The sequence below is a fragment of the Pleurodeles waltl genome, chromosome 9 (genome assembly GCF_031143425.1).
Source record: "Pleurodeles waltl isolate 20211129_DDA chromosome 9, aPleWal1.hap1.20221129, whole genome shotgun sequence".
NCBI lineage: Eukaryota > Metazoa > Chordata > Amphibia > Caudata > Salamandridae > Pleurodeles > Pleurodeles waltl.
In genome coordinates this window covers 387,920,101-388,208,458 of record NC_090448.1, presented here as the reverse complement: position 1 = coordinate 388,208,458, position 288,358 = coordinate 387,920,101, and the positions used below count along the sequence as shown (strand labels likewise).

The 288,358-nt window shown below is 46.0% G+C and overlaps 1 protein-coding gene across 2 annotated transcripts; it reads right to left on the bottom strand.

Moving 5' to 3' along the window:
* Nucleotides 1–52,799: 52,799 nt before the first annotated feature.
* Nucleotides 52,800–269,364, bottom strand: GANAB (glucosidase II alpha subunit). Of its 2 annotated transcripts, XM_069207037.1 has the most exons (25): nucleotides 269,228–269,364; nucleotides 231,774–231,875; nucleotides 227,736–227,844; nucleotides 227,117–227,244; nucleotides 226,317–226,496; nucleotides 221,865–221,930; nucleotides 214,935–215,022; nucleotides 211,210–211,300; nucleotides 210,473–210,569; nucleotides 210,061–210,241; nucleotides 184,936–185,089; nucleotides 183,883–184,118; nucleotides 160,544–160,670; nucleotides 160,230–160,309; nucleotides 159,703–159,846; nucleotides 158,103–158,199; nucleotides 157,654–157,755; nucleotides 132,260–132,503; nucleotides 131,537–131,601; nucleotides 131,059–131,132; nucleotides 130,373–130,447; nucleotides 100,261–100,374; nucleotides 100,034–100,146; nucleotides 81,748–81,848; nucleotides 52,800–56,687 (listed from the first exon to the last, which is right to left on the bottom strand). In XM_069207037.1, the coding sequence occupies exons 1-25, from the start codon at nucleotides 269,248–269,250 to the stop codon at nucleotides 56,578–56,580; spliced, it is 2,901 nt and encodes a 966-aa protein (XP_069063138.1). In that variant the 5' UTR covers nucleotides 269,251–269,364; the 3' UTR covers nucleotides 52,800–56,577. The 2 variants fall into 2 exon arrangements, with proteins under 2 accessions (XP_069063138.1, XP_069063139.1); XM_069207038.1 differs by lacking the exon at nucleotides 221,865–221,930 and having other exon boundaries at nucleotides 269,228–269,363.
* Nucleotides 269,365–288,358: the final 18,994 nt, after the last annotated feature.

The window sequence follows — 288,358 nt, the reverse complement described above, 5'->3', positions numbered from 1 at the left end:
CCAACTCACCTTCATCAATCACGACCTCTAGAGTTTGACGACATCGATCAGCAGACGTCTTCATCTGATGATTCCAAGCAGTGTCAGTCGAACGAACCACTGCATCATGTACAGTTTGCTCAGAGGTCCACTGTGGTAGTTTAGTTCTCATGGCTCTCATGAACATCAGAGTGGCAGGACTCTCGTCTGTTGTGGAATGAAGGGTTGACCGATAAGCACGGAGGGCTTGGCATAATGCCTGTTTCAGATCAAGTCCCTCTATCGATGCACGTTGAATCACCTGTTTCAGAGTTCTCATAAATCATTGCACGACACGGTTGGCTTGAGGCTACAAAGGTGTGCTTTTCTGATGTTTGATGTTAAGACGGACTAGAAAATCCTTGCTGTTGAGTGGTGGGCCATTGTTAGACTTGAGAATATCCAGTATGCCCCACACTGCAGAGATGTTATCTAGCCGCTCAATGACTTTGTCATGGGTTGTGGATGACATGTTTTCTACCAGAGGAAACCAGGAATGTTCGTCATTGATCACTATAAGGTGATGGCCATTGGCCAGAGGCCCAAAGATCAAAAGCTATTCTTTCCCACGCATGCACAGGAAGATCAGACATTGTCAGGGGATTCTGGGTCTTCTTGGGAGACAGGCAGTTGCGTGAATGACACTCCTTTAATTCCCTTTCCACTCTCTCGACCAAGCGAGGGAACCACACGCGATCCCTCAATACCCTCTTGGGGGCCACAAGGCAATGATGGCCTTCATGGGTGAGTTCAATAACTTGCGGTCTCAAACTCACAGGTATGACAACCAGGGATCCTCTTAGCACGATCCCTTTTTTAGTGACAGACAGTTCATCTTGGACACTGCAATACTTTTGAAGTTCAACATTGTCACTTAAAGGTCGACCACTCTGGCCTTATTACAACCCTGGCGGTAAATGCCGCCTACCGCCGTGCCGATGGCTGCCAACATACCGTGACCGCAGCGGTATTCTGCTACAGGTATTATGACCCACACTAAGAAATATAAATCCGCCACTATACAGACACCCACACAAGTCTGCCAGCCCAAAGGTCAGTGATAAACTGGCGATAGCAAAACCCGCACCGTTATGCCAACAGGTCTTTCAATCGCGGTAAACCATTGGCAGTACACACCGCAGTGCTCAACATACCCACACACTTACAAGACACCACCACATTGGACAATTCAAACTACACACACCTGACACACATACACACACCACACCACTATAAAACACCCACCGACATTACTTACAACCCCTTACAGCGAAAAGAAAATAGCAAGCAGAGAGAGACAAGCCAGGAGCACCCACTCAATCAGGGGCACAATACATCATCACCCATACACCATCCATGCATCTCACAACACAACACCCCACACATTCTCACACATACCACTCACACCACATCCATGGCACCCCAAAGACACCCCAGGTTTTCAGAAGAGGAGCTAAGGGTCATGGTGGAGGAAATCATCCGGGTAGAGCCACAGCTATTCGGATCACAGGTGCAACAGACATCCATTGCTAGGAAGACGGAGCTATGGCAGAGAATCGTGGACAGGGTCAACGCTGTGGGAGCTCACCCCAGAACAAGGGATGATATCAGGAAGAGGTGGAACCACCTACGGGGGAAGGTGTGTTCTGTGGTTGCAAGACACCAGGTAGCCATACAGAGGACTGGCGGTGAACCCCCACCTCCTCCCCCACAACTAACAACATGGGAGGAGCAAGTCTTGGCAATAATGCATCCTGAGGGCCTCGCAGGAGTAGCAGGAGGACTGGACTCTGGTAGGTCAAATCTTTACTACTATATACCCCACCCTACCTGCATGCCATCACAAACTCCTACCCCTACCCTCACCCCCATCACTCCACCACCTCACATATATCCCACTATCACAACCCACCTATCGCAAAACCAAGACATGTAACACCAATCCATGGACCCCCATCACAGACCTGCATGGACACCCATCACCACAGCATGCCCATTAGAGAGAATCACCTAGCCCACAAAATCACCACGCACACAAGGCAAAGCTGACAGGGCAATCACAACCATACAGGGAAACACACCCATGCACAAGATGGCACACGCGGATACAATAACACTGCATTTTCATCCCCACAGGACCCCTTCTCAACAACACCGGAGAGGAAGTGCCAGCAACATCCATCCCCCCCCCCTCCCCCCGAGGAGTCCCACAGTGATGACAGCAGCTCTGCACACCGGGATCACGATGAACAACCTGGCCCATCAGGGACCTCTGGACAGTCAGTTGCCCTGCCACAGTCCCAACCCACCACAGAGCCTCCCCCGTCAGGAAACACCAGCACAGCACCCACCCAGCGGGGCCCATGCCACTGTCCCCAGGACACGTCAATCAGCAGTGTGTCCACCACTACAGGGACCCCAGGCAAACCCACAAACACATGATGATCAGGGACCTGGGGTCAGTGGCAGTGGAGACACGGTTCAGGGGACAGAGGCACAGGACAACAGGGAAGGCTGCTGTGTGACAGGGGGAGGACAGTCCCAGAGAACCGACTCTCCAGGAGGCACTCACCAACATCCTGGGAGCATACCACCATTCCCAGGAGACCATGGGCCAGATACTGTACAAGTTGCAGGTGACCCACCGGCTGCAGGAGGGACAGTGCCTGGGGATCAGGGAGGACCTCAAAAACATCTACACCATCCTGGTCACCATTGCAAGGGTGCTGGCTGACATGGGCAAGACCATGAGGTAGGCAGTGGCACACCAACGGGCCCCTGATACTAGCCACACCAAAGAACAGCCTTCCACCTCCGCCGGTGCTAGTGGTCAGGAGGACCAGCCACAGAACCAACAGGCCGCCAGCACCCCACCCCTTGCAGAAGGAGAACCACCCCGCAAACCGTCCCTGCGATCCAGGCGGAAGCCAGAGAACATTGCCAAGACCCCTGCCAGGAAATAGGACTCTCCTGATTGTCACCCTTCTGTTCCACTCTGTCACCCTGTCCACTTTGAACTGCCATTACTCCCCTTCCTATGCCCCATTGGACAATGCACCTGTGATACCAAGAGACTGGACTCTACCCTGGACTTTCCTCCACCATCACCCCAGCCCACTGCACAACCCCCTCTACTTATGATCACTTAAATAAACACCCCTGCAACAAATACAAATCTGGAGTCAGTCCAATGATTCAAATATGTATTAGTTCAACATTATCAAAGCATTGCAAGTCATATGTACAGTTAAACATACTTTGGAATGACCTTTGGTGGGCATCAGTACACATAGCAGAAGGCAGAGTGGGACACAGATATCTGAAAATAGAAATGCCAAACGGTACAGTAAGTGGCCATAGACATAGAGAAATCAGACTGCCATGTACAATGTCCAACAGAAAACTGAAAAGTTAAGTGAAGTTACAGTGTCTTACCTGTGTGTCACTGGAAGTACTGCTGTATTATATTACTTCTGTTATCAACATCTCCTTCCCCTGCCTCCTCTTCCTCACTGTCCACAGGCTCCACCGCTGCTACAAGACCATCTTCAGGCTCATCTTCCTGCAGAAAAGGCACCTGGCGTCTCAACGCCAGGTTGTGCAACATGCAACGATGATCTGGCACACCTTCTTGGGTGAGTAGTACAGGGATCCACCGGTCAGATGTAGGCACCGGAACCTGGCCTTCAGGAGGCCAAAGGTCCTTTCAATAATCCTTCTTGTACGCCCATGTGCCTCATTGTAACATTCCTCTGCCCTTGTCCTGGCATTCCTCACTGGGGTCAGTAGCCATGAAAGGTTGGGGTAACCAGAGTCACCTGCAAATATCGAGGGACAACTGTTAGACACACACTAACCCTTACGGACAACCCCATACCCAGACACCTACTTATATTGTGAGGGGACCTTGGGCTCACCTATTAGCTACACCCGGTGCCTCTGGAGTTGGCCCATCACACATGGGATGGGATTCCAAGTCCTGTTTCCGCCGTGCTTTTTTATGGTGATGGGGTGGGCGGTACATTGTCTTCCGCCTGTTTGTTGGCGGTTACCGCCACGGTGTTTGTTGCTACCACCGTGGCGGTCGGAGTGTTGAAGTGGCTGTCTGTGTTGGTGGTTTCCGCCGTGGTCGTGATCCCATTTTTTTACCGCCAGCCTGTTGGCGGTATTACCACCGCTTTAACACCGACTGCCAGGGTTGTAATGAGGGCCTCTGTCTCCAGGACTGGGCTGCAATAGTGTCTTTAATGGCACAGAGGTCCTTATCAGCATTGGTAGCGGCAATGATCTGCTCAATGGACAGAGCTGTAGGCATGCTGGATTTTACACTAAAGTTGATGTACTCCTCAGCAGTTTTCAATGTTGAACTGTGCTGCTGTGGGAGAACCTGTGAGAAATAATCTGCAGGGTTTTGATTCTTGCTTGGCTCGTGCTTAATTGTACAGTCGTACTCTTGTAGACGCAACCCCCGTCTCTCGATGCGAGGGGGATCTTGGCTTTTGGATTACCGAAAATGGCAACACCTGGTGGTCATTGATGATCGTGAAATCCTTTCCATACAGAAACAAATTAAAATGTTCACAGGCCCATACCACCGCCAGATTCTCCTTTGCCGGCTGGGAATAGGCACATTCTGTGTCAGACAAACTTCGACTGGCGTGTGCCACAATGTGTCTTTGAGCATTCTGATGTCCACTATGCTGAGCAAGAATTTCTCCCAACCCCACCAGGCTTGTATCAACAGTGATCACAGTGTGCAATTTAGGATCAAAGTAAGCCATCCTAGTTGTACTTTCAATCAAGTTTCATGTTTTTGAAACTGCAGTCACATTCAGCGGACCATCAAAACTGGACATTTTGTTTTGTCAGGTCTCACAAAGGAGCACTCTCTGTGGCAGCCACAAATGTACCTCGAACAATAGAAGGTCATGCCCAAGAAAGGCTGTACCATGGTGACATCTTGTTGAGGACTGGTGGCTGATGGTGCTTGTACTTTGTCAGTATCAGGAATCATGGCTCCATCAGATAATACATGTCTAAAGATCCTGAGCTTTGTTTTATGAAATTCACATTTTTGGGCATTTAAGGTGAGGCCTGCATCTGTAAGTAATTGACAAACTTGCTTGAGGGCTTTGTCATGCTCTTTCCGTGTCGCACCAAATACCAGTATATCATCACTGTAATTGAAGGGATGAGTCACAGGCTAAATAATCCTATGTATAATACCTTGGAATATTTCTGCAGCAGAGGACACTCCAAAGCTTACTCTTTTGTATCTAAATAAACCATGAGTCCAAAAAAAAGTGTTAATGTACCTGCCGTTATCTTCCAGTTTAAGTCCTTATTCAGGTCAAGACAGGGAAAAAATGTTGGCTCCATTCAACTTCATGATCACATCTGCAAGTGCGGATCAGGATGTCTCTCTCTCTCTCTCTCTCTATTGCTTGGTAGGCTGGGCACATACCCATGACGATGCACACTGCACCACCACTGTCCTTTTTAGGCACTACCATGATGGGAGACACCAATGGTGCGGGACCAGTAGAGCGCTCAATAATTCCATGTTTCAGCAAAGCTTCTAGCTCCTTCTCAGTTGCTTCTTGTAGGTGAGATGCTATCCTGCGGTGTCGCTGTGCAACAGGCCTGACATCTTCATTATTGTGAAGTTGCACCGTCATAGTTTTGAGCCTTCCTAGACAATGACAAAGTGACGGGAATTGACTCAAAGTTGAGTATTTAGGTTGTAATTGATGGATATCAGTCCCATTTCAACAGCAGTTTTAAAGCTGAGATGGAGTAAATGGAGTACCTTGAACATGAATCAGGGCCTGCACAGAAATCTTTTTATGCTGCAGGATCGCTATGAACTATCCTTGACTCAGCAATGGTTTGGAAGCAGCCCATGTGTACACCTTCCTACTTGATGGTTTGAGTCATGGTACAGATAAATAGACTGTGAAATTGTTCACTGGCATGATGTTGATCGATGCACCACTATCGATTACAAAAGTTACCGGGCAGCTGTTGACTTTCAGTTTGATTTTGGGTCAATGTCCATATAAGTTCTTTTGCTGTCTCAGCTCACTTGCTTCTGCCCTTTTTCATCTTCCATCCAAGCAGCAATGCCTACTTGTGCACGTTGTTCCCTTTTATCTATGATCGCACATTCACCCTTTTCACTGTTGCTCGACGGTATGGTCAAGTAACTCTTGCAGGATAAACTGGATGGCGGTCGACTTAGTTTAATTTCAACCTGTCACAGTTGAGGTTGTTTTCTTGTCTTTCTGGTGAGAGTGGTTCCGCTACATTCTGGCATCCATCTTCTCCTCCTGCCGGGACACTCATGTGGAAATGAAAATCCACATCAGAAATGGAGAATGTCGACTTACGGTTATCCGTTTGCGATGGTGTCTACTTTTCATGAATAATGCAATTCACCTTTTGCTGTTCCTGCTTCCATGTCAGCGGTTTGCCGAATGACTCGTTCTCAGCTCTAGTAGCCATTAATACCTTTTCTAGACTTGGTGTCTCTTGCAACATGCGTCTTGTGAACGAGTCCAACAAACCACCATCAATGACTTTGAGGCGCATGGTTTCCCCATAAGATAGCTCACTCATTTTGCAATGTTGGATGAACACATCAAGTATTTCAAGAAAATCTTCCATGGTTTCACCAACTCAACTTGATTGATTGATTGAAAATTTACCTTTCATAGTTGACATTTGGCATCAGTTTGAACTTGGCTTCTAATGATTCTATGATTTGACGATAAGACATTGTCTCAAGTCTGTGAGAGTTTCTTTATAACTTCTTTCACTCAGTTGAGATTACTCAAGTATTTAGTGAATTTCTCATCACAGACTTCTTCCAGAGCATCTATGAAACCATCGAAAGTCTTGATCCATTTGGTTCATCTGGTGCCAATATTCTGTTTTTTGGTGGTATCGAATGGTGGTGAAGTTTTTAGGAAAGCGTCAACACTGTACTTCAGGCTTCTGTGGCAGCCACTGAAGGAAAAAAAAAAATCACAATTCCAAAGGTGGCTTCTGTGGTTCCTATGGTGAACAACAGCTTTGTGAGCACAACCCCTGTGCTTGTTCTCAAGTCACTTCAACTGATTTTGAGGTTGTATGACCAGTAAATTCACTTATCGCATCTAGTTGTTGCTTCCTTCTAGTCTTATATCCATCTGTCACTAGGTTTGACATTGTCACTGCCTTCTAGTATGATCTTTGATTGTTGTTGCCTTTTATGTTGTACCTGGTTGTCACTGCCTTTAGCGTTATCTTTGTATGACTGACGGCTCAGTGTTGTAGCGCAGCAACTCCTTTTTTTGTTCAGGCTTGCCAGCAAGTCTTTGGCTTTTCCAACAGTGCTCCCTTGTTGGGCCTTCAACTTTTCCACAAGGCCCCACACGGTCTGGAGTGGTGCTTGGACTCCACATGCATCAACTGCAGGGTTCTTCATTTTGGCTTGCATGTACATGGCATGCACAAACAGCTTGCTATTTCACGTAGACGCTCAGGAAGAGCACTTCTGTTTCTTCAGGGCATGTATGCCACATTCATCGTCAGTTGTCCCATCCTCCCCAGCCCAGTACCATGTACATGAACACACAGGGCTTTTCGTAGGCGTCTTCACTCATCATCGCACAACATGCAACTAACTCAATATTCCAATAACCATTAAGGCCACACCCTGACACCTCCCAGATTGATTACGTCATTTCCTTCATAAGTCTCCCTTTAGTCATGGGTGCTAACACATAGTTATAAGACAGGAAATCAAACTCATTTTATGGGACGGCAGAAAGAAAGGGAGCAAGCCCCTGATTTACATTGGAATGTTCCGAGAGAAAAGAACTGATGTCAGCACGTAGAGTTGGCAGTTATATAGGGGCCTCGATATCACTGATGGAGCGGGATGGACACGATGCAGAGCAGCACCACCCACAGGCATTTCTCAGAAAACTCTTCAGATTAAGTCTTGGAAAGGAGGCTATTGACAAGGAAAGGAATCTGCGGTTAGAAATATCAACCAGAAATTTGCTTGTCTTCTTATGCCTTCCACCTCTATAATTTGTACACCTGGTACATGTATTGCTGTCAAGGTTATTTGTCTTTGTGTTAGCCATCTCCAAATGTCTTGGGCTAGTATTCACAGCACTGAAGAGTCTGTTCCCTCCCCCCGCTTTGCCTGTTGTGGGAAAACATTAGTCTTGCTGTCCCTATTCATGTGTAGAGTCTTCCCCTTTACCTGTATTAGAAAAGCCCGTAGAATGGAAGAAGGTCTTGCTGGCTTTAACATATTTATGTGTTGCACTGCTTCTGTGACTTTCCACATGCCCCTGATACACAAGTTTCTTACCTTTGGTAATGCATTAGCTGGTAGAGACTATCCAGCTGAAGATTCCTTACCCTTGAATTTCCCCAGGCATCACACTGGATCCGGAAACTTTTGCTCGAGCAATACACCAGCGCGTGCCGTTGGGGGGCTCTGTTCGGTTCCGTATGGTGGCATTATTGGTGCCAAATGTGACATCATGGTCACCTATATAGGCACCACCCTGGTGCGCGGATGTCAGTTACTTTAATCACGACTTTCCACGCCATGAGCGCAGAGCCATAAAAAGAACTGGCGAATGTGTGTGTCCAAACTAGGGCCCTGAAAGGGATCACCCTAACCCTAGCAAATGAGTCCACAGAGCATGGAGGCATGGGTGGGTGTAAGAAATCCTCAGCTAGAGTCTCTACTAGATAATGTGTTACCGAAGGTAAGTAACTTGTTCATCTGAAAGAGACATCTAGCTGCAGATTCCTCACCTTTGAATAGATACCCAAGCCATATCCTCCTGGCAGGGGATTGCGGACAAATTTACTAAACTAGAAAGTTTTGCAAGCCCGAACGGGTGAAATGCCCGCCCTAGCGGACCCGACTGTCTAGGCAGTACTGTTTGTCAAACATGTGCAGGGATGCCCACGATGCTGCCTGACAAATGACCAGGACTGGGACTCCACAAGCTAACACCATGGTCACAGCTTTTCCTCTGGTTGAATGGGCGAGTACGTTTTCAGGAGGCTGCTTTTTAGCCAGAGCATAGCAGATTTTTACACAGAGAACAACAGGGCAAAATAGTTAGTTTCTGTCCTGCCAGACCTTTCTTTGGTCCCACAGAGTTGGTTGTCTACTCAGAAATCTTTTGTGCATTCATGGTAGAACGGCAACACTCTTTTTGGGTCCAGTCGGTGGAGTCAATCTTCTTCCTTAGAGGGATGCATGGGAGCAAAGAAGGTGGGCAGGGTGACAGTCTGTCCCAAATGAAATGGAGTCACCACCTTTGGGAGGAAAGAGGCACAGGCGTGAAGCACCACTTTGCCAGGATACACTATGAGATATGGAGGCTTGGATGACAAGGCCTACAATTCACTCACCCTCAGGCAGATGTTAGGGCCACGAGAAAGGCTGTTTTGATGGTAAGCAGCCAGAGGGGACAATTGTGTAGTGGCTCAAAAGGCGCTTATGAAGTACTTGAGAACTAGGTTCAGATCCCACTGAGGCATAATAAAGGGTGACAGGGAGAACATATTTACAAGCCCTTTTAGAAACCTAATTAAAATTGTGGACTTAAATAATGACGGTTGGTCAAGCAGCCCCAGAAAAGCAGATAAAGCAGACAGATAGACATTAAGAGTGACCAGAGCAGAGCCCTACTGGGCAAAAGACAGCATGAAAAGAAGAACATCAGAGAGAGAAGCAGAAAGAGGATCTAAAGACTTCTCTCTACAATATTTTATAAATCTTTGGAACAGCAGGCATATACCTTTTTTTGTGGAGGAATTCTTGGTTACTAAAATAACATTACAGACTTCTGGAGGAAGGTCGAAGGTTGTCAACTCTGAGCCTTCATGCGTGCAGATTGAGCGGCGACAGTTGACCAGTTCGGGTGGAGAACTCTTCCCTGCTGCTGCGACAGAAGACCCCTCTGAAGGGGCAGCCTGATCTGAGGATCGATGCTCATCTTGCGAAACTTGGGATACAAGACCTTCCTTGCCCAGAGTAGGAAGTAACCTCTTTTTGGCCTGGTTACCCCACTTTTTTCCTGCTGTCAGTCTGTTTTGACTGTGTTCACTGGGATCCTGCTAACAAGGGCCCCCGGTGACTGTACTCTCTCCCTCTAAATTTGGTTGCTTCGGGCTAAGCACACCCCTCAATTGGCACACTGGTGAACCCATGTAAGTCTCTAGTATATGGTGCCTAAGTACCCAGGGCACTGGGGCATCAGGGGTTCCCCAAGCGCTGCAGCATGTATTATGCCACCGTGGAAGCCCATGCAAAAAAATTCTGTAGGCCTTCCATCGCAGCCTGCGTGAAAAGGTGCATGTACCCCTTCACTACAGGTCACTACACAAGGTCACTGTAAGTCACCCCTATGGCAGGCCCTCCTAGCCCAGAGGGCAGGGTGCAAGTCCCTGTGTGTGAGGGCACCCCTGCATGAGCAGAGGTGCCCCTACGAACTCCAGCTCCATTTCCCTTGACTTCATAACTGCGGAGAAGCTATTTTACCTGTGTACTGGGAACAGGTCACTAACTGTGTCTATCTACATAATGGTAACTCCGAACCTGGCATGTTTGGTATCAAACATGTTGGAATCATACGTGAATACTGTTGCCAGTATTGGTTGTATGATTCCATGCACTCTGGGGGCTCCTTATAGGACCTCAGTATTGCTCCTACCAGTCTTCTGGGGTTTTCTGGGCAGCCTGGACTGCTGCCACCACACAGACAGGTTTCTGTCCCCCCGCTTGTTAGACTTTTCAAGCAGAGTAAGGCAAAACAAAGGATTTCCTTTGGGAGAGGGAGGGAACACCATCTCCCTTTGGAAATAGGTGTTACATAGCTTGGGAGGGGTAGCCTCCCCAAGCCAAAAGTATGCTTTGAAGGGCACATTTGGTGCTCTCCTTGCATAAACCGGTTTGCACCAGTCCAAGAACCCCCTGGTCCCTGCTCTGGCACGAACCTGGACAATGGAAAGGGGAGTAATCACTTCCCTGTCCATCACAACCCAAGGGGTGGTGCCCAGAGCTCCACCAGGTGGCCACTTGATTCTGTAATCTTGGATCCAAGGTGGGCAGAGGCCCCTGGGGGCATCTGAGTGGCCAGGTCAAGCAGGTGATGTCACAGCCCCCTCCTGATAGGTGGTCACCCTGCTAGGTGACCAATCGCCCTTTACTGGGCTATTTAGGGTCTCACTCCGGGGTAGGTCTTCAAATTCAATGTGAAAGATTTCAGCAGGACTCCTCTGCATCATTTACTTCATCTTCTGGCCACCAGGACTGCAACTGGACCCTCCAGGAACCAACAATCTTTAAATCCAGCAACAACTCCGCTCTGCAACATTGTTTGCAGGCACCAACTGCAACGATGTCCGGCTATGTGGATCTTCTCCCCTGCAAAACTGCGTGGATCCTGCATCACAGGTTGTGGTCTGGAGTGGTCCCCTTGGTCCTCTCTACCGGCCTTCCAGCTTGGGAGATGGTAAGCCCTTGCCTTTCCTTGCAGAACAGTATCCCTGTGCACCGTGATTTGCAGCTACCAAGGCTTGATTGTTCCTCCTCCAAGGGATCTTCAGGGTCCATTTAGCCCCAGCCTCAGCACTCTTCCTTGCAAAGCACTGTCTCCTGCCTGCTACTGCAGTGACATGGGACTCCTCTCCAGGTGTGCTGAGTGGGCCTCACTGTGACTCCTTTGCCTGCGAGTTGCCAGTAGTAGCTGGCTCCTAGTCTTCTGACACTCCTCACTGCTGAGGGTCACCCGGAACTCCTCTATCTGGGTGGAGTCCCCTTGGACCTTGCTGGTCCTCAGCAGCTCTGCAGCTCTTCATCTGCGCCTTTTGCCTTTGCCAAGGCTTGTTGGTGGTTTTCCAACACCACTGACCAACTGCGAATCTTGTCCCATCGTGGGACATCATCTGCATCACTTCTGGAACTCTTCTCCTGCTCCAGTGCTGCACAGCTGACTCCTTGTCTTCACCATCAACCTGGGTCTGCATCTCCAGAAGGATGGGTAGTGGCTCCTGCCCTATCCGGACACTCAAACTCGAACTGGACGTGGTCCCCTTCTAATGCAGGTCCTCTTCTGTTGGGATCCACCTTTGATTTCTTCCAGTCTTGCACAGACCTTTCCCAAAGTTTACCTGTGGGTTTGGGGAAAAAGCAGGTACTTACCTCTTCTCTCATGGTCACTGGGGGGCACATTGTTACTTACCTTTTGGGGTTTCTAGTTCCTCCAGCTCCCCTCTACAGATTCTGTTTCCTTGGGTGGGGGACTGCATCTCGCATTCCACTTACTTAGTATATGTTTTGGTCTCCCCCTAGGGCCTTCACTATTTTCCATTGTTTTACTATATGCTATGTGTATTTATTAGTGTGTTTACTCACACCCTAGTGAAGTATTGAGTATAAAGTACTTTAGTATTTGTGTTACTATAATAAAGTGCCTTTATTTTTGTAACACTGTGTGGCTCCTTCATGTGAGTAAGTGCTGTGTGATTGCAGTGGTATTGCATAAGCTTTGCATGTCTCCTAGATAAGTCTTGGCTGCTCACCCACAGCTACCTCTAGAGAGCCCTGGCTTCCTAGACACTGTCTACACCTCACTAAAAGAAGATACCTGGAATAAGGTGATAAGACCATAGGTGCTCACCATACATCATCCCAGCTTCCTACACCCAGTCCGAAGTCACAAGGATTACTTGGGTCCGGTCATTCTTGAGCTTCTTGATAATTCTGGGCAGGAGTGGTATGGGCTGGAAACTCCAACGTGCAGTACTGCTGACATTAAGCATTCTCTTCGGAGGCAAACAGATCTAACCAAGGCTCTCTCCACTGCTGAAAGAGTCCTTGTGCCACCTCCAAATAGAGACACCACTTGTGGTCCACTAGGCATCGACGGCGGAGTATGTCCTCCCTGATGTTCAGATAACCTGCCAGGTGTTGAACCACCAGGACTATGCCCTGCTGTTCCAGCCATGTCCAGAGACGCAGGGCCTCATGAGAAAGGGTCCACAACCCCACCCCGCCCTGCTTGTTCGGTACCACATGGTAGTGGTGTAGTCTGTGAAAACCTGCACTAACTTCCCCTTGACAGAGGGAAGAAATGCCTTCAGTGCTAGTCAGATTGCCAAGAGCTCCAACAGGTTGATATGGAGCTGGATTCTGCCGGAGACCAGATTCCTCTGATCTCTACCTCTCCCAGATAGCCACCACATCCCAGAAGAGACACATATATCACTACTGTGAGGTCTGGTTGGGGAAGGGAGAGGAGTCTGCCTCTGACCCAATTGCAGTTCGTAATCTACCACTGAAGGTCTTTTGCAGTTCCCTCCAAGATGTGGACAATGTCAGAGAAATTGCCCTGATGCATCTGCTGGAACTTCAGGTCCCACTGCAGAGCCTGCATATGCCATCTGGCATGATTCATCAGAAAAATCCAGGAGGCCATGAGCCCCAGCAGCCTCAGAGTCAGTCTCACCGAAACCCAAGACAGAGGCCGAAAGATTGGTATCATAACCTGAATATCTTGGACTCGCTGTTCGGGAGGATAATCCCAGAACTGCACTGAAAAAGAGGGTCTGATAGGGAGTCAGGTGTGACTTTGGCACATTTATAGTGAACCCCAGAGCATGCAGAAGGTTCACCATAGTCTGGGGGGTGGGAGATACCAGTCTGGGGCAAGTCCACCTTCAACAGCCAGTCATCAAGGTAGGGGAAAGACTAAAACCCCTGACCTGGGCAGATGAGCTGCGACAACCACCATCACCTTGGTGAACACCTGAAGGATGCTGGTAAGGCCAAATGGGAGCACGGTGAACTGAAAGTGCTTGTGGCTTACCTTGAATCACAAGTAACATCTGTGGCCGGGCAGGCAGGATAGGGATGTGAAAGTAAGCATCCTGCAAGTCCAACACTACCATCCAGTCTCCTTCATCTAGGGCAGACAAGGCCTGAGCTAAGGTGAGCATCTTGAATTTCTCCTTTTTGAGGAAGAGATTTACAGTTCACAGTTCTAGAATAGGGCGAAGACCCTTGTTCTTTTTGGGTATCAGAAAGTAGCTGGAATAACAACCACTGCCTACTTTTGATATTCGGAACCCTCCTCTAGCTCCCTTGACCAAGCTGTAACTTCCTCTTGTAGTAAGGTCAAATGGTCCTCCGCCAGCTGCTCGTGTGTTGGTGGTATTGGGGGAAGAAAGGATTGGAAGGGAAAAGAGCAGCCCCTCTGAATGATCTGCAGTACTCGTGCATCCAATGTAATGGACTGCCAGTGGAGAAGATGGTGTTGCATTCTCCTTCCAACTGGGCAACCATGGTCCTGCAGAATCAAACTAGGAGGGCCTGGATGCCACAGCTGCCGGGGGCTGGTTTGTGGATGACTTCTGGCTTCCAGAACCTGTAGGTCTGAAGGTACCATGCCCACGACCTAGCATAGCTTGGGGGTGGTTGCGCAGGATGGTGGCTGGCATAGGGCTGGCATGGTGCCACGCCCTTCCGTAGCCACAAAAGCAAGACTGTGGACAGGTGGTCGCTAAGATGCCCAAGAACTTGGCCATAGCCTGAGAGTCCTTAAGGCGCTCCAGCATCAAGTCTGCATTCTCGCCAAACAAGCAAGTCCCATCGAAGGGCATGTCCATAAGGTTTGCCTGGAAATCCCCTGAAAAGCCAGATGTGGTGCAATACGCCCACCTTTGATGCAACCAGTCGGTCCAGCAAGTCAGTCGTATCCAGGCCACACCGAATGGTAAACTTTGCTCGGTCCCTCCTGCCTTTTACTGCTTGGAGGAGCATGGTCCAGGCTTCCTCCAGGACCTGAGGCAGCACTTGCCCAACTGTATCCCAATTTGTGTATGAGAAATGGCCCAATAAGCACGAGGTGTTCACTGACCTCAATGCCAGGCTGGTGGAAGGAAGAATCTTCTTCCCAAGGTGGTCCAGCCTCTTGGATTCCCTGTCCAGTGGAGCGAAAGGAACGCACCATGGGAAGTTGAGGCCTGTACTACCAGGCTCTCAGGAGGAGGTATAGGCTGAGGAAAGGCAGAAGGGGCTCGGAAGTAGAAGCATATCAATCAAGATGTTTGTCTTGACAGCCACTGAGAGCAGTTCGAGGAGCACTGCTCCCCTGATCACCACTATTGAAAAGGAAGCTCCCTCCTGCATAGCCACTGTATGGGGAAGAGAGAAAGCCAGAATCTGGAGAGGTGTCCGGTCCACTGGCCTCTACTAGTTCCTCATACAAGTCCAAAGATCTTCTAAGTGGTGTTTCTAAATGGTCCAGTGACCCCTCTCAATCTTCTTCCATTCCTAGCTGTGACAAATGAGGCTCAGGCAATGATCTGGCACCTGTGGGTGCCACTGGAACCAGAATCGGCACTGTGTGACACCGTTCAGGATCATCGGGAATCAGAATGGAGCTGGCACCACCAGAAGCATTGGCATTGGGACTAGTGTGGGAGAAAGTCGTCTGGGTACGAGCGGCGCCAGTACAGATCCTCAGTCGGATACATAAGACCTCATCGGAGTCCAGGCCAAAGGCCCCGGACCTTGATGGGGCCTCCTCCTACCCCACAGGACACAAAGGTGAACCAGAGGTGTTGGCCCGCACGAATACGTGGCCCATGGCCTCATAAAATTATTTTATCTGAGTGGGTGTTGCTCCAGTCCCTGGAAACGGGGGGAGGCGCCCGTGCGATTTTGAAAGTCCCTTTTCTATTACCTTGAATGTAATCGAGGGGACGCTTAAAATAGAGCTCTCCCCGGTCAGTCGGCTTCTACTTTCTCACCGGGACATAGAACGCCGCGCGATTATCTGAACGCGGGTTTTTCACATTATATAATCATTTTTCCTACTGATAGGTGAGTGACTTATGGGGATCTTAAGGACCTTGATATTTTTCTTGCAAAATAGGGGTGTAATTTTGAAATATTTAATTAGTTTGTTTTTATAATTCTTTACCATATTAACGTTCACTTTTTTTCTACTTGTTTTTAGGATACCTTAGTATACTACTTCATAATACTATTTGCTATTCACTTACTGTGACACAATAAGGTTAGTCTGGGCCTTTTGGCCATACTTTATTATAGTCACTTAGTGGCGGTTTTATCTCAGGTTGTGCACTGTGAATGGGAATTACAGTGGATGCATATTATTGTTTTCGCAGATACTCAAATTGTTTTGGAGGACTGAATTTACTTTTCAATTTATTCATAGCTAAGGTATGTCTTGGTTTGCTATTGTAGGCGTAATATAGGAAATTAAGGTTTCTTTTATGGTCATTTTAGGTATGTTTTAGCATTACTTGGTAGGTGTTCACGGTTTTCGGTTTCCTTTTCTCTGATCACTTGGGATGACTTGTAATAGATTTTTTCAAATTGGGGACGTGCACACTTGTGTTATGACAACCTTTTTGAGCATGAATATGAGTCACAAGGTTTTTTGATGATGTCCTATTTTTATAATTAACTTTATATTTTTTCAATGGTGACCTTCTGTAATGCTCTACAAACTATTAAGTAGTTTCTTTTGTCTGATGTCACACAATTCACGAATTGCATTGTTTTGCTCACACAAATATCACGGTGTAAGCGGCATGATCTCTGTTCTGAAAAGTTGGATGAATGTGTACTACAATTGTGGTCACTGTTTTCATTTATTTTCCGCCCTGATGAAATCTTTGAGATTGATGTCTCATAGGACGAAACACGTGTTGGCTGAGGTTGCTACATGAATATTGGTTTCAAGGACGGCTTTTTGTTGCTGTGATGAACTTTATGTCTCAAGAATAAATTGAGCTCTATATATTTTCTCTTCATGAATCCCAGTCCTATAGTGAAATTCATTTTGTTGTTATTGTCACTACATACTGAAGATTGGACTTAATAACAGCTTTAAAGAATTGATCCTTAATTCATGAGTGCCCTGACAGTTGTTTTATTATTGTTTAGTTTCCCTGGAAACATTAGAGGAGAAAGGAAGATCCTCTTGCCAGGAGCACCGTGCCAAGATTAGGGTTCAAATGTTATTATGTGGATTCACTGTGAGCGCTCAAATCCTATGATTATCTTCCTGGAGGCGCAGAGTCAGACTGGGCAACGGCTCTGCAGAACAGTGCCTGGAACGTTGATGTTTCCACTTGTTGCGTCGGCCGATGGATGAGGTGATGATGTCGAAGTCCGCTTGGATAACGACTTCTTTTTGTGCCTGTTTCCAGAGAGTCCCAAGGACCACAAGTGTGATGAAGAGGACTTGGGGCTCCTGGAGCAGTCCCGCGATCTCCTCCTTGACCAAGACCTCTGAGGAGTTGCGTGTCCCGGTGTCATCGACTGCCGGACTACAAGCAATTTTAGGGCCCGCTCAATCAAAGCTTTTGTGCCTTGGCCCAGCAGTCTGAGCACAACTGTGTCGTAGTCTCGCTCAAGAAATCAGAGGCAGACAAGGTGAGGATCTGTAACCGACATGGCTCGGTGACAAGTGCCACGCAGTTTGAACCCTGCCTTCCTCGATGATATCCTCGACACACCAAGAAAAAACCTTGACAAATGTTGAAAACAGGCCTGTCAAAAAGTGACAGAGGGGTAGCTCTCTCCGGATCTGTGCTAACTGGTGAGGAAAGAAAACATCTGACGTCCGCGCTCCTGGGTGGTGCCTATATAGGTGACTGCAACATCACATCCGGTGCTGACGATTTGACACGGAACCGAATGGAGCCACTGTAGGAAAGTCCACTCTTTCTGGCATGGTTACCTCCACTCTTTACTTGATATCAGTGTGCTTAGACTGTCTTCACTGGGATCCTGCTAATCAGTACCCCAGCGCTCTCTCCTCTAAATTTGGTGGTCTTGGTACTTCTCACACCCCACAACTGGCATACTGGTGTATCCCTGTAAGTCCCTGGTAGATGGTACTGAGGTGCCCAGGGCATTGGAACACCATGGGTCTCCCATGGGCTGCAGCATGTATTATGCCATCCAAGGGAGCCCATGCAAACTGAGTCTGCAGGCCTGCCCTTTGCAGCCTTCATGAACTGGTGCATGCACCCTTTCACTGCTGGTCACTACACCAGGTTACTGTAAGTCACCCCTATGGTAGGCCCTTTCAGCACAAAGGTCAGGGTGCAGGTTCCTGTGTGTGGGCACCCTCCATGAGCAGAGTTGTCCCTGTGAACTCCAGTTCCAATTCACTGGATTTCGTAAGTGTGGGGGAAGTAATTTTAGCTATGTACTGGCCAAAGGTCACTGCCTATGGTCCAGTTACATAGAGGTAACTCAGAACCTGGACATGTTTGGTATCAGACATGTCAGAGTCATACCCCACTACTGATTCCAGTATTGGTGGCATGATTCCATGCACCCTGAGGGTTCCTTAGAGGGTCCCCCAGATCTGCTTCTAGCAGTCCTCCAGGTTCTGTGGGCAGCCCGTGATGCTGCAGCCCCTCAGACACAATTCTGCCTTCCTGCTGCTTGACCAGCTCAATCAGGGGACAGCAGAAAAAAGGATTTCCTGTAGGAGAGGGGTGCAACCTCTTCTCCTTTGAAAATAGGGGTTATTGGGTTTGGAAGGAGTAGCCTCCCCATGCCACCAGAGTGCTTTGAAGGGCACATACGGTACCCTTGTTGCATAATCCGGTTTTCACCAACCCAGAGATCATTGGTCCCTGCTCTGGTGCCAAATACACAAAGGAAAGGGGAATGTCCACTTTTCTGTCCAGCTCCACCTCTAGGGTGGTGCCCAGAGCTCCTCCAGGTGGCCTCTTCTTTCTGCCATTTTGAACCCAAGATGGGCAAAGGCCTCTGGGAGCATCTGACTGGTAGGACAGGTAGTTGACGTCAGAGTGCCCTCCTGATAGATGGTCACTCGAGAGAGTGACCAAAGCCCCTTTTTTTGGGCTATTTAGGAACTCCCTTGAGGGCGGGTCCCCAAATCCGTCATACAAGTCTCCACCAGGACATCTGCAAAGACATCTTCTGCTCCTGGCTTCCGGAACCTCTGCTGGGCAACACAGGAACCGAACAAGACTGCAACACCTGAGAAGACTTCTCCTAGCAACATTGTTTCCGCGGCTCCTGTCAGCAATTAGCAACATATCCTCTGGGGTCGGCAAGACTTCAGCTACACCAAAGAAGCAAGAAGGAATCTCCCTTGGAGTCAATGAGTCACTCCCCTACATTGGCAGGAACCTAAGGCATCGACACCCGGCTGGTGGGATCTTCTGTCCTCCAGATCTGCAAAGATTCTCCAACACAGGTGGTGGTTCTGAGGGATCCCCTGGGTCACGTCGGCCTTCTGTCCAACTTTGGAGACAATAAGCCCTTGCCTCTGCCACTGGGACAGAATCCCTGTGCACCGTGACTGTTGCATAAACCAAGGCTTGTTGACTCCTGCTCTGAGGGATCTTCAGGCTCCAAGTAGCCCCCATCCCCAGCACTCTAACTCTGCAAGGACAGTCTCCTCTCTGCTGCTCCAGCGACGTGGGACTTCTCTTCAGGTGTGCTGACTTGGCCTCACTGGAACTTACTGTGTTTGCTGCCAGTGGGTTGCTTGTGAGGGCTCCGACTGCTTCTGATGGCTCTCCTGTTTTCTGAGTGTCAGCCCAGACTCCCCTCCAACAGTCAAGTCCCCAGGACCTTGCTGGTCCTCCACAGCTCTGCAAAAAGTGCAACTGCTCCTCTTGTATTTTCTTGTGCTTATTGGTGGTCATCCTGACCACTGACCCATCTGCAATCCGGCAACCGTTAAGGGACCGCTTGTAGACTTCAGGGACTCCTCTGCAGCTCCTGGACCCTGCATACATCACCGTCGACCCGGATTGTCAACTACAGAAGGGTGAGCATTGGCTCCTGCCCCCCAGGACACTCCTGCATGGACTAGACTCGGTTCCCTTCTTTTGCAGGTCCTCTTCACTAAGGAATGCACCCTTGGGTTCTAAAGAGAACCTCATAGGGACTAATAACCTTCTTGTGCTCTCCACAACTGAATTTCCCTCTGGATGGAAGGGTGAGTGACGAGTAATGGAGTTCAACACCCATCGTCCCCATGTTGTCCCTTAATGCCTTTAGAGGCAAAAGTAGGGCCCTGGCCTGAATGGAATGCTGCAACCGCATATGTACTGATAAACATCAACAAGTCTTTCATAACAGTTCAAGCATCAGCTGACTGCTGAGGCCATACTCACAGGAATCTAGAACAAGAATCTACAGCAACTAAGATGTATTTGTATGCACCATCAGGTTGTAGGGGACCACAATGGTCCAGGTACACACATTGTACTGGCCTGTTGGACACTAAGAGGGATGTCTGCAGAGGGCATTTAATGTTTGAGCCCTTTATATGCTGGCAAATGTCACAACAGAGGACATATTGCTTGGTCTGTTTGTACAGACATGGCCACCAGAAGCATTTCTGTAAGAGTGCTATTGTGGGCGCAACACCAGCATGTGCTGAGGCAACACCCTCATGCGCTGCTTTTATAAGATCTAATCTCTGGTCTTGATTGGGGATCACTCGATATCCAACCCCAGGAAGTGTTGCTTAGGCAACATTCTGTGCACTGATGTGGTAAGAATTGTTTGTAGGGTATGCTTTTGGGAGAGGCTTGCCTTCAGCCGAAGCTTTCACGGCAGCCAAAATTTCGTTATCCAATCTCATCTGTAAACAAATCACTGCAGCCACAGAAGCCATAGCTACTGCAGATTTGGCTGCTTCATCAGCCAAATTATATTACCAATAACGTGTGCTCCTACACGTTGGTGGCCCAATGTATGCACTACAAGGACACAAGGTAGCTTATCCTTGAGATCAGCCACCCTCCCCCACAGATTTCTGTGTTTTCTGGTGTTCTCTTTGGAATCTCTGAACCCGTTCAATCGCCAATGATTAAAATAATCGTTGTAGGACTGGACGCAATAGTATGAGTCACAGACATTCAAAGTGAGTAGTCCTGGCTCTGTGTGTTCTAACGCCAGAATAAGGGCTTTGAGTTTAGCCAGCAGGGCTGTGCAGTCCCCTAGGGTTTGCGGATAGGTATTGTGAGGGTGAATACACCATCCTTCATCACTCCGCTCTTGTCTGCGCAAGTGGCTAAATATTGATGTTTAGTACCCACAGCTGGTTGTGCTGAACCATCAGTGCAAATGACAGTATGATACTGTCAAGTGGCAAGATGTCTAGAGGTGCGGGGTACTCCTGTTCGTACTGGAGGAATTCTTGTCTCTGATGTTTTGGATCAAAGATGTAATCAACATCGGTGGTAGCCAGGGAGGTTGCCCACTGAATCCAATGTGGATGTAGTGCTTTAGCGTTAGGAATGCTTGCTTTGGTGACTGCCTCTAAGGCTGGAAACGGGGGTAACGGCAATAATGCATTTCCCTTGAGCAAGTGGTCATTCCTTGATGACAGCCATCTGTACAGCAGTCAGAATTTTTTCTGTGGGTGCAAAGCGTTGTTCTGCATTTGAGTATAAATGTGATTTATATGCTATGGTCACCGTGTTGCCTTTGTTATAGGTGAACCCAAAAATTATTCTAATGACCACATTTGTTTTGTTGTCACGTGTGTAAATGTTTTGCTTCTAGAATGTCCTGTTGCAGTCCTCTAAGGATGCGTGTGTGTTCTACTGTCCAGTGTCTGCTAGAGAAATCAGGGAGTATTAAGTCAAGAGTGGCTTGATACATTGCGCATAATCAGGAATGTAAGTTCTGCCAAAGTTAAAGAAAACAAGTAAAGACTGTAGTTTCTTGATTGTATTTGGTGGCTGGATTTGAGCACATTTTTCTAGAAAGTGCGGGCCAGGCTCTTGCCCTCATTTGATAGCTTGTATCCCGGGAACACACGCTGAGAAAGGCTATTTTAGTTTTCCTAAGATTAAATTTGTAGCCATATGAATGTTGAGGTCGTCATCCGGGAGACAGATATCATCCACATAAGACAACGCCTCAGGATCAATATCATACAATATTGATGTTACACAGGCTGAGAACAGCCCTGGGCTGTTCTAGTAGACTTGGGGCAAACGGCAGAAGCGTTTTTGTGAGCCAAATGAGAATGCACTCAGATCCCGGCTTTCGTGTGCTAAATTTTGACAGAAAAAAACATTGGAGATAACCAAGGTTGTTTTGTATCTTTTTTTTTTTTTTTTACGCACTACGGCCCTCATTACAACCCTTGCGGTCGGTGTTAAAGCGACGGCAATACTGCCAACAGGCCGGCGGTAAAAAAATGGGATTTCGACCCTGCCGGTTACCGCCATCCAACACCACCACTTTAACACACCGGCCGCCAGGGTGGTAACAGCTCTGGGCTGCAGACTTCGGTCTCCAGCCCGGGGGCCATCACATTCCCACCCTCGGGATTATGACCCGGCCTACCGCCATGGTTTCTGTACCGCCATGAAAACCATGGCGGAAGGTACTATCAGAGCCATGGAATCCCTTCCCTGCCACTGATAGGGGTCTCCCCCGCCCCCAACCCCCTACCCAGAGTCCTCTCCCACCCTCCCCCACCCACTCCTGCCCCACGCACATATCCACACCCACACCCATATACACACATGCATACCCACCTCCACCCACGCATGCACACATACATACCCACACACAACACACACCAACATACCTTGTCACACACATGCATCCACAACACACACACTCTTTCACGCATGCATCCAACGTGACACACCCACATGCACGCATCTCAAAACATACACACCCTCCCACCCACATACACACAACACCTCCCACCCCCCTCTCTGGTCAGTGTACCTGACTTACCTGCTTGCAGGGGGTCCTCCGGCTGGAGACGGTCCACGGCACTGCTGTCAGCAGCAGCGTCCACCAGCAAAACACCGCCAGGCCATATCATTGCTCATGATACGGTTGGCGGTGTTTTGCTGCAGTGGCGGTGCTGCTGTCAGCAGTGCCACCTTACCGCCATCAGTCTGCCAGATTTCTGGAAGAATACCGTCCGCGGTCATAATACGCGTGGCCGGCTGGTAGCCACGGCGGCGGTATGTTGGCGGCCATCGCCATGGTGGTAGGCGGTCAATACCGCCAATGTTGTAATGAGGGCCCATGTTGTTTATCCCTCACCGGAGCTTTGGCTTTGTGTTTAACAGGATATTGTGGCTGAGACTAGGGTGTAGACCTAATAGGTATTACATGGCAAGGTGAATCCTTGTCCTAACCTACATGACTGTTTTATAACACAGGTGCCTGCGCTAAAGCCCAGTTGACAGCATAGGCTTGTTTTACTGCCTCTGGAACAAGATCAGAGAAAGAAGGCAAATGACATCTTCCCCATGTGGGAGCTTACGGACGTGCTCCGATGGCCAGTCCCTCTCGGTCAGCAGGATGCCAAAACTGAGTTCGACCCAGAATATCACACAAATGGTGCACTCTATGTCTCCCTCAATTTGGATATTTAAATCATAAACCCTGTTGGGTGGGAGAACGCACCCGTCCGCAGTCTCGACTGCAATAAAGTTGCTAGGTGCTGCCGCATCCAGATGATCCTTCAGACCCTGGTGACACATTGTGACCTCTGCCGCACTGTCTAGAATTGTCACTCCCCCACGTCTTGTTCTTCAGCAATATTCTCAAGTTTACTGGCATTTTTAATTGACAGTGCTGCCACCTTTTTCTTTTTAAACTGTGGCTTTTGTTGTGGGGACTTATCTTCTGTTTTGTCTGAAGACTGTGGTGAGTCTTTCTTCTGTTTCAAGTAGTCAGGACGTTGCTCTGATCAGCCCACTCTCACTACGTCTATCCATAGAATCCTGAAAGAAACGAGAGGGACGTGAATCAGTATATCTGTCAGGAGCTTTTATATTTTCTCTATTTCTGAGATTATATCTCCTGTTGGAGTTCTCCAGGTGTGAAGAATCTGCTCTCTGACTTCGTCTTTAATTTGTTTTTGTCTATCCCAGTGCTTTATAGAGCCCTCCTGTGCTTGATTACTACCTTCCTTATGGCTGGGTACTTTATATTTCAGGCTTTTTCAGCTCGGTTCCCAAACTATCCCATCCTATACTAGTATAGGTGTTGGAAATAATTTTTGGCAGCTGTTTCTCCTTGTGTAAATGTGGAATCTCTTGGAGCCGCTAGCATATAGCCAGTGCTACCACTTCCCCTTTAATGTTACTGAGTATTACTGAGGAGACTGTGTCGAAGTTACGCATTAATTTCATCCTCAACTATAAGGCTGGTGCAGCCCATGCTCATTCTAAATTTGTTTTAACACTTTCGGCAAATTGGCAAGTGTTGGGGTACCATGTGTGGTAGTTTAAATTGCAGTGAAGACTGTACCCCATGTGGCACAGTCATCCACTGAGGGAACCATCCCGAAGAGCAAGCACATTGTGAGATGTTTTTCCTCTGGATTTTCTCTTGTTCTGTGGGCACTTTGCCCACAATAGAATGTACTGTTTGTGGATTCATCTCAATAATAGCCAATAGGTATCCTGCAGGTGCTGGGCGCACTGGAGTAGTGTTCAGAGTTCTCATTACGAACTGAACAAGTCTATATAGTGTTACTAGCACAAGGTATAGATTGCGCAGATCAGCTGCCTGTATGTTTTGTACACTGGAGTGAGGTGTATATGTGGCAAACATAGGCCACGTTGATCCTTCGTTACCTAAGGGACCTAATCTCACGGGTTGTATTGAGCGTGGTAGAGCGCCATTAAACCAGTTAAAATGTTCTTGATAAGTAATCAGAATTTCAAGATACTATTATGCTTGGTACTGTTAAGGTATGTTTGCAATTCTGTATGTGTGGAATGTGAATGATCTTTGGTCTTCCTCAGGAAAGGTGACCCAAGAGTAGAATGCTTCGGTTTGGTAAGCTTCACTAGCTTCTACTATGAATGTGACATCCCTGACCTTATCTGTTAAGCCATTCCCTACTAGGTGTAATGTTAATGCTAGTCGAACATTCTCAGGAATGTCTATGGCGTTTGCCATATTGTGTAATGGGTAAAGAGATGGAACACCAAGTGGGGAGAAAAGTCCTTTTAATAGTTCGAGCTCGAACAACCTACAGCTTAGTTAGATGCTCCCTATTCAGCTGAGGAGGATCATCCCCAAGACCACGGATGTCTCCGTATAATGGTACTTAGGGTACCTGTTGTGTGTGAGATAGTGATAGTCAGGGTATCTGTAAATTAGTGCCTAAACACCATCGTTGGTGGCACCATGTCGCAGGTTGACTCTTGCTCTAGGCAAGACTGCTGGTTTATGGATGACAGTACGTTTGTTTATAGGTGACTAGGCCAATCCTATAACAAGTCACAACTGTCGTCCCAACCCTCCCGGCTCACAAGCAGTACCTCACCAAAAACTAAAAGGTGATTTGTGGCAGCCTTTACGCATGGACTCGAGTGCAAAATCATAGGGAGGTTGTGGTTAAACATAGATTACCCATTTCTCACATGAACAACATGTCTCAGTCAAACACAGGCAACGAAAGAGCTGCAGTAAAGTCTCAATAGGTTTTATTAATGAGACTGCTATCTACGATAAATTGAATGGGCTGCAATGATTAGGATAGTGAATAATGCAAGAAACAGAATGGTAAAAACAAGTCATGAATTCAAAGATCCCCACCTTCCTGCAATAACATGTAACATTAATTAGATGTGGAATAGTCTCTACTACCCTAATCAATAACCTAAAGAGAGCTAGGTGTGTTAAACCTAATCTGCCAGTACCATGTCCATGAGTAGAGCCCCCCAACCCTCGTTAACTCGGGATGAGGTCTCTGGATCAGACTTTGTAGGGACACGAAGACTGGGTCAGCATCAAGGCGACATGTAGCATAGATGGCGTTGATGGCATCTGGCAGGAATCCCTCTGATTATATTGTCTGTGGGAGATGTATTTATACAGATCTGATAGGACCCCTGATGCAGGTATGTTCCCAAACAATAGATAAGAAAGCATTCTTGGGGCAGTAATTAGATAAACAATTCCCTGAAAAGGTACATTATGTTACTGGCGCACGAAAGTGGTAAAGTACATAATGTGACAACCTACGTATCTCATTTATCTTTGACGCTGATAGTGACACCTTTACAGAATGGCACTGATAATGTGAAACTACATCTTCCTAACTATAAACATGGCAGCCATCTTGGAAGAATTAATTAAATAAATGTGCTAAAACAGAGCAAGCCAAGTAGGCTAAAAGTCACTAGGTGACGGGGGAACAGGCCCGCAAGCCACAAGGATAAGGTTATTTCTGATTCCCATTCAAACTAAATAGGATCCATTACACGCCTCGCCTTGGGGTGCACAATAATTAATCCTCCTCTTTGTTCACGGAATATGAGTGCTGCTGGAGATCTGCAGAACCGGACGGCACACTGCGGGCCCCCGCGGTGATCTGTTCCAACCCCAAGGGGTCCACCATCAAGTCAGCCCCCAGGGCGCTCCCAGGTCTGTCCCCCGTTGCGGTGCTAAGGCTCACCACAGGAGATTTCAGACATTTGGTGGGGGGGGGGGGGGGGGGGGGGGGGGGAAGGAGGTGATGTCCCTTGAGCCCAGCATCCAGATCGCAGTCCTCAGGTAGGTGCAGCCCACCAGGTTAAGATGCCCTCCATAGCCCTGGAGCCGCCATCTTAAATCCGTGTATCACAGCTTGGGCCACGTATACGGGCCACCACGTGTCAAGCCGTTCTCTGGTCGCAGGGGTCCCCAGGCCTCCTCCATCCTCAGACATTCCCCCGGGCTTCTCTCCTGATTCCGGGGAGCGGTTCCCCCGCCACCATCTTCTCTCCCTTGGTGTTGTCCGTCCCAGGACTCCAAATCTCTGTCCCAGGTCACAGCAATGAGAGGGTCGCCCCAGGTACAGAGTCCACAAGAGGAGTTCTCCCTCTCATCCATGTTAGGAAGCCACCAGGGCAAGCAGATCTCAGCAGGTATGGGACCGTCGGGTGGGAGCCAGCTGGACTGCACCCTACTCAATCAGATGCTAGCCATGCCCCCTGCTGCTGTCTATTCAAGACATACTATCTGACAGACATGAGAAAAAAAAAAAAAATGAATATAACCCTGAAATTCCTCCCATGTGTTTTCCTTCCGCTCAGCATGTAAATCTGTCCATTTCAGAGTTCAAAAGCAACACCGCCCTTTGCAGCACCACTTTCCATACACAAAACATACACACACACACACACAAACTTGAATACATTGCAAACACACTTTTCTTTAGGGTCAGGCACGTAATCTCTCTGTGGGCTTTTAACCACGACCATGTCACACCCACCAGTTTGGTTGGTTTGTGGGCTTGCCTTTGAAAGTTTGCTTTATTTAATTAGTGAAAGGCATGCATGCGTCATGCCTTTTCCAGTGTTTAGCCCTCCTCGAGAGCACCGGTAAACCACTGAAAACATACGAGGCTCCGTGTTTTCCTAATGGCTTCTGGACTACTTTTTCTTTTCATTTACTACGCAGCGCGATCTCGCTGGTCAAGCGCTTTGCATGACATCGACCCTGTTACATGGATAATTGCACTTTTGCCAGTTACGTGGGTAATTGCACTTTTGCCAATACGTTTGACTGTGAGCAAACTTCTGTTTCCTTTTGTGTGTCTCCTTCGCGCTCATGGTGGCCATGGCTCACTTATGTGAAACTGTTTTCATTTTCAGTTTATGTGGCAAGAAAAGTCAGGTTAGGAGTTTACAACGCTAATAGCTCTAACTCGAGCAAATGCGAGACCCATTGTATTGCAAATGCCTGTTTTACGGCAGTATAGCAGTGTAATCGCGGAACCTACTTTTGACTGAAACATTGATGTAAACACGTTATTTTTATCAAGTTGCTTAAAAATGAGGAAGGCATGCTGGCACCTACGCCTTGTTTGGAAACACTTAAAGAATGTCAGTAGCTGAAAGGGAGATTTTACCTTTCAGCAAACCAGTTAGTCCTGTCTTTTAATTACCCCACCACCTTTGCGAGGAATGTGCCTGGTTTAAATCAACCAAGTCATCTCTTTCTCTGTGCTTGTTTCTTTATAGGATGGTGGACCTGGTTACTGGGCATACAAGGAAAAAAAAACCCACAAAGGTGGCGTAGTATGATAATTCCACCCTTCTAAGCATAAAACAATCTTTCCATATCCAAGGGCCTCATCATTACACGTGCCCCATCTAGGGTGATCACCTGGCATGGAGGTAAATTCTGGACAGGACTGTTAAATATTCAGGACAAAGGGTCAAAATTCAGGGCAAACGGTCAAAATACAAACATGTTTTAAAGACACATTCAAGGAGAAGCCATACCCCACTACGTTATCAGTGCATGTATTTACTATTTTCTACATAGCACTATTTATTCACTAGGATTTTTTTGTGATTGCCCCCTGGTATGCTACATTCAGGTGTCACATTACATCCTTGTTCAATAGTAAATTAATGCCCTTCATCACTGTGTCAAGGCCCCTCACCCCAACCCAAATCTACCCAGTCTTTCTTGGAGAGAAAGCAACAGTAAAATTCTGATTATGTTTCTAAGCATTTTAAACCCCTAGCAAACAGCTGGGGAAACATAAAGGTAAGTGACCTTCCGCTAGTTCACACAAGTTGAACAAAAACATCTGGCTCACCTCAGCCTCCAGTAGATTTAAACTAAGAAAAAAAAAAAATGAATTAGGCAGAGCAGATGCTGTGGGCGACAGTCTGACACCTAATGTCAGGATGTGAGGTACCCACTACTTGTCTGTAGTCTCACAGCACTAGAGTGTACATCGGGACTCTACATTTATCTCAGAACTAAAAGCCCAGACTACCAATCAAAGAGACTAAACGAGGAGGATGAAATCAAGATCAGATGGGAGATCCAAAGCAAATATTCAAGGGGTTGTTGCTAAGACTGGATAAATAAGGAAGAGAAGAACAAGGTGGGACAATTACTAAAATGAGACAAGTTGGATCCACGAAGAGTACTGGAAGGTATTGTGTACCTGGGGAGTTGTCTTAACAGAGAGGAGAGAAACAGAAGAGGCACCGTCAAGTTGAACAAGCAGCACCCACCCACCTGGCAAACTCTTCTGGTGCAATGGTCCGCTATTTGTGCCTGTGAAGGGTAAGCAGGGGCCATACACCTTGCAAAGCTGTGTTGGGCAATTGCCCACTCTGCCCAGGTCTCAAAATAGTTTTGTAATTGAGCAAAAGTCAAACCAGTGATCTGGCCCATCCCTAAGTGTTAAAGTACATGGAGAATCTTTAAAGTATTTGGGATGTAAATTTCACAAACAAAATGTAAGAAAATGAGAAAGATTTTAACATGTAATTAGTGTTTTTAACATATGGTAATGTTTTCTCCTTTATAAACAATTAGACCTCAGATTGAACTGGGAACCAGTTATCTTTTGATATCTAGGGATTAATATCTACATTTTCTCAACAGATTCACACAATGGCAATCTGGGCAGACAAACATGGTCCCCCCACAAGCCCAGTTTGCTTTTCGGTCTTCTGTTCAGTAATGGACCACATGGCACTAATGAAGATGGTGTGCTACCCAATTATTGTGCAAACCTTCCCCTGCTCATCCCTTCTTCAGACATGCCACACATCAGATTTGGTCACTGGGGCACCGTTAGGTAGCTCTTTACACTCTAAAGATACCTGTGACTGTGGTTGGATTAGACCTTCTGGACTTGGAATACTACTATTTAGCTGCACAGCTACAACAGGTGGCTCACTGGCTGTCTTGCCACCCCCTGAATGAGAAGGTGTTTATCCATAAAGACTTTAATGAGCGCTTACTGCACTACTCATGGTTTCCTACAGACCATTTTACAGAACACCATCTGGGGTTATCTTGCCTTGCTAGAACCTATATACTCAATGACACAAAGAAACCCTACGCTCCTGCACTACCTCTGCTATGCCTTTCCACTCGCACAGGACGGCTGTGCTCAGGGCAATGCCATCAGTGGCATGCTGCAGGTGTCTTGAGCACTACACCATAAGGACCGGTGGCAAACTGATTAGATGGGTTTACAGACCTTTCCTGCAACAGAGACCACTGCAACCCTTCTCGCCATACTACCTAGGACACGGATGTGGTCAAAGATACGAAGTGGGCTAAAATACTGGACTTTCCCCACAAAGTATCCCGGGGCCGTCACTTTAAGTACATTCAGAGAGCCTCCCTGGGAATGCATTACGTCTGCTGCTTGCCATTGGCTTTGTGATTTGTAGCTCACCTTACTTGCTTTCAATTTGCTGGCTTTATATGTTTTAGGCTGTCCAGCTTGAGTCCATCCCTTCCACAAACTTTATTTAAAGTATCCTTCCCAGTGTTCCCTTTCTGTAAAAAAAAAAAAAAAAAAGGCCTATAAACCTTGTTCTTATCACGTCACATTTTCTGTGCATTCAAAGTACATGGTGAAATGTCTGGCTGTCTTGGTGGGAGCTTGGTGTTTACTTTTCTTTCTCTGACTTAAAAGTGAAAGGATTTATGTGACAATCTTGCTGGGTACTGTGGGTAGGAACGTTTTTTCTATCACATTGCACCATTTAAATGAACTGTGCAAGGATTTCAGAATAAATAAGAATCGGGAACACAAATCAAGCACATTTTTGTTAATTCAGAACTGTGCTGGAAACAAATACCTTAATAGGATTAAACCAAATCATTACACTGGGTGATGCAATTTTCACACATCGTCTGTTACCTGTATAGTTTTATTAGTAAAACTGCATTTCTGGGCCAATGTAACAGTCATTTCAATAAAAAAAAAAACTGTCTGTAACGGCAGTGCGCTACTAAACCATGTATACCCCACTCCACTCTACTCTGCATCACACTTCACCATTGCACCCTACTCTGGATCTCCCCACCTTACACCACTCCATGCCACTGCACTCTGAGAAACTTTACTCTACTCCACTCTAAACCGCTCCACTTTATGCCAATTCATGCTATGCCTCTCTACTCTACTCTGTACCACTCTACTCTATGCCAATGCACTCTGCACCACTGCTCTCTGTACCTTTGCATGCTAATGCATGCTACACCACTCCAGTCTAGGCCACACTAATCTACTCTGCAGAACTCCACTCTATGCCACCCTGCAACACTGTATTGTACGTCACTGCACTCTATGCCAATGTACTTTACTATGTAACACTCAACTCTATGCCCTTGCACTCTATGCCAATACACTACATCACTCTTATCTACTCTGCACCACTGCACTCTGTGCCATGGTACTGTATACCATTTTGCTCGATGCCATTACACCCAATGCCACTCTACGCAACTGTACTCTACCTTGCACTTCTCCACTCTATGCCACTTCGCTCTACTCTGAAACAATCTATTCTATGCCACTGCATTCTACCCTGCTCCTCCTCACTCTACGGCATTCAGCCCCACTCCACTCTAAACCACTGCACTCTACGCCAATGCACTCTAAGCAACTGCAATGTATGCCAAGGCACTTTACTCTGCACCACTGTAGTCCACGCCACATTTGTCTATGCCACTTTACTCAGCAACACAGCCGTCTCCGCCACTGTACTCTACTCTGTACTAGTGCATTTATAACAATACACTCTACGCTGCTGCACTCTAAGCCGCTCTACTCTACATCACACCACGCCACTGCACTCTACAACACTAAACTCTACTCTGCACCACTACATTCTATGCCACTCAAGTCTACTGTGCCACTGCACTATACACCACTTTACACTACTGCACACTCTGCCACATTATTGTACGCCATTCTACTCTGTGCCACTGCACTCTGTCACTCTACTCTGCATCACTCCACTGCACTCTACTATGCACCACTCTAAGCCTCTGCATTCTAAGTCACTGCATTGTATGCCACTGAATTCTATGCATCAGCACTCAATACATCCACACCACTATATTCTGCAACACTCTATGCCAATGCACTCTACACCAGTCCACTCTACCTCATGCAACTTTTAAACACGACACACTCTGCCACTCCACAACACTCCACTCCACTCTTCACCATTGCACTCTACGATACAGTGCCCCACTCTCCTCCATGCCACTAACTTTTAGCCATGCTGAACAGCAGCCACTCTGGTGTATAACATGGCTAAGCACATTGGCAAAGCCAACAATTCTTGCATAGACAAGACCTATTGGCTTTGCCAATGTTTGTTAGTACTATGCGGTCCGGAGGTCCCTGAAAGCACTGTGAATGTGCAAGTTATTGTTTTAAACATGTATTACACACAGCATAATATAGGCTGCCACAAAATGTGCATATGAATTTGTTAAACATAAAAAGTGCTTCTAAACTATAGATTGTAATAATATACAGATTATACCTAGTGCAAATATTTTTTAGAACTGTACATTAAAAACACTCCACAGCCTGGAACACCCTTCCAGTACCTCTCTAAAAGTAAATATCTTTGCCCTCAGAAAGCTTCAAGTGACTCCTTCCATTAAAGCCAAAACAGGCTTCCAAGCCCTTTCACATCTGCAAAATTCACCAATTGCCCACATTTAAGTTTATTTCAGGAAGAAGGCACCCTGGTAAGAAGGCCTGCTTCTTATCCGTCTGCCCCTCCCTTGGGATCAAAGCACAGAGGCTCCCTCCCTCACACTCCAGCTGGGGAAACTTAATTGTCAAATTAAGTTTTGTGCGTTGCCCAAAGGCTAAAATCACGGACAAATGCCGTCCGTTAAGTAATCCATCACGGACAGCAGGGCGAAATTACTGACGGGTGGTCACCCTAGCCCCGTGTTTTGCTGCGTTAACACTGCACTCGGCAAATACCGAGATCACTGGATGCCATGTATAAAGGGTTTGAGAATACCACGCCTCGGAATGGGAGATCAGAAAATGCGGTAATCTAGGATATTTCACTCCCAGGCCGATCCCACATTACTGAGGTGAGAAACTGAAGTATTAAGCCTACACCTATTACAGATTATACAAAGTAAAAGTCATGTGGGGAAAATAACCAAATTGTGCATAAATTAAGAATCCAAGAGGTTCGTTATAGCACTAAGGGCCAGATGTAGCAAAGGTTAGCGACTCGCAAACGGGCAGAATCGCAATTTGCGACAGTGCAAAATCGGAAATGGGATGCAAAAAGCCCATTTCCGACTCGCAAAAAGCGAGTCGCATCCGTTGTGACCCCATTTTGTGACCCGCAAATAGCAAGTCGCAATTTGCGAGTCGCAAACCATATGCAATTGCAACTCGCAAATTGCGACTAGTCGCAAAAAGCCCAGTTTGCATGTGCCATTTACCACTAACTCAGAGCAGGTGGTAACCATTACCAAAGTATAAAAGGGGACCCAGAAGCCATCTGGGTTACTCAAGATGGCGGAGATATACCTGATAGCAGTGAGGAGGAGAGTCTACGCAGCCCAGCAGAGGAGGAGGAGGGGCCACAGACAGGAGAAGATATATAGAACCAGGCAGACTCTTTTTCAGCAAACTGAAGAGGAGATCTATGACAAATACCACCTTAGCAGCGCAGCCATACTAGAATTAATAGATTTACTGAAACCACAGCTAGAACACCAGACTCTGCGTGGCTGCGCCATTCCTACGCATGTGCAAGTACTATGCTCACTGCACCTCTTGGCCTCAGGGAGCTATCAGGGGGTCATTGCTGTGGCAGGTGGGGTATCCCAAAGTGCAGTGTCAAGGTTCCTCAGGGCCTTCCTAGATGCCTTAGTCACGCACATGTCTCACTTCATATACTTACCAAGAAATGAGGCAGAAATGAACAGCACCAAGCTGGACTTTTACCGCATTGCCCACTTTCCCCATGTCATAGGGTGTGTAGATGGGACACACATTCAAATATGCCCCCCTGCAAATCTTGAACACATTTTCCGCAACAGAAAGTGTAACCACTCACTCAATATACAGGTTGTTTGTGATGCCCATTATGTCATCACCGACATTGTAGCTAAGTTTCCAGGCAGTACCCATGACTCATACATTTTTAGGCATAGTGGGATACATCAACGCCTGGAACGTGGGGAATTCGGAGACGGTTACCTCCTAGGTAGAGCCACAGACACTTGCAGACATACACACAGGTCACTGTGCACGACAATCTGGACTTCCTAACCGTGTACTTTTGTGCCCAACAGGTGACAGTGCATATGCTCTCAAGCCTTGGATCATGACTCCGTTTTTAACATCCAGCACTGAATCAGAGAGGCAATACAACAGTGCACATAAGAGGACCAGGAACCTGATAGAGCGCACCTTCGGACTCCTGAAGGCAAGATTCAGATGCCTCCACCGCAGTGGAGGTGCCCTCCAATACACCCCCATTACCGCATTCAAAATTGTGGTCGCATGCGCCATCCTCCACAACATAGCCACCCGACGTGGGCTACCTCTCACCCCTGCAGACCCAGATCCGGATGATGAAGAGCAAGAACAACCACATCGCCATCATGGGGATCGGAGTATAGCTAATCAAGGCAGACTGAGACGGGACCACATTGCAACACAATATTTTGGACGGTACGTGTCAACTCCCACCATACTCAGCTATTAACCAAAAACTCCATTTGTTAAGTGGAACAAAAATAACTGTTTTATTAGTGTAATTAAGAAACTATATACAAGTCGAAATTGTCCATGGGCAGGAAAATGCCAACCAGTCATGTGGCACATTAACGCCATGTGCCACATTTAATGGTCCTGGGTGTTCTCTACGATCTTCTGCCCCGCCTGCCAGCCTGGCTGGTCCCGGCTGCTTCCGTGGTGCTCTGCCTGCCACTCCTGAGCACCCTGCTGTCCGTGGCAGAGACACTGCTCACTGTTGAGCCCTCCTCACTGTCTTGGGGTGTTTCCCCTGTGGCCCTCGACATTTCCCGTGTCTCCATCAGTTCGATGATGTGGGTGAGACGTCCCAGGCCCCTAGCAACATCCCCAGCGAAATGGCCCATCTCTACTTGCAGCCCAACTGTCCTCCTCGACAGGCCTGTGGTATTCATGGCGAGCCTGCCGATGGATGTGGCCATCCTGTCCAGTCTGTGCATTATATGTCGATCTCTGCGCCGCCCAGCCTCTGCCTGGGCCAGCAGTCCTCCCGCCAGTTCCCTAATGGCAAGGGCAAGGTCCCCAGTGTTCTGGCACATCATGTCCATACGTCTGTTGAGGTGCTGCATGCTGGCATGGTTGTTTCGCACAAAGCGGTGCAGCACACCACTAATTCTGCCCAAAATTCTGTTCTGCAGGCGCTGACTACGCAGCAGATGTGCCTCACTGGTGGTTGGAGGAAGTATCCCGGATGCAGACTGCAGCCCAGATGGACTTGACCTGCGACGCCTGCGCAGCGGTGGCTGCCCTGTGCTCCCACCTGTGTCCTCCCTGCCTGTTGCTGGGGCAGCCTCTTGCGTAATTGTTGCAGCAGGTGTGGCTACTGCAGGGATGCTGCTGACCGTGCAGGTGGGGGTGCTGGCGGGTCCTTGGGTGTCCTCCTGGGCCTGGGTGCTTGGGGTGTTGGGGGTGTCTTGCTGGAGACCTGTGGGACATGGGGAACAGACTGTCAGTGTCTACTATCTATTGCACACTTCCTAATAACCATTTGCCTATGAACTGCCTGCTTGACTACATTTCCCATAATGCATCATTTTGGCATTTTCTAACCTGAAATGGAGCTATTTTGGTTGTGCATGCACCTGTGTACATGGTGGGTGGGGGTATGGCATTGATAGGGGTACAGGCATATCACATGGTACTCACCGGTTGATGTGCTGGGCTCTGAGGTGTCCAGGTCCCCAAATCCACACACTGCCTCCTGCTCCAATGTTTCTTCCACCCTTTCTTCCAGGGGTGTGGGTGGTGGCACAGACGATGGTCCCCCTCCTGTGCCTCTCATCTCCCGGAGCCTTTCAGCCACCCTCTCCTTGGTCCGGGCGCGGAGGTCATACCACCTCTTCTTGATGTCCTCGATTGTCCTGTGGCTCACCCCCAGGGAATTGATCTTATCCTGAATGTCCTGCCAGAGTTGTTTTTTTGTGGCCTCAGGAACATTGAGGGCTGCTCTCCCAAATAGCTCCTCATAGTGCTGACAGCATTCCTCTGTCAGCACCTCCAGCTCCCTCTCAGAAAATTTGAGCTTCCTCTTTCTTGGGGTTCCCTCCATGGCAGCTGCTGTTTGTTCTGTGTGAAAACCGGCAGTTATAAAAGGGTGTGGTCCTCCCTCCTCCCAGGTGTATTTGTAAACTTCCTGGCTGTGATGTCATCATCATGTGCCAGGAAGTGTTCTGGTGTGGTTTCTGGAGTGTTCTGCTGCACCTGTAAGCAATTTTCAAGGTAATCGCAATTTGCGACACCTACCCGCTAATTGCGAGTTCGTTTTTTGCACACTCGCAAAAAGCGACCTCGCAATCTGCGGACTCGCACACTGCGTTGCGAGTCCGGCTGCGAGTCGCAAATTTGGATCGTTTTTTTTTCTGGCATTACATATTGCGACTCGCAAAATGCGAGTCACAATTTTTATTTTTGCTACATCTGGCCCCTAGTCCTGCTTGGTTGCGGTTTCACTACTGTGGACGCCCTGCGGTTCTAGTAAGGTGACATTAAGGCTTCTGATCATCTTACCGTTGCCAGCATGGTCATTCTTTGGAACAGTGACAGATACTTGGTTGGCTGTTTTGGATCACTGCAGACCTTTCCCCTTTAAACAATTTTAAAGTGGGTTAAAGTGCCTGCTGCAGAGATATAATTACAAAATACACATCATAGGGGTCAAAGCAGACAAAACTTAGTGGGTGAATGTGTATGCTGCAGACATAAAAGAAGTAACAGGTAAATCAGATATGTCAGATTTCATTATGTAGTTCAGTGGGTTACTGTGTCTCCTGCTCCTGTGTGTACCTACGAGGTAAGTGTCAGGGGCTTAGATAGGTTAAAGCGACTGTTGCAGAAATAATTGTTTAAGATAAAGATTACAGGTTGGCCATCTCAGCCTTTTATCCTCCCGATGGCGCTAATATTAGTAAGGTGTGAACACTGAGTATTATCAGTGCTTTGACTGTGCAGGCTGTCACAGAGGGCGCTACGTTATGTAGACAAGTGCTGCACTGCCAATATCGAGCAGGGGAGTCCCTCCCCTATCACAGCTCAATGCTTCAATAGTTTTACGCTCAGCTCTGCCTCACTGCACCACCCAGCCCAGCTCTTCATTCACACACATGTAGGCGCCTCCATGTTAGATTGTTGTGTGGTGCGGCGATCCCGTGAGTTAGGTTAAGTTACAGATGGAGACACTGAAACAAACGGGTAATTTGGACGACAGAAGTTAGTATGGCTGCTACAGCCACCACCATCTTTGGTAATTCAAAGAATAGGCGCTTTATTGTTGAAATATACAGTATACCATACACATGCAAACTCATCCGCCGTACGATTACACACCATGCCATGACACAATGTAATGTGAGATACCAGTTCTGCATAACAAACGTGCAGCATAATACAGTACAGCATGGCTCAGCAAAATACCACTTGCGTGCACTTTTGCGGATGGGAATTCCTTTGCTCCTGGAATCTCAGAAAACATTTAGGTAATTCAGCGAAATTCCACGTAGTAAAACTGCAAATTCTGCCCACCCCTAGTTGCGACCAGTGTGCAGATCCCTAGAACTGGGATCTTACTAAACAATGCAGTTTAATCACAGAAAGTGAAAGATGGAAGGGCAGTAAGGAATCTGCGGCTAGGGTACCTATCAGAAAGAGCATTACCAAAGGTAAGTAAGGATCTTTTTCTGATCGACTTCTAGCCCCAGATTCCTCACCTTTAAAATAGATACCAAAGCAGTAGCTAACAGGAGACAGGCAGCGAAGCATCCTTCTCATTAGACCTGCCTGTCAAGACAATAGTACTTTGTGAACATATGGAGGAAGGCCCACATAGCTGCCCAGCAAATGTTACTGCTACTACTGCTAATGCAGTAGTAGCAGCTTTGGCCCTAGTAAATGAGCACACAGTCCTTTCAGAGGCTGTTTTACAGCCAATGCATAGCGGGTCTTAATGCAAAGCACGATTCAGCACAAGATGGTACTTTTCTGGATAAGCTTGCCTTTCTTCACTACGGCAAACCTCACAAAGAGCTAATTTTTCCACCCGGTGGTAGAAACTGAGCTCTCTTTTACGGTCCAAGTAATGGAGTCTCTTCTCCGAGGTGAAGCATAGAATGCCGGTACGGTGATTGATTGGAATGGAAAAGTGTCATACCTTTTGGTAGAAAGAATGCTCTAGTTTGCGGAACCAGTTTATCCAGGGAAAAAAGTGGTATAAGGTGGATGAACCCAGAGCATGAAGCTCACACTCAGAAAGAGGTGATGGCAACTAGGAACACAGTTTTGATAGCGAGAAGCCATAGGGAACAGCTGTGAAGCAGCTCGAATGGAGTACACATCATATAAGTAAGGACAATATTGAGATCCAATTGGGGCATCACAAAAGAAGGGAGAACAGATGCTGCAACCCATTCAAAACCTTATCACAACTGGTGATTTAAACAAGGAAGGCCTTGATGGGCAAGGGATACTACAAACGTGACATCAGATAACTGAGCCTAGAGGGGGGTCAATTAGGCATTTGCCACATCAAACCACAAATTTGTCCCAGCGACAGTCATATACAGTCTATGTTGAGGGACGCCTGGCTGCCAAGATATAAAAACTACCTCCAGAGGGAGATCAAAGGCATTGAGCTGGCGTCACTAAATTTCCATGCATGAAGGTGGAGACTGAAGGCCAGGGTGGACAACCCAGCCCTGCTGCTGGGGCAGTAGATCCTTGCAGAGGGGCAGTAGATTCTTGCAGAGGGACAGCCTGATGCTCAATCCCAGGAGTTCTAGATACCATACACTCTGTGATAGGTCTGGAGCCAATCGGATGACTTGAGCCCAGTCAGTTCTTCTTCTTGAGAACTCAGGGCTGGTGTGGTATCGGTGGAAAGGTATACAGGAGTTATAAGTCCCACCCTAAATGGAATGAGTCTCCAAGTGAGAGATGCCTTGGAAACCATTTTCAAAGGTGCAAGGCCTCCTGGTACCTGGTCCGTGAGCCCACCCTGACCAGTTTATTGCAGTACCATATGGTGGTCATGTTGTCTGTGAGTAACTCTACCAGCTGCCCACCCCGATGGAAGGCAGGAAGACTTTCAGTTACAAGTGGATAGCCCTCTGCTCCAAAAGATGGTTATGGAGCCTGGACTCTGCCAGAGAACTCTGATCTCCAACTCTCCCAAGTGGCCAACCCAGCCCAGAAGTAACACATCTGTCACTCAACTCTGGGCGGAAAAGGGAGAGGGGACTGCCACTGACCCAAACTGCAGTCCAGTAATCTTTTGCAGTCTCCTCTGATATCTGAACATGGTCCATGAGGTCCTCTTGGTGTTAGGTCGACTGGAATTTAAGAGTCTGCCTATGGCACCTGGCATGCTCGACCAGCAGGATGCAAGAGGCCATCAGTCTCAGAAGCCTTGAAGATGTCCTCACTGAAATCCAGGGCCAAGGCTTGAATACCATGATCACAGCCTGAGTGTCCCAGACTCTCCTTCCTGAGGGAAAATTATTAAACCGGACTGTGTGAAGGAAGGCCCTGATGAAAGGGAGTGGCTGAGGAGTCAGGTATGACTTTGGCACATTGATAGTGAACCCCAAAGATGACAAGAGAGTCGTGGTCATCTGAAGGTGGTTGACAACTGCCTGGGGTGAGCCTGCTTTCAACAGTCAGTTGAAGTAGGGGGAAGACTTGAACCCCTGGTGAACAGCCTTTACCACGAAATGCAATTATAACACATTTTTTACATCACAATTACTTTTACCACACAAGTCTTTGCCACACATGTATGTTTTGTTATGTGGTAAGCAATTTTTTTTTTTTTTTTACTGAAATTTGTCAATATATTTATTTATAAATTACTGTATTCCTGTTTGTGCTGAACTCCAATTCAATTTTCAGTTTTAATTTTTCAAAAGAGTAGTAAACCTGTAAACAACAAATGTATTTTTTTAAATATGTATTTTTAACAATATATTAAGATTTATTGTATGATTTCATAGGCTTTGCTAACATTACTTACATCGAGCAATAGGTTGCAGTGTTAGACAGACTGAAAGTCTGGTACTCGTTAGTGCATCCTATCACCTCAGAGTGCTGACAGACACTGGTGGTGGCATTTTTTTCTACATTATTTCTAATAGCCCATTTGAAGCACAATTTTCACCTTTAAATATAGCGTAATGGGATTTTTCTGTAATCACTATCACTGTATATTTAAAATACTCCTAATTAACATTAAAAAAACTATGTAACAGTAAGCATGGTAAAAGTATGTGTGGTAGCAGATTGCTTGGTAAATGTATTTCACGTGTAAGTGAAACGACCCCCTGACCTACTCAGGTGTGCTGCCACAATAGACATCACTTTTGTGAACACCCAAAGGCCACTGGTGAGATCAAAGGGGAGCACCGTAAACTAAAAATGCTCCTGTCCCACCACAAAACACAAGCCGTGCATGTGGGCCAGCAGGAACACTATATGGAAATAGGAGTGATGCAGGTCCAATGCCGCTCTCCAAGTCTTCAGGGTCAAGCGCAGACAAGACATGGGTTAGCACCAGCAATTTGAATCTCTCCTTCTGGAGGAAGGCATTGAGAGGGTGCAAATCTAAAAAAAAAAAAAAAAGTTGCAGACCTCCACATTTATTGGGCACCAGAAAGTAGCAGGAATAACCATGAACAACCATGACCGACTTTTAGTGCAGGAACCCTCTCAATAGACCCTTTGACCATAATGGCTTGCACCTCCTGCCATAAAATGGACAGATGGTCCTCAGACAGTCACAAGGAAGATGGTGGAAGGTATGGTGGGGAAGAAAGGCAGTATAACGTGTAGCCCCTGTAATCAATCTGCAGAATCCACCTACCCAATGTAATAGTCTGTCAACCTGTGTAGAATTAGTGGATTCTGCTTCTCACAGACAGATGTGCTTCTGTAAGGGCACACTAAAGAGGCTTGGCATGTGGGGATGCAGGGAAGACAGACTGGGCTTGCCGTGGTTGAAGGACCTCTGTCAAAACACTGGTTTTGATCTCAAAGGTGGGGAGCTGGAGGTCAAGCACTTTGGAAGCCCTATGCATCACCATGGCATAGGAAGGAAAAACATCTACGGCTGGTCCAGTGGGTGCCTAATACCAAGTATCATCCTGGTATGGCTAAGCAAACTAGGCACCCGGAGCAAAGTCATTATCAGAGTCCATCCCTAAAAGGGTATGTATACAAAGTGTGTTGTCTCTATGTAGAGATGGAAAATCATGTGGGGGGGGGGAGGGGAGAGAGAGGTGCCGACTGTTGGAAAGAACTATTAGGAACTCCTCCTCCGGTGTTGACAGATTCAGCATAGGCATCAAAGTGCCCAGGACCAGAAAAGGTTGTGAAACTGGAAGCAGAGCAGGAGTCAAGGTAGAAGCCAGAGGAAAGAAAAACACTACAGAGAGGTAGGAGAGCTTCCCATCCCCACTCACTCCTAATCCATCAGATAAAACCACAAAAAATGGCGCAGGAATTTTCTTTATCCACTCATTCCTTTTAGTGTCTGCTTTGTGATGAAGTATGCCACTATGAAGTGGGTGAGGTTTTTCCATCGATAAAGGGGAGACCCCCTAGGTAACGGCATACATACCGCTTATAAAGCAGACACTAGACTGGAAAGAATGTAATAGTGGATAAAGAAGCCGGAGGAAAGACTGGCTCGGAGTGCGAGGGCAGACTCGCTGCAGTAATCCAGATAGGCCTCTTACCTCTTTGGGGTCTGAGAGGCATGCAAGATGTAGTTGCCTGGGATCCGAAGAACCAGAGCACGGTTGTGCGGAACTACTTGATCTGATTTGGCTGTTAGGCCCAGAAACAAGTTCTGCTGGAACTAGCTGTGGATTCAGCTCTGAAGTCTGATGACTTTGGGAGCAAGATTGAGAAGTGTGGGCGCTGCCCTGTGCCTGCTCAAGCAAATACAAACGGTGCTGCTTTGATATTTTTGCGTTCCTTTTTAGTCTTACCCGCGGTCCGAATTGTTGAGTAAAACCAACTTCTCAAGTGGCTCAGTCGACTCCAGGAAATAAGTATGGATGCAGACTTGTCACCTTGGGGGTTAGATCACTTGCACACTGAAGAAAGTATTGAGGTAAATGTCTTTGAGAGACATGAAGAGGGCTCCGGAACCTCATTTGGTGGCGGAATGAGAAAGGAACTGATGTGGGCGCACTGTAGTGGCACCTATCTGGGCTCCACACGTCATTTCTAGAGCAATGCTACCACCTAATGGCGCAATATGGTACTACTGAAAACTTTCCAGATGTAGTCTGACACCTGGAGAGTATTAAAAAAGGTGAGGAATCTTTGGCTAGAAGTCTTTATTCAGAAGGAAATGGCATGGTGGAACTAGAGCAGTGTAGCTCTAGACAGACGTCTGATAAACACTAGATCCTCCAAACTCCCCACAGACACTGTATCCATTCTTCAATTGGCCTCATATGTAGTCTGGCATGTGGTATTAAAGGAATGCATGAATACATCACCATGCCCATTAGTTTACTTAATGTCTTCACTGTCAGCAATTGATCCTTCTGGTAAAAGCGAGCTTGCCCTGTCAATGCAAGGATCCCTCTAGCAGTTGTGAACGCGTTTGCCTCCCTGGAGTGGAGTCTTGAGCCCAAAAAAGACTTTTTACCTCGCGGATATTGGTGAGGACTTTTCCAGATGTATCGAAAGCCTTTTTATGTAGTGGCAGCTTGACTGTCTTCATGCTCTTATGGCATTCTGTGAACAAACTCGCATTTACAAACTATCGCCTAGGTAGGGATACACACGTATTCCCCATCTATTCCGATATGCTGCTATTACAGTCACTTTGTAAACATCCTGGGTGCTGACTTTATACCAAAGGGAAATACTAAGCTTTGTTATCAACTAGGTACAATATCAATTTAAAGGAATCTTTTGTGCTGATTTTTTTCCATCGACATGTACAGACAAGCATCTTTGAGGTCTATTTTCGTCATGTAGTCCTCTTTCCACAGCAACAGAATGACCTCCTGAAGCGTAATCTTGAAACTGTATTTTGAATTTAAGAACTAAAGATCCAGAATTAATCTCCGTTTTGACTGGCCTGGGTGCCAGGAAATAAATTGGTATATTCTTTGGTCGTTCTCTTCCTTTGTTCCCTGTACTACTGCTTGTTTTTTTTTTAAAGAATCCATCCACCCGTTGTAATTGTTGCAGTGCTTTCTTTGCACGAATTTTCTTCACTTGGTGGTGTTTTTAGTAGCTTGATGCAGTGATTGAGTCAGATAATGTTCAATATCCATTTGTTGGAGGTACTTAACCTCAGCTTCTAGAGGAACTCTTCTAGTCTGCCCCTCCCCATCCACTACCATTATGTGGTGGGGTTCTGCTCAAATCACACGCTTGACGAGGCTACCCCTCTGGGAACAGGCCAATTTGCCTGGCCCTGCCTCAAAAGGGCTGCTGAGGTGTTGCGGGGAATTGCCACTGTGGTGGTATTGATGCTGTGTACCTGTTTGGTGGAATTAAGTCTGAATGGTTGACATTTAGAAGCGTCTTTTTAATATTCTTCTCATCTATATAGTTCTCTTTCTTAGGTGCGGAACTGTAGGGCTCCCATAGCCTTTGCAGTTTTGTTATCCTTTTCGATTTGCTAGAGGGCTTAATTGACCACAGTTTCGAACAGATGTTCACCTGTGAAGGCAGTTTTGGTGACAGCTGACTGCACTTCGAGTTTGAAGTCCTAGCCAAGCTCCACTCCCGAGCATAGTAAGGGTGCACATTTGTCTGCTTGCTGTGTCTGCTGCGTCCAAGGCAGATTCAAGACAGACAAGTGTTGAGGTGGCCTTGCCTTCTTCTGTGATTAGAGCTTATCATTGTCTTGTATTGTTCAGGGAGACGCTTCATTAGTTCCCCAATTTCCTCTCATTGCCGATGAGCATAGTAGTTAAAAAGCTAATTTGATTTTTCAATCCTTTGCCAGCAATTGCTCTCCACCAGCACCCCACCATCTCTAGCCTTTTGATTTCCTCCTCTGGTGGAGACATTGGCTCTTTCTCTGGTGTTGGCAAAACATTATGTAGTCCGTCAGTGCATTGCACTTAATGTATTAAAGATCCTTCAAGAAGGGTTTGATTTTTCTCCACCCCTCTAGTTACAGGTTTGCATGTTGCTGGTTCTCTGAAAGATTCCATTCCTTGATCACTAATGCTTGGAAGCACAGGAATAAATTGTCTCTTCCTTTGTGATAGGAAAAGGGTTTCCAGAAGAAAGCAATCCTAGTATTCATCCAAGTATACCCCATACTTATCAGCAGCTCTTTTAGTCACTACATTGTGGTATAAGCTGGGGTGAAAGTCATGAAAGGTACGAGGTTCAGTGTAGAGGTCTTGCCTCTCGCCTTCGTGCTATTGAAAGATATCATGTTCATACATCTCCTCTTGGGGTTAAGGTGTAGTTGGTTAGTTCCAACTACTCCTCAAGAAACTTTTCTTTCACTGGTTTCCAAGGGATTCATCAAAATCCCCCTTTCTGGAGGATCACAGCCATTTCAGCCTTGAAGTGCCTCTTTCAATTCAACATCGAGTTCTCTTTGCTTGGTGTCAAGGGTGGGCATTTTTCGGGGGGGGGGGGGGAACAAGGGGGTGGGTCATTGGGGGAGGGGAAAAATCAGGTGTTGGGAACAGGGGGAGGGGTGCCTGGCATGCCTTGCTTCAACTCCTTCTCCCTTTCTTAATCTTGATCACCTAGGTTTCAAACCTACCGACCACAGGACGTACTTGGTTTCTTTTTGCATCGACCCTCGGCTTTCTTCTTGTTTAGACCTTCTTTCTTTCGTCGAGCATTTCGGTGTCAATGGCATCTTCGGTATCGGAGTCTGAATGCTCAGGCCCACTATGGTATTGTGCTACTACCTGTTTGTGTATGTTACGTTTTCCCTCTTTCTGTATCTTCTTTTGTAGCACTTCTTTTTCTGGTTCTTTGTTGGACTGACTGCTTGAGCAATCTCTGTGTCCTCAATGTTCTTGGCGCTTTACAGACCAAGGTCCATAAGGGAAAGTTGCTCTTTTTTCTGTGTCTGAATCCTAGCATAATGGTCCCACCTCAGTCTTTCCCTGGTTTGGAGCGTCTCTGGTTGGAACTCAGTAGATGCGTTGCAGGCTTCTGAACTATGGTATCTGCAAGCAAATGTGGCAGACCTTTTGATTGTCTTTTTGTGCAAATTTATGGTGTTATCTTGGATAGAGTTAAAAAGATGGGTGTAAGGGAATGCCTCTTTTTATATTGTCTCTCCCAAGTTTTTCGACTGATGTTGCTGGTTTATGACTCAGAGTGCACTAATGACGGCTAACCAGATCTTAGTGTCAGTGCGCTGACCCTAAAGTGTATATTGAATTGGCTGTACCCAATTGGAAATGGCTAACTTAACTGTAAGTCCCTAGTAAATGGTACCATGGTAACCATAGCAAGTAAGTTACAAGGGCACCCCACGGAGTGCAGAACTGACTGTCACCCTGGATGTCCCCCAAGTAAAACAAGTCCCTCGGTCTGCCACCGCAGACTGCTAGAGCAGTCATCCACTGTTAGCCTGACTTTGCCACTGAAAGAAATGGCAAAAACACCACTTCCCCTGGATGAGTAAGCCATCCCTCTGGCAGCCTTACCGAGCCCTAAAGGCAGGGTGCAACATATGACAAGCAGGACATGTACTTTACATGTTCTGACACTAAAAAACGTAAAACTGCAGTTTTTAATATGGAAAGACGGTCACCCAATTGGGGAGTACAAGGTTACACGTTGACCCCCTCAGCTGTGCCAATTCCTGGATGGTAGTACCAAACTAGGCACTCTAAGGTATCAAACATCTTGTGACATTAAGCAAAACGTGTATATCAAGTCGAAATTAACGTGGTTTGTTGGAATGTCCAGCTTTAGCAAAGCTGCCACATAGTTGCCTCTAAAACTCCTATGCCTTTCTGGGCACACATGAAGCTTGCTCCACGACAAAGCTTTCTGCCCTTCTGGAGAGACGTGCCAACGACTCTTGGGAAGGGTAACAATGAGGGATTGCAGGCCAGGGAGGTGCTACCTTCCTCCTGCCAGAAGCTTCTAAAGAGTTAGCCATAAAAAAGACATACTTCAAAGGTGAAGTCGTTTTTGATGTACAACACCAGGGCGAAGGCTACCAAACTGTTGGGGTAAGCAGGCTTGCACGAGAAGCAGAAAGGGTAAACCCATTGCCAAACTGGCCTTACCAGGGACATGTAGCCCTGAGGAAGCTACACCTGGGGTGGGCTAGTGAGGCCTGAACACAGAGAGGGTTCCTGCCATCTTGGAAGTAGGCAGAGTGGTGTATCAGTGGATAGCAGATGCCACCCTCCACAGGATGTATTCACCAGGTGAGAGGTAAGCTGGTAGCCCATTGACTAGAAAATTCATCCAGGTGTGAGGGCAATTGCCAAACAAAAAGAGGGAGCTCCTGGCACCCAGACCTGTAATCTCGACTGACCTGGAAGGACTGAATGAGGACTACACTGCTCCACCAAGGGACCAGATCACTGGCCTCCTGTTCACAGCAGAGGGACACAACAGCTGAAGACGTCTGCTGAGGAAAGTTGCCAGCCCAAAGTTTTCAAGTTGCTACCACTGCTGCCTGGCACCACCAAGAACCAACGCACAGATTTGCACCTGAGTTCGCTGAACCCAGGAGTGCTGCTGGTGAGCAGGACTTCAGAAGGCCTGTTATTGAGCCAGTAAGGAGTGGCCTGTGACCGAGGCACAGGACGACTGGTGGTCCAACAATCTGTTATAATATGAATAATGCCCCAATTTTCACCTCCAGGTTGAGAGATGTGTTCATAACTACATGGATAACCCCGATACCAACATCTCACTTACCCAGTAGATTTTATTACAAGACTGGAGGCTCATATTATGCGTTCTTTTCTTACGTCAATAAAACAGCAGCCAAGAAAAACTACAAATCCCAGAACTCTGGGAGAAAACTACCATATTACATCATAATGGGATTACCAATAACACGTCTAGTATGGACACAATTATCTTGACTAAGAGCAACAGGTCCTCTTTTCTTGCTGCTCGCAGTCAAGATAGTATTCTGCTCACCATTTCATATTTCTAATGTATTTTATGTGTTACGATATGTTTACATTGTTTATTCATTAATAATGTATACTTTACATTTCCCACTTTCCTCGCGAGCCTTGTGCTCTTCACGTTTCTTTTCTTAACATTAGTTAACGTTAGTTTTCTGGTTCTCAGGCATTCTCTTCTCGTCAGTGTTCCGGTGTTGTGTTTAATTTTAGGTCTCCTGAATCCCTGGCGCTGGGCCTTCTGCTTGGATGTTTTCCGGGAGTTCAAGGCTCTTCTGCCTCATTGCCGCATCTCAGCACAATCGGTGAGGGCTTCCCCAGCCGGTGGCCTTCTGTTCGGCTAGTTTCCGCCTCCTAACACGCCCCTTTCCAGCTCCCTTTTCTCTGGTCCTCCTCCTCAGAGTTAACCCTTTCTTATCAGGTTTTCTCTTCTTGGGAAGCCTATTTCTGTTATTTCTATCGTTTTCAGTCAAAGTTGCCTTATTTTTTTAATTGTTCTGTTAGTTTGACGTAATCTTTTTTTTTCCCTCTTATTTTATTCTGTCTGGGGATGAACAGGCCCAGTCTTTGAAGGATAATTTGAAATCCTTCATCAAAGCCTGTGTTCAACATGCCGTTTCTGTATCTATGCTTGACATTTCAAAGAACTTAGAAGCCTCTTTATCCAAAATGTTACAGGGCCCTAACAATGTTTCTTCTTAAAAGAAAAAAGGAGTGAAACGTGCAGCAGCATCCTATGTGCCTTCCAAAAGCGTTTCTAGTAAATTTGGGCCTCCCTTCCTCCCCCCCCCCTTAACATCCTTAACCTAAGAGACACTGACAGTGATGGGGATGATATTTTGGATGATGTTGTATTTCGTTCACATATTAATGATGACATCTCTGATTATGGGCATTTTGAGAAAAGGCAGAAAATGTCTCCCTCTGTAGCTTCACCCCATTTATTGTCTGATAATCTGGTTGACCATTTTGGGGAACCCATGTTCGACCCTACGTCGAAGCACAACCCTAACTCTCCTGAGTGGTTCCCTTCTAACCATTTCTCTGACTATGTGTCGTTTTATTTGAGACATGCTCTAGATAAATCCTCGAGAAGCAAATTAAAATCAGAGTGCCCTAGACCATCCCTTCCCTTTAAGGTGGCTGATACCCCACCTATCGATCCCTGCATGTTGCTATTCTTCACTAAGTTTGGGAAAGATCCCAAGAAAGGGGTCGCTAGAGCCTGGTCTAATTGCCAGGACAGACATCTGGACCTAGTTGGCCCTTTAACTAGGATTTTGGATTTGGCCGAGGAGGCAAGAATGCAGGGGAAACAGGTGAACCCTGAGGCGCTTTCAAATTGGGCGCAGAGAGCAATCTGCATGCTGGGTAACGCTAATGCCTACATCTCCAAAGAATGGCACAAAAGTCTTCTATTAAAAATTGACCTGAAACTGAGTTCTTTGGCAACCAAAGAAGAAGGTCTCAAAGCAGGTCTTCTCTTCAGAGACTCTTATTTAACAAATGAGTAGATATGTTTCTTGCTTTTCATCTATTGACAAGGCTGTCTTCTATGAAGATAATTTTTTCCCTGTGTGGTTTTGGCAGGGACGGCAAAGGAAGGGGTCGATTTGCCGGCCGCTGTTCATCAAGAGGGCAATCACTCAGCAGAGGCTCCTTCAATCAAGGCTCCCAGCAGAATTTCTGCCAAAGTTATAAGCCCCAGTTCTATCCCAGATGCTTCCGTGGAGCGCGCAGCAGGGGATATAGATCCAAGGGAGACCAACTCACAGGTAAGAACTTCCAATTGTGGCCTTCCTCCCGTAGGAGCCAGATTGGCAAATTGTTTAAATGCTTGGTTATCTCTGACTTCGGATCCTTGGGTTATTTAACTGTCCAGGGTTATTGAATAGAGTTCTATCAAATGCCTTTTCAGACTCATCTTCCCCAACCTTTTTATTTTATCCCAGGATCAGTTCCTTCTGTTTCAGGAGGAGGTGCAGGCTTTACTAACGAAGTAAGCTACAGAAAGGGTCTCTTTCGACCCTTCAGGATTCCTCAGTACCATCTTTCTTGTTCACAAAAAGAACATTGACCGGTTTTAAACCTAAAACTCTTCAACTATTTTGTGGTGTACCACCATTTAAAGATGGAGACTATCCTTCATCGCAGGGATCTTCTGCTTCAGAACGATTGGTTGGTCCGTCTGGACCTCCAAGACGCCTTTCTCACGATACCCATTCATCCCTCTTACAGGAAGTTTCTTCATCTCCAATGGGGGGACTCTTTCTTCCAGTTCAAGACTCTCCCTTTCGGTCTTTCATCAGCCCCTTGGTGCTTCACTAAGATTCTCAAGCCTGTGGTAGCCTTCCTCAGAAGTCAGGATGTCAGACTCATGGTCTATCTGGACGATTTTCTTATCATGGCACAGGACAAATCTTGCCTCTTGACTCAGCTGGGCCTTTGTCGAGATGTTTTTTTAAGTCTGGGTTTCCTCAAACCTTCAGAAGTCGGTCCTCGTCCCTTCCCAACGCCTTGAATTTCTGGGGTTCATACTAAGACACAGTCGATTCAATTCTTCAACTCCCTCAACAGAAGGTGGATTTGATAAAGTAGGAAATACACAATGCTTTATCTATCCCTCTCTGTTCCCTCAGATCAATAACTCGTTTGGTAGGTCTTCTTTCTTCCTCCATTCAGGCCATTTTTTCGGGGCCTCTTCATTACAGAGCTCTGCAAAGATTAAAGATCCGTCACCTTCGCAAGGGCCTAGCTTACACAGACTCAGTCGTTCTGGATTCCGAATCCAGAGAAGAACTTCTCTGGTGGCTCAGTCACTTAGATGCTTGGAACAGGAGAACGATTTTCTCTGCCACCTCAGATCTCGTCTTAGAGTCAGATGCAAGTCGGACGGGATGGGGCGCAAGACGTGCTCAACTCTCAACTGGAGGTTCATGGTCCATACAGGAGTCAGCACTACACATCAATTGTTTAGAGATGCTTGCAGGTTCCTTTGTAATCCAGTCCTTTATAAAAGGCAGGGTAAAGTGCACAGTTCTCCCGAGGATGGACAATCTGTGTGCAGTCAGGTACATAAACCGTCTGGGTGGCACAAGATCCAAACCTATGGCTGTATTGGCCAGGATCCTGTGGGAATTCTGTCTCCAGAGAAACATCTTGGTCAAGGCGGAATATCTCCTGGGCAACCTGAATGTGGTAAACAATTGGTTTTCAAGGCATATCTACAACTCAAGCGATTGGCATCTTCATCCTTCTGTATTCAATCATCTTTCTTCCATCTTCGGCACCATGTCAATAGACCTCTTTGCTTCTCATATCAACACACAACTCCCTTCCTTCTTCAGTTGGAGGCCGGGTCCACTAGCAGTTGCCACTGACACTTTCCATCAGTCATGGCTTCATTCCCTTCTCTATGTGTTTCCTCCTTTCCTCCTCATTGCCTGGGTTCTGGCTCAAGTTTGCAGACAACAATCGTCCCTGGTCCCGGTAACTCCATTTTGGTAGTCCCAGCCTTGGTACCCAACCCTATTAGAGCTAGCCTCAGATCTCCCAGTACTGATTCCTCCTTTTCCCAATCTGTTCTTGAACCCTCAGGGTCTTCCTCACAGTCTGATTTTAGAGGGCTCCCTGAATCTCATAGCTTGGAGAATTTCAGGGCTTCCTGGAGAACCGTGGGATTTTCGGAAGAGGCTGTCCAGTTTATCCAACAATCCTGGGCTCCGGGCACAACAAAGGACTACAGGTCAGCCTGGTTGGCCTGGTGTAGCTGGTGTTTGGACTGAGATTCAGATCCCCTTTCAGCAGATGTGACCTTGGTGGTAAATTTTATTGCTTCCCAGGGCATCTCAGGGTAAGGCTTATTGTATCATTAATACTTACAGATCTGCAATCTCTTTGGAACATATGAGTGTGGATTGAAGGCATATTGGTAAACACCCACTGGTTTGTCAACTTTTAAAGGGAGTACGTTTTGCTAAGCCTCCAGCTCCTAAATACAATGTTATATGGGATGTTAATGCTGTACTTCGCCTTTTTAATTGCATGGCCAGATAATGCGGACTTATCACTCAAACATTTGTCTGCCAAATTGACTATGCTTTTCTGTTTAGTTTCTATCAAGCATGTATCTGATGTTAAGGCTCTGGAAGTTTCCTCCTTCCGATATTCCTCTTTAGGTGTTATTTTCAGGTCAATAGTCGTACTAACACTAATTTATCATCTGTACATTACCCTTTTCCCCCCCTTCTCAACCTAAGTTGTATATTGGTAATTAGTTTAAAGACTTACGTTTCTCAAATTGCAGATCTCAGAAATCTCTCACCTTTCCAACGGCTTATTTCCTTTCAGAAACCCCACAAACCCATGTCAGCTTCTACTTTGGCCCACTGGGTTAGATGGCTCATGTCCCTGGCTGTTGTTTCTACCCTTTCTTTTGGCGCCCATTCGGTGAGGGTCTGCGGCCTCTTGAGCTTTCTGGGCAGGGGCTAGTTTACAGGATATTCTCAGATCTGCAAATTGGTCAAATGTTAACACGTTTAGAACTTTTTATTGTAAACCTCTTGACCATCCATTGGACAACGTTATATCTTTGCTTTGAACAAGCATAATATGAGCCTCCGGTCTTGTAATAAAATTTAGATTTTCCTAGCCTTGGTGTCTGAAAGGCTAGATTTTATTAAAGACACGGAGGCAAGTATTATCCCACCACAGTTACATTGACCCTGCCTGTTCCTTTTTTCTGCAGTTCCTCTGCCCTCAACAAGCTCGGCTACATCCAGTTAATCCATATCAAGTCTCATCTTATCCAGCTTCTCTGTGCTGAAGTTCCTGGTGGCCAGTTTCTCCTTCTACGCTTCTGAGTGTCTCCTTTAAGGATTTCTTATCCGCTTTATCGACTTTGTATATAGTTATTTTGCACTCTGAATCCTCTTCTGACTGACTCTCACAAGAAAAGAGGGCTTGTTGCTCTCAGTCAAGATAGTTATGTTCATACTCGACGTGTTATTGGTTATTACATTATGATGTAATATGGTAGTTTTCTCCCAGAGTTCTGGGATTTGTAGTTTTGCTTTGCAGCTGTTTTATTAAAGTAAGAAAAGAACGCATAATACTCACCTCCGTGTCTTTAATAAAATCTAGCCTTTCAGACATCAAAGCTAGGAAAATCTCAATTTTATCATGCAGCCCTTAGAAAGAGTAAAAAACTACAGCCTTGTTGGCCACTGAAATAGTGCAACAACACTCGCACCCCAGTAATCTTGAGAGGGTCCTTTACTTTACATTTAAGTTTGCACTCTATAAATGAACATAAAAACCTACATATATGTGTACAGTGATGCGACTCTACCTTCCACATCGTAGCTCTGATGCCCAGAAAATATCTAATACAGCATTGCTAATTCAAAAATCTTACAAGCAATGGTCTAAGTCCCCTAATGCCAGCAAACCTTTTCTCTCCTCCTCTGACAGCAAGCGTACAGAATCTGAATCTGCTTTCCAAAACATACTTCCACATTTTTGATTAGCCCAGAGTCTAACACCACAACTCTTAGACCAGGAGCAGTTTTCTTCCTTCTTTATTTCTTTTATCAAAACATCTCAATCAAGTAAACATTCAATAAGACAACAAAAGGACATTAAGAAGATGGGTTTCAGTAATTTTACCTTATAATGGCTTTGAAGAAAATATACAGCTATTCAATTCCCCACCTAATGGGGTCTCATGTGACCAGGGCACACGTGTACCTGGCATTAAAGAAGGTTATTGGTGGGAAATACAAGACCTCCATGATTAAGGCAGCCAAAGACCAGGGCCTTCCATAAGATAGACTGCGCTGGACAAAAACATTTCCATGAGAGATATCCATGGCTTCTTGACGTAGGTAGAAAGCCATTCATAAACATTTACGTCAGACATTCCCTACGATGGAGAAAACCCCAAGCCAGAGGCACCCCACGATCATAGAAAGCCTGGTTATCTTCCACAATGAAGACATTCTTTGGGCAGTAAATCAATTATATTGGAGATAGGCCTGGACAATTGCTTTCCATGAGCGACACCATGTTGGGCATTATGTGTTCCATAAATGGCAACAGCTCTGGGCAGGAATGCTTTTCAGTAAGACAGACATCCAGGGCAGGAGGCCTCCAAAGTTCAAGACATGCTTGGACAAAGAGTCTTCCATGACGGGCAAAGAGTCTTCCATGACGGACATTAACCAGGGAAGAAATACTTCCTCAATGGAAAGGGGACCCTTTGTAGTAAGTCTTTGATGACTGAGTCAGGGTAGGCAGGGTTTTATTACAGGACCCGATGGGCATGTGTAGTAATCAGGACCTCTGCATGAGTTTCATGGATTCTCAATAACATGGAGGCAAGGGGGTCAGAGGGTTGATCACAGCTTTATCTGGCTGTCTTATAGGTCAACTCAGTGCCTGGAGGCAAGTCTTGTATCATACCACTCTCCCTGGCAGTCTGGCTACCAAGATGAAGCAATGGCAAGGGCAAAGCTCATGACAACTTGGTACATTTCAGTTGCCGGAATATCATCCACAAAAGGTAATTCTAGATACACCCACATCCGTTTTCGAAATCTAAAAGGCTAAGGTTGCACCAGCTTTGCACTAAAAAGCAGATTTCACATTTAGTACTCAAATTGATAAAAAAAACAATCCAGTAAATGGAGAAAGCTGGAAACAATGGATAAGACTAGCTCAGCCTGACCCTTCAAAACAGTAATGCCACAGCTAGAGAAACTCAAACTTTGGTCGTTTTTTTCCCCCCCAGGCTGCCAAATGAATAAGCAACTATGTGTCATAATCTGTCAATATAGATGGAAGTGCCCCTATCCCGGTCTAGGTGATAGAGCCATATGTCTAAAATATAATTGTTTTAGACTCTTAATAATTCTACATAGGGCACTCTGTCCACAGGACAGAATTTATTTAAGGTCATAAAAACATTAGACAGGTTGACAGAGCAGAGGACCCATGAGAAATCACTGAGACTGCAGGACTTTCATGGGAACTATTATGGGAATGCTAAACATGAGGTGGGAGAATGAAAACCAAGTCACCCTCCCAATCACATACTTTAGCATATATAATGTAGGGAAATGAAAGCCAGTAAATAATGTAAATAATGTATAGTGGCAGCTCTTTAGTGTCAGACGTATGGAGTTTGGAAAATCGTTGTAATGTCTATAAAACAAATTTGCCATTTTAATTCATCTGATAGGACCCAAACTTTGGAGACTCGTGAAAAAGGATGGAGGGTAGGAGAGGGAGGCGGGTGGGTGAGGAATCAAGGAGGTGAAGTATATGCCCTAAGAGCACTGGGATGCCAATAAGAACAGGGAACACTGTAAAGGTTGTCTCAAAGCAGACACTCATAAAGTAGGTTGTGAATTTAGAAAGGTTTAAGATCTCTGGACCATATAAGTAACAGGTTACCCATTATTGACTCACAAAATAAGCCATTTCTAAATTGATCATTACTTTTTTTTTTTTTGCAAAAAGATGGCCATCGCTCCAAATCCAGTAATGAAAATGTTTTGTAAACATGAAGAACCCGATTGAGAAAAAAAAAGAAAAAAAAAAGGTTTCCTGAAGAAAAATGTGAAACAAGTCTATCAAACATGTGATAGTCCCAATTTAAACATCATCAATTTAATCCCTTAAATCGCTCTACAAGAATCCAACACACTGGTGTAAAAGCGTCTGGTGATCATTTTTCTGGCTAGTATACCTTTCCTACTACCAAATCTCTACTAGATGTGTAATTCCTGCGCAATCCAGGTGGCAAGATTTATGGTGCCCTTTTCTGACTAAGCTCAAGGAGGGTGTTCAGTGCAGAGAGCTATCGGCAGGGGACTGCAAGAAGGCTTTGTGCAAGTGAACTTCTTGAAAGGGCTTTTATGGGGAGGATGGGATTGGAGAAGCGGGGCAAAGATAAGAAGCAACTTCAGTTAGTTACAGTGAGTACAGAGACAGGGCAAGAAATTCTGCAGTAATTATCTCAGTTACAATCTGAAATTTTCACCTTCAGGTCGAGAGATGTGTTCATAAGTTTGTGGATAACCCAGATATCAACATCACGCTCACCCCGTAGATTTTAACATGCAACCCTTAGAAAGAGTCAAAATCTTGTCGCCCCTTAAATAGTGCAAGCGATTAACTGGAGATGTCCCCTGGAACAGCCTGATACTTCAATTTAGGATAAGATGTTCAAAACCAAAGCCTTAGGTGACCGAAGCCTCAGACAAAAATGTGCAAAGTATTCAGTATCACACACCTGCTGATGGAATGTTGGAATCAAAGGGTAAGAAAAATCTACTGATTAATTATTTGGTCCAGGATGACAGTCTTCTTTTAAGTGCTGAATAAGCAGGGATTAAAGTGACATGTGAATCTCCCCTGCAACCTTATCCTTTACCAAAACGAACAACAGGTAACATAGGTAAGCCATTAACGCTCAAAAGTGAGCGCTTCGGGGCTGAATTCCAAAGAAAACAAAAAACGTATGATTAAAAGATGCACTTTTAACAGTCAAAAACGTAAAGAAGCCATTAAAAAAATAATCTCCCTTCATCCTGATGCATCACCAATGAGAAATTGTGGGGGTGTTTTGGGGAGGGGGGTGGTGGTGTCAAAAACGGTTAATTACAAATTTATCCAATTTAAAGACACAATGAAAGGGCCGGGGACAAAGGTGAGGCTCTAGCAGTCAAATGCAAGAGACAGCAGTCTTAAAGAAAACATAGGGTTAAAGAAAAAAAAGTGAAGATTGCAAAGCCAATGCAGTACGCAGAGTATAAAGTGAAGAGCACAGGGCCTGATGGTGAAACGGTGAGTAAGAAGAGACTGACCTCCCCTTCACAAGTATGAACTGTCCAGAGTGGGTAAGGTCACAGAGGACAGGGCAGTGTGAAAGAAAAGCTACTTTGAAACATCGGGCACCCAAGTACTAGAAACCAGAAACCCAAGGTTTCATAAGTAGCCCTATGAATAGCTGATGCTCCCTGCCTTTGACAGGAGCTTGTGAGAGCCGGTTTAGGGAAAAGATAAAAGCTAGCAGCTATCATCAGCCCTGACCCTGCCACCTCCCAACACCATTCAACCCCCGTAGTACAGCAGTGCATGGAGAGAGCACCTCCACTCCAAGGACCGTTCTGCCGGTCCAACGAGACAAAGATCTAAAATGGTCCCATCTGGTATCAGATTTCCATACACAGCTTGCCTCCCAAATTGCCCCATCCCAGTTCATCTGGCATCTGAGGTGATCTAGCCATGCCCCCATCACACTGTAGTTGATGATGATAGGGGCAGCTTTCACTACATTATCGCACGGTAATGCTCCAGTCTGATGACAACTTCACTGCTGGCTTTCGAATGGTTAACACAGAGGTCTCTGCATTATACTGGAAGTCCAGTGGGGTCTCCTCACCACCTGTGGAAGAAAAGGAGAGGAAATGAGCCGAAGAAAGAACAGACAAATACCTCAGTGCGAAGGGGAGAAAATGGTGCGAGCTTGGTAAGAGACAGCTCGAGAGTTCAAGAGAGTTCAGGCTGTTGTACAATGCATGGATAAAAGTTTAATTCCGTAAAAAAAGACAGAAATAGGCCTAGAGAGAAAACACTTTTATGAATACTTTTCACCAATGGTTCTCTTTTATGGAAATGCTTTCTGATCAAAGTTTAATGCCGATGAACTCAAAGTAAATAAACACTTATGAAAGGAATAGGGTAAAATGAGTCTACCTCAAGAACCAAATACAGAGTTTGAAGGCCTGATTCATTTAACTACCGGTTGATTGTTTTGGGTAAGCAAAAGGTGTAGGACACTTTACGGGCTACAGAAGAGCAAAAGGGTCTGAGCTAACAAAAAAAAAAGCGAAACAAGCATTGTCAAAGGCAATAGGCTACAACTATGAAAAGCCTATTCCCTTTGTCAGTGATTCTAACATGCTGTACAGCAGCTGAGCTGCTGTGCAACATGGGTTCAATTTTATAATAAAGCGCTATGACTGGCCAGCATGTACCCGCAGATTAGCGAGGTTGCGAAAAAAAAAAAATGTATATATATATATATATATATATATATATCTCCGCAGCCCTCAGCAAAAGCTGCAAAGTCACTGATTTCTGTTCGAGATCTCCCACACACGTCGTAGAGTGCCTAGAGGAGACTTAGAACTGCGATATAAAGATGAGCCCATAAATAGGCTGAAATTTCTACATGATCATGCTTCCGTTCGAGGTGAACCTCGTGCGATTGAACGAATGGAGTTGTGAACTGCTTCAATGCAACCCGATAACATTATTTTGCTGGCACTGAGAAGTGATGGCAAAAAGGTAAAACAAATACAGATATCCAAAAAAAAAAACATATCAGTAGGCAGGTGGGAAAGTCAGAAAAGGCAAAAATCCAGATAATTGGGTTATCCTTTATTTTTGCCCTGCCAAGTACCACGCATCAGGGGTTAGAATATCGCATTTTAGTGCCGGTGGCTGCGTCACTGGACAAAAATGCATTAGTCACACATTAAAACTCCTGGGACTGACGTGTGTACACTTAGACACTGCAGCATTTGTGTGATTTATTTTGTGACGGCTGTGTGCTGCTGGCTGTGTGTGCAGCATCATCGTCAACATAAGCCAGGCCAGGAGGGGTGAGCGTTGATGGGCTACAAAGTGGGGAAAAAAATTACATGGATTGACTGGCCTCTTTGGGCCACGTGGACCAGACTCATGGTGTCTTGTGAGTAAAGTATTAAACAAGGCACAGTTTTCTTTTCCTTAATGAACGCCTTGACCCAGGCAGGCAGTCTATTTGTTACTTTCTGCTGTGTGCGCCGCACAAGGTGACGCTTGCTGTTTGTAGGCTGGGCAGCAGGCGCCCTGCTTATGGCCGGGTATCGCCGAGGCCTCCTACCACCAACACCACTCACCCCCGCGTAAGCTTGAATTAAAACCTTAGATGTATTTCACTTTGGGATTAGGGGTCGTAAACCCCAGGCGTATTTTATTGACAAAATATTGTTAATCCAAAATTATACGAAGTAACCAAAATCATGTTCTCAGAGTATTTACAGAGTTCAAGGGATGCCTAGCCTTAACAGAGTACGCTAATTCCTGTCGCTGACTAAAAAAACGTTCATTCCTGCGTACCCAATGTTGGTGGCTGTGAATGAGATCATGACTATTTTCCCATACCCCAAACCCTACACCTCCTTACGCTACAAATCCCAGGGGTAGGATCTCCATCGGGGTGTTCTCTTACCTTCCAAACTGGATTGTTGTGGAGGGGGCCCGGCTGCCCGCTAGGATACCTACCTTTGGGTGCTCCCCCACCCCCAAGGGCCAGTGCTCGCTTCAGACGTTCTGCGCATGCACGGGTGGTTGGCCTTAGGGGCCAGATGCCATTGAGCGCTCGCAACCCCCCGGGCCCCTGTGTGTCATCCACACTTCCCAGCCAGCACCCCTTGGAGTTTCCAATTAGTTTGTCACCCAATTTTGCAATAAAAAGGTATCCATTTATCTTCCCAGTCATGATCTCACCCCGCCACAGGCCCCCATCGTTGCCTGACGATGAGCCCTTCCCCCACAAGGAAGAGGCCACGTATGCTGAGAGAGCCAGGCGAGCATATTCTCTAAAAAGATTTCATAGCCCACTCGAGAAAGATGAACTCCATCCTGCAGAAAAAACCTGTCTCCATTGATGCAGCCATGCAAGATCACAGCCAGCCTTGGAGCCCAAAACAACTTGGCCAATTTGCTATTGATTCTTCTCACTGAGTCATTGAGGGCTTTTACTGAGATCCCGTCCTTCCAGAAAGAACGAGGAATCATGTTCGACCAAGCAAGGACAGCCTGAGGGAATTTTTGGGCCAACCAACCAATTTCAGATATTACCAGTTCGAAGAGCTGCCAGCGTCCTAGAGCAACCAGATCATTACCCCCAAGGTGCAGCACAATGATGTCCGGTGACGGGTAGCCTAATGTGGGCATTGAATCCTTGTTGCGGCCACTGGGGCCCCCTGGTAGGATCGGCGAGCAAGGGACACTAGGGAGGCTTGGATGATAAAGCCTGCAGCTCACTCCCACTCCTGGCAAATGTTATTGACACTAGAAAGGATGTCTTGTTGGTAAGCAGCTGGAGGAGACAATTGTGCAGAGGCTCGAAGGAAGCACACTTTAGGAATGTGAGAACCAAACTGAGGTCCCACGGAGGCATTATGAAGGGTGAAGAGGGAAACCTATGTCCTTTTAGGAATCTAAATACAAAAGGGGACCTGAAGGGTGAAGATTGGTCAGATGCCACAGGAAGGAAGATAGAGTCAACAAAGAACCCTTGAGAGTACCCAGTGCAGAGCCCTACTGGGCAACAGTAAGAATGAAGAGAAGAATATCAGAGAGAGAGAGGCAGAAAGAGGATCAATAGACTTTTCAGTACAATACAAAAATTTTCCAGTGGCAGGCATACATCGTCTTGGTGAAGGCTTGCCTGGCTGCCAGAATCAAATTATAGACTTTGGGAGGAAGACTGAAGGCTGTCAACTGTCACCGCTCAATCTCCATGCAAGAAGGTGGAGAGTTGACCGCTTCAGGTGGAGAACACTCCCCTGCTGCTGCAACAGAAGATCCTCCTGAAGGAGCAACCTGATTGGAGGACTGATGCTCATTCTCAGAAGCTTAGGAAACTAGACTCTACTTGCCCAGTCCACCGTCACAAGGATGACTTGGGCCCAGTCGTTCTTGATCTTCTTGATTACTCTGGGTAGAAGTGGTATAGGCAGAAAGGCGTACAGGAGGCCTGAACTCCACTCGAGACAAAAAGCATCTCCGAGCAATCGCAGCCTTGGAAACTCAAACGTGCAAAACTGTTGACACTGCGCGTTCTCTTCAGAGGCGAACAGATCTAACCAAGGCTCTACCCAATGCTGAAAGAGTTGATCCACCCTGGCGTTTGGAGAACCTGCCAGGTACTGAACCACCAGGGTTATGCCCCGCTGTTCCAGCCATGCCCAGAGACTCAGGACCTCTTGACAAGGGGTCCAAGACCCCACGGCCCTGTTTTTATGCAGTACCACATGGTGGTAGTGTTGTCCAAAAACACCTGCACTATCATCCCCTTGACAGAGGGAAGAAAGGCTTTTAATGCCAGCCGGATTGCTCTGAGCTCTAGCAAGTTTAGGAGGGGTCTGGATTCTGTAGGAGACCAGAGTCCTCCACCTCTCCCAGATGGCCGCCACATCCCAGGAGTGATGCATCTGTCACCACTGTGAAATCTGGTTGGGGAACGGAGAGGAGTCTTGTAGGAAGTTGGCTCTGTATGTACTATTTCAAAGTAAGAAATAGCATGCACAGAGTCCAAGGGTTCCCCTTAGAGGTAAGATAGTGGTAAAAAGAGATAATTCTAATGCTGTATTTTTTGGTAGTGTGGTCGAGCAGTAGGCTTATCAGAGGGTAGTGTTAAGCATTTGTTGTACACACACAGGCAATAAATGAGGAACACACTCAGACAATTCCAGGCCAATAGGTTTTTATATAGATACATATATTTTCTTCGTTTATTTTAAGAACCACAGGTTCAAGATTTACAATCAATACTTTAAATGAAAGGTACTTCACTCCGGTATCATAGGAACTTTGAATCAGCAAAATAGCATGTACAGTTTTGGCAAAAATGGCAATAAGCTGTTTTAAAACTAGACAGTGCAAATTTCAACAGTTCCTAGGGGAGGTAAGTACTGGTTAGTTTTGCAGGTAAGTAAACCGCCTACAGGGTTCAAAGATGGGTCCAAGGTAGCCCACCGTTGGGGGTTCAGGGCAACTCCAAAGTTACCACACCAGCAGCTCAGTGCCGGTCAGGTGCAGAGGTCAAAGTGGTGCCCAAAACGCATAGGCTTCAATGAAGAAGGGGGTGCCCCGGTTCCAGTCTGCCAGCAGGTAAGTACCCACGACTTCGGAGGGAAGACCAGGGGGGTTTTGTAGGGCACCGGTGGGACACAAGTCAGCACAAAAAGTACACCCTCAGTGGCACAGGGGCGGCCGGGTGCAGAGTGCAAACAGGCGTCGGGTTTGTAATAGGTTTCAATGGGACACAGGGGTCTCTTCAGCGAAGCAGGCAGGCAAGTGGGGGGGTTCCTCGGGGTAGCCACCACCTGGGCAAGGGAGAGGGCCACCTGGGGGTTGCTTCTGCACTGGAGGTCGGATCCTTCAGGTCCTGGGGGCTGCAGGTGCAGTGTCTTTACCAGGCGTCGGTTTCTTGGAAATAGGCAGTCGCGGTCAGGGGGAGCCTCTGGATTCCCTCTACAGGCGTCGCTCGGGGGCTCAGGAGGGTCAACTCTGGCTACTCACAGGGTCGCAGTCGCCGGGGAGTCCTCCCTGTAGTGTTGTTTCTCCGCAGGTCAAGCCGGGGGCGTCGGGTGCAGAGTGGAAAGTCTCACGCTTCCGGCGGGAAACGTGCAGTCCTTTAAAAGTTGTTTCTTTGTTGCAAAATTGTATCTTCTTTGGAGTAGAGCCGCTGTCCTCGGGAGTTCTTGGTCCTTTTAGATGCAGGGTAGTCCTCTGAGGCTTCACAGGTCGCCGGACCCTGGGGGACGCGTCGCTGTTGCAGTTTTTCTTGAAGTGGGGAGACAGGCCGGTAGGGCTGGGGCCAAAGCAGTTGGTGTCTCCGTCTTCTCTGCAGGGCTTCAGGTCAGCAGTCCTTCGTCTTCAGGTTGCAGGAATCTATCTTGCTAGGTTCTGGGGGCCCCTAAATACTCAATTTAGGGGTGTGTTTAGGTCTGGGGGGGTTAGTAGCCAATGGCTACTAGCCCTGAGGGTGGCTACACCCTCTTTGTGCCTCCTCCCTGAGGGGAGGGGGGCACATCCCTAATCCTATTGGGGGAATCCTCCATCTGCAAGATGGAGGATTTCTAAAAGTCAGAGTCACCTCAGCTCAGGACACCTTAGGGGTTGTCCTGACTGACCAGTGACTCCTTGTTTTTCTCATTATCTCCTCCGGCCTTGCCGCCAAAAGTGGGGCCGTGGTCGGAGGGGGCGGGCATCTCCACTAGCTGGAGTGCCCTGTGGCGCTGTAACAAAGGGGGTGAGCCTTTGAGGCTCACTGCCAGGTGTTACAGTTCCTGCAGGGGGAGGTGAGAAGCACCTCCACCCAGTACAGGCTTTGTTACTAGCCACAGAGTGACAAAGGCACTCTCCCCATGTGGCCAGCAACATGTCTGGTGTGTGGCAGGCTGGAAAAACTAGTCAGCCCACACTGGAAGTCTGGTATGTTTTCAGGGGTGTATTTCACAATAAAGTGTACACTGGCATTAGTGTGCATTTATTGTGCTGAGAAGTTTGATACCAAACTTCCCAGTTTTCAGTGTAGCCATTATGGTGCTGTGGAGTTTGTGTATGACAGACTCCCAGACCATATACTCTTATGGCTACCCTGCACTTACAATGTCTAAGGTTTTGCTTAGACACTGTAGGGGCATAGTGCTCATGCACCTATGCCCTCACCTATGGTATAGTGCACCCTGCCTTAGGGCTGTAAGGCTTGCTAGAGGGGTGACTTATCTATGCCATAGGCAGTGTGAGGTTGGCATGGCACCCTGAGGGGAGTGCCATGTCGACTTAGTAATTTTCTCCCCACCAGCACACAAGCTGGCAAGCAGTGTCTGTGCTGAGTGAGGGGTCCCTAGGGTGGCATAAGACATGCTGCAGCCCTTAGAGACCTTCCCTGGCATCAGGGCCCTTGGTACCAGGGGTACCAGTTACAAGGGACTTTACCTGGATGCCAGGGTGTGCCAATTGTGGAAACAAAGGTACAGGTTAGGGAAAGAACACTGGTGCTGGGGTCTGGTTAGCAGGCCTCAGCACACTTTCAAATCATAACTTGGCATCAGCAAAGGCAAAAAGTCAGGGGGTAACCATGCCAAGGAGGCATTTCCTTACAAGTCTCCTTCTGACCCAACTGCGGTTCATTAGCCACCACTGCAGATCTTTTGTAGGTCTCTCTGAGATCTGGACCATGTCAGAGAGATTCCTCTGATGCTGCGCCCTCTGCAACTTCAGGTCCCACTGCAGAGCCCGCATTTGCCATCTGGCATGATTCCCCAGCAGGATGCAGGAGGCCATGAGGGCCAGTAGCCTCAGTCATTCTCACCAAAATCAAGAACAGAGGCTGAAACACCGGTATCATAGCATGAATATCCTGGACTCACTGCTCGGAGGATAAGCCGAAACTGCACTGTACCCAGTACAGCTCGATGAAAGGGAGCATCTGCAAAGGAGTCGGTGTAACTTCAGCACATTTATAGTGAACCCCAGTGAATGCAGGAGGTCTGCCGTAGTCTGGGGATGGGAGACGCAGACTGGGGCGAGTTTGCTTTCAACTACTGTAGGTAGCTGGCTCTTTATATAGTATATCAAAATGAGATATATTATGCAAAAAGTCCAAGGGTTCCATTACTGTTGGACAGGGGCTTGTTCTAGCAATCCCAAGGTGCTCTATTAGGGGTTAGTGTGGTTTAGCAGCCTTACGCTTATCAGAGGGGAGTGTTCCACATCTGCAAATACACACAGTCAATAATTGATGCACACGACTCAATAAGGTGATCCACATGAATTTACAGAAATAACCTGTATCTTTACATTTATTTAGGCACCAGAATCAATGTGATCAAGTAAGCACATTTTGCAAGAAAAATACTTTCAGGTTTTAAAAGTCTACAGTGCATTTTTCAGAGGGGGCAGCGTTATCCTATGGAGGAAAAACAAATACTGCATAAAGATATAGTACAGCGACTTATGCACTAATCTCCTGGACTTAAGGTAAGTATGGGGCAAGGTCCATGGCAGCAGCAACAGGTCACCTCGGGTGGCACTGGGGCAGGCGGGTGCATAGGTGCTTTGTAGCATTGGGTGGCCACTGTTATCCTATGGGGATCGGTCTGGTTGAATAGAGGCTGCAGGTTAGGACTGGGGATCCAGTCAGGGTGAACCATCACGTGGGCTCTGTTCAGGCGATGCTTGGGGACGTAGGGACACCAGTGGTCCTCTTCGCCTCGGTCCAGGGCGTCCGGGTGTAAAGGTGCAGTGGACCTTTGGATCCACGTCACCAGTCTCAGTTGAGGGGGGCCTACAGAAATAGGCTAAAGGCGTGGACTGGGTGCCAGTCTGGCTGGACCAGAAGGTGGGCTCAAGTCTCATGAGCCTGGGGGACGCAGGGACACCAGTGGTCCTCTTCTTCTCAGTCTGGGGCATCCGGGTGCAGATGTGCAGTGGACTGTCAGGTTTCCGTCAGCGGAGGCAAGGAGAGGTTGCAGGTTGCAGCTTGAAGGTCCTATGAAGGACTTTGTCTCTGGAGAGGCTGGGGACCGGGTTTCGGCAGTCCGAAGTCCTCTTCAGCATTTCTTATGTGCCTGCAAGGATGCAGGGCAGCAGCTCTGCTACTCCATGAGAGTTTTTTGTGCTGGTGCGAAGGCTAGCAGCCTAAATGGGCTTTTGGAAGTTTCAGCAGCTGGAGTAGGAGGCCACTTTGGCTCGATTGTCGAAGTGGGCAGGGTTGACGCAGAGTCAGTCTCTGGTTTGCAGTTCTTACTTTTGCATTTCTGAAGTGTCCTTCAGGTCAGTGGGATATGATTGCCTGGTGCCAGGGGCTCCCCTAGATACTGAATTTAGGAATATTAGGGGAGTGTAGGGTAGTAGACAATGGGCTAGTTAAGCCTGGGGTTACTACACCCCCTATATTACCACTTCCTGTGAGAAGTGGTCATAACCCTGTCCCAGAGTTCCTAAATTTGTCAACACCAAGATGGCAGATTTCTAAATGTTGAGTCCACATCAGGCTGCACACCTTAGGGGTGGGACTTACCCAGGAGGTGGGCACACCTCTCCGACTGCTAATTTTCCTGCCTGTCCAGGTGTCAAATCGGCCATGGGCAGGGGGGTTAGCATCTTCTCTTTAGAAAGAAGCCAGATCTACAGATCAATTGCAGCGGGCTTCTTTGAAGCCCCCTGCCTTGGAATGCAGATTTACAAGTCATCATGTTTGGAGTGGTGTGCTAACACTCCTGCCAGAGCAGGCTTTGTTTGTGTGCCTGAGAGCCAAGGTTCTCACCCCTTGGGGTCAGAAACATGTCTGGTGGTGGCAGGCTAGTTAGAACTTGTCAGCCAGCACATGGGTAGTGGTAGGTTTTTCAGGGGGCACCCCTAACATACCCTCTCTGAGCATGTATTAATAAATCCATCACTGGCATCAGTAAGGGGTTATTAATACGAGATGTTTGATACCAAACATCCTTATCTTCAGTGAAGCCATTATGTAGGTGGGAAACTCATGCCAACCAGTGTCCAGCACTTGTACTTAAAATGGCTCCCCTGTTCACTCACTATGTCTGAGCTTCAACAAAGACATAGCAGGGACATATCTGCTCTTGCAGATAAAGCCTCACAAATAACATAATGCACCATGCCTTAAGGCTTTAAGCCCTGTAGGGGGTGACTTACATATATTGCATGTAGTGTTAGGGGACATGGCACACAGGCTGTGTAGCGTGTGGTGTTTTCACTTATAGCTACACCAAGACATGCAGTCTGCAACAGTAGCCTGCCTATGCCAGATGAGGGCTCCCTGAGGGTGGCAAAACACGCTACAGCCCTCGGGGACCCTCTTTGGTACCCATGCCTTGGGTACCAGGGGTACCATTTACTAGGGACTCTCAGGGGTGCCAAAGGTATGGCCAATTCATGGGGAAATTGCACAATTCAGCAAAAGAGAAAGTGCACCTTTTGGCATGGTTAACCCCCACTTTTTTGCCTGATGTTCATGCTAACATGACGGAGTATGCGCTGGGGCCCTGCTAACCAAGCACCAGTGTTCAGCTTGTGTGTGATGGTGGGGAGAAAAAAGGTAAAGTCGACATGGCATCCCTCTCTGGGTGCCATGCCTACCAACCACTGCCTGTAGCATAGGTAAGTCACCCCTCTAGCTGGCCTTACAGCCCTAAGGTAGGGTGCACTATACCACAGGTGAGGGCATAGCTGCATAAGCAAAATGCCCCTACATGCTCTAAGTCCATTCTTAGACATTGTAAGTGCAGTGTGGCCATATTAAATACATTGGCTGGGAGTTTGTCATTACAAACTCCACAGCTCAATGATGACTTCGCTGAAGCCCTGAAAGGGCCTCCCTTTTGAGAGGTTGGTGGGATTCCACCATCGCAGAGAGCGGCAAGTCTGGCGGTCCAACGCCACTAGATCCTGAAGATGACCCCGTGACTGAGACCACTGACAAGACAGGCACTGCTGTAGTGGACGCATGTGTAGTCTTGCATGTGGAACAATGGCAATGCAGGAGGCCGTTATCCCCAATGGTTGCAACACTAGTTTTACTGTGTAAGTATGATTCTCCTTTAATTGAAGCAGGAGATTTTGAAAAGCCTGAATCCTTATTGGAACTGGATATGCCAATGCTAAATGAGTGTTGAGAATTGCTCCCAGATTAGGCTGTATTTGTGAAGGTTGGAGATGTGATTTGAGATAGTTTAGTGTAAATACCAAGTTGTATAGAAGATTTACTATGTCTTGAGTATGCTGCTGGCAATTTTGGATAGTATTGGCTTTTATGAGCCAATCATCCAAGAATGGGAAGATGTGAATGTGTAGCCTTCTGAGAAATTCTGCTACTACAGCAGAGCATTTTGTGAATACCCTTGGCGCTGTTATCCCAAATGGTAGTAATTTGAATTGATGTATGGGAATGTGAAAATAGGCATCTTTGAGATCTAATGATGTCATGTAATTTCCTTGTTGTAATAGTGGAATAACATCTTGCAGAGTGACCATATGGAAAAGCTCTAAAAGTATGTATAGGTTGAGAGGCCTGAGATCGAGAATTGGTCTTAAAGACCCGTCTATCTTTGTTATGAGAAAAAATAGTGAATATACTCCTACCCCTTGTAGTGATAGGGGAACTGGTTTTATAGCTCCTTTGAGAAGAAAGGATTGTACCTCTTCTTTTATGAGAACGAGATGGTTGTATGAGAGTTTGTGAAAACTAGGAGGTAGTGGAGTGGAGACAAGTTCTAGACAGTAACCATGTTGGATAATTGATAGAACACACTGGTCTGTGGTGATATTGTACCATTGTAGATAAACATTTGCCAGTCTTCCTTCACCAGGAGATGCATGTACTGTCGGGATTTGTAGAAAGTCACTGTTTTGTATTAGAGGGAGATCCTCTAGAGGCGGGTGCTTTGCCTCTCCCTCTATTATTTGTGTCTCTATAAGATCCTCTAAAGGAACCTCTGTTATAGAAATGTGTTCCTTGCTTTTGTTAAGGGGTAGAAGGTTCGGTGGTTGATGTTTTAAAACCACCCCTAAATTGTGGCGTACACAAATGACCCCTGTAGTTAACAAGGTGCCCATAGCTTTAGCTGTCACAGTCCTTTTTTAATTTTTCTACAGTGGTATAGCCTAATGCTCCTTGTTAAAAGTCATGTTTAAGACTGCCTGTTTTATCTGGTTTAAATCCTGAACCTCTTAATCACATATGCCTTCTTATAAGAATGCTAGTGTTCATGCCACGTGCTGCTGTGTCAGCAACATCAATGGCACATCTGATGGAATTATTGGAGATGGCTTATCCTTCTGCAACAGTCTCTTGTCCTCTTTTTTGATACTCCTATGGAAGATGTTGTAATAATTCCTCCATCTCTTCCCAGTGGGCCCTTGGGGCACCAGGGGTGAAAACACAACAAGGCACACTCATTCTGTACCATGCCCCCAAATCACTGCATCTAATATATGTAAGCTACCCCTACAGCAGGCCTTAAAACTCTAAGACAGGGTGCATTATATTTTGTGAGGACATATCTGCATAAGCTGATATGCCCCTGTGATGTCTAGTTTGATTACTAAATATTACAAGTGAACAGGAAAGCGATCTGAAGGTATGTACTGGGCATTAGAAGAATTGGCCAGCCTGAAGTGAACACAAAAAAGAACGACAATCTTGCGGTCGGTGAAATTAGGAATTCTGGGACAGGGTGATGCCCAGGCCCCACAGGAAGTGGTCATCTAGGGGTTTTAGTGACCCCAAGGGTAAGTAGCCAAGTGGTTACTATCCTTCACTCCCCATAAATTGAGTATTTCATACAAAGGGACTTCTGGGACAGTAAGACCCACATCGAGGGTGGCCCAGCTGTCCTGTTTTGTCCCTCTTCTGCAGAACCAAGAAACAGAGGAGTCTTTAACTGCCATGACCTGACACCTCAAAGCACCTCTGCACCAGAGCCCCACAGCCCGAGACAGAGGGAGTCGAAAGTTCTCATGGAGTACTAAGACCCTCTGAAGCTCAGTCCACCCCCTTGGGTTTGGCCAGACTGGTCACCAGTCACCACCTGCAGCCTCTTACTGCATGAATGTAAAACTGCAAGGATCTTCAGCAGAGCAACCCAATGCCTGAAAGCCCCACTGCACAGGAGCCCCACACCCAGAGTTCAAGTGGACCAACAGTGTTCCTGCATGCCCAAGACCCTCAAGACCTGAGCCCTCCTTTGGGTTCAGCCAGCCCGGTCACCCAGTCCCTACTTGCAGTCTCTTTTCCCCAGCACCATTTCCCATGTAAGTGAATGGGACGCCTGACGCCATAAAGCACCTGTGCTCCCCGATGCCCCATTGACCCTCGAAGTGACCTGTTGGTGCTGCCTCGGACCTTGCCCCATCCTCACCTTCACTACAGAAGACTGGTCCTGTAAGTTGTTGCCAAGTGCCCGATTGCAGTATATGTATATTCCCCATAGGATAACATTACTGCTTGCAGTCTATTTTATAAGTGTATTTTATTGTGACTTAAAAATTGCTAACTCAAAAAGTACTTACCTGATTACGATGATCTTGGTGTCTAAATTTATATAAAAATCGGTTTTATAAATTGTCTGATTTCTTTATTGAGCATGTCTCTCACTTACTGGCTGTGTGTGTGTGTGTGTGTGTGTGTGTGTGTGTGTGTAACAAATGTTTAACACTATCCTCTGATAAACCCAACTTCTAGCCCACACTACCACAAAAGCTTTTAGGGTTATTTTCACCCCCTCAGTCAATAAAGGTCGCCCTGGACTGTCTCCGTAGTTCCCCCTTACATTGGTACACTACATAGTCAGTTTCCTACAATGGAGGGTTTTGAGGCTGGGCAGATGGTCTGGGCAGGGGTTTATAGAAGGCGAAACGCACTTGTAGATGTTAAGCTGGATAGTAATATTCCTAGAGTGCATTAGAAATACATTCTCTATAACAAAAGAGGCTCACCTTTCTGGAACAGATGACTGAGGACTGCTTGTCCCACAACTTCATTGTTTCTATGTGTAGGCCGGAGGCATTAATGCTTTGTGAACGAGTGAGTGCTCTTTCAAGTTGCAGCACAGCATATTTGCTCTAGTGGAACTCCAGCAAACAGAGCAGCAGAGGTAGCTACTGCCCTTGTTGAATGCACCCTAGGTCACCTTGTTAAAGGTTTTCCTGCTGTGGAATGACAAAACTGGATGGTTTCGGACAGACACCTTGTTGCCTTTGTTACTGTGGTACCTTGTCGCCCAGTCCTGAAGGACAGTAGTAATTCACCAGTCTTGCGAATGGCTTTAGTGCGTTGCAGATATAACTTAAGACATCTCATAACATTCAAAGTGTGACGAGATCTTTCTGCTGGTGGTGTTCGATTGGGAAAGAACGTACGGAGAATAACTGGTTGATTGAGATGAAATTGAGCGGTAACCTCAGGAATGAATTTTGGATTTGTTTTGAGAATGACGAAATCCTCCGAAGCGCAGAAAAGGTTTTTGCGTAGTGAAAGCTTGGATCTCATTAACTCTTCTGGCGGAAGTAATCATAGCAAGAAGGATAAATTCCCCATAAGAAACTTCAGATTAGCTCTGTGAATAGGTTCAAATGGAGGTTTCATTAATTGTGAGAACAATGTTAAGGTTCCATACTGGAGGAAAAGCCTTGAACAAAACCTTCATGAATTGCTTAATTAGTTGTGATGAGCCAAGACAGACTGCGTCTGATGACCGACTATGTAGAAATTGCTGCTAAATGTACCTTGACTAAGGAATGGACGAGCCCAGACTTCACTAGCATTAGCAGATATGGCAATGTCTGTTCTGGAGAGGTTTCATATGGGTGCAAGCTATTTTGTTGACACCAAGAACAGAAGTGCTTCCATTTCAATCTGTGTATTTTGTTTGTGCTGTCAGCTCTCACTTTAGAGAGTATGTCTCTACATTCTTGAGTGAGCTTCACATGTCAGAATTGATAGAATTCAGGAGCCATTCATGTAAATGCAGTGATTTCGGATCTGGATGTAATTTCTTCCCCTGGTACATTGATAAAAGCGCTCGAGTTGGTAGTGGGCGTTTTGGTGTGGCTTCCGACATCAGGAGAAGTTCTGTGTATCAGAACTGTCTGGGTTATTTGGGAGCAATCAGGATTAGGCAACAGCTTTCCGCCTGCATCTTGGTGATGACTTTGGGAATTAGCAGGATTGTGGGAAAAGCATATGCATAAATCCCGGACCATCGCATCGAAAGGGCGTTCCACCAAGACCCTGAAAGGGGATATCGACTTGTGTAAAATTGGCATTTGGTATTCCTGTACGTTGCAAAGAGATCCAGTGCTGATTTTCCCCATATTGTGAACATTTTGTATAGCTAGGTTTCGTCAGCTCCCATTCGTGACAACCGTTCTTGGCTCTGCTGAGTGCATCCGCTAGACTGTTGTGTGCTCCTGAGACATGTTCTGCTTTCAAGGAGATGTTGTGGTCTTAGCTAGTTCCGTGAATCCTCGGCTTCTTGTGAGAGTGCTAGAGATTTCACGCCTCCCTGCTTGTTGATATAAATCATGCTGGTCATGTTGTCTGTCTGTATCAGCACTCAAGAGCATTCTATCCTTGGGAGAAAGACTTGTAATGTGAGGAAGATGGCACTGAGTTCCAAGCAATTGATGTGCATTAGCTTCTGATTTTTTGACCATTTTCCCTGGATTTGTAGATCTTGGAGGTGATCTCCCCATCTGTCCACTGACACATGCGTTTTAATCATAAATTCTGTACCTAATGGCAGGTAAGTGAGGCTTTTGTGAATGATGAGATTGGTGAGACCTCCATTCCAGTACCTATCTCATCTTTGGCGTGGTGGATATCCGATCTTAGAATGATCCTTGTGATTGATTCTACTGAACTTGCAATTCCGCTTGCAACAGTCTCATTTTGAGACGTGCATGTGGAACTAAGCTCTATAGCCTTTCCTGCGAAAGGAAAGCTTTATTCTGCTGCGTGTCCTGAACAGCTCTGAGGAACGTCATCCTCTGAGTAGGGATTGTAGAGGATTTACTTTCAATGACACCCAACGTTTGAAAAAGTACAAGGCAGGATTTTGCTGCTTTGAGCGTTCTTTGTGGAGTTGAGGTTTCTACCAGCCAGTCGTCCAGGTACGGGAACACCTGATGACCTTGTTTTCGGAGCACCGCTACAGGAGCCAAACATTTGGTGAAGATGCGTGGGGCCGACTTGAGTCCGAAAGGAAGGACTCGGAATTGATAATGGGTACCAGCTACTGGGAATCAGAGATATTTGCGATGCTTGGGATGAATGGGAATATGAAAGTATGTATCTTCCAAGTCTAGAGATGTCATAGTCTCCACTGTTTAGAAGGTTCAAAATGTCAGAGTTATCATTCTGAAAGTTTGTTTGCTGAGGTGTGTGTTTAGATGCCCAAGGTCTAGAATAGGTCTCCATTCCCCCGTTTTCTTGCGCACAAGGAAAAAACAGGAATAAAATCCTTTTCCTCTCTATTGGAACTTTTTCTATTGCTCCCTTGGAAAGCATCAACTTGGTTTAGTTTTTTCAAGAAGTGAGGTTGAGGGGATTGTGCCCCCCTTGGGAGGATTTTTTGGTAGTTTCTCCATGAACTCCAAGGTGTGACCAAAAGTTACTATGTCCAAAACCCACTGGTCTGAAGTGATGGTTTTCCAATTGTGGAGATAATTGGAAATGTTTGCCCCCACTTGGTGATGGGAAGGTTGAGTAGCTGATACTTAGGTTGGGCCACTGCTTGCGTCCTGTGTCTCTGGCCTGATGTGAGGATCTCCAGTGAGTTCGCTGTTTAGAGAAATCAGCCGTAGTTGGTTGACAATATTGCTTGTGCTGGTCAATATTGAGGATGGTAAAGTTGGAATTGCTGGGAACGGTGATAAGCGCCTCTATGGTGGAGAAACCACGTCCCCTTGCGCCTCTAAATGGCAATTGTCTGTACTGTAAGGTAACTAGCGATATTGTCCGTTTTAATGGTAAGAAGATCCTCATCTATGTGCTTGTCAAAAAGTGGATCACTGTCATAAGCCATATCAAGAATTTTTTACTGTGCTTCAGGTCGAAATGAAGTGGTTTTGAGCCAACCTTGAAGTCTCAGAACTGCTGTGCCTGCTTAGTCGCAAGCAAGCTCGACTACGGCAATGCCCTCTACGCCAGCACCTTAACTAGAAACATAAAAAATCATTACAACTCATCCACAACGCCGCTGCCAGACTCATTCTAGACCTCCCAAGCTAAGAACATCTCCCAACACCTGAGGACCCTCCACTGGCTATCAGTCGAGAAGCAAATCACCTTCAAGCGATTCACCCACACATACCAGGCCATGCACAACGCAGGACCAGCCTACCTGAACCACCACGTCTCCTTCCACACCCCCGCCAGATCCCTCCGCTCCACTCACGTGGCCCTGGCCACCATCCCTTTCAGCCGCAAAACCACCACTGGAGGACGATCCTTCACCTACATTGCAGTAAAGAGCTGGGAAAACCTCTCCCTGCACCTCAAACAAAGCCCGTCGCTAAACCATCTTTAGGAAGAACCGCAAGATGTGGCTCTTCAAATGATGCCCCTCCCTCCCCAGCGCCTTGAGACCTTGACTGAGGAGTAGCCGTGCTTTACAAAAATTGATTGATTGATGCCACAAACAGTGGTTGGCGGGCATGGCACCCTGGGAGGGATGCTATGTCAACTTTACCTTTTTCTCCCCACCAGCCCACACAATCTGCAATGGCAGTATGCATGTGCTTGGTGAGGGGTACCTTAGGGTGGCACAATACATGCTGCAGCCCTTAGGGACCCTCCCTGGTCACAGAGCCCTTGGTACCATTGGTACCTTTTACAAGAGACTTGGCTGTGGGCCAGGGGGTGCCAACTGGGGAAATAACCGTACAGTTTAGGGAAAGAACACTGGTGCTGGGGCCTGGTTAGCAGGATGCACCACACTCTCAGACAACTCAGCATCAATATCAGGCAAAAAGTTAGCAGGAGTAACCATGCCAAAAGGGGCACTTTTCTACAATATCTGCCTGTTGTAACGCGCCAGAATAGATAAGGTGTTGGCATCTCAGACTGTGATGGCTGACATGAGGGAAAATATTTTTCCTATTGTGTCAAGGCTGTGGCAGTCTCTATCAGGTGGTATTGAGATGGGGGTGATTGGATTCTTAGATCTTCTCTGTGCTGCTTGGGAGACTACGGAATCTGGTCTGTGATGCCCCATCAGGAATGCAGGGGAATCATCAAGTGCCCTGTATTTTTTGACAATACAGGGTAGGACCGCCGGCACTGTGGCTGGGTTCTTCATGATTTTAATCCCCTTCTGCCAGAGGTGGCTAATGATGGGTATTGACCTGAATGTCCCCCACCCAAGGGTATGGAATAGTTAGATGGGAGCTGGGTGAGCACGGGACCCCAAGAGGTGAGTACCTAGGTGATCCCCAGCGACCAGGAGAGCAGAGATAAGTATCTGGTCTTCCCAAGGACTAAGAGTAGGACCTAGAAAATGGATTGTGCAAGAACAGGACCAGAGGAACCCAAAGGTGGATTCTGGAAGACGAGGACCTGCAAAAGAATGGGAAATATTAGTCCAGTCCACGATGGAGTGTCCAGATGAGGCAGGAGACACTATTCACCATTCGGTGGATGAAGAGAAGATTGCGGTCACCCGTTGGGGAGGGGGGGCAAGAGGGGGGGCTCATGAGATCAGCTGTGGAGCCCATGAGCTGCAGAGAAGTCCTTGGAATGGTGCAGACATCCTACGTTGGTAGCCGAGTCGTAGATGATCAGTTGTTAGGAGAACCACCAACAAGCCTTGGCAAATGCAAGAGGAGGCAAAAGAAGAGTTCCAAGGCTGAAGAGGACCAGCAAGGTCCACAGGGCTCGACCCTGGGAGGGGAGTCCAGGCTGACCTGCAGCAGTCGGAAGACCCAGCAGGAGCAGTTGCAACCCCCACATGCAACCCACTGGCAGGAGGCACAGTAAACTGCAGTGAGGCCCAACCTGCACATCTGGAGAGGAGTCCCACGTCGCTGGAGCAGCAGAGGAGAGACTGTACTTGCGAGGATGAAGTGCTGGAGGTTGGGGCTACTCAGGGCCTGAAGATCCCTTGGAGCAGAGGACGACAAGCCTTGGTTGCTGCAAGAGTCGCAGTGCACAGGGGTACTGTCCTGCAAGGACAGGCAAGGGCTCACCATCTCCCAAAATAGACAGATGGCAGAGAGGACCAAAGGGACCACTCCAGACCACTACCTATGTTGCAGGATCCATGCAGTTCCAGAGGAGAGCAGATCCGTGCAGCTGGTTGTGGTTGCTGTAAGGTGCCTGCAGATGCAGAAGAGTGACTCCTTCACTCCAAGGCAGATTCCTTCTTGCTTTCTGGTGCAGCTGAATTCTTGCTGACCCCAGAGGATGCACAGCCGTGGAAATGCTGCAGTTGCTGGAAGGAGCCGGGGAAACAATTTTGCAAAGCAAGTTCGTCTCGGGAGTTGCAGACTTGTCGGTTCCTGAACTGTCCGGTTCCGGTGGCCAGGAGAAGAAGTAGACAATGCAGAGGAGTCCTGGTGGATCTTGCCCACTAAATCTGGGTACCCACTGTAGGCGAGTCCCTAAATAGCCCTACCAGGGGGGTTTGGTCACTTTGCATAGTAACCACTTATCAGAGGGGGTCACTGACGTCACCTGCCTGACCTGGCTGCTGAGATGCTCCCTGGGCCTCTGCACATCTTGCTTTCAAGTTGGTAAAATTGAGTGGCCAGCTGGAGGAGCTCTGGGCATCACCCACAGGCTGGTGATGGACAGGGGAGATGTCACTCCCCTTTCGCTTGTCCAGTGCAAACTGGTTTATGCAAGGACGGCACCAAATGTGCCCTTCAAAGCAAACCAGTGGCTGGGAGAGGCTGCCCCTCCCAAGCCTTATAGCACCCAGAGGGTGTTGCTCTTCTCCCACAGAAAATCCTTCGTTCTGCATTCCCCTGCCTGAGCTGGTCAAGCAGCCGGAGGGCAGACACCTGTCTGAGGGTCTGCAGCAGCGTGGGCTGCCTGCAAACCCTGGATGACTGGTAGGAGTAATGCTGAGGGGTCCTTTAAGGAGCCCCTAGAATGTATGTAAGCATGCAACCATGATGGCAACAATATTAGGGTATTATTCTGACATGTCTGACACCAAACATGTCCAGGGTCGGAGTTACCATTACGTAGCTGGACCACAGGTAGACATGTGGCCAGTACATGGGTAAAATGGCTTCCCCGCACTTACGAAGTCCAGTGCATTGGAACTGAATTTGTTGGGGCACCTCTGCTCATGCAGGTGTGCCCCCACACACAGGGACCTGGACCCTGCCCTTTGGGGTGGAAGGGCCTACCACAGGGTTGACTTACAGTGACCTGCTGTAGTGACCTGTGGTGAAAGGGATGCGCCTTTTCATGCAGGCTGCAATGGCAGGCCTGCAGACACATTTTGCATGGGCTCCTGTGGGTGGCATAATATATGCTGCAGCCCATGGGGGACCCCTGGAGACACGATGCCCTGCGTATCTAAGTACACTATGCTAGGGACTTTAATAGGGACCCCAGTATGCCAATAGTGGAATGCTCAAAGGTCCAAGGTAACCAAATGTGGAGGGAGAGAGCACAATCACTAGGGCACTGGTTAGAAGGATCCAAGTGAAAACAGTCTAAGCACTCTCATAGTGGGCAAAAAGTGGGGGTAATCATGCCAAAAAGAGGGTACTTTCCTACATATGGCAAAGCTGACGGAACAGTACAGAGCGTTGACGGAGGAGCTGTTGTCGACAGGGTTGACGTTGGTGGGGGAACTGATGTGCCCCTCGTTTCCGTGGCAATCATCAATGAGATGGGAACCTTAATTGCAGTAACCATCATTGTCAGCACCATAGATGGTCTCCCTGACAATATGGTGGTGATGGTCGTTGACGAAGTTGCCGTCGACTGGGTTTTGAAAGGATTTTATTCCTGTCGTGGACGTATCTGTAGTAGTCTGTTTTTTCTTTCTGTGGCTTACAAGGAGCAGATGAAGCTGCCTCAGTAGAGGAATATTTTTGTTTCTCCTTTTTCTTGGATTCCCTCATCTGGTGATGAGTTTTGAGGGATTATCTGCTCTCCTCAGAAGTGCCCTCCAGAGATCTGTCTCTCTTATGTGATTTAGGCGAAGAGTCATTATCTTCCTCTGAAGATGTTTTTTGGGCTTTAGTTTTCTATAGCCACAGCATCAATCTGCCTTTTCTGTCAGAGTTTTTGTCGGAAAAGTGTGAAAGATTTTGCATTCTTTTGCCTTATGGTTAGGGTAAAGGCAATAAATACGGTTCTTATGTGGATCATCCACATTAACTCTTTTCCCCCCCACAGGTCTTGCAGGGATGAAAGAGGCCTTTTGTATCAGATATAGTGAATATCTAATACCTTTTTATGAAGAAGTAGAAAAAACTGAGCAGAGCTCAGGGAGACTACCTTCACACTCGACGTGCGGCAAAAATCTGAGGGACAGAGCCTCTCTTGCGAGAGTTCCAGAGGGTGCTGTTGCCTGACTGGGCATGGTTTAAGTTTGGTCCTTTTTTTTTTTTCTTAAAAAGGACATAGATACGCTAGTGAATTCAAGTCCTACTGTCATCATAGCCTATGTGGTTGTTGCATAATGCTTTCTATGATACTGTGGGACTCCCAATTTGACAACGGGGAAGAATTGAAACATGTGAATCTATGAAAGATCCAATACTGGACAATTCTTGTGTTTATGACTATCAATGAAGATTTTATTATTTGTCATTTAACTTTCCAATGTGATTGCAGCAAGATGGCTGTCTACAGTTTTGAAAACCTCTTGAAAGCCTCCAAACAAACAGATTTGATACTTCTCTTCTCCCCCTCGACTTGGACCAGTTTACTTTTGTTCACCTCTTTCTGCCATCATCCAGGAACAATCGTTCATCCTATAACCTATCAACATCACACTTCAACTTTGGTAAGCAGGTGTTCATCAGGATAGTGTCTCCCCCGGACCCTTGTCCCATGAGAACTATGAAGCTAGTAGCGAACGCCAGTGCTCTCTTGAGTAAGGAGGATGGCCTGGCATCTGTACTTATCTGCCACTGCTTTACCCTCTTGGAAACAGAAATTTGCAGTGCCCTTCCTTAAAAAAATAAATATCCAATGCAGATTTCAATGTTACCTAAAATTCTCCCTATTGTTTACAAGATTAATCAATCTGCTGTCAATCTTCAACACTTCTCAGTACCCAAACAACACTTGCACCTATACCACAGGAATAAATCAGTTATACGTTCTATTCCCTGCTTTAAAAACAATGTAATTCTCTCCTCTGGAGGTTTAGTAGTCCTGGTCCTCCTTGATTGCCTGTTGCATTCAACAAGGTGCCTAACACATTCTTCTGTTCAGGTTTAAGATGATTAAGGTGGATGAAAAGGCTCTTTGTGGGTATGCTTCTTTAGAACACAGGAATATGCTTCTTTTGCTTCTTCCTTTTAGACTTTACCCTGTGGAGTAGCTCAGGTGCCCCCCTACATAATACATGATTCAACCCTTCAGAGGACTCCCTAAACTAGACTTCTTGAAGAGTTTAAATTTAGGTTATTTCACAATACTGATGAAACGCAGCCCATTTTGAGTTTAAATCATCTTATTGTATTTGCTGCATACATTTCAAAACTGTCTACTTGACATTGCTGAATGGATGCAAAATAGCCATTTCATAAGCAAAAGCTAAGCAGAATTTCTTACTGGTTCCATCTAGTCTAAATGTTGGTGCTTACATCTATAAGCACCAACTCTATATGTAGGGGCAATAAACTCACTGCCTGGGTATGAATTGTGATGCTACTAACTGGAAAATTAGGCTTGTCATGCTTTCTGGTTCTTGGCACACTGCATAAGAATATCCCTCTATTTCCTCTGGCATTTAGGAAGAGAGTCACACAAGCGGTAATCTCTACCATCCTTCATTTTGGAAACACCATGTCTCCTGGTCTTCCAAAAAAAGTGAATGACCAGGTACAAGTCTTACAGTACAAAATTGCTAATCTAGTTCTTAGCCTGCCCTACAGAAAATTCACATCAGAGCATCTACTAATTTGCAGTGGCTACGGGTCCATAGAAGCATAGATCTAAAAGCCTGTGACTTCAACAAAATCATTTATTAGACTAGTCTGCATTCTTTGTAACCACTGGGAACATTATGTGCAATTCCACAGTCCTGCATCTGCTTCCTCCAACTTATTGACCATTGAGGCTCAATACACTAATATTGGAAGGGGACTCAGTCCTGTGAAAAACATGTACGCTATGGGGGTCATTATGACCCTGGCGGTCGTGCTTCACCTCGTCTGCGGTGGCGGCCAGACTGCCAACAGCATGGCGGTGCAGGACCGCCAAATTTTGACATTGGTAGTGAACTGGCTGTGTTGCAGCCAGTTCACCACCTGTACGCCCAGGGTGGTAGGACCGCCTGGCCGAAGGAAGACCACCTTCGACCCGGTGGTCAACCAAACATCACCCGCGGTATTATGTGCATCCTTACTGCCAGGGATTCTGTGGCGGCAGCCCCGCCACGGAATCCCTGCGGTAATGAAGCTGGCGACAGGAATGCTCATTGCTGTCGCCACTGCAGGACTCCCCAACCCCCCACCCTCCTCCATGTAGGCCCCTCCCCCCACCCCCCAAACCCATCTGAAGCCCCCTCAAGCAGTGACACCCCCACCGATCCCCATTCCAACCCTCCCCCCCACCCCCGTACATCCACGCAGGACCCACATCACACATACATGCACACCTACATGAACACTATCACACACATATGGCCTCGACACCCCCCCACCCCCACCTCCGGCATTCACACACACTTGCATACACACGCACACACAACACCGCCCCACCATTCAAGCAAACCCCCACCATTCACGCCCACAACACTCAACAACATCCCCCTCCCCTGTCGGTCGATCACCTCACCTGGTGGTCGTCCGGGAGAGAATGGGATCCATGGCGCTTGCTCTGCCGCCAGCACCCCACCAACACACCACCGCCATGCCTATTACTAAGTCGCAATAGGCGCAGCGGTGTTGTGTTGACGTGTCAGTGCCAGCGGAGCAACCTCCACTGCACCGCCAACCGCCAGTGTGGCCGCTGGCAGCCCCCCGCCCAAATTATGCCAGAGAGCCGCCAGCAGTCATAATATGACGGTCGGATGACCACCATCACTGGCGGTCTTGTGGCTGGCGGGACTTCGAAGTCAAATGAGGGCCTATAGCTTTATGCTCTTTCAACTCACCATGTTGTAAGCAAGGTGGATTAATCCAGGTTCTTAACATCTTCCAGTCCTGTCTAAATTCCCCTTGCAGTAGCTGTTCCTGCCTGAATCTTTGGCACTGAGGTATCTCACTGAGGTTGCTAGTCATACATTAAGAATTTTAGGTCAATCATACAAAGTGTGGTGCACCCATGTATTTCTATTTCCCAATCACTGCAGGTGTTCACTTTGCATATGTCTCATGTAAATTTGAATGCAATGCCCGGTGTGGGTATCAGGGGGACAAGACAGTGGCTCGCCCTTCTCTTTTCGCAAAGGAAACGGAGAGCGCGGACAAGGATTTGAGCATAAGAAGAAACAAAAAGAGTAGCAAGTCAAAAAAACAGTACATTGGTAGAGTGGGAGAATGAGTAAGTGATCAAGAGGGTAAACTATGTAGGAAAATCCTATGTCCTCACATTACTTTCGAAGTACTTTAAAGAAGTGTCAGACCTCAGACAGTAACTCTCTGAACAAAGTTACTTCAAAGGAAGCAGGAAATACTTATTAAATCATCAGTGTTACCTAACAAACACTTGCACACTGTTAAAAATGAAAGCTTTAAACACTTTGAAAGTTGTGTTCCAAGATCCTATACATATGCAGGGGTATAGAGGCGGTATGCTGAGATATTCTTTAATTATCAGCAAGATTCTAATGGTGAAGAAGTCACAAGATTTGGCTTAGTCAGGGAAAGATGGTGCACAAGGAAAAAAATGCACAAATCAAAGTGAAGATGTGGGACTATGTTGACACTCACCAAACAATGAAGGACTGCATTATAATTTCACTAACTGCACTCCTCTCTAAATCTGACATTATTATAAATATATCTAGATGAAAGACATGTTCATAATATCTATGTGGCACACCTACCACTAATCAATAACCAGAACATCCTGAATATGTTCCCATGCTTTTAACTGACTGCATACTGATCAACTGTTCCCATGTATCTTTTTTAGGTTTCTGTTGCTGAAAAAATACAAATAAATGGCGGCTAATAAATAGGGAAAGAAGGCATGCAAGAAGGGGAAAGCAGGATGGTAGAAGTGAGGGTGAATAGGAAACGACAGTGACAGAGAGGTCACAGTGATTTCTTTTTTTTAATTTTTTAACAGAGGTTATCAGTGCAGAGGCGGAATTTTGTCACCGAGCTTACAAGAGGTCCCAGAACTGGGGAGATAGGGTTGGGGGAGTGGAGTAAATGGTTGCATCCCTTTTGGTGCCCATTTAAAGGAAACTGGATCTCCCTAGCAACACCACAAAACAAAATGATGGATGGAGTGCTGAAACTTTTCAAACACTCACCCCCAGTCACAAATCTGGGTTTAATCCATTGTTATTTTGCTCCCCATGTCACCCCAGTTTGGACCCAGCCATATGCAAATCAGTCTTGACTCTGCTCCCCATGGTAACAGTCCAGCCCGAACTACCAAAGCCAGGTCCTCCCTGGATCGGAAACAAGCATCCTGGGACCGGTTTTGAAGTATCATCCCTCATCCGCCAGGCTAGCTTGAATACACTGGTGCAGCAAGCGAGGGACCCACGTCTGGGCATACCCTGGCCACTCAGGGTGAAGATCACAATACCACAAAATAAAATGGACGGAGTATTGAAACGTTTCAAACACTCACCCCAGTCACAGATCTGGAAATAATCAATGGGGAGCAGGGTCAAGAATGATTTGCATATGACTGGGCCCAAACTGGGGTGGCACAGTGAGCAAAAGCATCATCCTTTTGTGTTGCTGTAATTGAATCTCCCTCCCTTCAGTGCAGGCCTCAGCAGCACAGACTTCTGAAGAAAAGAAAAAAAAAAACTCACCAGCAAGCCGAACAGAGACAGTCGCTGGTTTTGCAGATCCCAGGATCACCACTCGCTCAACCCAGGCCAGAGTGTCGAACCGACCGCGAGGATCTGCAGAGCTGCAAAACAAGAAGGAAAGAACAAATTTAAAGCAATGCAAAGCTCAGAGAATCTCACTATTCCGCCTTCATAAAAAGGACTCAATTAAAGAAGTGCTTTTTTGAATCAGAGTTCATCATCAAGGGAATCTTAACTGAAATCATTTACTATCTCTGCCAATGTGCAGCATCATTAAGCACTTCTAAAAACTGAAGTTTCTCCTTTTATTTTGTAAACTTACTGCATTAAAGGACACACTTCTTACCTTTGGAGACACTTATCTGGTAGAGACCATATCTAGTTGCAGATTCCTTACTTTAGAATTTCCCCCAGGTGCCAGTCTGAATCCGGAGATTTTTCTGGAGCAGTACCCCCTGCACGTGGTTAGGTGGCATCAATTAGTTCTGCGTCAGTCATCAGCGTTGTACTTGCCGGATAGGACTTTGCAGGTCCTATATAGGCACCATCCCAGCGCGCTGATGATAAAGACTTGACCTGATGTGCTTTTCATACATTTGCAGACCCTTCAAAGTATCCCAAAATTCTGTGGTCTTAAGTGTAGGAAGTTGGCTCTGTATGTGCTATTTCAAAGTAAGGAATAGCATGCACAGAGTCCAAGGGTTCCCCTTAGAGGTAAAATAGTGGTAAAAATAGATAATACTAATGCTCTATTTTGTGGTAGTGTGGTCGAGCAGTAGGCTTATCCAAGGAGTAGTGTTAAGCATTTGTTGTACATACACATAGACAATAAATGAGGTACACACACTCAGAGACAAATCCAGCCAATAGGTTTTGTTATAGAAAAATCTCTTTTCTTAGTTTATTTTAAGAACCATAGGTTCAAATTTAACATGTAATATCTTGTTTGAAAGGTATTGCAGGTAAGTACATTAGGAACTTTGAATCATTTCAATTGCATGTATACTTTTCAAGTTATTCACAAATAGCTATTTCAAAAGTGGACACAGTGCAATTTTCACAGTTCCTGGGGGAGGTAAGTTTTTGTTAGTTTTACCAGGTAAGTAAGACACTTACAGGGTTCAATTCTTGGTCCAAGGTAGCCCACCGTTGGGGGTTCAGAGCAACCCCAAAGTCACCACACCAGCAGCTCAGGGCCGGTCAGGTGCAGAGTTCAAAGTGGTGCCCAAAACGCATAGGCTATAATGGAGAGAAGGGGGTGCCCCGGTTCCGGTCTGCTTGCAGGTAAGTACCCGCATCTTCGGAGGGCAGACCAGGGGGGTTTTGTAGGGCACCGGGGGGGGGACACAAGCCCACACAGAAATTTCACCCTCAGCGGCGCGGGGGCGGCCGGGTGCAGTGTTAGAACAAGCGTCGGGTTCGCAATATTAGTCAATGAGAGATCAAGGGATCTCTTCAGCGCTGCAGGCAGGCAAGGGGGGCTTCCTCGGGGAAACCTCCACTTGGGCAAGGGAGAGGGACTCCTGGGGGTCACTTCTGCAGTGAAAGTCCGGTCCTTCAGGTCCTGGGGGCTGCGGGTGCAGGGTCTTTTCCAGGCGTCGGGACTTAGGTTTCAGAGAGTCGCGGTCAGGGGAAGCCTCGGGATTCCCTCTGCAGGCGGCGCTGTGGGGGCTCAGGGGGGACAGGTTTTGGTACTCACAGTCGTAGAGTAGTCCGGGGGTCCTCCCTGAGGTGTTGGTTCTCCACCAGCCGAGTCGGGGTCGCCGGGTGCAGTGTTGCAAGTCTCACGCTTCTTGCGGGGAGATTGCAGGGTTCTTTAAAGCTGCTTCTTGAAACAAAGTTGCAGTCTTTTTGGAGCAGGTCCGCTGTCCTCGGGAGTTTCTTGTCGTCGTCGAAGCAGGGCAGTCCTCAGAGGATGCAGAGGTCGCTGGTCCCTTTGGAAGGCGTCGCTGGAGCAGAGTTCTTTGGAAGGCAGGAGACAGGCCGGTGAGTTTCTGGAGCCAAGGCAGTTGTTGTCTTCTGGTCTTCCTCTGCAGGGGTTTTCAGCTAGGCAGTCCTTCTTCTTGTTGTTGCAGGAATCTAATTTTCTAGGGTTCAGGGTAGCCCTTAAATACTAAATTTAAGGGCGTGTTTAGGTCTGGGGGGTTAGTAGCCAATGGCTACTAGCCCTGAGGGTGGGTACACCCTCTTTGTGCCTCCTCCCAAGGGGAGGGGGTCACAATCCTAACCCTATTGGGGGAATCCTCCATCTGCAAGATGGAGGATTTCTAAAAGTTAGAGTCACCTCAGCTCAGGACACCTTAGGGGCTGTCCTGACTGGCCAGTGACTCCTCCTTGTTGCTTTCTTTGTTCCCTCCAGCCTTGCCGCCAAAAGTGGGGGCCGTGGCCGGAGGGGGCGGGCAACTCCACTAAGCTGGAGTGCCCTGCTGGGCTGTGACAAAGGGGTGAGCCTTTGAGGCTCACCGCCAGGTGTCACAGCTCCTGCCTGGGGGAGGTGTTAGCATCTCCACCCAGGGCAGGCTTTGTTACTGGCCTCAGAGTGACAAAGGCACTCTCCCCATGGGGCCAGCAACATGTCTCTAGTGTGGCAGGCTGCTGGAACTAGTCAGCCTACACAGACAGTCGGTTAAGTTTCAGGGGGCACCTCTAAGGTGCCCTCTGGGGTGTATTTTGCAATAAAATGTACACTGGCATCAGTGTGCATTCATTGTGCTGAGAAGTTTGATACCAAACTTCCCAGTTTTCAGTGTAGCCATTATGGTGCTGTGGAGTTCGTGTTTGACAAACTCCCAGACCATATACTCTTATGGCTACCCTGCACTTACAATGTCTAAGGTTTTGTTTAGACACTGTAGGGGTACCATGCTCATGCACTGGTACCCTCACCTATGGTATAGTGCACCCTGCCTTAGGGCTGTAAGGCCTGCTAGAGGGGTGACTGACCTATACTTGCATAGGCAGTGAGAGGCTGGCATGGCACCCTGAGGGGAGTGCCATGTCGACTTACTCGTTTTGTTCTCACTAGCACACACAAGCTGGCAAGCAGAGGTCTCCAGGGTGGCATAAGACATGCTGCAGCCCTTAGAGACCTTCCTTGGCATCAGGGCCCTTGGTACTAGAAGTACCAGTTACAAGGGACTTATCTGGATGCCAGGGTCTGCCAATTGTGGATACAAAAGTACAGGTTAGGGAAAGAACACTGGTGCTGGGGCCTGGTTAGCAGGCCTCAGCACACTTTCAATTGTAAACATAGCATCAGCAAAGGCAAAAAGTCAGGGGGCAACCATGCCAAGGAGGCATTTCCTTACATTAAGTTTTTTTTTTTTTAAAGAAGAGGAATGTTGCAGAGGAACACTTTAAAGAGCCTGTGCTGTCTGCAAGTCCTATAGTGCTTCACTATTACTAGAAAGAAGTCAAAGAATAGGGAGGCATAGTTCTTCAAATCCCCTATATAGTCACAACAAAAGGGTGAGTTATTTATCAGAGGGAAGGCTTCACCCCAGAGAATTTAGCAACTGCTGGGAGGATGACATCCCTAGTCTTTAATCAGGACACAACACAATGAACTAATGTTGGAAACTGTCATTACTGAATGGTCTGTTAAAGAAATAAAACCTACATTAGAGTACTTCTCTAGGAGGACAACAGGGGCGGAAGAGTGACTGGTGTCGTAGCTGTCTGAACAGATAAGCTGGAGTGGCGCTGTGCAGCCACAAACAGAGCTTTGGCGGGTATCGAAGAGTGGGGCAGGGTGGGAAAGGACTGTATTGGTCGCTTGACCTGACAGACTGTAATCAGCAGATTGCTTTGAGTTAGTCAGAGGTCTGCTATGGTGATCATCAACAGCTCTTTCCCTCAACCTCAGTACAGATACAATGAAGTGAAGACCAAGTACTTACCTTCTGTACCAAATTATCTGGTAGAGACAATATCTAGCCGCAGATTCCTTACCTTTGAATTTCCCAGGCGTCATACTGGATCCGAAAGATTTTTCATGAGCAGCACCCCTGCGCGTTGATAGTTGGCTTCGTTTGTCTCCACTCATCATCGCTGTCGCAGAAAGTGATGTCGTAATCATCTGTATAGGCGCCACCTTTGCGTGCGCACATCCGTTACTTTTCACCATTTTCCAAGCTAGGAGAGCAGAGCCATGAAGTTCACTGACAATGGTGTCCAAACTAGAGCACAACCCTAGAAATCTGTCTGCAGAGCAGGGAGGAATAGATGGGTCGGTAAGGAATCTACAGCTAGATATTGTCTCTACCAGATAATTTGTTACCAAAGGTAAGTAACTTGTTTATCTGATAGAGACATCTAGCCATAAATTTCCCTAGAATAGATACCCAAGCAATAAAGTCCCCAGCTGTGGGCTGCAGATAAGCTTACTAAAAAGTCCTGCAGGACCAAATTGCCTGTCCCTTTAGACCTGACTGTCTAGGCAAACGTGTGCAGGAATGCCCACGCTGCTGCCTAACAGATGTACAGGACTGAAACACCATGTGCTAACACTGTGGTCGCAGTTTTTCCTCTGGTGGAATGGGTCCTTAAAAACTCAGGCGGCTGCTTTTTAGCCAGGGTGTAGCAGACCTTAATACAGAGAACGACCCAGTGTGACAGGGTTTGCTTCTTTACTGCTTAACCCTTCTTTACTCCAACATACCCCCATCAAGAGTTGGTTGTCCACCTGGAACTGTTTTGTGAAGTCAAGGTAGAAAGAATGATGACCATGCTCTGTTTGGGTCCAAGCAGTGAAGTTGTTCTTTTTCTTTAAAGGGATGTGCAGGACCATAAAAGGTGGGCAGGGTGATTGACTGACCCAGATGGAATGGAGTCCCCACTTTAGAGAGGAAAGAGGCCCTAGTACGAAGCACCAGTTTGTCTGAAAACACAGTCAAGTAGAATGGTTTTGAAGACAGAGCCCGCAGCTCTCTCACCATCCTGGCAGGCTTTCTTAGTAGTAAGTGTCCGGAGGGGACAACTGTGCAGAGGATTGAAAGAAGCACACATGGGGTAGGCGAGAACCAAATTAAGGTCTGAATGAGGCACCATACAGGGCGAAGGGGGAAACATATGTACAAGCCCTAGGAGAAACCAGTGTACAATAGGGAACTTAAAGCGAGAGAGTTGGTCAGGCAGCCGCAGAAAGGCAAACAGAGCAGAAAGGTAACCCTTAACAGTACCCAGAGCAGAGCCCTGCTGGGAAAGGATAAGAATGAAGAGGAATATCTGAAAGAGAGTTGATAGACTTTTCTGTACAATAAAATAATTTTTTTTTGCCATCAGCAGTACAGTCTTGGTGGTGGGATGCCTGGTTGTCACAACAACATGATAGACTTTGGGAGGTAAGGTGATGGCTGTCAACTTTTGCTCCTTAATCCCAATGCAAGAAGCGGAGAGTTGACTGGTTCGGGTGGAGGACCCTCCCTTTCTGCTGCAACAGAAGATCCTTCCGGAGGGGCAGCCTGATCAGAGAACCGATGATCATTCTCATAAGCTCAGGATGCCAGACTTTCCGTGCCCAGTCCAGTGCCACAAGGATGACTTGGGCCCGGCCGTTCTTCATCTTGTTGAAAACTCTGCGCAGAAATGGTTTAAGCTTAAAGGAGGCCTAAGCTCCACTTGAGACAGAAAGAGTCTCAGAGATAGTCGCCTTGGAAACTCCAACGTGCCAAACTGATGACATTGTGTATTTTCTTCAGAGACAAACAGATGGCTAACCAAGGCTCTCTCTACTGTTGAAAGAGTCCTTGCGCCACTTCTGGGTGAAGACACCATTTGTGATCCACTAAGCATCGCCAACCGAGTTTGTCTACCCTGGCATTCAGAGAGCCTGATAGGTGTTGAACCACCAGGGTTATGCCCTGCTGTTCCAGCCATGTCCCGATACGCAGAACCTCTTGACAAAGGGTCCATGACCCCACCCCACTCTACTCTACTTGCTGCAGCACTACATGGCAGTGGTGATGTCAGTGAACACCTGCACTGTATTTCCCTTGACAGAGGGAAGCAAAGCTGTCAATGCTAGCTGGATCACCCGGAGCTCCAGCAAGTTGATGGAGTCTGGATTCGGCAGGAGCCCAGAAACCACTGATCTTCACCTCTCCCAGATGGCCGCCCCATCCTAGGAGTGACGCATTTGTCACTACTGTGATATCTGGTCAGCAAAGGTTAAGGAGTCGGTCTCTGACAGAATCATAGTAGGCTAACCACCAATGCAGGTCTATCGCAGTTCCCTCTACGAGCTGGATCATGTTACAGAGATTTCCCTTATGTTGCGCCAATTGGAACTTCATGTCCCACTGCAGAGCCCGAATATGTGAACTGGCTTGATTCACAAGTAGGATCCAGGAGGCTATGATGATGACCAGCAGCCTCAGAGTCATTCTCACCAAAATCCAGGACAGAGGCTGAAACAACTGTCATAACCTCAATATCCTGTACTCACTTCTCAGGAGGATAGGTGTGAAACTGCACCGTGTCCAGAACAGCTCTGCTGAAAGGGAGCACCCGAGAAGGAGTCAGACGTGACTTTGAACATTTATAGAGAACCCCAGCGAATACAGGAGGTCTGCAGTTAGCTTGGAGGTGGGAGACGACAGCCTCGGGCGAGCCCACCTTCAATACTCAGTTGTCAAGGTAGGAGAAGACCGATACCCCTAATCTCCGCAGATGAGCTGCAACCACCACCATGACCCTGGTGAACACCTGAGGGGCGCTGGTAAAGCCAAAGGGGAGCATGGTGGACTGAATGTGCTCGTGGCCTACCTTGAATCACAGGTACCGTCTGTGGTCAGGCAGGATGGGAATGTGAAAATACATGTCCTGCAAGTCTGACGCTACTATGCACTCTCCTTGGTCTAGGCCAGATAAGACCGGAGCCAAAGTGAGCATCCTGAATTTCTCCTTCTTGACAAAGAGATTTAGGGTTCGAAGCTCTATGATAGGCCAAAGACCCTTGTTCTTTTTGGGTATCAGAAAGTACCGGGAATAACAACCACTGTCTACTTCTGATATCAGAACCTTCTCTATGACTCCCTCGGCCAAAACAGCGGTGACCTTCTCGTGGAGCAAGGATAGATGATCCTCTGTCAGCCCTTCTTGTGTTGGCGGAATAGGGGAGGGGAGATTCTAAGGGGAGGGAATAGCCCTCTGAATGATCTACAGGAGCCTCCAGTCTGATTTGATGGACTGCCAGTGGGGAAGAAGATGACTTATTCTCCCACCAACTGGACAACCATGATCCCTTAATGAGGAGGCTAGGAGGACTTAGAGGCTGCAGCTGCCAGGGGGTTGGTGGTTGTGGACGACTTCTGGCTACCTGATCCTGGGGTAGGAATGCACTGCATCCTCGTCCACACAAAGCTTGGGGTGCTTGTGCAGGATAGTGGCTGGGAAAGGGTTGGCACAGTACCATGCCCTTCTGTATCCACGGAAGGCAGACTGGGGACATGAGCCCACTGAGAGGCTTAAGGTCTTGGGTGCAGCCTGCAAGTCCTTAAAGCACTCCAGCTACAAGTCTACCTTCTCCCCAGAGAGATGAGTCCCATTGAAGGCCATGTCCAAGAGGTTGGCCTGGACATCCCTTGAAATGTCAGATGTTCTGAGTCAGATGTGGTGCCAAAGCACCACGTCGTTAAAACAGCCCTGTCCAGAGAGTTGGTTGTGTCCAAACCAACCGGATGATGACCTTTGCTTCTCCTGTCCTGGTCTGCTTGGGATAGGATGGCCTGGGCCTCCTCCGGGCCCTGGCAGCACTTGCACAACTGTATCTCACAGTATGTGAGAATAACAGCCCAAAAGACATGCAGTGTTTGCCCACCACAATGCTAGGCTAGTGGAAGAAAACATTTTCTTTCCTAAGGTGTCCAGTGTAAGAAGCTGGCTCTGTATATATATCACATCAAAATGAGATATAGTGTGCACTGAGTCCAAAGGTTACCCAGAGGCTTAACAGAGGCTAAAGCAGATAATACTGATGCTCTCTTTTGTGGTAGTGTGGTCGAGCAGTTAGGCTCATCAGAGGGAAGTGCAAAGCATTTCTGGTACACACACTCAGGCAATAAAGGAAACACACACTTGATGAATAAGTCCAGGCCAATGGTTTTTATATAGCAAAAATATATTTTGTTTCTTTATTTCTATAACCACAAGATTCAGTTAGCAGGTAAGTACATTTGTAAGTATCAAACATATGTATCAACACCACTTTGTTTCAATTTGGCAAGTTGTACAGTTTTCGATTAAATAGCAATAAGCTGTTTTAACAGTTCTAGGGTGGAAGAAAAGTTAGCACAGTTTTGGGATAAGTACAAGACTTACAGTTCCAGTCTCCGACAGTTAGGATGTCCACAGTTTGGGGCTCAAGTTAACCCCAAACACCCACCACCAGCAACACTGGACCAGCCAGATGCAGAGGTCAAAGTTGATGGTGATTTAACATAGGCTCCTATGGAGAAAGGGGGCACTCTAAATAAGGCCTGCTTGCAGGTACGTACCAGCATCTTCAGAGAACAGACCTGGGGGGGTTTAGAGGAGCACCAGGGGGGCCACAGGTCAGCACTAAAGACAGACCCTCAGCGGCGGCCAGGTACAGGGTGCAAACAGCTTCTGGCTCCCAATGCTTTCCAATAGGGGGACCTGGGGGTCACAAAGACGCTGCAGACTAAGTCTAGGGGGTCGGTTCCGGAAAATCAAAGGTTGGACAAGGAGGGGGGGCTGTCTTCTGGATGTTGCTGCACTGAAGGATGGATTCCCCAAGGCCAGGGGGTTGCGGGTGCAGAGGTACCTTTTGGCGTTGTGAGTCTTCATATGGTTCTCTCGTGGTCAGGGGGTCCTTCGGATTTAGGCTGCAGGCATCGTCGTGTTGGACAGGAGGGGTCAAACCATGGTGGACACTAGGTCAGAATCACCTGGGGAGCAGCTCTAGTCAGTTGGGCCACCTGGACACGGGCCATGAGTGTCGGGTGCAGAATGGGCATGACTCGCGGATCCGGGGTCCGAGACCTTTGTTGGAGTTTCTTTTTGGACACGGGTGCTGTTTACGGGAGATCTTGGTCCTCTGGGGGGCAGGCAGTCCTCTTGAGGCTTTTAAGAGGTGCGGGTCCCTGCAGGATGCGTCGCCTTTTTTGTAGCTGGGCTTTAGAAGCTGGAGACAGGGCTGGGGCCAAGTTAGTTGGTGTCTTCAGACTTCTCTGCTGGTGGTCAGGTTAGCAGTCCTCCTTTCTTCTGGAGGTCACCAGGAATCTGATGAGCTAGGTTCAGGGGAGCCTATAAATCCCGGATTTAGGGGCATTACAGGGGTCAGAGGGCAGTAGCCAAGGGATTCTGTCCCTGAGCGCGACTACACTCTTCTGGTGTCCACTCAGTTTGGGGAGAGGGTCACCAAACCCTATTGGTCCCTGTCCTTCAAACCAAGATGGAGGATTTTGCAAGGAGGGGTCACTTCAGCTCTGGACACCTTAGGGGTGGTCCCAACTGAAGTGGTAATTCCACCTTGTTTTCCCTAATTTTACCGCCGTAGTTGCTGCCAAACTTTTGTCTGGGGGTCGGCATCTCCATTAGCTGGAGTGCCATGGGGAACTGCAACAGAAGACCTGAGCTTTTGAGGTTCACCGCCAGGTTTTACAGTTCTTGCAGGGGAGGTGTGAAGCACCTCCACCCAGTGCAGGCTTTATTTCTGGCCACAGAGAGAGCACAAAGGCTCTCACCCCATCTGGTCAGAAACTCATCTGGGAGTGCAGGCTGGCACAGACTGATCAGTCCTACACTAGAAGCTTGCCTAAAATACAGGGGGCATCTCTAAGATGCCCTCTGGGTGCATTTTCCAATACGTCCAACACTGGCATCAGTGTAAGTGTATTGTGATGAGAAGTTCAATACCAAACTTCCCAGACTTCAGTGAAGCCATCATGGAGCTGTGGAGTCCGTAATGACAAACTCCCAGCCCATGTACTTTATATGTACACACTGCACTTACAATGAGATAAGAGTGGACTTAAACACTGTAGGAGCATATTGCTCATGCAGATATGCCCTCACCTATGGTATACTGCACCCTGCATTAGGGCTGTAAGGCCTCCTAGAGGGGTGACTTACCTATGCCACAGGCAGTGGTTTGTGGGCATGGCACTCTGAGAGGGGTGCCATGTCGACTGTCTTTTTCTCCCCACCAACACACACAAGCTGAAATGACAGCATGCATGTGCTTGGTGAGGGGTCTCCCAGGGTGGTAGAATACATGTCACAGCCCTTATGGACCTTCCCTTGCCACAGAGCCCTTGGTACCATAGGTATCGTTCACAAGGGACTTAACAGTGTGCCAGGGGTGTGTCAACTGTGGGAAAAGAACACTGATGCTGGGGCCTGGTTAGCAGGATCCCAGCACACTCTCAATCAAGTCAGCATCGATATCGGGCAAAAAGTGAGGTGGTAACCATGCCAAAAGGGGCACTTTCCTACATCCAACCTCTTGGATTCCCTCTCTGTGGGAATGGCAGGGAACGAGCCATGGGAAGTTGAACCTTGGACTATCAAGCTCTCATGGGTGGAGTTTTGGGTGAGGAAGCTTGGGCCACCTAGGGCTGACCAATGGCAGGGGAAAATATCCTGCTCACAGGAGCCCCAGTGCTGGGTTTGGACTAGGTTCCCAGCATGAAATCAGTGAGTGCTTTCCTGAAGGGGAGCAGGGGTTCGGATAAGAAAGCTCCAGACTGAAGCACTTCTGACAAGAGGTTAGTCTTGACCGCCATAGAGGGTAGTTTGAGGTCAAGGACCTCGACTGCCCTCTTCACCACCATTGTTTAGGATGTTCCCTCCGCTGTAGCCATGGTAGGGGGAGAAAGCAAACCAGTATCAGGAGATGTGTCCAGTCCACTGGTATCTCCCAGTTTCTTATACCAGTCCATACATCCCAGAGTGTCCAACTGGTATTCTAAAGGGTCCAGTAACCTCTCTCATTCTTCCTCCTTGCCTGGATGCTCAAATTACTCAGGCAACAACCTAGGACCAATGGGCTGTGTCGGCATTGGAGTCAGCGTTGAGCGCCATCGTTCTGACTCAGGCTCGCTGTGGATCAGAATGGGGCTGGCATCACCGGAAGCATCAGTGAACATCACGTTGGCACGACCTGCAGCAGTAAGCGAACAGTGATCAGATCCATGACACCCTATAGGAGCTAAGGCCGCAGCCACCTGACTGGGCATTCTCTGACCCCACGGGGCCCAAAGGTGATCCAGAGGGGACAGCCCACTCCAATACACTGCGCACTCCAATACACTGCGCATGGTCTCGAAGAATTCCCTAATCTGAGCATGGGTTGGTGTGGCTCCCAGAAAAGTGGGGAAGAGCAGAGTTGATCCTGATGACAGCTCTGCAGAATAGTGCCTCCTAAGCCGATGTTGCTTATTCGTTGTTCCAGCCGACAGACGAGGAGAAGTCAAAGCACACTTCGACTTCTTGTGCCTCTTCCCAGAGTGTCCTGATGACTTAGTGGGACAAAGAGGACTTGGGTCTCCTGGAGCTGTCCCAGGATCTTCCACCTCAATTGGGAGCAAAACCTCAAAGGCGTCAGCTGCCAGGCCACAAGCAGCCTAAGGGACCACTCCCTCAAAGTCTTTGAGGCCACAGCCCAGCAGTCCAAGCACAGCTTGGAGTTGTGGGCATGCTAGAGATATCACAAATAGATGGGGGTCTGTAACTGACATGGCGTGGTGGCAGGCACCACATGGTTTAAATCCTGTCTTCCTTCAAGACATTCCTGGACACACTTGAAAAACACTTGACTAAACTTTCAAAAGAAAAAAAAAGGCTGTAAAAAAAAAAGGGGGTTAGCTCTTCTCTGGATCGGTGCTACCGGTCGTGAAAAAAAAAAAAAAAAGAATATATGTCCGCGTGTCAAGGTGGCGCTCATTTAGGTGACTGCGACATCACTTTCAGAGACAAAGATGCCAACGACACTGCGCAGAACAAAACGAAGTCATCTCCCAGCACGCAGGGCTACTGCTTACAAAAAATCTTCACGATCCAGTCTGATGCCTGGGAAATTCAGAGGTAAGGAATCTGCGGCCAGATGTCTATCCGATAAAGGACCTTAACAAGCTGAAGGGTTTAAAATATTTCCTCTTACAGTGTGTGCAAAGACATCCTAATGCTTCGGCTGGCTGGGAAGACCTGGCCAGCTGAGAATCTACTAGTGGAGGGCTTGAGGATGTATGTGAAGAGCATGCGCCTCACTGGGGTTAGTTATGTAGGGATTATGCGACTTTTGTTGCTTCTATCTTTTCCTCTACTATGCGTTTCCTGTCTATCTCAGGGCAAGTTACACTCCTTTTTACTGTGCTGTACACATCACCAAAACCCTCAGCAAATCTGATGTTTTGGTAGAGCACGTCAAGGGAGCTTAATGCACCACCTTTAACAGTTTGGCCCGTTTTCTTAGGATTCTCCACTTGGGCTTTACCCAAGACTGAAAACTAGGAGATGGAATTAAGGCGGGCGTCAGATCCACTGGCCTGCAACACAAATTACCACGCGATTAATTCCACCAAAGTTAAAAGGGATCATTGAGGACTTCAATGAACATTCACAAGATGGACAGCTGTGACTGCAAGCAAGTTAAAAGTACTTAGCTTTGGTAAAAATATTCCTGGTTGATATACAGACTTGGCAGGAATTTCCCAGCAATTACGTTCCAGGGATGAAAGGAGGCAGCAAGTGGCACCAGCAGCAACTCTGTTGCCAGATTTGACATTTCCAGAGTATATTAGACTCCAAATAGCACATGGATGTCAATCCCTGAACGTTACTCTACACTTCATCAAGGCATACAAACAGTAACAGAGAGCCACTACAGCACTAAATTCACCACATATCTCCATACCTTAGGATCTTATTAATCACAGCACTAGCTCTTCGGAGACGATTAAGAGTGGTGTGGAATCTACAGTTATCCACAAGGACTATGTTTAGCAAAGGTAATTAACCATCGTCCAATGGATAATCTTCCTGCAGATTTGTCACAAATGAATGAGTCCCAAAGCTGCACCCTCCATGGGAGGCGAGACCGCGTAGCGGCAGTTAACCAAAAACAGATCCTACAAAACAGCTTTCGTAAAGAACCCACAACAGTGTGCCCTAGAAATGAAAGAAATGCATTCCAAAAGTGTCCAAGAATGACAATGTGGCTGCTTGACAAATGTTAGCAACTGGGACTATTCTCGGAAAAAGCCATGTAATCAGCCAAGGCTCCGGTGGAATGAGCTCTAATGCCAAGGCGCAACATATGTTGATACAGAGGATAACCCAACATGAAATAGTGCATGCGGCCACTGTAATGAGGTGTTGGCTGCAAACAAGTGCCTAAATACTGATCGTCCACTCAGTCTTATCAAGTACAGTCAATTTGGAACGGTACTGCAAGCCTGGGTCCAGCTTATGTAGTTATTCCTCCTCTTTGGTTGGTTGCAAAGGAGGGAAGAACACTCAAACAATGATAGACTGGCCCAAAAGGAAGGCTCAAACTACTTTTGGTAATAAGGTTAGGTAGGTGTGAATCACCAACTTAATCAGTCAGAAAACTGAAGGCAAAGTGAACAGAAAGGGCTGCAATTTTGTGACCCTGCAAACAGAAATAACAGACACCAAAATAATTATTTTTTGAGTTAGATGTTAAAGCAAAACAAGGTTCAAATCCAACAGCAGCACAAATCAATGTATGGTAGGGAACGAGTAACGCAAACGTTTCAGAAAAATTTAAAAAGGATGGTTACCCAGTAAAGAATATCAACACAGATAGTGTTGCTCGGTAGCCTTTAAGCATAGACACCACTAGATCTTGCTCTGCAAGGGACAATGAAAATATCAAGACATCGGACAGGAGAGATTTAAAACGCACAGATGCCTTCTGACACACCCCTGCACAAGTCTGTTCCAGAGGCAAGCGTAGATCGGCTTGCTGGCAGGCTGGCTAGATGACCGCTCATCAGGAAGGGAAATGTACTCTAGTTGGCACCATTCAATCTATATGCATCCAGTCGAAGGTTAAGAGATGGACAAATGCTGACTGCCAACAGACTGGGGTTTCAAATCTTTTTCATCTAGTCTGGAGTAATGAGAATCAGCTGTACACTTTCTGCAGTACCTTGGTTAAAAGCAGGATCAGCGCAAACGTATACACTCAAGTCGTGGAGTGTGCTCTAGGACTCCTTGGAAGTGCCTTGATAGCTTCTTGCTAACAGGCAATGCATGAAAATACTCACACGGTAATTAATTGTTTTGAGATATACAATAGAGTATCGTTTTGGACACAGTTAATAAACAATAATTCTGTTTTCCTGCTATTGTTAGTCTGGGACTAGGCAAGTTAGTCTACTGACAGGGAGCAATTCAAACCTGCAATTAAAATTTGGAGAAGATGGGACTGCTTTCTGTTCAACTGGAATGTTCAGCATACCTGACTGCCATTGGGGGATGGAAACAGACACTGCTGCTTATTACAGATAAAGATATTTGATTTCTTCTTCCAGTCACACAAGGTGGGGCTTAAACCTCAGCGCATAGCCAATTTAGGTTACACTCACACATTTTTCATGTCACCTGAAACTGTATCACATGTTTTATGAGGGGGATTATTCTGTTTTTGAGGGGGCTTTGCTACTGACAGCAAAACTAGGTAAATCTTCTGCTTTTGGGGTGTGTTCTTGGGAAGGAGGAGTGCCTCTGCTTTTGTGCTTGACAAGTGATATTTGCTGGTGAAACTGCTTTTCGGAAGTGGCCTAGTGAGGCCCATGAATCTAGCTGCATTCCACAAGGCCTACTGCTTCAACATCAAGCCAGAAAATTCCATGCATCTTATATTTGTGGTACAAAAGCAGTGAAATGCAGGAGAAAGGAAGGTCCATAACCTGTTTTGCTCCTCCAGCTGTAGACCTTTCAGTTAGTACAGGATTATCATCTATTGGATATGGTAGTATCCGTGAGCTGATGCATAAACTACCCACCTGGAAAAATACAGCCACTCATTTAATATCACCTGGGATTGTAGACTTCTCTTTTGATGCCATCATTGCCAAACCTCTGCTTGGCCTGCTAGAGACTGGTCTTCCCTGCATCTTACTAGACACTTTCTTGGTGGTGTCGCTGGTGCCACTAATCTTCCAACTAATCGATTCAATTCTCTTGTTCTACGTTTGATGGCCCGTTGAGGAAGGGGTTGACTGACAGATATAAACCGCTGAAGTAATCTCCCAAATCTGGAGAATTATCAAAAACAGCTAGGGTCTTGCAACAGAGGTTTATATTTCTATACCAAGCACAGAAACTATGCTTCTTTCGCGGTATCCATGGTTATGTAATACTGCATTACTTTCGACTGCAGATGTTGGACACTATTGTGGAACTTCAACTCTGCATCTTTATGGATTTCCACTCCTACAAATGTGACAGTGCAAGTGAGTTTGTGTTAGACCAGAAATCCTTGGTGTGGTCTCCCCCCCCCCCCCCCCACTCCAAACTTTTTTGTTTCACCCCTCCTGTTTTCTGAAATTTGTTTTTGCTGGTGTTAAGACTCTGTGCACTTTAACACTGCTGAAGTGCTTCTGCTCTATCCCAAAAACATGTTAAAATTGTCTTGCACATAATGGGCACATTTAATTTACTTATATGTCCCTAGTATATTATACTCCCTGTACCCAGGGCCTGTAAATTAAATGCTACTTGTGGGTCTGCAGCACCTATTATGCCTTCCGCTACAGTAGCGCTTTGAAACATGTCTCAGGCCTGCCAATACATCCTGGCATTCAGTTTTAAACTGCCAATTCAGACTGCCAAAACAAACCGTTTGCCAGGCCTAAGCCTTTTTTCTTTTTTTATAATCATAAGGCACCCCTAGTGTAGGCCCTAAAAAGCCCATAGGGAAGGTTGCATTGTATTTAAAGAGCAGGACATGTGTTTTAATTTTTACATGTCCTTTGAGTTAAAAGTTCCTAAATCTGTTTTTCTCTACTGAGGCCCCTCTCTCCCTTTGGATAACATTGGGTTACCTTATTACTTTTTGATTGGGAGCAGGAAGGAATGTCCTGTTCGGACTCAAATGAATGTATATTTAAAATCAACTTTAGTTGTAAAGTTGGCTTTTAATTCACAATTCTGAAATGCCAGTTTTAGAAAGTTGTCATTTTCCTGCCATAACCATTTGGTGCCTGCAGCCAGTGCCCTGGGTTACATGACTGAACAGTTTAGCTGTTAAGCTTTGTCTATTCCTCCCAGGCAGTGAGACAAAGGGGGATTAGGAGTTAACAGGAGGGACCATATTGCCAGGATGAATGAGGGCTGAGCTGTTCCCTGCCCTACTTACGCTTTCAAGGGGTTCCTCCAGCAGACAGAACACACACACACACACACACACACACACACACACACACACCATAAACACACACAAACTTGATACTAGCCTTTTGTCACCCCGGACTTCATGAACCCTTGGCAGAGGAAGGGAAGCATTTTGTGGAAACAGGTGTGAGGATAAGCCTAGAAGATTCCCCACTTAAAAGATGGCACCAGGTATAAATATTGAACTTCTATAGCCACCCTTCAGTTCACTTCTGGACCTGTGACACTACAGGAGGACTGCCCTGTTCCCCAGAGGACTACCCTGCTGCTGGAGGCCTGCCTTGTTTCCCGGAGGGCTGCCCTGATCCCAGGAAGCCTGCCCTTCTGCTACCAGAGGACAACCCTGCTCTCTGAAAAGACACAACATGTTTCTTTCATCCCAAGGTAACTCAAGTCACTCCAAGGGTCTATTGAGTGACCTCCTGTTCTGAGCTACAGGAAGACTACAAGCTCCCAGTCACCGCCCAGCTAACCTCCTGCAAGTGGGCTGTTAGAGTGAGTCCCTCATCCCCAAAAGGTGCCTCCCCAGAACCTGGACCACTGGTTTACAGAGTGCATACCTCTCACTCACCCCCTCCTCCCCCCAACCAGTAGAAAAGGCAAAATGCTGAGGTTTTGGGCTCTTCGTAACTATAACAGGCCCATCTGCCCCAAAACTCTGAGAACCGGACGAATGGCAACACAAAGTCCCAGTGAACCTGACCCTATGTGCTACAGCAATGACCACCTAGAGATCTGCACTTTATGTTACAGCGACAACTGCTCCAAGTGACCACCACTGCAAAGCTCTAGCAATGACAGTCTGCAACACCAGACCAGATCTTAGCACTACACCCAAGACCATTCGCAACACTCTCCCTGCTCCTCATGGCTTCCTCCACAGTGAACTCGACTCTTTGAGCTGGACTTTGAGAAGGTAACTTTTTCATCTGGACTAACGTGGCATCTGAATCCTGCCAGCGATCCATTGCGGGCCGCATGAACTTGTGACTTTGCTCTGGTCTAGCACACCCAGGTGACTGGGTGGCTCTTTATACTGTTAAGCGCTATACCTCCCAAAATTTTTAAAATTCAACATCTCCGGTGCAACTGATTGGATTTCTGTCATTCTAGTCTCATTTTATTACATTTTTCTGGTGTTGTGTTTACAATTTATTACTGTTTGGGTGTGGTATAAATACTATACACATTGCCTCTAAGTTAGGCCTGACCGCTTGTGTGCCAAGTTAAGCACAAGTTGATTTAGTGACTTTTGTAGCTCACCACGACAAAGATTGTGGCTGTTACTTCAAGAAGGTTTTCATACACCCTTGATCAATAAAGCAATTTCTTAATAACCCAATTTCTTACAATTTGCCTTCCCCTTAAAGGTAGAGAAGTAGAAGTAGTATGGATCTTCTCAGCTCCTCACTTTTGAGGAGCAGTGTTTAAGTCTAACGCTAAGGTGTAGAAACTGACAGGAATATTCATAGAGAGTGTTAGAAAGGGTGGTAATCATGTTCATGTCCACTTTTCTGTATCTATTTTACCGGAGGGTAATAACAGGTGAAGAACAGTATACTCTGAGGAACAATAGTGGTACCCCTGTTCTAGCCTCAAATGCAGAGTCACTTCTAAAGTTGTAATGTCTGCATTAAAGTCAACTGCTTTAATTGTCCCAAAGAACGTGTTAACACTCACAAAAAAGGACTCAAAGAAATGTCTGGAATACAGAGTACCTTAAGATGAGGCACACATCGTAAGCACAATTTTAAACTGTTTCTGCAAGTTTCTGCAATTCCCACACAGTCTCGTATTTCATTCAAAGCAAGAGCCCCACATTGTTGTCCGTGCATCAAAAATCTGAGTCAGATTGACATTCTGTCCCCTCCCAATCTCCTTGTTCCCAAAATACAGCTACCTCGAGGTGAGGACACCACCAGAGAAGGTGAAGAGCCGATGAAGGAATTCATTCTTCTTCTCAAAGTTGAAGCTATGCCCATCGTCCAAATAAAGATCACCCTCTGCCAATCCCTGCACCAGAAAAGAGAACCAGTAAATCATAAGTGATGCAAAAACACATCATACTCAATACAACAAAGGCTGCAAATGATTAAAGACAGGTTCCAGGGCTCTTTCCAGACTCACCTCTGGGCTCAATGCTACATAGAGTGTGAAGGGATCACTGAGAGTGCATTCCGAACTTCTACGAATTCGCTCCTTCTGTGGGACAATAGAGCCACCACGCTGGTACACAGGAATCTAGAAAGATGACGTAGGTTATGAACAGCACACAACTGACCTCTAGTAAAATCAATACATTCAAACAAGTAGATTACGAAAACATGATTACATTATTCCATCTGCGTCAAAAATACACTCCAGAGATTAACAAACTTTGACCATGATGCGATTCCCCAGTATGTTGCTAAGATTGTTCAAACTACTTCTCTTTCTTCGATTTAAGTGTCCAGTATCAATCCAGACCAAGACAAGTCAACCAATGGCAGCTGTGCTTTGCATAGCCAAATTTTGTTGCTATCTTGACTCCCTTTAGAGGCCCCATGACTTAGCTCATCATCAAAATTTAGTCCCACTTCCTATTTGTGTTCTAACAATGGCGCAATTCTTATGTATATCTTCCTCTGTGTCTTTTATGCAAAGTTGCAAGATGAAGATTTGTCTTTTTTTTCACAAGCCCATCAGGCAAGCTTTAGAGGAAACCAGATGATTAAATCACAGACCCTACACCAGCAGGTTGCCTTCACATTAGCCCATACCCAGCTAAAAGCGAGTGAAAACTAGTTCCCTAATGCATGAGCTTGTGTAGCTAGACCCTTGTGACATTGTGCACCTGCTTTTCTTCTGCTCCCTTTGAAGTGATCAGTTACTTTTAACCAGTTGCCTGCATCAGACGGCTGGGAGCTATCCAATGCGGCAGTGCTTGTGTGCGTCGGACAGCACCCAGCTGTCCCCACACATGACAAAGGAAATCCCTCTGGTGCAGGCACTAGAGGGATTTCCTGCTGCAAAAAAACAGCCCCAGGAGCTGGGGAATAGGTACCCTCCCACCTGAGCCCGTTTTTTTATTTTCAGTGAAATGACAATTGGCACGCACGGACGTTATTTTACTGAGAACAAAAGTGAAATGAGCTCAGTGGCTCGTTTCACTTTCACTGCCTCGGTGCTCACGAGGCAGTAACAGCACACTGAGGCAGGCGGGAGAGGTATCACTGGAAAGACTCTCCCCCCTTTTAATGGTACCCTTCCCTAATGGATCCCTGCTTGGGGAGCACCGCAATAGGGCGATCCCCAAGCAGAGATCTACCACTAGACACCAGGGTGGGGGGAGTGGCTCCTTAGGCAAGGGCTTTTGCTCCCCCATTATTTTTTGGGTAAAAATTCAGTATTTACGCCCCTCCCCCAGGGAAGATGGGGGCCATAGCCCCCGATCTGCTCCCCGCCCCTGGCCTCCAGTTTGGCAGCAAGAGCACTAAGCGCCAGGGACTATTTTTGCTCATGTAGGAGGTTGGTGCTTCCAAGAATGGGCATTACAATACCTCAACCTCCCTCCTAACAAAATGGGCACCTTCTTTCCGCGCCCACCCCCTTAACCCACTCAAGGGGCAGATAAGTGTTAATAACGCTGATCTGCCTCCCAGGGAGGCAGAAAGCCCACTAGACACATGGGACTATTATTTTTTGTTAGCTTAAGGGAGGGGGCAGTCCACAATGGCCATGATAATGCCTCCACCCCTTCCCAAAAAGTAGGCACAGTCCTTCTGCACCCAACACCACCCCCCCCCCCCCCCAAACGGCAGACTGGGGTTATTACACCCAATCTGCCCTGGGGCAGAAAGCCCACTAGACACCAGGGACTATTTGTTTTGTTAATGTAGCGGTGGGGGCTGCCCAGAATGGCATGGCAATGCCCTCACTCACAAAAGAGCAGTCTTTCTGCCACCAATCCACCCCCAGGGGCCAGAAAGCCAACTAGATGCCAAGGAATAAAAAAAAAAAAAAAAAAAAAAAAAAAGGGGGTACCTGCTGCCCATCACTATGGGCATGGTTATGCCCCACTCCAACTGAAGAGGGCAACGGTCTTTCTGCTCCCCCTGCTGACTAAAGCACCTCATACGAATGGCCAGCAAGAGAACATTTAACTCGTTAGGATTTTGATTTTACATATGGGCCAGGAGAGCTAGGCTAACTCCCAATATTGTCCTACTTACAATGGTGCATAACTGCACTTTTTGGGCTTGGATAGGCTGCCATCTGGAAAAACCTACGAGACCCAGACACTTCTTCTGAAAACTAGACATCTGGGCGAGCCCATGGTGGTGTGCTTCACTTGCACCCTACACCATTTTTTTTTACCCACAATACCCTGGAAATCCTCCAATTGGGGCAGCACTTTTGTCGGTATAGGTGGGGCAATGGTGGGTGTAGGAATTTTGTGGCTTCCACAAGGTTCCATTACAGAAATGTAATGAAAATGTGGGATTTCATACAAAGTTTGAGGTTTGCAGGGCACTGTGGGTTATATATATATATAAAAAAAAAAATGAACAAAAACGAATGAGATCCACCCAAGTCACGCTATTGCGTAGGTTCCCATGATCCTAATGAGACTACTGTATTCGGGCGGCAGAATCACCTGTTCTGCAGGGGACTGAGTCTGATCGCGCACCATGTGACACCTGTCGGCCTAATCCGGGTTTGTTCCGGCTAACTAGCAGTGCCTCAACTCCACCCAAGAGCAGGGATGATTGGGGAACCAGCGCATTACATAGGGGAATCACGGTCACTCATATCTCATCCATTTCTCTCAGTTACATTAGTCTCACATATGCAAGGACAATCAGAGACAGAGTAAAGTTCAATAAGGTTTAATTGAAGTAACTGCATCTTAGATAATAAAGCATGTATTGCAATAACTAGGACGATGAAGCACAATAAGATTCAAATTGTGACAAGGAGAGTAAAAAACAAGAATAATGCTACCATACGGTCACTAAGGTTTGTAGGGATAGTTCCTACCTAAGCTATGTTAGAGCACGGCATGTTAAGCTCTATTTCTGCCTTTCAGGTTCCTCCTGGGTAGACATCAGCTCTCATACCTGAGCAAGAGACCTGTAGTCTACATAGGCAGCTGCAGGGAAGCAATCAGCATACAGTGGTCATCTGGCTGGAATCTCCTGTTAACGTATATGGGTCAAAGTAGTGTTTTTATAGCAAAACATCTGATGTTCCAAGAAATAATCCCCACGTAAGAGTGTGTATGTTTCAGTGAACATTGGAGACAAAGCGTACCACTTTTGCAGGCAACCTATCTTGCTGCAACCTTGCGAAAAGCACAGCATGAAAGAAATGTTTTGTTTAAGAACGTAGTGCTGACCTAGGCGAAGAACAGCTAGATAAAAAAAAAAAAAACAAGACCGCAAATGTGGCTAATTTTAAAATAATAAAACAAGGCTGAATAAAATATATCTAGGTTAAAGTGCACAGCGACAGGTCTAGTATGCTAAAATAACGTGTATGGAGCTATAGCTAAAATGGCTACACAACAATGTCATCGGGGATTTCCCTAGGTGTCTGGCTTTCAAAAGTGTACAAGCTGGCTAGTTTTCCCTAGGTGCAGCCTGAATTAGGGTAAAAAAAAAAAAAAAACTAGAGCTAACCACTATGGAAAAAGTAGGTCAGTTTTTGGTGGAAAAATGTGATGCGTCCATGTTGCATTTTGTGCCATTTCCTGTCGCAGGTACTAGGTCTACTCATACAAGTGAGGTACCATTTTTAATCGGAAGACTGGGGGAATGCCAGGTTGAAGGAAGTTTGTGGCTCCCCGCAGCTTCTAGAACTTTCCATCACAGAAATGAGGAAAATGATGGTGGTTTGCCAGTGGTTCTGGGTTAAAAAAACGTGGTGAGCGCCACACAAGTTATCCCACCCCGGATAACCTGAGGTGTCTACTTTTTAATAATATTCAGGTTGGCTAGGTTTCCCTAAGTGCCGGCTGAGCTAGGGTCCCGAATCCACATCTATCCACATCGGGGAAAAAAAGGATCCGTTTTCAGTAGAAAAATGTGCTGCATCCATGTTGCGTTTTAGGCAGTTTCTTGTTGCAGGTACTAGGCCTACCCACACAAGTGAGGTACCATTTTTTCGGGAAACTTGTAGGAGCATAGGCCAGTAGAACATTTATTATTACCAATTGGATTCGCTGCAATTGTGCCTTTCAAATGTAAGCCAGAAAGATGGCATTTTGAAAAATACCCTCCAAATCATATGATAGTACGGGCACCCACAAATTCAGAGATGTAGAAATAACCACTTCTCCTGAACTCTATATCTTGTGCCCATTTCAGAAATACATAGGTTTCCTTAATACCCACTTTTCACTCAGCCTATTTCGCTATAAGAATTGGTCTATACTCTGTACTCAATGAAAAGCCTTTGTGTGGTGCAGCTCAGATCTTTTCTCTGGGTATCTTAGGTTCTTGGAGAATCCACAAACCCTATATATCCCCCACAACCAGACAGGTCTACCAGACAATGGTATATTGCTTTTGTCAATCAACCATTGTGACAAAGTTACAGATGAAAATGTTGTCACAAATCCTGTTTTTTTCCTACTCATTTTCTATATTTCTTTATTTCAAGTTATTTCTTTGGGAAAACCTTGAAGGATCTATGCATATGACCCCTTTCTGAATTGTGTCTACTTTTCAGACATCTATAGCTTTTCTGGCTCACCCAAAGGTTTCACAATGCTTTCCACCACAAACTGGAAGTAGGTTGAGAGCACAAAAACAGGGAAAATAGGCTCACTCTCAAAATTAGGCTTTTTGATTCAGCTCTGCATGTTACTGAAAACTGGGACGATGGTGACTTTAGTACAGCAAACAGTTTGTGGATGCCATTTTTATGGGAAAAACTGACACTTATCTGGAGCACTTTTCCCCTATTTTTCTCAAAAAACTAAAAATGTTGCTATATTTTGCCTATTTTCTTAGTCCCCTCCAGGGGAATCCACAAACTCTGGGCACCTTTAGAATCCCCAGGATGACAAATCTGGAATAGATAGTTTATGTGAGTTAGCGGAGGCCTAAGTTATGGAGGCCTAAGTGCAAACAACCCCAAATTGCCAATAAAGGGCTTAGTACTGGGGGTGAAAAGGGTTAAGTATGACAATCACACAGAAAGGCACTGCTAAACACCCTTTATCCTTGCTGCTATGCCACAGAGGAAAGTTGAACCTAAAAAGGTCCTATCACTAACCCCAACTCTGACACTCCCACCAATTCCCCCCTCCACCCCCCCAATACCCCGAATGTACCAATACTGGGGCATTGGTAACACTGAATTACACAGAGCGAGGTCTGTAGAAAGCTGGTTCTCAATATAGTGTACCAAAATGAGGTGCACTGCGCAGAGTCCAGGTATCCCCTATGTATGCACAGGGCTTGCATTAACAATTCTAAGGTGCTCTATTTGTGGAAGTGTGATCGAGCCGTCTTGGGCTTATCAAAGGGGAGTGTTGTCTATTTGTTGCACTCACAAAGACAATAAATGAGACCCACACTCAAATAAGGAAATCCAACATCAATTTAGAAAAATAACAGATTTTATGTTAATTTAGACCCAAAAACCTTCAGGATCAGGTAAGTACTTTATGTTAGCAATTTTTAGAAACACAGAAAATACACCTGTCAGATTTGAGGCATGAGCCTCAAACGCAGTTATGTTATTCCCATGAGAGAACCTTACACTGCTTAGGGTCACTTACACTCGACTTACAGGACTGTTCTTCTGGACTTAAGGTAAGTAAGGGCCAAGGGCTTTGAAAGCACCAGCACTTAGGGTTTACCTCCCTGGTGTGACTGGGTGCAGAGGTGCTTTCAGCAGTGGAAGCCTTGGATGTTGCACACGAAAGCCAATAGGGAAAAGTACCTGTAGGAAAAAGGCTGAATATGGGGACTTGTGGATCAGTCTGGCAGAACGCAAAGAGGGCCCCAGCTTTTGAAGGTCTCAGGTCCATAAATACACAGTTGGACTAAGGCTGGGGGTGTGGGGTTCCAGTGCATAGCTTTTTTGTCTGGCAGGTCAGAGAGTTTGAGGCTCCAAAGGTTCTTGGTGCACCTGCAGAAGAGAGGAAAGAAACAGCAAGACTACTTATGGCGTGGACCTGGCTTCTCTCAAAGTCCCTAGTTGCGCAGGTAAGTGTTGGCGGCAGTGGTGTTCCGGCTGAACACAAACAAGCCTTGGTACTTGCAACTGGCTATGCCACTCCGGGTATTGGTGCAGGGAGGTTCCGGGCAGGCTCAGCAGCTCAAAGTTTAATGAGTCAATGGGGCTGACCTCCTGGTCACTGTATCCTCTTCCTGGCAAGATGCTCCCATGGTGAATCCGATGGTCAGCAAAATGGACTATCTGGCGAAGTGCTGGCAGTCCTCCTAAGGCTCTAGCCAGATGCACAGTTGCAGGACGAGTTGGGTCTTTGCAACTGTCGGGACAGAAGCAGGCAGGCAGGGTTTCGGCCCAAGTCCACAGCAAGTTCACAGTTCTTGCACCTTCAGTGCTTCTTTGTCTCTTATTCTTGTAGTCAGGCGAATCAGTTCCTGGTGTCAGGGGACATCCTAAATTCTGAATTTAGGGGCATTACGGGGAGTGAAGGATAGTAGCCAATGGGCTACCAATCCCTGGGGTCACTATGCTCACTATATGACCACTAACTGTGGGGAGTGGGCATAGCCCTGTCCCAGAGTTCCTAATTCTACCAAAAACAAGATGGTGGAACCCTTTCTTCGTTGAGCACATCAAGCAGCCTACCTTAGGGGTGCAAATAACTTGGAGGTGCAACACGCCTACTGTACTGCTAACTTCCTGCCTGTCCTAGTGCCACATGGGCCTCAGGACTGGGAGGCTGGGGGGCATTCCCCAGGTCTGGGGGAAGCCAGGTTTGCATATTAAAGGGCAGCAGAAGCTTTGAAGCCTCCAGCCTAGATATGCAATTTTAAAAGCCATCCTGCTGGAGGAGGTGATAACACCTTCCACCAGAGTTGGCATTGTTTCTGGCCTCCGTGAGCATGTCCTTTCACCTCCATGGGGTTACAAACTTGTCTGTGGAAGCAGACTGGTCTATACCAGTCAGCCAGCACACTAGAAGATTAGTAGGTTTCAGGGGGCACCTCTAAGGTGCCCTCTGGGTGCATGTCATAATTAATCAAATACTGGCATCAGTATGGGTTTATTAAGACAAGGTGTTAGATATCAAACACCATACGTTTCAGTGAAGCCATTATGTATCTGGGTAACTCGTAATGACCAGTGTCCAGTACATACCTTAAGATGGCTTCCCTGTTCACATGTAATATCTAGTCATCAAACTAGACATCACAGGGGCATATCTGCTCATGCAGATTGTAGGAAGCAGGCCTGGTGTGTGGTGGACACCTATGGTGTTTGCACCTTATACCAGATCCAGGCAACCCGTTAGTGAAACAGTGTCTAGGAAGCCAGGGCTCTTTAGTGGTAGCTGTGGTGAGCAGCCAAGACGTAGGTAGGAGTGGGAAGCACATGCAATGCCACAGTAGTCACACAGTAACTTATCTCACATGAAAGAAACCACACAGTGTTGCAACAATAACGGTACTTTTTTACAGGAACACTGAACTATAATACATATAGGAAGCCCCCAACTGGAGGTAAGTATACACTATATATAAATGTTAAGTATTAGGAATTAGCATAGAAAAACAACATACATTTCCAAAAAATAGCAGAAAATAGCTAGGACCCTATAGGCTAAGGCCAAACCATATACTAAAATAGTGGAATGGGAAATTAGGTCCCCCATCCAAGCATGCGGAGTAGTTAAGGAAGGAGCTGGGAGAACTTGGGACCCCAAGAGGTGAGTACGTAAACGAGTATAGCAGAGGTAAGTTAACTGGTCTTCCCATAGACTAACAAGGGGACTTGGAAAAGGACCTTTGAAAGAACAGGACCTGTCCAGTGGAACCCAACAGTGGATTCCAGAAGAAGAGGACCTACAAAGGAAAGGGACAGAGTCCAGTCAACACAGGGGTGTCCAGGTGGGGCAAGAGCCACTACCTACCCTACTGTGGAAGAAGATCCAGGTCGATGGTTGAAGATGGAGGTCAGCTGTGGAGCCCATGAGCTGCAGAGGAGTCCCTGAAGTCATGCAGAAGCAGTCCTACGCTGGTCAACGGCTCACAGTCAGGTCAGTGGTCAGGAGGACCACCAACAAGCCTTGGCATGTGCAAGTCTGGACAGAAGAGGATTTGCAGAGCTGAAGAAGACCAGCAAGGTCCAGGAGACTCGACCCTTGCAAGAGAGTCCGGCTGATCCTCAGCAATTGGGAGAGCCAGCAGAAGCAGTTATAACCCCCACAGGCAACCCACTGGCAGTAGGCACAGTCATGTGCAGTGAGGCCCAGTCAACCTACCTGGAGAGGAGTCTCACATCGCTGGAGAGGCAGAGAGGGGACTGTCCTTGCAAGGATGAAGTGCTGGAGGCCTGGGCTACTTGGAGCCTGAAGATCCCTTGGAGCAGGAGTCAACAAGACTTGGTTGCTGCAAGAGCCGCGGTGCACAGGGTTCTGTCCTGCAAGGAGAAGCAAGGGCTCACCATCTCCCAAGTTGGACAGAAGGCAGAGAGGACCAGGAGGACCACTCAGAACCACCACCAGTGTTGGAGGATCCAAGCAGTTCCAGTGGACAGCAGCCGGACATTGTTGCCTTAGGTGCCTGCGGATGAAGGGGAGTGACTCCTTCACTCAAAGGGAGATTCATTCTTGCCTCTTTGGTGCAGCTGAAGACTTGCTGACCCCATGGACAACTGTGGAAATGGTGCAATTGTTGGAAGGAGTTGGAGAAACACTGTTGCAAGGCGAGATCATCTCGGGAGTTGCAGGCTTGCTTGGTTCCTGTGAAGTGCAGCAGCGGTTCTGGTGGCCAGGAACAGAAAAGATTGATGCAGAGGAGTCCTATTGGAGTCTTGCATGCCGAGTCTAGGGACCCGCAAGGGAGTCCCTAAGTAGCCCTAACAGGGGGCTTGGTCACTCGGCAGGGTGAATACCTATCAGAGGTGTGGGGGGGTCACTGACATCAGTTACCTGTCCTGACCAACAAGATGCTCCCAGGGGCCTCTGCGCATCTTGTTTCCAAGATGGCAGAATCAAGTGGCCACCACCTGGAGGAGCTCAGAAGTAGTGATTGACAGGGGAATGGTCACTGCCCTTTCCTTTGTGTGGTTTCGCGCCAGCCTGGTGCAAACCAGGTTACGCAAGCAGGGCACCAAAGGTGCCCTTCACAGCAGTCTGGTGGCACGGGGAGGCTACTTTTCCTCAGTTCAGTAACACCTATTTCCAAGGGAAAAGGTGTTGCATCCCCTTTCCCACGGGAAATTCGTTTTTCTGCCTTCCTCTGCTTGAGCTGGCCAAGCAGCAGGAGGGCAGAACCCCATCTGAGAGACTGCAGCAGCACGGGCTGCTCGCAAACCCTCAAAGACTGGTAGGCGCAATACTGCAGGGTCCTCTAAGGAGCCCCCAGAGTGCATGGAATCATGCCACCAATACTGGCATTAGTACTGGAGTGTGATTCCAACATGTTTGATACCAAACATGCCTAGGTTTGGAGTTACCATTATAGCAGGACCACAGGTAGTGAGTGACCTGTGGCCAGTACACGGATAAAATGTCTTCCCCACACTTACAAAGTCCAGTGCATTGGAACTGGAGTTCGTAGGGGCACCTCTACTCATGCAGGGGTGTCCTCACACACAGGGACCTGCACCCTACACTTTGGGCGGAAAGGGCCTACCATACGGGTGACTTAGTGACCAGTAGTGAAAGGGGGCATGCACCTTTCCATGCGGGCTGCTAATGGCAGGCCTGCAGACAGTTTGCATGGGTTCCCATGGGTGGCATAATACATTCTATAGCCCCTAGGGGACCCCTGGTGTACCAATGCCCTGGGCAGGGGCGGTTTCCTGGGCATCGGGCGGGGCTCCACCCCCTCCCCTTTAATTTTTTCCAACAAGGTTAAAATTCCTTTCTTCATATATATTTTTTAATGTGACTAAACAACTAAAGCTACAAACACAGATGCGCACGCTACCTGATACAACACTCTCTCTAGAGTTCCCTGTAAACACTGTTTGGACTTTGTTATGTGCGGATGCACATGTACAACAATCTCCCTTGTTAATGTATTTGCATGGCTGGAGTTCACACAGCCCTGAGGCATGTGATGTCAGCAGCAAGGCAAAGCCATAGCCTTGTGTGCTGAGCTCCACCCACTGAAGATAGAGTTGTGACGTTTGCCCTGGGCGCTTCGGCTTGAAGCCCTGCAGCGCCACAGGCTTCACGCTAATGAGGCACTGCAGTTTCAGCCACCCCACCCTTTCACAACTCGTCACAGGGTGGGGAGTGGTCAACAACCTTTGCTGGCCCCACCCCTCCCTGTGACGAATTGTGAAAGTTTGGGGCTTGAGGGTGCAGGCAGAAGCTGAGCTTTAGAGCGTGAGTATGTTTTGATGTTACTCTGTGCGGGCTCCAGGGCGGAGCTTCTCTCTGTGCTTTGAGGGCACTGCTATATACTGACTTGATCAAGCTTGAGAGTATGAACTGCATAGTTCATTCAAACAGGTCAGCTTAGTGCACCGTGCAGCGAGGTGTGACAGACAGGAGTGGATTTCTGTTAGAATGTGTAATTCGACTGGCACCGTCTCGGTTTACTCCTCCACAGCTGCTCTCTTTCTAGCCTGAAAGCACGCTTGCTCTTCTGTCTTAAGAAAATTCACTTTTTTGAGCAGGCACAGGTTACAGGCAATAAAAGGGGCAAACGTGAGTCCCAGAGATAAATATCACTGGTATGTACCTGCTGTATGCAAGCACGTGCATGTCAAAGAAGTGATTTATTAAAATGCAAACTCACATAAACAGGTCAGGTTTATGCAACTAAGCACATTCGATATTGTAAACCTTTGGACAGCTAGTGGCGTTTAACAGTCCGTTTTGTCTAGATGGAGGAAATTCGGAATGATTATTTTTTTCTGCCATTGAGCAACAGTAATTTTTGGAAGAAAGAAGTTGGCCATAATAGCACAGAAGTGTGGTTTAGCAGCACTTTACACAACGTATTGGTGTGCTGTTTTAAATATTGTCTTTTTTAGTCAGTTCTGTTTTTCAGGAGCGAAAATTGTTGTTTGAAAACCCAAAACACAAAGAACCGTTTTGGGTGCCTTAAAACAGCAGTGCTCATCCCAATTCTGAAGGCTCACTCACTGTATAACTCAATCTTTGATCGTCCACTCTGCACACGTCTTCAAATGAAACTGTGTGCATGCGCACATATTGCCAAGCAGAAAAAGACAACAATTACTCTACATATGTGTTTATTTGCATTTCATATGTGCTATTTTGACTAGTGATTGTGTTAGCTCTGTTTTGGTGACTGGTCGCTGTACTTTTATTTAAAGCTTTTTTCTGGTAACCTGTAACCATGGTCTTAATGATGTTTGGAGTCTTACATCTAGGTGCAAAAAGGTCGCTAACACTGCAAGCTGACAATTCCTTTCAGTGTTCACTGAATGATTATACAGTGCACATTGCCAATACATTTTAAGGACGAGCAAATATTTTTTCTACACGATTTTAAGATATTATGCAACTGCTTTTGCGGCTGAGTAATCGAAATAATATGCTTCATTGTCCTAGACTCTTTCCTTTGGTAGCTGTCAGAAATGGTACTAGCTCATGTTCTGAAAAGTCACTGCCCACTGGTGTTAGGCTAGAGCTATTTATGGTGAACACCTTCTCCATAGGTGACAGAAGAATACATCACAAGATCTGCATGTCTTGAAACTTAATTGTGTTTCTATATGCGCATACAGAAGCTGGGCAGGTTTGCTAGACAATGTTTAAATACCCATGGAAAGTAAACAAGTGGTATGCCTTCATTGGTGTGCAGTCAGAACAGAAAATATTTCAGTTCCAAAATTGCATATTGTCTTTAGGCAATGCCTTAGGCTGAAACAATATTACAGCAGGAGAGTGTGTTAATTAAGCAATAATTATCTTTTGTTGTCAAGCTTCACTGCAATGCGTCATATTAATGGTTGTTTAACAGTAAGAGAAACGTGTCATGTTTTCATTTGTACCAGAACCAAGGCAGAAAAAAAGTGTATACATCTGTATTATTTGCTCAGACTCAAGGTTGCTCTTACTGGAAAGGCTTTTTTTCTTGTCCACTGGCATGTGTTCAGTTTTTTCTAAGGCAAGGTGTAATAACCAAGTGCCCATTTCCCCTGTTGAACATGTTCGTCTTCTTTCTAATCTGAGAGCTCTGCTGGACGACCAATTTCATGTTATGCACCCATTATAAAACATGCACAATGTAAGGAAATGCCTCCTTGGCATGGTTGCCCCCTGACTTTTTGCCTTTGCTGATGCTATGTTTACAATTGAAAGTGTGCTGAGGCCTGCTAACCAGGCCCCAGCACCAGTGTTCTTTCCCTAACCTGTACTTTTGTATCCACAATTGGCAGACCCTGGCATCCAGATAAGTCCCTTGTAACTGGTACTTCTAGTACCAAGGGCCCTGATGCCAAGGAAGGTCTCTAAGGGCTGCAGCATGTCTTATGCCACCCTGGAGACCTCTCACTCAGCACAGACACCCTGCTTGCCAGCTTGTGTGTGCTAGTGAGAACAAAACGAGTAAGTCGACATGGCACTCCCCTCAGGGTGCCATGCCAGCCTCTCACTGCCTATGCAGTATAGGTAAGACACCCCTCTAGCAGGCCTTACAGCCCTAAGGCAGGGTGCACTATACCATAGGTGAGGGTACCAGTGCATGAGCACTGTACCCCTACAGTGTCTAAGCAAAACCTTAGACATTGTAAGTGCAGGGTAGCCATAAGAGTATATGGTCTGGGAGTCTGTCAAACACTAACTCCACAGCACCATAATGGCTACACTGAAAACTGGGAAGTTTGGTATCAAACTTCTCAGCACAATAAATGCACACTGATGCCAGTGTACATTTTATTGCAAAATACACCCCAGAGGGCACCTTAGAGGTGCCCCCTGAAACTTAACCGACTATCTGTGTAGGCTGACTAGTTCCAGCAGCCTGCCACACTAGAGACATGTTGCTGGCCCCATGGGGAGAGTGCCTTTGTCACTCTGAGGCCAGTAACAAAGCCTGCACTGGGTGGAGATGCTAACACCTCCCCCGGGCAGGAGCTGTAACACCTGGCGGTGAGCCTCAAAGGCTCACCCCTTTGTCACAGCACCGCAGGACACTCCAGCTAGTGGAGTTGCCCGCCCCCTCCGGCCCGGCCCCCACTTTTGGCGGCAAGGCCGGAGAAAATAATGAGAATAACAAGGAGGAGTCACTGGCCAGTCAGGACAGCCCCTAAGGTGTCCTGAGCTGAGGTGACTAACTTTTAGAAATCCTCCATCTTGCAGATGGAGGATTCCCCCAATAGGGTTAGGATTGTGACCCCCTCCCCTTGGGAGGAGGCACAAAGAGGGTGTACCCACCCTCAGGGCTAGTAGCCATTGGCTACTAACCCCCCAGACCTAAACACGCCCTTAAATTTAGTATTTAAGGGCTACCCTGAACCCTAGAAAATTAGATTCCTGCAACAACAAGAAGAAGGACTGCCCAGCTGAAAACCCCTGCAGAGAAAGACCAGAAGACAACAACTGCCTTGGCTCCAGAAACTCACCGGCCTGTCTCCTGCCTTCCAAAGAACTCTGCTCCAGCGACGCCTTCCAAAGGGACCAGCGACCTCTGAATCCTCTGAGGACTGCCCTGCTTCGACGACGACAAGAAACTCCCGAGGACAGCGGACCTGCTCCAAAAAGACTGCAACTTTGTTTCAAGAAGCAGCTTTAAAGAACCCTGCAACTCCCCGCAAGAAGCGTGAGACTTGCAACACTGCACCCGGCGACCCCGACTCGGCTGGTGGAGAACCAACACCTCAGGGAGGACCCCCGGACTACTCTACGACTGTGAGTACCAAAACCTGTCCCCCCTGAGCCCCCACAGCGCCCACAGCGCCGCCTGCAGAGGGAATCCCGAGGCTTCCCCTGACCGCGACTCTCTGAAACCTAAGTCCCGACGCCTGGAAAAGACCCTGCACCCGCAGCCCCCAGGACCTGAAGGACCGGACTTTCACTGCAGAAGTGACCCCCAGGAGTCCCTCTCCCTTGCCCAAGTGGAGGTTTCCCCGAGGAAGCCCCCCCTTGCCTGCCTGCAGCGCTGAAGAGATCCCTTGATCTCTCATTGACTAACATTGCGAACCCGACGCTTGTTCTAACACTGCACCCGGCCGCCCCCGCGCCGCTGAGGGTGAAATTTCTGTGTGGGCTTGTGTCCCCCCCGGTGCCCTACAAAACCCCCCTGGTCTGCCCTCCGAAGACGCGGGTACTTACCTGCAAGCAGACCGGAACCGGGGCACCCCCTTCTCTCCATTCTAGCCTATGCGTTTTGGGCACCACTTTGAACTCTGCACCTGACCGGCCCTGAGCTGCTGGTGTGGTGACTTTGGGGTTGCTCTGAACCCCCAACGGTGGGCTACCTTGGACCAAGAACTGAACCCTGTAAGTGTCTTACTTACCTGGTAAAACTAACAAAAACTTACCTCCCCCAGGAACTGTGAAAATTGCACTAAGTGTCCACTTTTAAAGTAGCTATTTGTGAATAACTTGAAAAGTATACATGCAATTGAAATGATTCAAAGTTCCTAATGTACTTACCTGCAATACCTTTCAAACAAGATATTACATGTTAAATTTGAACCTGTGGTTCTTAAAATAAACTAAGAAAAGATATTTTTCTATAACAAAACCTATTGGCTGGATTTGTCTCTGAGTGTGTGTACTTCATTTATTGCCTATGTGTATGTACAACAAATGCTTAACACTACTCCTTGGATAAGCCTACTGCTCGACCACACTACCACAAAATAGAGCATTAGTATTATCTATTTTTACCACTATTTTACCTCTAAGGGGAACCCTTGGACTCTGTGCATGCTATTCCTTACTTTGAAATAGCACATACAGAGCCAACTTCCTACACACAAGTATTTATTTGTAGCTTTGTGGTCGGATAGCACACTTCAAACAAAAAAGAACTAACTACATACTGCCTAAGACACCACTGACTGCACTTTAAACTAATGCTAGGATAAATATTTTAGCATCAGTTGAAAAAATACATCTCACTCACTACCTTCAGTCTGACAAAATTCATGCTAAAAATTAGCATGCTATTAAAATGGAGACCCGTAAGTTACCATAGCTTTATAGCCCACTACCAAAGGCTACACCGGTTGAAGGTCTTCTACATCATTATACAAAAAAGGTGTACACTGTTCCAGGGGAGAGAAAATCTAAGGGAACCTTCAAGTTCAGGAGCAAGAGCCCTCACACATCCTAACGGATGTCATGCTTCATCATCGGGGTGCTCCTCGCCAGACCGGCGCTGCAATGTCTGACGGGCTCCCCGTTAGGGGGCTCTTTGCCGGAGATCTTTCTAGTAGTGACTGCTGTGGTATAAAGTTTCACAAGAAAATGCTACGGTCAGACACTATTTCTGGCAGGAGAGCAAAAGGCTAAAATTGGTTCTAAACCCCGAAACCCAGCACTGTTTATTGTATCAAAGAAGGGGGTTAGACCAAGATTAAAAACAAAGAGAAAGTGATAAGTTGAGAAGTAATGCTCAACCACTTTCTTGGGTGAATGGGGCCGGGGAAATTATCACCTATCCCAAAACACTGGTCAACATGTTTCGTATCCGGCGGTCTATGCAGATCCTAGGACACTTCTTCAGGACCATCATAATAAAGGGACTTCTCCGAAACATGTTGACCAGTGTTTAGGGGATAGGTGATAATTTCCCCGGCCCCATTCACCCAAGAAAGTGGTTGAGCATTGCTTCTCAACTTATCACTTTCTCTGTGTTTTTAATCTTGGTCTAACCCCCTTCTTTGATACAATAAACAGTGCTGGTTTTCGGGGTTTAGAACCAATTTTAGCCTTTTGCTCTCCTGCCAGAAATAGTGCCTGACCGTAGCATTTTCTTGTAAAACTTTCCACCACGCCAGTCACTACTAAAAAGATCTCCGGCAAAGAGCCCTTTAACGGGGAGCCCATCAGACACAGCAGCGCCGGTCTGGCGAGGAGCACCCCGATGATGAAGCATGACATCCGTTAGGATGTGTGAGGGCTCTTGCTCCTGAACTTGAAGGTTCCCTTAGATTTTCTCTCCCCTGGAACAGTGTGTACACCTTTTTTGTATAATTAGTAAGTTGGGAGATCGTACACTGGACCATCAACCTCTCCCTGTCCCTCTTTTTGTTGAGGTCTTCTACATCAGTCATAAGCCAGAGCCTCAGGTTTTTGGTCGTTTTAATAAATATATCGTGCTGGAAATCATGGGGGAAGAACTTAACCCTTTACCCCACTGAACTACTCTCGGGACATTCGTGCTCGCCCCCTGCTCTTACACCTACAAATGCATGGTTTCATTTTATGACCATGACCCAACGAAACGTAACAGCGGTATTTACACCCTACCGGTTTCAAAGGTCACCAGCTTCCACTGGCCTTGGGTACCTAAGGACCATATACTAGGGACTTAGAGTAATACACTAGTATGCCAATTGTGGGGTGTAAAGGGTACCAAAGCAACCAAATTTAGAGGAGGGAGCACAATCACTGGGGTCTTGGTTAGCAGGATCCCAGTGAAAACAGTCTCAGTACACTGATAACAGGCAAAAAGTGGGGGTAACCATGCCAAAAAATTGTGACTTTCCTACACAGATATGTCCTAACATAAAATATAACGCACTCTGCCTTCAACTGTTGTACCTTAAGTCTGCAGGAGAATAAATTGGATACCCAATGATGTATTAAAGAGTCCCCTTAAGTTTTCATTATGTTTGTTGCTCTAGTAGCTTTTTAATTCTGGTATCATATCAGTTTTCCTGTGCTCCCACATAATCCAGCACAGATTAAGTCATTGCAATTTCCTGGTTTAAGAGTAAAACAAGGAGTCTTATATGGGTACTTTGGGATCTTTTGCAAAACTTAGTTTAAGTGTTTCACAGTTTTCTTTGTTTAATTTGTATCAGCTCGAAGAAGTGGTGCCTTATGGCTCTAAAGCCTGCTATAGCCTTAGGGCTCTAAAGCCTGCTAGAGTTTTCTTTGTTTAATTTGTATCACCTGGAAGAAGTGGTGCCTTAGGTCTGTAAAGCCTGCTGTAGGGATGACTTGCATATATTATATGCAGTGACTTTGGCACAGCACACAATAAGTGTACCATGTCGTGTTATCACACATGATTTGCACTGCCACGCAGCCTGCAACGGCAAACTGCATTTAATTTGTAGGGCATAATTGTAGGCATTATAATACATGCTGCGGCCCTTAGGAAACTTCTTTAGTATCCATACCCTATGTATCAGGGGTACTAATTACTAGAGACTTACAGGGGTGCTAAAGTGTGTGCCAAGTGTACCCATTCAGACCATTTTACCTTGTTTTCAGGGAAAGAGTACTGGCACCCGATTAGAAGGGGCCCAATGCACCTTTAGTAGAAACATCTCAGTACCAGTGGTAAAAAGTGGGGATGACAATGTCAAAAAGGGCACCATAAAGGTCTAGTTAGAAATGAGAAATTACTATGCAAGGTTCTTTATTTTTTTCATGATTCCACTAACTCCTTATTTTTCTACAGTATTCCATCTGGAGGCTCTACCTGTTTTTAGCTGGTGCAGTTTCTGGAAAGAGCACCATAAAGCTATGGAGTTACTACAGATCGTGTAATCGGGATCTGGGTGGTAACTTGCATTGCTTGAGTACGGACGTTTACAGCACACCTTGTTAGAAGGCACCAAGTGGGGGAAAATAAACGTGCTTTGCCTGACTTAACCTGACTTCTGGCTTGCACCGCCCCTTTATGGTCTTCTTCAGGACTTTTTAGTATATAAGTTTCTTCCTTGTGTCTTCTGGTAATAACTTCTATGCACATATCCATGACTCTGGAAATGCAGAGGATCCTCCAGTTCTGCCTGAGCAGCCTTACAGTGTCTAGCTGCGAGCCCACGCTGCTGCAGACCTCAGACACTGGTCTGCCTTCCTGCTGGTGAGCCAGGCTCAGGCCGCAGAGGCAGAACAGAGGATTTCCTGCAAGGGAGAGGTATGACCACCTTCCCCTGTGTATTGTGTCCAAGGGCTGGGTTGAGGTGGCCTCTGAGAGCCGCCAGACTGCTTTGAAGGGCACATTTGGTGACCTCCTTGCATAATCCGGTTTGCACCAGTTCAGGAACCCCCAGTTCCTGCTCTGGTGCAAAACTACACAAGGGACAGGTGAGGGACCATCCCCCTGTCCAGCTCCTCCCCTAGGGAAGTGCACAGAGCTCTGCCAGGCGACCACTTGATTCTGCCATCTTGGAAATAAGATGTGCAGAGGCCGCTGGGAGCATCTGAATGGTTGGGCCAGATAGATGATGTCCCTGAACCCCTCTGATAGGTGGGTCACTTCCTAGTGAACAACCCCGTTTTAGGGTTACTTAAGGATTCGTTGAGCAAGCCTCTCCAAAGACCTCTCTGCAAGACAACTTCTGCTCCTGGCCTATGGAACCACTGCTGGTCTGCTTTGACACTGAAACACATCTGCTTCTGGTGGGAAGGCTGCCGCTGTAACATTGGTTCTCCAGATTCTTCAAGAACTCTAACATCCTAGGCTGTGCATCCCCCAGGGTCACAAGGACTCTGTTTGCACCTTGAAGCACGAAGGAATCTCCTTTGGAATAAAGGATTCACTCCCCTGCATCCGCAGGCACCTCAAGACAACGTCAACCGGTTGGTGGGGTCTGCTTGTCGCCGAACATCTGAAGATCCTGCTCCACAGGTGGAGAGTCTGTGGCCTCCTCTGGGTCCTGCTTGTCCGCTGACCAACGTGGGAGATTGTGGGGCCCTACTCCTTCCACTGGACTGGAACCCCTGAGCACCACAACTGTTGCACTTGCCAAGGCTTGTTGACTCTTCCTCTTGGAGATCTTCAGGCACCGTGAAGCCCTGGCCACCAGCACTCTGCAATCTGAAGATCAGACCCTGTCCTGCGAAGTGGGACTTCTGCTTTGTCGTGCTGGTCAGGCCACCTTGTGACACCCTGTGTCTGTTGCCTGTGGGGGCTCCATCGACTTCTGCTGGCCTTCCTGCGTGCTGAGGGCCAGCTCTGACTACCCCTCCTGGGTAGAGTCTCCTGGACCTTGCTGGTCCCCAAAACTTTGCAAACTCTTTTGCGGATCCTGTTTGCATTTGCTAGTGCTTGTTGGTGACCTGGCTGGTCACTGACCTTCCTGCAATCCAGCGACCGTTGAGGGACAGCTCATATGCCACTCCTGAGATCTTCTGCAGATCCTGGACTCCGCAGCTGGACTTCTTCCACCGACTTGCAGGAACTTCAAATTCAGGAGGGTGGGCATTGCCACCTGCACCACCTGGGCACCTCCAAGGGTACTGGACTCTGTCCCCTTCCTTTGCAGGTCCTCCAAGTCGGGAACCTGTCCCTGTGTTCCACCAGCCTGGTCCATGTGTTGTGACAGCAGCTGGACAATCCGAGGCATCCACTGACTTCAGAGAGAGTCCCTTCTCCCTTCAGCATCGGGTCTCTGGTGAAGGTATTCCTGTCTTCTGGGTATCCTTGGTAAGGGGCACTCACCATCCATCCTCATTTGCTGGTTTCCTCGGGGTCCATTAGGAAGGGTCCTGAATTCCACAAACTTCAATCACTACTCTCTGTGTTAGCCTATGGGACAATTAGGTGGGTAACTACCTTGCACCTGGTTGCTGGGGGGGTCACTATTTCACATTCCACTTTTTGAGTACATGGTTTGGCCCAACCAATGCTGGTTTAGTAGTAGTGCTGTAATAAAGTATCCTTTATTTTTGCAACACTTGTGTGGTTCTTTCTTGAAGAGAGTGTTACTGTCTGACTGCTGTGGTATAGCAAGTGCTATACATTCTCCCTGGACAAGCGTCAGCTGCTCGTTTCAGCTACCCCTAGACAGCTTTTGCTATCTGGATACCTAAACAATACCACTAAGGGTTGACTGGACTCAGTATAGAGTGCCACATCATAGGTGCACACCATAAATTGAGCCAGCTTCCTACACCAATAGTAACTGCATTCATTTTGGAGAAAATAAATAAATAAACCAACATGGTCATAATAAGGTTTCAATCGGCCATCTTAAAAATGTACTTTAGCGTAAACAATTACATGATTGAAACTGTGTCCTCTACAGTGTTTTTGTGTGGCTCCTCAGGTAAGCAGTCTTAAGCATTCATAAATATCAGGGAAGATATCAAAATGGATAACATCTGGTTTATTGTCTATTAAGAAAGCTAAAGTAGCTAAAGAAACCAAATCGAATCCTTGAATCAGTGCCAGAAGTCTGTGTGAATCTGTTTCAGCATGCATGCCAACCACATTAAGTGAGATAAAGGTTGTCTGAAAAGGGGAGTTTGCCTGCACACCTTTCTGTGCTAGCTGTACTACCTACAATTTTTCTCATCCTAGTTTCATCACTACATAACTACAGTAGTTTTATGTGGGCAACTGTCGCTGTCCCTTAGAGTCTGCAGGAGAATAAATTGAATATTCAGTGATGTATTATAGAGTCCCCTTAGGTTTTCATTAGGTCTGTTGCCCGTGCAGCTCTAGTAGCTTTAAATTCTGGTACCATATCAGTTTTCATGTGCACTCACAAAGTAACTGACCTTCTTTATCGGCCCTGCTATAAATATCAACTACAGTGCATTGTAACACCCACCACTGCTTCTGAGAATCCAGCACTGATTTAGTTCAGACAGTTTCCTGGTTTAAGAGCAAAGACAAGGGGTTTTATATTGGTACATATGGGATCTTTTGCAGAACTTGGTGTCCAAGTGCTTCACAGTTTTCTTTGATTAATTGGTATCAGCTGGATGAAGTGGTGCCCATCTGTGTAAAGCAAATGTGCTTTATGTTTGAGGTTTTTATTGGCCAATTTCCTTTCATGAGTGTACTGTAGCTGAAGCACTTGCTGAATAACCCTGCATGCTCGATAAATCCCACTATAAGAGGTCTTCCTAGAAAAACATATTCAGTCTTTCTGTGTGCTACTTAAGCCTTCATTACAAGCTGGGGTATCATCTGGAGCAATAACACTGGGAGAAATACAGAGACTCACAATTCAAAGTGTCACCAGGTCTGATTGATCAGGTCCACAAAATCAGGACAAGACAATTCTGAGCCTGGAGGCACCCAACCTTACTTTCCTGCTGCAGGCATCAGCACAGCCTGACCCACCCTACCTGAAGAACTGCAGGAAATTCCCCTAACCACTCCTGAGAGACAACAGCCAGGCCTTTTCCTGCAGCACCCACAACTCATCCCCCACTACTCACTGGTTTTCCCCACAGAGTTTATGCCTGCACAGAGCTGAAAATGCTTTCATTTTTCTCCCCAGGATGGGAAATATTACACAGTAAAGGACACAGTATTTCCTCGTCCGGGCAGTTATTCTCCATTCTGAGGAGAAAACCCTGAAAAGCCAGAATTTAGTGCAGCAATACCAAAATGAATCTGAGATTCCAGCACCACTGGGATCCCCATACCCAAATCCAGCCTCTTAATGAGGGCCATTTGCATGACTTTACTTCTTATTAGGTTTTGTTGTGCATGTCAACAAAGACATCAGCTACATACTTATTACTCCAGTTGTCAAGCGTTGGTATTGTTCATACATCCACATGTTTGAATCATTCCCCATCGTAAGGGTGGGACTACAGAGTAACTTTGAACTGCAGTAAACCGTGTTAAAACAGCCCTGGGCAGAACAGTTAAAGGTTAGTAGCACATTCATCTCATTTGAAGCAACCCAAATGTATGCCAATTAGGTTGGAGTGCTGAGCACTCTACTTCCGTAGGGGCCACATAGCTCAGATTTCATAGCACAAGTGTGAAAGGTAGTCAAAATAGGTAATGAGCTTGTGGCTGGGGTCAAAGGAAGGTTGCATATGAATCTAGCAAAGATATCAACCCTGAAGCAATTGAATTACAGAAAAGTAACTAATCTCTTCTCCCGCACTGGATCTTTCAAAACATTCATATCCTTAAATCATAATAATAAGCAGTACATCAAATGTGAATAAAGCGAGAGGCAGGCTTACTTTTACTGAAACAGGTTGTGTAGAATTGCTCCAAACATGGAAACATTAGGTGTCATTTACATTCAGACAGTAGTGCATGATGAAAGTGCGGCTGCTTTTCTAAATGGCTGTGCAGCAAATACCCAGGACAGGTACCTCTCTATATAGTGCAGCTGGTGCTATCAGGCTTCTTGAGGAATGCGCTCGCATTCTCCCTTGATACGGGTTCTTAACTTTATTGAGACAGAAAGTGATGCAGCTGATAGCGAACAGTCACTTCGTGGTTTAGAAAACAGCAACCCCTGCCTGGGTGTCCAAACAAGACAATTAACTTGTCAGAAGTATTTATGTCGTTGGTTTTGTCAACACAAAACATGATGCATCTGTGGAAATTCAAAAGATATGCAAGGATTTTGCAGTTGGAGGGATTTGGCAAAAAAGGAGACGGGGAGATGTTTATTTAGTTGAAAGTCTGAGGGGATCTAGGGCATTAACCTACGGTTGGTGCTAAAGCCCCCGCTTTTGTGAAGCGTAGGCTTGGTTATTTTATGGCAAACGCTTTAAGCTCCCGTTGCTGATGTGAGAACAAGCAACAACGTAGTTTTCCACAGGACATACTTGATATGTGCATATGGTGCACTGCTTGATGAGTTTGCACTGTGATGGTGTTATGTCCTATAACCATGTACCACACAGATGCTCCCATTTAGGTCTACAAGTTTTTGTGGCAACTTGTGCCCATGCTTGCGCCAGTAAGTCGCTGCCGTCTGTAGAAAGGTCAAGATGAAGCCAAAGTGGTGAAGAACCAAGCTGTCGGGTTCAGAGACTCACGGTTGTCACAGGGGACTTGTTCAATGTGTCTGGAGGGAAGCCTGGGATGGTCCCTGAACTGTGTAGGTAGGTGATATTGGTGCAGTCAGGCTGGGCAATCTGTTTCAGTGAGCAGTGTTCCATGTGGCCTTCCTCGGCACTTGGCAGAATGAGTGGAGATGGCACTTAGACGCAAGTACAGACACTTATCCATCAGGTCATTGAAAAGGCATTGCCTTTAGACACTGGACCTTTCTGAATCGGGGAGTACCTGGGGTAGACTTCATGCCCCCTCTTTCGTGATGCTAAGTTCCTTTGCACATTTCTTTAAAAGAGCAAAAGTTTCCTTCCTGAAGGTGCTGGTTGTTGAGCAACAAGCCTTGGTTTGGCCTTGAAACAGGACTGATTGCTCACAATACTTCCCTCCCACTTGTCCTATGTTATGGACTTCCACTCTTCCAGATGTGAAAATACTGCTCCCTCACTGGAATGGTGAAGAGTAGGGATACAAGGCTGTCATTACCTATTTCGTCAGGATGGCCTTCCTTAGGTGTTTGAAGGTCTGGAAGGTGTCAATTTGATCATCAATGGCTTTTGGTAGTATTGGTACTCCTTGCTTTACAGCTGATGATGTTGCAACTGACAAGACCAGTGAGGGACTTGAACCCCTCCAGTGGCAGTACTCTCTCCTTAGACTTGTAGTGTTTTTTGAAGAACCTCTAACTCTAGGGCTAAGGCCTTGAGGGACTTTACTTCGTTCTTCATGTTAATCATGGTCTCTGCTGCAGGCTGCCCAATTAGTGCTGCACCAGAAAAGTAGGGGGTTCATTAATTTTTAATGAACATCTTATTTAACAGTGGTAAAACTCATCCAGGTCTCCGTAGCGGTATCCTTTAGCTGAAAGCTTGGTTCCATTCACAGCAGCACCGATGATCACATCTTTTACCACACCCTCAAAAACCTGTTGTGCTTTGGAAGATCATTCATAAATGACATCATCCTACTCCCATGTCTCTTTCATACCATCCCAGGAGAGCGGTTACAATTAAAATATCAGCATTAAAGATGCCAGTGTAACAAATTGTTCTTCCTGTTACATCAACGTGCTTGCTCACCCGTTCAGGTGGTGCTGTGGTCTCTGGTGCTCAGGCATGTAGATTTTTGACTTATGTTACAAGGACTGCATCAGGCAATAGATTGGTATTAAGAACTCCGGAACGTGCTGCAGAGGTTAATATAATTAAATTAGAAAAGTGTGGCGCAACTGCCTTGACAGTTCCTGTGGTCAAGAATTGATCTTCTGTGATTTCTAGGAGACCTGGTATGGGAAGCAGAAGGTGTCTCAAAAACACCATAAGTCTCTACTATGATCCAAACTGCAGATTGGGGAGCTTACAATAAGATGTTTAATTTAGTTCCTCCCTCAATAAGCACATAATGTAAGGTGGTAATGCCATACACTGGAGACCCTCTAAAGGGAGACACTGCTGGAGAAGGTGTAGTATAAGGAAACAAAAATGAATTATGTGAGCTAAAGCCGTATGCAGAAATGTGTCTCGTGCAGCTCTCAGGAGTGAACAGGGAGTGAGAACTTCCCTGAGATGTTTCAGCTTCATGGGACCCTGATGCAGAAACAACCTGAGGTGCCACAGGCATCACTGGTGACATGGATGCAATCGGTCTGAAAACTATTCTATGGCTTTTAACGACATGTTGACCAGAAGCATCCGACATGCTTGGCACCTCCACATCCCTCTGATCTTCTGAAGGCCGGAACGGAAGAATGTTTATACTTGAAGGTTCCTTGAGAACAAGCACTATCTGGATGGGTTTCTGACTACAGGGTGTCAACCACATGCTCTCCTTTGTGAGTATCCCCATCAAAGGGCATGTCAAGGATTTCAGCTTGCCTCTGGAGACCAGTAGAGCATGCAGACCAGATTCCGGTACCTTATGGTTTTTCTCAAGCAGTGGAATGACAGCCTGGACTGTAGACAGGGCCCGCTTTTAAAATGTCACGATACCTCTTGTGATTAATGTTCCTGCTAGAACGAGAGATGGGAGTTTTACCTAGTGGCAGCTTTGACAACATAAGGTAGCATAGAGGGTTAATATGCCTGCTGCAAAAAACAGAATTATGTGGCATATTTAGGAAAAGTGGCACTACACACAGTGCAGCGCCACTTTTCTTGCACTCCTTAGCGCCCCCCCTAACGCCACCATGTGTACGTCCTATTTCAAATATGGTGCACCGCGACAGTAGTTAGGGGACTAGCGTCAGAATTTATGCTAATCTGGCGCTTTGCAAGATTAGCGTAAAAAAAAAAAAATGCCGTTAATCATGCAAAGCACCCAGAGGCCCATTGTAACCAATGGAAGCCTCCTTTTAATGCCTGCTCTGAGCAGGCGTTAAAAGTGCCTGGAAACAAAATGACACAAAAATTAGACAGGTTTCTTTGTGTCATTTTTTTGGCCCCAGTAACGGGGAAAGCCCCCTTTGTATATATTATGCCTGGCACAGGCATAATGTAGCGCAAAGGGTTTACAAAGTGGTGCAATGCTTGCATTGCGCCTCTTTGTAAATATGGCGCAGCGTTTTTGGCCTTCTAACGCCACATTAGTGTAATAAAATGACACTAATGTGGCGTTAGAATGGCACTAGGGGCTCTTAAATATGCCCCTATGGCAATACTTAATTTGTGCTTGTTATTTCCGGTGATGAGCACCAGCACTTATTTTTTTAGGTCCAGCGCTTATTTTTCTGCCTCAAGCATTTACTGCAAGTAAAAGACACCTATGGGAAAGACAGAGGAAGAGAAAAACGAAAAAGCATCACAATGGGGGAAAAAGCAGAAATCTGCAAGAGTGAGCTGAAGGGGCAGGGAGTGCCTGTAAATGGATTGAAGAGGCCCGAGAAGGCTTCAGGATTATGCTGCCTCTGTATTCCGCGTTCACACATTTAATTGCAGCAACACGTTTAAGAGGAGGGTTTTGGGCACCGGCACCTTTTTATTTACAAATGAAGCACTGCCATATTGGGCATATTTGAAAAAAGTGGTGCTGCACACAATGCTGCGACACTTTTCTTGCGCCCCTTAGCGCCCCCCAACGCCACCATGTGTGCGTCGTATTTAAAATACGATGCACCATGGCGGTAGTTAGGGGACTACCATCAGAATTTGTTATGCTAGCGAGGTGCTTTGCAGGGTTAGCTTAAAAAATGTTGCCACTAATCTTGCAAAGCACCCAGAGGCCCATTGTAACCAATGGAAGCCTCCTTTTAATGCATGCTCCGAGCAGGCGTTAAAAGTGCCAGAGAAAAATGATGCAAATAAATCTCTGATTTATTTGCGCCATTTATTTGGCCCCTCCTAACAGGGGGAATGCCTTCAAACGCCACATTAGCGTTAAAAAAATGACGCTAATGTGGAATTAGAATGGTGCTAGGTGCTCTTAAATATGCCCCCATATTTTATGTGGCTAGCTGAGTGGATTAGTAAGGCCAGCCTTTGCAAGTGCTTTAAAACACATGAATGCATGTGAAAGGGGAGCGATGGAGAGATGAGAGGCACATCTGCCGGGTGGTAGTGAGTGAAACCAAGGAGGTGGGCATGGGGTTTGCCACAATAAACTGTCGCACAGGGCACCACCAGTCCTAGAGCCGGCCCTAACTGTAGTGATTTTCACATTCGTTTTAGTCCCTTGAGACAGATATTTAATACTGGGATCAACTTTACTGACTTCCTAGAATGTTCCATGGAGTTCTAGAAGAATAATTATGTCTCTACTGTGGCCATAGGTGGACCAAACTTCCTGGCTACTCTCTCTAACAGGGGGTGAAATCATGAAATATCATCAAGCGGTGACTCTGGCTGTGGTGGTCTCTTCCCTCCTTTATGGATGATCTTGTTCCTCCTTTCTGGACAGCACAGTGTCTCTATTCTTCTTACTCATTGCACCTCTATTCTTCCTCAAGATCATCCACAGGCACCTCTCCATCACTGTTTGATTATCATATTCGCCCTTGTCAAAAGGTGTGGGTGCTACTGGACATACTGGTGGTCGCGGGTGAGGTTGTTCCACCAATAAAGGAGACTCTGGAGGCACAGTCACAAATGGCTCAATTGTGGCCAGTTGATGCACGGACAGCTGTGGAAAAACTGAGTAGTAAGGTTGTTTGCAGAGTCAGTGCAAGGTGATTATCAACTACTTAAGTGGTTAGAAAAGCTACTGGCGTGTTCACCATAGGAGGATCCTGAAGATGCTGCTTAGGTGCGTAGGGTTATTCATCGGCTAAACTCATCATTTGACAGACTTTACCATCAAGGAGGACGTAGTCTATGGGATGAGTGGTGTTTGCCATTGACAGGGAAGTTGTCATCGAAAAGGAGGTCACTGTTGACAAGACGTTTGTTGACTGTGCTCATTTTCTCATCAAAAGGCCAAGGGGGACTGTAGGAAAATGGCTCCCTGTTGCAGTTACCCCCCACTTTTTGCCTGATATTGATGTTGACTTGACTGAGCAGTGTGCTGGGACCCTGCTAACCAGGCCCCAGCACCAGTGTTCTTTCACTTAACCATTTACCATTGTTGCACAATTAGCACATCACTGGCACACAGATAAGTCCTTTGTAAAAGGTACCAGTGGTACCAAGGGCCCTGTGACCAGGGAAGGTCCCTAAGGGCTGCAAGCATGTGTTGCGCCACCCTAAAGGACCCCTCACCTAACACATACACACTGCCACTGCAGATTGTGTGTGTTAGTGGGGAGAAAAAGGCAAAGTAAACATGGAATTCCCCCTCAGGATGCCATGCACACAAAATACTGCCCGTGGCATAGGTAAAGTCACTCCTCTAGCAGGCATTACAGTCCTAATGCAGGGTGCACTATACCACAAGTTAGGGCATAGCTGCATGAACACTACACCCCCTGCAGTGTCTAAGTCCATTCTTAGACATTGTAAGTACAGGGTGGCCATATTAAGTATATGGTCTGGGAGGTTGCCAAAACGAACTCCACAGCTCCATAATGGCTACACTGAATACTGGGAAGTTTGGTATCAAACTTCTCAGAATAATAAACCCACACTGATGCCAGTGTTGGATTTATTACAATCCTTCAGTGTAGGACTGACTGGTCTGTGCCAACCTGCCACTGAGACGAGTTTCTGAACCCCTGGGGTGAGAGCCTTTGTGCTCTCTGAGGCCAGAAACAAAGCCTGCACTGGGTGGAGGTGCTTAACACCTCCACCTGCAGGAACTGTAACACCTATCAGAAGCCTCAAAGGCTCAGGCTTCGTGTTACAATGCCCCAGGGCACTCCAGCTAGTGGAGATGCCCACCCCTCAGGACACAGCCCCCACTTTTGGAGGCAAGTCCAGAGGAGATCATAAGAAAAACAAGGAGTCGTCACCTACCAGTCAGGACAGCCCCCAAGGTGCCCTGGGCTGAGGTGACCTCTTTGTTGTAGTGGAAAACCCCAATTGTCTATATGACAATTATAAAAGCCTTTACCAAGCAGAAGTCAAAACAGAAGGGGAAAACCAAAAATGTTGTCAAACAAAGTACCATGTTCGGTGATGAAGAAAACTCCTGGATTGGCCCGGCAGAGCACGATTGCAAGGTGCAGCTTGTGACACTTTAGAACGTGCAGTGCCAGTTTTGCCTTTTCTGTACAGTCTATGTCAGAGGCTCAATTTTCATTTCGTTTTCTTATAGTTTGTAAATGGTAATAAAAGTGACATCTTTAGGGTAATGCGCTTTAACACTTATTTGCCTTACAGCCTTCATTTTTTTTTTTATATAATAGAAAACCAAAGTCGAATTATACTTGTTGTTTACCAAAGCACTGTAACTTACTGCCAGGAATATACATTAAAGGGGGTGACACATTCCTATATGCTGAGGATGCGGACAGTCATCTTTGGACTGTGATGTTTTGTCAGTTTACCTTTCATGATTTAAAAACATAATGAAGAATTGCATTCAGAATGGAATAAATATATAGAAAATGTTGCCTTTTTAGGTGCTCTTTTAATAAAAAAATTTAAAGTAAACATTTCATATTATTAGTAGTGTTTAGGGATCCTGCACGTGTGCCGAGAAGTCTGTTTATGGAGGTCAGACAGAACTCCATGAGGACTGATCTGCTTTTCAGGCATTTCAGTTGTAGGTAACAAAGACTTTAGTAACGACACAACTGTAAGAACTTCTATACCCTTCACCCATTAACCTTCACCTTTTGTTTATAGAACTATGACATTTTTCACCTAAGGAAATGGACGTAGACTGTATAAGACAAAGTGTAGTGGAGAGGGCGAAAAGAGAGGACAGGTGAGGATACAAAAGGTCAAAGAATGCTGGCACCAGCAACAGGAATACAGGAGAAGCCTCCTAGTATACAAATGGTTCTTCTGTTAATTTGTATTTGAAGTTTGTTCTATCTCGAGAAAGCATGGCAACTCTGATCTGGTAGTACATTATTAGCTTTAGAGCAAAGCTGCACCTATTTGGCAACACTGAAATGTTGGAGTCCTTGGAGAAAACAAGTTATTTGTGGGGAAAAAATAGAGATTACCCTTATACCAAAGTTATGTCCTGTGTTATTATATCTGGAATGAGCTATAATCCGAAAAGTAATTTCAATACCTCACGACTTCCAACTTAGTACAGGTTCTTAGTTGAGGGCTTGCCAAATGCCCACTCGATTCCAGCCACGGGTATTTCAGAAATGCTTGCATCCAATCCCTCTCACCTAGGAAAATCGTCTCCTAAGAAATCTCTTATGTCTACACTTGTCCAAGAGCTTTACAGCACATATTAAAGAACCTCACACATACCATCCATTCACGTCCCCTGGAAACACAAACCACTTCATGGTCATGTGCAAGAAAATGACTTGAATGCCTTCCCCAGTCACAGCTCCCTTACCGCACAACAGAGACTGTCACATAGTCCCATTAACTCATCAACAGCCCATACAACCCATGATTACCTTGCAATTCATCTAAACAGCACTCTGGGTTCAAAGCTCTTTCCCTGAAGTACAGGAGGACTTGCTGAAGAATGGCGTCTGAAGTCATTATTCCCATCACAATGTGCTCTGGCCAGTTAACAACTCACAACACATAGGGCTTGACAGTGATCCACAATATAACTGAAGGACACCTGCTGGTCTTGTACAAATCTGACTGATTGGCTCACATACTTACACTGCTCATTATTACAGGGACATACATTGTCTGAGGAGCGTGATGAACCTGGTGAGTGTGAACATCATACCACACCTGCAAGACAGGAACAGGGAGCAATAAAACAATGGTGAGCATAGCGTAAAAATGAAAACAAGGTGCAATGAAAACGCTGTGTCAGAGAGGACTGAGTGGACTGAGTGGAAGACATGTTGAAGGAGTGTTGAAGGGTAGGCAATTGCAGGGGAAATGTTTTGAAAACTAGTACACATGGATAGTAAACTAACAGAAGATTTGATAGATTGGCAGCAGTACATCCAGACCGACTACCCCTCACAACATGAATGGATGTCAAGTCTAATGCGCTACATTCCTGTCCCTCCTTCTCTGGTTATCAGAATGTCAAGAAAACACCTGAGAACTGACTACATGGGGTTTAAAAAGCCACTTACACGTCGACTATAGCTTGATGGAACAAGATTATAAACAAAGACTTGACCTTGTCTCTCTCCCTTGGTCCGCCTTACAAATAGTTAAATGCTTTACTGCTCTGTATAATATGATCCTGCCTGGCATTGTATGTGTTAGGGTCTACACTCCTATACTACATTTGCTCGGCTACTACTGTCGTGTGAGAAAAATCAACAAAGTTTGCACAAAAAGGTGGTTAGTTTTTTCCCCATTTGGGGTGCTCAGATATGACTTACTCCTTTTCCTGGCAGGTAAACCTGAACTCCACGTGCTGCCTGCTCACTCACTGGATGAGCCAATATTGCTGAACCTGCATGTAACACAAGACACAATTCAGCAGAATACAACCTGCAAGCCAGAAGTAGAGCCCCTACCCACTCCAAACAGCAACAAAACATTGCACACCATAAATCAAACACAAGTCAACCACTACCAAACACATCCAAACCTACTGCTCAATATTTGTCAACCACCACCTTGGACCAGGACAGACCAGTATAAGACCAGGACCTGAATGTGACAATGCAAGACGTATGCCTAACCTCAAACAGTACAATGCCCAGCCCAAACCTCAACCAGTGCATGATCTAGTAGCAATCAAAATCACTAATTCTAGATACACACCATACTGCAGGTAGAGAGCAACCTTAATCTCCCCTTTCTGCACTCCACCCATAAAAGAACAAACCCATGTTAAACATTCCAGGGACTTACCCAACAAAAATTGGTCGTCGATGGCGAACGTGCTAACATCTTCAGGATAGTCGACCCAGAGAGGTCTGAAATAGAAGTGCAGATATTAATGAAAACTGGCAGCAGTAATAAAAGACACTTTATCAAGTAAATCAGAAGAACAAATCACATCTGCATTTGGGTCCGATTAACCAAAGTACCACATTCCAACTATTCTGTGTATGCTTTGCATTTCAAAGCCAAATCGGAGGATTTGCCCAAAGGTCTGTGCCACACATTTATTTCACTACTAAACATTATAAATTCTATCCCCAGATCCGAGCTTGTGAAAATGTTTACTACAGGAACAACACTTGTCTTCACCAGAGTTGTCAACTTTGAATCCAGTCTACTTTAAAGCACTCTTATGCTTTAGGGGCCTATGCTGGGCTACCAAAATAATTGAAGCAACCATTTTCCAGCCACGGGAAAAGGGCATGAGAAACACTGGTTCTTGTACTGCGACAAACTTTAATAATTTAAAGAGTTAAAGTAGCTGGCATAACGAAATACGTAGTGATTGACTTTGCTTTTAAATAAGAACTTCTAATTGCTATTCAGACTCGTCTAAAATATTGCAAGTACTGGGAAAACCAGCACAGCTGTCAGACCAGCATATCAGCTACACTGAACAACTGAGAAATATTTCCTTGTCTTGTGCCCAGACCTGCCTTCCAACACTCTCGGCAACTGGCTTCCACTCACCTCATAACAGGCTCCCCGGTGCGGTAGGCATGGTAGAACATAGTGTACCAGTAAGGTAGGAGGGCATAGCGTTCACGCAAGGCACTGCGGATCAGCTGCTTGTTCTCCTCACCAAAAAGCCAGGGCTCACGACGGGTGGTGTCAAGATGAGCATGGGCCCTGAAGAAAGGCTGGTAGGCACCCATCTGGTACCAGCGCACCAACAACTCTGGGCTAGGGTTCTTGAAAAATCCACCAATGTCAGCTGTGAAACATATGGACAGGTAAGTTAAAGAGGTGAGGGCTAAAAAGATGCCCCAAAAGGAAAGGGATAGTGAAGGAATCCAGAAACTCCCACAACACAATGTAGGGATAAGAAGCAAGTGAGGTACATAACGAAGGAAGGCAAAGTGGTGAACAGGATAGGAGATGCTATCCAGAACACAGGAAAGTAGGTGACCTGTGTCAGATACAGGATGCCACTGAAGTAGACCAAGATGGAGAAACACTGAAAAAGGGCCATCATGAAGAAAGGAAAGGTATAAGAGTCAAAAAATGACATTAAGGAAAGAAGGGGATCAATATGGAGGTGGGAGAAGCCAAGTGATTCATAGCAACACAAAAGGAGCGCAACCAGGGTTAAGAACGAACGATCAAGAAAGGAAAGAAAAGGAGTTGCTAATTGAATGCAGGATGTGACATACAAAAAAGCAGGGATGAGAGTAACAGTGATACAAGAAAGAATACAAAAGCTGCAGATGAGTTTGTGAAATCATAAAGGTAAGTTAACCAGGACGCAAGGAAGTTACATAAAGTAAATTTAAAGTATACCAAGGTGCACTACATACGTTGCAAGAGTCTTGGACATAAAAACGTCTCTGTGCAATATACAGTGAGAAGTAAAGGGGAACATAAACCTTATCCTTTCCAAAGTGAAAAGGTAACCAGCAAGAAAACATGGCATCTATTTTGGAGTTACATACGTTAATAAACATACTACACTATAAAACATTTTAAAATGATTTAATAACTCAACCACCTGGAATGACATTTCCGGTACCTGTATGTAATGTGCCATTGCCACTTTAGCCACCATATGCTTCCTGTCATCACAACCACCACCACCATCCTCCTCCTCCTTCTCCTCCTCCTCCTCCTCCTCGGCCTCCTCTATGCAACTCCTTGTACTCATCAGGTCATCTGAATGTGTAATGTGCCACTGCACCACATCGCACCCCGGCTGCAACATTCATCTGTCCACTGTTTGCTTGTATCAACCCATGGCTATCCCATACCTGCTCACCAGGTAAGGGAAACATTCACCCCAAAAACTAATTTCCAATAGATTCTCCAAATACAAATCTTCAAAAGCATCCCTCAAGTCTTTTCTTGAACCCATTTCCTCGTCCATACCTTTTTCCAATTCCAAAACTTAACTCTCTTACAAACATTTACCTGTCAAAAAGGAATTCAGGCCAATCCCCCAATCAACCGAAAACCCATACATGTCCTCTGATCCTGTTCATACCAAAATCATCAACTCACAATACTTAACTCCATTTTCATTGTAACCTACTACCATCCGTTTCAAGTCTGTGGACATCATATAACTTCAAAATCCTTTGGCCACTTACACTTGGGCAGTTCAGACGATACGAGCACTGACTGGAACTACAATCCAGATAAACTGAGGGTGGAAAGAGAACAGGCGGTTTCTAAAATTACACTAAAAATATATTCTATGGCTAGCATCTAAATAACTTCGAGATAACTGGGCCCTCGTCCTAATCACATCAACATTACGGACTACTGTAATCTAAGAACACATAATCATTCCCCAGATACCCATTTCTGCGAACACTTTTAATCTACAATCTCCTCCCACTCCCAATGCATCTCTGATCAAGGATTTACCACCTGGAGTTCAGTAGACCCAGTCCATCTAAAAGATTTTTGTGATGGTGATATTCATCCAAGAAACGTGATTAAGAAAATGGGCGTTTATCACCTCACACAAGTGTTAAACTGGGTAGGAGGAAGAACATAGCATACTAAGATCAGTAAAGATCAAACAAATGGAATCCCTTTTCAGCACCAACATGCGCTGGAGGAGTATTTCCCAGTTATATAAATATACACTCTAACTTGGCCCTCACCCGAAACTATGAAAACAAGACTTGGGCAAAGACATCCCTAATGAAGCTTGGAGGTGTTATGGAGAAGGGTGGTAGGGTCATCCAAACGCATACAACGCATAGCTAGCACCTATAAGCTGCTATCTAGATGGTGATGGTATCTCACCCCCACAAGGCTACATACTATGTGTGGCAGTTTAGATACCTGCTGGAAGGGCTGTGGGGAATGAGGCACATTGACTCACTTGGTGGCCCTGTTCACACATTCAAAGCTTCTGGTGTGAGACACCAGCACAAATACAATTGATAAAGCATATAGCCCACTCCCAAGACCCTATGACGGTCCTTCTCAGCTACCCTGGAGCCCATGGGACTTACCTATTGACCTCCCCAACATGCAAATTGGTCTCTTTTCCTACAGGCTGCACAACTTGGCACAGCTCAGCTATGGAAACTCCCAGCAACACTGTTACTATGTGGTGCATCGAGTAAGGTAAATTTGTGCAATGGAAGGGCTAACTGCATTAGTACACGTATGTATGTATAAATTTGAGAAAATCTGGCTCCTTTTTATTACCTAAGTGAAAAGAGAACAAGGAGCAGGCAGAATGCCCCCAGTAGTTACGTCAATCCCATGCAATTCTGGCATCTGCAAACTCTCCCAATCAGAAGACGAGAGCACCTGAATAATCTAAACATCCTGTCTAATGCTGCTGTTACTATGACTGGACTGATCTAGTAAATATACGTTTACCTGCGGCAGACACTGGAATTACACAGCTGATGACATCTCCTATGCAATCCCAGTACTTAAATTTGATTTTCATTTCTATAAGGTTGCACAGACCACGGGACTATGTTCCCCATTCGTGATATATCTTTTACATTTGTTTCTTCCCCATGATTTCTACCGTTCTACTACTATTTTTCAAAAATCAAAATAAAGTGGTAAACGCTTTTCGATGCCCTCCTTCATCTGAAAGGCACTCTAATTACTGTTTTTTTTTTTTTACCAGACTGACCAATAGCCTTTTAACCCAACAATCTCAGCTACCCACTGGAAAAGAGCTTTCACATATTCCACTCCACTGAGACCGCTCATCAAAATGTCAATTTTCTCATTATAGTTCTTTATGTTCCATACAGACCCACCTTCATTATCTCCCCACCACATTTGATAAGGTGAACCATAACATCTATACATCAACCCTGCACCTTTGAGGCACATCACTTTTCATTCATCTTCAATCTAGCAGAATATCCCTGCTCCAGATCCAGGAACTCCTTAGACTCCAGAGCTATGCCTCAATCACTAAGCATCTCCTAAGCCTCTGTCCCTAGCCCCCTCCTCTACTGCAGTCCACAAAGCCTCATGTGACCATTTGTTTTTACACACACCTTATATGCTGACAACATCCAAATCTTTCGCTTCATAGCCACCTACTTAATGTCTAATATCCAAAACAAATAATAAATTGAGTCCTGCTTTTTAGGTCTCGCCTGCATCAGAGTATGTGCTACATGCACTCTCGCTTGCAAGAGAGATTGTATACAAGTGGCTTGCAGCCTGTCCATTGCTTAAGATTTGTTGGCTTTATTATCACTCATATTTGCTGCTCTCTAATTGGGCTGCACAGGCTGGCTTCACTTCCTCTTCTTTCAGCTGGAGCATGGACCAAGTACGGATTGCTTCACCTTGATTGCTGTTCTTCTGCTGATATGCACTGTGACTGAACCGCGTGCCATTTGTAGCTATGTTTTACTATGCCACACACACTTCAAAGAAGCACTTTTCTCCTTTGAAATCAATGTTTATTGTGACAACAGGCAATATCTGCTTTTATTGGGCAACAGATGTGATCTGCTTCCAAATGTATTTCTACTAAGACATGGACATGAGCGCAATAGCTTTCTTTTTGTGATAGGATTTGTTGCAGAATGTAATTTTTTTCTTTTCATGCATGGGGAAATTAAACGATTTATTCAGAATCACAGGGTTGTTGTGCAAAGACCTAACAAGTACTGGAAAAGTCAATAGGTCCCACCTTTGAGACTACTGGCTTTGCCACTGGCTTTTGTTCCTCCTGAAGAGCGTGGGCATTGCCAACTTTGGCAATGATTAATAGTCATGCTGCAGCATGGCTAAAAATAATTTTTAAAAATAGACTCATCCAGTACTAATGGACTTTAAAAACAGGCACGTTAGCCATGGCTGTGCCATAGTGCTTTTAAAACTGGTTTTAGTCCACTCGAAAGGATGTGCACTGCAGCACAGCGTAGCTACAACATATTATGAAAGCCAACAGCTCTCATACGCAAGACCAAATGGCTGTGGCCAATGCTTGTTTGTACTGGATGACACTAAATGTTGGAGTCTGAAAAAAAAAAATGAAAAAAAGCATTTGCAATGTAATATGTCTTGCATTTGTTTGAGTTAGAGCTATTGGCATTGTAAATTCATAACTCAACTTTTTTTGACATATAAATTGGTCAACCCTGCCGCATAATTTGGTCCTCTCCGTCACATAATTCCAGTGGCCCTGCATATAACTAAAGCATTTCCATTTACCTTCTGCCTCTATCTGCAGCAAAAAATGAGAATATTGCCATTATTTATTATATTTTTTATATTATGTTGGGATCTCCCCCAACCTAGTGTGGTGACCCAGAGATGATCTAGACAGAAAGAGTAGGTTGTGCAGTGAGTTATGGGCAAACCTGTTTTGTAAAAGAAAGGTCCCACAAGATATTATGGGGCGAGTTTCCGAGTGCAGCGAATATTGTAGCATCTTGACTGTAATGCGCAGAACAGTCTATAGAGGACACCACTATAAAAATTACTTTTGTAAGAAACATGGCTATGTGACCATATAGTCAGCCTCTAGCGAGCATAACCACATGAAAACAGGATGGCAGAATGTAACACAGTGTAACCAGATATTTAGCCCCTAGAACACGTAGTGCATTACACATTTTCAGACCTAGCAGGCCTACTAGAATGATATTACAAACAAGGCCCTTAAAACACAAACTACTCCCAGCTATAAAACAAAGGTTCCAGCCATGAGAGAGCTCAAAAATAATCTGACTGGTGGGAGGGGTTATTATTTTGCCTCCCTCACCCCCAACCTAGTGTGGGAACTCAGATGCCCTAAACAGAAAGGGTGTTGTGCTGACATTGTGATGGAGGTTCCCTTTGTATAAGGACCACCACACAGTGAGTTATGGGCAAAAATGTTTTGTAAAAGGAATGCCCCTCAAAGCATTATGGGGCAATTTGTATAGTGCAGCGAATATTGTAGTATCTTGACTGTAATGCTCAGAACAGCCCCTTGAGGACACCATAATAAAAATAGCACTTGAAAGAAATATGGTCATGTGACTGTAGGATGGTTACCCCCAATTTTTGCCTGGTGTCAGTGTGTTTTTGACTGAGTTCACTAGGATCGTGTTAACCAGGACCCCAGTAACCGTGCCCTCTCCCTCTAAATTTGGTTGTTCCAGACTTAGCACACCCCACAATTGGCATACTGGTGCCCCCCATGTAAGCCCCTAGTTTATTGTACCCAAGTACTCAAAGCATTTGGGAACCCGGGGTTCCCCATGGGCTGCAGCATGTATTATTTCACCCGTGGGAGCCCATGCAAAAGTGTCTGCAGGCCTGCTGTTGCAGCCTGTTTGAAAAGATGCATGCCCCCTTTCACTACAGGCCACTGCCAGGTCACTGTAAGTCACCTCTATGGCAGGCCCTCCTTGCCCACAGGGTAGGGTGCAGGTACCTGTGTGTGTGAGGGCTCACCTGTATGAGCAGAGGTGCCCCTAGGAACTCCAGCTACATTTTTATGGACTTCATAAGTGTGAGTAAGCCATTTTACCCATGTATCAGACAGCTACATAATGGTACATAATGGTAACTCTGAACCTGGGCATGTTTGGTATCAAACATGTGAGAATCATACCCCAATACTGTTGTCAGTATTGGTTGTATGATTCCATGCAATCTGACGGGCTCCTTAGAGGGCCCCCAGTATTGCACCTAATAGTCTTCTCGGGTTTCCTGGGCAACCAGCGCTGCTCCCAACCCCCAGACAGGTTTCTGCCCTCCTGCTGCTTGACCAGCTCAAACAGAGGAAGGAAGAACAAAGCATTTCGTTTGGAGAGGGACCCTCTCTCTTTGGAAACAGGTGTTACATGGCTTGGGAGGGGTAGGCTCCCTAAGCCACTGGTGTGGTTTGAAAGGCACATTTGGTGCCTTCCTTGCATAAACTAAACAATGGAAAGAGGAGTGACCACTTCCCTGTCCTTCACCACCCCAGGGGTGGTGTCCAGAGCTACTCTAGGTTGCCACTTAATTCTGCCATCTTGAATCCAAGGTGGGCAGAGGCCCCCGGGAGTAAAAGAATGACCAGGTCAGGCAGATGACCGCCCCCTCCTGATAGGTGGTCACCATGCTAGGTGACCAATCCCCCTTCCTGGGCTATTCAGCATTTCCCTCCTGGGTGGGTCCTCAGATTCAATGTGCAAGATTCCAGAAGGACTCCTCTGCATGGTTTACTTCATCTTCTGGCCACTGGGACTACAACTGGAGCTTCCAAGAACCAACAATATGCAACTCCAGCGACAACTCCGCTTTGCAACATTGTTTCTCCGGCTCCTTCCAGCAACTGCAACATTTCCCTAGGTGTGCATCCTCGGAGGGCGATGAGTCTTCAGCCTGTACAAGAAGCAAGAAGGAATCTCCCTTGGAGTGAAGGAGTCACTCCCCTGCATCCGCAGGCACCAACTACAAGGACAATCGGCTGCGTGGGTCCTCTCTACTGTGTGGATCCTGCATCACAGGTGGTGGTCTGAAGTGGTCCTCTTGGTACTCTCTAGGGGTCCAACTTGGGAGACGGTGAGCCCTTGTCTCTCCATGCAGGACAGTACCCCTGTGCACTGCGACTCTTGCAGCTCCCAAGGCTTGTTAGTTCCTCCCCCAAGGGATCTTCAGGCTCCGTATAGCCCCGGCCTCCAGCAACTCTTCCTTACAAAGCACAGTCTCCTGCCAGCTGCTCCAGGGCTTGGGACTCCTCTCCAGGTGTGCTGAGTGGGCCTCACTATGAGTCATGTGCCTGCTGCCTGTGGTTCGTCTGTGGGGGCTGCCTCCTCGTCTTGTGACTCTCCCAGCTTACGGAGGGTCACCTTGGACTCCCTTTTCTTGGATCGAGTCCCCTGGGCCTCGCTGGTTCTCTTAAGCCTCACAAAAACCTTCTTCACAGACTTGCATTTGCCAAGACTTGTTGGTGGTGTTCCAGCACCACTAACTGACTGCATCATGACCGCCGAAGTGAGACATTCTTCATCCACTGTCGACCTGGTCCTACATCCACAGAAGGGTGGGTAGTGGCTCCTGCCACAGCCGGACACTAACTTAAAACTGGACTTGGTCCCCTTCTTTTGCAGGTCCTCGTCAGTCAGGATCCACCTTTGGTTTCTTCCAGTCTTGTCTGGTCTTCCACAGTCCTTTTCCAATGTTCTCCTGTGGGTTGGGGAAACACCAGGTACTTACCTCTTCTATCCTGGTCGCTGGGGGGGGGGCGGGGTGGGGGGGGGGGGGGGGGGTGGGGGGGGGGGGGCACAGTGGTACTTATCTTTTGGGCCTCCTAGTTCCCGCAGTTCCCCTCTATCGATTCCACTTCTGTAGGTAGGGTCAATGTGTTTGGGTTGGCAGTAGCCAAAAAAAAAAAACAATTCCATTTTGCAACACAACAGGCTCTAGTTGTGGGTCTATGGGTTTACTTGACAATGTCCAGACATTCTGCAGGAAAGACAAACTCTATGACCTCAGGAGCCATATTGCAAGGGTGAGTGTCTTTGGGTCTGGATGTTTGATTTGTCCATGTTGTGGAGTGAGAAGGTCTGGCCTGTTGGGGGAGCTTGTTGTGGGGGACTACTGATATATCCAGAAGTGTAGTGAACCAAGGCTGATGTGCCCAAGGAGCATGGTAAGAGATGTTTGCCTGATCCTCCGAACCAGAAATGGAACGAGGGAGCGGTGGAAAAGCAGTACCAAACATACCGGACCAATTCATCCATACAGCGTTGCCCTTGGTTAGAAACCTGGAGGCAAAGCTTGGGCATTTTGTGTTTTCTACTCTGGCGAAAAGGTCCAAGGCATTCCCCACTTTCTGAAGTATGACCGGAGATCTTATGGGTGGGGTTCCCACTCATGGACTTGTTGCTGCCTCCTGTTGAGCAGGTCTGCAAAGTTGTTGTCCGTCCCTGTTAAATACTCCGCCACTACAGGAATGCGGTGGGGAAGGGCCCACTTCCATATAGTCAGAGTTGGGAGAGCTGAGAAGACAGTGCCCCCCACCCCGTTTCTGTAAGTAATACATAGCAGTCATGTTGTCAGTACAGACTAAGACAACCTTGTGAGGAAGGAAAACTTTCAGTGCTAGGAATACCACCTGAAGCTCCCGGTAGATGTGTAGGGACTGGTGATTGGCATCCCATAGGCCCTGGTCTGTCAGATCTTGAAATTGAGCACCCCAACCTGTCTGTGATATGTCTGTGGTCAGTGTGACTCGAGGCACAGGGTCTAGAAAAGGCCGCCCTTTTAAAAGGTTGTTGGTGTTCCACCATTGTAGAGAACGGTGAATGTGGCAGTCTAACACTAGATCGTATGGGTAACCGTTGAGTCCACTGGCAAAACGAACATTGCTGAAGGGGACACATGAACTTTGGCATTGGGAACTATGGCGATGCAAGAGGCCATCATCTCCAAAAGACAGTGGTCCTGACTGTGTAGGAATGGTTTCCCTGAAGGGACTGAAAATTCTGGAAGCAAGTTGGGTTGGGATAGGCCAACTCTAACTCTGCATTGAGAATGGACCTAAGTAATGTTGAACCTGCCTGGGCTGAAGGTGGGATCTGAGAATGCTGACAGTGAAACCCAGACTGTGAAGGAGGTCCACTGTCAACTGAGTATGGTGTTGGCACTGTTATAATGTGTTGGCTTTTATGAGCCAGTTATCCAGATAGGGGAAGACATGAACGTTCTGCCTTCTCAGATATGTTGCCATCACTGTTAAATACTTTGTGACCCCTCTGGGAGTGTTAGTGACTACAAAGGGAAGGACCTTGAACTGGTAATGTTAGACTTCAATGACAAGCCTTAAGTACTTTCAGTGTGCAGGGTGAATTGGGGTGTGTAAGTAGGTTTAAGATGGATGACATCCTGAAGGCCGACCATGTGGAAGTGCCTTGAAAGGATGTACTTGTTGAGAGGTCTGAGGTCCAGTATTGGTCTGAGTGAGCCATCTTTCTTGCGAATCAGGAAATATGGGGAATATACCTTTGAACCCTGACGTTCTGGTGGAATGGGCTGTATGGCTCCTTTGACAAGGGGGGACTGGACTTCTTGTTTGAGATGGGTTAAATGTTCCTGAGACAGTCTGTCAGTGCAAGAAGAAATATTGGGAGGAGTGGTGATGAGCTCCAGACAATAACCATGTTGGATAATGGCAACGATCCACTGGTCTGTAGTAATGAGGTCCCAGATGGAATACAACTGTTGAAGTCTTCTCCCCGACAGGTGTTAGGTGATCAGGGGGAAAGTGAAGGTAGTCCCTGCTCGGAGGTGGAGGAGGCGCCACGTGAAGCAGTGATTTTCCCTCTTCTTTATAGGCAGATCCCCCACAATAACCTCAATGGAAACCTCCTGTGTAGGTGAACCGAGGCTGTCTGGGGTGTGATGTTGACAACTTATAAGGGCCCCTGAATCCAGGGCGGCGAAAGTAACCCCTTTGTGGAGGTGACTGTAGGGTGTCAATGGCTTTGGCAGTGTTGATGTCCTTTCTTAGCATGTCCAATGTGGTGTCAACTTGTGGGACAAAGAGGTTCTCTTTATAAAAGGGCATAAGGAGTACTGCCTCAACCCAGAGCAAGGCAGTCAAGCTGGCCTCCTAAGGGGAACACTGATGTTGATGCAGTGAGTGACTGTGTCCACGGCATTAAGGGCACACCTCACAGAATTATTAAAAATGGTCTGGCTCTCTGAGACAATCTGCTGATCCTTTTTCAGATGTTCCTCTAGAAGGAACTGCAAGAACTCTTCCATTTCATCGTACTGGGCCAAACATGCCTGGCAGTTGGCTATCTGCCTATGATTTGAGGCTTGGGCCACTACCCTTTTACTGGTGGCATCAATGCATACGCTCTCCTTCTCTGGGGGGAAGAGAGTCCTCAGTGGCTTGGCTAGTAGCCTGTTCACAGGCTGCCATATCCACTAAAGAATCGGGCTTGTACCCTGCTGAACAGTGGGTCAGAAAAGGCCGCTTTGTATTTTTTGTCTACCCAGGGTGTAATGACGCAGGAGTGGAACGGTACATCAGCATGTCAAAGCATGCCAGGAAGCAAGGGCAGGTACTGAGTATCTTTGTGTCCGGCTGCTAGTGTCAAATAAGAACTCCTGTTCAATAGGATCCTTATGCACCTCTAACTTATGAAAAGCAGCTGCGCTGGCAACTATTTGCTGGTAGGCAGTAGTGTCCTCTGGTGATGAGGGGTGTGTGGCATAGAGGTTAGTATCATTGGAAGGGATGGGATCAGGGGCATATGTATCTCATGGGTCAGTGTCATCTGGAGGACCCCAACCCACCAGTGTAAGAGTGGGTGGAACCTGTGGAGAATAATCTCCTGTTATGGGTGTGATGGGGGATTCTGGAGGAGAAAGGGGTGGAGGTGGTGGTGTGGGAGAAGGCTTGCAAGGAGGGCTAGTAGCATTGTCCTTAGGTACACTGAGGTACTTTTTTAAGGAAACATGAATGTATAAAGCCTCTCGAAACAAACGTTTTTGTTTGGGGAGAACAGGGGAGGAAGGAGTGGCAATAATCTGACCTGTGCCCCTCCTGTATCTGAAGCCTGCGCTGACGAGTGCCCATTTTCTCCAGTACGGGGTAAATTTGGGATGGGCCGGTGTATGACTGTCTAGAGTCGCTGCTCTCCAATGGATTCAGTTCTAATGATTTTGGTGCTGAGGTCCTTGGCTTCAGGGACTTGGTCGGCATCAAAGAAGAGGTCTGCGGCTGTCTGCTCGATCACGAGGTCCAGTTCGATACAGAAATGACATCTCAGTCCAAAGCTGTAGAGGTCAATGCAGACGAGGCAGTTTTGGCCTTCTGGACCATTCAGCACTGAGCCGGCAGGTGCGGAGAGTGAAGTAGATTTACGGTGCAACCATGGGCGGATGGCAGTGGCGGACTGGAAAAACTCAAGGACAGGCTGGAATGTCTTTTTGGAGACAGAAACCCTGAGGCTTTCAATGGCGAATTCGACATCAGGCTCACAACTGTCCTGGATGGAGAGAACCTCCACCTGCTCAGGTTCCTCATGAGCATGCTACTCACCGAATACGTCCAAGGTAGTGTCTAACATATTGTGAGTCAGCTCCAGCCTATGAGCGTGTCGGTCCCGAAGCATCTTTTTCTAGAGGAATGACTTGCAAGTGTCCCAGTCAGCCTTGCGATTGTCTGGCAAAGGTTGCACACAAGCTGCTGGTCGGTGTGCAGGAACTTGGCGTGACACCAAAGACAGAAACGGAATGGAGTCTGTTCCACTGGGGAACCATTCGAGTTTGGGCCGGAGTCATGTGTAAAGTAGGCCAGGGTGGGCGCAGGGGCACAAGGGTGTGGTCGGATAGAGCCCAAACCGACTAGTTGATCGGAGAGCTAAGATGAAAAGTGCGAACTAAACAATACCGCCGATAAAGGACAGAAAGATTAGAAATTTCCAAACCAAAAACAGCCGACAGACGGAATGGAGGCACACATGTCCGAACCAGATGGCAGAGATAAAACAATCTACCAAAGGAGTCGATGCTCGTGGACAATATCACCCACAGGAGGAGTCCCAGGATCTTGTGACTCAGAACACTTCCTGGAAGAAAATCAACTTGCACCACTCCAGACCCAACACTAGATGACAGGAGTATGCAGAGCACGTGTATTTGCAGCTACACATGCCCTAAAACACCAAATTTCCTACAATCTATGCTTCATTTATCCTCCATGCTACAATGCAACACTTCTCACCCACAATGTTTACACAAACTAAAGAAGACTAGCAATCCCGGGAATGAAGTGGAAGACTTGAGAGTTACAATGTATTTTACATGGAAGAGGGCACTAAAATACAGTTGAAGAAGAAGAATGGCTGGTGCGTTTCAAAAGTTCAGCTTATAGACTCTCAGTCTACACCCCCCTCCCCCAGACAGATTTGTGATAGCTTCATTAAAACCTATGGTGTTTGGTATCAAACACCTCCTAATAAGTAATCCACACTGTAAGAAGGTGCCTCCGATGGCTACCCTCCACCTTTTGCCTGATATCTGATGTGCTTTTGACTGAAAGCGCACTGGGTGCTGCTAACCAGGTCCCAAGTGCCAGATCTCTTTACCGAAACTGTACAATTGTTTCCCCAATTGGCAAATCTGTTAGCACCCTCCGTAAGTCCCTAGTAAATGGTACCCTTGGTACCTAGGGCCTGAGGTGCTAAAGAGGGTCCCCAAGGGATGCAGCACGAATTGGGAGACCCCGAAGGACCCCTCACCAAGCACATGACAGGCTACCATTGCAAACTGCGCGTCCTGGTGCAGACAAAAGTGAAAACACAACATGGCACACAGACTGTGTGCCACGTACCCTAACACTGCATGCAATATATGCAAGTCAGCCCACATAAGGCCTTGCAGACCTAAGGCAGGGTGTGTTATATTACATGTGAGGGCACATCTGCAAGAGCAGATTTGCCCCTGCTATGTCTTTGTCAATTTTCAGACATAGTAAGTGGTCAGGCAAGCCATTTTAAATGCATGTAATGGATACTGGTCAATATGAGTTCCCCAGCTAAGCTACATATTAACTTCACTGAAGATAGGGATGTTTGGTATCAAACATCTCGTACAGGTGAACTCACACTGATGCCAGTGTTCGATTTACCAATATATGCACCCCGAAGGCACATTAGAGGTGCCCCCTGAAAACCTACCAGCTTGTGGTGTGCTTGCCGACTTATTTCTGCCAGCCTGCCACCTGAGAGACAGTACTGCTCCACTAGGGTGAGAGCCTTCTGCTCTCAGGATGGCCAGAACAAAAGCCTGTCTGGGAAGAGGGTGTAACACCCCCTCCCACAGGATGACCTGCTGATTAGCCTTCCTAAGACGGAAAGCCTCAAAGGGCTGCCACCTGTGAAATGCAAATCTGGCTCCCCATCACAGGACAGAAAGCCAGCCCCCCTTCAAGAGACCACCTGGACAGGCAGGAAAATTAGCTAGTCAGGTAGGCCTGACACCTCCTGGCTAGTACCACCCCTAAGGTGGGCTAAGCCGTGGTCAACATGATTTTTCATAGATAGCCATCTTTGAGTTGGCATACCTAGGAATTCTGGAACAGGGCTATGCCTACTTCCTATAGGAACTGGTCATATAGGGGGCATAGTGACCCCAAGGGTCAGCAGCCCATGGGTTACTACCCTGTACACCCCTAACACCTCTATATGTGGTATTTAGGGGAGCCCCTGGCACCAAAGAAGTAGATCCTGACGACTTAAGACCACCAAGGCACAGAAGAGACACAAAAGCATAAGAGGAGAAAAGAAGCAGCTGACCGGGTATCAAACTTGCCACCACCGGTCTGCATCCCTCGTCGAAATCAGCACTAAAGTCAACTTGTCCTGCAGATGTGACTCCAGAATGTAGGAGCTTTGCTCAGTTTAAGATGTACACCTATGGTGTGGTGCTCTATATGGAGTCCGGACAACGTTTAGTGCTAGTATTTAGGTGTCCAGATAGCAAAAGCTCTCTAGGGGTAGCTATGGTGAGCAGCTAAAGCTTATCCAAGAGGAGTGGAAAGCTCTTGCAATACCACAATAGTCAGTCAGTAACTGTTCACAAGAAAGAATCACACCAAGTGTTGCAAAAATAAAGTATTCTTTATTACAACACTAAGACTATACTAACATTGTTATATCTCCACTTGGAGATATCAACACACATTATACAGTTAGCAACAAGCAGGAAAAGCACAGAAATACATGGGCCCTATGGGGAGACAAACCATACACTAAGAAAGTGCTATAAGAATGGAGGTGCCCAACCAAGGTAACTGTTATAATCCCACGGGCTGGGGGAGTAAGAAATTATGCAAGTGAAGTACCAGAAATCACACCGGCGCCCGGGTGCAGAGTTGTTATTGAGCCGGATTTGCCATAGGCTAACACAGGACTGTCACAGTTGGATTTTTATGGATCCAGGACCCTTCCCAGTGGACCCTGAGGAAAACAGTTTGCACAAAGAAGGTTGGAGAGAGACCCCCCCACTCTCCAATGCAGGGTTACCCAGAAGACAAGAGTACCTACACCAGGAAGCTCAGGTGCATAGGGCTGAGGGGGCATCGGAAACCCTTGTTGAAATTAATGGAAGCCTCGTCGTGACCCATAGATCAGGTCGGTGGAACCCAAGGGTTGATTCCAGATGAGAAGAATCTGAAAAAGAAGGGGACAGTGTCTAGACTACTCAGAGATGTCCAGGCAGTGCAAGCAGGCAACGCCCACAATTTTGGAGAAGCGGTTCCTGCACGACGGTGAAGGAAGAAGTCCAGCTGCGGAGTCCAGGGGATGCAGGAGATCCTTGGAGTCACCCACAAACTGACCCACGTAGGTCGCTGGATTGCAGGAGGATCAGTGGCCAGTAGGGCCACCAACAAGCTTTGACAAATGTAACTAGCTAATAATTAGTAAAGTTTTTGGGGACCAGCAAGGACCTAGTGATTCGAACCTTGGAAGAGAGTCAGGGCAGACCTTCAGAAGAGATGAAAGCCAGCCAGAGTCAGAGGAGCCCCCACGAGTGACCCACTGGCAACAGGCGCAGGGAGGCCTCAGCAGCACAACAAAACAGGAGTGCTACGTCGCAGGAGTGCTGGAGGCTGGGGCTTCTTGGAGCCTGAAGATCTCCTGGAGGAAGAGTCAACAAGCTTTGGCAAGAGCAACCAGTCGTTGTGCACAGGGGTTCCGTTCCAGTGGCTACAGAAAGGGTCCACCCTCTCCCAAGCTGGTCAGAAGACATGCAAGACCCGGAGAGGACCACAGATCCACCACGTGTGAGCAGAGCCTTTTCGTTGTCTGTAGGACAGCAGGATACACCAGTCGGTGACATACCTATCAGAGGGGGTCAGGGACGTCATCTACCTGGCCTAAACAGTCAGATGTTCCCAGGGACCTCTGCACATCTTATTTTCAAGATGGCAGAATCAAGTGGCCTCCTGGCAGAGCTCTGTGCACCTCCCTAGGGGAGGAGCTGAACAGAGGGGTGGTTACTCCCCTGTCCCTAGAGTAGCTTTGCACCAGAGCGGGAACTGGGGGTTCCTAAACTGATGCAAACCGGATTATGCAAGGAGGGCACTAATTGTGCCCTTCAAAGCAGTCTGGTGGTGCACAGAGTTCACCCTACCCCCAGCTCAGAGACACCTATCTCGAAGGGAGAGGTGGTCACACCTCTCCCTTGCAGGAAATCCTTTGTTCTGCCTTCCCCTGCTTGAGTTGGGCTCAATAGCAGAACAGTGTCTGGGGTCGGCAGCAGCGGTGACTTGCCTGTGCAGCCTTGTGGGGTCTGGCTGCCAAACTGGAGGAACCACCAGAGTACATGGGCTCATGCAACTAACACAGGAATCGGTGTTGTTGTATCATTCAGACATGTTTGATACCAAACATGCCTAGGTTCGGAGAAGCCATTATGTAGTTGAAGCACTTGCGTTGACCAGTATCAACTACATACCTTAAGATGGCTTCCCCGCACTTACAAATCACAGGCAATGGAGTCTGGGGAATGTAGGGGTAGCCTGCTCATGCAGGAGTACCCTCACACTTCGGAACATGCACCCTGCCCTTGGGCTGAAGGGTCTGCCAGAGAGGTGACTTACAGTGTCAAAGTGCAGTGACCACGATGTAAGGCAAGCTTATATCTAAAGTGAAAGGTGCATCCATCATTTCACACAGGCTGCAAAGCCAGGCCTTCAGACACAGTTTGCATGGGCTCCTGTAAGGAAATGCCTCCTTGGCATGGTTGCCCCCTGACTTTTTGCCATTGCTGATGCTATGTTTACAATTGAAAGTGTGCTGAGGCCTGCTAACCAGGCCCCAGCACCAGTGTTCTTTCCCTAACCTGTACTTTTGTATCCACAATTGGCAGACCCTGGCATCCAGATAAGTCCCTTGTAACTGGTACTTCTAGTACCAAGGGCCCTGATGCCAAGGAAGGTCTCTAAGGGCTGCAGCATGTCTTATGCCACCCTGGAGACCTCGCACTCAGCACAGACACACTGCTTGCCAGCTTGTGTGTGCTAGTGAGAACAAAACGAGTAAGTCGACATGGCACTCCCCTCAGGGTGCCATGCCAGCCTCTCACTGCCTATGCAAGTATAGGTCAGTCACCCCTCTAGCAGGCCTTACAGCCCTAAGGCAGGGTGCACTATACCATAGGTGAGGGTACCAGTGCATGAGCATGGTACCCCTACAGTGTCTAAACAAAACCTTAGACATTGTAAGTGCAGGGTAGCCATAAGAGTATATGGTCTGGGAGTCTGTCAAACACGAACTCCACAGCACCATAATGGCTACACTGAAAACTGGGAAGTTTGGTATCAAACTTCTCAGCACAATAAATGCACACTGATGCCAGTGTACATTTTATTGTAAAATACACCACAGAGGGCACCTTAGAGGTGCCCCCTGAAACTTAACCGACTGTCTGTGTAGGCTGACTAGTTCCAGCAGCCTGCCACACTAGAGACATGTTGCTGGCCCCATGGGGAGAGTGCCTTTGTCACTCTGAGGACAGTAACAAAGCCTGCACTGGGTGGAGATGCTAACACCTCCCCCAGGCAGGAGCTGTAACACCTGGCGGTGAGCCTCAAAGGCTCACCCCTTTGTCACAGCCCAGCAGGGCACTCCAGCTTAGTGGAGTTGCCCGCCCCCTCCGGCCACGGCCCCCACTTTTGGCGGCAAGGCTGGAGGGAACAAAGAAAGCAACAAGGAGGAGTCACTGGCCAGTCAGGACAGCCCCTAAGGTGTCCTGAGCTGAGGTGACTCTAACTTTTAGAAATCCTCCATCTTGCAGATGGAGGATTCCCCCAATAGGGTTAGGATTGTGACCCCCTCCCCTTGGGAGGAGGCACAAAGAGGGTGTACCCACCATCAGGGCTAGTAGCCATTGGCTACTAACCACCCAGACCTAAACACGCCCTTAAATTTAGTATTTAAGGGCTACCCTGAACCCTAGAAAATTAGATTCCTGCAACTACAAGAAGAAGGACTGCCTAGCTGAAAACCCCTGCAGAGGAAGACCAGAAGACAACAACTGCCTTGGCTCCAGAAACTCACCGGCCTGTCTCCTGCCTTCCAAAGAACTCTGCTCCAGCGACGCCTTCCAAAGGGACCAGCGACCTCTGAATCCTCTGAGGACTGCCCTGCTTCGACGACGACAAGAAACTCACGAGGCCAGCGGACCTGCTCCAAAAAGGCTGCAACTTTGTTTCAAGAAGCAACTTTAAAGAACCCTGCAACTCCCCGCAAGAAGCGTGAGACTTGCAACACTGCACCCGGCGACCCCGACTCGGCTGGTGGAGAACCAACACCTCAGGGAGGACCCCCGGACTACTCTACGACTGTGAGTACCAAAACCTGTCCCCCCCTGAGCCCCCACAGCGCCGCCTGCAGAGGGAATCCCGAGGCTTCCCCTGACCGCGACTCTCTGAAACCTAAGTCCCGACGCCTGGAAAAGACCCTGCACCCGCAGCCCCCAGGACCTGAAGGACCGGACTTTCACTGCAGAAGTGACCCCCAGGAGTCCCTCTCCCTTGCCCAAGTGGAGGATTCCCCGAGGAAGCCCCCCCTTGCCTGCCTGCAGCGCTGAAGAGATCCCTTGATCTCTCATTGACTTACATTGCGAACCCGACGCTTGTTCTAACACTGCACCCGGCCGCCCCCGCGCCGCTGAGGGTGAAATTTCTGTGTGGGCTTGTGTCCCCCCCGGTGCCCTACAAAACCCCCCTGGTCTGCCCTCCGAAGACGCGGGTACTTACCTGCAAGCAGACCGGAACCGGGGCACCCCCTTCTCTCCATTGAAGCCTATGCGTTTTGGGCACCACTTTGAACTCTGCACCTGACCGGCCCTGAGCTGCTGGTGTGGTGACTTTGGGGTTGCTCTGAACCCCCAACGGTGGGCTACCTTGGACCAAGAACTGAACCCTGTAAGTGTCTTACTTACCTGGTAAAACTAACAAAAACTTACCTCCCCCAGGAACTGTGAAAATTGCACTAAGTGTCCACTTTTGAAATAGCTATTTGTGAATAACTTGAAAAGTATACCTGCAATTGAAATGATTCAAAGTTCCTAATGTACTTACCTGCAATACCTTTCAAACAAGATATTACATGTTAAATTTGAACCTGTGGTTCTTAAAATAAACTAAGAAAATATATTTTTCTATAACAAAACCTATTGGCTGGATTTGTCTCTGAGTGTGTGTACCTCATTTATTGTCTATGTGTATGTACAACAAATGCTTAACACTACTCCTTGGATAAGCCTACTGCTCGACCACACTACCACAAAATAGAGCATTAGTATTATCTATTTTTACCACTATTTTACCTCTAAGGGGAACCCTTGGACTCTGTGCATGCTATTCCTTACTTTGAAATAGCACATACAGAGCCAACTTCCTACAGCTCCCATGGGCAGCATAATACATGCTACAGTCCATGGGAGACCCCTGGTGTACCAATGCCCTGGGTACCTAAGTACCATATACTTGGGACTTAAAGGAGTGCACCAGAATGCCATTTGTGGCGTGTAATAGTTTACCAGTAACTTAAGTTAGAGGAGAGCACACAGATTCTGGGGTCCTGATTAACAGGATCCCAAAGTACTACAGTCTAAACACCCTGACACCAGGCAAAAAGCAGGGGTAACTAGGTCAAAGATGTTACTTTCCTACACAGAAATCCTGGAGTACTGCCTGCCTTCAATAAAGACTCAAGACATCCTGTGAATATCAGACCTGCTCACCAGCGAACACTGAAAGGAGGGACTCTGAAGTCTTTGGAACCACCAAAACTTGACACCTGAAGTCACCACTGCACCTGCCATCTCCGACCTGAATGGAAGTGGACCACTGGCACCAACAAGGTTCTCCAGCCTTCCAGAGCAGAGTTCATCATGGTTTCACCCCTCCTGGACTCCCCAATGAAGCCTCTGCATGCAACCTGCCTCTACTGCGATTGGTCCGGTAAGAAAACCGCAACACCTGAAGTTACCTCGGCACCCACTGCTCCTGAGCTGTGAAGAAGAGAACCAAAGGTGCCTACCTGTGCCCGAGCATCAAGAGGCCCGAGCCCTGCTGTTAGTTCAGCCAGACTGGCCTGCTGGCCAGAGCCTGCAGCCTCTTTTCAGAGACCAATCTCCATTAAAATGCACTGGGCACCCAACGCAGTTTTGCACTTTGCACCCGGTAACGCCTGTGCCGCTGGTGGTGTCCTGCTGGTGCTGCCTTGGACCTTGCCCACTACTCACATTAGCTCCTGGAGATAGGTAGAGTACAGCGACTTACAAGACCTGTTTGCAGATCTTGATTTTCCTCCCATAGGATAACATTACAGAACTCAGAAATTGCACTGAGTCCACTTTTTAAAGTAAAAAGAATTCCCATTTTAAAACGTACTTACCTGAATGATTGTTCTCTGATGCCTACACATGTATAAAGATACTTACTATTTTTATAAATTGGTGTGGAATCCTTTTTGAGTCGTGTGTCTCATTTAATGACTATTGTGTGCATTTTTCTTCCACTCCTCTGTGTTAAGTTTAAGACTGCTTAGCCACACTACCCCTAAACACTACTTTTTACTTTGGGATTGCTTAGCAAGCCCTGTCCACTCACTGGGGAACCCCTGGACCCTTTACACGGTATTGACATACCACATAATAGAGCAGCTTCCTACACACACTGATTACAGTTTAGGATCTATTAATACCTACACCCAGAGGGTACATTAGAGGTACCCCCTGAAACCTACTAGTCCTCTAGGGTACTGGCCAGCTTGCCACCACAGCAGAGTTTCTGACCACCTAGGAGGTGAGAGCTCTGCCTGCCACCTTCACCAGCAACCTAGTAAATTACCATGTCAAGGCAAGGCAGGGAGTTTCAAAGAGCACATCAACTTTGATATGCGAGCCTGGCTTCCCCCAGACTTGGAGGATGCCACCCGCTACCCTCAGGCCAATTTGGCATCTAGGCAGGGGGAAAATTAGATAGCCAGGAGGCGTGTTTCACTTGCAGGCTAGTCACACCCCTAGGGTGGGTTACCTGAAGTGAACGTGAAAGAAAGATTTCCACCATCATGTGTGTGGGAGTCCAGTCTGGGGGGAACCAACAATTGGGTCCAAGTCTTGAGATGCTCAGGGATGGAGAGACACATCAGTCCACTTCTCCACGGGCCAGGGTTGATGGCTGCAGAGGTGTCCTGATGCATTGGGTTTTCTCCACTGGGAGCACTTGCGATTGAGGGGGAAGAGACTGCAGGCGGCGTCAGTGAGTCCACAGTGGGCAAGTTCAAGATGGGCTTTGTCTCTGGAGGACATTGGCATTGTTGATCCAATTCAGCTCAAGCTAGGCGGCACGTGTGCAGTGGTGCTTTCTGATGTTGGGTTTTTGCGGTTTAGAGTCCTCTCAGGTTTCTTGGGGTGACTGCAAGATGCAGGGAAAAAGCTACATTGCTCCACAGGAGTTCCTGGGTCTTTGTTGAAGGCAAGCGATCCTTCCAGGCTTTTGGAAACAGAGCAGCTTGCAGGACGAGTCGACTTTGGCACAAATCTGCGACAGGCCAGCAGGGCTGGGGCCAAGTCAGGTGCTTCTTCCTCTGGCTTTGCCTTTGCGGTTCTTGAGTGGTGTTCTTCATAGGTCAGCAGGAATCAGATTTTCTGGTGCCATGGGCTCCCCTAAATACTAAATTTAGGGGCGTTTTGGGGAGTGTAGGGGAATTAGCCGATGACTTACTTACCCCTGTGGCCACTACACACCCTATATGACCACTTACTGAGGGAAGTGGGCATAACTCTCCAAGAGTTCCTAACTCTGCCAACACCCAGAAGGTAGATTTCTAAATGTTGTGTCCACATCAGGCAGGCCACCTTAGGGGTGGGAGAGACCTGAGGGGTGGACACCTCCCTGAATACGAAATTTCCCGCCTGTCCCGGTGCCAAATGGGCCCTGGGGCAGAGGGGTTGGCATCTCTCCTTTGAGAAAAGCCAGATATGCATACCAAGGCGGTAGGCTTCTTTGAAGCCCCCTTCTTGGAATGCATATTTGCAGGTCATCCTGTTGGGGTGTGTAAACACCTCTCCCGGAGCAGGGTTTGTTTCTGAACGCCCGAGAGCAAAGGCTCTCCCCCCTAAGGGATCAGAAGCATGTCTGGTGGTGGCTGGCTGCCTAAAACTATTCAGTCCGGACCCTGGTAGTTAGTAGGTTTTCAGGGGGCACCTTGAAGGTGCCCTATGGGTGCATGTATTAATAAATCCATCACTGGCATCAGTGAGGGTTTAATAATATGAGATGTTTGATATCAAACAACCCTATTTTCAGGGAACCCATCGTGTAGCTGGGGAACTTGTAGTGGTCAGTGGCCAGCACATGTATTTAAAATGGCTTCCCTGTTCACTTTGTCTAAGAGTTGACAGACGCATAGCAGGGGCATATCTGCTCATGCAATTGCAGTCTGCATGTGCTCGATTCAGGGTCCTGAGGGTGGCACAATACACTCTGCAGCCCTTGGGCACCCTCTTTAGTACCCAGGGCATAGGTACCTGGGTACTATTTACTAGGGACTTCCGGGGGGCCAAAGGTATTGCCAACTGAAGGAACAATTACACAGTTTTTAGGAAAGATCAGGCACTGAGGACCTGGTTAGCAGGAACCCAGTGCACTTTCAGTCAAAACTGCATCATTTACCAGGCAAGAAATGGGGGTGACCATGTCAAAAAGGGGCACTTTCCTACAATGGTGGCGTTAGGAACTCTGGGACAGGGTGATGACCACTCTCCACAGGAAGTGGTCATATAGGGGGTGTAGTGACCCAGGGCTAAGTAGCCCACTGGTTACAGCCATCACTCCCCTTAATGTCCCTAAATACAATATTTAGGTGGCTCCCTGATACCAGGAACTCTGATCCGACTGACTCCAAAAGGAGGACAAAGAAGAGCTGAAGGAGCAAGACCTGAGGACGTACGACTGACCGGATGCCAAACATACTGGTCTGTCTGCTGCTCCCGACAACTGTGACTACTCGTCCTGCCGCTGTGCAACCTCCAAAAGCCTTGTGAGAAAGGCCAACACTTCGATAAACAGCCAGCATCTCCCAGTAGTGGATCTACTTCGCAGGCACCGAAAAAAAAGGGTACATCTGACTGCCGCTACCCCCCCAGACCAAAGACATCTGCACCAGAGTCCCACACCCTGGGTACAGAAGGACAGACTGTGTCCCTAGCACCCAGAGACTCTCAAGAGCTGAGCCCCCTATATGTTTAGCTGGACTGGCCCCGCTAGTCGCCTCTTGCAGCCTCTGTCTGCAGGAAAAGCAGGAACCTGCGAGAGCCTCTTCACCGCCATGACCCGAGGCATAAAAGCACCACTGCACCCAAGTCTCATAGCCTGAGAAGTGGACCAACGGTGCCCACGTGGTCCCGAGAACTTCCAGAGCTGAGCCCTCCTTTGGGTTTGGCCTGACTAGTCCCCCCCAAGTCCACACCTGCATCCGGTTTTCACAGGCAACTACAAAAACGAGTATTCAGCAGTACGAACCCTGCTGGACAAAGCACCACTGCACATGAGGGCCCCCCCACCCAACTTCAGGTGGATCAACAGTTTCTCTGCAAGCACAAGACCCGAGCCCCAATGTGGGTTTACCCGGACTAGCCCACCAGTCCCTTCTTGCAACACCTTTCAAATTGGACCATTCCCCATTGACTTTAAAGGGGCACCCAATGCAAGAAAGCACCTCTGCCCCCGGACGGCACAGAGCTGACCAAGGTGACCTGTTCATGCTGCCTTGGATGTTGCCCCACACTTCCCTCAAGTTCTGAAGACCAGTCCCATAAGTTGCAGCTAAGTACCTATATGCAGTATATATTTCTTCGTCATAGAATAACATTGGGGCACAAGACATGGAAAAGCATCTCTGCAACCAGATGCCCCAGTGGCTCCCGAAGTGACCTGTTGGCGCTGGCTTGGGCCTTGCCCCATACTTGCCTCAACTCCAGGACAACAGTCTTGTAAGTCACCCCTAAGTACCCATATGGTGCATAGGTTTCCTCTCCATAGGATAACTTTAGGGCCCCCAACGCTGTAAAGCACCTCTGCAACCATGCGCCCCAGGGGCTCCTGAAGTGACCTATTGGTGCTGCCTTAGAACTTGCCCCATGCTAACCCTAACTCAAGAAGAACAGTCCTGTACGCCATGGCCAAGTACACATATGCAGTATATGCTTTTTTCCCTATAGGATAACATAACAGCATTAAAGTCAATGCAAGTGTATTTGTTGTATACTTCAAAATTGCTAACTTGAAAAGTACTTACCCAATAGCAAAGTTCTTGGTGTTACAAAATGTATAAAAAGTGTTATTTTTAGCTGCTCGACCACCCTATCACAAATACAACACTTAGGATTTGAAAAGAAGGCCCTCTCCACCTGGACTTTTTACACAGCATACCGTATGTTGGTATACTATATAAAGATCCAGCTTCCTACACTGCCAATACACCTTCAAACAAGAGGAAGAAATACATATTAGATTAACAGGGATAACGCTCTTAAGATCAGACAACATAATTACTAGGAACCCAAACGCACGAAAGTGGGTTAAGTCAGAGGGTCACAATATAAAATGTCTCCATCTGGACCAGCTCCTCACCAGGCTTTTATACACCAAACATCACAGGTGTTGTAATGGTGTTAAAGCAATGGACATTCTATAACAGCCACTGTGAAATTACTTCATAAAGCTTCCTGTATCTCAGCTCAAAAACACAAAGAAAGCTGGCAGGAAGCTACAGGGTATGGTACAATACCTTACCCAACTAAGTTCAGGACTCTATCATGCTATAATCATAAACATCTATGCTTCAATCACTCTTGATCCTTGTGCAGATAGTAGCTGCACTTTTCAACTTTTCCCTTTGTTTTCCCATCCATTTTGGGTTACCAATGTGGCACAAAGAATACGGAGACAACAGCGACAATGTAAACTATGTACAGCAGTGCTTTCCAAACTTTTTAGAACCACAACCCAATTTTTTTTTAAATAATTACAGACGTTTCCGACCCACCTAGCTTAAATGACGAGTAAGGCGATTTTTTAAGTAAGTAAGGCATCGGGGGTAGAACACTTATTTACAGACAGCACATTTTCCACTCATGTGGCCACTTCATTTGCACAGGCACAGTTTTACTGATACAACTATACTGCACCTAAATAATATGCTGAAATCTGGTTTCAGCAAACGTTTATCATTTGCACACAACAAATAAAGTGTTTTGATCCTATTAAAACTTGGTTTCTATCACACATCAGAATTACAAATAAAATGTGTTTTATTTTTTCTTTCCTAGCTGCAGAACATGTAGAGTTCTTTTACAGGTATTTACATGTTCTCCTGTGTGCAAAAAAATGACATCCGACAGCCTTTCCTTTCAAATCCCTGTAGCTCACCGAGATTGTCATATTTCACTTTACCTTTCTTTCTCAGACTGAAGAGTGAGAGAAGTTAAAAAATATAAGTAGCAATTTATTAGAACAAATAGCCTGACATTTGACCTCTCTTTGAAGCGCAGCAAATGTGACAACATAAATACAGAATTTAAAGGCATCTTTATTTATTAGTTGGCCTTTCACAGCACACCAAAAATCATCTCTCAACCCACTGTTTGAGAAACGGACGTTTTGGGTCAAAATGTTCACAAATGTAGCAAAAGCACAAAAGCGCTTGTGTCCACTCATGCTGCATATCCCTCCCACCCTTCCTATAACTACATACTGAACAACTATCTAACTCACCTGAAACACATTTACACTGCTTTATTTTTACCACTTTTCACCCTCATCCGGCTCTTGATGTTTATCTACCGCACCCTTTAGCATGTGGGCTTCAACCCATCTTTATATTCATCCCACGCTCCTCTTGCCAGCTCACCTCCACAGAAAGAAATCCCTACTAGCCCCAGACTCAGGCACATAGGAATAGAAATCTTCAGGTGGTCCCACTCAGCAGCGTTGTCTCCTGTCCAAATTGCTCCTGCATCAAGAAAACGGTAAAAAACATGCAAACATTAGAGGCTGCAATAATTCTATCGACAAGCCCTTTGCCTGTGTAGTCACAAGATGTTTTTTTCACAAGGGGAGTTTATATATATATATAGGCTCAACCTTGAGGAGAAAGATCATATATATATATACACACACACACACATATATATACATATCTTCTTTCTCCTCAAAGTTGAGCCTACAGTAGGCACTGTCCTATGTGAGTAGCATTGGTATACTTTAAATACCACCACTATGGCCCAGACCTAGGAGTCCTCCCAGTGCACATGTCTACTAAACCCCCCCCCCCCCCCCGAATGATCTGGAAACACTCACCGAAGCGCTGAGATCCTGCAAAGAAGGCTCTACTCAGGACAAAAGGTCGCTCATTACCGCCGGACCGCTGGATCTGACCCTCTGCAGTGGCTTGTTGCTAGGCGAGATGGGGGATGTAAAAGAAATTTCAGTCAAAGGAGAATACCCCCATGTGAAACATAGCTTGTACTCATACCTTCCTCGTTGACACTCAGCTTCCCAGCCCTCGTATATCATTTGTAGCCAGCTAAGCTCTTCTATCATCTGAGGGATGGTGTAGTGGGAGAGGTTAGCTGGCCTCACCTTCAACACCTTCTGGGTTATTCTACTGCTGGGGTCTCCAAACCTTTTCTGTAGCGAGAGCTACTTTTGATCAGTGAAAAATCATAGTGAGCTACTAAAAACTAAACTTCTGCATTGTTAACAGACACCCCCACTGCCAGCTTCAAACCTAATGTCCATACAGCCAGATACAGTGGCTCGAACAAAATACTTTGATAAGGGGCACTACGACAGGGAAGCCATGTGTGTCGGTGACAGCGTGGTCTTTTGGGGGATGTATGAACATGTGTGCATATGAATGGGATGTATGGGCGACCAACAGCCTGTGTTGTATGTACTTGTGGCACAGGAAATACCTTTCACCGCATATGGCACCGTTAGATGTATAACAAACCTACAACCTTTTTTGTAAAATGGAAGAAATTTAAAGTGCAGAAAAATATCCTGCAAACATTTTAAAAATATGGAACATCTTTCTGCACTTTATATTTCACCCAATTGAAGAAACAAAATACTGTATTTTTCAGATAAACATATGCCGCAATGCCTCCTAACCACTAGGAACAAGAGGTCTCATCATTTGTATAAGTGACACTTTGAAATGGCAGAAAATTAAAATGAAGATTAAACAATAATTTAAGTAATTTTTCATTTTCACCCATTTAACAGCATTCAGAAATATCCTTTTGTTATCACCCTCCAATATTGAGTTGACAAGGACTTATTTAAGAGTGAAGAGCCCCAGTGCTTCACCTCTGTGCCCCAGCAGCAGGCTGGGTCGTAAATCTGACTGAGCACTGCTCGTTATCAGGCTCTGGTATCTGCAACTGATGATAATAATGCTAATTAAACACAGCGTTCCCTTAACTTTAGAAGGAAAATGTGACCCTGTGCCTTATTTAAAAATGTACTCTGGCCACAAGCCACTCTGGAGGTGTCTGGGAGCTACTGGTAGCTTGCTATCGACTAGATGTAGACACTGGTCAACTGTCTAATTCCACACTTGCATTCCTTCATACTAACTCCCACCGAAGAGGGCCTGCAAGTCACTGGTTGGGCCACCATTCTAAAACAAATGTATCTATCTCAAGGCTCTGCCCAGAAAACCAGATCGCAGTCCAATGAAAGCAACCCTCTCCAAAGATACAATACAGTCCCCTGATGTGGGAATGTTCTCCAACGTTTACATACGGCCAATTACGTGCGCTCACAAAGTGTAGCAATGGCACCATCACCAGATGTGTTGCAGCCAAACATACTAGCTAATATCCTTGTTCATGAGTGGTGCCCAGCGGAAGGTCTCGTGGTCCTTTTATCATCCTGCTCCAGTCCTACTTACCACATAGAGGCCATATAGATTGTGAACATCTCGGTGCTCCCATCCATCTTTGTGCACTGCATCCTTGTGCATTGTTACCTCAGGTCCGTTAAAGACAGATGGCTCGTTCATATCATTCCAGACAAACAGGTTGCTCATTGATCCCTGGGAAGATGTGAGAATGGAAAGAGTAAAGTCAAAGAAAGGCAGTGTTATACTGCCCATCACAAATAGCCCTTTATCCTTGAAACCTTATTGCACTTTAATCAGTAACCCAGTACAAGCTCACAATGCTAGAAGATTATATTTCTCCTACCTAGAAGGGTCTCTAGCAGCCCCACCCAAACCCTTTGCTCCCTAACCTCCATCAGCCTCACAAAAATATAAATGTAGAAGTTGTGCAATGCTACTCTTTTACCACAACCTGTGGACAGACTTTAATACAATGTGTGGGAAATGCTGAAGCCAACTATTCAAAACTAGTGAGCCACTCAGCTTGCTGACCCCTTCCTTCCCAGACAGGGACTTTTCCCAAACCTTGCTCTCACCTCATACTGATCGTAGGAAAACATGCTTGACCACCAGGCACGCATCTCTGGATTTGTAAAATCTGGGTACCCAGCAGAGCCTGGTCAAAAGGAAGAGATAGTTGTGAAAATATAATTTCTAAAAATCTCACCATCTCCCAGAAGCTCACATTGTTCACTTTACTCACACATGCACACTTCTTCAAACAATTCTGCAGTCAACCCAGATTCCCCCCCCCATTCTATGAGCCTACGCCTGGCAAGCAGCCTTGCCCAGATCACCACCTCTCTCGACTCCTCTACATATCCTCCACTTCCTTTTCTCAAACCAATACCTGGCCAGCACCAGCCTTCGTAGTCACTGCCATCCTTTGTCTTCACATAAAAATTCTTAGAGCGGATCTCATTGTGAATCCGGTAGCCACTGTCAATCTTGATGTGAGGGTCTACAATGGTCACCATCTACAGAGTAGGATGAAAGGAAAAGAAAACGGTTTTAATTGAATTAAATAAAGCAGTCCACATTAAGTTTCCTTGGGTGCCACGTTTAATTAAATGAAGTCTGTGTAAAAAAAAGGTTTGCATCCAAAACATCCAATAAATAAAGTAAGAGAAATATAAAAGAACAGGCTAGTTCATTCACCCAGCAGTATGAGGAGAAACTTCAAAAATACTCTCTGCGCTCCCTAACTGAATTTCGGCACATCTTTAAAGCACCCAGAGCAGGTCTTTTTACACACACAGCACTCAAGGATGAATAGAAATATTTGTCTATCAAGATACAAGTAAAGCAATTCCTGGGGAACACACTGGTGTGTTTGCCGACTTCATGAATATATCAACATCTACAATTTCAAATGGCCACTAGGTAATGTAAGTTGTGTTGTGATGGGTTGGTCCTAAAGTGGATGGTGGAGCTGTGAAACTTTTCCCCTCAAACTATGCTGGTGTGCTCATACTCCTTATAAAAGGAGCACTCTTCCTAGGAGCACAGATGTCTACTGGTGTAGTGTGTTTCATCTACATATTGCGTTTTGCTTGTAGTTGGATATTCTCACTCTTTCAATACTCCTTTGCACCTAACTGCTTAACTCTAGTTGCAACTCAATTACAGGAATAGAGAAAAGGGGGCAGGTTTTGAGACTTATCACCAACCAATTCACGTTTGCAGCGTTAAGGGATACATGCTGTGCCAGCTGCATTGTTCTTGTGATGTTGATATTTTCAGGTTTCTATACGGAATGGTCACTTACGTTGTGTTATTTAGCTAGGTGTGTGTCTTTCCTAGTATTGGGTGGCTTCAAATGGCCGTTTTGTAGGCTCCATTATTGGGGTCTTGCACTTTAGCTTCTCATCTAGAAACAACTCTTCTAAACTTCACTCATCGGATGCAGCGCTAATATTTATTTCTAAAATTAAGGCTGGATTGTGGTGGGGGTGGGAATACTCCTTCTCTTATCTGGCAGCCCATTCCTGGAACCAGCTCCATTTGCAGCTTTGAAAAACTGAAAATGAATCTCCGTTTCGTAAGGTTCTTAAAACCTGGCGGTTTGGGACTGCTTACGAAGGAGGGCTTTTGCAAATCTTTTGGGGGCTTGCAGATTCATGGGATCTCTAGCACTGGGACACTCAGAGTAGCTGAACGCTCTAGAAATTTTGTAAACAGGCATAACTTCTGAACAGGTTAGCTTATTAATGGCTGAAGTGCTACTATGTGTTATTATAAGATGTGAAATCAAGTGGTTGGTGAGGTGCTTAACTGTCTCAAATACCTAAGGCTCATTTTTCCTGCCATTTCCAATCACGCACAACGCATACATCTATACTGCAACATGAAATTTGCTTTTAAACGGCAAAAAAAATATATATATACACATTGTAAGGAAATGCCTCCTTGGCATGGTTACCCCCTGACTTTTTGCCTTTGCTGATGCTATGTTTTGAATTGAAAGTGTGCTGAGGCCTGCTAACCAGGCCCCAGCACCAGTGTTCTTTCCCTAACCTGTACTTTTGATTCCACAATTGGCACACCCTGGCATCCAGGTAAGTCCCTTGTAACTGGTACCCCTGGTACCAAGGGCCCTGATGCCAGGGAAGGTCTCTAAGGGCTGCAGCATATCTTATGCCACCCTGGGGACCCCTCACTCAGCACAGACACACTGCTTACCAGCTTGTGTGTGCTGGTGAGAACAAAACGAGTAAGTCGACATGGCACTCCCCTCAGGGTGTCATGCCAACCTCACACTGCCCATGCAGTATAGATAAGCCACCCCTCTAGTAGGCCTTACAGCCCTAAGGCAGGGTGCACTATACCATAGGTGAGGGCACCAGTACATGAGTACTGTGCCCCTACAGTGTCTAAGCCAAACCTTAGACATTGTAAGTGCAGGGTAGCCATAAGAGTATATGGTCTGGGAGTCTGTCAAACACGGACTCCACAGCACCATAATGGCTACACTGAAAACTGGGAAGTTTGGTGTAGGAAGTTGGCTCTGTATGTGCTATTTCAAAGTAAGGAATAGCATGCACAGAGTCCAAGGGTTCCCCTTAGAGGTAAAATAGTGGTAAAAAGAGATAATACTAATGCTCTATTTTGTGGTAGTGTGGTCGAGCAGTAGGCTTATCCAAGGAGTAGTGTTAAGCATTTGTTGTACATACACATAGACAATAAATGAGGTACACACACTCAGAGACAAATCCAGCCAATAGGTTTTGTATAGAAAAATATCTTTTCTTAGTTTATTTTAAGAACCACAGGTTCAAATTTAACATGTAATATCTTGTTTGAAAGGTATTGCAGGTAAGTACATTAGGAACTTTGAATTATTTCAATTGCATGTATACTTTTCAAGTTATTCACAAATAGCTATTTTAAAAGTGGACACTTAGTGCAATTTTCACAGTTCCTGGGGGAGGTAAGTTTTTGTTAGTTTTACCAGGTAAGTAAGACACTTACTGGGTTCAGTTCTTGGTCCAAGGTAGCCCACCGTTGGGGGTTCAGAGCAACCCCAAAGTTACCACACCAGCAGCTCAGGGCCGGTCAGGTGCAGAGGTCAAAGTGGTGCCCAAAACGCATAGGCTTCAATGGAGAGAAGGGGGTGCCCCGGTTCCAGTCTGCCAGCAGGTAAGTACCCGCGTCTTCGGAGGGCAGACCAGGGGGGTTTTGTAGGGCACCGGGGGGGGGACACAAGCCCACACAGAAATTTCACCCTCAGCGGCGCGGGGGCGGCCGGGTGCAGTGTTAGAACAAGCGTCGGGTTCGCAATGGAAGTCAATGAGAGATCAAGGGATCTCTTCAGCGCTGCAGGCAGGCAAGGGGGGGCTTCCTCGGGGAAACCTCCACTTGGGCAAGGGAGAGGGACTCCTGGGGGTCACTTCTGCAGTGAAAGTCCGGTCCTTCAGGTCCTGGGGGCTGCGGGTGCAGGGTCTTTTCCAGGCGTCGGGACTTAGGTTTCAGAGAGTCGCGGTCAGGGGAAGCCTCGGGATTCCCTCTGCAGGCGGCGCTGTGGGGGCTCAGGGGGGACAGGTTTTGGTACTCACAGTCGTAGAGTAGTCCGGGGGTCCTCCCTGAGGTGTTGGTTCTCCACCAGCCGAGTCGGGGTCGCCGGGTGCAGTGTTGCAAGTCTCACGCTTCTTGCGGGGAGATTGCAGGGGTCTTTAAAGCTGCTCCTTTGGATAAAGTTGCAGTCTTTTTGGAGCAGGTCCGCTGTCCTCGGGAGTTTCTTGTCGTCGTCGAAGCAGGGCAGTCCTCAGAGGATTCAGAGGTCGCTGGTCCCTTTGGAAGGCGTCGCTGGAGCAGAGTTCTTTGGAAGGCAGGAGACAGGCCGGTGAGTTTCTGGAGCCAAGGCAGTTGTTGTCTTCTGGTCTTCCTCTGCAGGGGTTTTCAGCTAGGCAGTCCTTCTTGTTGTTGCAGGAATCTAAATTCTTAGGTTCAGGGGAGCCCTTAAATACTAAATTTAAGGGAGTGTTTAGGTCTGGGGGGTTAGTAGCCAATGGCTACTAGCCCTGAGGGTGAGTACACCCTCTTTGTGCCTCCTCCCAAGGGGAGGTGGTCACATCCCTAATCCTATTGGGGGAATCCTCCATCTGCAAGATGGAGGATTTCTAAAAGTTAGAGTCACCTCAGCTCAGGACACCTTAGGGGCTGTCCTGACTGGCCAGTGACTCCTCCTTGTTATTCTCATTATTTTCTCCGGCCTTGCCGCCAAAAGTGGGGGCCGGGGCCGGAGGGGGCGGGCAACTCCACTAGCTGGAGTGTCCTGCGGTGCTGTGACAAAGGGGTGAGCCTTTGAGGCTCACCGCCAGGTGTTACAGCTCCTGCCTGGGGGAGGTGTTAGCATCTCCACCCAGTGCAGGCTTTGTTACTGGCCTCAGAGTGACAAAGGCACTCTCCCCATGGGGCCAGCAACATGTCTCTAGTGTGGCAGGCTGCTGGAACCAGTCAGCCTACACAGATAGTCGGTTAAGTTTCAGGGGGCACCTCTAAGGTGCCCTCTGTGGTGTATTTTACAATAAAATGTACACTGGCATCAGTGTGCATTTATTGTGCTGAGAAGTTTGATACCAAACTTCCCAGTTTTCAGTGTAGCCATTATGGTGCTGTGGAGTTCGTGTAAAACAGACTCCCAGACCATATACTCTTATGGCTACCCTGCACTTACAATGTCTAAGGTTTTGCTTAGACACTGTAGGGGCACAGTACTCATGCACTGGTACCCTCACCTATGGTATAGTGCACCCTGCCTTAGGGCTGTAAGGCCTGCTAGAGGGGTGTCTTACCTATACTGCATAGGCAGTGAGAGGCTGGCATGGCACCCTGAGGGGAGTGCCATGTCGACTTACTCATTTTGTTCTCACTAGCACACACAAGCTGGTAAGCAGTGTGTCTGTGCTGAGTGAGGGGTCTCTAGGGTGGCACAATACATGCTGCAGCTCTTAGAGACCTTCCCTGGCATCAGGGCCCTTGGTACCAGAGGTACCAGTTACAAGGGACTTATCTGGATGCCAGGGTGTGCCAATTGTGGAATCAAAAGTACAGGTTAGGGAAAGAACACTGGTGCTGGGGCCTGGTTAGCAGGCCTCAGCACACTTTCAATTCAAAACATAGCATCAGCAAAGGCAAAAAGTCAGGGGGTAACCATGCCAAGGAGGCATTTCCTTACATTTGGTATCAAACTTCTCAGCACAATAAATGCACACTGATGCCAGTGTACATTTTATTGTGAAATACACCCCAGAGGACACCTTAGAGGTGCCCCCTGAAACCTTCACCGACTATCTGTGTAGGCTGACTAGTTCCAGCAGCCTGCCACAACCGAGACATGTTGCTGGCCCCATGGGGAGAGTGCCTTTGTCACTCTGAGGCCAGTAACAAAGCCTGCACTGGGTGGAGATGCTAACACCTCCCCCAGGCAGGAGCTGTCACACCTGGTGGTGAGCCTCAAAGGCTCACCCCTTTGTGCCAGCACCGCAGGACACTCCAGCTAGTGGAGTTGCCCGCCCCCTCCGGCCACGGCCCCCACTTTTGGCAGCAAGGCCGGAGAAAATAATGAGAATAACAAGGAGGAGTCACTGGCCAGTCAGGACAGCCCCTAAGGTGTCCTGAGCTGAAGTGACTCTAACTTTTAGAAATCCTCCATCTTGCAGATGGAGGATTCCCCAATAGGATTAGGGATGTGACCCCCTCCCCTTGGGAGGAGGCACAAAGAGGGTGTACCCACCCTCAGGGCTAGTAGCCATTGGCTACTAACCCCCCAGACCTAAACACGCCCTTAAATTTAGTATTTATGGGCTTCCCTGAACCTAAGAATTTAGATTCCTGAAACCTACAAGAAGAAGAAGACTGCTGAGCTGAAAAACCCCTGCAGAGGAAGAACAGAAGAAACCAACTGCTTTGGCCCCAGTCCTACCGGCCTGTCTCCTGCCTTCCAATGAACCCTGCTCCAGCTACGCTTTCCAAAGGACCAGCGACCTCTGAATCCTCAGAGGACTGCCCTGCTTCAAGCAAAACAAGGAACTCCCGAGGACAGCGGCCCTGCTCCAAAAGAACTGCAACTTTGTTTCAAGGAGCAGACTTAAAGACCCCCTGCAACTCCCCGCAAGAAGCGTGAGACTTGCAACACTGCACCCGGCGACCCCGACTCGACTGGTGGAGAACCAACACCTCAGGGAGGACCCTCCGGCGACTCCGAGACCGTGAGTAACCAAAGTTGTCCCCCCTGAGCCCCCACAGCGACGCCTGCAGAGGGAATCCCGAGGCTCCCCCTGACCGCGACTGCCTGAACTCCATTTCCCGACGGCTGGAAAAGACTCTGCACCCGCAGCCCCCAGCACCGAAAGGAACGGAACTCCTGTGCAGGAGTGACCCCCAGGAGGCCCTCTCCCTTGCCCAGGTGGTGGCTACCCCGAGGAGCCCCCCCCCTTGCCTGCCTGCGACGCTGAGGAGATCCCTTGATCTCTCATTGAAAACCATTGAAAACCTGACGCGTGTTGGCACACTGCACCCGGCCGCCCCCGCGCTGCTGACGGTGTACTTTTTGTGCTGACTTGTGTCCCCCCCGGTGCCCTACAAAACCCCCCTGGTCTGCCCTCCGAAGACGCGGGTACTTACCTGCTGGCAGACCGGAACCGGGGCACCCCCTTCTCTCCATTGAAGCCTATGCGTTTTGGGCACCTCTTTGACCTCTGCACCTGACCGGCCCTGAGCTGCTGGTGTGGTAACTTTGGGGTTGCTCTGAACCCCCAACGGTGGGCTACCTTGGACCCAAACCTGAGACTTGTAAGTGATTTACTTACCTGACAAAACTAACAAAAACTTACCCCCAGGAACTGTGAAAATTGCACTGTGTCCACTTTTAAAACAGCTTATTGTGTTTCATGTAAAAAGTATACATGCTAATGTAATGATTCAAAGTTCCTAAAGTACTTACCTGCAATACCTTTCGAATGAGATATTACATGTAGAATTTGAACCTGTGGTTCTTAAAATAAACTAAGAAAAGATATTTTTCTATAACAAAACCTATTGGCTGGATTTGTTTCTGAGTGTGTGTTCCTCATTTATTGCCTGTGTGTATGTACAACAAATGCTTAACACTACTCCTTTGATAAGCCTACTGCTCGACCACACTACCACAAAATAGAGCATTAGTATTATCTTTTTGCCACTATCTTACCTCTAAGGGGAACCCTTGGACTCTGTGCATACTATTCCTTACTTTGAAATAGTGCATACAGAGCCAACTTCCTACACACATCAATGGAGGGGAAAACGCTTCCTCCCTCTGCACCCATTATCACCTCCGTCAGGAAAAAAACAAAAACAAAAAAAAAGAATGAAAACTAGACACTGCTCCTTTAAGGAGTGCCCGATCCCTAAATGCCTTTTACTGGCAGTTACTGGACAGACTCAATTCTTTTCTTCTACCTAGTGTGGGAAGGATCTCGGAATACTTATGTTTTTTCGGCTTTCTTTGAGAGAAATAGTTCTGTTTCTTCAATTTAATATATTCATTTATCATGTTAGTAAAAACGTCTGAGAATCACTTCAAAAGGTCTGCCGTTTTCCAACTTTTGCAATGTTTTCATAATGCCTTCAACTATTTATGAAGAGCACTTTCTCTGGAAGTATATCCTTTGTCTAGGACTCTGTTGTCATCTCCCAAAGGCCTACCACAGAGGAGAATCTTAAAAGGGTGGAATCTGTTAAAAGTATGAGGCACAATCATTGGACATGCACTCCATTCACGATCAATGTTGAAGGTTTAAATGTTGAAATGGGTACAATGGTTGGACCATCTGACACAACGGAGGAGGGACATCCTTTGATGTTGAGAATATTGTTTGTCTACCCAATTTAAAATCAGGACATCACGCTTCAATGTTGTTGAATATGGAGTCACATCACCCTTCACATCACTAAATGTCAACACTGAGAAACTCAAGGTCTTTTTTTTTGTTTTGTTTTTTTACTGTTCAATCAAGTTTATTTTACAACTCCATATATTGGGGATAACCAGATATTTTACTTAGTGTTTATGAATATTAATGATAACCCAGTCTTGGACAAGGAGAGTTTGCAATTCATTCATTAATTACGTGTTTATTGGCGGTCATGCCCAAATAACACAAAATAAAATGCCATACATCGAAGGATAAAAAAAAAGAAGAAAAAAAGAAAAAAAAACACACATCAATTCGACATACGATTCAGATTATGAATACAACCTCTATTAGCCTGTTGCTGAAAATTGTATATCAAATTAGTAGCCGCACTAGCACTTCAAGTGATTATACCTTAAATGATACAACATTAAATGCAATATTCAAATATTAAATACTATGAATTAAAAAATAAAAAAAAAATAAGAAGAAAATCACAGCAAATCTATACCTTTGGAGGTCCCCAAGAAGCACAGACGAATATACATCAAATAATAGTAAGTGCGCTACAGCCACTGACTTGGCCGTGTGTGCCATGGTGTCAGTTCAATGTAGAATCTATTATACGGAATAAATTATAAGTTCAGGCCTGCACTTTTCTCTTAAGCCAAAGGCAATATAAAACTTTGCTCAGGCCACACACTATAAAGGGTGAGGTGTCAGTGTGCAGTACTCTCAAATCAGGCTTACAGTGTCTGAATCCCATCAAGCAACATACTGGAAGGAACCATTTTCTCCTAGCTGGAAGACAGGCAAAACAAAAGAATACATGATTGATCGTTCCTATAGCGCCCTGGTTACATACTGCAAATGTTACTAGACTTAGAGCTTTCTATGTAAGTGGGTTTCATCTACTAAGTCTACAGTACTGAAATGAAAGTTCATATAGAGAGTTTTGGACTGTGTAGGAAGTCAGCTCTTTATATGATATACTAGTACGTGGTTATAACTTGTAAAAAGTCCAGAGATTACCCCAGAAGTGTACAGGGCTCAATGTAAACTCAAAGTGCTCTATTTGTGGTAGTGTGGTCGAGCAGCCTTAGGCCTAACACACAGTAGTGGAAGACAAGTGTTATACACACAGTGATTAATAACTGACACACGACTCAAAAAAGAGATCATACCAATTTTACAAAAACAAGCTTCTTGGAAGATTTATTTTTAAGACCCAGAAATTCATAAAAAGGTAAGTACGTTTTTTAAGAGCGATTTTTCAGTTTAAAAAATCAACAGCGCAATTAAAGCAGTTTTGCAAATAGGTACGACTTACAGTCTTGGTTTTCAGGATGAAGAATCAGCATCAGGCAAGGGTCAGGTAAGCAGCAGTTCTGCACTTCGAGCGGCATGGGCGGCTGGGTGCAGGGTTCAAACCCGGAATCTGGCACCAATGTTATCCAATGGAGAAAAGGTGTAATCGAAGAGCTGCTGCTCACAGGTGAGTAAAGCGGTTTTGTAACCCAGCCTCCGCGGATTAGGGTAAGAACCGCGGAACCACAAGGCAGCACCAATCTTACACCCTCAGCAGCACAGAGGCTGACAAGTGCAGAGTGCCAACACTGAGTTGGGTGCCCAATACAAATCAATGGGGGAGATAGGTTTCAGAAACAGGCTGTAGGCGCTGACCAGGAGGCCCTGGCAAAGACAACTGTAGGAAGTTGGCTCTGTATGCACTATTTCAAAGTAAGGAATAGTATGCACAGAGTCCAAGGGTTCCCCTTAGAGGCAAGATAGTGGCAAAAAGAGATAATACTAATGCTCTATTTTGTGGTAGTGTGGTCGAGCAGTAGGCTTATCAAAGGAGTAGTGTTAAGCATTTGTTGTACACACACAAGCAATAAATGAGGAACACACACTCGGAGACAATTCCAGGCCAATAGGTTTTTGTATAGAAAAGGAAAATGTCACTTACCCAGTGTACATCTGTTTGTGGCATTAGTCGCTGCAGATTCACATGCTGTGCATAGTCCGCCGTCTGGTGTTGGGTCGGAGTGTTACAAGTTGTTTTTCTTCGAAGAAGTCTTTTCGAGTCACGAGACCGAGGGACTCCTCCTACTTTGGTTCCATTGCGCATGGGCGTCGACTCCATGTTAGATTGTTTTCCCCGCAGAGGGTGAGGTAGGAGTTGTGTATGTTAGTAATAGTGCCCATGCAATGGAATGAATAAGTATGTACAAAATGAAGGTTAAAGTAATATATTTACAAATGTACAAATGTTGAAGATTACTTCCAAACGGCTACAGGCTCCCGGGGAGGCGGGTGGGCGCATGTGAATCTGCAGCGACTAATGCCACGAACAGATGTACACTGGGTAAGTGACATTTTCCGTTCGGTGGCATGTGTAGCTGCAGATACACATGCTGTGCATAGACTAGTAAGCAGTTATCTCCCCAAAAGCGGTGGTTCAGTCTGTAGGAGTGGAAGTAGTTTGAAATAAAGTTCTTAGTACAGCTTGACCTACTGTGGCTTGCTGTGCAGATAGCACGTCTACACAGTAGTGCTTAGTAAATGTGTGAGGCGTAGACCATGTTGCTGCCTTACATATTTCGTTCATTGGAATATTTCCTAGAAAGGCCATGGTAGCACCTTTCTTTCTGGTTGAGTGTGCCTTTGGTGTAATAGGCAGCTGTCTCTTTGCTTTAAGATCGCAGGTTTGGATGCATCGAACTATCCATCTAGCTATACCTTGTTTTGATATTGGATTTCCTGTATGAGGTTTTTGAAATGCAATAAATAGTTGTTTTGTTTTCCTAATTAGTTTTGTTCTGTCAATGTAGTACATTAGTGCTCTTTTAATGTCTAATGTATGTAGTGCTCTTTCAGCTATTGAGTCTGGCTGTGGAAAGAACACTGGCAATTCTACTGTTTGATTTAAGTGGAACGGTGAGATGACCTTTGGTAAGAATTTTGGGTTGGTTCTTAGAACTACCTTATTTTTGTGTATTTGAATAAATGGTTCTTGTATAGTAAATGCCTGAATTTCACTTACTCTTCTTAGAGATGTAATGGCAATGAGAAATGCAACTTTCCACGTTAGATATTGCATTTCGCAAGAGTGCATGGGTTCGAAAGGTGGACCCATGAGTCTTGTTAAGACAATATTGAGGTTCCATGAAGGAACAGGTGGTGTCCTTGGTGGATTAATTCTTTTTAGGCCTTCCATAAATGCTTTAATGACAGGTATTCTAAATAGGGAAGTTGAATGAGTAATTTGCAGGTATGCAGATATTGCTGCGAGATGTATCTTTATGGAAGAGAAAGCTAGATTTGACTTTTGCAAATGTAGTAAATACCCTACAACATCTTTTGGAGATGCATGCAATGGGTGAACTTGATTATTATGGCAGTAGCAAACAAATCTTTTCCATTTACTTGCATAGCAGTGTCTAGTGGATGGCCTTCTAGCTTGTCTTATGACCTCCATACATTCCTGTGTGAGGTTTAAGTGTCCAAATTCAAGGATTTCAGGAGCCAAATTGCTAGATTCAGCGATGCTGGGTTTGGATGCCTGATTTGTTGCTTGTGTTGTGTTAACAGATCTGGCGTGTTGGGTAGTTTGACATGAGGTACTACTGACAGGTCTAGTAGTGTTGTATACCAAGGTTGTCTTGCCCATGTTGGTGCTATTAGAATGAGTTTGTTTTGACTCAATCTGTTTACTAGATATGGAAGGAGAGGGAGAGGGGGAAAAGCGTATGCAAATATCCCTGACCAATTCATCCATAGAGCATTGCCTTGAGATTGCTGGTGTGGGTACCTGGATGCGAAGTTTTGGCATTTTGCGTTTTCTTTTGTTGCAAATAGATCTATTTGAGGTGTTCCCCACATTTGGAAGTAAGTGTTCAGGATTTGGGGGTGAATTTCCCATTCGTGGACCTGTTGGTGATCCCGAGAGAGATTGTCTGCTAGCTGGTTCTGGATCCCTGGAATAAACTGTGCTATTAGGCGAATGTGGTTGTGAATTGCCCAATGCCATATTTTTTGTGTGAGGAGACACAACTGTGTCGAGTGTGTTCCCCCCGTTTGTTTAAATAATACATTGTCGTCATGTTGTCTGTTTTGACAAGAATGTATTTGTGGGTTATCATTGGTTGGAATGCTTTCAACGCTAGAAATACTGCTAACAATTCTAGGTGATTTATATGAAACTTTCTTTGATGTACGTCCCATTGTCCTTGGATGCTGTGTTGATTGAGGTGTGCTCCCCACCCTGTCATGGAGGCATCTGTTATCACGTATTGTGGCACTGGGTCTTGGAAAGGCCGCCCTTTGTTTAAATTTGTACTGTTCCACCATAGAAGCGAGATGTATGTTTGGCGGTCTATCAACACCAGATCTAGAAGGTGACCCTGTGCATGTGACCATTGTGATGCTAGGCACTGTTGTAAGGGCCGCATGTGCAATCTTGCGTTTGGGACAATGGCTATGCATGAGGACATCATGCCTAGGAGTTTTAAGACCATCTTTGCGTGTATCTTTTGTGTTGGATACATAGCTTGTATCACCTTGTGAAAATTTTGAACCCTTTGTGGACTTGGAGTGGCTATTCCCTTTGTTGTGTTGATTGTCGCTCCTAAGTATTGCTGTGTTTGACACGGCAAAAGGTGTGACTTTGCATAGTTGATGGAGAAACCCAGTTTGTAAAGGGTTTGTATAACATTATCTGTGTGGTGTAAACACTTTGTTAGCGAGACGGTTTTGATTAACCAATCGTCTAGGTACGGGAACACGTGTATTTGCTGCCTCCTGATATGTGCAGCTACTACTGCTAGACATTTTGTAAAGACTCTTGGTGCTGTCGTTATGCCGAATGGCAACACTTTGAATTGGTAAAGTATTCCTTCGAATACGAACCTTAGGTATTTCCTGTGCGAGGGATGTATCGGTATATGGAAATACGCGTCTTTTAGATCTAACGTGGTCATGTAGTCTTGCTGTTTCAGTAGTGGTATTACGTCTTGTAAGGTGACCATGTGAAAGTGGTCTGATTTGATGTAGGTGTTTAGTGTTCTGAGATCCAATATTGGTCTCAGACTTTTGTCCTTTTTCGGTATTAGAAAGTACAGTGAGTAAACTCCTGTATTCTTTTGTGTGTTTGGTACTAATTCTATTGCGTCTTTTTGCAGTAATGCTTGAACTTCTAGTCCTAGAAGGTCTATATGCTGTTTGGACATTTTGTGAGATTTCGGTGGGACGTTTGGAGGGAGTTGGAGAAATTCTATGCAATAACCATGTTGGATAATTGCTAAGACCCAAGTGTCTGTTGTTATCTCCTCCCAAGAATTGTAGAACTGGCTTAGTCTTCCCCCCACTGGTGTTGTGTGAAGGGGTTGAGTGACTTGTGAGTCACTGCTTGTTTTGAGGGGTTTTGGGCCCTTGAAATTTTCCCCGGTTTCGTGGGAATTGGCCCCCTCTGTATTGGCCCCGAAAGCCTCCCCTTTGATACTGTCCCTGGTAGGTAGACGGTGTTGTTTGTGAGGTGGTGGCTTGACCTCGAAACCCTCCTCTGAAAGTAGTTTTGCGAAATGTGCCAAATGTGCCTCTGCCCTGCGGGGAATAGAGTGCGCCCATGGCTTTAGCTGTGTCAGTGTCTTTCTTTAATTTTTCAATTGCAGTGTCCACTTCTGGTCCAAATAATTGTTGTTCATTGAACGGCATATTGAGCACTGCCTGTTGTATCTCAGGTTTGAAGCCGGATGTGCGCAGCCATGCGTGCCTCCTTATCGTTACAGCAGTAGTGATAGTTCTTGCAGCTGTATCTGCTGCATCCATAGAAGAACGGATTTGGTTGTTGGATATGTTTTGTCCCTCTTCAACCACTTGTTTTGCCCGTTGTTGGAATTCTTTGGGGAGGTGCTCGATGAGATGCTGCATCTCGTCCCAATGGGCTCTGTCATATCGCGCTAGGAGTGCCTGCGAGGTGGCGATGCGCCACTGATTTGCAGCTTGTACTGCAACCCTTTTCCCGGCTGCATCAAACTTTCGGCTCTCCTTGTCAGGAGGTGGTGCGTCGCCTGATATGTGCGAGTTGGCTCTTTTACGAGCTGCTCCTACGACAACTGAATCTGGTGTCAGTTGTGATGTAATAAAAGCAGGGTCTGTGGGTGGTGCCTTGTATTTCTTTTCCACCCTTGGGGTTATTGCTCTGCTTTTAACTGGCTCCTTAAAGATTTGTTTAGCGTGCCTTAGCATTCCCGGGAGCATAGGAAGGCTTTGATAATTGCTATGGGTGGAGGACAGGGTGTTAAAAAGGAAGTCATCCTCGATCGGCTCTGAATGTAGCGATACGTTATGAAACTCTGCTGCCCTAGCTACCACCTGAGCATACGCTGTACTGTCCTCAGGTGGTGAGGGCTTAGTGGGGTACGACTCAGGGCTATTGTCCGATACTGGGGCGTCAAAGATCCCATGCGTCCTGGTCATCTTGGCTCATGGTGGTATGAGCTGGCGATTGTGACGGAGTCTGTGGCGGTGAGATATGAGTTGCCGGTGGTGGAGAGGGTGGTGGAGTTACCTTCTTCACCACTTTTGCTTGTGGTGTTTTTTCTTGTTGTTGGAAATCTAGTTTCCTTTTTCTTCTGATTGGGGGAAGGGTGCTGATCTTCCCTGTACCACTTTGTATAAAGATCCGCTTTTGCGTGTGATCTACAGCTGTTGTTTGTAATTCCTCCTCAAATCTGTGTTTTTGAAGTTGGGAGGACAGTGAGTGTTCTTCTGAGTAGGAACTGGCTTTCGGTTCGGTTGCTGGGCGTTTTGGCACCGAAAACGTGTCTTTTGTTGTTTTCGGCTCCGAAGAGATTTTCCTCTTTTTCGGTGTCGAACCTTCTTGGCGTCGACCATCTTCGGTGCCGCTATCTCTGTGCCGAGCAGCTTCGGTGCCGCTGCCTCGGTGTCGACCCTTTTCTGAGGAAGTATCTCGGTCCCGAGATTGCTGCGTGCCTGTGTCTCGACCTGAGTCGGACGATCTCGGCACCAGCTCGCCCTTTTTCGGTGCCGATGGACGGTCACCTACTTTATGGGTTGAGCCATGGCCTGTCGGCAGTGGCCTCCCCTGGGCCTTGTCTGTTTTTCTGTGTGATGCTTGTTTCAACGTCTTACTCACGGTTTCTTCGACGTCGAATTCTTCGGAATCCGATTCGTGGATGGAGAATGTTTCTTCTTCTCCCTCTTCCTCGAACCGTTGTTGTCCTGTTGGCGTGGACGCCATCTGCAACCTTCTGGCTCTTCGGTCTCGGAGCGTTTTTCTCGACCGAAACGCTCGACAGGCCTCACACGTTTCTTCTTTGTGCTCGGGTGACAGGCACAAGTTACAGACCAAATGTTGGTCTGTATAGGGATATTTACCGTGGCATTTAGGACAGAATCGGAACGGGGTCCGTTCCATCAGTCTCGATCTTGCACGCGGTCGGGCCGACCAGGCCCCGACGGGGGATCGAAATTACCCCGAAGGGCTACCGGAGCTCTTCAAGATTCGGTGTTGATTCTAATCTAACCCGATACCGAACGAAACAATACCGACTAATTTTCCGTTGATTCTGACTAACTTTCCGACCCGAAACACGGAGCGAAAAGGAACACGTCCGAACCCGATGGCGGAAAAAAAACAATCTAACATGGAGTCGACGCCCATGCGCAATGGAACCAAAGTAGGAGGAGTCCCTCGGTCTCGTGACTCGAAAAGACTTCTTCGAAGAAAAACAACTTGTAACACTCCGACCCAACACCAGACGGCGGACTATGCACAGCATGTGTATCTGCAGCTACACATGCCACCGAACATATATTTTCTTATAGGTTCAAATTTACATGTAATACTTTAAATGAAAGGTATTGCAGGTAGGTACTTTAGGAACTTTGAGTAATCAAAATAGCATATACACTTTTCACATAAATCACATATAGCTATTTTAAAACTAGACACTTAGTGCAATTTTCACAGTTCCTAGGGGGAGTAAGAGTTTGTTAGTTCTTGCAGGTAAGTAAACCACCTACGGGGTTCAAGTTTGGGTCCAAGGTAGCCCACCGTTGGGGGTTCAGAGCAACCCCAAAGTTACCACACCAGCAGCTCAGGGCCGGTCAGGTGCAGAGGTCAAAGTGTTCCCCAAAACACATAGGCTTCAATGGAGAAGGGGGTGTCCCGGTTCCAGTCTGCCAAGCAGGTAAGTACCCGCGTCTTCGGAGGGCAGACCAGGGGGGTTTTGTAGGGCACCGGGGGGGACACAAGTTAGCACAGAAAGTACACCCTCAGCGGCACGGGGGCGGCCGGGTGCAGTGTGCAAACACGTCGGGTTTCCAATGGAAATCAATGGGAGACCAAGGGGTCTCTTCAGCGATGCAGGTAGGCAAGGGGTGGGGGGGGCTTCTCGGGGTAGCCACCACCTGGGCAAGGGAGAGGGCCTCCTGGGGGTCACTCCTGCACTGGAGTTCCGATCTTTCAGGTCCTGGGGGCTGCTGGTGCAGAGTTTTTACCAGGCGTCGGGATCTGAGGAGCAGGCAGTCGCGGTCAGGGGGAGCCTCGGGATTCCCTCTGCAGGCCTCGCTGTGGGGGCTCAGGGGGGTCAACTCTGGCTACTCACGGTCTCGCAGTCGCCGGGGAGTCCTCCCTGAAGTGTTTATTCTCCACAAGTCGAGCCGGGGCGTCGGGTGCAGAGGAGCAAGTCTCACGCTTCCTGCGGGAAACGCAAGTTGTTTTAAAGTTGCTCCTTTGTAACAAAGTTGCAGTCTTGGGTGAACAGAGCCGCTGTCCTCTGGAGTTCTTGGTCCTTCTAGAGCAGGGCAGTGCTCTGAGGATTCAGAGGTCACTGGTACCTGGGGAAAGCGTCGCTGGAGCAGTGTCTTTAGAAGTGGGGAGACAGGCCGGTAGAGCTGGGGCCAAAGCAGTTGGTGTCTCCGTCTTCTCTGCAGGTTTTTTTTTTTAGCTTAGCAGTCCTCTTCTTCTTAGGTTGCAGGAATCTAGTTTCCTAGGTTCTGGGGTGCCCCTAAATACTGAATTTAGGGGTGTGTTTAGGTCTGGGAGGGCAGTAGCCAATGGCTACTGTCCTTGAGGGTGGCAACAACCTCTTTGTGCCTCCTCCCTGAGGGGAGGGGGGCACATCCCTAATCCTATTGGGGGAATCATCCATCTGCAAGATGGAGGATTTCTAAAAGTCAGAGTCACCTCAGCTCAGGACACCTTAGGGGCTGTCCTAACTGGCCAGTGACTCCTCCTTGTTTTTCTCATTATCTTTCCTGGACTTGCCGCCAAAAGTGGGGGCTGGGTCCAGGGGGCGGGCATCTCCACTAGCTGGAGTGCCCTGGGGCATTGTAACACGAAGCCTGAGCCTTTGAGGCTCACTGCTAGGTGTTACAGTTCCTGCAGGGGGGGAGGTGTGAAGCACCTCCACCCAGAGCAGGCTTTTGTTTCTGTCCTCCGAGAGCACAAAGGCCCTCACCACATGGGGTCAGAAACTCTTCTCTCAGCAACAGGCTGGCACAGACCAGTCAGTCCTGCACTGAACAATTGGGTAATATACAGGGGGTATCTCTAAGATGCCCTCTGTGTGCATTTTTTTTTATAAATCAAACACTGGCATCAGTGTGGGTTTATTATTCTGAGAAGTTTGATACCAAACTTCCCAGTATTCAGTGTAGCCATTATGGAGCTGTGGAGTTCGTTTTTGACAGACTCCCAGACCATATACTCTTATGGCTACCCGGCACTTACAATGTCTAAGGTTTTGCTTAGACACTGTAGGGGCATAGTGCTCATGCACCTATGCCCTCACCTGTGGTATGGTGCACCCTGCCTTAGGGCTGTAAGGCCTGCTAGAGGGGTGACTTACCTATGCCACAGGCAGTGTGAGGTTGGCATGGCACCCTGAGGGGAGTGCAATGTCGACTTAGTCATTTTCTTCCCACCAGCACACACAAGCTGGCAAGCAGTGTGTCTGTGCTGAGTGAGGGGTCCCTAGGGTGGCATAAGATATGCTGCAGCCCTTAGAGACCTTCCCTGGCATCAGGGCCCTTGGTACCAGGGGTACCAGTTACAAGGGACTTACCTGGGTGCCAGGGTGGTGCCAATTGTGGAGACAACGGTACATTTTAGGTGAAAGAACACTGGGGCTGGGGCCTGGTTAGCAGGGTCCCAGCACACTTCTCAGTCAAGTCAGCATCAGTATCAGGCAAAAAGTGGGGGGTAACTGCAACAGGGAGCCATTTCTTTACAACAACCCACAGCTGCAGGTGGAGGGGATGTCCTTAAGCATCAGCAACGTTTTACCAGGCAAGTCGCGGTCTTTTTGAGGTGGGGTGGGGGTGATGTCTTTGGGTTGAGGCTGCTGGCGTCGTGCGGAGTCCAAGCAGGGGGTAAGCCCACGGTGGACTCAGAAGCGATGGGGAACCTTAACAGGACCGGTGGGCCAAATTTGACTCGGGCTGGGGCATCAGGTGCAGAGGTGGGTCCGGCAGCGGATTTGCAGTTCTTCAGAGCATAGTTCCTTGTTTTTTAAAGTTGGTTTCTTCTGGACAGGTCCGCTGTCCATGGGAGATGGTGGTCTTTGTCGCAGGCAGGCCGCCCTCACATGTCTTTGGGGGTTGCTGGGCTGAAGATTGTCGTCATTTGATGCAGAATCGTTGAGGGCTGCAGTCAGGTAGGTAAGACTGGGGCCAAGTTAGTTGGTGTCTGAAGTCTTCTCTGCAGGTGTGACGCTGTAGTTTCCAGCTCTTCTTAGATCGTCGGGAATCTAGTTTCAGAGTATGGGGGAGCCACCTAAATACTAGATTTAGGTGAGTTATAGAGGAGTAACAGATATGGACCAATGGGTACCTTACCTAGGGGGTGTCTACATCTACTATTAGGCCATCCTCCTGTGGGTGGGGGGGCATAGTCCTAGCCCTGATTGGTTAAATCCTACCATCTTCAAATTGGTGGGCACAGAAAAATGTGTTTCTCTTCACCTCCAGCACCTGAGGGTTAAAATTGGCAAAGGTGGGCACACCTCTTATTGTCACTTGGTGTTCCCGCCGGTTCTCCCGCCAAAAGTGGGGGTTTGAACCAGGAGCAGCCATCTGCTGCTTGCAGCAGAGGCTGGGGTTGCATTACAAAGGCGGCAAGCCTCTGAAGCTTCACCATCAAGCACTGTGCCTTCCTGGGGAATGGAGGTGTGACACCTCCGTCCAGGATGGGCTTTGTTTCTTGTTGCAGAAAGCAAGGGCTCTCTCCCCAGGGGTCCAGAAACATGTCAGGTTGTAGCAAACTGGCTACAATTAGTCAGTCTACACCATGGTTGGTAGATTTTCGGGGGCACCACTAAGGTGCCCTCCGAGTGCATATTGCAATAAATCCAACTCTGCCATCATTGTGGGTTTATTTAGAGGAGTTGTTTTGTACCAAAGACTCCTGGGTTCAGTGAAGCCTTCGTGGTGCTGGGAATTTGAATTGTTGAGTTTCCTGCATATGTACGCTCCGTGGCTTCACTGGCACGTACAATATTAAGAATAGACTTAGATATTGTAGGGGCATATCTTCTCATGCAGATATGCTCACACCTGAGATATAGTGCACCCTGCCTAGGGCTTCTAAGGCCTGCTAGAGGGGTGACTTGCCTATATTTTAGGCAGTGCCGCTGGATATGGCTGTAGAAAGCTGGATTCTAGTTGTAGTACACCCGCTTTATTTGCCCCTAGAGATTGCTGGGTCCCTTAGCTGGAGAAGGGTGGTAGTCAGTGCAGACCTCCCCCCATGATTGTCTCCTAGGAAATAACCACCCAGAGGTGGCCAGAGCCCAAAAGAAGAGCTAGCCCTGTGCCTCCCCTCTTCAAAGGATTCTGGAGGCGCTGCTCCTGCAGTACATGTAAGTAGGCCTCAGAAGAGAAGGAAAAGAAGAACTGTAGGAAGGTTAGGCAACTTTTAGCCAAAGTTATAGTGGGCCAAGAAGATTCTACTCCAGTAGGGAGAAACACCAAGTCTGGCCCTACTGCAGCCCAACCTGACGCACAAGAAGTCCTGACTAATAAGGCAACTGTTCAGTCCGAGTTGGTGGCTCCTCAGCTGACAGAAGAAAGAGTGGAAGAAGGGTGTTTGCTACAAGATTTAGTCTCCCCCCCCACACCTTTCTAAAAAAGCAGACCTGCATCCTGAACCCAAGTAAACGTGTCAGTTAGCCCCTTCACTTGTCACTTCACTGGCATGAAACGACACAAAAGACAGGGGAGTGACCACCCACCTTGTCCAGCTCCTCCCCTAAGGAGGTGCCCAGAGCTCTGCCAGGTGGCCACAGATTCTGCCATCTTGAAGATACTATGTGCAGAGACCCCTCAGAGCATCTGGTTGGCTAGGCCAGGTAGGAGACATCCCTGACCCCCACCACCACCCCCCTCCAATCAGTGGGTCAATACAGAGAGTGACCAACCCCCTTTTGGACTTATTTCAGAGCTCACTAGCGGGTGGATCCTCAGATTCGTAAAGCAAGACTATACAAGGAACTCTCTGCAAGACATCTTCTGCCCCAGGCCTCTGGAACCACTGCTGGTCCTTGCCTGGAACCAAACAAGTTATTTTCTGGTGGGAAGGCTCCCATTCCAACATTGTTTCCTTGGACTCCTGCAAAAATTCTGCAACATCCAAGGCTGTGAATCCTCCAGGGTCAAAAGGTCTTAGTTTGCACCATGAAGCATGAAGGAATCTCCCTTGGAGTGAAGGAGTCAGTCCCCTGCAATTGCAGGCAGCTCAAGGCAACGTCGACCAGTTAGAGGGGTCCTGCGGTCTCTGGACTATCCTGCTTCATAAATGGTGAGTCTGTGACCTCCCCTGGGTCCTGCTTGTCTTCTATCCAAGTTGGGACACTGTAGGCCTTTGCTCCTGCCACTGGACTGGCACCCCTGTGCACAGTGACTGTTGCACTTGCCAAAGCTTGTTGACTCTTCCAACGGGAGATCTTCAGATTCCAAGAAGCTCCGACCCCCAGCACTCTGCAAACCGCATATAAGCTCCTGTCCTGCAACTCCTGCAATGTGAGACTTCTGTTTTTCTGGGCTGGTAAGGCCTTCTTGTGACTCCCTGTGTCGGACACCTGTGGGTCACTCATGGGGGCTACATCGACTTTTGTTGGCCTTCATGTGTGCTGGGAGCCAGCTCTGACTACCCCTCCTGGGTAGAGGCTCCTGGACCTTGCCGGTCCCCACAACTTTGCAATTCCTTCTGCAACTCCTATTTCGCCTTACCAGTGCTTGTAGGTGACCTGGCTGGTCATGGACCCTCCTGTAATCCGTTGAGGGACAGCTTGTAGGTGACTCCTGGCATCATCAGCTACTGGACCACACAGCTGGACTTCCTCTTTCACCGACTTGCAGGAACTTTAGGAGGGTGAGCATTGCCACTTGCACCACCTGGGCACCTCCTTTGGTGCCGGACTCTGTACCCTTTCTTTGTAGGTCCTCCATGTACGGAATCAACCCCTGGGTTCCACTGGCCTGGTTCACGGGTCGTGACAGCAGCTGGACAATCCGAGATACCCACAGTCTTCAGAGTCCCTTCTCTCCTCTTCGTCCCGGTCCCTAGAGTAGGTACTCCTGTCTTTTGGGTATCCTGGGGTAGGGGCACTCTCCACCTATCCTCTCACCTGCTGGTTTGCTCTGGGTGTGCTGAGAAGGGTCCAGAATTCTACAAACTCCAACCACTACACTCTGTGTTAGCCTATGGGACAACTGGGTGGGTAACCGACTTTCTCCTGGTTACTGGGCTCATTTATCGTACAACCTCTGGTGTTCCTAACTGCTCCCAGCTCCTAGCTAACCACTTCAGTTAACTTGGCTGGAGACCCACTTTCACATTCCATTTTTTAGTATATGGTTTGGCCCTCTCCTAGGGCCCTGTATATTTATATGCTATTTTTGATGGTTATTTTATGTGTATATTGTTTGCAATATATCCAAAAAGGAGCTATACCACTGTCAGTTTAGTAGTAGTGCTGTAATAAAGTGTCCTTTATTTTTTCAACACTTGTGTGGTTCTTTCTTGTGAGTTACTGTCTGACTACTGTGGTATTGCAAATGCTTTATATTCCTCCTGTATAAGCTTTAGCTGCTCGCCTCAGCTACTCCTAGAGAGCTTCTGCTATCTGAACACCTCTTCACTATCACTAAGGGTTGCCTGGCTCAGTATAGGGTGCCACACCATAGGTGTGCACCATAAACTGAGTCAGCCTCCTACAATGGCACACAGGCAGTGTGCCATGTCGACTTAGCCGCTTGTCTCTGCACCAAGGGATGCCAGCTGTGGTGGCATGGCCTTGGTGAGGGGTCCATAGGTACCATGTACTAGAGACTTATAGGGGAATCTGAAGTTGTGCCAATCGTGGCACAGTTTTAGTGAAGAAGCACGGACACAGGGGACCTGGTTGGCAGGGACCCTGTGCACTACAACCAAAACCACATCATTTTCCAGGCAAAAGGTGGGGGGCTAACCATGTCAAAAGAGGCACCTTCTCACAGACTGGATCGGTATGGTCATATGAGGAAAATTATTTTGCCTCTAGGAATTGGGCTGATAGACTGGCCCCAAGGCCATTTTAATTCTTCTATATCAAGGGAATTCGTACACAATCTACCCATGAGAATGATATACAGATTCAGCTTTAAAATTGTATTAAAACGATAAGCTTCAAAATAAAGGAGAGCAAGAGGCCACCAGTGCACTCTTGGACAGTAGGTAAGCCGGGATGACCTTAAGATGGCAGAGCAGTGTTTTTTTTTTTTGTTGGTCTAGGATGCCCTGGTGTTTATCTTATTTTAGTTATATATGTACCTAGATATTTCAAAATGCTTTCCCTTAAAAAGTGTTTCGGATCCCACATGTAGATGAGGTTATTAAGAATACATGATCACTTAAGATTTCAAGATGTAGAACTAAGTATATGTATTATTTTAGACCAAAGTGAAAAGCAAAAATTATCCATAAAACACAACACATTTAGACTACAAAATATAGCATCACTAATCAAAAAAGAATGTAGAAGACTTCAACCCTACGTGTAACTAGGTTTCAGAGAGCAGATGGAGACAGTAATACAAGCAATGAAATGGACAAGAAGGAAGATGAACAAAAGCAAGTAATGAAAAATACATAAGATAAGTAGGTTGTGAAAGTGAAGGAAGAAGCATGAGTGGAACATGAGATAGGCATTTTAATGCTCATGTAGGAAGGAAAGAGTAAGGGGAACAAACCAGACAAGCTTGGAGAAACACTCCTCCCGAGCTAGCAGAAATTGAGAAAGTCATACTATATCCTCACGCTACATAGCATGAGCAGTCCTCACGCCATATCAAAAAACTCAAATTGGCTGTTTCCTGTGCGTACACAGAAACTGTTTATGAATCAGTGCAGATAGTATATTTATCCCCTACCATGCGAGAAGGGTGGTGTTCTGAAGGAAAACCAGCAATTGAAAGGAAACATAACAAGAGTGTCAAAAATGAAAAAGAAGCACAGAGAAAGCAAGGCGCTTCTGTATAGTTCTGAAACTGAAGAACACCACCTCCACTTAAAAGAAACAGTGGCATGTAGCTTCCTTTCAAAGCATTCCACACAAGTGTTTAGTAAGGACCTCATCATTCATAAAGATCAATTGCCTGTATACAACTTCATTGTAAGTTTCTGAAGGTTTCCTGAATCCCATTAATCCTTGCTTTTTACCACATTTAACAGAATTCATGTTCCTAACAAATCCCATATTTAGTACGGCTTGTAGTCCCTGCTCACCTTACGCCTTTTGGTATCCAGCTCCTGAAGCATGTTTTTGGGGGTGGGGAACTTGTTGGGGTCCCAGGTGAAGTAGCGTTTGCCGTCTGCATGTTCAATGTCCAGCCAAATAACATCATAAGGAAGGTCATGCTCATCAAAGCCAGCGTCCACAGCACGTACATCCTCCTCATCGTTATAATTCCAGCGACACTGGTGATATCCGATGGAGAAGAGAGGTGGGAAAGCCTGGGTCCCTGAAGTGGGAGAAAAACAGGTCACAGAAGCAGAAAAACTGATGAATGCACAAACTAAACTGAGAAATACCAAAGGCTGGCAGCAAATATCCCAGGGACAGAGAGAACAGAGAGGATCTGGTCACTACAATAGAAAAAGGGCAGTTGTGTAAAAGAAGATCACGTATTTGTGGTGAAAAGGCTTGGGTGCCTCAAACACCGCACAATCATTGGGGCACATTACTGCTTTCATTCATTATTTAAATTGGATGGCATTGGCAGTCAATTAACATTGTCTTGTGATAGTTAGATTTTGCTCCTTGGCTTGAGTTTGAAGATAGTGAGTTGCTGCTTTGTTTTGTACTAGCTTGGAGGCTCATTAATAGAATAGCCTTGTACCACTTCTAGAAAACAAAAGCCTGTATTCATTAACATGTTATAGACATGTACATATAGTAGAAATGTAGCTAGTGCCCCAATGTATATGTTTGTGAGATAAATCACACATTCAAAAATGATGCCTGGAATGAAGACTACGTCTAGAAGAGTAAAAGATGAAACATAAAAGTGTTAAACTGTGTGTCCTTTAATTAAACTGGTTGGTAAAGGTTAATGATTTTGTAACAGTATCACCTGGAGACGAGAGTCCTGGAGAAGGACCAAGCAGTGTCTAAGGCAACACCAATGCCAAAGTGTTAGAGCTGTTCTGGGGCTTGTAAGCCTGAGAAAGAAACTTTGTACTCAAGAAAAACAAAGTGGACAAAAAAAAAAACAGAATAGAAGCTGGCAACAGAACAGTTTCTAGAGTGGAGGTATGTATAGAGTACTCTTTCCTTACCTGTCAGGGAGCCATACTGCTTGAAGACGTCCTTGGCAGTAGGCCCTAGCAGGACGAAGACATCAATGATCCCACTCTCTGACATCCAGCGCACATCTGTCTGGGGAGTTTCGCCCCCTCCCTGCATGTAGTCCAACATTTTTCCAAAAAGTGTCTAAAGAAGATGGGACTGATCAGAACAATACCAAATGAAAGACACTCTCCTCCTGCCCCTAAACCAACCCCCCTCCCAAAAAAGAAAAACTTATATACACTGCCCTCAGACCATTTTCCCTTCACTGGGGGGGAAAAGTGACAAAGGGACATTGACTACAATGCAGGTAGAGCCACAAAGTGGGCACTCATCCTCAGTGACACTGGGTCAAGAGGAGACACTCACCTCTACCTAAAAGCCACACTAGAATCTCATACAAAGCAACCCTCATGATCACCACACCACTTAGTTTACAACAAGTATTTCTAGTCTTACAATCAGTGAAACAATCTAACAAGTGGACATTAGGATTCAATCACGTTTACTACATATTATTCAGCAGGAATGCACACTACAGTGAATAACCCACTATAAAGCATTGGGAGAAAGATGGTGAATTGGGATGTTTAACAAGCCACTCCTTTCTACAAAGACGTTAGTGGTTGATTTAAAGCCATTAAGTTCAATAACTGTTTATAATTGCGCGAATGGCAGAGAAACATGCTGTCAACAGAAATGCTGCAGCGTAAGACGGTAGAGGCAGAACCTGCTTGTCACCTAAAAATCTAAAGAATTAGGACACCCGGGAAAACAGTGGGGCTTTAGTTTATGGTAAATTTGGACGGGGTTGAATTATGGTGGAGGAATGCCAGAATAAGCTGTCTCAAGGGAAGCAAAAAATGTGAACACCAGACTCAGTCTGTGTACCAAACAGCTGGTTGAAATACTTAAAATAGCTATTAAAGAAATTATGAAATATACACACGAAAAGTTATTAAGTAGCACGACTTGTCTATGAACCCACAGTATTTATACTTTGTTCTTGAAAATGTTTCCTTCTGCTCTTTATAAAGCAAGTCTCCATATGAAATACAGTAAAGTGAATTCGAAATACGTTAGAGAATCTGACTTGATGCAGAATATTGCTGCTAAACCTTGACATGTATATTCTTTGTTTGGGCTCATTTTAGCTGCCTGTTTGAAATTACGAAAAGAACCATCAGTCAATGACTTTAGTTCTGCAAGGGCCCAGCCATTTCCCAAGAATTTCATATTTCGACAAATAATGTGAAAATCACATGCCCCATTATTTTTAAAGTCTATTAATGGAGAGCTGTCTGGAACTTTGAACACTTTACATTTCTTTCATTCACACTGAGCGTAGCCTACCCTTTTCAGTTCCTGAATACCCTATCCTGCTTGCTCTTTCTGGGCTGCCTTATGATGGTTTCGACCGTCTGCAAGCTTCACCTTTTAACGAACACATACGACTGGAGTTCAGACTCTTCTGAAGGAGGGCACAATCAAAGTGTACCTATGTGCCTAGCTAAGTGTGACTCTTGCCCCTCACAGAAAAACATAAAATAAGATAGATAGATAGATTGATAAGTTCCTCTTTTGACATGGTCACTCCCACTGCCACCGATACGGAGGTTTCTCGACTGAAAGTGTCCTGGGTTCCTGCTAACCAGGTCCCAAATGCTCTTTCCCTAAAACAAGTTAAAAGGTACAATTGTGTAGCATTAGCACACCCTTTAGGACCTGCATAAATCCTTAGTAAATGGTACCCCTGGTATCTAAAGCCTGGGTACTAAAGAGGGTTCCTAAGGGCTGCAGCATGTATTGTGCCACCCTAAGGGACCCCCTCACCCCCCAAAAAATTGCACACAGCCTGATATTGCAGACGTGTCATGGTGCAAGCCATGAGTGTAAAACATGGCACACTCATTGCTTGCCGTGCCCTCCAATCACTACAGCTAATATATGCAAGTCACCCCTACAGCAGGCCTTAGATCCCTAAGGCAGGGTGCATTTTAATGTATGCGAGGACATAACTGCATGAACAGATATCCCCCTGTGATGTCTAGTTCGATTCCTGGATGTTGTAAGTGAACATGGGAGCCATCTTAAGGTATGTACTATGCACTAATCATTACGAGTTTCCCAGCTACATAAAGGCTTCTCCGAAACCTATGGTGTTTGGTATAAAACACATCATCTTAATAAATCCATACTGATGCAGTATTGGATTTATTATGACATGCACCAAGAGGGTGCCTTGAAGGTACCCCGTGAAACCTACCAGACTCGGTGTGCTGACAGACTGGTATCGACCAGCCTGCTACCAGAGACAGCTCACTCCCAGGAGGTGAGGGCCTGCGCTCTCAAGGTCAGAACCAATGCCAGCTCCGGAGGAAGGTGTTATCACCTCTTCCAGCAGGATGGCTAACAAATCTGCATACCAAGGCCAGGGACTACAAAGCCCCTGCCGTCTTGCATATGTGACCCCCCGGCTTCTGAGACCTGGGAGAATTCCCCAGCCTATAGGACCATTTGGCACCAGCATAGGCGGGAAATCAGCTATGCAAGGAGGTGTGTTGCACTACCAGGCTAGTGACACACCTTAGGTGGGCAGCCTGATGTGCTCCAAGAAGAAAGGGTTCCAATATCTTGTTTTTGAAGTAATTAGGAATTCTGAGACAGGGTTATGCCCACTCCCCACAGGACGTTGGGTGAATTCAGCCCAGAATCTCCCTTAGAGTGGAGGAGCCACTCTGCTGCACCATGCAGACACTAACCGCAACATCCGGTCCACTGATCTACTGACCACTGGGTCCACGAAGCAGCAATCACCCAGGAGGAGGTCACCATGCACCAGGAGGACAGACCAGAGGACAGATTAGAGAAGCTATGCCCACCCGGAGTAGCCCTGCACTAGTACCCTGAGTACTGGAGCAGTTTCAAGCACCAAGGCTCATTTGTGTCTGGACCAGACACCACCGCCACTAAAGACGTCCTGACCACCGAGGGACGACTGAACCGACGAAGCTGACCATGAGTGGCCTGGTTTGTTTTTCTTCCCTCTGCAGGTCTAGCCAAGACCTGTGAGTGCCTTTGATGCACAGGACCAGCCAGACAAAACCCTCTGCACCCGAGCTCCACTGCCCGGGTCCATGACTATCGAATGTGCCCCCTTGCTCCCAAAACCCTAAAAACTGAGCCCCCAGTTGGGAGCTCCCTGACTTGTTCCCAAGTCCACCTCTGCAGCCTGCTTCTAGGTGCCCCTACCTTCGCCAACCGTGCATTGTGCAAGGCACCTGACCCGTCTAGCAACTCCCCACCTGGGCACCCCGAGCAGGTAAAACCGAACTGCTGTTTTTTCTCGTGACATTGACCCCCACAGAACCCTAACACCTGAAGAGGACCCTGAGATACTTTTGTAAATACCCGTATGTAGTACATTTTATTATTTCTGTTGAAAAACATTACTGCATAAAAACGAATTTGTGTGATTTACTGATCTGACTGTGCAAAGAAATACTGCAAACAGTACTCATTTCTAAGATTTGTGGCGCATTAAATATAAAAAGTTTTGCTTATCTAAAATTGGTATTGAGTATCTTCTCGAGTTAGTCTTATTTGTTGACTGTGTGTCCAATAAATGCTTAGTTCTACCCTTTAACAAGTCTAAACTGCTCACCGACATTACCACAAAAGTTGCCATTTAGGGTTATTACTTTAACCTCTGTCAGCCAGTAAGGCTCGCCTGTACTATCTGTACAATGTATCCCTACATTAATACACTCCATAGGTAGCTAGCTTCCTAATATACATATTACCTACTCGCAGTCGCCAGTAGGTAGTTATATTTAGGACCTACCATCCATTGAAAAAAGCGTTTTTGATTTGGCTACATCTTTGGTGGGGTTTGATGAAGCTTTATGAAATTTTCCCAAAAAAAAGTGTGACCAAGGGTCTTGTTGTACATGGAAAGTTTAGGGGTGATGCGGGGGCAGAGAAAAAGATGCGGAATCAAAAGAAAAGTGTTTCAATTTTAATTCTTATAGGGATTTTTTGACACAACTACAGCCCAAACCACTGGACGGAATTACAAAAATTTGACAAAAAGGTAGCTTTTGGTCCAGAGACCATGCTTTTTGTTATTTGGTGTAAATCCATCCAGTAGTTTTGGAGTTATTAAAGAAAAAATAAATTTGTCTATCTTGAGATGCAGATTTTCCTTGGATCTGGAGTCAAAGCAAGGCCCTGAATGGCCGAAAACTGACAGAAAAATTGTGGCTGCCATTTTGTTTCTCTCATTTACTGGGTGGGGGGATGGAAAAAAACACTGTAAAAACATACGGCGTCAGGATTCGGGTAAACTCACCCCCATAGGGAAATGGAGGAGTCCCTTTTTTCCCCAGACTTATCCGTGGATCCTCGAATCCAGGAGAAAAGCAAGGTCGAATGGCTGGCCGCAACCTGACAAATATTAACGTGGCGTGGGGTTGTATGGGTAGAGGAAGTTGGCCGCAGTGCCTGGTTTAACATATATTGATTAAAATTACTTTACGTTAAAAAAAACATAGATATTCACTGAAAAAAGCAAAGATTACAGGGATGTTAAGGTTAACAAATATAATTTTTAAAAAACATAGAAATTCACTGAAAAAGACCAAGGGTTACTGGGACACTATAGTTAGGTTGACATTTTACCCATACAAAACCATGGAAATTCGACAGTTATAGTTTCTTCAGAAACGTATAACTACAACTATAATTTGTGCCAGAAAGTAACTTTGGGCAACGAGTTATAGTTAAGTATAATTATAACTGCTGAATTTCTATGGGTAAAATGTAAACATAACTATAATGTCCCTGTAACCTTTGTTTTTTCAATATTATTATTATATATATATATATATATATATATATATATATATATATACACACACACACACACACATACATACACACGCGCACACACAAAAAAATACATATACACCTTCACTGAAAAAAACAAAGGCTACAGGGACGTTTTAGTTAGGAAATAGAATTTAAAAAAACAGAAATTCACTTAAAAAATTAAAAAATAAAAAAGTTACAGGGACGTTATAGTTAGGTTCTGAATTTACTCACACAATTCCAGCTGTTAAAGAGTTATTTCAGGCAACTATAACTTGCAGCCTAAGGCAACTATGACTCGTGCCTTTGCCATGCACTGCTGACCACAGATATTACAGCACTCATGACAACTTTTATAACGTCAATACAAATATCATATTAGCAGTCAAATTATTCAAGAAAAAAAAAAAGTACATGGCAGGGGCACAAGTTCTGTTACCTCAGGCCGTGAGTTGTAGTTACTTGAAAGAAATCTAACTAACTGCTGAATGGTTTTGTGTGAAAAAAATTCAAAACCTATATAACATCCCCGTAACCTTTACCTTTGCTTTTTTAAGTAAATATATATATTAAGTGAAGATATATATATATTTCAAACAAACAAACACAATCCTGGCAAGATGCCGAGGCAGATTCATAAGCGGTCCGGTGCGGGTTCCAGGAGTTCTTAGAAATCTAAGTGAGGAATTAGCGGTACATTTGAGAGGAAATTAAAATTCATGTCCTAGTTTCTTTTGATACGACCCAAGATGTTTTAAGTAATAACTATTTATATTTTCACACTGCACTGTTGTGATGACTTGGGAGGAGTGATTAATATGTATTTTAATAGGTATTTTGGTAACATGGTTAGCACGGTTGTTTTAGGAGTCACCAACTCGTAGACTTATTTTATTTATTTATTCTTGGACTAATTTCTATATTTATATATATAAATATATTTATTTACATAGTACTATTTATTAATACCTTTGATATTATATCAGTATTAATTGTTAAGCTGGAATGGCTTCATAATAGAAAAATGTAGAAACAAGATGATTAATAGTGAGTCATAGAGGTTGGTTTTTTTCTAAACACTGGGATTGATTGTATAGTATAATAAGTGTAAAAATAACAAATATTGTGGGTATGAGCAAATGAATTGTGACCTTTTGATAAGACAGTAACTCTACAGGGGTGGATTGTAAGAACAGGAGAGTTTTAAAGATTGGAAGAAATTTACTATATATATAAATCAGTCATTAAAAGTTGATACAGTAGAGATGATGAATTGAAATGAATAGAATTTATTATTTTAAGAAAAGTTGTATTAAACACTCTGCTGCTTTTTGACTAATCTTTAGTACTCTGGCATGTGAATAGATATACTTCAAAATGGCTGCCACACTTTCCCCCTTTTGAGAAACCTGTCTTCAGAATTAGTCCTTTATCCATGTTCTTTGTAAATTTGTGGTTTATATGTCACTAGCATGAATTGGAATAGTATTGTGATCAAGGCTACGGCCAAAACGCGTCAATAAATGTAATACTGCATGGCCTTGGTGTCCGGTCCCTTTTCTGGATGGAGAAAATGTTTTGAGCAAAAAAAAAATATATATATATATATATATATATATATATATATATATATATATATATATATATATATATATATATATATATATTAATGCATCTGATCAATAATGTTACTGCAGGTGCTACAGGGACATTATCAATGATGTCATCAAAGATGTCATGAGTGCTGTTATTTGTGGGGTAATTAGCAGTGCATGCCAATGGTGCGAGTTATAGTTACTTAAGGGCACGAGTTATAGTTACTTTAGATAACTAACTAGAACAGGTGAATTTCTATGGTTTGGTACATTTAGAATGTGAGCCTAACTAGAACATCTGTAAAACCTTTGTATTTTTAAGAGAATTTCTATGTTTTTTTTTTTTATTCTATTACCCAACTGTAGTGTCCTTGCAACCTTTGTTTTTTTCAGTGAATTTCAATGTTGTTTTTTTTTTTTTTTTTTTTTAAATGTAAAGTAATTTTAATTACTATTTATTAATCCAACCACAGCTGCGGCCAAACCCGGTGGCCAACCTTCCAAACCACCCAACCCCACCATGTTGCGCATGGCCCTTTGGCCGCGGCCTGTCTCTCTGGGTGTGGGAAATAGGTGCGAGAGGGATTCTCTGGGGATGAGTGTGTGTGAGTGTCTGATTGGGTGCAAGAGTGCATGAATCAGTGTCTTAGTGGATGCGCCCGTTTCTGTATGGGTCTGTGAGTGGGTGCGTAAGGGTTTTAGTGGGTCTGTGAGTAGGTGTCTGAGTGGGTGCATGGGGGCCTCAGTGCATCTGTGAGTGGGTGTGTAAGGGTCCGAGTAGGTGAAAAATTGAAAAAGAGAAATTGGGTGAGAGAGAAAGGAGGAGAGATATAGAGTTTTTTAGGCTTTGGTGCATGATGTACTTAGAATGTGATATTTCTTGACAAATTGAAAAGAAAAATGTATTTGTTAATTTGAAAGTGTGAGAACAACGTCATTATGAACCTTAAACATTTGAATATTGAAGACAAATTAAAAAGTAGGGAAATGACCACAGACCCACCCGTCTGTGACCTTAACCATTATGCCACGTGACCCCTTGTGCTGTGAAGTCACATGGAGAGAGAAAGAGAGAAAGAGAGCGAGCCGGCTCCCCACATCCTGCGGAAGCCCACATTGCTCCACCTAGAATAGCAGCTCCCCGCTTGCGGGGGCAATGTTTTCATTTGTCTTCCCCTCACACAAATTTGTGTGCAGGGAAGACGGATAAAAACTATGCTAATTGCAAGTGAGAGTTGTTTTACCCCCAGGACAGCTATGTCCTGGGGGTGGGCACCCCAGGACATAGCAGGAGCAGGCTCTCGGGATGGCAGTCAACAGGGCCATCTGTGGCTCCTCAAGGGCCCTCCAACTCTGCATTTAGCCCCAGGGAGGTGGTGGTCAGGGTGACTACCCTGGACCCTTTTCTTTTTACATTATTTTTGGGACTCAGCTGAAGCAGAGTCCCAAGATAACTGCAAACACTTCCTTTTTGAAGTGTTGTTAGCCACCCAGATCGCAGCACGAGATCTGGAGGGGTTGCGAATCGTTTGCGTCCCTGTATATCAAATTTAGATTTTCTTTAACTTCTTAAAAACTACTGAAAAAAATTACACCACTAACAACAAGCGCTTGCAATGCAACGGGTCTCGCTTTTGCTCGCATTAGAGCCATTAACGTTGTACACTCCTAACCGGACTTTTCTTGCCACAGAAACAAATAATGATAAGTAAAACAGTTTCACATATGCGAGCCAATGGTCGCCATGAGCGTGAAGGAGACACAGAAAAGGAAACAGAAGTTCGCTTGCAGTGAAACTTAGACAAAAGTGCAATTATCCATGTTACCGGCAAAAGTGAAATTATCCTTGTAACAGGGTCGATGTCATGCAATGCGCTCGACTGCTGCCCAGCAAGATCGCACTGCACAGGAAATGAAAAGATAAAGTAGTCTAGAAACCAGCTGAAAACGTCATAACAGAACCTCGTACGTTTTCAGTAGTTTACCAGTGTGCTCGAGGAGGGCTAAACACCGGAAAAGGCATGACGTATGCATGCCTTTCACAAATGTAATCAATCGATTTTTAAAAGGCAAGCCCATGAACTAATGAAAGTGACAGGCGTGACATGGGCGTGGTTAGAAGCCCACAGAGAATACAACATGGTCCAGAGTGCTCGCACCCTCGGCCCTAAAAAGGGCAATTTCTGAACCAAGAACTACCATTCTGTCAAATTTGGTGCAATTCCATCCATTAATTTGGGCGCTGTTGCTGTTCAAAACCCTATGGAAAAATGAATGGGGAAAAGCGTTTTGGGACCTCCCCCCATCTTTTTCTCACCCCCCGCTTGACGGATCATGTAACTTTCCAGACAGAGCTGAAGTGAGCGTTAAAATAAAAAATGCTTTTTCTATAGAAACTAGGTGCTAATTATATATGACCGCCATTAGCGCACACACACACCCTGAAAAACCAAAGGTTAAAGTAACGTTATAATTAGATGAAAATGCCTGAACATTTCATGAGTGATGTAATGTGAGGGTGTACGCTTTGCATGGAAAGGGCATGAATTATAGTTACTTTAGTGCACAGGTTCCCCTGCAGCCCCCATTAAAAAAAAAAAAAACACACACACACAAGCATTGGCAAAGCCTGCTGCAGGTCTTGCCTATACAAGAGCTATTGGCTTTGGCAATGTGTTTTTGCCATGTTGTATACCAGTGCGGATGCTGTTCAGCATGGCTAAAAGTTAGTGGTGTGGACTATCGAAGTGTGTGGAGTGGCAGCGTAAGGTGGACTGGGGGGTGGGAACTACAGTGGAGTAGGGGGGAGTTATAGTGGAGGAGAGTAGAGTTCAATGGTTCAGTAGCAGACTGTTGTGGAGTACTGTTATGGTGGGGTCAAATAGGATAGAGTTGGTTAGAGTGGACTGAGGTAGTGGAGTAGATTGGAGCGGGTGGATTGTGGTAGAGTGGATTAGATTTGGGTGGGTTGGGTGCACTGGACTGAAGTGATAGGACTAGGGTGCAGTGAATTTGAATGGGGTGGGGTGGAACTGGATTGGGGTGGTTTTGAGTGACGTGAATTGGAGTTGGGTTGGATTGGACTACAGTGGAGTGGGGTAGGATGGCCTGGAGTGGGGCGGGATGGAGTTGGGTCAAATGGGTTGCAGTGAGGTGGGCTGGATTGGACAAGAGTGGGGTGGACTGAACTGCAGTGGGGTGGATTCACTGGGGTGAAATGGGGTGAAAAGGATTGAGGTAAAACATTGCAAGTGGGGTGGATTAGATTGGAGTGGACTGGATTTGAGTAGGGTGGAGTGGGGAAGATTAAGGTAAATTGGACTGGGATGGGATGGAGTGGGGCGGACTGGGGTAGTGTGGGGTGGATTGGGATTAGAGCGCGCAGACTGGAATGGGGTGCAGTTAACTCAAATAGGTTGGGGTGGACTGGAGTGGTGTGCATTGAATTGAGGTAGGGTGGATTGGAATGGGGTAGATTGAAATGAGGTGGGGTGTACTGGATGGGGTCGATTGGAGTGTGGTGGATTGAATAGGATAGGGGTAGAAGGGTGAAATGCAATGAACTGCGATGAGTGGGATGAATTGCATTGGAGCAGGGAGTATTGCAGTGGGGTGGACAGGAATGAAGTGAAATGAACTTGACTGAGTGGGGTGGATTGGACTGGGGTGATGTGGACTGGATTAGGTGCACTGGACTAGGATGAATTGGATTGGAGTGGGGTGGTTTAGATTGGTGGGGAGTGAGGTGGACTGGATTGGAGATGGGAGAATTAAGGTCAGCTGGATTGGACTGAGGTGGATTGCAGTGCGATGGACTGGAGAGAGGCGGGTGGATTGGAGTGAGGGGGATTCGGTTACACTGGATTGGGGTGGGTTTGACTGGAGTGAGGTAGGTGGACTGGAGTGAGGTGAGGTGGGTCGGCCTGGAGTTTTTTTTTGGGGGGGGGGGGGGGTGGAGGTTGGATTTGAGAGGGGTGGGTTGAAATTTTGTGGATAGTGGTGGGGTGGACTAGAGTGGGTTGGATAGTGGTGAGGTGGACTGGACCGGACTGGGGTGGACTAGAGTGGGTTGGATAGTGGTGAGGTGGACTCGAGTGGGTTGGATAGTGGTGGGGTGGACTGGAGTGGGGTGGACTAGAGTGGGTTGGATAGTGGTGGGGAAGATTGGATTGGAGTGGGGTAGCTTGGATTGGGGAGGATTGGGATGGATTGAATTGGTGTGGAGTGGACTGAACTGGGGTGAACTGGAGTGGGGTGAATTGGGAAAGAGTAGGCCGGAGAGGGGCAGATTGGTTTGGACTGGAGTGAGGCAGATTGATCTGTACTGGAGTGGGGCAGATTGATCTGTACTGGAGTGGGGCAGATTCTGTTGGATTGGAGGGGACAGATTCTGTTGGATTGGAGTGAAGCAGACTGTTTTGGTTTAGAGTGGGCCATATTTATTTGATTGTAGTGGGGCAGTTTAGAGTGGGGTAGATTGTTTTGGATTGAAGCGGAGCAGATTGTTTTGAACTGGAGTAGGGCAGAATGTTTTGGATTCAGGTGGGGCAGACTGTCTTGGAATGGGGTGGATGTTACTGAAGTGGGGCAGATTAAATTGGACTGGAGTAGCTTGGATAGGACTGGAATGGGGCAGCTTGGATTGGACTGAAATGGGGCAGCTTGGATTGGACTGGAGTGGATTTGATTGGAGCGGGGCAGATTCTTTTGGACTGGAGCGGGGCAGATTCTTTTGGACTGGAGCGGGGCAGATTCTTTTGGACTGGAGCGGGGCAGATTCTTTTGGACTGGAGCGGGGCAGATTCTGATGGATTGGAGTGAAGCAGATTCTGATGGATTGGAGTGAAGCAGATTCTGATGGATTGGAGTGAAGCAGATTCTGTTGGATTGGAGTGAAGCAGATTGTTTTTTAGTGGAGTAGGACAGACTGCATTCAATTGGACTGGGCAAATTATTTTGGAATGGAGTGAAGCATACTGTTTCGGATTGGAATGGGGCAGACTGTTCTAGATTGTAGTGGTGCAGATGTTTTGGATTGTAGTGGTGCAGATATTTTGGATTGTAGTGGAGGAGGCTGGATGAGGGTTAGATTCTTTTGGATTGGAGTGGGATGAATTGTTTTGGATTGGAGCAGGGCAGATTATTTTGAACTAGAGCAGGGCAGATTGCAGTAAGGTAGATTGTTTTGAATTGGCATGAGGCAGAGCGGGGCAGGGCAGACTGTATTGGAATGATTTTATTGGAATGGGGCAGATTAGACAGGAGCGGGGCAGATTGTTTTGGAGAGAAGCGGGGCAGACTATTTTGGACTGAGTGGAACAGATTGTTTTGGATCGCTGTATCAGAGTGGGACAGATTGTTTTGGATCAATTTAGAGCAGATTGGGGTGGATAGATTGGAGCATGGTGGATTGAGATGGAGTGTGACAGTTTGGACTGGAGTAGGGCAGACTGTTTTGGATTGAAATGGGGTAGATTGTTTTGGGTTGGAGTGGGGTAGATTGTTTTGAATTGGGGAGGGGTAGATTGGATTGGAGCAGATTGTTTTTGATTGGGTGGGGTAGACTCTTTTGGATTAGAGTGGGGCAGACTAGAGTCTGGTGGGTTATGAGGATGGGAGTGTGGTGGACTGGGATGGAGTGAGGTGGATTGTTTCGGAGGGGGGCTGATTGTTTTGGAGTAAATATGACCCCCCAGGGTGACCGCTTTCACTCTCTGGAGGTCAAAAACAAAAGCCTGTCCGGTTGGAGTGTGCAATACCCATCCCCACAGGATGACCTGCATTCCAAGGCAGGGAGCTTCAAAGAAGACCCCTTCCCCCCAGGACTCATCTGGCTCCTGGGCAGGCGGGAAAATTAGCTATGCAGGAGACGTGTCACATTATCAGACTGGGAACACCCCTAAGGTGATCAGCCTGAAGCAGACAGAACTTAGTTCCGCTATCTTGTGTGTGGTGGAATTTACGAATTCTGGAGTGGGTGATGCCTAATCCCCACAGGAAGTGGTCATCTAGAAGGTATAGTGACCCCAAGGGTAAGTCACCCATTGGCAACTACCCTTCACACCCATTAACACCCTCTAAATTGAGTATTTAGGGGACCCCCTGACACTAGATCCTCAGATCTTCACTGGACACAAAAGAAGCAGAGACGAAGCCTGCTGAACCTGAAAACAGAGGAGCATGGCTGACTAGGTGCCAACACTGCTGGGGTGCTTGCTGCACCTGACACTCAAGAAACAACTGACCTTTCGATGCAGCTGCCAAGAAACTGGGAGAGCTGCCAGTGCTTCGCAAATCGCCAGGAAGAACTCTCTCTCTGAGTAAAGGAGCAGCTTCCCTGCATCTACAGTCATAAAAGCATGAACTTGGAGGACCAGAACCGCCAGAAACCAAACCCCGGACATCACCACTGCACTGAGCCACCTAGCTTGTGTTTAAGTGGGCCAGAGTTGTCAGTATGGTCCCCAGACACTCCAGGGACAACGCCCAACCTGAGTTCAGCCCACTGTGGACTTCAAGACTTCATCAGCAGTCTGTTTGTGCAGACCCCCTGCAACCATGAGTGACCAGGAGACCGAAAGCTAATTCCTGAGGACACCTCTGCACCCGTCCGCCCAAGACCAAAGAGAAGAGAATCAAGGGTGTCCCCATGTCCCAGTCTCCTGAGACCTAAGCCCACATGTTGGCTTGGTCGGACTGGACCCCCAGTCCAGGCCTGCTGATTGTTTCTGCAGGCCACCTCTGCAAATGGGAGGAACTCCTGCACCGTGCCCAACACCAGAAGACACCACTGCACCAGTGTAAGGAAATGCCTCCTTGGCATGGTTGCCCCCTGACTTTTTGCCTTTGCTGATGCTATGTTTACAATTGAAAGTGTGCTGAGGCCTGCTAACCAGGCCCCAGCACCAGTGTTCTTTCCCTAACCTGTACTTTTGTATCCACAATTGGTAGACCCTGGCATCCAGATAAGTCCCTTGTAACTGGTACTTCTAGTACCAAGGGCCCTGATGCCAAGGAAGGTCCCTAAGGGCTGCAGCATGTCTTATGCCACCCTGGAGACCTCTCACTCAGCACAGACACCCTGCTTGCCAGCTTGTGTGTGCTAGTGAGAACAAAACGAGTAAGTCGACATGGCACTCCCCTCAGGGTGCCATGCCAGCCTCTCACTGCCTATGCAGTATAGGTAAGACACCCCTCTAGCAGGCCTTACAGCCCTAAGGCAGGGTGCACTATACCATAGGTGAGGGTACCAGTGCATGAGCACTGTACCCCTACAGTGTCTAAGCAAAACCTTAGACATTGTAAGTGTAGGGTAGCCATAAGAGTATATGGTCTGGGAGTCTGTTTTACACGAACTCCACAACACCATAATGGCTACACTGAAAACTGGGAAGTTTGGTATCAAACTTCTCAGCACAATAAATGCACACTGATGCCAGTGTACATTTTATTGCAAAATACACCCCAGAGGGCCCCCTGAAACTTAACCGACTGTCTGTGTAGGCTGACTAGTTCCAGCAGCCTGCCACACTAGAGACATGTTGCTGGCCCCATGGGGAGAGTGCCTTTGTCACTCTGAGGCCAGTAACAAAGCCTGCACTGGGTGGAGATGCTAACACCTCCCCCAGGCTGGAGCTGTAACACCTGGCGGTGAGCCTCAAAGGCTCACCCCTTTGTGCCAGCACCGCAGGACACTCCAGCTAGTGGAGTTGGCCGCCCCCTCCGGCCACGGCCCCCACTTTTGGCGGCAAGGCCGGAGGAAATAATGAGAAAAACAAGGAGGAGTCACTGGCCAGTCAGGACAGCCCCTAAGGTGTCCTGAGCTGAGGTGACTAACTTTTAGAAATCCTCCATCTTGCAGATGGAGGATTCCCCCAATAGGGTTAGGATTGTGACCCCCTCCCCTTGGGAGGAGGCACAAAGAGGGTGTACCCACCCTCAGGGCTAGTAGCCATTGGCTACTAACCCCCCAGACCTAAACACGCCCTTAAATTTAGTATTTAAGGGCTACCCTGAACCCTAGAAAATTAGATTCCTGCAACAACAAGAAGGACTGCCCAGCTGAAAACCCCTGCAGAGGAAGACCAGAAGACAACAACTGCCTTGGCTCCAGAAACTCACCGGCCTGTCTCCTGCCTTCCAAAGAACTCTGCTCCAGCGACGCCTTCCAAAGGGACCAGCGACCTCTGAATCCTCTGAGGACTGCCCTGCTTCGACGACGACAAGAAACTCCCGAGGACAGCGGACCTGCTCCAAAAAGACTGCAACTTTGTTTCAAGAAGCAGCTTTAAAGAACCCTGCAACTCCCCGCAAGAAGCGTGAGACTTGCAACACTGCACCCGGCGACCCCGACTCGGCTGGTGGAGAACCAACACCTCAGGGAGGACCCCCGGACTACTCTACGACTGTGAGTACCAAAACCTGTCCCACCTGAGCCCCCACAGCGCCGCCTGCAGAGGGAATCCCGAGGCTTCCCCTGACCGCGACTCTCTGAAACCTAAGTCCCGACGCCTGGAAAAGACCCTGCACCCGCAGCCCCCAGGACCTGAAGGACCGGACTTTCACTGCAGAAGTGACCCCCAGGAGTCCCTCTTCCTTGCCCAAGTGGAGGTTTCCCCGAGGAAGCCCCCCCTTGCCTGCCTGCAGCGCTGAAGAGATCCCGTGATCTCTCATTGACTTACATTGCGAACCCGACGCTTGTTCTAACACTGCACCCGGCCGCCCCCGTGCCGCTGAGGGTGAAATTTCTGTGTGGGCTTGTGTCCCCCCCAGTGCCCTACAAAACCCCCCTGGTCTGCCCTCCGAAGACGCGGGTACTTACCTGCAAACAGACCGGAACCGGGGCACCCCCTTCTCTCCATTCTAGCCTATGCGTTTTGGGCACCACTTTGAACTCTGCACCTGACCGGCCCTGAGCTGCTGGTGTGGTAACTTTGGGGTTGCTCTGAACCCCCAACGGTGGGCTACCTTGGTCCAAGAACTGAACCCTGTAAGTGTCTTACTTACCTGGTAAAACTAACAAAAACTTACCTCCCCCAGGAACTGTGAAAATTGCACTAAGTGTCCACTTTTGAAATGGCTATTTGTGAATAACTTGAAAAGTATACATGCAATTGAAATGATTCAAAGTTCCTAATGTACTTACCTGCAATACCTTTCAAACAAGATATTACATGTTAAATTTGAACCTGTGGTTCTTAAAATAAACTAAGAAAAGATATTTTTCTATAACAAAACCTATTGGCTGGATTTGTCTCTGAGTGTGTGTTCCTCATTTATTGCCTGTGTGTATGTACAACAAATGCTTAACACTACTCCTTTGATAAGCCTACTGCTCGACCACACTACCACAAAATAGAGCATTAGTATCTCTTTTTGCCACTATCTTACCTCTAAGGGGAACCCTTGGACTCTGTGCATGCTATTCCTTACTTTGAAATAGCACATACAGAGCCAACTTCCTACACACACTGATGCCAGTGTACATTTTATTGTGAAATACACCCAGAGGGCATCTTAGAGATGCCCCCTGAAAACATATCCGACTTCCAGTGTAGGCTGACTAGTTTTTGCCAGCCTGCCACACACCAGACATGTTGCTGGCCACATGGGGAGAGTGCCTTTGTCACTCTGTGGCCAGTAACAAAGCCTGTACTGGGTGGAGGTGCTTCTCACCTCCCCCTGCAGGAACTGTAACACCTGGCGGTGAGCCTCAAAGGCTCACCCCCTTTGTTACAGCACCACAGGGCATCCCAGCTAGTGGAGATGCCCGCCCCCTCCGGCCACAGACCCACTTTTGGCGGCAAGGCTGGAGGAGATAATGAGAAAAACAAGGAGTCATCACTGGCCAGTCAGGACAGCCCCTAAGGTGTCCTGAGCTGAGGTGACTCTGACTTTTAGAAATCCTCCATCTTGCAGATGGAGGATTCCCCCAATAGGATTAGAGATGTGCCCCCCTTCCCACCGGGAGGAGGCACAAAGAGGGGTTAGCCACCCTCAGGGCTAGTAGCCATTGGCTACTAACCTCCCAGACCTAAACACACCCCTAAAATGAGTATTTAGGGGCCCCCAGAACCAAGCAAGATAGATTACTGCAACCTGAAGACGAAGAAGGACTGCTGACCTGAAGCCCTGCAGAGAAGACTGAGATGACAACTGCTTTGGCCCCAGCCCTACCGGCCTGTCTCCCCACTTCAACAAAAACTGCAACCCGAGAACAGCGGCCTTGTTCAACAAAACTGCAACTTTGAAACAAAGAAGCAACTGTTAAAGACCACACGTTTCCCGCTGGAAGCGTGAGACTTTCCACTCTGCACCAGACGCCCCCGGCTCGACCTGCAGAAAACTAACCCTACACGGAGGACTCCCCGGCGACTGCGAGCCCATGAGTAGCCAGAGTTGACCCCCCCCTGAACCCCCACAGCGATGCCTGTAGAGAAAATCCAGAGGCTCCCCCTGACCGCGACTGCCTGCTTCAAGGGACTCGACGCCTGGAAACCACACTGCACCCACAGCACCCAGGACCTGAAGGAACCGAACTCCAGTGCAGGAGCGACCCCCCCAGGCGACCCTCAGCCTAGCCCAGGTGGTGGCTACCCAGAGGACCCCCCGTGCCTGCCTGCATCGTTGCAGAGACCCCTGGGACTCCCCATTGATTCCTATTGAAAATCCGACGCCTGTTTGCACTCTGCACGCAGCCGCCCCTGTGCCGCTGAGGGTGTACTTTCTGTGCCTGCTCGCGTGTCCCCCGGTGCCCTACAAAACCTCCCTGGTCTGCCCTCCGAAGTCGCGGGTACTTACCTGCTGGCAGACTGGAGCCGGGGCACCCCTATTTCCATTGAAGCCTATGTGTTTTGGGCACCACTTTGACCTCTGCACCTGACCGGCCCTGAGCTGCTGGTGTGGTAACTTTGGGGTTGCCTTGAACCCCCAACGGTGGGCTACCTTGGACCCAACTTTGACCCCTGTAAGTGTTTTACTTACCTGTGAACTTAACATTTACTTACCTCCCCCAGGAACTGTTGATTTTTGCAGTGTCCACTTTTAAAATAGCGTATTGCCATTTTTGCCAAAACTGTACATGCTATTGTGATTATTCAATGTTCCTAAGATACCTGAGTGAAATACCTTTCATTTAAAGTATTGTTTGTAAATCTTGAACCTATGGTTCTTAAAGTAAACTAAGAAAATATATTTTTCTATATAAAAACCTATTGGCATGGAATTTGTCTTTGAGTGTGTGTTTCTCTTTCATTGCCTGTGCGTGTACAACAAATGCTTAACACTACCCTCTGATATGCCTATTGCTCGACCACACTACCATTAGCATTATCTATTTTTGCCACTATCTTACCTCGAAGGGGAACCCTTGGACTCTGTGCACACTATTTCTTACTTTGAATTAGTATATACAGAGCCAACTTCCTACAATAAGGCTCTGTGCTAACCACTTTGCAGAGAAGGTGGGCTGTCTATAAATGTCTTCATGCAACCAAACCCAATGGCAGAAAACAATATAAAGCGGACATGGACATGTGGAGGTCAGTAAAAACAATGGTCTCAATCATACAAGAGACCTGTTACTGACTCCCCCGGGACGAGGTCTATAAAATGTTGAACTGGAAAAATAAGTATTTACTGAAAATGACAAATTATGTTTTGTGGGAAAAATGAGCACATTAAAAAAAATAAGTGAAGCGGTAATTAGCAAGATAATTCAGCCTGACTTGGTGTTACATATTGTTGACGTAAATACAGGATCACTATCTTCTTCAAAGAGGGCACTTCCAGCTGAGTAGGCTTATTTCATGATTCGTATGGTGACATTTCATAATCTATTTTGGCGTCACTTCGTATCTTTATGATCTCCATATAGCAACCTTACTCTATGACCTGAGCTTGTGGACAGTCAAGGGATGAGATGCTGAGGCAAGCAGTTCATCTTTCCGAACCCTTAAGATTTTATGACATCATGTTAAATAGAGATCAATAAAGGAAAGAAGTGGGCAAGTATGGAAGGAGACAGAATGTTGAAGATAAATAGTTGTGGGGTTAGTTATATGGCAGGTAGTAGAGTTGTAGAGCACCCACGGAATGGGCTAGCAGGGGTCTCCAAAACCAACCTTCTTCTCTGGTGCCACTACCTCATGTGTAAGGGTGCCATATTTAACTAATGTAGACAGCAAGGTATAACAGGTATGTTTTTGGCATGCAACAAATAGATTGCTCCGATATAATGGACCTTTAAACGTAATCTCTTATGGTTGCCAATTATCTGTCTCACAGTACTATGACTGTTCATAATTCCTTTACCAGCTAGTTTTATTCTCTTATTTTACTAAAGGTTTACCCATGTGATAGTTGCTGCATTTGATATATTCTTCACATAAGTATATTTCTAATTCTTACAATTTGACAATTATGTATATTCCATTTCCCCCTTTCTCTGTCCTCTCTTTATTTAAAACTTATTCTGTAGGCTTTGCATTGCCTCCATTTGTTCTTACTCATGTATGATATTTGCATATTTCTTAGTTTTGTTCAAAGTCACACACACATATATATATATATATATATATATATATATATATATATATATATATATATATATATATATATATATATATATATATATATATATATATATGGAAAATGTCACTTACCCAGTGTACATCTGTTCGTGGCATTAGTCGCTGCAGATTCACATGCTGTGCACATCCCGCCAACTGGTGCTGGGCTCGGAGTGTTACAAGTTGCTTTTCTTCGAAGAAGTCTTTTTTCGAGTCACGAGACCGAGGGACTCCTCCTATTTCGACTCCATTGCGCATGGGCGTCGACTCCATCTTAGATTGTTTTCCCTGCAGAGGGTGAGGTAGGAGTTGTGTATGCTAGTAATAGTGCCCAAGCAATGGAGTGAATACGTATGTACATAATGAAGTTTAAAGTAATATATTTACAAATTTTCAAGATCAACTTCTAAACGGCTACAGGCTCCCGGGGAGGCGGGTGGGCGCATGTGAATCTGCAGCGACTAATGCCACGAACAGATGTACACTGGGTAAGTGACATTTTCCATTCGATGGCATGTGTAGCTGCAGATACACATGCTGTGCATAGACTAGTAAGCAGTTATCTCCCCAAAAGCGGTGGTTCAGCCTGTAGGAGTTGAAGTAGTTTGAAATAGTGTTCGTAGTACAGCTTGACCTACTGTGGCTTGTTGTGCCGTTAACACATCTACACAGTAGTGTTTGGTAAATGTATGAGGCGTAGACCATGTTGCTGCCTTACATATTTCGTTCATTGGAATATTTCCTAGAAAGGCCATGGTAGCACCTTTTTTCCTGGTTGAGTGTGCCTTTGGTGTAATAGGCAGCTCTCTCTTTGTTTTAAGATAGCAGGTTTGAATACACTTAACTATCCATCTAGCAATGCCTTGTTTAGAAATTGGATTCCCTGTATGAGGTTTTTGGAAAGCAATAAATAGTTGTTTTGTTTTTCGAATTAGTTTTGTTCTGTCAATGTAGTACATTAGTGCTCTTTTGATGTCTAATGTATGCAGTGCTCTTTCAGCTACATAATCTGGCTGTGGGAAGAACACTGGTAATTCTACCGTTTGATTTAAGTGGAACGGTGAGATCACTTTTGGTAAAAATAAATTGGATTTGTCCGTAGAACTACTTTATGCTTGTGAATTTGAATAAATGGTTCTTGTATGGTAAATGCTTGAATTTCACTCACTCTTCTTAGAGATGTGATGGCAATCAAAAATGCAACTTTCCATGTTAAATATTGCATTTCACAAGAGTGCATGGGCTCAAAAGGTGGACCCATGAGTCGTGTTAAGACAATGTTGAGGTTCCATGAAGGAACTGGTGGTGTTCGTGGTGGTATAATTCTTTTTAGGCCTTCCATAAATGCTTTTATGACTGGTATCCTAAATAATGAAGTTGAGTGCGTAATTTGCAGGTAGGCTGAAATTGCGGTCAGATGTATTTTTATTGAAGAGAAAGCTAGCTTTTACTTTTGCAATTGTAGTAAGTATCCTACTATATCTTTGGCAGATGCGTGTAAGGGTTGAATTTGATTATTATGGCAGTAATAAACAAATCTTTTCCACTTATTTGCATAGCAGTGTCTAGTGGTAGGTTTCCTAGCTTGTCTTATGACCTCCATACATTCTTGTGTGAGGTCTAAGTGTCCGAATTCTAGGATTTCAGGAGCCAAATTGCTAGATTCAGCGATGTTGGATTTGGATGTCTGATCTGTTGTTTGTGTTGTGTTAACAGATCTGGTCTGTTTGGTAGTTTGACATGAGGTACTACTGAGAGGTCTAGTAGTGTTGTGTACCAAGGTTGTCTTGCCCATGTCGGTGCTATTAGTATGAGTTTGAGTTTGTTTTGACTCAATTTGTTTACTAGATATGGAAGGAGAGGGGGAAAAGCGTAAGCAAATATCCCTGACCAGCTCATCCATAACGCATTGCCCTGAGACTGATCTTGTGGGTACCTGGATGCGAAGTTTTGGGATTTTGAGTTTTCTTTTGTTGCAAATAGATCTATTTGTGGTGTTCCCCACATTTGGAAGTAAGTGTTTACTATTTGGGGGTGAATCTCCCATTCGTGGATCTGTTGGTGATCCCGAGAGAGATTGTCTGCTAACTGGTTCTGAATTCCTGGAATAAATTGTGCTATTAGGCGAATGTGGTTGTGAATCACCCAATGCCGTATTTTTTGTGTTAGGAGACACAACTGTGTCGAGTGTGTGCCTCCTTGTTTGTTTAGGTAATACATTGTTGTCATGTTGTCTGTTTTGACAAGAATGTGTTTGTGTCTTATTATGGGTTGAAATGCTTTGAGCGCTAGAAATACCGCTAACAGTTCTAAGTGATTTATGTGAAACTGTTTTTGCTGTATGTCCCATTGTCCTTGGATGCTGTGTTGATTGAGGTGTGCTCCCCACCCTATCATGGAAGCATCTGTTATTACGTATTGTGGCACTGGGTCTTGGAAAGGCCGCCCTTGGTTTAAATTTATACTGTTCCACCATTGAAGCGAGATGTATGTTTGGCGGTCTATCAACACCAGATCTAGAAGCTGACCCTGTGCTTGTGACCATTGTGATGCTAGGCACTGTTGTAAGGGCCGCATGTGCAACCTTGCGTTTGGGACAATGGCTATGCATGAAGACATCATGCCTAGTAGTTTCATCACCAGTTTGACTTGTATCTTTTGATTTGGATACATGGTTTGTATCACATTGTGAAATGTGTGAACTCTTTGTGGACTTGGAGTGGCAATCCCTTTTGCTGTGTTGATTGTTGCTCCTAAGTATTGCTGTGTTTGACACGGCAGAAGGTGTGACTTTGTGTAGTTGATTGAGAAACCTAGTTTGTGGAGGATTTCTATGACATATTTTGTGTGTTGTGAACACCGTCTTAGCGTGTTGGTTTTGATTAACCAGTCGTCTAGGTACGGGAACACATGTATTTGCTGCCTTCTGATATGTGCAGCTACTACTGCTAGGCATTTTGTAAAAACTCTTGGTGCAGTGGTTATTCCGAATGGCAACACTTTGAATTGGTAATGTATCCCTTGTGATACAAACCTTAGGTACTTTGAAGGATGTATTGGTATATGGAAATATGCATCCTTTAGGTCCAGTGTTGTCATGTAGTCTTGTTGTTTGAGCAGTGGGATTACGTCTTGTAATGTAACCATGTGAAAGTGATCTGATTTGATGTAGGTATTTAATGTTCTGAGATCTAGTATAGGTCTCAGACTCTTGTCTTTTTTGGGTATCAGAAAGTACAGGGAGTAAACTCCTGTGTTTATTTGTTGTTTTGGTACTAACTCTATTGCTTCTTTTTGTAGCAATGCCTGAACTTCTAGTCCTAGAAGATCTATATGTTGTTTTGACATATTGTGTGTTTTCGGTGGGATGTTTGGAGGGAATTTGAGAAATTCTATGCAATAACCATGCGGGATAATTGCTAAGACCCAAGTGTCTGTTGTTATTTCCTCCCAATGTTTGTAAAACTTGGTTAGTCTCCCCCCCACAGGTGTTGTGTTGGGGATTTGTGACCTTGAAGTCACTGCTTGTTTGGAGGAGTTTTGGGACTTTGGAACTTTCCTCTATTCCTTTGAAATTGTCCCCCTCTATATTGTCCCCGAAAACCTCCCCGCTGATACTGGCTCTGGTAAGTTGGCTTTGTTTGTGAGGTTATGGCTTCTGTGGTTTGCCCTCGAAACCCCCCTCGAAATTGTGTCTTTCGAAATGTGCCTCTGCTCTGTGGGGAGTAGAGTGCGCCCATGGCTTTGGCCGTGTCAGTGTCTTTCCTAAGTTTTTCGATCGCAGTGTCCACCTCCGGCCCAAACAACTGCTGTCCGTTGAATGGCATATTCAGCACAGCTTGCTGTATTTCTGGTTTAAATCCTGATGTACGCAGCCATGCATGTCTCCTTATTGTTACTGCTGTGTTGACAGTTCTAGCAGCTGTGTCTGCAGCATCCATTGCTGACCGTATCTGATTATTGGAGATACCCTGTCCTTCTTCTACTACTTGCTGCGCTCTTTTTTGGAACTCCTTGGGTAAATGTTCAATAAGATGTTGCATCTCATCCCAATGGGCCCTATCATATCTGGCTAGCAAAGCTTGCGAATTTGCAATACGCCACTGGTTTGCTGACTGTGCCGCCACCCTTTTGCCTGCAGCATCGAATTTTCGACTTTCTTTATCTGGAGGTGGTGCATCTCCTGAAGTATGAGAGTTGGCTCTTTTGCGCGCTGCTCCCACTACAACAGTCTGGTGTTAGCTGTTGTGTAATGTACACTGGGTCTGTTGGTGGCGGTTTATATTTTTTATCTACTCTTGGAGTAATGGCTCTCCCTTTAACAGGCTCCTCAAACACTTGTTTGGAGTGTTTTAGCATTCCGGGTAGCATAGGAAGACTCTGATATTGGCTGTGTGTGGACGACAGTGTATTAAAAAGAAAGTCGTCAATGGGCTCAGAATGAAGGCTGACATTATGAAATGCCGCTGCTCTTGACACCACCTGTGTGTAGCCTGTACTATCCTCTGGTGGCAATGGTTTAGCTGGATAGCATTCTGGACTATTATCTGACACTGGTGCGTCATAAAGGTCCCATGCGTCAGGGTCATCTTGACTCATTCCTGTATGAGTTGGGGATTGCATCATTGGTGGAGTGGCTACCGGTGATGGTTGCGGAGAGTGATGTGTGGATGGTGGCGGTGTTACTTGTTTAGCCACCTTTGCGTGTTGCTGTTTGTCTTTGTCTTGGAAGGCAAGCTTGCGTTTCATTTTGACTGGAGGAAGAGTGCTGATCTTTCCTGTATCTTTTTGAATAAAGAGCCGTCTGTGTGTGATCTGGCTCTATTGCTTGTAATTCCTGTCCAAATCTATGTGTCTTCATTTGTGTGGACAGTCCTTGTTCCTCAGTGTAGGAACTTGTTTTCGGTTCCGAGGCCAGATATTTCGGTACCGAAACCTTTTCGGCTGCTTTTTTCGGCTCCGACGAAACCTTTTTTATTTTCGGCGTCGTGCTCTCTCGGTGCCGACCCGTTTCGGTGCCGCTGTCTCGGTGCCGAATCTTCTCTGAGCCACTATCTCGGGCCCGAGATTGCTGTGTGCCGGTATCTCGACCGGAGTCGGATGACTTAGACACCAGCTCGCCCTTTTTCGGTGCCGATGAACGGTCACCTACTTTTCGGGTTAAGCCATGGCCTGTTGGCGGTGGCGTCCCCTGGGCTTTAGCGCTTTTCTCGTGAGTTCTTGGTTTCGACGTCTTACTCACGGTTTTAGGCGTTTCCTCGGGATTGATCTCCTCAGAGTCCGACTCCTGGGTGGAGAATGTTTCTTCCTCCTCCTCGAAATGCTCTTGTCCTGTCGGCGCCGACGCCATTTGCAGTCTTCTTGCTCTTCGGTCCCTGAGTGTTTTCCTGGACCGAAACGCTCGACAGGCCTCACAAGTATCCTCCTTGTGTTCGGGTGACAAACACAAGTTACAGACCAGATGTTGATCTGTATATGGATACTTGTTATGGCATTTTGGACAGAAGCGGAATGGGGTCCGATCCATCAGCCTTGAAGAGACACGTGGCCGGGCCGACCAGGCCCCGACGGGATGGAAGAAAACCCCAAAGGGCCACCGGAGCTCTTCTTAATTCGGTGTCGATCTGTTGTAACTAACCCGATACCGAACGCAAACAATACCGACGATTTTTCCGAGATCCTAACTGACTTTCCGACCCGAAACACGGAGCGAAAAGGAACACGTCCGAACCGATGGCGGAAAAAAAACAATCTAAGATGGAGTCGACGCCCATGCGCAATGGAGTCGTAATAGGAGGAGTCCCTCGGTCTCGTGACTCGAAAAAAGACTTCTTCAAAGAAAAACAACTTGTAACACTCCGAGCCCAACACCAGATGGTGGGATGTGCACAGCATGTGTATCTGCAGTTATACATGCCATCGAACATATATATATATCTATATATATATGTATGTAGCAAGGATGTATTTTTGTACTTAAACTCTTAAATTAATGGACCTTCATAAAGTACCTAATATATATTTTTATATTATCAAAACACTTGCTGAAGGAGATGGAAGAAGACAGATACTGCTCTCTTACCTTTCCAGCTGTGTTTGAACTAATGTCGACCCAAGTCTCTGCAGCATTCAGCCAGAAGATACCCAATGTGCGGTGGATGTTGTGTGCTAGCATCAGAGGAACTGAACCGTAGAGTGCCATGGGGTTGTAGAGTTCATACTGGAAGACATCCAGGTTATACAGACGGTAGGGATCTCCGCCTCTACCAAAAAAAATAACAAATACAACAGGTACAATTATTTGACCTAATCTACAATAATCCATTTCCATCCCTCTACAGAGGCCACAGCGCAGAGTGTTCTGTCTGGACTGTTTTACCTTTCATGCCACCCACACAAGCATTTACCTTACCACTGCATTTCATTACTATTTCCACTCATTAAATAGTTTATCATTGCCCACACCAGCTCCACTCTAAGCACTTATTCCTTACTCTGTATTTTTCAGCTTGAGATTGTCTGCATGCTCTGGGATCCCATATACATTTTCGAAGCCTGGCAGTGAGAAATCAAGTCCAACGGATGTAGGACCTGAAAAATAATAAACAGAGCATACTGAAAATGTGTAACTGGACACTACTTTCTTCCATGAACAAATTCAGTGGCAGACAACCAGCACTGCAGTCTTCAGCATGCACCACGTGACGTGCATTCACATGTGTGCTGTTCGGCAAGGGATGCACCGGCTGCTGCCCTAAGGCAGGAGCCACATCCCATCTAATGAAATGCAGCACACACATTGTCCTGAGACTTATTAATTCACAGCAAACTGCATGCTCTACGGTTCCACTTGTTCAGTACTCTGAGTCTGGAGAGTGCACTATGTTCCACGAATACACAATACTACATACCCTACATCAGAAACTTAAGTGACCGTCATCCTTGCGACAATCCTTTGCCCCAAACGCTATGCACACTATCCAGTGATTAGGATGCTTTTGTGCTTCAGTGTCCTCCATGTGCCCGGGACAACCAATGATACTCACGTAACCAATGACCAACTTGCCCCATACCTCTCCATTCCCAGTATCTAATAAGTCTTTTTTTGCTCAGGTCTTATTTTCACTACACTAATCCTCATATATACACATGGTGGATGAAAAGACACTGCTCTATAGGTGGGGCTTGGGAGACACATATGTGAGTGCCACGGAGTGCTCAAAGCTCTTACCATTAGGTTTGCTATCAGTGTGTGTTTTAAAGGTCTCGTCCCACATGCCTGGCTCATCCTCTGCATCCTTATCTTTTTCTAACTCCTCTGCCTAGAAGAGAGGAGAAAAAAAAATATGATCAACAAAGCCTGATAACAGCAGAGAAGAAGTGGAGATCAGCTCCACTTTTGTAACAGCAAAAACTATGCTCTTTGTGAACGTAAAAAGGAATAATAATTGAATATTAAAAAAAAATACATGTACAAGAGGACGTCATTCTAGTTCAGTCTATGGAAATACAAGTAACATCAAGACCGCAACCAAAAGTTAGAAAAAAAAAAAAAAAAGTACATGACTGGCACTTGGAGACCACATTTGTAATCTAGATAAAGTAAGTTGCGTGCAATTCTCGTCCTCCATTTAAAAAAAAAAGTTCAATGAATTCATAAACGTAAACGCTGAATAAGTTCACCTATGTCCAGGATCCAAATGAACCTTTAACTGGCCTCACAGGTAGCAGCCTGAATGCCTGCCTGGCTGACCTTCCAATAGCAGATATGGGTGTTGATTGGTAGCTCATTCTGAAGTTCAAATAACTGTCTGACCTTAACAGAGTTGGAATAAATTGGGCACCAAAGATTTCTCTTGGTTATGCAAAATGAGGCCAGTCATCCTTGTGTTCCATAATAATTCCCATTATGGAGAGCTAGGATTTTAAGTAACTTTTACTTCAATTGTTTTCGCTAATATTAATAAACACTCAAAGGAATATTTATGTCAAACCCTGGCTAGTTAAGAGTTGACAGCTGTAGGAAGCTGGCTCTTTATGATAAATCGATAGATCATGCAAAGAGTCCAAGGGTTCCCTTACTAGTGGACAGGGGCTCCCTCTAGCAATCCCAAGGTGCTCTTTTAGGAGGAAAAGAGGTCGAGCAGCCTTAGGCTTATCAAATAGGGGTGTCCGATATCTGCAAATACACACAGTCAATAAATGAGAGACACAACTTAAGAAAGAGATCCAGGCCAATTTACAAAAACAAGCATTTTTATATACGTTTTGGCACCAGAATCAATACGCTAACGTAAGTACGTTTTGTAAGAAAAACCGTTACAGTTTTGAGAAGTAGACAGTGCAATTTCTGAAAAGCTGAAATGTTATCCAATGGAGAGAAAAACAAGTATTGTATTCATGTATAGTACAGCGCTTACAGGACCAATCTCCTGGACTTAAGGTAAGTATTGGGCAAGGGCCCGGGCCACACCAACAGGTCACACAGGAGGCAATGGTGCACCCAACTGCAGAGGTGTAGTACTACATCAGGTGCCCAATGTTAGTCACTGGGCATCAGTCACGTTGAAAAGAGGCTTCAGGTCTGGACAAGGAGTCCAGTCGGGAAGAACCAACAGGTGGGTTTAGTCTTGAGATGCTTGGGGACGGAGGGACACCTTCGGTCCTCTTCTCAACGGTCCAGGGGTGATAGGTACAGAGGTGTCCTGAGGCTTCAGCTTTTCTCCACTGGGAGCACTTGCGGTTGAGGGGGTCTGTGGCCAGAGGCAGTAGGCAGAGTCGTCAAGTCCAAGGTGGACTTTGTCTCTGGGGCGGGCCACGTTGGCACCGCTGGCCCACTTCAGCTCGGCCTAGGCAGCACAGGTGCAGTGGTTCTTACCGGGGCTTGGTTTTGTGTGGTCTGGAGTCCTGGCAGTTGTCTTGGGGTGCCTGCAACATGCGGAGAAGCAGCTCGGCTGCTCCACAGGAAGCTCTAGGTCTTTTTTGAAGGCAGGCAGTCTTCCCAGGATTTTGAAGGTAAAAAACATGCATGACGAGTCGACTTTGGCGCAAATCACAGGAACAGCAGACTGGTCAGCAGGGCTTGGGGCCAAGTCAGTTGCTTCTTCCTCAGGCTTTGAGGCTCCTGGGTGTACTCCTTCTCCAGAGGTCATCAGGAATCCGATTTCCTGGTGCCAGGGGCTCCCCTAAATACTGAATTTAAGGGTGCTTCAGGGAGTATAGGGTAGTAGCCAATTGGCTACATACCCCTGGGGCATAACCCTGACCCACAGTTCCTAAATCTGCCAAAACCAAGAGGGCAGATTTCTACATGTGGTATCCATATCAAGAAGCTCACCTTAGGGGAGGGACTGAACTGAGAGGTGGGCTCGCCTCTCTCCTCTGAGTGAAGCCAGATCTGCATACCAAGGACAGTGGGCTTCTTTGAAAGCCCACTTGCCTTAGATTTGCAGGTCATTCTGTTGGGTGGGGTGTGTAAACATCCCGCCCAGAGCCGGCTTTGTCTCTGACCACCCAAGAGAAAAGGCTCTCACCCTAGGGGGCCTCTAAGGTGCCCTCTGGGTGCATGTATTCATAAATCCATCACTGGCATCAGTGAGGGTTTATTAATATGAGATGTTTGATACCAAACAATCCTATTTTCAGTGAAGCCATCTTAATAGCTGGCAAACTTGTACTGACCAGAGTCCAGCACATGCATTTGAAATGGCTTCCCTGTTCACTTACTATGTCTAATAATTAACAAAGACATAGCAGGAGCATATCTGCTCTTGCAGATATGCCCTCACACGTTATATAATGCACCCAGTCTTAGGGCTCTAAGGCCTACTGTAGGGGTGACTTATGCAGTGTTAGGGGACAGAAGCACACAGGCTGTCACCCATGTCGTGTTTTCACTTTTAGCTGCACCAAGACACGCAGTCTGCAATGGCAGACTGCATGTGCTAGGTGCGGCATTTCTGAGGGTGGCACAATATATGCTGCAGCCTTTGGGGACCCTCTTTGGTACCTATGTCCTAGGCACGAGAGGCACTATTTACTAGGGACTACGGGAGGCAAAGGTGTTGCCAATTGGGGAACAATTGCACAGTTTTAGGGAAAGACATCTGGCTCTGAAGACCTGGTTAGCAGGAACCCAGTGCACTTTCAATCAAAACTGCATTGAGTACCAGGCAAAAAGTGGGGGTGACCATGTTAAAAATATGAACTTTCCTACAACAGCCACAAGAAAAATGATAGGTTCCACAGAGAACTATGGCTATCTTGGTTGCAGGATGTAGTGTAGAGTCTCAAGTTAGCCCTTCAGATCCGAACCATACTGATGTTTTTCAGAAGAACCCAATTATCCTGTCTAAGCTCCGCTCCAGTTCTGACATTACCAACATATATAACTGGACCGAGAAATGTTTTTCATAATTTAGAGATGAAGTATCCCAAAAGGAGAAGTCCTTTTACAGAATGGTTTCCAATGACATTTGCAAAGCTTCCCACTTCACCATATAGCGTGACTATTTCTCAACAGTACTAGCATAGGCCAGTGGAAGGTACAAACATTCCTCTTCAGTTCATCTCAGTCAAGGACATATTTTAATGAATTTTGATTGAAATATTATGCCTGTTGCTGAAGAGGTACCTAAACACCCAATGGGATACTTCAAGTCAAAGACAACCACCAACGGTGTGGTTTCAAACCCTGACGGGAGGGCTGAGAAATCATTTCTAAATAAAAAGGTGACATTCTGGATAAACAAAAAATAATAATCTTGTGTGGCATCTAATTTAAATAGCATTTCACTAGCAGCTCAGTCCTCTTACAACGGCATCCACCACCTTGCCCACCTGTTCTAGAGGTTTATGCTGTTTGTCTCATGAACAAAGCATCTCACTCTCACTAGAAGCAGAGCCAAGAAGATGATTACTGGAAGAGAGCACGGTGGCCTCCGTAAACCTTTTTACCTTATCAATCTTTTCTTCAGTTTCCATGTGTGCTTCCTCCTCCTCCTTCTCAGAACCCCCATCAGAAGCAGTCTCCTTCTGGGAGTCACTGAAAAAGGAAGGTAACAAAAGGTTACAAGAAAGGCATGCAAAAGCTTATTTTCTTTTTTATTTTATTTTTAAATAATCAGGGAGTATTCCCAAACAGTGTTTATAAAGGGAGTGGAAAATATTTCCCACAGACAGCTAGGATGGGTTGCAAGACCACTTGGTCTTACACTAGAAACAAGGGGCCAACACACTCAGAGTGGCAACAGAGAAGTATTATAAATAGTCTGCCATGTTTCAGAAGAAAATATTAGGCCCAGTAGAAATCAAACCTCTAAATCACAAAAATCATCACCGGCTGCGCAGGAAAGAGTGGTCTAAACTGGAAACCAAGTCTGCAGTCACTAGCTACCCCACAAACTTTATAAAGATGAGCTGCAAAACATGAACAGTGTATCTTACATGACGCAGCCAGTACGTGTTCATATCAGGAAACATCACCTGCACCTATTCAAGAAAACCTAGAAACATCTTGCAACCAGGCTTGGCCTTTTTAGGTATGCGCAGAGCTGTGACAGCACTCCTCCAAAGGGTGGGGGTGGTGGGGTGAATGATCCAGTGAGGTCCTTCCAGCTAACAAAAAATACTGTAAAGTTAGCACTAACAAAAAATGTCCTACCTTCATACATGATCATCACTGGTCACAACAGGACCTCCACTAACATGCTTAACCAACCATACAATTTCAAAATGAAAGTCAGCAATCGAGGTCCTCACAGTCCTTACCAGCCGAGCAAAAAAAAAAAAAATACATACTGTAGGAAGTTGGCTCTGTATGTGCTATTTCAAAGTAAGGAATAGCATGCACAGAGTCCAAGGGTTCCCCTTAGAGGTAAAATAGTGGTAAAAATAGATAATACTAATGCTCTATTTTGTGGTAGTGTGGTCGAGCAGTAGGCTTATCCAAGGAGTAGTGTTAAGCATTTGTTGTACATACACATAGACAATAAATGAGGTACACACACTCAGAGACAAATCCAGCCAATAGGTTTTGTTATAGAAAAATATCTTTTCTTAGTTTATTTTAAGAACCACAGGTTCAAATTTAACATGTAATATCTTGTTTGAAAGGTATTGCAGGTAAGTACATTAGGAACTTTGAATCATTTCAATTGCATGTATACTTTTCAAGTTATTCACAAATAGCTATTTCAAAAGTGGACACTTAGTGCAATTTTCACAGTTCCTGGGGGAGGTAAGTTTTTGGTCCAAGGTAGCCCACCGTTGGGGGTTCAGAGCAACCCCAAAGTCACCACACCAGCAGCTCAGGGCCGGTCAGGTGCAGAGTTCAAAGTGGTGCCCAAAACGCATAGGCTAGAATGGAGAGAAGGGGGTGCCCCGGTTCCGGTCTGCTTGCAGGTAAGTACCCGCGTCTTCGGAGGGCAGACCAGGGGGGTTTTGTAGGGCACCGGGGGGGACACAAGCCCACACAGAAATTTCACCCTCAGCAGCGCGGGGGCGGCCGGGTGCAGTGTAGAAACAAGCGTCGGGTTTGCAATGTTAGTCTATGAGAGATCAACGGATCTCTTCAGCGCTGCAGGCAGGCAAGGGGGGCTTCCTCGGGGAAACCTCCACTTGGGCAAGGGAGAGGGACTCCTGGGGGTCACTTCTCCAGTGAAAGTCCGGTCCTTCAGGTCCTGGGGGCTGCGGGTGCAGGGTCTTTTCCAGGCGTCGGGACTTAGGTTTCAGAGAGTCGCGGTCAGGGGAAGCCTCGGGATTCCCTCTGCAGGCGGCGCTGTGGGGGCTCAGGGGGGACAGGTTTTGGTACTCACAGTCGGAGAGTAGTCCGGGGGTCCTCCCTGAGGTGTTGGTTCTCCACCAGCCGAGTCGGGGTCGCCGGGTGCAGTGTTGCAAGTCTCACGCTTCTTGCGGGGAGTTGCAGGGTCTTTAAAGCTGCTCCTTGAAACAAAGTTGCAGTCTTTTTGGAGCAGGTCCGCTGTCCTCGGGAGTTTCTTGTCTTTTTCGAAGCAGGGCAGTCCTCAGAGGATTCAGAGGTCGCTGGTCCCTTGGAAGGCGTCGCTGAAGCAGAGTTCTTTGGAAGGCAGGAGACAGGCCGGTGAGTTTCTGGAGCCAAGGCAGTTGTCGTCTTCTGGTCTTCCTCTGCAGGGGTTTTCAGCTAGGCAGTCCTTCTTCTTGTAGTTTGCAGGAATCTAATTTTCTAGGGTTCAGGGTAGCCCTTAAATACTAAATTTAAGGGCGTGTTTAGGTCTGGGGGGTTAGTAGCCAATGGCTACTAGCCCTGAGGGTGGGTACACCCTCTTTGTGCCTCCTCCCAAGGGGAGGGGGTCACAATCCTAACCCTATTGGGGGAATCCTCCATCTGCAAGATGGAGGATTTCTAAAAGTCAGAGTCACCTCAGCTCAGGACACCTTAGGGGCTGTCCTGACTGGCCAGTGACTCCTCCTTGTTGCTTTCTTTGTTCCCTCCAGCCTTGCCGCCAAAAGTGGGGGCCGTGGCCGGAGGGGGCGGGCAACTCCACTAAGCTGGAGTGCCCTGCTGGGCTGTGACAAAGGGGTGAGCCTTTGAGGCTCACCGCCAGGTGTCACAGTTCCTGCCTGGGGGAGGTGTTAGCATCTCCACCCAGTGCAGGCTTTGTTACTGGCCTCAGAGTGACAAAGGCACTCTCCCCATGGGGCCAGCAACATGTCTCTGGTGTGGCAGGCTGCTGGAACTAGTCAGCCTACACAGACAGTCGGTTAAGTTTCAGGGGGCACCTCTAAGGTGCCCTCTGGGGTGTATTTTGCAATAAAATGTACACTGGCATCAGTGTGCATTTATTGTGCTGAGAAGTTTGATACCAAACTTCCCAGTTTTCAGTGTAGCCATTATGGTGCTGTGGAGTTCGTGTTTGACAAACTCCCAGACCATATACTCTTATGGCTACCCTGCACTTACAATGTCTAAGGTTTTGTTTAGACACTGTAGGGGTACCATGCTCATGCACTGGTACCCTCACCTATGGTATAGTGCACCCTGCCTTGGGGCTGTAAGGCCTGCTAGAGGGGTGACTGACCTATACTTGCATAGGCAGTGAGAGGCTGGCATGGCACCCTGAGGGGAGTGCCATGTCGACTTACTCGTTTTGTTCTCACTAGCACACACAAGCTGGCAAGCAGTGTGTCTGTGCTGAGTGAGGGGTCTCCAGGGTGGCATAATACATGCTGCAGCCCTTAGAGACCTTCCTTGGCATCAGGGCCCTTGGTACTAGAAGTACCAGTTACAAGGGACTTATCTGGATGCCAGGGTCTGCCAATTGTGGATACAAAAGTACAGGTTAGGGAAAGAACACTGGTGCTGGGGCCTGGTTAGCAGGCCTCAGCACACTTTCAATTGTAAACATAGCATCAGCAAAGGCAAAAAGTCAGGGGGCAACCATGCCAAGGAGGCATTTCCTTACACATACATATATATATATATATATATATATACACACACACACACATATATATACACACACACACACACACACACACACACACACACAATCTATATCAATGAGTAGTAATCCAGTCATTGTAGGTTTCCAAACAAGTAGCATTCAAGATGTAAGGAACCCTTCAAAAAGGATACCAGTAGGCATCCACCGCCTTCTTGGAATCGAATCGTTTTTAGTCATTCACGAAGGGCTGTCCTTTTAAAACAGCCTCACAGCTATGACCAATATTCTCTAGATTAGTCTTTAGCAAATCAAACAGAAACCAATGACCTTTGATCAATCATTAATTGTAAACCTTTCAAAGTATCTGAATGACATTAGCTAGCCTCTTCAGCCCTGTGTACGAGATATACTACCAGAGGACAGTACCACAGCTTTAACAGCCTAAAAGCCATGAAAAGAAACAATTGAGTTGGCGCTAAGCAAAGTTGCAAAATTTAAATTTTTTACCACTAAACAGATTAGAAGTAATTTCTCTACAATATGGAACAAATGAGTAATTATGACCTCTAAAAAAAAAAATCGTTTGACTCCTGCAACCTCCATTTAATAGCTTTGGCATCTACAAAAAGGCTCCATCTCGCCACCTGTATGTAATCACTTTTTTCTTCAGATGCTTTGAAGACCTTCGCCTTAGCCAGTGTGGAATTTGAAAGAAGATTTGAAATAAATTGGCTCACAAATGCTTTCGACCTGTTGAAAGTTTTCATGTTGAATATGGCTTTAGTAGTGGCCAAGAATAACTTCAGCTCAAAGCTGCACTTCAGGCTGAGACAGTTCTTATGAAGGATAGTTTTATAAAGGTGTACATACTTTCTGCAAAAAGATAAACTCTTCACAAGGGCCCTAAATATTGTTGAACTGCATTAAAAAAGTTCAGTCTTCAAAGTGGTAGGGGTAAAAGCGTGGCATGAAGCCACTTACCTCTCTCTAAAATGGATGCTTTGAAATGTTCTCATATGCACAACGGTGAGGTCAAAAACATCATAAGAAGTCAAAGTAATTCATCACGGTAACACATTTATTCTCAAACCCCTTACTCTTAATCATCCCTCAAATACATCCTGGCAGTGTACATTCTGCTCCCAGCACAGTTAAGAGAGAAAGGATTTAACAGGAGCAGGATAGGAAGAAGTGGGCACTGTGTAGGAGTGGACAGAGCTGTTGACACTCTGGCCGCTACGATGAGCTGCTCAGCCTTTGGGGTGCTACACTGACTGTTCCGGTACTGTTCAATTGAACAATCCTCCATGTTTATGACGGAAGAACTTGTCAGTTCAGAAGTTCGAATCAGTAACCTTCTGCCTCATCCTCCAGTAAATTACCAGTCAGTCCGAACACTCCCATATTGCTCCTTCATAACAGCAGTGATATACAAATAATCTCAAACCATCACTGACATTCCATAAATGCTGTTCAAAGTAACAACAGATTAATGACATCAGTGCTAACACCTTCACTCCAATGACAGTAATGACCAACCAATGGCTTAACAGCTGTAGAAAACATTAAGCAGCTCCTCACTACTTACTAGTAATTACTAATGCTTGGCAGCTGATGTAATAATACCAGCACCCTCTGCAGAAAACCTACTTGATTATTCGTTTCTTTTTCTGCCTTCCTCACAATGCTAAACCTGGCAAGCTTCCGCCACGCTACACCGTTTTAAACAGGGCTAAATTCTGGGCTCAAATTGAAGATTTTATCATTTACTGATCGAAATACAGACCATATAGGATAAAGATTCACATTTACATTATGAATAAAACATTATCTCACTAAAAAGAGGCTACATAATTGCCCAAATATGCTACCTAGGCAACTGCATTTGGAAAAAAAGATAAGGAATATGTGAGTACATTTAAAAAAAAAAGAAAAAAAAAAAAAAAGAAAATTGCTAGGTTAACCTGCTATTTATTAATAATTTAGGAAATTGATTACCAAAGCTGTGTGTAACCACATGAAAGATTTCTTTGCATTACAGATACTTTCTAAATGTGTGAACCCAAGGGAGAAAACTCATTAGGAACGATGATAACATGTCAGATGTATGTAAATCTTTCATTCCAGGTACTTCTCTTACATACTCTTATCTAGGAAGCTATCTGTTGCCTGGCTCAGACAAACATCTGCTAAATGGAATTCAAATGTTATCAGCTCCCCTGGCTATAACATGACTCGGCATAGCACTGAACTTTAGACCGTCCCCTTGTCAGATCCAGAACACAGCGGGATGCTGAATGAAAGGAAACTTTGAGAACGCCCCTTAATTTGTTTCCAAATAGTACACTGGAAATTGCACTTTTGGCAGTCTTCAAAGATCCTTTTCTCTAACCTAGGGTAGAAAGTATTTTCTACATAAGTACAAGTAATGTTTTGAAATAATTACTCTATTCTACTAAAAGCCATCGTATTTTCTGGACTTCATTTAGAAAGAGCTGAATGTAATTACTCATCTACAGAAAAGCTTCTACCAAGAAATGTTCCATCTCTTCTGGGGTGCACAGATCCAATTATTCTCAATCAGTGGTGAATTTCTTGGATTTCACGCAGTTCGCTACTGTCTGACAGTAAATGCCAATTATTAGACTGCCTACCTTGCTGCACAAAAAGCAAACTGCGCATGATTAGAAGGCTAAATGATTAGCTGTGGCTGCCATTTTCCTGGAGCATTTATTGCTAATTTTGAGACACAGACTCCATGCCCAGAAGGAAAAGTAAAAATCAAACAAAAAACCCACAACAAAGAACAGTTAAGGTTAGAACTATTGAAAAACACACATTAAAATAAACAAAGGTGTGAATCTTCAAGAAAAATAATCGTATATGACGAGTGCTCTAAAATGGAGGAACATCATAACTTAGAAAGAGTGCCTCAAACCCTTATCAAGCCTTTAATATATTGTATTGAAAAGAATAAACTTGATGACAATAAGGGGAAAATGGTACTGGGTTTCTGGAGTTTACTTTGAAAACAATCAACGTAACGGAGGTGTAAGTCAAGTGACAAACCTTCAATAATGACAAAAAGTTTTAAGGTGTTACAAGGCCCTATTGTTTGAAAGTAGAAGTAAATCTAAGCATGAAAAGAAACACTTCTGTACAATTTTTGCATCCAGGACTCAACAGGGTAGAAATTATGTATCATCCTCTCCAGCACTACATTGGCATGTGCCTATCACAGCAGCTGAACTTTGCTTCAAAATCAGACCTTTACAGAAGCCGTGGGGGGGGAAAAAATATCACACCAGCCAGAACATGCAAACTACAAAGGAAGGAAGGGAAAGGAAACCAACACGGGAAGCAAAAGCCTCAGAGCAAGGCCCATCACTGACCAGTGCACATGGGGTGTCGGAAAGCAGGTGTTACCTAAAGGGATAGCGAGAAAGGCAGAAAGGGTTGTTACCTAGAAAAAAGGCTCTTCATCTTATCCCACATGCTACCGACTGTGCTACCAACTTTTTCCGAGAAACTGGGGGCAGGAAGGAAGGGGCGAGGCGATCGGGAAGCACAGGAAGAACAAAACAAACGGAAAAAAAACACAAAACAGAAAAAAATGAATTTTAGTTTAACTTGTTCCAACAGCAAGAAGTTAACAGAGCAGCAAGAGGCTCACAAACCCCAATCCCAAAGAGCTGGCAACTTCACTCCATGGTATCCCCAGCCCTGTCCAGCAGGAGTCACTGATAACAGCAGGTCTTGGCTTTACCTCACAATGGCAGCACTCCCAGCCGGTGTCACATTATGAGAGCACTTGGCTGGCAATCGCATGTTATCTCTGCAGCATTTGCTCTTTGGACAGAAAGTGTATGACTCGAACCTGTACTTGCCATGTACACTATTTAGAATTATCCCAACTACAGCCTGCCTATGCACTTTCAGACTACTAATCATCCAGTGTTAACACAATTAATATAGTGCCACCAATTAGCCCACTGCCCCCCATAAAATACATATATAATATTGGCCCTTTGCCTCTTGGCACCCCTCTCCGTGAAGGTGCACACATCTTTAGAAATGCTGTGGGACCCTTTCTACAGCACATTTCTCCTAGTTCAATGAAAGGTGCTCTTGGTGGCAGGTGAAATCATATCTACCCTTTCTGTACTAGAAGCCTGGGCAAAGGCTTTTGGAGATCAGAGAAAATAAGAGAAATCAATGGATATCAAGCTGCAAAGAAGTGTTAGCTTTGTTTCCTTAACTTATGTGGATGCATTGCTTCATGAAGGTCTAGACCCCTGCTCATCCAAAATGAAAGAATGAACCCATAAGTAACTCTTCCCAGGTTGAAGATTTTTTGAACAAGAGAATAAAGGCAGTCTTTCAACATGAACTACTCTTGTACGCAATGCCTTAGCCATGCGGTGCCTCTCCTCTGGATTAAAGGTACTATTAAAGTACCATATAATCCTCTTCCGCCAACCTGTAGTCACATATTGGATGTAACTCCATTAGAATCCACTTTGTATTAAATGCAATTATGTGCATCTACTGTAGATAAATAAAGGTTTTTAAAAGTTCACCCAGAGTTTGGACTGGATGTGACTAGAGCTTTCGATCTTGTTTTTACAAACCCATGTTTCAATGCTGTGAGCTAAGTAGGCAGATGTTGGCCAAACACTGATCACAGAACCCTGCTTTTTACCGCCTAATCATATTATTCACTTTCTCCACACAGACACTGCCCTTTTCAGTCAGATCAAGGTACACTACACCAACTAATCCTACTGACAGAACTGAAAGTACCTCAGAACAACATTTACCAGTAACCACCATGTTCCACCACAAAGCTAATCACATGGAAATATTAAAGACTTTTTTAGCCCATCCATATCCTTGCAGGTCAGTCTAATTTGTTCATCTTGCACATGGTAACTTGGACAAAGGAGGAAATAAAAGTACTGTGATAAAGCACCACATTACATTAGTCCCTCCTTAGTGGACTTTGGCCTTTTCCTTCAGTCCTGGCAGGAGCACTTGAAATTTCTACTTTGTTCTGTCTCAGGCGGCTGTGGTCACAAAATGCCTGATGATCAAGCCACTTCTTACAGAGCAAAGCACCACAGCCAAGAACAACTTCAAAATGTTCTCTTAACTGAAACTTGAAGATTTCAAAACTCTCAAGGTAACTCTCGAAGGTCTCTGCCATGTTGTTTATGAGGAATATTAAACTGTTTCTCCTCACCTTCAAAATATTTGTTAGTGTGTAGGTTTTTCCTGCATCACTGCACACTTGTGTGCCCACATTCATTTTTAAGCAAAGCCAGGATTTTGTTTTCCTTTTTGGTGGTAGATGAGGGGTCTGATAAGCACACAAACAAGTATCTGCCTTTGATTATATCACCCTTTGAAAGGGAGGAGTGTGTGCAATATTCTTCGAGGGTAACTGCTCTGACTTGGATTTGTCTGGCTCACCTCTAGGCAGATGTTTAATTTGACTCCAAGAAGTCTATATAGTTATACCGAATACAGATATCAAGCTCTACACAAACATCCACTCCAGGATATACTATTGAGATGCCATTGTGTGTTTAGTTTTATTTTGATTTCCTCATGCCTGTCATGATAACAGACCAGTTTTTAACTCACCAATTTTGTTGTCAGTGTTGGACCCATGTGTAACGAGGCACAGGCAGTCTTGAAACTCTTAAAATGCATGACTGGGCAAAGTGGCATGTGAAGGGTGACTGAGGCCAGAGACTGGTCACAGTTGCTCTGGATTGCAGTGTGTCGCATGCAGGATATGTCTGGATAAAATAAGCAATTACACTGTGGTCTTGCTTGAGGGTGTAGCACTGGGTGACAGTCATTCTTCTGTAAGAACAGGAAGAGCACTACACTGCAATTCTGTATATAGACAGATACAGATAATGATTAACCAATACATATGGATGTCTTGAAGAAAATTTAGAAGCAGTGGTGTAAAAAATACTATGTGCATTTTGTACACAGCAGCTGCCATCTCACTGCAAGGAGTTTGTAGGTATGAAACAGCATTTCATGACATTTCTTCCTCAAAAGAGTATGCACCTTCAGATCTCAAGCTGTCCCTTAAGCCAGTAAGAGCCAGCATTCATTTGAGACAGACGAGTACAGAGGAGAACATTGTTTGCACGTACACCAGTGAGCCAATACATCTCTGCAGTGCAACTGCACGTCTCCTACCGCTCTGCTAACCTCCTCCTTTGATCAGGAGATGTGTGTCTGAAAAGTTGTGTCCCTGAAGCCAGGCGCAATTGGATCTATATGGCTCTAGCACTTCACCAACAATATGTGATCTCAAGAAAACAACCACACACTCCCACTATGCTGAAATTGTAAATCAGTGGACTATAAAGTAAAAAAAAAAAAAAATGAAATACAAAAAATGTTAACTTGTGTAATGTAAACAATACTGTTGTTTAACCACCCGTTCATCATCATCAATAAAGTTCACCACTGATCTACAAACCTATATTCGTGCCATGAATTGATGTTCTACTGCTCTGTACTAAAGTGCCTTCTTTACAGACATTAAAATATACACATTTAAATGTACCAATTGAAGGTAAAATTTCACAGAGAGATTCTGCCTCTGCTCGGAGTACTTGCCCACTGGACTGCCTTAGTTTCGAGGGGTGTACTTCTTAAAGAAGGATTTGGCTCAGGGACATAACAACCAGCCAGAAGAGCTTGAAATAGAACAGATAAAAACAGGTATGTTCTGGTTAAAGCCCAAGTGATGGACAAAAAGGTGGGGAGTGGAGGAGCAAGAGAGGGGTGTGGGGGTGTTGGGGAGGGAGGGGTCTAACGGCTTTGACTTCTGTGGCCCAAATACCAACCAGTATTGCTTTCATCAACATCAACAGTTTTAACACTGATCTGATCCAATAAATTTAGTTGTTAATGTCAATTACTGCAAATAGCAAGCTTTCTACATCAGATTTATTATTGACAGATTGCAAATGTGTGGCTATTTGGATTTTGTTACCACAAATGTCAATTTTTACAAAAATCCAGAGTGTGGCTTAATATCTGGAGCTGTGCACTGATTTAGCACTGACCCACATATACAAAGGATCTCTAATGCCAGTGACAAAGGCTTGCTGACTGAGTGCAGCTCAGATATGAGACACATACAGAAAAAATATTCACGCCAATATATATATATATATATATATATATATATATATATATATATATATATATATATATATATATATATATATATAGAGAGAGAGAGAGAGAATATGATCTAGAGCGCTATAGAAAGAAGGGCATTTTCTCTAGTCACAAATGATCACTGTCATCCATAGCCTCAATACGTTCTTCTGAGTAAGTTATTAAAAAAAAAAAAACAAGAGGCTATGGCTTCAGGAGCAGGGTGCTAAATACAGTCCCCATTATCTGCGTACAAAGAAAAAAAGAAAATGATGGGGCTACAGTGACACAACTGACCAAGGGAACAACTTCAAACTGCCCGATGATGGAGGAATAAAACAAAAACATTGGACACTATAGAAGTTCAAACGTGCCCTTGCCTCAGAAGAACATTATCTAGCGGCACCATTTTAAATATTGTAAATCTGAGCATTTCAGGATGAAATGGAATCCCTGTCACATTCCAGTTAGCACCAAGACCTCTTATGGGGAGCAGGGGTAATTAATGAAGTGTAAGGCATGCCTCAAACAGCGTATTTGTATTCCTCTCTACAGTGCCTCCTGCACCAAGAAACACGAATTGACAGAGAGTCACTTGCAAGGAAGTGGAAGGAACTGCATTTTGTTACATATCATACAATGAATCGAGTTATGACATCACTCTTCCATACACTCTAACCTCCACCCTCCACTCAAATCACGCAGCCCTGCTACTCACGAATCCTTCCTCTTGCGTAGATGCTCAAACATCAGCAGACCACGGGAATTAACACTGAGCACAAGGTCCCTGCCAGCAAGCAGGTCCATGCGGAAAGGCTTGGCCGTGATGATGAGCTTGTGGTGGTTTCCACCTAGGGATAGCTCTACACTCTCCTCATCTTTGCCAGTGACAGTCAGCCTGAGGGGACAAGGATGGAGAGAGACAAACAGATCAGAAAACAAGCAGCTATCCACCCAACCCCAACCTTTACAGGCCACCAACAGCAGAGGATAAGAATGACCAGAAGTTACACCTGTAACATATTTCTTCGCTTAACAATGAAGGACTTGTTCAGCTGGTCGTTTTTATTTTCGGGGGTGGTCTCACTCGAAAGTCATAAAACAATAGATGCACATAATTAAAAAAAAAAAAAAAAAGCGTACAGGTGTACTTCATATTTACTACTTGTATAAGCAAAACAGGCTCATAATCAGTAAGAAGTTGCACTCTCCTGATGCTGTGCATGTAAACAGGCAATGTAAAGAAGAAATCTATGCAGGCATATCCAGAGTTCAAAGTATTGTTAACTGTGCTGTTCGTAAATCTATTGCACTGGAAAACCAACCTATAAAAATAAGCATGGCTTGTATGTCATCAAAATCTGTTTAGATAGGTCTGAGAGATGGCTATTCAAGTGACACCACAAAAGAAGTGCAGGGTTGAACGGCAAGAATATCAGAATAGTGTACACTACTACTGCAGTATATACGTTCACACTATGAATCAACTACAAGCAGGATGTACAGCAGGCCACTTACTGCAATGTTTGAGGATCTTCAATCAGGACATCAGGAACCTCGTATCGAGGTCTCAGCGGATTCAACTCATTAATTTTGAAGCGTGTCATGTTCCCTTTCAAACTATAAACTTCCAGCAGCAATGGGATCTGAAACCAGATACAGGAAGATCATGAAGGTAAGTCAACAGCAAAAATAACCATTAAAAGTGCAGATGGAAAAATAAAGGATTAAAGGTGAATAGCCTCCCTGCCTAAAGAGATCTCTCTATGCGCTTTCCAACCTTTGCCTCCGATTGAGTGCTCTTCTCTGTTGGCCTCACCACTTTTCCTGCTCTTCTAGGGCATGTGCATTCTCCTTGCCCTTTGACATCAGACACCATCCTTGCCCACAGAATGTCACATTGTGCTCTGTTGCCTTTTTTGTTTCTCATTAGCCTGACATTGCAGGCCATTCAATGTTTTTTAGGCTTCTCAGTACCTGGTCATATTCTGTCTATTACATCAATTCACCTACCGACTACTTTATGCTCATTCACAAAACTGAATTATTTGAGTCTTTTACAATGTAGGAGCTCAAAGCATCTTCTGCACACTGGACTCAGTGAGAGACCACTTTGTACCACTATTTAGCCTCTCACCTTGTTGGCCTCATTCATCAATTGGAGGCTAGCACGGGTCTCTGTCACATCCAGAGAATCCAGCAATGCCCTGTATACAGAGCTGCCAAGCTTCAGCTCACGCTGTCGTCTGTGAGGAGAAAAGAGCCAATTAGGAGAGAAGGCACAAAATCTGCACTAGCAACACAACAGTCATCCCCCAGGATCACAAATAACAAGGTCTACAGGGTATAGGAGATAAAAACAGCAACAGCCAAGAACATTTCCCGGGGGAACAGAGGATAAAAACAGCCATAGAGAATCAAACAGACACTGGTGGTGGTAGGAGGAAATAAGAGGGAGATCAAGGATCTAAGACTTTCACTCCAAGTAATCTCTCGTTGATTTTACAAATAACAAAGACTTGCAGATAATGCAAGCACAGAGGCAAATGAAATAGTATACAATAGGTGGAGCATTACCCCCTCCCCAAGAGATGTGATAAGTACACTCTAAGTAATGTCCACAGACTATACCGTGGAGCTTGAGGACATCTGCCCTCCTACGGAGAGATATTGATTAGAAAAGCAGTACACAGTCGCAAAGGGCCCGGGTATGGGGCTGGAGATGCACCGCCTGTGAAATGGAGATAGAGAGACTTACAGCGCTAGAATACTACCCATACTGGAAACAGTGGCAAAGATAATCAGGCACATGCCAATTTGCTGGTCCAACTCATATTTCCATGGTGAAGCATGCGAGGAGGAGACTCTGGGCCAGTCCTTCTGTAGCAGGCTGGGTGACAGTTGTACCAAGATGTCAAAAGCAGGTCAATAAACTATACCAAGCTGAACAGTGAACAGCCCACTCAGCTTTTAGGGTTTCTTGCAGGAGCTGCTTGTGTACTAAGTTAAAAAAAAAGAAAAAACCAAAACCCATATGCATTTCCCATTATTGCTTAGTCATAGGGTTCACCAACAGGTTTAATGAGCCTTGCATCCTTCATATGCCACAGAACAAGACAGAGGCATGTGTGTCATAGACGGCATCAGAAGTGCATACAAGGCTGAAGGAGGATGCTAGTTCAGGGAGATCTGAGAGAGTTTCTAAGTCAGTGTGCAATGGTCTCTGAAAGGATTAAATCAAAGACGTCCACAAAACCCACTCTTTCCCATTCCTTTCTCAAGGTACTGGCACTTATAGGAGTCTCAAAAAAACGTAGACACCAAGACCAGAGTTTCCAGATCTTCTTCTTTTTAAAGACCTTCCAACCCTTACTACAAGAACAGCACCAAGGAGGGAAGAGGCTTGTCAACCTACAGCTTCTCTAGTGTGAACCTTTTAGAAAATGAACTGGTTATCAAGACATCTTGGTGAACTGTGATTGATAACCTAACAGAGAGGGACATTTAGGTACAATCCTCTGAGGTTCCCATCTTGTACCCAAAAGAGCCCAGTAGCACAGATTCTAGCTATAAGCTAGCCTATTGTATACCCCCTTCAAACAGACAGCATGTGTGAAACATGAATGTAGGATGGATGTCACACAGGTGGATTCCAGAATGGAGAGGTCCATTTGGTGTTCATCCCTAACTGCAAGACTTTCTGATGTCCACCTGTGAAAAATGTTGTGCCTGTTGGATTGGGGGATGTTTCCAGCCCATTCCCCTTGCCTTTGAAGTGCATGTTCGCTGGGCTTTCGGGAAACTCACATTTCGTGTGTTCTGGACCTTTTCAATGGGAACACATGGAAGCCTCAGTGTAAGTTAAAATACATCAACAAAAGGCTTAATCACTTGTGAATCTGGCCATAAAGAGACAGGATGCTTCCCCAGGGCTGGAGAAACTCACGGATACTTTCTGGCAAACTCTGGCAGACTGACCAGCAGATGGGTATAAATATTGGACCCCTCATTCAGCAGTTATCTTGCCTTTGCTGTGTTGGCACACAGGAGTCCCGCAGACCTGTGGTGAACAGAAGATACAGGACCAGCAATATAATCTTAGCTGGATTGCTACCTCAACCTCCACTGGGCCTAGGCCATACAAGCTTGCAAGAAGCCTACCTTCTGTGACCTCTGGAAACAGGATAACGCAGCGTGACTGTGTATACAAGGAATAACCAACCTGATCCACAAGACAACATGGACAAGGCCTAACTAACTGGAAGACCCGGATAAGAAAAGTCCCCAACAGACTAATCCCAACCAGAAGAAACAAGGTCCCTGAATTACAGCTGTCCAGATCAGGGTCACAGAGCTGTATCACTGTCTAGCCGGAGTGTTCGCCATCTCTGGCTCTTTCCCTAAGTAAGATATGTTTGTGTTGTGGGCCTCCTGATGCTTAAGAATGGGTGAGTGTACAATCTGGTTTTATGCATCCAGTGTGGGGTTCACGTCCACAGGCTGGGGGCGGTTGCAATGATTCTGAATTGTGTGCTAATGACTTCCAAGACAGCACTAGACGCTGGGAAAACTTGACTGTAACCAGTATTTTGAGAAACATAAGGCCCTAAAGGTTTGCTTTTTTTAATTATCTTTATTAACACTGGCATAATGTCAGCAATACAGGTGGATATCTCAGTAGAATACATATGCCGATTCAACATTTACAAATCAAGAATATGTCTTCTCAGTCCCACCCATTATGTGTTGCATAACAAACTCCATAGTCCTACATAACATTCCTGGACTACAGCATTATATTTATATGCCTGCCTTCCCCGGGCAAAGAAAATGAGCTAGTAGTATGTATGTTGGTGTGATTTTCTGGTCTGTTACTGCCGTCATGCTATCAACACATCTCTTTTGGGTTTTATGGTTCATTTTGGGACCTCTCCAGGGCCGTAGTTTCTGTTTGTGAGAGTGTAAATCCTGGGAGATCTCAATCGCCCAGGTCTTTACTATGCATGCACCCCACAAACATTCCAGTAACGGTGGGCCCTGATGACCACACAAATGCATGCACAATGCAATTGTTAAGCAACAAGAAATGCAAAGGCTGAGTGTCAGCTGCGGCAAATGGTTAATGGCCCAAGCACATGGCTTTGAAGGCAGAGTAAAGCAACTTTAGCACCCCAACATGAAAGAGGAGGCAAGAGGGGGAACATTAGCGAACAAAAAAGATAAATGGTATCGGGGCAAAGTCCTTTGGTAAGAATTTGCAACAGCGAGATAAACTAGTTCAAATTAACAGTGTTTGGCAAAAAAAAAAAAAACAGCCGAGTTGGTATGTGAACTATACTGGTGCTCAAAGCTTTGGTTCTAATTGCTGCAGAAGGAGGTTCCAGTCCCGTCTCCAGGTGATAGGTACCCAAAAGGTTGATAATTCAAAAGAGACAAAGCGCAATAGTACCTTTTTAAGATGTAGTGTTTATTAGCCATAGAACATGTACAACTCATCTTCTTGTTTTAGTAAATATTGTGCTCAGATGAAAACCCAAGGTCACATACCCCAGTGGGACAACAATCTACATCCATTTCACAAAACGAATGGGGGGAGGGGGGGGGGGAGGTTGGTGGTATTTGGCCCCTATATATTAGAACGCCCTTGCAATACAGTTACGCCAGTGCCGTGACCATCTTAAATTTAGGACACTACTCAAAACGGGATTGTTTTAAGGTAGGACTACTGGTCACCACTCCATTGCTAGTAAGCCTAAGCGCTGAAATACCCCTTCTGGGGTGAGTCATGAGCACTATAAGCTGTCTCAACATAACAAGGTACCTGGACATGGCTTACTGAACACAAAAGACATATTTGATGTACATTTTGCATGTGAAAACTTCCAAGCAGGGCCTGCACAATGAGAAAGGCTTTGATCACAGGGAGAGTTCACATAAAGCAGAAAAGCTCCTCAAGGAAAGGGCCAGCAGGATGAAAATGTTATCATCAGCAAATATATCACTGTGCCAGATGGCAGCTCATCAGCAAGGCTCAGACAAGGGCTGCTCTATGGTAGGGTTTGTGGAAAGCAGCTTAGATGTTTGCCAAGCGTCGGGCTAAAACACTGCATATTTGTTCCTTAAAGGCTCAGTGCAAGGTGTTTTACACATTAAAAATTCAGTGACAATGACTTACTTGCAGAAGGAGCTTTGGTCACAAGTCTTGAAGTTGCTCCTATCAACAGCCAGTGAGACCGAGAGGTAGAGGGAGCTGAACAGGAGGAATCTCATGCGAAACCTGACAAGAACAGTGGAAGGGAGAGAAATTGGGACAGTCAAAGTAAGTGAACGGTTAACACAACATTTTCTGGAACCTTAAGAAGAAAGATTGGTAATGCATCTCACTTGAAATTAGCAAACAACAGAGATCAATAAATCAGTAAAACGATCTTAGAAAGTAAAATAACATGCAAGAGGTTTTGCAGAGGCAGAGAAGCTAATTACCCTGCAGTAAACCAACTACTGGCCAGAGGCATTAGGGAGAAAAAAAATTATTTAAAAAAACTACCAGCAAGCAGAAAGATTTTGCCTTAAATGCTGCCTGTTTGAGACACCTGTTAAACAATTGTCTACCTGGAGACAGAATTTCGGTCTCTTCTGTGGGTGCCAAACCGCATTACTGACCCCATACCACATGCTGCTGGGATATATCCTTGATGGGGCTGGGCTCCAATTGCTAAAAGAGAAATTGCTTGACTATGGATCTCTGTGGCACCTCATTGGATTACCACTTGCGCAGGGCTATGGACTGGTAAGCAAAGATAGAGGGCCCATCTACAGGGCCCAGGTTGCCCGCATAAATTTAGGAGAGTATGGGGTAAATGATGGAATCATTATGGACTAGAATGATGTGCTGTGTAACTGTATTTTTTGCCTCTCCCGATTGCACCCCTGGTCATCATCGCGGTCATGTTTACATTGTGTTTCACAAAAATCTACAAAATTTGGTTTATTAAAATTAATAGTTCACAAAACTGTAACAAAGAATTTTAAACACCTAAATGAATCCTGGTTCAGTGTCTTTTTTTTATTTTTATAAACTGTAACAAAAGAAATACAGATTGCATTCTAGAAGGGTTATTCGCTAAAACAGATATATTATAAAAATTACGACCATGCCTAGTATAAAGACTTGCATTTTTCAAGCAAAATAAAAAAAAAAAAAGTTCTTAAATAGTCATCATCATCACTTTATTTCGGTAAAAACATACCATAAAAGTACAGTACAAAACAATCCAGGAAGTAAAATAGGAATAAAAATAAGTAAAATTAGAATCGAACTCTAAAAATCAAGGAAGTTTAAGACAGGATGAAACAGTAGCTAAAAAAAATTCCCATGAATATAAAATATGAAAAAAAAACATGCAACCTCAGCTAGATAATAAATACAATAAGCTGGTGACCATGTACTTATATATTACAACTATGCTCTGCTGTGCTTACTTCTACTGTCTACTACTGAGTTTTGTTCTTTAAAATCCTGAGTCTAAAGTGCCAAATAGATTCAAAGAATGTTGCCAAAGGGTACACAATTTGTGCAGATGAGTCAGACTTTAGTGCTCTCAAAGCAGGTAAACAGTTCCTAAAGCCCAGTTGTTTGCATAAAGGGATGATCCAGGGTGCCCTCAGTTTACAGTATGCAGGACATTGAAAAAGAACATAGGTAGCAGTTTCTTCATTCTCACAGCACATCGGATATAGCTTGGACCTGTTGTTTGTATTGGACCATTCAGAAGTTCGGGTGTGCAGAGGAAGAGACCCTATTCTAAATCTGGTATAAAGGGCACGCGCAAATGGAGAGAGTACTACATCCATGTAGAACTCGAACTCGTAATGGCATTTGATTTGAAGAAACCTGTCAGTCATAGAAAAGGGCGGAACTTCAGCCAATTGCACAGTTTGGACATTAAACCAAAATGCGTCCTTCAAAATCTGAGCAGCATTTTTGGGAAAAGAGGAAGGATCCTTCCAATAAGACCCCAAACCAAGATGAGATAAAAACCGTTCAACATAGGCACACCACTTAATTCTAGTAATAAAGTTAGAGCCCACCAAATTGGTCAGCCCACATCTGAATGGAATAAGAGTGTCTAATGACCATAAGCGGATCCAGAACAACAGAGGCCTTAGGGCGGCAATCTGGTTAATTGGGAGAAGATTTAGGTCCATTCGAATGGGCAAGGAAGGGGTACTTGGAGGAACTCTTAGCAACATCTTTAAAAACAAGTTTTCCACCCTTACCAAATCCTCCAGATTGCTATGACCCCATAACTCAGCCACATATAAAGCACCCCCCCCCTCACCCCCCCCCCGGCTTGAGATTTGTATATTTCAAGAGCAGGAGTCAAAGCAAATCTGGGGGATCTAGCTGCAAATCTCACAATACCACCCGCCCTTTGTTTCAGACACATTGTTGATTTCTGAAGGATGGGCTTGCCATTTGAGTGAATCTTCAAGTTTGAGGCCTAGATAATCAAAAGTGCCCACTCTTTCCAATGTGACAACCTCCAAACAAACTGGTCTTCTCATCTTATGCTTTTTGTCTCCAAACACCATGTATTTCGTTTTTGATGAATTGATTTCCAGACCGTGATCTTTGCAGGAATCCATGAACCTCGCAAGCAGGTTTGAGAGGCCTATAGCTGTTTGGGATATTAGCAGAGTGTCGTCAGTGAATAAAAGACATGGAATCTTCTGCCCTCCCATTTTTGTGGCATTGCTAGAGCAATCCAAAAAGTAGGGAATACATGTGTTAATAAATAAGAGAAACAATGTAGACACAAGTAAGCAGCCTTGTCTTACACCACGGTCTGTGGGAAACTCTGCAGTCAGTTCAACTTCCGGTCTCCATCGAATTCTGGCACGATTGCCAGTATAGAGATCTCGGATTATATTTAACATAGAGCAGGAAACCCCTGCTTTACTCATAACTTCCCACAGTTTGTGGCGTGGGACAAGGTCAAAAGCGGATTTCAGGTCTACAAATGCCACAAAAAGATTTCCTGAGTCCACATCTACAGTCCACTTTATAGTGGTAAAACGGAAAACCTGGTCAATAGTGCTGACCTTATCTCTGAACCCTGCCTGGAGGTGGCTTAGTGCCCGATTGTTCGCTATCCATTTCTTCAGCCTACTAAATAGCTGATGATAAAATATTTTTTGTAAGTTATCTAATAGGCTGATGGGTCTATAGTTCCCTGGTAGACCTCTCTCCCCTTTCTTGAATATTGGCACAATGATTGCCTCCTTCCAAGAATCAGGATAGGACCTGTTAGTCAAAACAACATTCGAGATCCTATTTACATACAAGGTCCAATTATTCAAGTCTGCTTTATACGAATCTGAGGGGATTCTGTCAGGACCAGGAGCCTTCCCTGTTTTTTGAGCAATGATTGCCAACTCAGTTTATTTTAATGTGAGGGAGGCAGAGGAATCGCTGCTAAATGGAGTGGGACGTCTCTCCAAAGCTAATGGAATTAAGGTCAGATTTTGAACCATACAGCTCTTTAAATAGTCAATTACATTGATAAATATGCCCAAGTACTAAATATAGGCTTTTTTTAAATGCTCTATATTTACAAAGTTGTCCTGTGCAATCACGTAAGAAGGCAAACACAGACCCATGCCACTCCAAGACAAAAGTGGCACTTGCTCAGCCTGCATTTGGGCGTGATCATGCAACAGCTCAGGATCTCTAACCTCAGCTGCAGACCTTATTATAAGAGGTGGTCACTGGTGGTTAGCATTCAAATCAATTTTATTAGAGCTGAAAGCAAGCCAGGCTAAGTCAAAGTCACTCACAGCAGATATTTAAAAATCGGGTGCCTAAAAAAGCAAAAAATAAATATATGGAAGGGATACACAAAACAGTTAAAAATATTGATACACAACCCATTTACTCTAACTAGGACCTTAACATTGCCAACCCTAGTGATATTTATAAACCCCTCACCCATCACAATATTAAGAGTGCTGGAAAAACAATTAGAATATAAGTGGGATAAAAGTCCCTACATGAGATATCAGTACCTGCTTAGACAGAGTGAGCTGATGGTTTGCCTGCTTTCTTCAGTGTCTGGTTCTGGTGCAGTGCTACATTGCCAGATGCAGCAACAAACACTCCAGCTCTGACGGAACATTGTCTCTGGTTTGTTGCACTGGTGCACATCCCCATCACAAGGAAATATGGTGAACGTGGTAATGCAGTAGGCAGGACTGTGTCCTGAGCACACAAGTGCAAGAGGCGGACATTATTGGGCTTTTTGGATTTGGAGGGAGGGGATGGCTGGAGAGCGAGGTGGAGGGGGTGCTTTGATATATATTTTCAATCTCCTCTTCCACACTGTGACCTTTCTGCATCTAGATGCCATCTAGTTTCAGAAGTTCCAACACAACCTCGTGGGGCTGAAATCTGGTTGTCTATAGTATCTGTTCAGGAGAGTGCAATACGTTTTCTGAGCAGGCACCTATCTGGTTCTCTGAGGGCATCTTTCTATACGTAGCAGACCAATTTTCAAGTTCAAAACTTGAGACATGGGAAATAAAAAAATATTTGTTTCATGCCTCTATTGCTACTACAACATGAAAGCTGGATGTACAACATAAAACATGATTACTTCACATGGCAGCTCCAGCCTTAGATTTAACAAAGACATTAGCCTCCATTTTCCGTGTAGAACCAACAGTGTACTGCTCGTTAAATTTAGACACATTGTCAAAGAAATTGTGCTCCAAGGGTTAGACACTATAAAAGCTTGAGAAATGCTTAACATGAACAGAGGAAAAAAAGTACCCATGCCCTAGGGACCAGTGGTATCACTTTACTAGGTGCTAAAGGGCCTGGTCACTTGGTGATCAAGTGACCATGTGTCTTGCTTTGAGAAAGGAACACTGACTGAGGACCTGATTAGCAGGAAATCAGTGCACTTCAGTCAAACTTGCATAAAAAAAAAAAAACTGGCAAAATATGGGTGTGGGGAGCTTCCTACACAACTCCAGCCAACAAGCCAGGAGGCTCAGCCTGAAAAAGTCTTCCTAATCTGTCAGGTAAGGAAAAATAAGGAAGCAGGTTGGATGGTTGCAGGGTCTACTCTGTTCTACATCTTACTGTCCAGGTCATTTCCTCTGGGAAGCTGACCTACCTCAACCGTGTTAGGACTCCAAATAAAATGCTTTTTGTCTGCCTTTTCAGTCTCCTCGCCCAGTCTCTTTTCTTTGAGATGAGAGGTGTCTGCTAACCCTGTCTTAGCCAGGGAACCCCCCAGCTTACCCAAAGAGGTTACCCACAAATAGAATTACCCACCATGACCAACAGGACTAAGTGGCATAAATTGCTGTTCCACATGGGGTCAGACAACCATGCCAAGGACAGTGCAGCCATAAAGGCTAACACCCCGCAGAGGCCACAGCAGCTATCAGTGCCCAGAACCACACCTTTAGCTCTTCACCGACAGCTGAAGGGGCTAAGATACAGGCTTCTTAGGCTTTAGGGTGCCCATCTCCTGTTTTAGAGTGAGGAGTCTCTACATCCTGCAGCAAACACCCTCCTTCCACTCTCTCTTCTGTTAGCTGAGGAACCACCACCTCGAGCTTAACAGCTATCTGACTAGTCAGGACTTCTTGTGGGTCAGGCTGGGCTTCACCAGTTTCAACTTAGGAGTTCTTCCCTACTGGAGCAGAATCTTCTTGGCTTACTTGAACTTTGGCTAAACTTTGCCCACCTTTCTTACACGTATTTCTTTTCCTTTTCTTCTGGGGCCTGCTTGCACTAGCTGCAGGTTGAGCACCTCCAGAATCCTTGATGGGACTGGCACTGGGCCAGGTCCCCTTTTGGGCTCTGACCAATTTTTGGGAGGTCATTTCTAAGGAGAAAAATCAAGGAGGAGGTCTGTACTGACTACCACCCTTCTCCAACTAGGGAACCCAGCTATTTGTCGGGGCACTAAAGACACAGGCCTATCGGTGACCTTCCCTGGGATAACCCTCACTCTGACATTCTCATCTGGGATTTACTGGTTTGAGAGTACCAGCTTGTCGAACACAGTGGTGTGATTGGTACTGGTATCTCTCCGGGAAGTGGCTGGGACTCCCTTCACCAGTAGGTGGTGGAAGTGCGAACACCCCTCTGGAATTTCCAACCACTCTTTTGGGATCTATTTTCCAGCTTGAAGGACATCCTTGTCTTAGAAATCACCCTCTAAGGCCACACTGGCACCCTCTGTGTGTTTTCTAGTGGGTTTGTTTTTAGGACAAGAAGTGTCCTTAGTTCTGTACCCAGTTTAAGGTAAAAGCACCCACCAAGCCTTTGTGGCATCCCAGTTCTTACCCTGGTACCCACTTTTGTTTTGTGTGATGTCTTGGGGCATGTCCACCTGAACAGAGTTTTGGGGACCCACAGAGGACTCCTTTTCTTTACTTTTCGGGTCGTCCTCCTTTTTCTTTACAGGGGGGTGGGGCTTCTCTGACATGTTCTTTTGGTCACCTCATTAATGACTTTTCTTGGACATTCTAGTTCTAACCCAATGATCAGTCCTCCTCCCCAGCTCTTAGGGAGAGACTGGACCTAGGTCCACCAGTTATTGAGCCAACTTCTCAGAAGTAGTTACTCAGCAGATACTCCTTCATAATCAAATTATAAAGGCCATCATAATCTGGCACCTGACTTCCCTTCAACCAACCACCTATTGTTTTCACTAAGAAGTCCACAAAATGAACCCAGGACTGACTCACGGTTTTTGAGTCTCAATGAACCAGAGTCTATATTCCTCAGTGGTGAGTCTGAAGCCCTCAATCAGGATATCCTTCATGAGGTCACAGGACTCGGTATCTGTCCCTTCAAGTATCGGGGGGTCTATCTGCACTTGCCAGAGAACAGCTCCCAGAGTAAAGAGCCCCAAAACTATTTGAGTTCTCTCATTCTACAGGCACTCTCATAGGCTGAGACTCATTTGGGAATATCATCACCTTCCTCATATTTGGAAGCAATCCCTTTGGGGATTTTAGGGTCACAGACTTCTTCTTTCTCCCTATTAAGTATTGCTGCCACGGGAGTTAGGCTCTAAGCCCATCTCAATTCTTTCTTTTTCTATAGCTAGGAGTTTAGCTTCTAATTCTATCCTCCTGGCTAGTTTTTGGATTTCAGCATCTCCACTGTCTCCCTCCCCTGGTGTACTATCAGAAGCGCCTCCAGTGGTATTACTATGAGAGTGAGTGCTGAGGGTATCCTCCTCAATTCCCTCTCTTTAGAAACGAGTGGTTCTTTTTCTGCCAATGGGCTATCATTTTCTGCAAGCAACTGTTGCACATGGGCTTTTGTTTGTTTAGGGCCCATGGCAAGCTTCCATGCCTGGCAGAGGGCCTTAAGTTGGGCACACTTAAGATCTTTGTAGGGGCCCAGGTGGAGCTCCTGGGAGGAACCTGCTGCCTCAGACATGGTTTTTAAAATACTTAGGACCTTTTAGAATCTTACACGCAAATCCTAAGTAGTTTTTAAGGCCTATCTTATAACTTATTAAATTTCTAAACATAACAGGACTAAACCAAGGCCATAACAGACCAGATTGAAAAAAATCGGGGAGGGGGGTGAGTCGGAGACTGGGGAGACACAAATTTAAAAATCAAAATATATTTTTAGTAACTAAACATGTAAACGTCTTCTTCCCACAGCTCTAACAACAATGTAGGAAGCTGGCTCTTCATATATAGAGGACCAAAATGAAGTACATTGTGCAAAGAATCCAAGCAATCCCCAGAGATATCACAGGGGCACAAATTACATCTCAAATGCTCTCTTTTTGGGTAGGGTGGTCAACGAGTAAGGCATATCAGAGGGTAGTGCTAAGCATATAAGACACACACTCATACAGTAAGTGAGATACATTCGATAAAGAAATCCGACACCAATTTATAAAAAAAAATACATACTTTTATATAAACTTTTAAAACAAACTCACTGGAATCAGGTTAGTATGTTTCGAGATATATATTTTTAGAGTTTTTAAAAGTAGACACTTAGTGCAATTTTCAGATACAGTAATGTTATCCTATAGAGGAAGGAACAATCACTGCACAAGGTAGAGTACAACAACTTATGGGACCAATCTCCTGGATATAAGGTGAGTAGAGGGCAAGGTCACACCAACAGGTCACCATTGGAAGCTTTGGTGCATCCGGGTGCAGAGGCGTGTTACAGCATCAGGTGCCATATTCAAGTCTATCGGAATGGGTCCGGTTACAAAGTTGCTGCAGGGATGGACTAAAAGGTCGGTCGAGGGGAACTGACAGTGGGGCTTGACCCTTGGGGACCTCGGGCACATGGGGACAAAACCAGTCCACTCCTCCTCTGGCAGTGAGGAATGGATGCAGTGGTGTATTCTGCCATCAGGTCTGCTGCTGGAGCTCCTCGTGGTTACAGGGGGGCACGCAGAAACAGTCTGCAGGCATGGACCGGGGATCTAGTCCGAGCAAGCCAACAGGTGGGGCTCAGGTCTCACGAGGCTGGGAGACATGAGGACACCCTTGGTGCTCTTCGGTCCTGGTGGACAGGTGCTGGATTTTTGTCTCCTGATCACTTGTGGTTGCAGGGGCGGGGGGTTCTGAGGAAAAAGGCTACAGGCGCCGTCTCAAAACCCACAGTGGGCGAACTCAGGGTGAGCGTTGTCTGTAGAGGGCAAGGGGACCATGCTGACATCATTGGGTCACTTCAACACAGGCTAGGCGGCTCGGGTGTAATAGTGATGTCCGTCATTAGGTTTCTGGCGGTCCTGGTCCTCACAGTTCTTGCTTGGGTGCCTGCGGATGCAGGGGGAGCTGCCCCGCTACTACAAGGGAGTCCTTCCTGGTGATTTGCGAAGCACTAGCAGCTCTCCCAGAATCTTGGAGGCTGCAGCCGCAGAACAGGCCAGTTGCTCCTTGATGGTCGGGTGCAACAGGTAGGCCGGCAGGGTTGGCGCCAAGTCAGTCGTGCTCCTCACTTCGCAGGGTCAGCAGGCTTTTTGTCCACTCCTGTAGTGTCCAGTGAAGATCTGAGGTCCTGGTATCAAGGGTCCCCCCTAAATACTCAATTTAGGGGGCATTAAGGGGAGTGAAGGGTAGTAGCCAATGGGCTACCTACCCGTGGGGTCATTACACCCCCTAGATGACCACTTCCTGTGGTGAGTTCTTAAATTCCACCACACACAAGATAGTGAAATTTCCTAAGTCGTGTCCACTTCAGGCTGGTCACCCTAGGAGTGTTCCCAGTCTGGCAATGTGACACGCCTCCTGCATAGTTAATTTTCCCGTCTGTTAGGGTGCCAGTTGGGCCCTGGGGCTGGCATCTTCCTCTAAGGAAGGCAAGATCTGCATACCAAACGGTGGGTGACTTCTTTGAAAATCCCTACCTTGGAATGCAGATCATCCATTGGGGAGGGGTGTGCAACACTCCAGACCGGACAGGCTTTTGTTTCTGACCTCTAGTAATGGAGGCTCTCACCCTGGGAGGTCACATTCTAGCCTGTTGGTGGCAGACTGGCCAGAACCATTCTGTGAGCTCATCATTAGTTGGTAGGTTTTTCAGGGGGCACCTCTAAGGTTCCCTCTGAGTGCAAGAATTAATACATCCATCAATGGAATCAGTAAAGGGTTTATTTATACATCATGCTTCATACCAAACATCCCTATGTTCAGAGACGCCATCATGTAGCTGCAGAAACTCGTATTGACCAGTGTCCAGCACATGTATTTAACTGGCATCCCTCCACACTTACTAGGTCTAAGAATCAACAAAGACACAGTGGGGCATATTTGCTCATAGATATATGCCCCAACTTGTAATATAATGCACCCTGCCTTAAGGCTGTAAGGCCTTGTGTAGGGGTGACTGTAAGGAAATGCCTCCTTGGCATGGTTGCCCCCTGACTTTTTGCCTTTGCTGATGCTATGTTTACAATTGAAAGTGTGCTGAGGCCTGCTAACCAGGCCCCAGCACCAGTGTTCTTTCCCTAACCTGTACTTTTGTATCCACAATTGGCAGACCCTGGCATCCAGATAAGTCCCTTGTAACTGGTACTTCTAGTACCAAGGGCCCTGATGCCAAGGAAGGTCTCTAAGGGCTGCAGCATGTCTTATGCCACCCTGGAGACCCCTCACTCAGCACAGACACACTGCTTGCCAGCTTGTGTGTGCTAGTGAGAACAAAACGAGTAAGTCGACATGGCACTCCCCTCAGGGTGCCATGCCAGCCTCTCACTGCCTATGCAGTATAGGTAAGACACCCCTCTAGCAGGCCTTACAGCCCTAAGGCAGGGTGCACTATACCATAGGTGAGGGTACCAGTGCATGAGCATGGTACCCCTACAGTGTCTAAACAAAACCTTAGACATTGTAAGTGCAGGGTAGCCATAAGAGTATATGGTCTGGGAGTCTGTCAAACACGAACTCCACAGCACCATAATGGCTACACTGAAAACTGGGAAGTTTGGTATCAAACTTCTCAGCACAATAAATGCACACTGATGCCAGTGTACATTTTATAGTAAAATACACCACAGAGGGCACCTTAGAGGTCCCCCCTGAAACTTAACCGACTATCTGTGTAGGCTGACTAGTTCCAGCAGCCTGCCACACTAGAGACATGTTGCTGGCCCCATGGGGAGAGTGCCTTTGTCACTCTGAGGCCAGTAACAAAGCCTGCACTGGGTGGAGATGCTAACACCTCCCCCAGGCAGGAGCTGTAACACCTGGCGGTGAGCCTCAAAGGCTCACCCCTTTGTCACAGCCCAGCAGGGCACTCCAGCTTAGTGGAGTTGCCCGCCCCCTCCGGCCACGGCCCCCACTTTTGGCGGCAAGGCTGGAGGGAACAAAGAAAGCAACAAGGAGGAGTCACTGACCAGTCAGGACAGCCCCTAAGGTGTCCTGAGCTGAGGTGACTCTGACTTTTAGAAATCCTCCATCTTGCAGATGGAGGATTCCCCCAATAGGGTTAGGATTGTGACCCCCTCCCCTTGGGAGGAGGCACAAAGAGGGTGTACCCACCCTCAGGGCTAGTAGCCATTGGCTACTAACCCCCCAGACCTAAACACGCCCTTAAATTTAGTATTTAAGGGCTACCCTGAACCCTAGAAAAGTAGATTCCTGCAACTACAAGAAGAAGGACTGCCTAGCTGAAACCCCTGCAGAGGAAGACCAGAAGACGACAACTGCCTTGGCTCCAGAAACTCACCGGCCTGTCTCCTGCCTTCCAAAGATCCTGCTCCAGCGACGCCTTCCAAAGGGACCAGCGACCTCGACATCCTCTGAGGACTGCCCCTGCTTCGAAAAGACAAGAAACTCCCGAGGACAGCGGACCTGCTCCAAGAAAAGCTGCAACTTTGTTTCCAGCAGCTTTTAAAGAACCCTGCAAGCTCCCCGCAAGAAGCGTGAGACTTGCAACACTGCACCCGGCGACCCCGACTCGGCTGGTGGCGATCCAACACCTCAGGAGGGACCCCAGGACTACTCTAAGACTGTGAGTACCAAGACCTGTCCCCCCTGAGCCCCCACAGCGCCGCCTGCAGAGGGAATCCCGAGGCTTCCCCTGACCGCGACTCTTTGAATCCTAAGTCCCGACACCTGGGAGAGACCCTGCACCCGCAGCCCCCAGGACCTGAAGGACCGGACTTTCACTGGAGGAGTGACCCCCAGGAGTCCCTCTCCCTTGACCAAGTGGAGGTTTCCCCGAGGAACCCCCCCCTTGCCTGCCTGCAGCGCTGAAGAGATTCCGAGATCTCCCATTGACTTCCATTACAAACCCGACGCTTGTTTCTACACTGCACCCGGCCGCCCCCGCGCTGCTGAGGGTGAAATTCCTGTGTGGGCTTGTGTCCCCCCCGGTGCCCTACAAAACCCCCCTGGTCTGCCCTCCGAAGACGCGGGTACTTACCTGCAAGCAGACCGGAACCGGGGCACCCCCTTCTCTCCATTCTAGCCTATGCGTTTTGGGCACCACTTTGAACTCTGCACCTGACCGGCCCTGAGCTGCTGGTGTGGTGACTTTGGGGTTGCTCTGAACCCCCAACGGTGGGCTACCTTGGACCAAGAACTAAGCCCTGTAAGTGTCTTACTTACCTGGTTAACCTAACAAATACTTACCTCCCCTAGGAACTGTGAAAATTGCACTGTGTCCACTTTTAAAACAGCTATTTGTGAATAACTTGAAAAGTATACATGCAATTTTGATGATTTTAAGTTCCTAAAGTACTTACCTGCAATACCTTTCGAATGAGATATTACATGTAGAATTTGAACCTGTGGTTCTTAAAATAAACTAAGAAAAGATATTTTTCTATATAAAAACCTATTGGCTAGATTTGTCTCTGAGTGTGTGTACCTCATTTATTGTCTATGTGTATGTACAACAAATGCTTAACACTACTCCTTGGATAAGCCTACTGCTCGACCACACTACCTCAAAATAGAGCATTAGTATTATCTCTTTTTGCCACTATCTTACCTCTAAGGGGAACCCTTGGACTCTGTGCATGCTATTCCTTACTTTGAAATAGCACATACAGAGCCAACTTCCTACATTGGTGGATCAGCGGTGGGGTACAAGACTTTGCATTTGCTGGACTACTCAGCCAATACCTGATCACACGACAAATTCCAAAATTGTCATTAGAAATTCATTTTTGCAATTTGAAATTTTTCTAAATTCTTAAAAGTCCTGCTAGGGCCTTGTGTGTTAAGTCCCTGTTTAGCATTGTCTTTTAGAGTTTAAAAGTTTGTTAAAAGTTTGAAATTAGATTCTAGAAACAGTTTTAGATTCTTTAAAAAGTCTTCCAACTCTTAGCAAAATAATGTCTGATACAGAGATGAATGTGGTGGAACTCGACACCACACCTTACCTCCATCTTAAGATGAGGGAGCTAAGGTCTCTCTGTAATATCAAAAAAATAACCATTGGCTCCAGACCTACCAAAATTCAGCTCCAGGAGCTGTTGGCAGAGTTTGAAAAAGCCAACCCCTCTGATGATGACCTCACAGAGGAAGAAATTAGTGACTTGGAGGCCAATGTCCCTCCTCCAGTCCTAAATAGGGAGAACAGGACCCCTCAAGTCCTGTCTCCAACTGTGTTAGTCAGAAATAGTGAGTCCCTCACAGGAGGGTCCCACATTTCTGAAATCACTGAGGAGGCTCTCAGTGAAGATGACCTCCTGTTAGCCAGGATGGCCAAAAGATTGGCTTTAGAGAGACAGCTCCTAGCCATAGAAAGGGAAAGACAAGAGATGGGCCTAGGTCCCATCAATGGTGGCAGCAATATAAATAGGGTCAGAGATTCTCCTGACATGTTAAAAATCCCCAAAGGGATTGTGACAAAATTTGAAGATGGTGATGACATCACCAAGTGGTTCACAGCTTTTGAGAGGGCTTGTGTAACCAGAAAAGTGAACAGATCTCACTGGGGTGCTCTCCTTTGGGAAATGTTCACTGGAAAGTGTAGGGATAGACTCCTCACACTCTCTGGAAAAGATGCAGAATCTTATGACCTCATGAAGGGTACCCTGATTGAGGGCTTTGGATTCTCCACTGAGGAGTACAGGATTAGGTTCAGGGGGGCTCAAAAATCCTCGAGCCAGACCTGGGTTGACTTTGTTGACTACTCAGTGAAAACACTAGATGGTTGGATTCAAGGCAGTGGTGTAAGTAATTATGATGGGCTGTACAATTTATTTGTGAAAGAACACCTGTTAAGTAATTGTTTCAATGATAAACTGCATCAGCATCTGGTAGACCTAGGACCAATTTCTCCCCAAGAATTGGGAAAGAAGGCGGACCATTGGGTCAAGACAAGGGTGTCCAAGACTTCAACAGGGGGTGACCAAAAGAAAGGGGTCACAAAGACTCCCCAGGGGAAGGGTGATGAGACAACCAAAAATAAAAATAGTAAAGAGTCTTCTACAGGCCCCCAAAAACCTGCACAGGAGGGTGGGCCCAGAGTCTCTTCACAAAACAATGGGTACAAGGGTAAAAACTTTGATCCCAAAAAGGCCTGGTGTCATAGCTGTAAACAGCATGGACACCAAACTGGAGACAAGGCCTGTCCCAAGAAAGGTTCCACTCCAAACTCCCATCCAGGTAACACTGGTATGGCTAGTCTCCAAGTGGGATCAACAGTGTGCCCAGAGCAAATCAGGGTCCACACTGAAGCTACTCTAGTTTCTGAGGGTGGGGTGGATTTAGCCACACTAGCTGTCTGGCCGCCTAACATGCAAAAATACAGACAGCAACTCTTAATTAATGGGACTAGAATAGAGGGCCTGAGGGATACAGGTGCCAGTGTCACCATGGTGACAGAGAAACTGGTTTCCCCTGGCCAATACCTGACTGGAAAAACTTACACAGTCACCAACGCTGACAATCAGAGAAAAGTACATCCCATGGCAATGGTTACTTTAGAATGGGGAGGGGTCAATGGCCTGAAACAGGTGGTGGTCTCCTCAAATATCCCAGTGGACTGTCTGCTTGGAAATGACCTGGAGTCCTCAGCATGGGCTGGGGTAGAACTAAAAACCCATGCAGCAATGCTGGGTATCCCTGAACTGGTGTGTGTGAAAACCAGAGCACAATGCAAGGCACAGGGTGAACAAGTAGAGCTGGAGTCTGGAAGAATGGCCCAGCCTACCAAGAGGAAAGGGAAGTCAGTTGGGAAACCAACTGCAACACAGCAAAAGAAAGGGAACCTCTCTTCTCAGGAAGAAGTTCTACCCTCTGAGGGAACTGAGCCTTTGGAGCTTGAACCTTATCAGGTTGAGCTCTTAGGCCCAGGGGGACCCTCAAGGGAGGAGCTGTGTAAGGGACAAGAAACCTGTCCCTCTCTTGAAGGCCTTAGGCAGCAAGCTGCTGAAGAGTCCAAAGGCAAGAAAAATGGAACGCATAGGGTCTATTGGGAAGATGGACTCCTGTACACTGAGGCCAGAGACCCCAAACCTGGTGCCACTAGGAGAGTGGTAGTGCCTCAGCTGTTCAGAGAGTTCATCCTAACATTGGCCCATGACATTCCCCTTGCTGGACATTTGGGACAAACCAAGACGTGGGAGAGGTTAGTCAACCACTTCTACTGGCCCAATATGTCCAACATGGTTAAGGAGTTTTGCCTCTCCTGCCCCACCTGTCAAGCCAGTGGTAAGACAGGTGGGCATCCAAAGGCCCCCCTCATTCCACTTCCAGTGGTGGGGGTTCCCTTTGAAAGAGTGGGTGTGGACATAGTTGGTCCACTAGAACCTCCCACAGCCTCAGGAAATCTGTATATCCTGGTAGTAGTGGATCATGCTACCAGGTATCCTGAAGCTATTCCCCTTAGGTCGACTACTGCCCCTGCAGTAGCCAAGGCCCTCATTGGTATTTTTACCAGAGTGGGTTTCCCTAAGGAGGTGGTGTCTGACAGAGGTACCAACTTCATGTCAGCATACCTAAAGCACATGTGGAATGAGTGTGGAGTGACTTATAAATTCACTACACCCTACCATCCACAAACTAATGGCTTAGTTGAGAGATTCAACAAGACATTAAAAGGCATGATCATGGGGCTCCCAGAAAAACTCAAAAGGAGATGGGATGTCCTCTTGCCATGTCTGCTTTTCGCTTACAGAGAGGTGCCACAGAAGGGAGTAGGATTCTCACCCTTTGAACTTCTGTTTGGTCATCCTGTAAGGGGACCACTTGCTCTTGTTAAAGAAGGCTGGGAGAGACCTCTCCATGAGCCTAAACAGGACATAGTGGACTATGTACTTGGCCTTCGCTCTAGAATGGCAGAGTACATGGAAAAGGCAACCAAAAACCTTGAGGCCAGCCAACAACTCCAGAAGTTTTGGTATGACCAAAAGGCTGCACTGGTTGAGTTCCAACCAGGGCAGAAAGTCTGGGTTCTGGAGCCTGTGGCTCCCAGGGCACTCCAGGACAAATGGAGTGGCCCTTACCCAGTGCTAGAGAGGAAGAGTCAGGTCACCTACCTGGTGGACCTGGGCACAAGCAGGAGCCCCAAGAGGGTGATCCATGTGAACCGCCTTAAGCTCTTCCATGACAGGGCTGATGTGAATCTGTTAATGGTAACAGATGAGGATCAGGAGGCAGAGAGTGAACCTCTCCCTGATCTTCTGCCATCAGACCCAAAAGATGGCACAGTAGATGGAGTGATCTACTCAGACACCCTCTCTGGCCAACAGCAAGCTGATTGTAGGAGAGTCCTACAACAGTTTCCTGAACTCTTCTCCTTAACCCCTGGTCAGACACACCTGTGTACCCATGATGTGGACACAGGAGACAGCATGCCTGTCAAAAACAAAATCTTTAGACAATCTGACCATGTTAAGGAAAGCATCAAGGTGGAAGTCCACAAGATGCTGGAATTGGGAGTGATTGAGCGCTCTGACAGCCCCTGGGCTAGCCCAGTGGTCTTAGTCCCCAAACCTCACACCAAAGATGGGAAGAAAGAAATGAGGTTTTGTGTGGACTACAGAGGGCTCAACTCTGTCACCAAGACAGATGCCCACCCAATTCCAAGAGCTGATGAGCTCATTGACAAATTAGGTGCTGCCAAATTCCTAAGTACCTTTGACTTGACAGCAGGGTACTGGCAAATAAAAATGGCACCTGGGGCAAAAGAAAAGACAGCATTCTCCACACCTGATGGGCATTATCAGTTTACTGTTATGCCCTTTGGTTTAAAGAATGCCCCTGCCACCTTCCAAAGGTTGGTGAATCAAGTCCTTGCTGGCTTGGAGCCCTTTAGCACAGCTTATCTTGATGATATTGCTGTCTTTAGCTCCACCTGGCAGGATCACCTGGTCCACCTGAAGAAGGTTTTGAAGGCTCTGCAATCTGTAGGCCTCTCTATCAAGGCATCCAAATGCCAGATAGGGCAAGGAACTGTGGTTTACTTGGGACACCTTGTAGGTGGAGGCCAAGTTCAGCCACTCCAACCCAAGATCCAGACTATTCTGGACTGGGTAGCTCCAAAAACCCAGACTCAAGTCAGGGCATTCCTTGGCTTGACTGGGTATTACAGGAGGTTTGTGAAGGGATATGGATCCATTGTGACAGCCCTCACTGAACTCACCTCCAAGAAACTGCCCAAGAAAGTGAACTGGACTGTGGAATGCCAACAGGCCTTTGACACCCTGAAACAAGCAATGTGCTCAGCACCAGTTCTAAAAGCTCCAGATTATTCTAAGCAGTTCATTGTGCAGACTGATGCCTCTGAACATGGGATAGGGGCAGTTTTGTCCCAAACAAATGATGATGGCCTTGACCAGCCTGTTGCTTTCATTAGCAGGAGGTTACTCCCCAGGGAGCAGCGTTGGAGTGCCATTGAGAGGGAGGCCTTTGCTGTGGTTTGGTCCCTGAAGAAGCTGAGACCATACCTCTTTGGGACTCACTTCCTAGTTCAAACTGACCACAGACCTCTCAAATGGCTGATGCAAATGAAAGGTGAAAATCCTAAACTGTTGAGGTGGTCCATCTCCCTACAGGGAATGGACTTTATAGTGGAACACAGACCTGGGACTGCCCATGCCAATGCAGATGGCCTTTCCAGGTTCTTCCACTTAGAAAATGAAGACTCTCTTGGGAAAGGTTAGTCTCATCCTCTTTCGTTTGGGGGGGGGGGGTTGTGTAAGGAAATGCCTCCTTGGCATGGTTGCCCCCTGACTTTTTGCCTTTGCTGATGCTATGTTTACAATTGAAAGTGTGCTGAGGCCTGCTAACCAGGCCCCAGCACCAGTGTTCTTTCCCTAACCTGTACTTTTGTATCCACAATTGGCAGACCCTGGCATCCAGATAAGTCCCTTGTAACTGGTACTTCTAGTACCAAGGGCCCTGATGCCAAGGAAGGTCTCTAAGGGCTGCAGCATGTCTTATGCCACCCTGGAGACCCCTCACTCAGCACAGACACACTGCTTGCCAGCTTGTGTGTGCTAGTGAGAACAAAACGAGTAAGTCGACATGGCACTCCCCTCAGGGTGCCATGCCAGCCTTTCACTGCCTATGCAGTATAGGTAAGACACCCCTCTAGCAGGCCTTACAGCCCTAAGGCAGGGTGCACTATACCATAGGTGAGGGTACCAGTGCATGAGCATGGTACCCCTACAGTGTCTAAACAAAACCTTAGACATTGTAAGTGCAGGGTAGCCATAAGAGTATATGGTCTGGGAGTCTGTCAAACACGAACTCCACAGCACCATAATGGCTACACTGAAAACTGGGAAGTTTGGTATCAAACTTCTCAGCACAATAAATGCACACTGATGCCAGTGTACATTTTATAGTAAAATACACCACAGAGGGCACCTTAGAGGTCCCCCCTGAAACTTAACCGACTATCTGTGTAGGCTGACTAGTTCCAGCAGCCTGCCACACTAGAGACATGTTGCTGGCCCCATGGGGAGAGTGCCTTTGTCACTCTGAGGCCAGTAACAAAGCCTGCACTGGGTGGAGATGCTAACACCTCCCCCAGGCAGGAGCTGTAACACCTGGCGGTGAGCCTCAAAGGCTCACCCCTTTGTCACAGCCCAGCAGGGCACTCCAGCTTAGTGGAGTTGCCCGCCCCCTCCGGCCACGGCCCCCACTTTTGGCGGCAAGGCTGGAGGGAACAAAGAAAGCAACAAGGAGGAGTCACTGACCAGTCAGGACAGCCCCTAAGGTGTCCTGAGCTGAGGTGACTCTGACTTTTAGAAATCCTCCATCTTGCAGATGGAGGATTCCCCCAATAGGGTTAGGATTGTGACCCCCTCCCCTTGGGAGGAGGCACAAAGAGGGTGTACCCACCCTCAGGGCTAGTAGCCATTGGCTACTAACCCCCCAGACCTAAACACGCCCTTAAATTTAGTATTTAAGGGCTACCCTGAACCCTAGAAAAGTAGATTCCTGCAACTACAAGAAGAAGGACTGCCTAGCTGAAACCCCTGCAGAGGAAGACCAGAAGACGACAACTGCCTTGGCTCCAGAAACTCACCGGCCTGTCTCCTGCCTTCCAAAGATCCTGCTCCAGCGACGCCTTCCAAAGGGACCAGCGACCTCGACATCCTCTGAGGACTGCCCCTGCTTCGAAAAGACAAGAAACTCCCGAGGACAGCGGACCTGCTCCAAGAAAAGCTGCAACTTTGTTTCCAGCAGCTTTTAAAGAACCCTGCAAGCTCCCCGCAAGAAGCGTGAGACTTGCAACACTGCACCCGGCGACCCCGACTCGGCTGGTGGCGATCCAACACCTCAGGAGGGACCCCAGGACTACTCTAAGACTGTGAGTACCAAGACCTGTCCCCCCTGAGCCCCCACAGCGCCGCCTGCAGAGGGAATCCCGAGGCTTCCCCTGACCGCGACTCTTTGAATCCTAAGTCCCGACACCTGGGAGAGACCCTGCACCCGCAGCCCCCAGGACCTGAAGGACCGGACTTTCACTGGAGGAGTGACCCCCAGGAGTCCCTCTCCCTTGACCAAGTGGAGGTTTCCCCGAGGAACCCCCCCCTTGCCTGCCTGCAGCGCTGAAGAGATTCCGAGATCTCCCATTGACTTCCATTACAAACCCGACGCTTGTTTCTACACTGCACCCGGCCGCCCCCGCGCTGCTGAGGGTGAAATTCCTGTGTGGGCTTGTGTCCCCCCCGGTGCCCTACAAAACCCCCCTGGTCTGCCCTCCGAAGACGCGGGTACTTACCTGCAAGCAGACCGGAACCGGGGCACCCCCTTCTCTCCATTCTAGCCTATGCGTTTTGGGCACCACTTTGAACTCTGCACCTGACCGGCCCTGAGCTGCTGGTGTGGTGACTTTGGGGTTGCTCTGAACCCCCAACGGTGGGCTACCTTGGACCAAGAACTAAGCCCTGTAAGTGTCTTACTTACCTGGTTAACCTAACAAATACTTACCTCCCCTAGGAACTGTGAAAATTGCACTAAGTGTCCACTTTTAAAACAGCTATTTGTGAATAACTTGAAAAGTATACATGCAATTTTGATGATTTGAAGTTCCTAAAGTACTTACCTGCAATACCTTTCGAATGAGATATTACATGTAGAATTTGAACCTGTGGTTCTTAAAATAAACTAAGAAAAGATATTTTTCTATATAAAAACCTATTGGCTAGATTTGTCTCTGAGTGTGTGTACCTCATTTATTGTCTATGTGTATGTACAACAAATGCTTAACACTACTCCTTGGATAAGCCTACTGCTCGACCACACTACCTCAAAATAGAGCATTAGTATTATCTCTTTTTGCCACTATCTTACCTCTAAGGGGAACCCTTGGACTCTGTGCATGCTATTCCTTACTTTGAAATAGCACATACAGAGCCAACTTCCTACAGTGACTTAAAGATATTACAAGCAGTGTTCTGGTGGACATGGCACACAAGTGTGTGCCATGTAGTGTTTTCACTTTTGGGAGCACCTGGTCATGCAGCCTGCAATGGCGGTCTGCATAAGTTTGGTGCTGGGTCCCTCACAGTGGCATAAGTTGTGCTGCAGCTCTTAGGGGGGCCTCTTCAGTACCCATGCCCTAGGTACCAGTGGTACCATTTGCTAGGGACTTTCAGAGGTGCTAAAGGGCCTGGCCACTTGGGGAATCAAGTGACCAGGGGCCTTGTTTTGGGAAAGGAATAGTGGCACTGGGGTCCTGGTTAGCTGGAACACAGTGCATGTCAGTCAAAGTGGCATCTAAAAACCAGGCAAAAAGTGTTTGTGTGTATGTGGGGGTGGGCTGCAACCTGTACCCAGCTTCCTACAAACAGTAGCCAAACACAGTTGGCACTGACTAACAAGAAGGTGTTGCTTAATGAGTCTGTAATAAACCACAAAAGTAATCAATATCAGGAAGGAAGGAAGGAAGGAAGCTCGCAGTAGAACTGTCTGAATTCGGAAGAAAATAAAACTAGTCAGTGTTTGAGGACCCTTATTCTACATGCACCCCTCACTTACCAACATGTCGATTTGATATCAAACTTTCATAGCTACTCTTTCTGATAATTTCACATACAAAGAAGGCAGACATGTGCAAATGAAGGTTTATTACCTTAACAAAGGCATATGTTCATTTGAAAAGTCTCTATAAGTATGTGGAAGCAGTTGCTTCTAATATGTTTTCAGTTTAGATTTGGGCCTGTACAAACATAGAAAGTAACTCAACTACAAACTATATACCCTGGAAAAAGGGAGTGGCTTAGGCACGTTTTCTAGACTTCTCGTCTCTTAAGTAGGTACACAATGCTCCACCATGGACAACTACAATACTGCCCTCTGCACAACTCTACAAAATAGGAGGTCAGACTCAGTTTCATCAGCATTTACTGCATGATGTTTGGACAAGAGAAAGATCAGGGAAGGGATGCCTGCACTAAACTACCCTACAAGAATGAGGGGTATAGTTCATAAAGTGTCAGTGGAGACAGGGCTAGTCAAAATATACTGCAATAGAAAATATATTCCTCCAACCAACCATCAAATCCTATGTTATGTCCGATACTAGCAATGGGCTTGATTCTTGTGTCAGATAATTGCTTTTAAATAGTGTAACCCATTTTCATGATAGAACATGCCTAACAATACATATTACAAAAAATTAATTTGTAAACAGAAAGCAGTTTAAGACAAATTTCACATTTAATTGCCTATCGCCAAGTGCTGCTATAACTGCAATGTTAAATTGTGTGTAAGAATAAACAAGTTACAGAAAAAGTAGGTTTGAAAAAACAAACGAATTATAACATTTAGTTCTACAAAGCACTAAAGGTAAGCAGCAGTGGCTATAGTGGGTGAACCACATGCACAAAAAATTACTAGTATCCGTAGCGGTGGAGGATTCCAAATTCATTCCAATACCAATTATGGTCCTAAGAAAGATCCAGTTGGATATTATTGTTCAAATGTTTTAGGGATAATGCGTAAACACCTTGCCATCCCATTTTAATGGCACAAATGCTCAACTGGTAACAGAAATTCAAAAAGTTCCAGGGCAGTTTCTCACAAGTAAGAACAGACTGCAATCAACAGGTCAAGAAACAGGCAGACTAATCGGATCTTTGGTTCCTATCTGTATTTAACTAACAAACATTAGCGTCAATACAGTCTGACAGTTTTCTACTAAAGATTAAGATTCATACTGCATGATCCAAGCCTCTTTCAAAGAGGATAGATGCCAATTGTGCGTTAGTCAGCAAGGGTTTCACTAATTAACTATTCTTAAGTGTTTGGAGCTGAGAACACATACAAAGAACATTAACATAAAACATGCTGGATTTATGTTCTCAGTGTTAGCTCACAACGCTGTCTCATGTAGTGGGTTAATAGCAATTGTATCATTAATAAAAATGTGATTGGCTGTCTCGTTGAAGTTGCTAAATGGCTAACTATATTATCTTGAGTGGGTAAATATTTTAAGATTTCAATGACCTCACTCGTGGTAGCTGACGAAACTCTGATATCACTGTCCAACTGAAATAATTAAAGTATTCTGCGGTTAACATACTATCTCTAAAACAGTAAGACATTGCTAATTTGGACATCTCTAACCAATAAAGATAGTGTGTATCCCTGAAAACCAACGCTATCTTTGCAGTCGGATAAAATATACTTTTCAAATCAGGCTAAATAGGACTATGTTTACTGTTAGTTAGGCCAAAGTCTGATTGGGTACAAAAGGTCTACCTAAGTTTCATCAGTCTCTCTTGCTTGAATGGTTTACATAAACTATACACAAATATTCTCGTGGGATGAAAGGTGCAAATGTTTCTGCAAAGCACTAAACCTGAATTATCCTCAGGAAACAATACAAGGCAAATATATTCTAAGCACAGGAAAGGGAAGGGCCATTAAAATACATACAGCAAACAGATACTGTTTAGAAAACAGTCAAGAAAGGAGTCTGCTATTTACTCAAGCAGATGCCAAGCTCTATTTATTTGTCCTTAATAGAAAGAACGATGGCACTGTATGACCCTTTTTATGCTTTGATGTATATATATATATATATATATATATTTTTTTTTTATTATTATTTTTTTACGGTACTTATTAACAAGACCTGGAACTCAATTTTTAAAATATTTACAAACCATAGGGTAATCTCCATTATGCATGGTAGGGTTTCTTTAAGAGATACCCTGCTTTATAATCATGTGACCTGAACAGCTGTCCTACAATAAACATAATATTCTCAATTTCAAAGGAAAAAGAAAAGAGTAACACAGTCGCAGATGCAAGCACATGTTCATAGCTACACAAAATGACTCTTGCTATTGTTTTATAAAGTGAATTCACTAAAAGATGACATGCAAGGTTCAGAATCTTAAAAAAAAAAAAAAAAAAAAGGGAGTCTCTTATTAGGGACATCAACATTTCTCTAACTGTTTTAGACCAGTATCCGATGAATCTATTCCTCACAAACAGGTTGGTGTTTGTCTGCCACAACTTCAAAACTACATTTCTTGCAGCCAATGACATCTGATAAATCCACTTCCACTAAAGCAAGAAGATATTCTTCTCTACGGGAAATAAGGTCAAAAACGACAGCATCCGTTCAAGCCCATTCCCAGATCAAATTTTGCTGCCAGTCTTAAGAACCTATTCTCACAAAACCACTGCACTCTACTACATTAAATTACTGAACATGCCACAACCATTGTATGGTAGTTTCTTTCAGCTGGCATCACAATTAGCTTGACCATCGCGACTCTGGTGCAGCCGAAAAAAAATTCCAGTTGTAAAGTTCTCCGATTTAAACCCACTTTACTTTTATGATCTTCGCCCACAATGGCAGATTTCCAATCCCAGGCCCTCAATCCAATGCCTTTTATATTATTCTATTTCTTCTTCTATTGTCCTCGCAGGCCATAGCAGGTGGTATACTAATAGTTTTAGACTTACTGGAACCCCCAAGAGTCTAAACAATTGAGGCAAGCCAGAAGGGTTGCTTGGAGGAGGGGGGTGGGGGCATTTTGAAGGAAAACAAAGGGGGAGGAGTTACAGCCTCCAACGACCCAAATGTGAAAATGGCGACGATCAGCTTCCACAAAATGACCTATGGACAGCACAGCTGGGGCTGCACTGAACCAGAGAAGACTATACTACTGTAGATCCCTGGATGGGGCTGGCACTACTGCGGTTCTGAAGACATGTGCATTCAGGTATGGGTCAACAGGTGCTCTTGAAGTGAGGCCAGAATGGGCTGGAGGAGGCCCATGGAAGCAAAAGTGTACCCTTGCTTGGCCAAAGGAGGTCAAGACAAAATAAAAAGGCCCTAGAAAAAGAGGCACTGCTCCTCACAGTACTCATCAATACATTAATTAAATCAATAGCGAAATCACTAGATGTAAGGAATGCTTCTTCTTACTAAGTGGCCAGCATATATAGTATTTTATTTAAGGGCATTTACTGCCATAAGAGAAAGGGAGTGGAGAAAAGTATGGAAAACTGAAACAGAGTTTTTATACACAAACAACCAGAAAGTGTAGTCATTGTTGACATTAGGCCTTGGTGTCCCTACATCATTTTAGACCTGATGAGAAACCTGAAATCGGGTCAAAATGTCACTGACATATCACAGACACAGTGATGTTTTCACCTAAATTGAGTTCAGGTGCAGGAATAAAACGCTACTGTTTTAGGAAATGGTTTCTTGGTTGGTCAGTAAACACACAATTTTGATTGTTCAACACTTCTCCACTTCCTTTCTCTTGTGGTATCTCTTCTCTCTCGACACATGCTGCAATAGTCATTGGACATCAACCTATTGTCTAGTGAATGTTGTCTTAATATAATATATGTGAGGGCATCAATTAAATATCCTGGATAAAAGACTACAGTATCTTGGTATTTCAATAAAGGAAAGAAAAAGCTGCACATGGTCATTTCACCATAGATTTATTGAATGTATTGAATGAGTCCTGTGAGAATTATTGTCACATGTAATATTCATATACACAGGTTTGTGCAGTTGTATGGGTGCCTCTTGTAAAAAATATACAAACAAGCATTGGCAATGTCAATAGGTCTGGATTCAAGGGAATGTTGTATGGTAATGTGAAGCATGAACAGATATGTATTTGTGTAGAAGCAAAGAACTATAGAATACTATTGATAAAGGTTAAAAGGTCAGGAGACGGCTGAACTTGCAAACCAGACCTAAACATCTATGTAGGTTAGTGACTGCCCAACTCATCTGTGCTGCTACCAGAGAAAAGCACCATACATTTTTTTTGTTATCTAGGACACTTAAATAGCTTTACAAGATTGTGTGTGCCCTAAACGTTCAATCTAGGCAGCTGGATGAACAAAATAACAACTGCATGGAGGGAAAGCACATTTTTGTGGAAGCACACAACATTTACTCCTGGCTCCCAACACGTGGGCGAAGGCAACGCCCCTCTCCAGTGTTCCTCAAGTAATTGCCTGGCGATAGCTGCGCTGTCAGGCCAGACCATTAAAAACCCTACAGCAATAGAAGCTCGCCATGTGCAGAATAAGACAGCTCATGTCACAAGGGAGAGTGCTCCAGTGTTATCCCTTCATATTTTATATGAACTACCTAGGGACCATCACTCAAGGTCCAAGGGAAGCCACGATGGAAGACTGCAGGTTTGGATAAAGACTGAAGAAATTATTTGATGCAGAATGCACTATCAGCACTCCCATTTGCGGATGTGCCATTAACAGTCAATTCCAACCACAGGAGACTTGTGTTTCACAAATGGCCATAAGTCTCTCTTTTTATGCAGGCCGATTCTTGGAATCAACTCAAATGCTTCATCACACAAGTTTTGTGTTGAAATACAACCCCACCACTATGTGTAAAAAGTACTAGTACCCTGTATTAAGAATGAATTGAAGAGCTTATGTTGTTTGGTCTTTGGCTTTATGATGACTTAAATACTTTTCCACCTACACATTATAATTCATTAGAAACAGTGGCCATTAGGTATACCTTTGCTTCTTTCAGGCTTTCTCTTTAATTTTACAGTACAATATAAATGTGGTTCTCTTATTATTGACAGCATACTAGAGACAAATGATCCCTTCAACTGGCCTGCTTAGTTCTGATAAGACGGTAAAACTAAAATGTCAGTGTAAATGGGTAAATTATCCCTCCAATTTAAACACAGAGTAAATCTCTCTCTACACCCATCAGACAATAGCTAAAAAAAATATATATATTTAGGAAAATCACTTTCGCTGGAAGGAACTGCAACACAGAAGATGCACAGCATTGCCAGATTTGTAACCTAGAGTGGTAAAAAAAAAAAAACACGACAAGGCGTTGCAACATTGCTAGCAAAATCTGGATCATCATCCTGCCAAAGAGCAGACATGCTCCTAACACCTTTCAGAAACGAGTTGAAAAAAATGCCTTTTAGGAACAGCTCACCCTTCTCCTGGTTTTGTTACAACCACAGAGGAACTCTCCACGTGGTACACCATTGAGGAACTCTCCACTTGGTACACCATTGTCATCCCTCACCCCAACTTCCAATCAGTAGATGGAAAACTCTTGTTGTCTGGCCCTATTCCAGCTATTTAAAATTAAATTACAAGTATGCATGCTTTTGAGAAATAACTTATCTCCAGTTCAACAAAAGTGAATCAAAGATACTGATCTTTCGCATAAGGGGGGAATGAAATGATTTGATATTATTTTAACTACAACAGCCTAATGCATAAGAAAAGACAGACTGTGTCAAATGTATTTAAGGGTTAAGGGATTCCTGTTGAAAATGGCCTTTTTTGCACGGGTATCCCCAAGCTTTTTGTCTCCTTCCACCTATTTTTTTCTTAACTATTTTTGTTGGTTTTAGGGCTCTGGGGACGTTACCACTGCTGACCAGAACTAAAGTGCAGGTGCTCTGTTTCTAAATGGTACTGGTGATTGGTATATCCAGGATGGTCATATCTGATCTGCTAGTAAGTCCCTAGTATAGAGCATTGTGTGCCCAGGGCCTGTAAATCAAATGCTGCTTGTGGGCTTGCAGCACTGATTGTGCCACCCACAAGAGTAGCCCTGTAAGCATATCTCAGACCTGCCACTGCAGGGTCTGTATGTGCAGTATTGAACTGCCAGTTCGACCTGGCAAGTTCACCCACTTGCCATGCCCAAACCTTCCCTTTTACTGCATTTAAGTTACCCCAAAGGTTGGCTCAAGGCAGCCCCATGCGCAGGGTGCAGTGTATTTAAAAGTTAGGGCACTTTCTGGTGTGTTTTACAAGCTCTGATAGTGAACTACTACTAAATTCGGGGCAAGAAGCACGAAGCCAAAGATGGCGCACGCTTGATCCGTCTGCTCCGGAGGGGCTTAAACTTCTCCTGTTATCCTGGGCCTCCCCCAGGGCAAATTGACGGGGAGCAAGTGTGGGGACCCGTGTGGGCGACCCGAGCACCGGTGGAGCCCGTCGGAGGCGGCCGGCGAGCCCTTGGGCCTGTCGCGCGTTAATGTCGGGAGCCGGACTGAGCGGATACGCGGCTGGGCGTGGGACCGCGCGCCGTTTGAGGGGGAGCCAGCCGACCGCGGGTGGGGAGACGGGGCGGCCCCCCTCCTGCCTGGGGGTTGCTGCAGGGCTGCTCGTGGAGGGCCTTGTGTTCCCGAGACCGCGGAGGACGGTGTGACGGCGACCGGGGGTGCGTGCGGGCCCTCCGGCCCCACCCTCGCAAGTAAGGAGAAACGACCAGAGCCCCTGGGCCTGGCGGGGGGCCCAGATGCCGGGAGCCTTGCTGTGGCGCCGACCCTGCGTGCGGCACGCTGTGTCTGGCGGAGGGGGCCTCTGGTGTAGCGGACACCCACTTTGAGCACCGGCACACTCCTGCGAAACGGGCGGGCCCCGGGAGGGCCGCCCTGCCTGACCGGACCGGTCCGGCCCCTGAAGTGGCGACTACTGTGATCGAACTGGTGTGGTGCCTCGTGTCCTGGTGCAACGCGCCCCGAGTCCACGGAGATCCTGAACGAGAAAGCACGGGTCTCTGGTGCTGATGGGATTCTACCTGGCGGCCCCTGCGGGCCTTGAACTGCGCTTGAGACGGAAGTCCTAGATGGGGGATCCCCTGAGCTAACGCACCGTGGTCGGATTCGCCACTGGGGGGGGACGATCTCCTACGTAATCGATGTCCCCTAAGAACCGCCACAGGGCCAAAGTCATGGACGGCACAGCGACCCCCGGGCGCGGGGGGGGGACGTGCGGGGTCCATTGCAGGTCGAGGTACAGGACACCCTGGACAAAATATTGGGTGCGATAGAAGACACTAAGTTAACACTGCAACACAACATCAATCAGGTCGCGGTTGAACTGGGCCTCTTGAGGGCTGACCATCACAAATTATCGGACAGAGTCAAAGAGACAGAAACCACACTGGCCGACATCGCACCAAAACAAAAAGACCTGCAGGCCGAAATGTCGCATCTCAGAGATAGAGTGATGCGACTAGAGCGAAGAGCTGAGGACACAGAGGGGAGAAGCCGGCGGAATAACGTGCGAATGGTGGGCCTCCCGGAGGGGGCAGAAGGATCAAATATGGTAGAATTCCTGGAAAAATGGTTTAGCACAGTGGTGGCACCGGGCCGGCTGACTTCATTCTACACTCTGGAAAGAGCGCACCGCGTGCCTGCGAGGCCCCTGGCGCCGGGCAGGCCCCCCCCGAGTGGTGATCGCAAGATTACTACACTATAGAGACAGGGACATCTTGCTACAAAGGGCGCGAGAAGAGGGCCCATTTAAGGTAGCAAATGGCGAAGTCACGCTGTTCCCGGACTTTACAGTAGAGGTACAGAGTAAGCGTGCCTCATACATGGCAGTCAAAAGGGCCCTAAGGGACGAAGGTATACAATATTCGTTGCTGTACCCGGCTAAGCTGAAAGTAATGCTTGACGGTAAAACAACATTTCTTCAATCCCCGGAGGAGGCATGGGAATGGCTGGAAACTCATGGGACCCAGACAGAGCGGCTCGGGAGGGGGGGCCCGACCGGGGGTGGACCGCGCCAGCCCCCCAGGGAAAGACGGACCCGAAGTCGCCCACGCTTGGCACCATCCCGGAACCAAAAAGAAAGTGGCAGAAGAGCAGCACTGGAGGCAGCGGCCCGTGTGAACGGAGAGGGGACCCCCCGGGAGGACTCTGGCGGTGAATCTGACGAGACTGTGATGTCATCGGCGGGGGGCTCGAGCAGCTCGGTGCAGGCCCCGGTAGTGACCCCACAAACTGCAGATGACCTCTGAGGCCCAGAGGCTTACCGGATACCCCGGGGCGGGCGCAAATGGTGCACTAATGGCCCCTCCGTGCAGGGCCACCCCCCTACTGGAATCTCGCCTGTACAGGTGGACTGGCGAGAACTGCAACTAAAAGATGAAACATGCTGCACTGTTGCACGGGTGTTTTTTCTGTTTTTGGGCAGCCTACTGTTTGAGAGGTGCCCTGGGGAGGGGGAGTTGGGATAAGCAGTTACTAGTTAGGATGGCAAGGGGTGGTGAATGGTTGCGTAACAACAGTGCTTCACTAAGGATCAGGGGACAGCAGATGGTAAAAGTAGCAAAGAGTAGCCAATGTAAATTTAAAAATCACCAACATGGCAGAATACAATTTCTTAACGTGGAACGTTAGAGGGATGGGGTCACCGGCCAAGCGACACAAAATACTGGCTTATTTAAAAAGGAGGAATATACAGGTAGCAATGCTACAGGAGACCCACCTGGCGGCTGGTGAACCTGAGAGATTGAGACGTAGGTGGAGGGGGCGGGTGTTCGCAACAGAGTACTCAGCGTACGCAAGGGGAGTAATGATCTGGATCCGTGCAGGGGTTCCCCTAGAGATAGAAGCTTCCAACATAGATCGTGAGGGGAGGTTCGTGGTTCTGGAGGGACAGCTATGCGGCACACCGATTGTCCTGTGCTGCGTGTATGCCCCAAATCAGGACCAGATCCCCTTTTTGACGAGATTATCGAGCCACCTCACCCGCCAGAGGAGAGGAGAGCTTTTGGTTGGAGGGGACTTCAATAGTATATTAGATGTAGACTTGGATAGGTCCTCCCCCCCACTACAGGGTGCAATGTCAAGTAAGATAGCTGGGAAACTTAGTGAATGGATGAGCTACTGGGGGCTAGTGGATATATGGCGGGAACAACACTTACACGACAGGGATTACTCATATTATTCGGGCCTTCACCGACTCCACACCAGAATCGACAGGGTGGCGTGTACGGCAGACCTTGCACGTGGGATGGTTCACTCAGAATATCTGGGCCGTACACTGTCCGACCACAGCCCCCTATTGGTAACATGGAGGGCAGCAGAGATTAGGCCCCCCATTCCGACCTGGAGATTGTCCCCTACAGCACTTGAGGACCCAGCATATAGAGACGCCCTGAGACAGCATCTGACTGACCATATTCAATTTAACAGTGGATCCACCACCTCTAGATCTACGGAATGGGAGGCCCTCAAGGTGGTGACAAGGGGTTTTTGTCTTGGACAATCGGCCGGAGTGAGACGCACACTTGAAAGGGAGCTGACTACGCTAGAGAAGATAATACATGAGGGAGAACTTACTCAGGGGACTGGCACACTAGTAAATGAGAAATATACTCAGGCAAAGAGAGACCATTCCCAGATCGAAGAACAACTTAGATGCCACAGCACACAAAAATACTTTGCCTCCCTACAATCTGAAGAGGGTAGGTCTGGGAAAATGTTAGCCTGGTTGGTGAAGCCGGGTGGAGATGCTGAGCCCATCACAAATGTGCTGGATAAGGAAGGGTCATGCAGAAGTAGACCAGGCCCTGTAAATGATGCATTCAAGGAATATTACACCTTTTTATATGGAAAACCGGCTGAAATCAGTACGGAGGTCTTTGATAATTACCTACAACATATACCTATAACGAGCCTGATGGCCGGAGACAGGGATAGGCTGGGGGGCCCAGTGACGGTGGCGGAGGTCAGTGAAGCTATAGCTCAATTAGCCTCAGGGAAGACCCCGGGAACAGACGGCCTCCCCATGGACTTTTATAAAAAATTCGAGAAGCAACTGACCCCCCAGTTGGTAGAGATGTATACAGAATCGCTACAGAATGGGATAATGCCGTGCACCATGAGAGAGGCAATGGTAGTCCCACTCCCTAAGACAAAATCTAGGCAACCCTCAGTGACTGACTTCCGCCCCCTGTCAATGCTAAACAGTGATTTTAAAATACTAAGCAAGATCTTGGCCAACCGTTTACTCCCTCTTATACCAACTCTGGTACATGTAGACCAGAATGGTTTCGTCCCGAATCGCAGCACCTCCTTAAACCTGAGACGTCTCTTTGCGGTCCTGAATATGCCTAGCGACATGAAACCTGCAGCAGGGGTGTTGCTCGCGGTGGATTTTGAGAAGGCATTTGACTCGATCAGATGGGACTACTTGAGAGCAGTGATGCTCCGTATGGGAATGGGTGAAGATTGGGTCAAATGGGTGGACTTGTTGTACACGTCACCGCTGGCAAGAGTGAGAACAGGTAAAACAGTATCCGGAACTTACCCAATTCACAGGGGAACCAGACAAGGTTGCCCATTGTCCCCACTGTTATTCGCCCTGGCCATCGAGCCGCTGGCGTCCCAGATGCGGCGTGGGTAGAGGAGTGGAATGGGGACACCAAGAACATATCATCTCGCTATATGCTGACGATATACTTGTCTACCTTAGGGACGGAGAGAAGGATCTCCCATGGGCACTGGGAGTGCTGGAGAACTATGGGAACATATCTGGACTTTGCCTCAACCGTAGCAAGACATGCGTGTTCCCTATGGCTCCGGGCGGCGAACGCCCGACAACATGCCCTGGGGATATGATTTGGGCCCCTCGAACCTTTAAGTACTTGGGCATACAGGTGTTTCACGACAGGGCAGACTTGCGCGAGGGTAACCTGGGCAGAGCTCTACGATCTCTGAAGTCCTCGGTGGGGTTCTGGCGATCGCTGAAATTGACGATAATGGCCAGAGTAGCATTGTCCAAAATGGTAATGCTGCCCCGGCTTCTATACTACTTCGCTAACCTGCCCCTTCTGATTCCAACAGCGTGGTTTCGTGAACTAAACACCCTACTCAGGGAACTTATATGGGATAATGGCCGTAGACGCACCTCGCTCCAGATACTATGCAGGCCAACTAACAAGGGGGTCTAGGAGCACCAGATTTTGAAGCCTACTACCTGGCATCCCAGCTGCAATGGGTTGCCGGGTGGCTCACAGGTAAGGGTCACCTGGAGAGGTACGCCGACCAAGTAGTGGAGGACATAAATCAGTTCATTGCTCGAATGACAAATAGGAAGCTTAATTCCCACATGCACAGCCCGATGACAAGTGGCGTCAGCATGTTGGAAGAGGTGCGTGAAAAGGGATGGCACTGTCCCCCCGTACTCTCCGGCCCTACCCCTGGCGGTACTTACGATCGAGGCTGGTGAGAGGAACCTGGGAGGCATGAGCCTCGGAACCTGGAGGAGAGCAGGAATAGAAACGGTGGGAGACCTGTTTCAGGAGGGAGTGTTGAGGTCCTTTACTAATCTTGTTGACAGTGGAGTCTCCCCGGGTCAGTTCCTTATGTATCATAAACTGATACATGTGCTGAAAACGCACTGGATCACGGTCAACGCGGAACCAGCCACCCATAGGGTGCTGCATCTCCTATTGACATCAGGAGATGAGTCCCATCTGATATCTAAATTATACCGAGTTCAAGTTGAGGATGCACTAGATTCCATGCGGCCACTGAGAGAGAGATGGGGGAGGACAGTCGGTAGGGAACCGTCAGATGCGGAATGGAACAGAGCTTTGGCTTATCCCCGGTCCGTCGCTCGCAGCACGCGCCTGAGATATATACAATATAATTACCTCCACAGAACGTACCTCACCCCACATCGGCAAACAGTAATCTATGGGGGAGTTCCTAGGGTGTGCCCCAGATGTAAAAATGTAGACGCAAAGTTTGACCACATGGAATGGACCTGTCCAGAGATCCAACTGGGGTGGGAAGAGGTGATGTCCGACCTATCGAGACTCCTTAATATGAACCTGACTCCGACCCCTGACAGATGTTTGATGGGCTTTGGGAATGGGTTGCCGAGGGGAAGAGTGGAGACCCGATTTCTGAATCTGGCACTGGTATTATATAGGAGACAGATCACAAAGAACTGGAAGGCACAGTTTCGGCCCCTCCGGGTTGGGTGGAGACAAGACGTTACAACATGGGCTAGAGCCGAACTCCAGGTCCTGAAGAGCGAGGAGGGGAGGGCACTGCGTCGCCACCCTATAGCACAGAAATGGGAAGTAGCAATGACAAGCTGGGACAATATATTGAGAACAGCGGACGCAGACACTCCAACAGGAGTGGAGACTGGATAAACATAGGAAGGGAGGAAATGTTGCCTCGCCCTCTAGGACATGATAAGGGAAGACACGATAAGGCCAGACACGATAAGGCCGAGATTAAACAAAAGCCGGACAACAGGGGACAGAGCCCATGACATTGATTAACAGACAGGCTGGACCCGGTAGACGCCCCACCCACCTGAAACCAGACAAGTCTATGAGTAATGACACCATACATACTGGAAAAGCCAAGAAATGGCATCCCCCTGCATTAGCAGCCTCCACCCACTACTTTGCCATCGTGTTTAAGTTTAAGTTAATTAATGTTTGAAACGAGTTAAAGGTGTTGTATAATAGCTAGAAAAACATGACTCTGCTACACTAGGCCAATTGGGCAACCCATACGAGAAGAAGCGCCACTGATGTTCTATTCTTGCGTACGTTTAAAGTATAAAGGTTATCGAATAATTAATGATGTAGAACATTCAAACAATGTAGACAGTAGTGATATTAACACTGTTATGCACTAACACGAAGCAAACAAGATGGTGCTGTAAACATAATACTGTTTATTGAATGATAAAATGTTAATAAAAATTTTTTTTATTTTTTTTTAAAAACTACTACTAAATTCGGTTTTCACTATTGCAGGTCCTCTCTCCTATAGGTTAACATGGGCAATTGCCTTGAAATATCTTTAAAATTTAATTTCCCGTTAAGGAGCAGATAGAGATTAGGAGTGTAGGGTCTCTGAAATCACAATTTAAAAATACATATTTTGGTGAAGTTGTTTTTTAAATTGTAGGTTTGAAAATGCCACTTTTAGAAAGTGGGCATTTTCTTGGTTAACCATTCTTTGCCTCTGCCTGTCTGAGTAATACATGTCTGGGTCAGGATGACAATTGGACTATTTCTTAAATTCGCTCTAGACAGTCATACAAAAGGGAGCTAAGGTGAGCCCTGTATAACCTCACTGGAGGAGATGACACTTACACCTGAATATGGTTGTGCCTGTCCTTACACAAAGCAGTCTACAACCCCCCTAGAGTGAGTCTGGGACGAAGGGCAGGGTCTTGTGCGCTACAAAGACTTTCCTTTGAAGTTTGCCTACTTCAAATGCAGAAATGAGTATAAGTGTTGGACCTCTGAGACCACAACTTTAGAACACTTCTGGACTGGGGACATACTGACAGGACGAAGAGCTAGATGTCGTAGGAGGGACTGCCACTCTGCCTGTTGCTTTGCTCGCCTGCTGCTTTTGTCCTGGGAGCGAAAGGACTGGACTTTGCTTACAACATCCTGCTTTCCAAGGTTCTTAAAGAGCTTGAACTGAGCTTGCCTTTTGTAAGAGGTCTCAGGGACATCAAAGATTTCATCTGCCAGCACCTGGGCTTTCTTATGAGAGTCCTGACTTGCCAAGTGGTGACAAATCCAGTTCCTGGGCCCTGAAAAGTGTGTTCTGGTGAAACCAGGTGGCATCGACTCCAGAATCGATACTGCTGTCTGACCCTGCACTGCTGCATGCACCAGAAGCCGTGGTCCTCGCTGAGTGCAATGACCACGACTGATGCCGCAGGCCCGATGCCACTGTGGCACCTCCAAAGTCCTGCCATAGGGCATGTCCTGAGAGCGTGTCCCAGACACCCGACTACAACTTCGCCTCAGCACCTGTAGCCCCACGGTGTGATCGCAACACCGCAAAGTCAACATCTCGCTTCTTGACCTGCTGAATTCATCTACCCCGCCAGATTGTAAGGAAGACACCTCGCCACCCACCCTGCATCACCTCCCCTGCAACTGTAAGGTACTGACACCTCACCTGCCTAACGATAAGGAACCAATGCCACACCAGCTCCAGCAATGCCTCATCCCCCAGACTCTGTGCAATGTCTTTGTTTCCTTGTTTTCCAGAGGTACCAGGGGTCCTTGCGACTCCGTGTCAGGCCTGCACTCCCTCATGAGTGACATTGAACCTTAGGGAATGATTCAGTCAAGACACTGTGATAGCCCCAGTTGGAGCTATGGTGTTTTGAAGTGCTTTACTGAGATTTAATCTTTTTCAAAGTGGAGCTTTGCTTGTGTATGTTGGATTTTTGTTGTTTTTGGTCTTGCTTTACTTAGATAAATATCAGCTATGTTTCTAAACTGGTGTGGAGTACTTTTGTGGTGTTTTCAATGTGTTACTGTGCATGTACAAATACTTTAAACATTGCTTCTGAGATAAGCCTAACTGCTTGTGCCAAGCTACCAAGGGGGTGAGCAGAGGTTATCTTAGCTGTGTGACTGACTCCCTTACCCTGTCTAGATTGAGGGTCCCTACTTGTACAGGGTGCAAACCACTGCCAACTAGAGACCCCATTTCTATAGATGATATGAAGGCACAATTTATACACAATAGACCATACTCAGTACACTTGATTGGCTGACACCAACAAGTAGCTAGAATGTCATCTGTACAGAAATTGTTTTATTTCAATTCCTTTCCGTGTCTTGCAGCCAACTGATTTTCCCTGCTGGAGTCTGCCACTCCAGCATTTCAGGAAAGAAAGCCCCTGTCCGTTTAAGTTGCTGGTGTACATTCTACCGCAACATTAGACTTGCGAACAAAAGCAGGCAATTCACCCATCAGGTGCTCAGATAAATGGGAGTCCAGCTTTTTCAATAATATACACAACTGAGGGTGGGGGCTGCCAATATCAATTAACAGTGGTACTCGGTGATGTGTCCAACTCCTCACTCCCATGTTCTTCTTGAGTACAAGCAGAAAGGACGAAGTAGCACTTGCTGTTCAACCGCTTGCAGACTAGGTATATGTTATGCATAAATCCACATGTTTATGTATTCAAGTGCAGGTTTATTCTTTTAAAGAGAAAGTAGGTACAGCCAAAGTCTCTTCAGCTCCCACTCTATCTAGCTCCTGCAGAACTGGCTCCAACATAATTCTCCTACTCACCCCATTCTGCCACTTCATTCTACCTTCTACACTGTTCAACATTCCATTTGTACTGAACGCAATATATAACAGTATATTAACTCCATTTAATGCACTCAACATTTTAAGAGTTCAGAGCGGAGTATAAAACGGATTCTGCATTTATTTATGCTATAAAAGTGTTCTCGTGGTATTCGAAAACTAAATGAAATTTTGAAGCTGAAAAACTGAAAAGTTCGGTGGTTTAAATATTTCTTCAATAAGTATGTTACCCTTCAATTGTTGCTCTATTTAGTGGTATTTCCTATCTCGAGCAATACTTCCGTTCTCTAAAACGAACGTTACACGTATATAACTATGTTAAAACAAAATCTTACACGTGAAAGGCTTGCTGATTTACAAGCGTTCTGCAGACTGGCTCCCTTTCGAATATAAATTCTAGTCGACCCACGTTCTCAAAACATAAGTAGCTGAGCACAAGAAGGAGCTTTTCCGGGACCGGAGAGCTCTTGGTAATCATGAGCAGTCAAAGCCACTTGTACCAAGGATAAGGGCGACAAAACCCAATGCTGCGCAGCTGCATTCAGATAAATAAGATAACATATCTTAGAAAATATGTTGTTTTGTGATATTATTTTATGTGGTACTATAAGTAGCACAGAATAAGAGAATTAAGATAATCAAAAAACGGTCGAGGAATGTATCGTTGTGCTGTGATGGTTGTGAATCTCCGGCCCTGTAAAAAAAATATATAATAACTCTCTGATACAAAGGGCAGGCTTTCCTTGAGTCATGTAAAGTTACAGTCCACGTTTTGGTAGCGGCCCATTCAACAAAACCACCTCTATTTTAAACATTTTTCTCTTATTAAGTGCCGCATTCAAGAGTCCACCTCTGGACATTGTGGCACATACTTCACGCCCGTGGGAGCACATAGAAGGTGCATTTGGGAAATGTGTAGCCTCTAACTCAGCACAATGATGAAACCGGTCTTCCCGTGCACACTCAAGCACTGCAGAAGTCCCACAGTGTGTGTTGGTAAAAAGATAAGCAACATGAGAGTCAGTTTGCACTGGAACCCAGCAGTAAAATCAGCAGCAGTGAGACCCTTAAAGTCTCTCTTCTAATTGAGAAGGGAGACAAATCCGTTCAGATCCCAACCATTTTGTCGAATCTTATTTCCTTTAATCTCATCATACAGGAAAAATGTATCAGACAACTACAGATGACCGAAACAACACTTAGCCAGACTTATAACACCATTGTTCTCAGAAGCACTGATTCTAATCGCACAACCTAGGACACACCACTTCCCCAGGTAGTAAGTACCCCAGCTCACCTGCTCCTATCGTCGGTCGCCATCTTCGCCCCGATTTCCTTGGGCTCCTCCCCCTTTTGCGTTCTAGAACTCGTCAGACACCCTCCGTTGGCTGCTGGAACAGTCCGTCACACCCTTCTCGGGCCTGTCGCTGTCACCATTCGTTAACCAATCGGAGTCTTCCACCCTGCATGACCCCCATTTTTCCCACCTCATCAGAAGGATACAACAAAACTGTTAGACTTCAAAGACGACATCTTATAACAGTGAATGAGGCGTAGTCTAAATTCTTGAAAACGTGGTGTAATTTGGATTCTCGAAAACTAGGGATAGTCTAAATTCTAAAAAACGTGATTCAAAAAGCTTATTATTACATTATTTGTGTTGCATTTTCAGTCGAATAATATTACGAAGGTGTCCTGGAAGCATACTGTATTGAAAATGTACTGATATGAAAAGTGGTTACCTTCAACTTTTCGCGGCGAATGCGGGTATACGTTCAAATACCCTATTTCTGGACGATGTTTTTATCTGCTTCCATATGTTTTTCGTTATATCGTCAGGATGTATCTAGAAATTACTTTTCGATATTGTTCCAGAAATGCAAAAATTGTCAGTCTTTTTTCCATATCAATAGTTCCCGCCTCCCCCTCCGTTGCTTAGCGAAATCTACACATCTCTCTCGTGGCTGTCAAAGATGACCTGCACTTCACATTTGACTGGTTCTTTATTTACGCACCCCCTCGCACATTCTTCTAATAGGCACGTTTCAGTTGCAGCGTGGTAGGGAAGTTGAACTTCCTCCTCGACTTTTTTTTTGTTTTCCGTGCTTACTTATAAGGTTTGTGAATATGGAAGTGGTCCTACTCTAAGATGGCCGCTTTGTACTACCTTTGTGGAGTTTAAAACATAGAAACAGGCATTGTCAAAGCCAATAGGCCGCGCCTTTTGCGATATACATGATTTGTGGGTGCTACTCTGTGGGCTTACTTGCACGCCCATTACATTTCATTCGTTCCTCTGTGTGCCCTTCACAAATCCTTGATTGCTGCAGTGAATCACTTTTATCTGTCCTTTTGGTGTGTATCTTACACCCATTGACTCTGGCCCTATTACTTGTAGGCTTTCACTTCTGGCCATTTGTGCTGGTTTCAGCACACAATCTTTTTCTTTTGCCTTGGGCTTGACCTCAGTGAGCAGCAGAGAAGTGCCAGTCCGACATCAGCTCGCGCTACTTTTAACTATAAATACCTCCTGGCTGTGCGTGTCCTTGGAGGGACGGTGTTATCACTTTGCTGGCTGTAGATACACACATATTGTGTAATTTCATTGCCAACCCGTTTCCCGTGAGTTGAAGCTGTCCTATAACTTATCTCTAGGACTGGACAGGCCCACCCCTCCAGGTTGCGGCACCTGCCGCTGGTTGCATTTTATTGCATAATTCACTTAATCTCCCCACCACCCGGTGAGTAAAGAACATGCTGCAGCTTGTTGTGGATTTTGGAAGCAGTGCTAGCAAAAAATTAATGTTCTTTGGGCCAACACCGTTTTGCTATCACCGGGGTTTTAAGTTGGGCAGATTTTGCTATTACTCGGCATGGTCTGTAATAGAAATCTGACACTGAAACAGGCCCCTGATTGTCTTTTATCAAGTTGCAGTGCTGTACATATAACATGTTGCTCTCAAGCGGTGGGCTGTTGTGCCGCTGCCAGAAGTTCCCAGCTGCATTGCAAGCTCACTGACTGCTCTGGGGCATGCGCACACACATTATGGTCCTTTCAGGCTGTCAGAACTCTGGCATAGGCACACTTCTAGGTACAGACTGGCTAGTCCCACAAGACCCAACAACTACAAACCAATCACAAATGGACCTTTCCTGGGCAAATTGATAGAAAGAGAAGCATTCGCCCAGATGTCACAATTCATTAAAGACAATTCTATACTTTCAGACTTCCAAACTGGATTCCGCCCAGGAAGAAGTACTGAATCAGCACTCATAGCAATCTGGGATGATCTTAAAAACACAGTCGGCCGTAATGGAGTTGCTGCACTACTTCTCTTGGACCTCTCGGCTGCCTTTGATACGGTTGACCATGACACCCTAATTCAAAGACTCCACGAAGCCGGCATACAAGGGATTGCTCTCGACTGGATTACTTCTATCTTCAAAAAAGATCTAATATCATCCACTCGCCCCACTTCTCGTCCGAACCCTACCTCACAAAAGCAGGATCAATCATCTCACCTTTGCTTTTCAACATCTACATGATATCTTTACCAGAACTGATCAATGATTTCCATCTCACATGCTACAACTATGCAGATGACACACAAATACTACTTAAATTAGAATGCCCCACAAACATTGAAAACTCACAAATCTTCAGTTGCCTCAGAGCCGTTGATCAGTGGATGACCTGGAGCCATCTCAAATTAAATACCTCCAAAACAGAAATACCCATATGTGGTGACTGGAAAAGTTATGACCCTCTGTGCTTCTGGCCTGGTGATTTAGGACCACCTCCTCAATTATCCAAGGAAGTTAAAAACCTTGGAATCACCATGGATTCCAAGTTAACTATGAATGCCCAAGTGGACAAATTAGCACAAACAAGCTTCATCACCTTGAAGACTTTACGGCGCATCTTCCCCCACCTCAGATTTCCACACAAGGTGCAAGCTACTATCTCGCTTGTACTATCCAAACTGGATTATGCCAATGGCCTCTACCATGGATCGTCTCTATCTATTATGAAAAAACTACAACGTATCCAGAATTCCGCAGCCAGGCTACTATTACATGTAAAGCCGCAAGCCCACATCTCCCCTGCCTTGAGAGCACTACACTGGTTACCCGTTTCCAGAAGATGACTTTCAAGCTGCTTTGTATCACCCACAAAGCTATACGTGGAACAGGACCGCTTTTTATCAGAAACAAAATAACCAAATACATCCAACAAAGAAACCTCCGCTCAGGATTGGCACCCCGCCTTAGAACACGACCATACAAGAAAAAGACTATAGGTGGTACATCCTTCTCCGTTCAAGCAGCCAAACTTTGGAATTCATTACCCCCAACTATAGGAGCCACAGATAACTTTCTTGTCTTCAGAAAACTACTCAAGAGTTGGCTCTTTCCTTCATACCCACCATATTCAAACAACTATGGACTGCATATGCCTATATTGATAAATATTTTTTCTGATTATGTGTCTATTTCTAGTTATGTATAGTTCTTTAGAAAATATGTATCACTACTATGTCATAACAATAAAATACACACACACACTCTTTAAACCTGTTTGACTAAGTATATTTACCCCATGGTTCTAATAATGTAGTGTGTGTACATATATGTAGGCATATGTGTGTGTATTCATGTGTGTTTGTATGTGTGTATGTGTATATGTATGTATGTATGTATGTGTATATGTTGTTTCTGTGCTTGGCATGTTTGTGGGTCATTGCATGGCTCCTGGGTAGTTTGTTATACTAGATATCTATGAATCCCTGCTCTTATCCTATCACACTTATCTACCCATCATCATATGTCATGTCTCTATCAAACTATCCTCCATTCCCACTCTGACTCATCCCAAATCCTTTCTACTACTTTCATCTCCTAAATAACTCTGCCTAAGCTCTTCCCTCCGCTTCCACATCTAACTCACCAAACTTCACTCTACTACAGTGACCTCCCACACAACCCTACTAAATTCTCCCTCATTTATCTCACCCTGCTACTATGATCTCCCTAACCCTTCCACAGACTCTTCCCTCCTCCATCCCCCTTTACTCATCCCAAGCCTTTGGGTTGAGTAAATGAAGGATATACTCCCAATGAACACTTCTGGATTTCTTTCCTGCTCCACCCCTCCATTACTCCAGTCAATCAAACTAACAAACTCTCATATGTGCAGCTCAAATTACTCATAATAATACTAAAACTGTACTCATTTTTCCTGATACTAATCCATCACTAATTCTTGTTGGGTTCCAGAGTAGCGTGCTACTCACCGAAAAGCGCTTCGACGCCTCGTCAGGGGTAGTAAGCGCTATATAAATACTATTACAATACAATACAATACAGTGTGTTTTGATCCTACCACCTTGTCAGGTCTCGGTGCCTGAAAAAAAAACACACACACACACACTTTTTTACTGTCCTTGCACAAATTCATTGCCCTTTACCACTCCTCCTACACTCTATCACTATCCTTCACTTCACATTGGTCACTATATTAAACCATACCCTGTCACTGCAAACTTCCACTGATAAATGTACTAGTGTTCGCTCACCTGCCACTGTCCCTACACATTCTCACCGTTCCCTCTGTTGGAGTTTACATTTTAGTAATGCTTTTAGTGACCCAGACGTCATCAGAAGGTTTTATGTTAACAGCTTAACATAGAAAGCTGCATTGACATGTAATTTAAAAGTGCTCATGGTATCCTTTGTGGTGGTCACAATTGTGCTTACCAGATTTAACAATGTGCTAATAAGATTTAAATAATGTCAAAGTATATTTTAGACTTTAGATGAATTGCTAGTATGAAAACAGATTTGATTTTCTAATGTTTAATGTGTGATTTATGAGTTTATATAGACATGTGCATAAAGTTAAATGCACTTCTCTGTTATATCTGATGTTATGTATTAACAAAGTTTTACAATTTATAATGAAATGTTTTACTTATTCAGATGACATTATTAATGCTGAATGTACAAGTTTACATATAATTTGTGTTTTACTAACAAATATATGAATGCATTATATTTCTTGTGTTAGCATAACTAGGCCCTTGGAGCTTGTATTTTGCAGTCATATAAGGTGATGAATCATTGTTCTTTCTAATATGAAAATTTCCTCAAGTTTCTGTTCTCATGAAATGTTTTGCAAGTAGCAATTGGTTCTTTGTTCAATTATACAGAGACTTGTAGTTAAATGACCTTGGTTCCGGAACATTTATGCCTGTGGACATAATGTGAAATACATTGTTTCAACTGACTTGTAGATTCACATGTGACTCAGACAAGTCCATTGTACACCCTGGGAAGAAACTGGATTGTTTCAGGAGAAAATAAACCGTTACTGAACTGTTTGGATTAACACGGAAAGAAGAAATGATCCCAGACCAAACCTGAGGAAATACCGGACTGTTGAAACCTGACATTTTATTGATTTTGATTGGATGATGCCTCTTTTACGTGATGTGGGACCACTGAGCTGGCGAATCAGAAATTAATATTCCTTTTGATTTAGGGACTGGACTTCATGTTTTTTTTTTTTATAAAATAGAAGCTAGCATGCTGACACTCACTCTTTTTATTTTTTCAGATAGTCGTCTTTAACCCTAGATATATATTTCCAAATAATTTTTTGTCTTCTTTTGAATTTTGTCTGCATGTGTTAGCCCGTTCCAACACATGCATGTCCTAATTTGGTTAGCTATAGGGATAATCTATGTCCAACCCAAATTGTGTTCTCTGCTTAATTTGATTTGACAAATGCTAACACAGACTGATTTGAGAGATGTTCCTGTGTTACAAATTATTTCCTTAATGATATGTATTGTTCTTCTTCAGTGCTTAATTGTGTTGGTGCTAATTATATTAAACTTGTTTCGCTGCTTTGGGCAGCCAATGGTGTTGATTTAGCTTTACAATTTGATTTTGCACACAGTCTTCATGACATCATCTTTGTGGTTATAAAATAAAGCTTTGAAACTTTTCATTGTTTGGAGTCTCGTTTTGTGGCCACATTGGTCATGGTGCTTAAGTTGGTTCGGTGGTGTTACTGTAAATTTAGTGTGGTTCACCACACTCCTTACTGGGTCAAATGGTCAGTCGACCTCAGTGAAGCGTTTGAGTCCTGTGAAGTATGAAAAACGCATGAACACTACACTCTACTACTATTCCTAAACTTGACCACTGTCCAGGCACTTTACCTCTGTTGTCTCACTCTGGTTTCCTTCACGTAATACCTTGGTCTGCTGGAACGTTCCCTGCCAGGGCACATCTCCGTGGCCACTGCCTCAACACTCCATGTATCTGTCTGCCCCACAAGGGTGAAAGGTATCTCTGCGCTGCTAGGATAATGTGCTACAAGGCTAAACACTTATAAGGTCCAAAAGGTAAGACCTATTGGCTATGCTAATACTTGTTTTTATTAGTGACCCTAACAGACTCTAGTAGTGGCATGTTCTAACCTGACAACTTCAACAAAAAATCTCAGAGTGTTGGCAGGAGACAGGGGCTTGGAGAGGGCATGGCCTTGTGCTGAAAACACCTAAGTGGCACTTTTGCCCTCACTCCACCCCGGCCCCAAACCCCCTCCTCTAAATAAAAAAAAACAAAAGCTTGGTGAGACTGATGCCAACCCATTAAACCCTTTGCTGCGAGGTCTTTTGCCCCTCAGGTGCCAAGTCTTTTTTTTGGCTATTTGGGGGCATTTTGCGCTTAGGCCCTTATAACTTTTTGTCCACATAAGCTACCCACACCAAATTTGCGTCCTTTTTTTCCAACATCCAAGGAATTCTAGAGGTACCCAGACTTTGTGGGTTCCCCTGAAGGAGGCCAAGAAATTAGCCAAAATACAGCGAACATTTTGTTTTTTTTTAAGAAAATGGGAAAAAAGGGCTGCAGAAGAAGGCTCGTGGGTTTTCCCCTGAAAATGGCATCAACAAAGGGTTTGCGGTGCTAAAATCACCATCCTCCCAGCTTTCAGGAACAGGCAGACTTGAATCAGAAAACCCAATTTTTCAACACAATTTTGGCATTTTACTGGGACATACCCCATTTTTACTATTTTTTGTGCTTTCAGCCTCCTTCCACTTAGTGACAGAAATGGGTGTGAAACCGATGCTGGATCCCAGAAAGCTAAACATTTCCGAAAAGTGGACAACATTCGGATTAAGCAATTGTAGATCCTATAAGGGTTTCCTACAGAAAATAACAGCTGAAATAAAAAAAATCTTGAAATTGAGGTGAAAAAACCAACAATTTTTCTCAATGTTTTACTCTAACTTTTTCCTGCGATGTCAGATTTTTGAAAACAATATGCCGTTACGTCTGCTGGACTCTTCTGGTTGCGGGGATATATAGGGCTTGTAGGTTCATCAAGAACCCTAGATACCCAGAGCCAATATATGAGCTGCACCTTGCAATAGGTTTTCATTGTATACCGGGTATACAGCAATTCTTTTGCTGAAATATAAAGAGTGAAAAATAGGTATCAAGAAAACCTTTGCATTTCCAAAATGGGCACAAGATAAGGTGTTGAGAAGCAGTGGTTATTTGCACATCTCTGAATTCTGGGGTGCCCATACTAGCATGTGAATTGTGGGGCATTTCTCAATTACACGTCTTTTTTACACACTATCTTACATTTGGAAGGAAAAAATGAAGAGAAAGACAAGGGGCAATAACACTTGTTTTGCTATTCTGTATTCCCCCAAGTCTCCCAATAAAAATGGTACCTCACTTGCATGGGTAGGCCTGATGCTCGCGACAGGAAACGCAACATGGACACATCACATTTTTACATTGAAATCTGATGTGTTTTTTGCAAAGTGCCTAGCTGTAGATTTTGACCTCTAGCTCAGCCGGCACCTAGGGAGACCTACCAATCCTGTGCATTTTTAAAAACTAGACACCTAGGGGAATCTAAGATGGGGGTGACTTGTGGGGCTCTCACCAGGTTTTGTTACCCAGAATCCTTTGCAAACTTCAAAATTTGGCTAAAAAAACACTATCTCCTCACATTTCGGTGACAGAAAGTTCTGGAATCTGAGAGGAGTCACAAATTCCTTCCACCCAGCGTTTCCCCAAGTCTTCCAATAAAAATATATCACTTGTGTCGGTAGGCCTAGCACCCGTGACAGGAAACGCCCCAAAACACAACATGGACACATCACATTTTTCCAAAGAAAACAGAGGTGTTTTTTGCAAAGTGCCTACTTGTGGATTTTGGCCTCTAGCTCAGCCAGCACCTAGGGAAACCTACCAAACCTCCTGATAAAAATGATACCTCACTTGTGTGGGTAGGCCTAGTGCCCGCAACAGGAAATGCCCCAAAACATTATCTGGACACATCAAAATTGTCAAATATAAAACTTCCTTTTTTTGGGGGGGGGGGGGGAGGGGGGGCACCTGCGTTTTTGGTCCTGGGCTCAGCAGCCATCTAGGGAAACCTACCAAACCCAGACATTTCTGAAAACTAGACACCCGAGGGAGTCCAGGGAGATGTGACTTGCGTGAATCCCCCAATAATTTCTTACCCAGAATCCTCAGCAAACCTCGAATTTAACTTAAAAATCACTTTTTTTCACACATTTCTGTGTGGGATTACCTCACCGGGACACATTTCCTACCACCCAACGTTCCCCTCAGTCTCCCAGTAAAAATGATACTTCACTTGTGTAGGTGGGCCAAGTGCCTGTGACAGCGAAGAGCCAAAAACATGTCGAAATTGAGGGGGAACCAAAGCGAGCCAAAAGGGCAGTTTGAAAAAAAACATTTTTAGGATGACAAGCGCAGCAGAATTGTTATCCGTATAGATGGGACAATGTTGGGTGGTAGGAATTTTGTGGATTCCTGCAGATTCCAGAAGGTTCCATCACAATAATGTGGGAAAAATGTGTGATTTTCAGCACAGTTGGAGGTTTGCAGGGCATTGTGGGTAAGAAAATTGTGCAGGGTGCATCTGAAGCACACCACCCTGGAATCAACCAGATGTTTAGTTTTCAGATGTGTCTGGGTCTTGTGGATTTTTCTACATGGCAGCGTCCCAAAGTCAAAAAAGTGCAGCCCTCACCATTCCAAGTGGGACAATTTTGAGAGTTACCAAGCTCTCATGGCCCAAATGTAAAACCAAAACCCAAAATAATCAAATGTCTTCTTGCTTGCAGTGGGATAAAATGTTTTAGTGTGCAGGGGGAGAGCTGAAATGGCCTAAAAATTATTTACCACCATGGGGAGCGGCCCCCAAATTCGCTGGTGTCCAGTGGTTTCTGGGGGGGGCAGAAATGGCCTAGAAACAATTTGGCCCCCCAGGGAGCGACCCTTGCTGAAGGGGTCGCTCCCTAAACATAAAAGAAAAAACAAACAAAAAAAAATCCCTGGCATCTAGGGGGTTTTCTGCCCCCCCCAGAGGCAATTTGGCCCCATTATATTAGGCTGGGCTAAAAATTATTTGGTCCCATAGGGAGTGGCCCGTGCCCAAGGGGCCACTCCCCTTATGTTCATTTAAAAAAAAAAAAATCCCTGGTGTCTAGTGGTTTCTGCCCCCCTGGGGCAGAAATGGCCTAGAAACAATTTGCCCCCCCCCCAGGGAGCGACCCTTGCTGAAGGGGTTGCTCCCTAAACATAAAAGAAAAAAAATCCCTGGTGTCTAGGGGGTTTTCTGCCCCAAAATGGCCTAAAAATTATTTGCCCCTCCATGGAGCGGCCCTTGCCCAAGGGGCCACTCCCCTTATGTTCATTTAAAAAAAGAAAGATCCTTGGTGTCTATTGGGCATTTCTGCTGGCCGATCGCATCGCGATCGGGCAACAGAAATGCTTGCAGAGACATGAAAGGAAAAGAAAGGCCTTTCCTTTCATGTCTCTGCTAGCCCCCTCCTCCCGAGCTGAAGAGAAATGCTGAGCATTTTTTCTTCCACAATCGTGCTGGAAGCATGATTCCAACGCAATGGGAGGTGACCTCTGATGAGATCAGCACGCTTTCACGTGCTGATGTCATCAGACATCACCAGGGGGGTCGGGGTGGAAGGGGAAGCAATTCCTCTTCCAGCCCTGATCTGGGGGGGTAGCGCTTCCCCCGGGGGCCGGTACACGGACCTAATGGTTATGTCCGTGGCGTCTGAGAGGTGCAGCCACAGACATAAACATTACGTCTGTGGCGATAAAGGGGTTAAAGGACATCTGCAGTTAAAAAGCTTCAGAAAACAAGCTGAAAACCACTGTTTGTAGTGGTTTTCAGCTTGTTTTCCCCACCATTGTGTGATATTGGCCTCTCACCACGTGACTGTGTGATCGGAGCCAATATTGTGTGTCACACTGTGGCACGGTGTGGGTTAGCAGGTCTGCATGCTTCATCATCAGGTTGCATCCTGGTCCCTTAAAACCAAGATGGGTTGTACCGTATGCTAAGGAGCACTTATAAGATTATTGTCTACCAGCGTCTACACTAAACATATTTTGAAACTCCCAGGTGTCCCTTGGCGGTGTGACAACATCCATGTAGACTAAACCGACTGACAAAAATAGCATAATCCATTTTGAGAGTGCACATCCATGCTCTCTCATGGAGAATTTGCCAATTGTCCAGTTTCTCTCCATTAAGAGAAATTATTCAAACATACAAGACTACAAAACGGGGGGAAGAAACGTTGAAAGATAAACTAGTCAAGAAACAATATCCAGAACATCTTATAGATAAATCAAATAAAATCCCCAGAAATATCAATAGAGATGGGCTCTTTGAAGATAAGAGAGGAAAAACGTCAGTTGATCTGTGTGAGTGCTTATAGTAATGCCTCTAAAACAGTGAAAAAAATCATTAATAGAAGTTGGCATTTTCTGAACTGTAACAACTCAAGTTTTGAAAAACCTTTATTATTTCTCCGGAGAAATACAACCGTGTGAGATTTTTTAGTACATACAAGACCTAACACTAGACTACTAATGACCAAAGGCCACTATGTGACCTTCTGAGCATCAAGGGGCACTACTTCTGTGGACAGTGCTCGGTATGCCCCTTTACTATGCACAGTAAAGAAACAGACTTGGGTTTGCGAATGCCCTGGGAACAGAGTACCATACAAACTGTAACTGCATTAAAATGGTGTACTTAATTGAATGTCTCTCTTAACCAAAAAGTACATAGGAATGACATTTAAGAAGATAAAAACAGATTATCGAATATCAGAGTAACATCCAATGTCAAAGAAATACAACCTCTATAACTGCTCATTATCTTGAAAAAACAATGTTATAAAGATTTAAGATGTGCAGTTATAGAGAATATAAGGTCCAGCAATATGCATAAAACATTGCTAGAATGCGAACAAAGAAGGGTTTACAAATTGCAGACATATAACGATGGCCTCAATGACGAGTGCCCATGGAACTACTTAACAGCATACATGTATGGGCACGTGACTCCATCCTCTTTTTAGAGGCGCACCAATGTACTACATTTCCCATGATTCCGACGCAATGGTGCCGCAAGCACCAACTACGATATGAAACCAATGAAGCTGCAAAAACCAACAATAAAAGATGAGGGCTGTCTCTAAGGACAAGCAAGCAGCCATGAAGGGATCTGGGGGTCAATGCACGCGTCTAAAGGAGACATGCATCCTTGATGACAATAGTAATCTAGAAATCTACTTGTGACAGTGTGCTGAGAGTTTGGCTTTACTTGACAGTATGTGCAATTTGTTTATGCTTATCCCTTTGTTGTTTCACATACATATGCCCAGGAATACTGGCATCTACAATATATACAAGATAATATACACAGTATACTATGTGTGACTACAGGGTATGTCCCACACCTTCTCATGTCACAATAAACAGTTCCCAAATCGGGTAAGGAAACTCACCATAACAAGCCAATTTTCACAATTCCACCTCATGTGGTATTTCAGTGAATTGCAAGAAGTGAACTGTACTGAGTGATAACATATGTAATTCAGTGCTACCTTACAGAAGCCAAATGTTGTCTAGGTTGTAATCCTATATGTGTGTTTGTTCTGTGTCACATGGCATGGCTACATACATTAAGTAGATCAGCTATCCGTCCTGTGTACGCATGCAAGTTGTACAGTTTTTGTGGTGTTATGCATGCTCTTAAAAGGATGGACAGTTTTAGCAAATGCCATGTGCCCTGCATGCAAAAAAAATACATTTATGTAGGTATACAATCCATTGCTTGTTTTCCCTTTCTAAGAAGAACCTGACGTGGCCAAGTGAATTATAGGGTGAGAGGCCCTTTGCATGTTATGTGTATTTTGTCTGTTTGTGTATCCCACCAAATAGGATAGGGCACAAGACACAGATTAGGAGCCCAATAATACCTCACACTAACATCATCATTCAGACAAGGGCACTTTTTTGGTCCTGAAGAAATCCCACTGACCCTTTTGGGCCATTTGGGCCATTTACCATTAAGAACTGACACATGTTGATTAGGTATTAGGGTGCAGGGTCAAAATCTCACTTGTTTCACCAGAGAGACTTTGTTTATATCTTTATCCGAAACACCATTGTGTTTTAAGGTATTTTTAATGTAGACCCTGGTAGACATTCTTATAAGTTCTTACTGGAATACAATTGAGATCATCCTGATTCGTAGTACCAGGAAGTGACCCAGATCAAGCATGCCACTACTAGAGTAGATTAGGGCTACTAATAAAAACATGACTAGATGTGGGGTGAGAATTGGTGAACGTGCGCTCACTTATATATTACACACTATTTTCCAAACCAATATCTGATGCAGTTTTTAGAGGAAGGATGTTCACTTCACATCCCCAAGTCCACAGGTTAAACCAAATCCCAATGCCTCAAGCACAAGCTGAAATGAAGTTGAAGTCCAATGGCAAAGTTTACCTTGTAACAAACACAAAAGTGTCCATACTAATTCTTAGAACCACTGTTTATTAAACTCCTTCGCCCTCTGCCAGCACGTGTTTCGTTGTTTATGGCGTGTAGCTTCTATGACTTCATCAGGGCTAGGAATAAACACAAATGATACTTATCACATATCAACAATTCCTCTTCAGGCTATTAAAAATCACCCTGTATCAAGCACAATTATAACATGCCAGTTTATAAATGAACAGCTTGGTGGGAATACACACAAATAAATGGCAAATCAATCATTTTAAATCCTGTGTCACATATTAATCGTCCCTCAACCACATATAAAATTCTTTAATCAATCCTCAATCCCAAATCATGCTCCATCAACCCATGCATAGGATGCATAACTGGATCATATCACTCCCCTTCTTTCTACATCATGTCATCACCATGTGTATCCATATCACCACCAAAAGTAAAAACAAATGAAACTCACAATCTAATACAGTATGTGATCAGATTCTGTATTTCCAACCATCCAAGACAATCTTTCTGGTTAATGTCTGTTTCAACTCTGTTGAAAACAGTGAAATATTCACCTTAAGTATTGCCCACTCTCACTACTGATCTATTCCAATGTTGTTTATGACATCCGACTCACCACAGATTTTTCCAAATTGTCCACTCAAATCTCATGAATCACGACACGTTTGTACATATTCTCAGTAAAAAAACGATATGTGAAAACACAAGCTACATTTATAGATACTCATCTGCAATTCAAAAATCAAACAAACTTCAGAGTTACCATTTTTAGTATTCCATCATTCTCACCCGGCACTCCATCTCTGCCTCCTGCAGTGTGTACGCTGCACGTTATGGCATCTACTGTGGCAGCCATCCTTACCCCAAGTTAAAACAACATGCTCAAAATATTAGCATGAAGGAAACACTCCTTTCCTATCATACGTTAATGTCATCAAAGAAGGACTACTCTCCCATCTTACATTGTTCAACATCATATTGGGAGTGCCAGCTTAAACCTAAATAAATCAGTTTACTACTGTGGCTGTATTGGGGTTGGACTTACCCCCTGCCGCATAGGGTCAAAGCGAATATAAACATTCACTCCATGCATAACTTCAAGTTCCACAGTCACATTAAACCGATGATACTAACACTAAGGACGGACCTGCCTGCTACAGTTCATCTGCATGATCAAAAACGGACTACCATTACATCATACATTTCTCTATACATAATGATAGCACAGTTTTTTTATCCTCCTTTGGATTAGTATAACCACAAGAATAACGATGATGATAAGCTTGTCCCTTTCCTGTATCAGGACTATCACATCCTATGTTTTTCTGTACCATAATGAAATACGGAAATTAATATAAACATTCAATCCATGTGTACCTCAGAATTCCTTTGTCACCATTAAGCTGATAATAGTAACATTAAAGAGAAACTTGCTTCTTGCAGTACATGTGCATAATCACAAGCGGACTACTAACATCATATATTCTTTTATTCATAATGACAGTGCCATCCTTTTGTTCTCCTATTGAATTACTATGGCCTCATAAGTAAAAATAAGAGTGAACTTATCCCCTGCCTAAATTGGTGTTTACGAAAAAGGAGTAGAGAAGAATATCGAATCTAGCCTTTATTTCCCAACTGACTCAGGACCTCTTTATCATCGTTATAGTAATAACACCGATTCAAATGAAATATTATAAATAAAAAAAATACAGATGGATCTTATGCCATTATGTAGTTAAATGCAGACTTGTTTATAAATGTAAATCAGTGATATTCACCATGTTTACTATTCATCATCACAATGCTAAAGCTTATAATTAACCGCTATAACTCTAAGTATGATGGCATGCTATATGATCCTAATAAAAAATCATCCCCCAAACTTAAATTGCTTTTGAAAATTAAGTCATTAATTTTCCTCAAATGTGGTGGTGGAAGGACAATGTAAATACGTGGTACATTACATGAACTCACATAACATAATATTTACATCTTTTATACATTCTAATTTACCTGAAAACATACCAAACGTCTCTTTTACCTACCATGTTATTACTCCATATTACATTTTCAATAGTGTAAGAATATAACAAAAACAGCATCACAATACAAATTGTCTGTCATGAGATGATAATTTCCTAATCTCCTAAAAATATTGTAGTTCATGGTCAGTGTTTAAACCTTGTTCCACTACACACAGTCTCATTATCCACATGGCCTCCCTACACCATATCTCCAATTCCCTATTTCCACCATGGGGGTGCCTGGGTATTTGATCAATTCCAACGAACCGGAAAGATCTGTAGCTGGCTTGTCTTGTACATTCAAGAGCATGTGCTGCTATAGGGTATGTCATATCTCCTGTTTTTAATGTTCTCATGTGTTCACCAATTATATCCGTAAGGGCCCTGATCATGCTTCCTACATATATTTTATCACATTTACATATAATTACGTACAACAACAATTTAGGACAGCAGTTTATATTACTGCTTATTTCATTTCAAATTAACAAGTAAGATTGTTTTGAAATTTTTAAATACTATCAAGTGCTCATCTGCACATCTCACAGTGTCCACATTTGAAGAAACCAATGTATATGGTTTCAACCAATTCTCACATTGACTGTTTTGGATAGCTAGGGCTTAATAAAGTTCTCAAAGCCCTTCCTCTATGGTATGTTATGTCTTGTTTTTCTGATATATAATCAGTTCACATTTTATCACCCTGTATCAGGTACTAACATTGTTGTAAACATTTCTGGAATTGGTGTGTAGCCCAATTATTTTCCGTTACCAATCAGACCATCTCTGTAGGGACTTTATCACATTTAATCATAAGTAAGGTATCAGTCCTCTTAACCTTCAAAATCCTGTCCTTAGCTCTCTAATCACACGTTTGTTGTGCCCTTTTAGTAGAAAAACATTTTCAATGTCCTGTAAACACTCGTAGAACTCTAGTTCATTACTACAATTACATCTCACCCCCATCATCTGTCCAAAAGCGATGGCATTAGTCTGACATTTAGGGTGTGAGCTAGTTGCATATAGGATTGAATTACATGATGTTGGTTTACGAAATAATCTACTGTGTTTCTTGGACATATAATTAAAGATCAAGAAAAACTATCTTCTCACTACTATAATGATAAGATTACCGTATGTTGTGGTCATTGGTATTCATGGTATACAAAATAGTTCCAATTGCTCAATGGTACCAGTCCAAAGCATAAAATAATCATCTATGAAGTCTCCCCGATACAATATGTGCTCCCACCATTCCATACCCTGGGGGCCCCAGATTTGCTCCTCCTCAAACCACCCCATAAAGAAGTTTGCATAAGAAAGAGAAAATTTGGGACCCATCATGGTCCCTTGTAGTTTTCTGTACCATATATTATTAAACAGAAACACATTACTCTTCAGTATAAAATCAGAGATTCTTAGCAGCATCTCCGTGTGTTCATGCAAAATTATGGCTCTCATATTAAGTACATGCTTGAGTGCTGTTAGACGCTTGCCAAGCTTCATACTCGTGTATAATGACACTACATCCAGTGTCTTGCTCCCAAGTAACATCAGATAGTATGTTCAGCACACATGTTGTTTCTTGTACATATAATGGAACCTTTACCACAAAAGGCTGCAGAAAAACATCCACAAATTCTGACAATTATTTCCGAGTAGGACCCCCAATTCCTGAGATAATGAGCCTACCTGATGGAAATGGTGAATCTGTGTGCACCTGTGGGAGGATATAAAGACGGGGATATTTGGGCTGATCGACCTTTAGATAAATATACTCATCATCATTCAGTAAACTCTTGTCATACCAAATCCTCAGCTTACTGTTAATTAGATGTACTAAACCAAAAATAGGCTTCATGTCCAACCTCTCATAACATGTACTATCATGCAATTGGTTAAATACCTCTTGATTGTAGTCTGAACGGTTCATTCTCACAAAAGTCCCACCTTTATACTCCTCCCTTATTTTCAAACTTGCATCTTTCTGTAATTGTCTAAGAGCAACTCATTCGCCCTAGCTTAAATTATCCAAATTTCTGCCTTGTTCAACATTATACTATTTATTCATTCTGATCAATTCCCTTTCTCACCATCTGTTGAAACAAATCAATACTATTCCCACTAACGAGCTGTGGGGCCCAACGAGATTTGCTTTTAAGCCCACTATCAACACTAGAATCCGTTCTCACCTCCAAATCCTCCATTACCTGTGTCATTGTGGTTGGGTCCTCCTCTCGATCTGTAATAAATAATAATTTCAAAGTATCATGCATATCTTGTATAGTCAAATCATTCAAGTTATTGCCAGCAGCCTGAACATGCACATCTTTAATAGTCTGGGGATTCATTTTTTTTTGTTGATAGTTTTAATCCTCTTATGAATTTAAGCAGATCTATCCTCATAGTGCAAATGTCCTCATTCCTACCTGGGCAAAATCTCATTCCTCTTCTTAACAATTAAATTATGTCCTCTTTCAATGTTTTATCAGACATCCTGTTTCTATCTACCCTCTATTTCTTCGTATACTATGATCTTGTTCTCATGACCTTCCTTCTCTTTTTCCCCTTCTCGTCTTCTTATGCTGTCCTTTTCCATGGGCATAGCTCAATTTCCCATCCTGATTCTCTGTACTTCCCATAAAAAAGTCCTACCTGTGTCTTGATGTGTTAATAAAAACAATTTGGGTTGTTGACTATCGCAACAGGAAGGGTACACCATGCACACTCTCTAAACCTACTATCTGGGTTAGTTATTTTTGGTAAGGTAGTAGGATACCTCTTGTGACTGGTCTGTGCTAGGACGACCATGCCCTATACACTCTGTATGACTAAAAGTTATTTCCTCTCACCCCTTCCAGAATTGAACTGCTTGGATCTTTTGGATATTTGGAAGAGGCCTACATAGCAGCCAAGTTTCCCAAGTCCACGCATGACCAGTTAGGCCACTCACATTTTTTCCATAGAATTCTGGGTCTTGTAGACTTAATCATCCCAAGTACCAGAATTCCAAAGAAAAAAACGGGACTGGCCTAACTAGTCACACATGGATCTTGGAACCTTGGTAGCCATGGGCCTAGAATGACAACGTATATTTGCATCATCAAGCATGTGTCTCCATATGCCATGATGCAGCCACCATTGTTTTTCTCATTTCTCATACCAAGATGGTGGAGAACACTTGAAGCAATAAACGTAGAAAAAAGCAAGCATTGATAAACCGGTAGTTTGAGTTTTATGTGGTAGTGTGTCACACCGAAAGAAAGGATATTGTTAAAACCAGTGGGAGATGATTGGTGGACTGTCAACAAGCCCTAAAAGGTGCATACATTTTCAGAGAGGGAGACAGTATTTCTTATCTTTACAGAGGGGCAACCATTAAATCCACATTTTGAATGCAGTAACTGTGTTTACCATGCTAGTGCAGATGTGGAAATTGAGACAAGGTTTGGCAAATGATAATACAAGAGACAAGGCAAATTGTTGTTCTAACTACCTCGGAAGAAGACTGCCTTCTGGGCAGATACTCTGTAGGAAGGGTTTTCTTTTCTCAGTTACCATTAAACAACTGGTTAGTATCCAATACCAACTAAAACGTATTGTGAACAAAGCAGGGGTCTCCACTTTGGCAACAGTTCTCTGATGCTGACATTATTCTGTATGAAATACCTGGCCTTCCCATCATGTGACTAAGCCATCCTCTTCCTATTCCTTCTGTAGCTGTGGAAAGAGGACTTTTAAACAGATAATCTCCTCAACACCATGCTGTTAGTCTCCTTGTTGTTTGATAACTCTGAGATGTTAAAAAGTGCTATAAAAATACACTCTGACCAAACATGTGTACCCCCTGAGACATTTACCTAACATTCATAAATAGGCCTGCAATGCTACCATAAGGAAACATAGAAGATTGTGTTTCACGCAAAAGGTGTCAACATTAAAAACTAAAATTAGAAGTGGAAAATATATATAGGATATGGGTCTTTGTTAGCAGCTGGAAGCAGAACACCTTCTTCCTATATGTTATATCTTCTCTATCAATCCAAGGAAAGTTAGCAAGTATAAACACAGCTATGCACAGTGAAAAATAGGCAGTAAGGCATAATCACTAAAATACCTAAAACGTCTTGTTACAACACAACCAGGGGATTTAGGAAACACAAACAGCGGCGTTAGTTGATTCATATGTTGGAAAAGCAAAAGGCTGCACTTTCATGTATAACAATATTGCGTTATGTTATACATGGAGATGGTTCCCCTTTTTAAATCTGAAAATTGCCAACATGTGGAAAACTCCCCACATGTTGTTGAGCTCTCACACACCTAAGCAGTCACAATAATCAGATGAACGATTTAAGGGCATAGCCGGTTGCACATAATGTCTGCCTATCCAACTGTGCACATAATGTAATGTTAATTTAATTCTGGCAAGTGGAATGTTGGAAAAAGGCAACAATATTTTTTTTCCATTAAGTGCAACTTTCATTGGG

Excerpts from the sequence above, each read along its gene's own strand:
- GANAB (XM_069207037.1), bottom strand. The coding sequence starts at position 269,250 with ATGGCGACCGACGATAGGAGCAG. Across the intron at positions 160,310-160,543 it reads CGAAGGCTGGTGCTGGCCAG|GCTCTGCTGGGTACCCAGAT; the intron begins GTATTGGTTTGA and ends CCTTTTGACCAG. Across the intron at positions 131,133-131,536 it reads CGACGACCAATTTTTGTTGG|GTTCAGCAATATTGGCTCAT; the intron begins GTAAGTCCCTGG and ends TGTTACATGCAG.